Source organism: Phaenicophaeus curvirostris, chromosome 1 (assembly GCF_032191515.1).
Source record: "Phaenicophaeus curvirostris isolate KB17595 chromosome 1, BPBGC_Pcur_1.0, whole genome shotgun sequence".
NCBI classification, from domain to species: domain Eukaryota; kingdom Metazoa; phylum Chordata; class Aves; order Cuculiformes; family Cuculidae; genus Phaenicophaeus; species Phaenicophaeus curvirostris.
This window is the reverse complement of record NC_091392.1, coordinates 193,007,723-193,265,169: the sequence shown is the minus strand read 5'-3', so window position 1 is coordinate 193,265,169 and position 257,447 is coordinate 193,007,723. Positions and strand designations below refer to the sequence as shown.

Sequence of the window (257,447 nt, the reverse complement as noted above, 5' to 3'; positions counted from 1 at the left end):
TTTTAGAGTTTTAAGTGTCAGTGAAGCATATGGGAAAAGCAGCACCAAAGCAGGAGAGACCAGCGGAAACAGATGGATTTAAAAATAGTATAGACAGAGGAGACAGGCTGGATGAGATTCAGTAGCCAGCAGAGAGATGGAAGAATACAGATCAAATTAGCACGCTGCAGGATTAATTTAGACCCCGTTCCCATGCCGATGGCGAGACACCAGCCCTGGGCAGGGCTTTGCCCCACAGACTACCCCCGTGCCCCATGCCCTGCTGCCTCTGCCCTGAGGCTTCCCCACTGAGCAGTGTCCAAACACAGCTCCCACCCAGCTCCACAACGGCCCCTTCTGTGGAGCACCAGCTACACTCATCCAACATCCCTCCCTGCAGAGCTTGGGGCTGCCAGGATCCTAACTAATTCTTGTCCCCCAGGGAAGATCTCCCCGGCTGCCAGGAGCCTGGAGACCTGCTTCTGCCCTGAGCTAGGGGAGATCCACTCAGCCTGCACCGTGTCTCATGTTCTGGTCCCACTGCTCCCTCCACTGCCCAGCTCTGCACCCTGCCTCTGCCTGCTGGCTCAGGGCAGCTGTCTCCAGCACTTTTGGATCAGTCCTCCCCAATGCAAGGATGAGAGCAGACAAAAATCTGACCAGGCCCTACAGCAGACAGGGTTTGATCTTTCTGGCGCAGGGACTGGAGCTCAGAGGCTCATGCATGTGCACTGGTCCCTTCTTGGTCCTGGCATCCTTCTACAGAGAGGCTAATATTCCTCCCACCCATGTCTTTCTGCCTTGGCTCCTGACCAAGGGCTGCCTGCAGACTCATCTCTCTGACCCCATCGTGTCACCCTCTCTGGCTCAGTGAATCACCATAGACCTGGCACGAAGCATTCACAGGCCTGAAGAAAGTCTTACACAGGTTCTTTCTTCTCCTTTACGGGTGCTGTAGCCCAGTAAATACAGCATTGTCACTGCTAGGGTCATGCTGCAGGCTTTGCACTGGGTTTGTAGGACCTTGGGAATGGGGTTTGTCAGTCTTGCTTCATCCAAACTTGTCTTGAGCATCTTGAAGCCTAGTTTTTTCCTTGATTTAATTGCAACTGCATTTTTTTTCATAACCAAGCAACTGTTCCTAATTTATTTTACTTTTCCATGTCTTTGTCTGGTCTAAGTGAACTTCCATACAGACATTAGGAACAAGTAGTTTATCTGTACAGAGTGATGTATTTTATGCCTCTCCTGTACTGGTGCTGGGTGGAAGAACAGAGGTGCGATGTGACAACTGAGGTCCTGGTCAGAGGGATGCAGGATGAGAGAGTCTATGGGCTGGTGCAGGAGCTCCTGGTGTTCTGTCTGGATACAGCGAGGGCCAGTGGTACCACAGAGGATCCGTATTTCCAAGCCAAGTGCAGTAACAAGGCTGACTGGAACCAAGAGGGGGGAAAAAAGAAGCGAAGATGGATGCATGCACCTCATTTCACAGGGGACATTTTCTTTTCCTTACTTCTTGATGGGGCCATCTTCTCTCCCATCCTCTATCCTCACACCCTCTCCTTGGCTTTCTTCTTTCTAGCTGATTCCTGAAGCTTTAGTTGGCTCATCACTCATTGCATCAGCTCTGCAAATGCTTGCAGGCTCCTGGTGATGGAAGAGAGCTTCCAGCATCCCTGGGGCAGCCAGCCCAGTGGTAAATTATTCTTGGTAGCAAGAACTGCTTCTGTTATATATATATATAGTTGTCAGCAGATGTTTCTGCTAATGTTGGAGAGGAGCCTGTCAGGAGGAGGAACAGGTGACCTGGCTTTGGAATCACCATTCCCATTTAAGAATGTGGGATTGCCGGGCTCTCTTCAGGTTAATCTCCCAGCTGTGCTTACTCATAATAACCCCAGCACTCCTCCATGACCCCCTGATGTGCTGATTTGTTGTTGCAGGGTGTTACACAGGTAAGGAAACACTGGGGACAACGCATGCTGTTGGCATTCCCAGGAGGAGGCAGCCAGACCTGTGACCCTCCAGCATGAGGGATGCTAAAGCAAGCTGGCACTCACCCAGCCTCTGCCTGCTCTAGAAGGGTGAAGCTATCAGGTGCAATTGCAGCCCTGGGAGGCTGATGCTGCTCTGATGCTACAAGACTGAGGAGGCAGCATAACGTGGAGGGCTGCAGTACTTCACACCTGCAAGCACTAGTGCCAAGTTAGTGGGAACCCAAAAGGATATTTTCTTCCAGCAGTGTTGTCTTCTGCTGCAGATCATGCCCTGTGATATACTGGGGACTCTCGTGGAGCCCACCTCAAGCTGTGAGTGGGGGGTAATCATCCTGGCTGCAAAACCTCTCACTATAGTATCAGTGAGCTTTGGGGGTAATGGGATGGATTTCTCTGAATTAAGATTGCTTCTGCCCAGCATTTAGCAGAGGCGTGGTATGGATGTCAGTGATGCTCTGGGCTCTGCATTCCTCTTCTCTCCTGGTTCATCCTGGAAGTCAGACAGACTCTGGAAAGTATTATTTAAAATGCAATTTGTTAGAGTTGACAATAGAAAGATGGAGAGGATAGTATAGATAATCTCATGCCCCTGCAGATACTGAAAACCCTAAATTGTGCAGCATCGAATGGGTGACTGACCAGCATGCAACACACTGGGAGACCTCGTATGTTTTCTCAGGTTTCATTTTAAAAGCTTTGGTCAATGCTGCTGTTCTGCTAGAGGGCAGGGAGAGGGAGTCCTCCTCCTTCTCTCTGAAGCAACTGCAGGTTTCTCTTCTCTTGAAGAGGGTTTCCCAGACTACCTAAATCCCAACTGCATGAGAACACTCTGAACCATTTGTCTCCTTTCTATACAGGAAAAGAGGCAGAGAGCAGCAGGATTTGCAGAAGAACCTTGCAGGAAGAGTGTGAGGCAAGACTTGGACTACTCTTGAGCAACTTTCTCATATAGAATCATATAATCATAGAGTCATAGAGTGGTTTGGATTGGAAGGGTCCTTAAAGATCATCTAGTTCCAACAGTCTGCTTTTGGCAGGAATACTTTTCACTAAATCAGGTTGCTCAAAGCCCCATCCGATCTGACATTGAAGGGGAACCATAATTTATTTCCTCCATCCTCGACCATTATCAAAACCATAGAGGAATTGTGCCAGGTTCGTAGTGACTCACTCAGCTGAAGAGGGTGATGCAGTGGGGTCACAAAATCACAGAATCATACAATACCAAGTTAGAAGGGTCACCTCAAGGATCATCTGGTCCAAACAGATATCAGAGAGCCAGAGATGCTCAGGGGTCTGCAGGCAGCCCTTGTTCAGGAGCTGAGGCAGAGAGGTGGAAGCAATATCAGCCACTCTGCAGAAGGATGCTAGGATCAAGAAATAGCTGATATAAGTAGAGCTGAAGAGCTTTACTCCTGTTCCTGCACCAAGAAAGTCAAACCTTGTTTACTGCCTGGCCCTGGCCAGCTCTTTGGTCTGCTCTCCTCCTTGCACTGGGGAGAACTGATTTGGAAGGGCAGCGCTCTCACAGCAAGTGGAAGGAGTGACATCTCTCCCCTGACAATGGAGGCTCTAATGTCTTTATCTCCCAAGTTGTTGTACACTGTGCTCTGCAGGCAATGCAGCCACAGGACCAGCTGTGGGGCATACAGAGCTTGTGCGGTGGAGACGAACTACTCGATTTATCCTGCTTGATGCTAAAGTCTCAATCCCACCGAGGCGTGGGCTGTGGAACGGGAAGGCTGGAGACAGCTGCCCTCTGCAGGGTGCAGAGCTGGGCAGTGGAGGGAGCAGCGAGACCAGAACATGAGACATGGCACAGGATGAATGGGTTTCCCCAGCTCAGGGCAGAAGCAGGTCTCCAGGCTCCTGGCAGCCGGGGAGAACTTCCCTGGAGGACAAGACTTAGTTAAGATCCTGGCAGCCCCAAGCTCTGCAGGGAGGGATGTTGGATGAGTGTAGCTGGTGCTCCACAGAAGGGGCCGTTGTGGAGCTGGGTGGGAGCTGTGTTTGGACACTGCTCAGTGGGGAAGCCTCAGGGCAGAGGCAGCAGGGCATGGGGCACGGGGGTAGTCTGTGGGGCAAAGCCCTGCCCAGGGCTGGTATCTCGCCATCGGCATGGGAACGGGGTCTAAATTAATCCTGCAGCGCGCTAATTTGATCTGTATTCTTCCATCTCTCTGCTGGCTACTGAATCTCATCCAGCCTGTCTCCTCTGTCTACACTGTTTTTAAGTATACTATGTTAAATTCCCTCACTCCTCCCACATTGTGGTCCTTTTCTATAAGCTTTCATAGAATCATAGAATCACTAGGTTGGAAAGGACCCACTGGATCATCGAGTCCAACCATTCCCATCAATCACTAAAACATGTCCCTGAGCACCTCATCCACCCGTCTTTCAAACACCTCCAGGGAAGGTGACTTTACTGGAGGGAGAACCGCCGTCTAGAGGTGGAACAGCCCCTTGGAGAGCTGTAGAGCCAATTCTGCAGTCACCGAAACCCTTTAACACCTGGTGCTGGAGCCAACACGGATCTCAGAGCATTTCTGAGTGATGCAAAGAAAAGGCCACATCCCACCACATCCCACAGGTGGCTCAAGGTATGTGCAGTTTAAGCCCTGGTGTCAGGAGGATGGTGTTGTTAGTATCTGCTGTGCACTGTTTTTTCTGAATTGTCGATTCTTTTGGGGGGAAAAAGCAAGGTACAAACATCTTCTGGGTATACCATTGTGCTTCAAAAGTAGTGGCTGCGTTGAGAAGGGGGATGTGCTGCCCTCTCTCAGTCTGTGTAAGTCACTACACCACGAGGTGCCAGCTCTGCTTCAGGGCCACGTCCCCGTGTGCTTGAGGGACGTGTGCCAGGATGCACAGCCCAACCCAAGCAGCAAGCAATCCCTTTAGCAGGGGATGGGAAGGGCTGGCTTTCTACAAGGCACTAACAACCGGGAAAAAATGGGGCTGGAGCCATCAAAGAGGGCTTGCAGTTACATTCTTATGGTCACCCGCCCAGGTCTGATCCAAAACTGCAGCCTCGCATCAAACGCCAACCAGAAAGCGGGAGGTTGGCTTGTAGGGAAGTGTTTTATTTTATTTAATTAGTTCAATATGAACTGGATAGAAACCAAGCATTTTCTCAATTGCCAGTGAGCCCTGAGCCATGCAGTGCATGATTGGAGCTGACAGCCTCAGCGGTGTTGGTGCAAATGCCAACAAAACCTACTGATCGACCTGAAAAATCCCTGCAAATCTGACATGAAACATTTCATGCTCGGGGAATGGACATTTTAAACAAAACATTGGTAGTGGTTCCTCCTCAGATCCCCTTCACTCCTGACTTTGCAATTGCTAGCAGTTAAGAAAATCCCTGCTGAGTAACTCGTATTTGCTCTAACAGCCCCTTGCATTGGAATAATCAACTGAAGCAATAAGTTTTACTCTATATATATCCAGGACAGAGCAATTAGAGCCTATTATGATTATTACAGCCTGTCTGTGGTGATTTACCAGGCATCTGAGTGCCTATGCACACATCTCCAGGTGCTTCATGCTCGCCTTTCTTGAGGGCACAATCATCCCCCAGGGATCTGCTGAATGAAGGGGCAATTAGAGGCATATGTTATTCACTGACACAGTTCATCAAGAGGATGTCTTCCCAAGGAGCAACAGCTCAGAGATCAGCCTTCAAGAGAGGATCTGCTTTATCACGGCATGGCAGCTTGCCCAGGGAAAGCCAATGCTGCACCCTGCCTCTGAGACAGCTGTGATTTATTCCAGAGCCAGATTTCTGCTTCTGTGCAATGAGCAGTGAGATGTGGGGTTGGAGAGATGAGCCAAGCTGCATCAAGGAGGCAGGGAGAGTGGTTTCACACTTCCAGCATCCCTCCTGTAAGCCCTTAAACGTTTTATCCCCAACCCAACCTGGAAGGTAGGTTCCAGCCCCACTGGGGTTTTGCCTTCCTGAAGGAGCTCCAGTGCTTTTCTCTTGGTAACCAGTCCTCGTTGCACAGACCTTCCCTTGTCCTCTGCACAGAAGACTAACCAGATGCACATAGGGATGTTTGTCAGCTCCATTTCATGTCTAGATACGTGCTTGCTACTCACCCTGCAAACCTCTCTGCAACCGCAGCCCATTTTGCCTCAGAGTCTTGTTCCACCTCTAAACCTTATGGCCTTTTGCCTGCAAACACTTTATTTCCATCCTCTTGGCTCTCATCTCTGTCCTATAAATGGAAAGGCTTAAACAGACACTGCTGCACATTTAGGGCTGTGTGACCACGAGATTTACTGAAGCAAACCCAGTCAGCTGATCTATCCCTCTACACTCATTAAAGGAATCATTTTCCACTGACTTTCAATCTGCATCTGCACAGGATGGAAGGGAAAGGGGGTGAGCTAGTGTGTTTTGCATAACTAGTGAATGAAAAGCACACCAACCAATATCCCAGGAGATGGGGGCATGTCCCTGACATACCTGTATCACTACCTGCTATACACTTTGTCAGGGAGTGCAGTGGAAGGACGAGGCATAAGGGTTTAAACTGAGAGAGGATAGATTTAGATTAGATATTAGGAAGAAATACTTTACTGTGAGTGTGGTGAGGCACTGGCACAGGTTGCCCAGAGAAATTGTGGATGCTCCGTCTTTGGAATTGTAGAAGGCCAGGATGGATGGGGCTTTGGGCTACGTGGTCTGGTAAAGGTATCCCTGCCCATGGCATGGATGATCCTAACCGGCTGGCTTCACATACAAGGTGCTGAATCTAAAGCTCTTTCATAAAATCACAGCTTACAACAAACAGAAATCTGAGGTGGGCATATAGCAGATGCATTCTTGGATTCAGTTCACAGCTGCTTGAACTCAGAGCAATTTCAGCCCTCTTTTCATTGCTCCAAGTGGATGCTTTTGTTTGGGTTGAGTCTACACTGAGTTGGTCCACTATGATCTGCAACCTTAAACTCTGTAACTTCTGCAAAGAGTATTTCTCAGGGGATGGGGAAATACTAAGGCCCTACCGAAGTTCACTTGAAATGCCGTGTACAGTTCCTGCGGTTTCGGTTAAGAAATATCAAGTCAACCTGGAGTGACTGCTGTTGAGCAGTGATTGCAGGTTTGGAGAGTGGACATTGATCTATGACTTGCTGGACACCAGGAAAAGATGGTGTTTACGTGAAGAAAACCACCAGCATTGTCTTTGGATGCACATCCCGCAAACAGTTCACCTGCAGTCTTATGCCTCGGGGAACGTTTGGCTGTTTTGCTGTATGCAGCCCACTGCAGATATCAAAATGGGAGGGACCAACAAGAGACTTATAAAAAATGATGGGAGAGACTAGCAATCAGGAAAATGCAGTTTCTGGGGAGAGATTGATTGAATTGGGATTTTTAGCCAGAAGAAACCAAGTGGAGACATAAAATGGCTTTCAAATACATTGAAAAACTGGTACAAAGAGGAAAGGAATAAACTTTTCCACGCCTAGGATGCACAGGAGCTGATATTACAGGCTTGAATCCCACCAGTCAAGGTTGGATATTAGGGAATAATTATAAGGATGAAGAGAGAGGAGGCTAGAGAGGGCTTGCAGTTCCTGTCACTGGATATTCTAAAACACATGGTAGATAAACATGTACCATAGCTGGGCCTGCCTGAGGCAAAGGATGTCTCGGTGGCTCTGAGGGCTCTGTGATTCCAAGCAAAAATTATTTGTTTAGTCTAGGAAAATAAAGGATGAGACATCACTGTCTATAAATATGTAGGGAGTCTGGAGAATAAAGGGGTAGTAAACACATTGTAGGGAAAAAAAAGTGACTTTGAGACATCTTTGGGACGATATGGACTATCCTGGGTGTTGACTGGGCAGGAGAAGGACTCCGAGCATCAGAAGGGCCTGTTCATGGTGCAGCAAGGGTCTTCTCTGCCTCCAAAGTGGGGAACTGAGAAAACTGGACTCGCTGAAGGTGGAGCTCAGCAGTCTCTGGGTGAGGTCACATGCCCAGGTACAAGTGAGGACTGCACTCAGGTTTCCAAATTACTGTTGAACCCTTCATAAAACTCAGTGAAAACATCTGATGAAACCATGGAAGATCCTGATTTTTGTATGGTTTCAACACAAGATTATGGTTTCAACATAGCTTAGGCTTGCCGTGCTGATGGGGGGTGTCTCCTTATAAACATATCTCTCAAGCATTAAGTCAAACACATTCCAACCAGAACAAGCCATGACTGGGGCTGCAAACATCTGGCCCAGCTCGGACAGGACCATCCTGCTGCGGGTTGCTGCTATGTCGCTGCACATTGATGATCTCTCTGGTACTTTGCTGCAAATGACATCTGAACTCTTCCTTTCCACCTTCATCTTTCCAAGATCTTCTTTCAGATTCTGCACCTTATGCTCCACTTGAGAAATCAAGGCTTTCCTCTGAGGCTACCCTGGACCTTAAGCACCTCCAGGGATGGGGCATCCACAACTTGCCTAGGGAAATTGTGGCTGCCCCATCCCTGGAGGTGTTTAAGGCCAGGTTGGATGGGCCCCTGGGTAACCTGATCTAGTGGGATGTCCCTGCCCATAGCAGAGGGTTGGAACTAGATGATCTTTAAGGTCCCTTCCAACCCAAACTATTCTATGATGCTATAATTCTATGACCTGCATCAGCACTATAAATCATGCAGGGCTGGATTTATTGCTGTAGTGTGGCAAATTGAATTAAGGTCTTGTATCAGATTAGCAGTTCCTGCAGCATCAGTATTTGTAGCTCCTACTGACCTGGGCTGCAAGATGAGAGTGTGGAGACAGGAAGAAATAGGTTCTGGTCTTAGGGATTTACTGCTTGTTTCAAAGGAGAAGTGGAGGCAGAAAGCTGAGTGACTGCAGCTTACTCAGATGAGCCATGGCATACCTGGCAGTCGTCGTCCCTGGATGTCTCCTTTTTAGCACATGGCTGGGCCTGTTTTCTGTGCACATGCAGGTAATCTGAGCTTGCAAATAGATCTGAGGCTACCTGGGAGGGCTGAGGTCCATGCCTTGCCCAGCCCTGGTGACCACGAAAACCCTGGCTGTACCTACAGACCGTCACTGGGACAATTTGCACGAGATGACTTTCTCTTGATGTCCACTCCTCTGGCCCTCATGATGGGACAGCTCTCCCCAGTGTTCCAAAATTTCACCTCTCCTCCTCTCCAAAACATGCATTTGGCAGCTGGGAGGGATCAGGGACCTCATGGGCCTCTCAGTCACATTCCTGCACAGCTGCTGACAGCTGGGGTCAGAGAAGATCTCTGCTTCTTGGCTGTTCTTGACGGTTGCCTTCACCCCTATGACTCCTCCTTGTTGCTTTCCAGGGGATGGCTGAAAATCTCCATGTGGAGAGAGGGGCTGGAGCGCTCCCACAGAGGGGGCTGAGCGAGATGGAAATTCCTGCTGGGTATGAGTCACACCCTGCATGCATGACTATGACTGGAAAAAGCAACCACTGGCAACTGCTTCCCATCCTGCTGTGGTGCTGGGGGAAAAGAAGGGTTGGCTGGTTCCTTTGGGATCACCTATTCTTTTTTTCACTTGCTTTGTTTTAAAAGGGATGCACAGCCGAGTTGAGCATTCACTGGAAAGCTGCAACCCCTTCTCCCATGCATGAGCCTTTGCTCCAGCATCACACCAAAGTGCCCGGTGGTGTTTATGCCGCAGGATCAGAAGAAGGAAAGGTTTTCTGTGAAGGAGCTGGGCTGGTGAAAGATGGCTTCCCCAAGCAGGAACGTTCCTGCTGTGCTCAGTGCATTTAAAAGTTGCCACTCATTAGGAACCTCAGCCACTCTGGTCCCTGGTTTAGGGGTAGGACTGATGCATGGGAGCAAGCTGTTGGTGGGCTGTGCTGAGGAAGCTGCAGTGTACACACTCTCAGCCTCCAGACATTCCTAGCCTAAACACAGAAGTGAGGGGAAGACACCAGCATGGTTGGGTTTTGGTGTCTTTTTTCCTGCCAATTGTTTTCTTCAGAAAATGCTGGTTGGCTGAAATTGCCCTTGCATGCATGTCTGTGAGCCTGTATGGTGCTTAGCAGGTTCTAAGACATTTCTGTTAGGAACAGGCTTTATATTTTTTCCACTCTAAGATAAACTAGGCTGCAGTTTCACCAGGTTGGGGAGGAGCAGCAGAACTGGGAATCAAATCCCAAAGGACTGTCCAGTTCCTGTCTAGTAAGGCAAAAAGCACAGGGTGATTTTCTATTCTACCCACGTCCTTACTTGTTTGTTTTTTTCTCCAAGAAAAACTGCACAAGTGTCAAAATCTCAGGTTTGGGAGGGGAATCTCGCACTTCACAGGTTGCAAAACCCCACTTTTCTTCCCAGTTTCCTGAGAGACACTACCCCATTTTGTAGACACAGCAGCCAAGCTCTTTGCTCACAGCTACTGATAATCAGGACTGGGCACAGGCACAAGGGTTTATCTGTGCTGCTGGGTCTCGGAGCATCCTCAGGGTGTGGATGCAGCAATCTATGCTGTGTGGTACTGGTGCCGTAACAGAGCAATGTCTGGATCCAGACCAAACCCCTCTGCCTCCTTACCCCCGCAGTGACCACCTCTCCAACCCTCTGGGTTTTGCCCTATCAGCTCTTCTTCCATTTCATTGACTTTTGAGGCATTTTCCCTCAAGATCAAGCAAAATTCACCATCCAGTTCCCTGTGTTTGTACTGTTATCGCTGACTGTGGGAAGCAATCGTACCACTGCATTTATTTCTGCTTCCCGCTCTGGTTAGCATTAAATTTTCTGAAAGATCCTCCTGCACAAGAGTCTCTTTCTGAGCACCGAACCATTGCATGTGCTTTGTAGGGAAACCCCCCTGCTTGTGCCTCTCCAGCAAAGCCAAAATGCTCCTGCCTAAAAAACTATTTGCCGATCAGGCAATACTGGAGATGTTTTAAGCAGAGAGGGAGCAGCATTAAACCAGCTTTTAGCTGTTTTTTTGGTTCTGTGATGGAGCTGCAGAGCATAATCCATGCTTAACTTTGCTAGGGTGCAGGATTCATGAACCAGGAGAATAATAAACTGCCCCTTGGTCTCAATGCCTCGCTGATGGCTGGAATTTGAGGAAATCCTATGAGTTTCTAATCTTAGGCTGCTTTCCTGGGTAGTTTATTCCTTTAAATAGAAAGGCTTAAATAGGATTGACTCCTACAATCCTTCTGCTCTAGAGTAGCCTCTAATCTTTAGTGGCCAGCAATGGGCACAGGTGCTGCATCACACAACCTTTCCGATTCTGCTATGAAGGGAGAACAAGGCTTAAGGAGGGCTCACTTTCTGCTTCTTTGTCCCATCCAACCCAATTTTGGAATCAATTTCAGACACACTTAATGGGCAGTAGCAGTGTCCAAGCTTTGTGAAACTGGGCAGGCAGAGAGAAGTTACAAATCACCCATGCGGTAAAGGCTTGAGTATGAGCACAACACTTTATGAGACACTAGAGAATCCAAATGGCAGAAAGCCTCAGTGGCCACAGCCTGTCCTGGGTTTGACTCAGTTGTACCTTGTGCCCAGAGCATCCCTCACTCTAAAAATATTCCAAGGACATCTAAAACACAATGAGCTACTAAACCCAGACTGGAAGAAGAATGCTCCATAGATTCTGTTGAAAGAGGAGTTATACATGGGTAAATCTGGAGGCTTCACCTCCAGATGAGACACTTTAGAGTTCCTAATTAGGTCATTAATTAAGAAAAGCATAAGTAACAAAGTAATATAACCAGGCATGAAAGCCAAAGGTAGAAAGGTTGCTAAGTGTTGAGAAATCATCCTGCTGAAGAAATCCCACTGGGCCAGCTCATGCTGGCAACGCAGGTTTGATGCTGAGCCAGGTAATGTGGTGCTGCCACTCGGAGACCTGTCCCAGCTCCAGGCCTGCCCCCCCAGAACGGCAGGAAAGGACCCTGCTCTCTGCTGCTGCTGCATGTGTCCAGGTCTTTCCCAGGTTTCTCCTGGGCTTTTTGAAGCCCATATGAAATGTTGAGGCTCTGGAGCGAGTCCAGAGAAGAGCAACAAAGCTGGTGAAGGGGCTGGAGAACAGGCCTTATGAGGAATGGCTGAGAGAGCTGGGGTTGTTTAGCCTGGAGAAGAGGAGGCTGAGGGGAGACCTCATTGCTCTCTACAACTACCTGAAAGGAGGTTGTGGAGAGGAGGGTGCTGGCCTCTTCTCCCAAGTGACAGGGGACAGGACAAGAGGGAATGGCCTCAAGCTCCGCCAGAGGAGGTTTAGGCTGGATATTAGGAAAAAAATTTTCACAGAAAGGGTCATTGGTCACTGGAACAGGCTGCCCAGGGAGGTGGTTGATTCACCTTCCCTAGAGGTGTTTAAGGGACGGGTGGACAAGGCGCTGAGGGGCATGATTTAGTATTTGATAGGAATGGTTGGACTCAATGATCCGATGGGTCTTTTCCAACCTGGTAGTTCTATGAAATGGGGAAGGAGGGAGAGAGTGGCAAGAGCGGGTCATGGAGGAGAAGGGCAATGGACTCACTGCTGGAGCTGCTCCACGGCCCCAGGCCAAGCAGAGCCAACAGGCCAGTCCACTGCCCAGGACTAATGGAGCAGAAAAGCCAAATGTGATGTAAATGAACAAGAAACAGCCCTGGCCATGGTGAAACTTGAGACTCGGTGCGTGTCTCTCAGGTGTGGCTGGGCTGGTCGCACCAGGCAAAAAGAGGTCCTTGAGGATGGAATCACTTCTGGGGTGAAGTGCTGCATGGATAAGCAGTGGCCAGCCATGCTGCATTGCTGTCTTTCACTAATATCTTTTGCCTGTCCATGTGAGAATTGTGGCAGGCACCTGGATCGCAACTGCATGTAGATGCGGAATCTTTTCGGTGAAATACCTGGGATGCTTTCTAAAGCTTATTTGATTGATCTGGAAGGGAACATCTTGTACATCTGCTCTGACTCACACATGAAATAGGTCAGAGAGCATTGTCTCCCAGAACTTGCAGTGGCATAGGGGAATATCTTTTTTTAGGATGACTAATTATATACCTGGATGACCGTTTACATTGCAGATCTCCAGGAGGGCAGTCCATCTCATCCCTGGCAAGTGAATCCAGGTTTCTCCATGATTTTCCAGTAGGATTTGCAGTGGGTGGGTCACAAATTCGAGAGCTTGGCAGCCTTTTCAGTGGTGCTGTTTGCTGCAGAAAGCACTTTAATTTTATCCTCGTATAGAATAATAAATCTCTTGATGCCTGTGCTGAAATCTGTGATTTGTGTAGCCAAACTCCCTAACTTTTCAAGGTCTGTGCCACCATTGTTCCCATACTCCAAAGCAAGACACCAACCTTGACTTTAACCCTTCCTTACCTCTGTAAATCTTCTTTCCTAAGCCTATCGCTGGCCCTTCTTCTCAACCAGAAGAGCATGTTCTGGACTGCAGGTCCCGCTGCAGGTCAGCTGATGGTTGGTAACCCGTTCCCATGCTGGGCAGCAACCCACAGAGCAGATCACCTTATCTGTGTACAATCCAGTCTAGAAGAGGAGTCCTTGCACTGCCCCAGCATCTCCACCCTACTGATATGTCTGCAATGCCCTCTGACGTGTCCTCAAGGCACAGGGGAGGGTGTATGGAGCCTTTTTCTCCTCCCTCCACCTTGTCCTTGAGCACGTGTGAAGTCTGAGACTTCTGGGAGATAGTGATGAGTAAGTGTTTGCATGTGCTGAGTCACTTCAGGGAGGTGCCAGAGAGGAGAGGGAGGATGCCCAGCCTCATCGTGGGAGTGTATATGTCCCAGCAAGAAGATCTGTCCGAAAACAGATTCCTATTAATGAAACATACTGAGCTGTTGAAGAAAGTTCACCACCTTGCAGGGCTGCTTCTAGCAGGACCACAATGGAAGTGTCACCCCATAAGGAAAGGTTATTTCCTGGCCCTGCTGCCATCTGAATCCTTTCAGACAGCTCACAACTCTCCATCTGGGAGGTGTTCTGCACCCCTAACCCATGGCTGCCCTCACAGCCCTGTCCTGGGCCAAAGGGTGCCTCTTGGTAGTTCCATCGCATCAAGTCTGGGGAACAAGGCCATGCAACATGCTCTACTGGCAGGGAAGCTGTGGAGGAATGACTGGTGAGTCCACAAAGCAGGGCTCTTGGATGTCTTTTGAATATAACTAATTCCCAGTTCCCCTCCTGATGCAGTTTATGTTTTTCATTTTCAGGTAAAGATGCTCCTGAGCACGTGACTGCTTCAGGTGTGGATTAATACAGAAATTCATCCCTGATGCTCAAAGGAGGTTTAACATTTAAAGGTGAGAATTGCTGGGCACCTTGGCTGACACCCTTGCTGACACCCTCCCAGACACCCAGATATCACCAGTCCCTCAATGAATAGCACAGAGTGCACCAGAAGATGCTTTGATTATACCTCCTCAAATCACCCTCTCTCTTGCCAAGCACTTGCTGCTAGTAGGGATGCTCCTCACAGCCAGCCTTGAAGGAGTCCTGGTTATTTTTACCAGGAACTCAGTTTCCTCTCTCCTTTCTTTCAGCTATAAAATGGGGAAAACCCAAGCCCCTAGGATGACAGGTTCAGGAAGGACAGTGAAGGGGACCTTTCCCTCCACAGGTACGGGTGGGAGCTCATCTGCAGTATAGCAGAGACAGATCTCCCTCCAGAAAATCTTCTTCCCTTCATCCTATCTGGAAGTTAACGTATTTGCTTTCTCATGGTTTTCTTTCTCTTCACCTGCTCCTCTTCTTGAAAAGCAGGCCACAGGCAGAACACAGATGCAGGACAGGGGTACACACACTGAAGAGATTTAAGTAGGTTTTTTTGCTCTTGTCAAAGTCCAATACTTCCAGGTTTCTTATTCTGTTTGAGTTCAAAAATAGAATGAGAAAGTTCTGGCTTTAGATTTTCACCTCCATTTCCAGCTTGAATGGGATAAATCTGCAGGTCAAGAAGAGCTGGAAGAACTGCTCCAGGAGTTTTTGGTCTCAGAGTCTCTGCTAGGATCTGCCTTTAACATGAAATGACTTTTCAGTGCTTGCTCAGAGCAGAGGCCAAGCAGAGAGTGAAGCCAGAAAAACAAGGGGTCATGGTGGAGTTTCTTGTTTTCTTCACTTAACTCTGAAATAAAAATATATCTCAAGCTTGTTTTGGGTTTAACAAGAAAAAATTTGTCTTGATGGGAACCATCTGTGGCTGGGAGATGCCAGCTGCTCTCTGCTTTCCACCCATCATGCAGACAGTGTTATTTGGGGAGTGTTCCTCTCCCAAATATTATTTCTCTCAACCCTATGCTGGTTGGAGGAATCCCAACTATTTTAGGAGGCTTTTCTCCCTGGATGGGCCCAGCATTAAAAAGCAGCAGTTCATTACATCCATCTAATATAATATTTGCTTTCCTCATTACAACACCACAACCCGGCACAGCTTGCTGGTGGCTGCTGGTCTTGCTAGTGTAAATACTGGAAGCATCTTTGTTATAACCTTTCCACCCCAGACATTACCTCATGTTCAAGGCAAATATCTTGTGGCCTCTCCAACCTGTCCTGCAACCAGGAGTGTAAATCAGCCTGAGAAGCAGAGATGACCTTGCTCCACATCTGCTGTGCTGCTGAAAATGAGTGGATTCACAGCAGTTCCTCAGTGGTGTAAAGGTCTTCAGTGATTGCTGGAGTGGCTGCTAACCCCACACGGGCCTTGGGGTGTCTGCCAGCGAATTGCAACCACTTCTTGCTTAGAGAATTGGCAATGGGAGGATAAAACATTGTGTTTACAGCACCAGACCAGGAAAAGCCTCCTAGACCAGGAAAAGGAGGGGAACTCGGGATGAAACCAGCAGAAGACAGGTCAGGTCTTTCCCTGGGAGGAAAGGAGAGGCTGAATACGTTCCTCCATTCTCACCATACTACCAGCAGGTGAGGAGACTGACCAGCTGGTGTGCCTCCTCCTGGAATCAGCTCTTGGCAGGTCAAGCCGGAAGCTGGAAGTGAGACGAGACCAACAGGTTCTCCATGCTCCAAGACTGCAAGAGCTGCTTGGACAGCAGCTACATACCTGACTGGGGATCCACTTTCTGCTGAAGAGTAATGCACTGCACTGAGCTAGCTAGGCATGAAATGGACCAAAATGACAACTTTACAGACTTCTACAAACCTGGTTTGAAAGGAGGGTTTTTGCTTAGGCCTTAACTAGCCACGACATCTTCAGAGTGAGTCCAGACCTTGCTTGGTAGATGGTTTGGGCTCATTTGCATAAGCGATGGCAGGACACACAGGTCTTGCCTACAGTGTGCTCCTACTTGTTCTCTGAGGACAAGCTGCTGCTTTGAATGTGGGGACCTCTGAGCTATTTTAATCTACCAGGATCAAATGAGTTAGTTCACTTTTCCTTCATGGAGCCAGCATGAGCTGGCTGGAGAGAAGGGTGCTGATCCCACATCACTACCACCACTCCCTCCCTCTCTCTAAGGCTGGCATGAAGGGTCCCAGTGTTATGGTCTCTGGTAGATTTTGCAGTCCAGGGGATGACAGCAAAATGCCTTCCATCTTTGAGGTGGGCAAAATTCATCCGTAAGATGTAGATTTGTCTCTGTAGCCAGGGGTGCAGCCCATGCTCCCCCCTCAGGAATGCAGGATGCTCTGACACTGCTTTGCCCAGCCCTGCTCTGCTCTGACCACAGGCTGGGAATAGTCATTGCTGCTCTCCCTGGCCAGGCAGCCAGCCCTACCCATCCTACCTGTCTTGCACCTCTAGGGGTTTGTATGATAATTCCTGAAACACACTTGGGTTTCACCTGTCCTGGAACCGCAGCACCAAGGGACAAGGAGGCCTTGCAGCTAAGCGCTCAGCCTTGGCCCAACCAGTGCTCCCGGTTCAATGGGATCATTTTGCTCTGGTGACCATGAGTTGGCATCAGGAGCTCTGCCAGCACAGCTTGGGTTGCAGAAGTGAAATCCTTGCTGTGTCCAGGACCTTTGCCTTCTCCTGCTATTTCACACCTGGCTTTGATTTTATCTAGGAGAGCACAGATGCTACCTAAGGACTCCAGTCTTGAACGCAAAGTAGTGTGAGCATGTGAACTCATGTAGTAGTGAGCGCGGCACATTAGTGATGCAAACGGAGCAATGAGGCATCAGGAATTGCTGTGTGGTCTCAGCTCTTAATATGGTACTAGAAATCTGGGAAAAATCTTCATGGAGGATTTGGGGCCAGAGATCTTGAGCTGCTCCAGGAAAGGACAGGTAGTACACAGGCAATTATGCCCTTTGACTCAACTCTGGATATTTTTTGTCCTTATGGATGGCTATGCCCAGGGCCTTGCTTACTCTTACTCCTGGGTCACTGCTTGTCTGATTCCCACCACACAAATTCTGAGTCCTTCCTGGCTCTAACACACAAACCAGGAGTTCAACACTGCAGCTATCCTCAGACTAGTTCTGCACAATGAGAGGTGAACCCCTTGGTCCATCCTTGCATTTATCTCAACCATGCAAACCGATCAATTGACTTTATGGTTAACACTCTTTGCAGTAGATCGTAATGCTGCAACAGAAGAGGAGAGCGGTCCTGGTTTTCTAATGCTTTTTTGGGGGGTGATGTTGAACTTTTCAAATATACCCAATCTTCAGGCAATATCAGCTCTGACACTGACCACTCGACTCTCTTTATAATCTCAGGCCATCCAAATGGTGGCCAGCACAAGTGGTGTTCTGCAAAGAGGCCTCATCTGTCTTAAGATCTCAAATTAGAATCATAGAGTCATAGAATAATCAGGTTGGAAGAGACCCACCGGATCATCGAGTCCAACCATTCCTATCAAACACTAAACCATGCCCCTTAGCACCTCGTCCACCTGTGCCTTAAACACCTCCAGGGAAGGTGACTCAATCACCTCCCTGGGCAGCCTGTTCCAGTGCCCAAGGACCCTTTCTGTGAAGAATTTTTTCCTAATGTCCAGCCTAAATCTCCCCTGGTGGAGCTTGAGGCCATAAAGCCCTGATGGGCCAAATATGCCCCAAAATGCCAATCTTACTTTAGCAGATGAGTGTGTTTGTGCATAGTTGGTGCTGCTGGACAACTGAACTCAGATGCACCCCAGACATGCTGTATTTCACCCATCAAAAAGCAATTCACAGATTAAATGTATATAAACCCCATGTAGAACCACATTATATTGCAACAGGATGAAAATACATTACTTACTTATTAGAAAGGGAGGAAAATGGTTTCATATAGCGTTTTTCAGACAATGAAGTTTTGAACTCCAGGAGTTTAATTTCAGCATTATTTGTGCAAACACACTCCATCGCAGACAGACTTAGCCAAAGGCTGTAATTGGTCTTTCATCCCAGCCTGCAGATAAAGCCCCTGTTATGGGGTCACGGAACAGAGACCTTCAAACTCCATGTCTCCATCTGAGAAAACTCTAGGATGGAGATAATCGGCAAACTGATGTTCCCCTTTGCTTCACTGAATGAGAGGCTTTGTTCAGGGATACAGGTCAGGTCTGTGGCAGAACCACTTGCAAGAGATTTTATTTCAGCTACCTGCAAAGCAGCTATGAGAAGAATGTGGTAGGTTCCTCTTGGTCTAGGAGAAATGGAGACATATCACCCAAAGGTGTTTAATATTAACTGGATCAGTGCACACCTATGAAAGGTTTGATTGTCTGCCTATCTGTGTTTATATATAAACATCACCTCCAAAGTCATATTAATGTGGCTAAAGCCTTGCACAGGCTGGAGTTAGTGAAAGTCCTCGTGGAGGGAGCTGTATCAATGATCATTTTTGTCAATAAATACAGATTTCTGTGTTGGCACCCGGAATGTAAGCCACGAGCCCAGACCTTCCTGCGCTCAGTGATGTGCAGGCTCAGAACAAAGACATCATCGAAAAGCCTCTGATTAATGTTTCAGTTAAGAGAAAACAAGGAGTAGACAGGCAGGGAGCAGAAGGAAACAATGCAGCCCTGTTTGCATGGGGAAGCTGGTGAGTGGCTCTGGGAGGATGCTGGGGTTTGATTTCCAGGGAGCTCCTTCAGCAAAACCCACTGTGATTTTGATGCAAACAAGGTTTGGCCTTCATACTCATCCTCTCTGACTCTTTGGGCCAGATGGTATCACAGGCATCTTTGGTAAATCTCCTTCTCACAAGGGCAGGGCAAGCTTGCTTCACATGATGACAAATATATTTATTTCCTTGCTGTTTCAGCCACATTTGTTTATTAAGTGGACCACATCTAGGATCTAGAAAATGCTGTTAGACACAATCATTTTGACTCATTAGTTCAGAGATGACTCTACCTACACACCCTGAAGTTCTCACAATATATCTAAACACAGTCTGGCAGTGTGTGTATAGCTATTCCCATGTACAGCTAAGCGCACTTTTCAAAAAAGGAGTCGCAGTCTTGAAATTGTCTTATTTGCCACCAACTATGTATTCAGGACTCAATTTTCCTCCCTTAATCTACTTTCATTTAGAAAATCACCAGATAACGAGGCGGATGCCGGTTTAGTGGCTTTAAAAAAGGAAAGAAAAGGATACTTAATGGTGCCTAGATGTTCTCTTCCAGGGACAAATAGCTTCAAGATGATCTTAATTAATCTCTTTTCATATATGGTGTGGTGTACAACCATCTCGGAGTGGTCTGGCTGTGTCCTCCTCACCCTTGAGCACTGAGTGTGGAGTAGCAAGACCAAAGAATGGTCCCACCTGTACACTCATAATCTGTGTGATGCTTGTTTGTGTGGAGGAAAGGAGATGGAAACTACCCCTTAATGCCAAGAGTATGCAGAGATGGGTCATAGGAACACCATGTGTTGCATCCCAGCAATGAGTGCTGCTGGCTGGGTCAGTGTGCTCAGTCACTTTAGTTTTCTGTCCATTAGAAAAGATATCTCCCTTCTTCAAACATCTTAATGTGGACACCAGATGTATTCTTCCTGATAACAACGTTTGGCTATAGTCAACAGGCATGTGTTTTGTGAGCAAGGCCAGCTGCAGACCATATGCAGATGGGGAGTGAGACGTCTGGTCTAACTGGAAGGAAAGCCACTGATCCAAACTTGCATCCAGGTATAGATTTTACTACTGCACTAATTGAACACAGCCGTGAGTGTCTCCAGCGCTCATAGACCTTTAATAATGAAGGACGATGTTTGAGGCAATATGGGATTTTGTGCTAATACGTGCCTATTTTTTCCCCTGTAGCAGATTTGTATTTGTCCTAAGCTTCATACTGAGAGTAGGAGCTGAGGATTATAGATGGGTTCATTACTTCCAATTGTGCAATGTGTGAAAAAAATACCAGAAAAAGAAAGGTCAAAAGCTCGGGATACAGAACTGAGACTTGCCATCCACTCAGCTATGAGTACCCTTTGTTGCAGTGACTCTCTTTGTCAATTAAGGTGTCTGCATAAGATCATGCACCACTTCCCACCTCATCTCCATCCAGGAGGTTGTGGATAGACTGATCAAACCTCAGTTTCTCCAACCAAGTCCTATGGAGGGTTGTTGTGCCAGTCCAGGAACTGTTTGCATAGGAAATTGCTACAGAGGAATATCCTTTAGGGCTTCAGAGGGAAAGGAAGGCATAGAGCGCTCTTCATCCTGAGAAACCTTGATGGAGGCAAACATCCTTCACCATCATTGGACCACCATCACTATAAAGACTCCTCCTGGCTCCTCCAGATCTTCTGTCAGAAATGGTGTGGCCAGCAGATCCAGAGAGGTTATCTTGCCCCTGTACTCAGAACTGGCAAGATCGCACCTTAAGTACTGTGTTCAGTTCTGGGCCCCTCGCTACCTGAAAGGAGGTTGTAGAGAGGAGGGAGATGGCCTCTTCTTCCAAGTGACAGGGGACAGGACAAGAGGGAATGGCCTCAAGCTCCACCAAGGGAGGTTCAGGCTGGACATCAGAAAAAAATTTTTCATGGAAAGGGTCATTGGACACTGGCACAGTCTGCCCAGGGAGGTGATTGAGTCACCATCCCTGGAGGTCTTTAAAAGATGGGTGGACGAGGTGCTGAGGGGCATGTTTTAATGGTTGATAGGAATGGTTGGACTTGATGATCCTGGGGGTCTTTTCCAACCTAGTGATTCTGTGACCTTTTGACAACCAACCTCTCCCCATCCTCCATCCTTATGTTGCCTCTTTTCCCACCTGAAGACAATCCATGCTTCCTGCAACCCACTATTTGAACCTTGCCAGCTTTATCTTTGCTCTCCTTTTCTGAGTTTACAGAGTCACTTGCTGGGAAAGTTCCTACTTTGCTCCCAAGGAACTGATTTGGGGGATGATAGTGGAGAGGCCAGCTGCATGGGGAGATGGGGCTGCGATAGCTGATAGTGTGAGCAAATGCTGGTTAACCTTTGCCCAAGTGTAGTCCACTTACCTCTTCAAGGTCTTGACTGTACCTTTCAGACGTAAAAGAAGAGGAAATACCTTGTGTGATTGACCTGGTAATAAATTTTATGTCATATTCTGCATTTATTTATATATGTTTAAATATCATCCCAGCAGCCGAAGAACACCCACCTACATTGCAATAAAGACATAGAATGAAATGACTTCTGCTCCTGTTCATCACTTTCCCCAACAATTTATCCTAGAAGCTAAAAAAAGTTCTGGTTTGTCTTCTCAATTGACTTTGTTGTTGGCTTACAGCTGCCTGGTGTATGTGAAGATGTGCTCAGGGCTAATTTTGTACTGATGACACGCCACAAAGTATTTTATTCTGATGGTGGGGAAGGGATGCAGGGTGGTGACTGTAATTCTCTTTTCCAGACTGTGCCAGGACAAAATTAGTCCTATTTTTTTTTTCCATGACTGTTTATATCATCAATCCGGTCATACTTTCTCCCCCACACTGGAAGACATCAGTGCAGTGATTAGGGGGAGACTGAGGGTGGCTGGAACCTGACTTACCTGCAGTGATAACCCATTCCTGTGAGTTTCCTCCTATATGAATACGTTCATCTTATCTCCTGAAAGGGTTGTGGCACTGCTGGTTAACCTGTCACAGAGAAGACAAACACAGCTATTGTGCAAACAGGCAAAGTGTTTCCTAACTTAGCGGACAAATTATATCTTCATCTCTTGTTGCTGAGTAACGTGGAACATTCACGTATTCACCCTCAGTGATCTCTTCAGGGCTCCCAAGCCCACCACCACTTCTGCAGCAGAGATGGATACCCTGCATAGGCTTGTCAGATGAGAAAAAAAGAGTGAAGGAGGGGTTGAAAGCACAGAGGATGCAAAACCAAAATAGCTCTGCAAGTTCTTCCTATAAACGTTATTATGGTAAAATAATTGCACTTAAGGGGATGCTTGCAATCAACACCCTCCTTACACTTAGTAGAGGCACAAAGGCCTTGGAGAAAGAGTTAGGAAAAAGCACCTTCATGAAAATATTCACAGCACAAACACAGGAAAGCACAGATCTCTCTCCTGTTTGCCCTGCATTCCCCGGCTGTTTGCATGGGCAAAACAATAGTGTGTCCCTTACCACATTTCCTTTCCCTTGCTCAGGGCTGGTTGGATGTTGTGGACTGCAGGGCAGTGGTGACAAGGGATTTACCTACTGCCAGCTTTGCTACCACACATAGGCAGGCAGGCAGACGTATGTGTCTTGGCTTGCTTCCTGCCAGACACCTTCTAGATAAATTTGTCCTTGCTTTTTTTGTATTTAATTTTCTTCCTCTGCAAAACAGAGATAGCATTGCAAATCTTCAAGCCTCACTCAGTGCCCTCAATCCAGATGTGGCATTGGTTACATGGTCAATTAATCAGATGATCCTTGCTCTTCCCCAAAAAGCTAGCCATGGAGAAGCCTGCTGTGCTTTCACCATATCCTGTCTTGTTTCACAAACCTTCCTACTGCTATCTTCCCACTCCTGTCCACAGCAGCAAATGCAAAAAAAAGAACGCCCAAAGATGCTTTGACATCAGGGAGGAATAAAACATCAAACCCCATCTTCAACTGCATCATCAGAAGGGCTCAGGCAAATGTTTCTCCAACAAAGACTTCCTTCCCATGAGGCTGGAAGGAGGAAAAGTGGATTTTCCTCTGCCTACAGAGGAGATGAAAACACAGTTTTGCTTGGAGGAAGGTGATGATGTGGTTGAGGACTACACCCCCCCTCCCTCAGTTGCCACTCAGGCAGGAGACAGCAGCATCTCCTTTACTGTCCCCTTACCCCAAACACCATAGCTCTGTCTCCTCTAAGACTTTGCACACGATGCTGTCCTGCATTGCCAGATCTCCAGTCTCCTGTTTCCCTGGCAGAAAGTGAAAATTTCCTTTTTGGACCGATTTTTCTCTTCCGTAAGCATATAACAAAATGCTTTCAGGATGTGGTGTGAAATCTGCCTACGCCTGAAACTTGCTCCTGGTTTAAAGCATCAGTGCGGAGCTGGGTCCTACTGGATCAGCTTAAAAAAGTGATCACATGCTGTGAGTGTCACAGGAGTAAAAAGGGTTTTAATGAAGGTTTTATATGTGCATCATTTTGAAATGAATGTGGCTGAGGAGATACAGTGAGGAATGAGCACAACAGAAATCCTAGCCATGCTGACCAGAGATATTTAAAATAGCTTTGAGCCTTCAAGGCCTTAAACACGGAATGAGAAACTTTGAAATCTGAAAACAATTTTTCCAGTCCAAAATTGCACCTCTTTTCCTAGAAGCTGTCTCAAAATTCATATGAGATTTCCCTCCCTTGGCCACTCTGTGATTTTTTTTTTTTACTTTTGTGGCCTTCAGCAGCAGAAGTGCTGCCAGCATGGGGTGCAGAGACTGTCTTCCTGCTCTTCATTCCTCTCTTCACAGCTGTTTGGAGGTGTCTTGAAAAGGAAGCTTATCCCAGCCCTGCATCCCTAGTGGGAGCCTATGTCAGATTCAGCTGGCCAAGCTGAAGAAATATTCTGAAAATGTGCAAACTCCAATTCTCTTCAGAGGCATTTTACTCAGTAAATGGATGCTAAAAAGCAAATTACTGCCTGATGTTAGGAGCAGCTGCAGTGTTTCTGGAATCTTACAAGAATATTTTCTCCCTGTGCCAGAAGAAAATATTTTTCCCTGATCTCACAAATGGCTGCACTATTTCTGCTGAAATTAAAAGGAGACCATCCCTAGGCAGACACCCAAGTATGTAAAATTTCAACACCTGTATTTAAAGTCTGGCAAGCCACAAGGACCTACAGTTAAGACTTAGTAATGTGCCTCAAAATACCTGCATCTGTCCAGGAACCCTGTGTGTATCCACCCTCAAAGCCTGTGGGAAAACACATCCTAAAGCTCTACAATGGACCCAGCAACCAGGTGGCAAATAAAATGCTCCCACAGAATATATTTTCATTGGGATTTAAGATAATCACAGCTCTGAAGGACTTCTGATTTTGAAATGCCTGCCATCAGCAGTCCTGTACAGAAAAGTGTTTGATAAACAGCTACCAGGACTGCTGCCTGTGCTGCCTGTAATGATGCCTGTAACACAGCCCTTTGTCTTTGGAGCCGGGGATTGTCACTTTGGATTAGCCTTTATATTCTAATTTTTCACCTCCAGTCTTTTCCTGCAGGTGAGGTTTTCCACTTGTTATTTTGACAGTGCATCTCCTTTTTTTGCACCATTTAGACCATACAGCCCTTCAGGGCTGCCTCCAAGCATGGGCCAAAATGGTGGAAAATGGCCAATCTGCAGAAAGCAAGCAAACTGTTGCTCTCAGGGGAGTATTTTGCCACCTTGCATCAAGGAGGGCAAAAAAATTCACACTGAGGATACAGTTCAGTTTTGTCCACAGTGCTGGGCAGCCCTGGACATTCTTCTGGCCCTGGTTCACTTGCGCTGCTGCAGCGTGCAGAAAGCAAGTTCTGAGCGTGGTGTAGACACATCAAAATACTCGTTCTTTCCTCAAACTACTATGACTCGAGGACCCTGCCCCTAAGCTGCCCTCAGTGTGTAGATGAGCTCCATGGGATGTACATGCTTGGGAGATCAGGATCTAATGTAAGACCAAGTGCTGGTGATGAAAGTGATGAAAGAAAAATAAATGATAGGTGGGTTGGAAAGGGTGCATTTACAGAAGCAGGAAAAAGGGGGCTGCAAAGCTTAAGCCTTTTCACCCTCCTCCATCCACACAGGTGGGAACACCCTTCTGCTCAAAACATCCCTCCTAGCAGGCTTTAAGACTCGATTCCCTTAGATAAAAATACCTGAGAAACAGCAATGGGAATGATGTATTTTCGCTAGTGACCACTCTGCTCCCTGCTCCAAAGTATCGATTCACTGGCACCCAGCTCATGGCAGCCCAGGGACTACAGAGCCATGTATTTGCTCTAACTTGATGAGGTTTCCCAGGTTAGCTTTTTATATTAACTACAGCCTCTCTGTGTGTGTATGTGCATGTCACATCGCTCCCTGGGGTGGACGAGTTGCGGGCATCACGGTACAGAGGAAGAAGACGTGGGTGGATGAAGGCCAAGGACAAATGCTGCGCGATGAAGCTGAGCATTCATCGCCTTTTCAGGGCTCGGCGTTTCCAATCCCAATGGCATAAGGTGTCACCCACTCCATGGCTTTCCCAGCCCCTCGAGATGAGGTTTGGGGCACCACCGTGGGAGAAGCAACGCACCTAACATGAGCCAGCAATGTGCCCAGGTGGCCAAGAAGGCCAATGGCGTCTTGGCTTGTATCAGAAACGGTGTGACCAGCAGGTCCAGGGAGGTTATTCTCCCTCTGTACTCGGCACTGGTGAGACCGCTCCTCGAATCCTGTGTTCAGTTCTGGGCCCCTCACCACAAGAAGGATGTTGAGGCTCTGGAGCGAGTCCAGAGAAGAGCAACAAAGCTGGTGAGGGGGCTGGAGAACAAGTCTTACAAGGAGTGGCTGAGGAAATTGGTTTTTTTTTGCCTGGAGAAGAGGAGGCTGAGGGGAGACCTCATTGCTCTCTACAACTACCTGAAAGGAGGTTGTGGAGAGGAGGGTGCTGGCCTCTTCTCCCAGGTGACAGGGGACAGGACAAGAGGGAAAGGCCTCAAGCTCCACCAGGGGAGATTCAGGCTGGACATCAGGAAAAAATTGGAGCCACCATCCCTGGAGGTGTTTAAAAGGCGGGTAGACGAGGTGCTCAGGGACACGGTTTAGTGGCAGATAGGAACGGTTGGACTCGATGATCCAAGGGGTCTTTTCCAACCTGGTGATTCTACGATTTTCTGATTTCCCCTCGGCAGGGGACCCTCCAGCCTCCACCCCGGGTCTCCGCACCGAAGACGGATTTGCTCGCAGCCGAGACAAGCGATGCTACAAGGCTCCTGCTGCCTCCTCCTCCTCCCCCTCAGCAGCCGCCGTGCGGGGCGGAGCCGCCGGTCCCAGCCCCCGCCCCGCTCCGGGAGCGGAGCTGCGGGCACGGGGACGCGGCGGTGTCACCTCCCTCCGCCGCTCCTTCGCTGTCCCCATCTCACCTCCCTCTGCCAGGGGACGCTGCTGGGGCACGGGTCCCCCCCACCTCCGCCTCCCTCGGGGCTCGGCGACCTGGAGGATTTCCCGGCGGCAGCAGGTAAAGGGTTGGACCGGGTGGGCTGGGAGGTGGCGTCCTGCATCCTCCTCGCCCGGGATGCGGGTACCGGCTGCTCCGGGGGTGCTGAGCCGTGAGAGGGTGCTGGGTGTGTGACAGATCTGACAGCTTTGACCCCCCCAAAAGGTGCTGGGTGCTCCAAAAAAGTGTTTCATAGAATCATAGAATAGTTTGCGTTGGAAGGGACCTTAAAGATCATCTAGTTCCAACCCCCCTGCCATGGGCAGAGACATCCCACTTGATTTCTTCCTCCCAAAGGTGTTTCCTTGCCCGAAAGGTGTTTCTTTGCCCTCTGTGCCCCCCAGAACGGTGTATCTTCCCTCCCCCTTCCCCTGTGCCTTAGCTGGATGGGAGCATCCCAAGCAAAGTTGGGAGATGAGGGGGGACCACCATGTGTTGGGGGTCATGGGTGGGCACCCACCTGGGGAGAAGTCCTAGAGTACCCCCTTGCTTCTGCAGGACACCCCTTCCCACCCTCCCCATTTCCCAGGGTGTGGATCCGGTCACCCCTTTTCTCCTTTAGGCCCTACTTGTTTTACAGGTAATGCTTCATTTTTATACACTGCTCTCAAAATAATGACATCTGCAGTGTCCTGTGTCCCCAGGGCTTTACACCAGGCTTGTCTGGTGCCATAAAATCTTGAGACAGCAAAGTCCCAGGAGAAATTTATTGCTGTGTGCCCACCACGGGCTGGAGGAGCACCCTGTGCCAATCCAGCATCTGAGCTCTCCTCCGAGGATGTGATAAGGATGTTCTGGATGGCTCTTTGGGACATCCCCCCAGAGCAAACCCCTGTGTTAAGGAGCCCAGATTTCTTGCCAGCACTGAGAAGAGAGGGTGGAAGAGGGTAGGTGTACGGGGCATTACTTTGTCTTGATGCTTGTCAAAGAAATTGCTCGGAAAGAGGTGTAGTTTATGAAAAAGAGGAGAAAAGAAATATCCCACTGCTGTTTTATTGAAGCTCTCTCCCAAGTCCTGCATATTCACTGCCTAGAAAACTGGGTGTTGAGGAGTTGCAGTCGAAATGTGAGCTTTCCTCTGGAAAAGGTCTGTTGTAGCAATTCCTAATGTTGAAGCTGTGAAATTTCACCCTGGCAAGATGGAAATGGGGATTCTTCAGCCAGAAAAAAGCTGGCTTTGTCAAACTCACCATGATTCGGATTTTCAGGGGTGCGTCTGTACAGTCACTATTAGTACTTGTAATCGTGCTGGCTTAAGAGTTATTCTGGGGATGGAAAGGGATTATGGATAGATGATCAAAATGGTCATGACTATGCTGTATGTGAAATTAAAAAAAAAAATTAATAATGGTTCTCTTTGCTGATTCTTTGTCCCTGTAGGAAGGAAAGGGGGTGCTTGCTTACTTAGCCTGTACAAGTTTTTCTCCATTAGAAATTTATGCCACATAGAGAACGTTAAACCCACCATGCCGTTTGGATGCTATCTTCTCCTTGGGCTGCTCCCAGGAAACTTAAACTGTTGCTTATTAGCGTGTAAAAGTTAGACTGGTCCTTATACTTAAAGAGCTTTTTTGGGGTTCGGAGCACGCAGGGATGCAGGATAAATGCCTTCAACCTTCTTTCCTTCTTATAAATTGCTAGCTTGCATTTGGCAGGTGTGGCTGGGGAAAAGCTGAAGTAAATGGATTTCCTGCCTTGCATTTTGTTTGGCATGTCTGTGTTCACCAGTCATCAGATTGCTATGGAAAGTGTTCCATTAATACATTATGCAGCCTTTATCCACCTGAGCAGTGATGCATCCTGAACCATTAAAGCTTGCTGTTTTAACATATTTTCTTCAAATAAGACTTGAAGCATCTTCATGCTGATATCCCAGCAATATTTAACAGCAGAATATTTCTCTGTGATTTAGAAGGTACTTCTTCAGTGGCTAATATAAGCTCTGCTTTGAGGCAGAGTTAATTTTAGAGTGGGCGTCTCTGTCAAGCTGTACTTTTTCTATTAAATAAGAATGTTCTGCACGTTACGCTTTTTCCTGCGATGGATTCTGTACTTGAAGGCGAAGCATGACTGATTTTTGCCTTGTACATTGACAATAAGCAACACAAAGAAAATGAGTTCTGGTTGAATCAATTGACTTGGTGTACAGTTGTAGGTTGAGAAACTGCTGGCATAGAATTAATGATAAAATGTTTAGTTTTTGCAAGGCAACAAATTTCTTTTATGAACCAGGGAGATTATAATGAGATACTGAACCAGCTGCAAGGGTAAGGGACTATTTGTTGCACTGCTATCCATAAATTGCCATGCATATTTGACCTCAAGTAACTGCATTAAAGTTGCCATAGCATTTCACACTGCTCGATGTCAAAACCGGTATATTTAGGATTTTGTTATTTCATTTTTTAATACAGATAATTAAGTAACTCACAGTTGCAGCTGGTGTTACAGGTTGAGGTCAAGATGCTGATAAGCAGAAGGCTCATTCACTCTGTTGTTTGCTTAGAGGTAATTTGATGTTCACAGGTGGTGGAAGTTAGTTCTAGGTCCCCTTTTGACAGACATACCTGCAGGGTATATTGTCCTTAAACGTGCTTTATCAGTCTGCCTGAGATTGATGATAAAAGGATATAGTAGCATCTTTGAAACACTCGTGGCATTGTGGCTGTACAATAAACAGCTTGTGCGTGAAGGTGTGGTTATTGCTAACATTAAGGAAGTTGGGGTTGGACGTGGATGGGCATTTAGGGTTGCTCCTGAGAGCACCTTTCCTACAAACATGGGATGTAGAAACATGCTTTTCAGGGAGGTTGCGATGCAGGTTTGAAACTCCCTTTTCTGGAGAAAATGCATCCAAGAGGCTCTGTGCTCCTGCCCCAACGCCCCTTAATGAGATACTTTGCACCTTCTTGCTGCTGTTGAGATGACATGAGGGGTTCCACCTGGCAGCCACTTGGTTGTGGCCGTAAAGAGGCTTCGTTAGGCTGCAGCAGCTGATAATTATGCTTTAAGGAGACTGAATGGTAGGAGAAGAGGTGACTAGTAGTTCACCCTTGTGCGGGAAAAATAACAAGCGTTGTTGGTGTGAGGATGTGGTAGCTGCTTTGGGCTTTGCTGGCACTAGCTGCGGTTGTTGTGGGGTGAGTACTGTCTCTTGGCTTTTCCCACTGCAGTAGGGTGTTTGCCTCTTAGAATCACTGTACTGAGCTGGGCTTGAAGCTGAGCGGCTCGTTCTGCTCAGGAGAGGGCAGTGTCACACAAACGAGCTGCTGCTTTGACCACCTAAAATACCGTGGTGATGACAACCTTTGCTCATCCAGGGATGCAGGGGTGTTTTGCAGGGGTCCAGTATCCGCTCTGCATGTGGGACCAAGGCACGTCTTCTCCCCCACGCAAAATATTCCCCTTCTAGCTCTACTCTCTGCTGCCTTTCTGTGACAATGAATACACTGCTGGTGTTTAATAAACCTTTGTAGGAGTATTCTAAGCATGATGCTGGGAAAGGGGATTTAAAAGGTTGTTTATAGCAGTTGCTTTTGCCTGCCAGCCCTTCTATAAACAATGATTAGATACAGCTACTTTAATTCATGTCTTGAGTTAAAAATAAATAAATAAATAAAGCTGCATGCTGGTGTTTGTCCTCTTTAGCTAACCACTGTTCTCCCGGCTTCCTGCAAAATTACCCACAGATACTGGTGGGACAACTGCCTGAATACTTGGTTAAATAGCTTGTTATTACTCAATAAATTGAAAAAGGCTTATTTTTATATGTAATTAAATATTTGTATAAGGTTTCTGCCAAGGAGTGGTTTCAAGGTACAGTGTGTTCCCCTGAAGGGTATTCAAACAAGGATCTTCTTGGGTGGCAATTAAAAATTTTTCTGTGCTTATGCATATCTTGATGCATCGTGTATTTTCACATACTGAATCCATTACACGTTGTGATTGAGCTCTGTCTCTTTTGCCCGCTTGGTCTTTGGGCAGGATGAGCTTTATGAAAAAGGTTTTTTGTGAATACTTTTTTGGCTGATTTTTTTTTTTGTGGGGCTCCAGGTATTGCTGAAGTGGGCTGTTTGTCTTTTTTGTTTTGTTTTGTTGTTGTTTTTCACTGAATGAAGGTGGGATGAGGGCAGGAGGGAGGCAGAGAGCACGGTGTCTGGAGGTGATGAACAAATCTGGGCACCAGCTCCATTGCAGGCCTCCCACATCTGTGCCGACTCCTCCTGGCAGCTAATCTCCTCCTTGGACATAGTTCATACTGGTTTTAATGTAATTTCTTAGTCATGACAAACTTGAACCCTCCTTCTGTCTAACCACCATGTCCTCTGTGTTTACCAGCTGCTTAGGAGCTGGGCTTTCTGTAAGACTTTGCCTGGTGCTTGAGGGGGGCTGCTGGAGGACTAAGAGGTGATGGACTGTAAATTTATGCTATTCTTGTCTGGGTATGCTCAAAAGGATCTGTTTCACTTTCAAATTTGCTGTGTGGCACTGTGCTAAAGCAGCTTTTATCTTGCATTTTTCCCCTTAAAGCAAGCTTGCCTTAAATTTTTAATTTAAATATTTTTTTTTGGAATCCTGCCATATCTTTTAAAACTTTTACAACTCTGCTGTGACTTATGCAATCCCTTTAGAATTGTCTGGTCCTTGTGTTTTGCTTCCCTTCTTCCTCCTCTCACTCCCTCCTTGGTGAGCTGAAATGAAACTACTCCCTCCCTCAGCCTGAGGTTTAATTCACAGTGCAGAAATATTCTGGTTGTCTGCCTCTTCCAGCCACACTGAGTTTCAGGCTTACAGGTTGCTCAGGGAAAGCATCTTGCATCTGACTTAAATAGCACAAGGTGAAGACCAGATGTTCCTTTAATAGGTGTTTTGAGTGTAGCGTTTAAAAAAGTGTAATGGACTGGCTGTACCCTTCAACATCCAAGTGTTCTGAGCTACACTAATAGATTGTATCTTGGGCCACTTACCTCATATTGATGAATCTCTTGAATTGACATTCGCCTAATCATAAATCAAATTGCCTGAGTCTAAAATCAAGTCAATGGTCTGTTTGCCTGCTGCAGAATTGCAGCAAAACAAATAAATAATATTGAAGTTTCAGACTTGGAGATGGCTACAGTGCTGTGGCTAGTGGTTGGGGACGGGTACCTGGAGGCGTGTGATACGATTGTTGGGAAGCAGACCTTATCCTGGACCAGCTCACTTAAGATCTTAGAGAGGATTTGAAGCTCCTGTCTAGGCTTTCTGTCCTGCTGAATTTCCTAGAGCTTTGCCACCAGGGCAGAAATTTGGTATTTAGGGGCAGTCTTCGGCCTTCCAGGGTGTCTCTTGCGTGTGACTGTAGAACTGAAGCCTGTGTGCTAACTGCACAGCTCTTTTCTCTGAGCTTTTTTTCCGAGCCAAACCTCAGAGAATGGTGGTAAAGCTGGTATATATTCAGTCATGCCTTAAGTCCTCTGCCGTGCACTGTGTGTTTCCATCATGTGCCAAGGAGCAAGGTGGGGCTGGGGGCTTCCCAGGTCATGTAACTAGAGGTGCTGCTGATGCCCAAACTCTGGCTCTGTGGTGGCTAAAGAGGATTTAGACTTGTTTACTGGTGAGGTCACTGATATTTGCGTGGATTTTTGTGTGTGTGTGTGTTTGGTTTTGGGGTTTGGTGTTGTTTTTTTTTCTGCTAAGAGGTAACAAATGCTTTCCTTGGGATTAAAGTATTTCCTGCATGCCTCAGCTATTGATGTAGGAAGGAGTCATCCAACCTTTTGACCTTCCTTTGGAGAAGGTAAAAGTGTATGTTCAAAACCAGTGTTGGTCTCCTACTCAACTACTTTCTTGCATGAAGAAGCCCCACAAAGAAGTTTCTTGAGGCTGTCAAGTAGGTGATGTTTTGTAGGCAGTTGCCTGATACAGCAGTGATTATATTTGTAGGTATTGTGGGAATTTTGGTGTCAATCTACCTACTAATTATTCATGCATCTTGTCAATGAGACCTTAAACTGTCAGTCAAACCAGTTGTAGTTTGAAATACAGCAAATGGGCTGTATTTGTCCTGATCTGGGTGTCCAGCCAGATATCCATCTGTGTGATTTGCTCTATTTCTTTCACTGTTTTTCCATCTGTGGCCATGAGCTGGCTGTTTGAGCTTAGAGATCTGCACAGTAATAATGGCTGAGTAGTTCTTGTAATGTGTGGATGGTTTTGGGCTTGTTAGGAGCCCTGGAATTCATCAAGCCAAGAGGTAGTGAGAGACCTATGGCTTGTCAAAATGTTTATTTTTAGATGCATTCTTGTTCACGTGCAAATTATGTTTATCATAAAGGATTGCTGTGCACGTATGACACTGAACTTGTAAGCCCTGCTTTTCAACTTCTACATAGATGTCAAAATGCCTGCCAAAAAAAATATATATTCCTGCCTCATTTTTCTCTATTCTCACAAGCTGCGTCCTGTGAGCTGCTGAACCACTTGCAACTGCTTGCTATGTTGCATTTGACGCTCTGTAAATACATAGTGGTGGGTTGCTCTTATTTTAGGACTGGTTTTTCACCCTGCTTGGGCTTTGGCATTAGCTTCAAAAGTTGCTGGTGTCTGACAGCTGGCAACCTTCTCACAATTGTGCTTAGCTTCTGCTCCTGCCTGAAACCTGAAGGCAGAATCTGTGTGAAAAATGAAGCAGCTAAACTCATATTTAGCTCTGAGTTAATCACTGAAATGCAGAGTGCTTGCAGTCCTCATTAAAAGCCTAATTTAAAGTACAAGGTTGACAGCTTGGCTGGAGATACTTTCCCTTATCGTAAGTGTTTCCTAATCCGTCTCCTTTGCGTAAGAGTGGTTTTTTTTTTCCTTTGCATCTCCAGGCACTTGCTCTTGGAGAGCTATATGTTAAAGGAATGCGGTGTACTTGTGGGTAAGACAGCTGTATATGTTAAAATGTTAATGTGATGGGAGTAAGCGTGCTCTGGTATCTCTTATGCTGTCAGGCAAGCTTTTGTGCCTCACAAGGTCACGCTGCTGCCGAAATGCATGTTCCAGAAACACAAACTGTGCAGGTTCTCGTTATACTGTTTGGCTTTGTAAAGAAAGATAAAGCTGCTTGTGGGATCATAGCAATAGAGCTGCCGTCCCTGAAAACATGGGCGGGATTGTTGTGCCCGAAGGCTGGCATCGGAGGAAGCATCTTTCCTTGTGTTTGTACCCAGGCAAGTATCAGCCCAGCAATGTGCTGTGGTTTTGGCTTTGGCCCTAAGCTCTTACGGGGGTATGAGGAGCTAAAAACTTTCTCTGTGGTTTGCTAGCCCTCTGGAGCTGGAAGGGAGACTGGATGCAAGGAAGTCATTGCCTCTGGTACAAATCATTCCCAAGAGACACCTCTGAGGAGTCTGAGCATCTCTCCTGCTGTTTCAGGAGCTGTGATGGAGGCAAGGACCTGTTCAGGACCGTAGATATTGTCAATGGGGCCAACACATAACTTGGGAGCCTCCGACAAAAAAGGATAGTCCACCCTTGCAGTTGGTGACTAGGATTTAGTGTTTATGAAGCTTTTTTTTTTCTGTATAAATTAAGGCAAAAGTCCTTAACTAAAGCAATCTGGAAGCTGTGAGCATTTTCTGAAGTGAGATGGACTTATCTGGTAACACAGCTCCATTGACTCGTGTAGCGTGGAAAATTGCTTCCCCTGTTGTAGGGTGAGGGTGGTGGGGAGAAGGTGGGTAGTGCCAGCGAGGTGAAGGTAACCAGTGGAGGAAACCTGGGTGCAATGCTGTCCTTGTTGTACCACAGAGCCCTGTGAAGCCATCATGCCTTCTGATTCCTGCAGCATTTAGGGACATGCTTGGTACTTGCTTGCAGGATGGCAGAGGTCAATATCTTTTGCTGGGCAGTGAAGAATACCACAAAGAAGCTGTTGAATGGTCTTGTTTTAAGGCATGAAAAACATGGCAGGAGTTCAGCGGCCACCTGTCATGGTTCAGTGGGTATTGGTGACTGACTCTACGTGGACTAATGAAGTGGTCAGGAGATACCAGCAAAGGGTAGAGCACCTCACCAACAACTGGGGGAAGTGGGAGCTCTTTACTGTATGTTTTGTCTTTCCAGGAGAGATTAAAATACATGGCCTCTAGCTAGGAGCTGTTAGAGCTCTTGGGGCAATACGCCTACCCAGATCAAATCTGAACATACCTATTTGTCTCCCCAAAAAGAAAAGCACGGGTTGCAAGCTGTTAATCTTGAACACAAGGTCATTTTGTCCTATTTTGGAGTTTCCAGTCTTCAAAACCTGCTCTGTTGTGCTGCTCCAGCACTGGGTCTGTAATGTAATTCCAGCTCCACCAAAAGCTGCTGCAGATTGGAAATGCTCTTTGTTAGGGGTCACCTCCATGGAGGTGTTGCAAGCAGCTTGCCTGCTGCAGTCCATCTGGCAGGCTGGGGAGGCTGTGGTGCATGCTGATCTCAAACCATGCTTGGCTGAATACTGACAGCCTGGGAAGCCTTAATCATGCGGGTGGCCTGCGCCCGTGTCACCTGGAGTGGGGTCATAAATACCTCATCTGGTTAGTGTGAGGATCCCTTGTGGCTTTTATCTTACTGATGTAGTAAATGTCACTGTTTACAGTGGGAATATGATAAGTTGGCAGGAATGAAGCCTGTGAGTCTATTGTGAAGTTGTAACCTGATGTTCAGACTTTCTTAGAGATGTCTGCAGTGAACAGTTATGGATCCACTTCTAAGAGCAGAAGCAGCTTAATATTTCTATAAGTTTTGACTTATAATGTTGAAACCCTTCTATCATAAGAGTCATTAAATTCAAGCTTCTGGGGTAGTAGTCTAGTTGTATTGAGTGCATGAGACCATCATTTATAGCCTCTTGGCTTATTTCCCCCAGCTCAGGGAAATTATTGGCTTTTCCCTTATTTCCCTGAACTTTGCAGCTAAGCTGGAGGTCTGGAATCCACTCTGCTTCTCTCCTTGAGCAGTTTGTGGGCTGAATGTTGGGCTGTCCTTTCTAGGAGCTGTGGAGCCTTTGAGGGATATGTGGGGTGAGGAGCAGGGAGCCCTTGAGGTCATGAGCTTGGGTAAATGGAGTCAAAAGACAATGTGTCCACTTGTATTTCTGCACCTTCCTTTCCTGGGCATTACATGCTTCTCTCTATCTCTGTTGATATTTGCAATAGTGATAAGAAAGGTTCTATTACAAGTGTGTTCTGCAGCAGATAAAACTTACTGTGCGCAAGAGCTGTTCCAGCTGAGTGCTTATCAGTGCTGTTAAAACTTTAACGATCGGTAAGGCTTGGCAGATGTGAGTGTTTCAGACCCTTTAGCAGCATCCAACAAGGAATTGTACTGGAAGTGCTGCTGCTCCGTAAGTCCCTCTGAAAGCAATTTTTTTTTTTTTTTTTATGAAGCGGATAGTTTGGGGAATGAAGCTCATAATCTGGTCCAGCATGCATCTTAAATGGAGCTGGCTGGTTCCTGTGCTGTATGTTTGTGCATGTAACGAGCTGGCTGATGCTGAATGAAGGTAGTAGCTGGTCTCAATGTGGACTGAATTAAACTCATGGATGCACCTTCTTGCATCTCACCAAGCAGCTCTTTGCTTGGAGAAAAAACCCGTTGTGTTTTTGTGCAGCTGTTGAACACTAATGCAGAGAGGGCAGTTTTCCCAAGTTGGCTTGATGCCTTTTCAGGGCACTGACCTCTGCAAAGGTAGGGGAAACATGGGTTGAAGCTGGTAAAGTGTACAGTGGTGTAGACCTGGGCCAGGAATCACCTGGCTTCACCTTAATTTGGAAGTGCAGAATTCTGAGGAGCTCCCCTGTGTTACCTGAACACAGCAAGATGAATGGAGAGGCTGCTGCAGTCTGACTGTGGGTGTGCCTTGTCCTCCTCAAATGTGGACAGCTGAGTCCATGCTTACCCATACTTATCCATCCTCTTGGGATCTGCAGCTTGGAGCCTTGTTTAGTAGGTAGGTACCCACAGCTTCTCTCCACAAATGTGAATAGGGTTTATTTTCTTCTGCTTAACTCCTTTAAGAGGGAGACACGGTGATGCCTGCTTTTCAAGAAAGTGGTGTGATTAGATCAACTGCTTAGAAATTTCCTTTTCCAGGCTCTGCAAAAAGTCATTGCCCTAGAGGGATGGAGTCTGAAGGTTGAAACTGAACAGCCAAAATCAAGTCAAGGACCTGAACAGGGAATTTGTTTCTTTGACTACTCCTACTAGGAAGTGGAGCCAGGATGGGAAATTACTTTGCTTGTTTGTTTTCCTATTGTTTTTCAGGGCTACTGAAATGTACTGCTACAAATGTACAGAAAGTCATGGGAAAGGAGAGTCAAACCTGAGGTTCACCAGCTGTTTGCCATGGCAGGCAGGTCCCTCTAGGTTGCTGCCCACTTGCATGGAGTGTCCCTTTTGTTGTGAACACAGGACAAATCAGTCCTGTGTGTTAGGCTGTCCTGCTCTTGAAGGCTTTATTTTTCTCCCAGTTTCGGCATAGATTTATTTCCTTTTCTGTTGTACTGATGTGCTGGGCAGAGTTCTCCAAAATGGCATGAATAAGGCTGGTTTGAACCAACTGGTGGCATGTCAGGAGATGGAGAAGGAAGGGAGCTGGGGTTTGGCAAGAGTGATGCTTGTTATTCTGTGAAAGCAGAAATATGCCTGCCCTCTGCAAAGCTGTGCTCCAGAGTTTTGGCTGGCTGAGCCAGGGTTAGTTAGAGGAACATAAGCCCTGGCTGTGCTGCAGGTAGTCTGAACTGCTGAAAGGGAAGGCTTTTGGCAAAAGTGGGAGCAAACACTCGTTGCTGTTACATGCTGCTGCACACAAGGTCAGTGCGACCGGCTGGTTCCCAAACTGAGCTGCCACGTTCACTTTTTCAGCAAACATTTGCCACTGCTCAGCTGTGTAACCAGCTAATGGGATTAAACTCGACATCTAATGTTTTGAGCTCTGCTTTGTGATAGCAACCTAATCCAAAAAAGCCAGAGTTAAAATAAGTGGAAATGTGAGTTCCTGGGGCTATCCAATTCTAGTACCTCAGGTAGCAAAGCCATCTGATTTCTACCAGAATTGATACACTAATCGTTATATTTGAATTGACTCAAAATGTTGTAAAGCTCGGGAGAAAGAACATCTGTTGGTACTTACTGTAGCTCAAATACCTTATGCTTAGGGCAGTGTCCCCTGTGAAATTTCTCTTGCTTAAATGCCACAGTCAGAAAACACAAACCAGAATTTTGTGTCGAGGGAAGGTGATTGCAGTGATTTCAAATCCTCTTTGCCTGGAGAACTAACCGGATCCCTGACCCACTTCATATGTTTTAGAAGTTTTCTGCTTCTAAGTTGGAAGTGAAATGCAGCTGTGGTGGAACCTGGAGTTAGATCTAAGAGAAAGATAAAGCTAAGTGAGTGGTGGTAGGAGGAGGCAGCAAGCATGTCTTAAATTGTTCTGTGTATACTATCTCACTTCTAGCCTTTTGGTCTCTGGAATCAAATCTGGACCTCAGTCCAATTTATTTGCTCACGTGGCTTTTTTTCCCAAACCCCTTATTAGGGTCCGTAAGGTAACTAGAGTCTCCTGGAGTCCCAGGAAGAGCATCTGGTGGAGAGGGAAGTTCTTGTCTGAATGTTGCTGTTTCATGGGAGCACCCTGATGCTTGATCACAAAGCTGGACTTGACGTCCTTCTTGTACATGTCTCAGCTCAGCCAATGTCTTCTGTTGGCTGCTTTTGCCCATGTGCCCTAAAACTTATTGTTGTGTTCCAGTATTGCCTGTAGCTAATAAAATGTTCTGCTCCCAATTTGGCCATTTTTGATGATAGATCTCATATGTTTGATTCCAAAAGACTGAATTCTTTGGGAAGAAAAGGTACGAGATAAATATTACTGACGACACTTGTGGCTGCCAGTTCTACTAAGCCAGCTCTTGGACAAAGGTGTGAGTAAAACCCTGTTATGTTTCATGCACCATCAGGTTTAATGTTTGCTGGATGTCAGAGCTGTTGAGAAAAAGCATTCGGCTGGGGCAGTGTAGTTGGTATTAAAAAAAGTATAGCTGCAAGCAGCTGAGCTTTAAAATAAATTGTGCTGGGGCTCTCTGAGTGAATATATAGGAACTGCTGAGCTGTCTGGATTCCCACCAGGGCTCATAACTAGGTGGGAGATTTGGAGATTTGGGCATTTGGGAAGGCAGAAGCTACCTGCCTGTGGCAAAAGTCTCGTGTCCCAGTAGTAATAAGTCTTCTCCTTGCTACAGAATCATAGAATAGTTAGGGTTGGAAGGGACCTTAAAGATCATCTACTTCCAACCCCATCTCACCTTGGCAACTTGTTCCAGTGTCCCTCTCCAGCTTTGTTGTAGGCACCTTTCAGGTACTGTAGAAAAGCAGGTAGATATGTAGACTTTTCCTTCCTTGGAGTATATTCTCATGAATCCAAATTCTTTGGGTGCTGATCTTTGGCTAACTGTGCTTTTGACAAAACTGCTTTGCAGACAAGTCTGATGGTGTCAAAAATGAATGGTTTCATGCGAGGAATCGGGTGTTTGCTTTCCAGTACACTTAAAACCAGGTCTGGACATACCTGTGATGGGAAAAATGCCAGGAAGACAAGATGTGAGCTGCCTCTTTCTCAGAGTTTTCCCTTTTGAGAAGTAAAAATATGTCCTCAGTTGAAGACTGGTGTTAGTAGCTTGTATAAACTGTTTGCAGGATCTGTGTTATGACAGGAGTATTTGTTCAGCACTCTCCTACAGTCACCCAGTGAAGTGATGCAAACAAACTGTCAAGCGATTGTATGTCAAGGCGAGAGAAGTTTGTTCTTGGGAAGCACCTCTTCTTAGGGCAGCTGCTCAACCTCTTCCTGCTGTGACACTGTTAGTCTGAGCTACCAAACTCGACTTTTCAGGTGCCTGCTCCAACAAGTGGAAATACAGCTTCAGTGACATGTTCTGTGTTAATTTTTAGCGGGTTGACTGGAGAGAGGGTGACATCCCTTCCAACAGAGCAGAGCTCCAGCTCACTGTTGACAGCACTTCAGATGGACCATGGGTGCCTTTTTGGGTGAAGATAAATGCCCACCTCAATCATGCAGCATCCTGTTTTCTCTCTGGCAGGGAATGAGATGCCTAAACCAATTCTATCTGAGTATCTCTACCACTGAGCTTGTGATGAAGCTGGGTTTCAAAGTCTTGTCCTGCAATCACTGCTCCCAAAAGCTTTGTGTATGCTGCAGCTATGCTTTTCTCTTGCAGTGAACAAAAAACATCCACCAGGAGCTGCCATAAGGAATTTGAAGGTTGAGCAACCTGGCAGAAGCTGCTGGGTGGCCTCTGTTGGGGGGAGGTTTGTCTCTGGCGATGGCCTTGAATGGATAGTGTGCGCAACAGCTGCATGAAGGTGGTGAGACGTGCTTGAAGGGTGGGATTTTTGGAAGATGTTGCAGGCTGAGATGTGAGAGAGGGTCTGGAAAATGCTATGTATGAGACTTTGCATGGTTTCTACTTTTTAGTGTATAGTTTTTGCTCTGTTACAATAATAATCTCAGTGTAATGCTACTGTTTTCACCTGAGCAGCAAACAGGTCCTCTGGAGAGCCGTGGGCACTAGAAATGGAGTATGTGAGGTGGGATGGGGTAAGAAAAGGGATTCTGCAATGGTTTTCCTCCTTTTCCTTTTCTTTCTACCGAGTTTCCTCCAGTGCAATAGCCAAATGATGAAAACACAATTTGTGACCCCCCACCCCTTCAGTAGTGAATGGTAATTAGATCCCGTAAATGGTAACTAGATCCCGTAAATACTTTGTCTTTGAACACAACCTACCAAAAATAGCTGGGAGCTTGGGGTGGGGGGGGTGGGGGGGGGAGGGATGGGGAGTGGCACTTGGCAAAGGACTCTGCTCACTTTATCCTGAGCATGCCAGCAGGCTGAGTTCACAGAGCATCCTTGGAGCCAGCGGGGTGTGAAGGTGGTAATGGGAAATCTTTCTACTGCTGTGGCAGTGACACAGAGACAGTTTCCTCACCTTGTAGGATGGTCTTCAGTAGAGTGTTTTGCAGCTAGAAACCATTACCTGAGCATTGCTGCTTTGCATCCACATGGCTGAGTATGTTTTATTACCCGAAGATTGTACTGAGACCATAACGCAGGTCTCAAATCTAGGCAGCTCCCTGCAAAAGCAGATTGTAATGATTTAGGTGTGTATCCTGGTAACCATGGATCAGCTGGGTGGAAGCAAAATCCCATTCTTATGGGTCTGATTACAGAACTGTGAGCTATCTTTAGCTGCTTTTTGCCAAGAGGCGTTCGCACATGGCACAGTAGTGTCTGACAGCTGAACCTGTCTATGCTGCACTCCCACCAGCCTGGTTTAGAGAGATTCCGTGGGTTGCTCTGTAAATAATTTGGGAGAGGGGCAGTAGGGAATGTGTTGGCTCCTTGCTTTCAATATGGAAATGGCACTTCCCATGTGGGGGTGGTAATAAATGGGAATGTCACTGGAGCTGATGAGTATGGGAGGTCTGCTTAGCCCTGGAGGCTCAGCTTTCACCTGGTGTTCTTAGACTGATCTTAAGGTTGATGTTAAGCTTTAAAGCTAAGCTTTCATGGTGCTTATTCACATGAAAGAACTTCTCCACTGGAGGTGGGAACAGCATGGGGGTTGCTTCAGATGGTATGATTTAGTTTCTCCAAATTTTGTTGGCAAAAGGATGGTTTTCAGACTAAACATGGGTATTTTTAGGACAGCTCATGAACTGTTAGGGGATAAACCACAGAATAAGGTGAAAACTGATGTAATTGGGAGAATTTGAAGCTGCTCTGTACGCCTACCCTAACCAAAGTGAGGGGGCTGAAGAACAACAAGTCTTACGAGGAGCAGCTGAGAGAGCTGGGGTTGTTTAGCCTGGAGGAGGCTGAGGGGAGACCTTATTGATCTCTACAACTACCTGAAAGGAGGTTGTGGAGAGCAGGGAGCTGGCTTCTCTCCCAAGTGACAGGGGACAGGACTTCCCGCTGGATCAGGCTGCCCAAATCCCCATCCAGCCTGGCCTTGAACATCTACAGGGATGGGGTATCCACAGCTTCCCTGGGCAACCTGTGCCAGTGCCTCGCCACTCCCATTGTGAAGAAATTCCTCCTTATGTCTAGTCTAAATCTGCCCCTCCCCAGTTTATACCCGTTGCCCCTTATCCTATCACTACAAGCCTTTATAAACAGTTCCTCCCCAGCTTTCACGTAGGCTCCTTTAAGGTATTGAAAGGTTGCTATAACATCGCCTCGGATCCTTCTCTTCTCCTTGCTGAACAACCCGAGCTCTTTCATCCTGTCCTCTTATGGGAGGAGCTCCATAGGAACATACGATGTTGATGATGAGCTGAGAAGTAACTTCCAGTCGTCTTTGTGCAACGTGCCTGTGGAGCTCTGTGGCCTTTACATGCGGAGAGAGAGCAACAACAAGCTGCTCCCTGGAAAGGTTTGTTCTTGGATCCAAGAGCAATGCCCCTGGACTCCTAGGTCAAATTGGGACCAACCTGGAGGTAGCAACAAGTTGATATGTGGCATGGTTCAAGGTGTGCAGTCTGTGGATCTGAAACCACTTCTGACATGGCATGAGTTTTGTTCAAACCTTGTTCTTTCTCGTTTTCCACCAGTCCTGCAACCCTTGGAGAAGGGAATCTTTGCTCTACTGGAAGGGAGACTCTGGTCTGTGAAGTCTTCACTTCTCTCAGAAAATGCTTGCGCTTTTCAAAAAGCAGAAGTGCAGTGGTGGTTTTGCTTTTGGCAAGCTCACACTCTTGATCTCTGTGGATGCTGAGAAATGGCTGGACTCTTTGTAAAACCCTTTTCAGTGCAAGCCAATGGCTGTGTGGGTGCAGATGCACAGTTGCTACATGATGCTGCTTCATGCCATATTTTACTGAACGAGGGATAGACCTCCTGCCCACGTTTCCCTTCTGGCAAGTGCTCAGTTAGCCCATCACACACACACTGCACGGAGGAAAGAATATCTTTCTATGTAAGAGGGAACCAAACCTTGCAGAGACGTTTATCTGTCTAGGACTGTACCTTGGGGATAATGCTGTACAGCTCACAGACCAAAGCCAGTTTGTGGGAGGGTGGCTCCCTAAATCGCATGGTTGCTTAAAATGTGGTTAGAAATTTAAATGTTTACTCTGGCTTCAAAGAACTAAGTGTGCAACAAAACTTCCCATGCAGTGACTGCCTGGAGAAGCAGGGCTGAGGAAGATGCAGGTAAGTGTGCTGATCTCCCTGGCCCTGTTCCTGCCCTCTGGCTGTAATGGTGACAGTATCAAATAGCATCCAAACTGTCACTAAGTGCAATGACTCTGCAGTAAGTCATTGGCCTCCTGGTGCTAGTTTTGGCAATGGGGTAACTTGGCTTAGACTGCTTCTATTTATACTGCACAAATGGATTTGTCGCCCAATAGCTTGATCGCTTATAGTTATATCATTGAAAAAAATCACACTTTTTATTTCCTGCCTGCACACCTGTTTTTGTGCTGCTTGGCTGTTTCTATTCCTCCAGTTCACTAATACTTCCATGCAGCTTCTCTACTTTGAAGACTACAGATGATGCTCAGGTCTTTCTGCTCCCATTTCTCGTTCAGCATAGAGGTGAGCGCTGATGTGGTGTTTGCTTTCCCATCTGGGATGCTGGCTGTGCTCTGTAGCAGATCTGAGATGGCTTTAATTTATTTAATAGTAGATAAAAATAATTAAATCAAGGAATGAACCAAATTTCATGTCGGTGGAATACTTGTCTAACTCTGACATAACTTATGAAACTTCAATGTAGTAAAAAATGGATCCAGAAAGAGCCATTTTTCTTGAGGTGATATGTTCTTCTATACTCCAGACTGTAAGACTCCCACTTACTGACGCTATGTGTAGCGTTGGACTTGCTGCATTAGTCTGGGCCCTTAAATAGCACAAAGATATTGCCTTGCACCTAGCTGAGAATAAACCCTGAGCAAATCTGGGTGCTAATTTTGGCATCACACACCTCTCTGCTCTCTGTGCTGGGAGGCAGGGAAGTAAAGCCGCAGGTACTTACCAGAGTGACCTTAGAGGAATCTTTATCTTGGTGGAAACAGATGGAGTTTGACTTTGTGTCAATTATGAGCCTAGAATAACTCTATTTTACTGCAGAGGAAGTGGAAAAGGTACAATGCTGCCACAGCCTGGATGCTGACAAGCAGGAATTGAGATCTGAGGAGAGCCATGCCTGGCACGTACACTGATTATTTCCACACTTGAGAAGCTTGGCCACCATAAAGGAACTGCACTTGTTACATTTTGTATAGGCCTCCACTTGTGAAGGTGCTAAGCAGGATATTATATTATATTCTTGAACAGCAACCCAGTGACAGATCCCATAGCTGAAGTCATCTGTTGCACAAGGGATATCACAGCTAGTGCATGAATGAGGATCTAAGTGATAAGAGCCTTGAGAGGTCTTCTCTTCCCTTTACTTGCTTATTGTTCACGCACAACATTTGGCCAGATGCATATTTGGGAATGAGCATGGAAGTTAGATTTCCTGTAGTTTATTTGCCTTTTGGTTTTCCTGCTGAATTTTAGGTGTTCTTGGATTCAGGTGTTCTAGACAAAGAGGTTCAGGGATGCTTGGTCAGTTACTGCTGGCTCTGCAAGAACTGTGTAATGCTCAGTCTCATGGTGAAAAAATTCCTCCTTACATCAAGCCTAAATCTCCCTCTCTCCAGTTTATACCCATTCCCCCTCGTCCTATCACCTATAACTTCAAAATGATCATTTCAAAGGAAGCTTCTGTGCAAGTCTTTCATCCTCTAGAGTGAGATGCAGGACCCCATGAGTGTTGGGAATGTCCTGATTGGTTTGGGTTTCTATAGCTTCTGGGCACCATAAGCTGCTGCTTAAATTGTTGAAGAGCCATTTTATCTGTTCCACAGTCCTCTGTGGGAAGGCTGGATATGATCCCAGCACCCTTCCCCCAGTGTGTAGGGTAGAGCTGCTCACCAGCTTTGTGCTAGTTGCTTGCTGCGTTCTCCAATTAAATTCCAAAGACTAGCTGAAATAATAGCTATGCAGTGACCTTCTGTCCCCTAAAAAAGAAAACAAAATTGTAAAGCTATCCTTGGAAGGAACCATGCTTGGGAGGGAAGGACACGGTGAGTTGCAGCCATCCTCTTGGTTAGGAAAATATTTGTGAAGGTGTTGAAGTGAATTCTTGCTGTGGTCTGTGGTCTGCAGCCTTTGCTGTGACTTAGACACCAGAAAAACTGCAACTTCAAAACTTGTCTGCTTCAAGCCTGTTGCCAAACCCTTTTATTTTATTTATCAGCTGGTCTTGCTTAGCTGCGGGTGGGATTAAAATTGACTTTGGATAGGGCTGCTTCCTAAGCTGATGTATCCGTGCTTTGTGCTCCTGTGGTCTATGCTCTCCCTTGCGTGGGGAGCAAATATCTGAAGAGCCTGTTGGAGCTGTGGGCCAGGGAGTCTTGTAGAGGAGATCTGTTCTAGTAGCCGTGTTGCAATATAGTGTATTTGGAGCATTGCACGTGGATGTTCTGGTGTATCTCTATTTGTAATTGTGAGGCTGAGCACCACTCGGCTCCTGGTGGTCTGTGGGTGACTTATTGGCTGGATCCAAACTGTTGGAGAGGGTGGTATAAAGGCAAGACTTGAATATTGCTAGGTCATATGGCTAACTCTTAAATGCTCCTTAATATGTTGCAATTGACTTATTTAACCTGTCTCTTGCCTCAGCAAGTCTGGACCTCTTCTAAGTGGTAATGAGAGTTTAACCCCAGTAGTACTTGCTACTGTTTTGCTTTTGAGGAAGGAAATGTGATCCTAATCTTCAGACCAAATGGCATCTGTATTTCCATTGAAAAAAGTAAATTTGTAATGCACTTATTGAAGCCTAGGAAGATGTTTCAGACAATGGGCAGAAAATATCTGCCTCTTAAGAAACTTCATCTCCCAGAGTTATTGCAAGACTACCTATTACGCTTAATAAGGTTGTGGGTTTGGGGTTTTTTATCCTTTGAGCTTTCGGAAGAGAAAATCCGTTGGAAAGCAGGTATCAAAATTGAATTGCATGCATCTTCCCTTAACGATTGGGTTGAAATTGTTCCTTAGAGACCAGTCTCTGGCAAATGAAAAGCTACAGGTCAAAGAAGTGGAGACGGTTTCAGAAATTTGACTTTGCTTTTTAAACTTTGGTTGTCAGCCTCTCTAACCTGAGACCTAGAGAGTGTGCATGTGTGTGTGTGCATGGGAAGCTTGTTGCTATAGCACGATTCTGAAACTCTGCTAGAATTCACCATTGTCAAAATTCTTCACTAACTGGGAGCAGTGGATTGTGGAGAACAACTTCCCTGGCAGCTCTATTGTTCTTGTGTTTAGCATGTGTGTGTGTGGTGCAGGAAGAACTTGTAAATAAAACTGCCTGTTTGTAACTCGGGGTGGAGGAGGGAGGTCTCATGGCTGTGAATCCCACAGCTTAAAAGACCAATGTAATGTCAAGCCAAATATGAGCTGACAAAGTCTGGGTGTTTTTTTTTTTGTTTGTTTTGTTTGTGGGTTTTTTGTGTTTTTTTTTTTTTTTACAAAAAGTGAGTGATTTTGTTGCAGCTTTGTCTGTAGAGGATCAAACCCAGGGATGCCAGAACACCTTTCTTCTCTTGCCCAGGTCCTCGTGTCCTTAGGTAAGTGAAATGCTATAGGCAGCTGGATGTGTGTGTGTATCCCTCGTTTAAGAAACAATGAAAGTGAAATTAAGCAAAGGGCACGTGCAAGCAATCATCTTGGTCCTCAGCCCTGACTGGTTGTCATTTGCTCTTCCAAGATATGGGGTGAAATGGGGGTTTATCTAGAACATAGGAGGTGGTAACTTGGCTGATAGCTGCCTGGAGGAACAAGATGCCCGAAAGGGAATATAATTGTTCTCTAGCAGGCTTTTGCACTTCCAATTTTGGGCTGAAATCTAGGAGAAATGGGGAAAACAATAGGAAGGATTTAACAGGTTTTTGGAAGTAAGGTGATCTAGGTTTAGTAGCAGGACATCTTTCCATTGACAGTGATGTGCTGAGGCGTGGGACCTCAACACTCTGTGTTTTGAGAGCTCTGCTGACAAGCCTTGTGCATGACTGACAAATTAATCACCTATGGAGAGATGGAAATCAAGATAGGTGACATCTCACCTGCTGGTCTTCCCAGCACTGTACTTCAGACACATCCTTCTCCTGGATGCTGCCAAGGCAGCCTAGATAAGTCCACTCTGGTCCCTACCAGTGCTCTCCCCTCTGCTTGGGGGAGAGCTTATTTCCAGTGAATCTATAGGAACTTGTGAGAAGATATCACTAAGGAAGGAATGGTGTCTGACCTGATATTGGTGCTACAGTGTTGAAAAACAAATATATGTAGGGAAAAGCTTAAAGATAATGGGGCTCAAGAATGATAAGCAGACATGTCTAGTTTCCTTTGGGAAGAGGTACAAAGATGTGGTCTTTTTGGTACTAAAAAAGCAGATGGAAAAGATGTTTTGAGGCTCTTGCAGCATTTGAGACCAATTAAAGTCCAAGTGCGCAAGTACTTTGCCTCTGCCACCCATCAAGGTGATTTCCTTAACAGTCACTTAATGGTTGCCCTGATCTGTGTATTGAGGAACCAGAAATGGTCCTACCTACTCCTGGATGCTGGGGTGGGACAGGGCAGAGGGCTGAGATCTGTCAGTGGGTTGTTAACTGCTGTTAGCAGAGTAGCTTTGCTGGGATTAGCACTAAATGCTGTGCACAGGAGGGTGGCTTGAGGCTTCAGATGTTTTGAACTGTGCGTGTTTGGAGGAGAAAGTATGGTAAAGTCTTTGCTGAGACAGTGTCAGTAAAAAAAAAAAAAAGCACAGCCCTAAACATTACAGTTATTGCGTGATTGTTATGTGCTAATAGGATTTAATTTCTGCAAAGCTTTTGATGAGAGGGAAAAAGTGCCTCAAATGACCACAGGTATTTTGGGAAAGTCTTAACTGGAATAAAATTCAGCTGTGATCATGTTACAGCAGGGAGGTTTGGACTTAACTGAGCTGGAGTAAAACTCATTGCTAAATAGTATGTGCACAGTTGTGTTTCTCCTGCCTGTGCAGATGCCCTTGGGGAAAGAAGGAAATCCTCTTAATGAAAGGAGCAAAGGCAAGCAAAGTGTTGGGTCTGCAGGCTTTTCAAAAAAGCTTCTAAAAATCTTGCACATATCCTGCTACCCTGGGTTGGATTTGAATTTGTGACCCAGTGATGAGCTGCTGCATTTTGCTTCTATTTCCTCGTGCCATTGGGGATGTTGGGACCTATCAAGCAGTCAGTGAAAGGACAACCCCGTTGTCATTGTGGCCAGTTTCCCTGGGGGAGAAGAAATAAGGAGACAGGTTTAGCAAATTTGAGAGGAAAGGCAGCATGGAAGGTTTCCTTCCGGGGGAAAGGCGCTGGGAATGCAGCTTGAGAAAAATCAAAGCAGCTTATCTTCCTTTCTGCTTTGGAGTGATGTCATGGTAGTGCTGAGGATTCCCAAAGTCTATAGGATTACCTTTTTACTTTTCTTGCTAACGGTGGTGGGGGAGGCAGGAGGTGAGGGGGTTTGGTTTATATGCTTTATTGTTAAATCTCTTGGACAATGCTGCTTCCTTTTCCTTGGAGCAATTGTTCCCTGTGTAGCTGACATTCTTTTTTCTCTTTCCTCTCCGTCGTGGGAAGCGTTCTCCTGATGATGTATGGGCTGAGCTTTAGTCTCCGGTTTACTTTCCTTTGTCCTCCTCAGGTCCTTCTTCTTGAGTAATTTCTGCCAGAATCCTTGTCACTGAGGTCCACAAAACCAGCTGGTTTAGTGCTGGTGGAGAGAATTAACTATCAGAGCAGCTTCTGCCTGCCAGGGACGTGGGACTGCAAAGTCTAACAGGCTTCATAGTGCTACTAGATTTCTTCCCTTAAGTTGATGTAGCCTCCTTCTTGGGAGGGCTACTTTCTTCCTTAAGGAAAAGCTGGTCTTTTTGTGATAAACTTAACCCCAAAGTTTTCCAAATACATCATTTTTGGGGGCAAGACTTGATTATTATTTTTTTATTGATTTGTTTTAAAATTATTATTAATTTTTTTGTCTACGTTGCCCAAGAATCCCTTGCTTCCTCCGTTCAGGCCTCACATCTTCTTTTCCTGGACCAGACTCGGAAGAGAATCCGAACTAGACAGTGGATCTAAACAGCTGTCAGCCATATGGCTGAATGGAGACAAACACCCACCTCTTTATTTGGGTCAGGGGAAGAAGAAAATAGTGGTCCATGTTAGACCAACTAGTATTTTGAAGATAACTTGATGAAATGCTAAAGCCACGTGAATCTCTGCTTCCAAAGTATATCAGTACCATCCATTACACCAAAAATTAGTAGACTTGCCTTGAATGCTCCTGTTAAGGACATGGGTGTGTTGGAGCAAGTCCAGAGGTGGCCCACAAAAATGAACACCTCTCCCATGAGGAAAGGCTGAAAGAGTTGGTGTTCTTCAGCCTGGAGAAGAGAAGGCTCTGGGGAGACAGTCCTTCAGTATATAGAGGAGGCTTATAAGAAAGATGGAGACAGATTTTTTAGTAGGGCCTGTCGTGATAGAACAAGAGATAATGGTTTTAGACTAAAGGAGGTTAGATTCAGGCTGGATATAAAGAAGATTTTTTACGATGAGGATGGCAAGGCACTGGCACAGGTTGCCCAGAGGTGTTAGATGCCCCATCCCTGGAAACCTGGGCAGGTTGGATAGAGCTGTGTTGAAGGTGGCCCTGCTTATTGCAGTGTGGGAGTTGAACTGGATGGTCTTTGAAGATCTCTTCCAACCCAAACCTTGTTGTAAGGCTGGATTTGTTCTCTAAGAGCATTTCTGAGGAAAAGCTGTCATAAATCAGGCCTCGCCAGAGCTGCGTGAAAAAGAAGCTCATGTATTCACTAAGCTTTTGCTGTGGGTACATGGACTGACTTGGACCTCAGCAAATCTTGGTATGCCATATGCAGAAATAATAAGCCCTTGGATATTACAGGCTTAAGGACATAAGTAACCACTTGATTATGCAGTTATTTTGCTATGACCTACTTCTTTTTCAGAATATCCCCTAAACTCCATGACACAGCAGATAAGAACTTCCAGGTCCTTTCAGCATTTATCAGAAGACCTTCCTGCAGGGACCTTTTGGTGACTTACGCCAGGGAGGAAGAGGAAAGATGGCTGGTGTGAATTTTTCATGATAGGCTTTGGTGTGCTTAGCTTATAGAAAGGCAGCAGCAAACTGGTGGAGCTTGCCCTCTCCTGGTCTGTGGAAATCACATGGTTGAATTAAGCAACAGCAGTTCTTGATAATATGTTTTAAAGGATTATATCATGCATTAACAGAATGGGGCATGCAGCCAGAACACACTTGTCCTGTTGATAAGTACAACGCCCACTGTAAACAGTTATTAACAGTCTGAGTCTGTGTGAGACACTTAAATGGAAAGCTGTAGCTTGGACAAACCCGCGGTGGATATTTAAAACCTTGTTCCCTCAGGCAGTGATAAACTACCTGCATGCATAGGTTACATAATTAATTTTATGGAGAGAAGTGAACCTAAATCCTTTCAGCTGTAAATTGTATATGATAGAATGATATAGTTGGGTTTTAAGACTCTCCTGGTGTCCTGGGTCTGTCCTGGAGCATTGGGATGCTATTGATCTGTCGTTTTTTTGTGTAGATTTTGGAGCTGGATACCTTGACCTTGTGCAGTTGATGGCTTTCTTCATGTTCTTACTCTTCCGTTTGCAAAGCTGTAATAAAATGCTGCAGCTACAGGACTCTTTCTAGAAAGCTGGTGCATAAAAACTTTTTCTAGCAAATGAGAGCTTGGGGTTGGAATTTAGGAAGAAGAAATTGAAAAGTGAAAGCACACCTGTACTTCCCTGCTGATAACTACTAGTGTGAAGGAGGAGAAGGTGTTGTCTCCCTGGAATGTGAAGCTGATGAGCGTCTCAAAACTTTCCACTTAGCAGAGCTGGAGATGAAATTATCTGGTGAGGTGGGTGATGATTCCACTCCCCAGAGCCGGGAAGGTGTATGCAGGTAATTTAGTCCATCTCTACTGAAGAAACTCATCTTCATGGGAGTGGTTACTGCTGTTGTTGTGGACAGGTGCTTCTCTTGGAAACCTCAGATTTCTTTGACTTGAACTGTGTTCTAATATTTCTAAAGGAATTTTTTTGGGGGGTTAACTTAAAATGATTCTCTTTAACTGCTGTCCTCCACACATAACAACGAGGCAACCAGAAGTGCCAAGGCATTGGACGGTCCAGGTAAGGTAGAACAAGACCTAAACATGACTAGCTCAATTTCTTTAGAGGAGCACATTGAAAGGTTACAGAAGTGTGAATTACAAGTGACAGGGCCTTGCCTTATTGTGTGACTTTCTCTCAGTGGAGGACAAGACACCAGAGAAGTCCAGCCTGCAGAGATGTGTTGACTCTTGTATGAACTGCAGTAGCTTCCTATCTCTGGACATGTTTCTTTCTTACACCCCAAGTTGTAGCCAAGCTCAATACCAAGCACCCCGGATTTTGGAAATGATGAGGAGATGGTGCTTGCAGGAGACGTTGATGGATGAATGCTACACGGGCCAGGATGTGGGGAGGTGAAAAAACCTCTAAGACTTTCCGGGTCCACAGGAATGGAAATTGCCTCTTGGCAGATGTTTTGCCCACAAAAATATTGGGCAAAATCTGTATTGTAGTAGTACTACAGAGCAAATTTAACACTTGCTATAGCCCAGATGGCTCTGCTGTTCCTTTGTTTGGGGGGAAAAGCTTGTCTAACTGGCTGTGGGTACCATGAGGTGCTAGATGACTGCCTTCCTACGTGTGCAGGGGTGAAGGCTGTTTAGTGTCTTAAAGAATTGTAATCAATGCAAATTCTCCCTTTGGCTTCTCCTGTGAGCTGTTAGTTAGGCATCCATGGTTGTTTCTATTTACTTTATCAGAAAAAGAAATAATCCTTTTTGTGCCCTTGTCAAAGCATGTGGAGATTAGGAATTGCAAGCAATCCTCTGAAATGATTATTGACTGAGAATTACTTTGAAAAGATGCTGTTTGCTGACTTGACAGATTGAGACCCTGAAGCAACGCAGTCTAAGCTGTACCTAAGCATCTGTCCTTGCCATATCACAGTCACTGCGAGGCTTTACCTGCATCTGCAGTGGTTGAAAGCCAGATGTATTTTTAGGCAATGTTTAAATAGAAGTTGCCCAAACTGTTTAATACTGTCTCATGGGGACAAGATTGATTGTGCAAAGGAATTTTCTCTTGTACTGAGGGCTCATTTGGGCATTGTGGGAAGCACGGAGTGATGCTGACACAACAGGAACTGGGACTGTGGTGGCTGCAGCACCTGAAATGCTACCCAGGATGTTGCTTAGTAAAATGGTTAGGTTGTTCTCTCTGATTCCTTATAACTGCTTAAAGTTTAAAATAATTAAATAACAGCCCCTCTCTTTGCGAGCTTTTTATTTAGGAGATATGTAGGAAATGGTGAGTCTGTTTAGCAGGGGTCCAAAACCAGAAATGCTTACCTGGTGCTGGCCAGGCTGGAGGATCTAGTGCTCAAAACACCTCTTGGTTGACTTATTCTGAGAGGTGGGTTCAGGTGTTCCCTTCCCTCCTCTTGGGAAGTGATAATGTGTTCTCTAGTGCATCCATTGTTGAAGGAGGAGGGCAGAAATTTAGGGACAGTCCTGTAGGACCAGTTTGAATAGTCTTCTAAGCACTGCACATATAGCTCTCCTTTTGTGCAAGGAATAGCATTGTTGGCTCATCCAGAAACGTCAAATAAGTCTCCAAGACAAGCTCCTGGGTAATCTGCAGCAGCCCTTAGATTGCTGGAGCCTGCTTTGAATCAGAAATGCTCCACAGATACAGCTGTAGTAATGTTGTTTTTCTGAAGTGCTGATCCGCTTCCTTCCTTTCCAGTTCCTCAAAAGAAAACAAGGCAGTTGATTTAGGTGCCAGAATATGCTGCTGAGTCTGCATAAGTTGTCTGCTTTTGTCTTGTGTCTTTTTTTCTTAGTTAAATTGCCCTAAAGTTTGGGCCCTAGGAAAGGTACTTCTGGAAGGTCTTCAATACAAAGCTGATCTAGAGGCACAGAAAAGAGCAGAGGAACAGAGTTGATTCTTCAAGATATGCTGTCAGACACTGCTGACAATGCTGTTAGACATTTCCAGCTTCTGCTTGTTTCTTGGACAGCTCTTGCATTAACTGTGTAAAACTTGTATCCTAGTTTAAATACAACTGGGTTTTTTTACGATAGGTCTTGGTGGAATTTGCTTTTAAAAGTATACTCTGAAAGTCTATAAACTTGGTCCCTAGTGACTTATCATAGAACTGTTTAGGTTGGAAAAGACCCTTAAGATTGTTGAGATCTATGCTGAGATCTATGTTTTTCAAGGAGTTTTGCAGGTGAGCTGTACGATGGCCATCACTTCTGATGTTGGACCTGCCACCCTTGGTGGAACTGCACTGCAAAGAACCCAGGAGGCTCTTTGCCTCCTGGAGGTGAGTTTTGGGCTGCTGTACACTGTCAGGTCTCTGCAGTCTGATCCCCAGACAGACCACGTGCAAAGGCACCAGCCTTAGCTTTGTGCTGCAGAAAGCCATGGATGACCTTTGTGTCATGTTCCTTGGGACAGGGACTGTGAATAGCATGGATGAGGCAGGTCGGTGCTGCTGCTGTGATGGTGGCTTCAGCTCCTGTTCAGCCTGACCTTGGTATTCTGAATCACCACATTTAATCCCTGTACTTATTCAAAACTGGTGTCAACAGAGAGTGTCTGAGCAGAGATTAGCAGCGGATGAATGCGGCTGCCCGCAAAAGCGTGAAGAGAAAACTCAAGTTTTTCTACAGCTAAAAATTACCCCACATTCTTGGTGTAGTTTTTTTTTAGCTTTGTGTTCTGAAGCAGTTAATGGAGGGCTGCTTTGAGGTCTGTAGTGCAAAGGGATTCCTAATGCAAGGGCTCATTCATCCTGAAGTAAAACAATCCCAGTTCTCTGCTGGCCTTCTGCAGCGTGCTGGCATGAACTGGGTGCCTTTGAGGTGACAGCTGTGGGGTGGCCCGGATGCCTGTGTTGTGCTGGCTGATCCACACTAATGCAGTGTTTCTAGAGTTGAGCCTGTTTTGCTAATAATAGGCAGCTTTGTGGTGGAATAAGCACCCGAGTGACCTTATCTGTGCCCATCGTGTTTGGCCTGAAGGTAGCTTACTAGCTTGTGTTTCGTACTCTGCTGTGTGTGACAAATAAGGAGGGCAAATACACTTATTTTTCTTTTGTTATACTATCAGAGGAGCCTTTGGAAGGGAATGGCTGGTTGAAATCCTGCAGGTGCGTGTGATGTGACTGGAAGCACCTCTGAAATGTTATGGTGGTGGCACAAGTTCTGTACCCCTGGGACTTTGCTACCCATTTGAGATGGGAGACAGTAAGGCATGTGCCTTGCTCCAGCCCAGTTCCCTGCATCTCCTGGGACCTCCTGGAAGAAATGATTCTGTGGCTGGGGCTGTGTTGGCCGAAATGGAGGATAACCGAACCCCTTGTCTTTTAGGTTGCTCTGCATCAGGGGCTGCACTGTTGGTTGCATGGGCCCTTTTCATTTTAAGCAGGAATGGGCTGCCGGTCCTGCATGTTTTTCTCGATTGATCCCTGTGAAATGAGCAGGAATCCCTGTGTTGCACAGGCAGATGGATGGAGGGGCAGAAATTTGTGTTCTTGTGCAGTATAAGAGTGTTCAGCCTCCTTGCATGTGTGACCACACACTAAAATCTGGTACTAGAAAATGCTATGCGTATGCAGTTCTTTGCTCTCTGTGTGGAAGGGCTGATGCTTAGCATCCAAAGTGAATACCTGAAGCTAGTAGCTGGTGTTGAATTCTCATTAACACCAGCTACCTACGCATAAGGTCATCTCCTTTTTTAAGTGCTTAGAGTTTAAAAAACAGTCTAGAAATCCTGACTCTTCTTCATGTACTCTTTCTATGCCTGTGCCTTCTGGATATGAGTTTAGCATGAAACGGTGCTTTTCAGATATTTCAAAGGCTGCCTACAGAAATACTGGGAGGGCAAACTTTCTGGGAGATAGGAGTGTTTGCTTCTGCCTTTCCTTTGGTGGAAAGGCTTAGAGTATGTATGTAAAGCTATGTGTTTGTTTTATTAACTAGTAGAGTCAGGCATCTCCTGGGCTGGTGGGATCTACTCTTCCCCTCTCCCAGGTGTTTGCATAAAAAACTGTTTGGGAACAGTACAGCAAGGGAAAATGCTAGTGAATATTCATCAGGAATAACTGCTTTATTCCTTGGTGCACTCGCCTTTCTGTTATCTTGTTATGCCTCTTTTTATTCCTGGAGCAGCAGAAGGTCATGGTGACATGTATTAGCGTGCCTGTGTTGTCTGTCTTGGTCACACAGTGGCAATCCTTGTGCACTGTTAACTGAGGAGTTCTGCATTATTAAATACTGCTATGACAGCAGTGGTGCCTTTGTGGCACAGGAAATTTTGGACGTGTTTTAAGGATGGTCTTATGTTGCCTCTCATAAGAACAAACTACCAGCTTCTGTGGATGCTGTGTACTGACGTTTGTTCAGAGATGCCTGTGAAGGCATTGGTCTGCATTCTTCAAGGTGGTTTTTAGGTGGTTGGGCTGACATGACGCTTTAATTCTGGTCTTATTTATGGTAGAAGCTCTGTGATCTTTTAGCACTGGAGAGCTGTTTTTCACCCTGTGAATGGGAAAAGTAGGGGTCGAAACAGCACAAAGTAAAGGTGGCATCATACTTGATGTCATCTGCTGCCCCAGATTGAGGATGGTGGGAAGGGACTGCAATGGTTTGACAAGAGGCAGCACATGTGCGACCATGCTGCATGACTGACTGACTCCCCAGAGCACTGACTGAGCTGTGAATGCCTGACATTAAGTTATGGGTCAGGCGAGGGCACTGTTTACATCCTGTAATTAACATCTGTGCAGTTAATCACTGGGGCTGGCAGACCTGGAGACGCTGAATCAGAGTCATGCTCTCCATTGTGGTTGGTTCCCTGTCCCAGAGATGACAGGAGGCTAATAACAAGGATGTGTCAACTTGGACTATTTGTGCCAACTTATCCTCCTCCTCCTTCCAGCATATGTTTGCAGCATATAAATCAACATCCTTATAAATCAGTGCTTTGGCTTTAATTTCTTCCTCCTTTTTGGCATCTTGGAAAACAAGATTTGTGCAACTGTACAGTTTTTCTTTTTAATACATGAACCTGTGGGATAGAGTAATGAAAATTTCAGCAAAGGCAAAGCCTTGAACATAGTAGTTCTGTGCAAGCTGGTGCATCTCAGTCTGGCTGAGACCTTTGTAGCTTGCACAACCCATTTCTTTGACTCTTGGATACTTGAGTACCTTAAATACTGTTCAGTTCAACTGAAAATCTAATATTTGGCAGATAATCTGGTTGTTGGGATTTTCTGAAATCCTCAGTCCACAGTCCATAGCAGCCTGAGAATTTCTGCCTTCAGTTATGGAGAAAAGCTTAAGGACACAAACAGAGCAGTGTGACCCAAGCTACAGGCAGTGCTTTATTCAGCAGGCAACACAGCTTGTATGTTGGATTTTGTGCACAAAAATTACTGTGCCCTTTCTAGAGGAACAATTGCCATGTTCCTCAAAGGATGAAGAATGGCAAGCAGGACCAGGATGAACTTGGGTTTGTCTGCCTTCCTGTCGTTCTGAGCAGACACCCTGTCATGTTTCCTGCAGTAGTTATTACTCTTACAAGAAAAGCCCTCTAAATTATTTGGTATGTTTCTACTACTCTGTAGACAATAAAAGTAAACTGATTGTCCATCTCTGGTGGGCTCTGCAAACCCATGGGAAAGGACATTCCCCATCATAAAAAGCACAAATCCTATGAGTGACCTGAAGAAGACTGGGAATGGGTGCATGGGTGGGTCTGGGAGCTGATGTGAAGCTATGCTGAGGGCTGATAAATGTAAAAAGTGGCGCAGGAAGAAAACCTGCCTGGTTTTCATGCTACCAAGCATGTGTTTCACAATTGCAATGTAGTGTCAGAGGCAAGAATTGGGTTCCTTGACTGGTTCCAATTCATATGAAATCATGTACGTATCTACTTCTGTCAATGGATCTCCCACTATCTTCTTGGAAGTGGAGGTGGGGTACATAATTATTTTAAATGTCTGCTTTGTGACTAGCCACACCAAGACTCAGGCCATCTGCTTCTTTTGTCAAGCTATAGTGCTCTCCTATCCCCCATGTAGTGTCTGCCATGTCTAAAACTATTACATAATACTTTTTCCCCTTTCATTCTTCTTTATACAGAAGTTGGGTATCTTAACTTCCTCCAAACCAAAGAATATCAATGTAGAGTTGAATGTCTATATTGCCCAGCACCTGGTGGGATCAGATCTGTGCTGAACATCCCTGAAACAGATGTACGTGTCAGTGTGATGCTTGAATACGCCTGGCCAAGTGAATTATCCAGGTGGTGTTTGTATGCTCTGATCACTAGGGAAAAGGCCAGAGAGAAATGAGGGATCATCTGGCAGGTGGTGCTTTAGGTGTCTTCATAGGTGGCACTGAGCAGGCTACCATATCCTCTATCTGATGAAAGATTACTAGGATGAACCTGGAAGAACCCCAAATATGATGCATCTGATTCTTGTGTATTGAAACATCAAAATTATAACTGAGATGCCTCCAGAGCCTGGGGTACTAGCATCTATTAATGAGGGATGAGAACTGTAATGGATTGTGGTGACTCACCTGCTGTCGTTTAGGATTAAACCAATCTTTCCTTAATCAATGACGATAAACAGACTCTTCAAATTGGAGCTATCTGATTCCTCGTAAATTGGTATTTTCCTCTGTTTTCTTGGAACACAATCCCTGAATAGTCTTTAAATCTGAACTACATCTTTCTGCTCAATGCTCCTGTGATGCTGACAATCCTTCTCTACTTTACATCCCTTCACCCCCAAATATTTATGTGCATGTAAATAGAGGAGCAACAAATTTGACTTCCCAACACAGTGCTCAGTGAGCATTTCAAACATAAACTCATCTTGGCTGTCAGTTCTCTTAGCTGCACAAGTGTCTTTCCATGTAATAAATTACCAACATTTATGGGTCTTTAGACATACAGGTTTCTCAAGGGAAAGGAAGGAGACTGGCTGAACAAAGCCTTCACTATAATCAGAGTTTGCAGTAGGCTTTGGGCAGAAATTGAGATTGCTGGCCAGTACAGCAAGGATTTTATGGCCCGCTTTATAACTGCATTTATGTGAGCCAGGAGGTTTGGGAGATGCTGAATAATAACTCAGACTGTATCCCTGGAAGGTTAATGTGTATATCATATAATAGTATTTGCATGTCAATAACTGATAAGAAACCAGTGTGTTTCGGGAAATGCATCACTGGACACCGTTTTAGACTCTTGTTTCTCCTGCTGGAATGTGGGGCTGCATGTATCCTGTTACTTGAAATTCGGCAGGTAACTTCTGCTTACAGTGGTGGGTACCATGTGCCTTTATGCTAGCGCTAGAAATGTGCTGAGGCTTGAAGCAGTTTGAAAGCTGCTAGGCTCAGTGTTTCTCTGCTTGTCCCAATTTATTTTCAGCTGGCTGCAATAAGCCAGGAACATCCAGTAACCTCCACCCAAGCATTGCTCCAGCAACACCAGCACCAGATGTGAGCTCCTTGGCAAAAGCCAGCTAGATTCCGTGCCCTGGGTGAACATGTGACTATATAAAATGAGCTGGATCTTTGATGCAAGATTGCTAGGTTTTGCTTCTTGGTTGCATTTGTTCTATGTTACCTTGTGCTGACACAGCTTGGTGCTTTAATGAACATATTTTGCAGTAACACATCTCAGGCTCATCTAATTTAAGCTGATGGTTAACCAATCATCTCACATCTGTGTGAGGTCAGATGAATTTTTTTCCTTTTGAAAAGCTTTTTCCTATAGAAAGGTATGTTGAATAGATTGAGAGGAAGACTTCTCGTGCCTCCTAAAGATTGTTCTCAGTTCTTGCAAGTGTACTGAAAACTTGAACCTTCTGAGATGGAAAGTACTGTAGGGAGGATCTTGTATAAATGCCACTGGTTCCATTTCACTGTTGTTTGCGACTGGGCTGACTGGTCTCAGTCCTGCTGCGGTGAGAATTGGCTGAAGGCCAGTGACTTTCCTGCAGACTGGTTGTTAGCTTTTTGGTACTCCAACATGATCTGGTTTGAGAGCCTCAGTTTGCATAATAAGAGTGAGAAACATTCTCCAGTGGAGGAGTTACTGAGTCAAACTCTTCCTGTTCTGGCTCCCTATTCCTCTTCTCTGGTATTTTCCTTGCACCTTTGGCTTGTTTCACCTGGAAAGTGGATGGCTTTCATGTGGATCTTGATCAAAGAATACACTGCTGTCCACAGCTGTCCAGTTGGCATTGTAGTCAAGCCAGTGTGTTCGTTATTTCAGCAGCTTTGTCCCTGTTCCCGTTAGCATCTTGGAGGCTGATTTTGAGAGAGACTTTACGAAGGCACCCAACCTCCCACTGCTTGGAAGACACTGCTAAGACACTGCTCTTCCCCATCTGAACTGTAGCAGAACTAAGGCAGATGCTGTTGGAGGGGTCCAGTGGTAAATACTGCTGGCATGAGAGCTGAATCCAAGCACTTCAGAAAGCCCTGCCCATCCTGACTTTATCCATTGCTGGACCAGATGGCTGTGGTCTTGTTGCTGGGGCGGAAGGATGATTGCCTCTGCCTTGCGAGCAGCCAACACTGAGCAGCCTGTGTCTGGGAGAGGCATCACTGCAGAAATTTTGGCAGAGCTCCTGCTCATCTTTTGTACTTGTAGAGCTGCAGTAGCAGCTGCCTTGTGCCCTCTCCCTGCCAGGAGGGAGAAGTAGGTCAGAATTTGCATTCTTTCCTCAGCTTCTCTGCATAACCTGCACACTTATCTTTCAGGTCCTCTTTTTAAATGAGCCGTTCCTGTACATGTGTTCCTCAGGCTCCCCTGAATCAGAGGGTGAAGTCTTAAATTCAAATGTATAATTGGGCTTTAATGTCTGTCTTGCCTCCAAAGGCACTTCAGTGAGACTCCTCAGACTCTGAAGGGCTGATCCTAGCATGTAAAAATCTGAAATAAATGCCTGGGGCAGAGTCTTCATTTTCGGTTGTTCTATCATCTGGATCAGGATTTAAATTTTCTCCTGTAGCTCTTTTTGCATGATAAGAGCAAGTAATTGGGATGAAATCATCCATGCTGAAAGCGTGATGGTGAGATTTCTTTTCAGCTCTTATCTCTATTTTGTTGCCTGGTTTGCAATGTCCTGATGGGTTAAGAAAGGAGAGATTGAGTGCAGGAACCTCTTGGCAACCAGAGAAGTATTGGAGTGTTGCTGAAGTGCTGCAGGGCAGTCAAAGGATCATTTTGTCACAGTTTTGTACACTTCAAGAAAGAGCTTTGTTCTGACAGCGTTTTGAAATAACAGGCTTGCCAGAAAAGGTCTGGTGTGATGGGGCATCTAGTGGGGGGGCTGGGAGAGCAGGGTTAGCATGGGGGAGCCTCTTTGTGTTCCTTCATGGTGCGAAGGGCCACCATCCATTGGTATGTCCTTTTTTTTTTTTTCCACACACCCCACCACCCCGCAGAAACCTGTGTCTCTGTGTTACTCATCAAAGCATGATGGCAATTTGTTTCGTAGCTTAGGGAGTGTGTGTGGGGTCATGGAGTGACTCTTTTTAGGATTTCTAGTTCTCCTTGCTGTTTCTTTTCCCCACTTGACACCAAGGTTTAATATCCTGTGTGATTCAGTATCTATCAGATTTTTCAGTAATCTGGCAAAAAGGGGAACGTATCATCCTGAAACTGTGTGATTCTTCATAGTCGGGGGTGAGGAGGTGTTCAACCTATGATGGAAAGAAAAATCTGCTGCTTTATTCTGATCTGCCTTCATCCGTAGGTGACTTTGTTGTAGATTTTTGTGGTTATGAGCTCTAGACGCCTATTTGTCTTTTTTGTTGGTATGAAATATAAAGCAAATTGTAGTATGAAGACAGGTCTACAGGTGAAAGACACAGAAGTTATATTAACGTGACATGATCATTGTTTTAATGGATTTTTCACTGCATTTTTTTAAGTGGGGATAATATTTCACTGGGTCTTTTACATTTTACTTTTATTCTAACATGTTTAGCTAAAAATGGATTGCTTTCTTTTTCCAAGGAAGTTTCAGTGTGGCTTACCTGGTATTTCTGCTTTATGCAAGTGAAACTGCAACCTGAATCTGTCTAAGGCTTGTGCAAATAACAGGTGATGTCATGTTTGTTCCCATTTGTGCCTTCCTTGCTAATGTTTAGCTGACAAAAACTGTCAGCAGCTTTGAGACGTTTCTGCACAGGAATGACCTTTTGGGAGTTGAACTTTTTTCCCCATCCTGCCCTGCTGTTTGATCTCCCTCCTTGGGGTGTTTGCATGTTCATGCATTGATAATAGAAGGGATGCTTAAAAATAAATATAAGGTAGTCGAAGTCTTTTTAATGGGCTGGAAGAATTTAATTTGAGGGCAGGCTTGGTAATTGCAATGATTGCAGTGAAAGCATCTTTGGTTTCTTTTTGTTCCTTCTCATACCTACCATCCAGCCTGCTGTTCACATTAATCTGCACTGGTGTCCTATTGTTCTCTTCATGTATTAGTTTTTTAATTGTGCTGTTCTGTTATAAAAGCAGTGTCTATATGCCAGGAAATGCTTTTTAGAGTTGTGTAGCACGTGGGTGTATAAAAGATCATCTGGGGAGGAGAAGCATTGCAAAAAGGGGCTATTATCTTTCAGCTTGAAATGCCCTTGGAGATGAAACATCCTTCAAGTGTGTGTGTTGGAACGTTGCTAATCCTCCCCACCCAAGGCACTCAACTGTAACAATTTATATGAACTTTTAAGGTAACCTGTTTTTTTGACTGCAATTCGCCTCCTCTGTCATATATTTCCATTTCCAGCAAACAAAGGGAGAAAATAACGTGCTGATTTTGCAGCCATGGGATGTGGCTCTAGTCTCTGGATGATGCTGCGGTCAAACAAGAATGCTGCAAAGGTCTTGTTTCCCTGCCTCTATAAGGAACTTTTCTGTCCGTGTTGTGTTGCATCTGACCTTCCCTTCACATCCAGGTTTGGTTCAGATAAACCAGTATTATTCTGAACTCTTAAACTTCTCACTTCTCTCTGTTCAGCTGCTGATACCCAAGCGACATTTGTACATTGAACAAGTGTCTTGGTGAATAGCCTGTTCTACGTGTGCTCAATAGTACACTGATTGCTGCAAATAATAGTTCAATGGCTGTGGAGTCTATGCACGGATCTGCCATCCTTTACCTGGATTTAGAATTTCTTCTGTATTGCATGGATAATGACAGGCAAAATGTTTGAGCTGTTGTGCAGGTGAAGTATTAGCCACCTTCTGTTTCCAGTTTTGCTGCAAGTTTCCAAATTGTGTTAGTTAAACCATCTCGTGAGGAGAATTTCAACGCCCAACAAGATTAAAATATATAAAGAGTTTCTTCTGCCTCTAGGATCTGACTTTAGCAGGAAATCAATGATGAGCTTTGGCTTCCTTGTGCAACCATGTCTGGTAAGTAGGGGGATGACAAATGGGTATCAGTTTAGTTCCTACTAGGCAATAACTGCAGCTGGAAATCCTTTCAGCTAATAAGCTGCACTGTAATTTAAAGTGAAAATTCAGAGCTGTCATAATGCAAAGATGGAGGTGATCTTGAATGCAGCTTACAGCAGCCAAGCTAAAAAAACCCAAGTCATTAGTGAGAAGGTATTCTGGAGACGATTTGCTTTGTAAAGGAGGAGAAAAGCTACTGACAGCTCCTGTCTTCGGAAGCCCGGTGTTTCAGCCTCCATAGCAGAGGATGTTTGTTACAAAGCATGAATGTGCAGTTAAAAAACAGTAGGCAAATCTCAAACTTCTTGCTAAGAATATTGACTGTATTCTGAAAAGCTCTCATTTTCTTGTGCTTCTGGTGACCCTTGCAGTGGAGATGTGGCAGGAGGGTTACCTGTCACAGCTTTGACAAAGGTTATTGCAATAGAGCTGTTGAGGGGAAAGAGATGAGATTTTTTTCTCTTGAAAGTAAATGCAAGCATGTTTGTTTAAATCATGTTGAGGCTGAGATTGTCTGGTGGGTGTTGACACTGGAGCTGATTTTGTACCTGCTTTTATTGTCTTTGGTGGTCAGCTGTAGCTAGTTGCTTAGATTTTATGGTGAGACAAACCAGATGATCCAGTAGGCTCTGCAGCCTACGTGAGAGGCTTGAAATGTATGTGTACCACTTATTAAAGTCTACTGGAAAAAAACCCAGGATTATTCTGATGTCTAAAAGGGTCATCTTGTCACGTTTAGTTGGTTTCTAGTGTGTAGGGAGAGGTTGGGGCTACCAAGCAATTAAAATACGTGTTTCTTCTGAAACCTACCACAGAATGCAGGAGACCCAGTAAATGGATGGAGGAAAGAAGTGACTTGCTGGTATAATAACTGTAATAATATCCCTTTTGGTTAGGCTGTAGAAGAAGTTGGCAAACCATTTTGTGTCCCCCCTGCTATGTTTTAGGTGGTCCTGAGCATGTCAGACCCTTTTCCTTCTAGGACTTTGTTTCAGTCACTTCTGCTTGATGGCTTGAGTGAGAGAAAATCCTGTATGCTAAATTCAAGCTCTTTCTGCAAGAGCAAAGAGAGTAGCAAGTTTGGGATTGCTCTTAAATATACTCTGGATGTAATGAAAGAATCAGTGATTTGTTGTCTTGCTTGTTCTCTGATCTGCTCTGTGTTCTGTTCCTTCCTTCAGTGATACCTGTAGATTCTGGTAGGGAGTTGGAGCTGGTGCTCTGAGGATGCCACTGCTTGTTTTGATCATCCTAAAGTAATGTTTATAGTAGAAGAAAGCTTTGAAGATTAGGAATATTTGCCCTGGCAAGATGCATATGCTTGCAGCCACTTAGCTCCATTCTTCTCTCCTTATCTTGACAGCAAAGAATTAAGATGCCGCCATCTGCATGTAAACCCCTCAGTGTTTTCTGTGAGAGCCTCACTGTGCTGCTATGGGATGGATGTATCTTGATGTAATTTGCTTTCTAGAAGAAGTCTCTTGGGACAGACAAAACAAGCTGCAAGGAGCTCAGTTGTGATGATAACATAAATGAAGCCTTTGCTTCCATCTTAAGTGAGCTTGGAAGATCCCATTACTTTGCATCTTGCCTAGTTCCTAAAGTCTCTGAGCAAGGGACCAGTAACTGGGAAAGCTGATGTGAAAGCTAGTGGCATAGGGTTGAGGTTTGCCATCTGAGGATCATCTCAACTCTTTATCTTGCTACAGAGGATACTGTTTCACCATATGAAAGAGAGTCTGAAATATGGTATGTGCCATATTTCCTTAACATGTGGTGTAACCTTAGTGGCACAATCAACTGGGTCTGTTCCTCTCTGAAGCAGCCTTGTATTTTGGAAACTTTTCCATAGATAAATGTACAGGCAGTGGTTCGTGGTGGGGAGAGATTAAAACAGTGTTGTGAGCGTTAAACATGTCCTATGGTATCCAGCTATGTTTTGACCTCTGCTGCAGTAGTGGGATAGTTGGGCTGGTTAGCCTTCCTCCAGCGCCTGAAAAGTCCCTGTATGGGGACTTTATAATAGGGCCTTAAGCAGCCTATTTTGTCTTGGCTGGATATAATGGCATCTTGGCTTGTATCAGAAACGGCGTGACCAGCAGATCCAGGGAGGTTATTCTCCCTCTGTACTCGGCACTGATGAGACCGCTCCTCGAATCCTGTGTTCAGTTCTGGGCCTCTCACCACAAGAAGGATGTTGAGGCTCTGGAGCGAGTCCAGAGAAGAGCAACGAAGCTGGTGAGGTGGCTGGAGAACAGGCCTTATGAGGAGCGGCTGAGAGAGCTGGGGTTGTTTAGCCTGGAGAAGAGGAGGCTGAGGGGAGGCCTCATTGCTCTCTACAACTACCTGAAAGGAGGTTGTGGAGAGGAGGGTGCTGGCCTCTTCTCCCAAGTGATGGGGGACAGGACAAGAGGAATTGGCCTCAAGCTCCGCCAGGGGAGGTTTAGGCTGGACATTAGGAAAAAATTCTTCACAGGAAGGGTCGTTGGGCACTGGAACGGTCTGCCCAGGGAGGTGGTTGATTCACCTTCCCTGGAGGTGTTTAAGGGACGGGTGGACGAGGTGCTGAGGGGCATGGTTTAGTGTTTGATAGGAATGGTTGGACTCGATGATCCGGTGGGTCTCTTCCAACCTGGTTATTTTATGATTCTATAAGACCGGGTTTACCCTTGGTGTGGTCTGCAGACAGCAGTGTAGTGTTGAGTTGGATGCAATCTAGGTATGTGCTGGCTGTGAACCATGTACAGCTTTGCAGCCATGACCAAACTGCCAGCAGCATTATCCCCTGCCATGTGGTTGAACTGTTTTGGGCAAGACTGTTACGAGTCTTAAGAATTTGTGAAGAAATTTCCCTTGAACCCTATTAGGAGGGATCCTGTGCTTCTAATTGAGCTCTTGGTTACCAAAGAATTGCTGGCTTTACCCTTCTCTACAATTTCTAAAACACGTTAATAAGCTGTGATTGTTTCTTTGTGTGTGGTGGCCAACTACCAAAGTTGGGCTTGTCAAATTTGCAGATCCGTTATAGCAAATAACCTGGGGTTTCACGTTCAAGTTGAAAAGCAGCTTTGATATGACTTTAGTTAAGAAGAAAACCCAAGGGCTTTCGGGAGCCTGTGTTTAAAATCTCTACTTTGAAATCAAGGAGAGATTTAAGAGAATCATGTTTGTATCCTCATAAAAACTGTCATCTGTAGCAGAGAGGACTTTTGAGCTTGGGTATGCTGGACAAGATGCATATGCTGAATTCAAACCTGTGGGCTGTACAAGTGCTAGATGTCAAAAATGCTTCTCCAGCTTGGGTAACCAAGCCTTATTAAGCTGTGAAAAGAAACACAAACAGCCTACTGAAAGATGGAGCTAGACAAGACACAGAGCTGCCTCCATGTTTTCACTCTAGGAAATGCTGTGAAGCCAAACAGATTGAGGACTGAAGTGTAGGTGGTGTGTGAAGAAGGTGCTTGTGTAATGTCACAGGAATAAAAATGGGCATGTGGCACTCTTGCTCCTGCCCCTGTTGCTGGAAGCAGGTGGTATCAGCTGTTTGCAAAGAAGGAGAGGTTTTAACAGGCTTCAGTGAGTTAATATTTAATGGAACAAAAAAGGAGAAAACATGACGTTTTTGAGGGCTTGACAGAAGATTGAACTGCAAACTCCACTTGAACATGCCTAGGATCCAAGTTGATTTTGCAAGATATTAGTAATACTGGATCAGTGTGTTTTCTAGCCCAGTCAAAATGTTCTGACTTTTTTTTAAATACCATTGAAGAAAATCCAAGCGAAGGGATGAGGACTTTCTTAACTATTAAGTCTCACAGGCTACTCAATAGCTTACAGTTGCTGTACTGCTAAGGAGAGAAACGGGTGTTCTTGGAAATTAGCATGATCCAAAGTCCCAGTGTGCTGGAATATGTAAAGTTGCTTAGAAAGGTAAAAGTTAACAGTCAGGATTAAAGAGGGAGAAGATAGTGATTTATGGCAGTTTGGTTAATATTGTTAGCTTGAGGGGTTTATTCTGGGAAAGATATTTCCATCCTGACCAGCCACACTCTTTCAGAGTTTATATGTTGGTTGTAAACCTTAGGCTGTTTTAAAACTTGGTAAAGCACTTAGTAAGCAATAGTTTGTTCTGCTTGCTTACTGGGTTTTCTTATGATACTTCAAGATGACATCATTCAGCACATAGACATGCTGTTCTTGCACAATGTGGTTGATACCAGTGTGTCAGTGGCAGCTCTGGGCAGGAGGCAGCCTGGGACTGGTTCTGCTGGTACAACGGACAACAGAATCTGGCTGTGTTTTCTGCAGAACAGGACCATGTGAACAGGAACATGTTTTGCCTTGATTGAGATAAAGAATTGAAGGCTCAGAAGCATGTATCCAGATCTATAGGGCACCAGTGTTCCCAATTCATGCTCTAAAGCAGTTAAATGCTTTTGGCTCAGCTGCTTATCTTCTGTGTGAATGCTTTTATTTTAAGTGAACTCAGATTTGAGAATGTGAATTCTGGCTACCTTGCAAGGATGGATTTAGGGTGCTACGAGATAGATGCTCCTCTGAGCTCTAGTGGGTTTTTAAGCTTGGCTCTGACCAAGCAGCCTGCAGAAGAGAAAATGTTCCTCTGTAATTTGCTGTCAAACAATTTCAAGAGAATTTATTGGAATGCTAAGTCTGGATTTGAGGGCAGAGTTTTATATTCCTTGAAGAGAGTGATTTCTATACATAAAATCATAGAATAAATAGTTCATTTTGGGAGGTAGTTCAGGAGGTCATCTAGTCCAACCACCTGCTCAGGTCAGCTAGGAAGTTATCTGAAGAGGGAGTTGATCAAATAACCATGACAGCATATCTTGTGGGTTGTCAGAGCCTGATACGATGTTGAAGGTTGCATAGGCTGACTCCAAAAGCACTGCTAGGTCATCAGGAGCCACCACAACTCCACCCTGTATCACTCAGAACAATGTAAGCTAAGGAGCCAACCACCCCCAAAAAAAACCCATAACCCAAGAAGTTCCCCTTTGAATTGACTAGAAAAGCAGGTGTCTTCTAGCAGTTGCTTAGATATTTATATTTTTGGCCCCCTTTGAAATACAGGTATTGAAATAATTGGCTCAAATGGGAGAGGGCAGAATGAATGTGCGAAGTTTGATTTATGTCTCCTGCTTGACACCCATGGGCTTAGAGAAGCCAAGGAAGGCAACTAGTTTAGCTCAGTTGGCTTTAGTGGGTGCAGAGACTAGAATGACTTTTTAATGAATTGAGGCATGATGGTGCTTCATCCACCATTCGGACTTCTTGATCAGAAGACGCGTGTATTTGTTTCTCCCCAGATTTGTTGGCTTAAGAGCTTCTGAAATTGGATTTACATGATAGCTGTGGTTTGGCCACATTGGAAAACAGAAGATACTAATTTGGGTGTCATTTCTTAGTCATTCCATTCAATGCCTTTTTTAGGAAAAACAATCACTGTCTGGTTAGGAAAGTGCTCTGTAGCCTAATATCCAAAATACTTTTATTTGGGGGAGCTAAGCAGTTGGTTTACAGTTCTGAAATGAGTAGTTTCAGTAAGGCTGGTGCTGATAGACATCTGGAAGACGTGCTAATACCGCTAGAATTGAGGTCAGAGAAGAAAGTGCTTCCTTCCTATTGTAGCCCAGAAAAGGGCTCTTGCATAACTGTTCTTAACCCAGCTTAAGACATAGCAGAGATAGAAAAATAGTCAAGCATATTGCTGATAAGCCCGCAATCAAAAAATAGCATTGCTGTACTTGGAGGGAAGGACCTGTTGGAGGTAATGGTTTGCTGGTGATTGACAGAGAAATTCAAGAACTGTCAGATCAATGATGAGCCAGATTGGCTGCCACATGTCAGCTGGACTGCAGTCTTAATGTGAAGATACTTGTGTAAGTTTAAATTTTGTCCCGTAGCTGGGAAAGCAGTCTTCTAGTTCTGGCAAGTGGTGTGGAAGCTCCTGTATCTCCCATGCCTTACCTAGATAATGATGCTCACATCTCTCAGATGCAGGGGAAACTGGAGATCTGAAACTCCTGCAGTGGTGAAGCAGACTTGAGCATTCATATCTTATTTCCTGGTTTCAGTAAAAAGTTTAAGACATGCAGATACAGCTCAGTTGCCAAATTTTTGGGGAAAAAAACTCATGAAGCTCACTTCTCCCACCCAACTTCTTTGTATCTCTTCTTCCTTATGGATGACAGATCAACCTGCTAATTTGTTATGCCAGTGCAGATCCCTTCTGCCTTGTCCTTTCAATGAGCCCTTGAGGATTAGCAGGTTCCTGGTCATTTTTATAGATTGTGTTCAGTAGGACCTGTAAACACCTTATAAGGACTGGGGAAGTGATTGACCTCAGAGGAGGTTCTTACCCTGGAATACTTTGAGGGGAAGATTTGTTGGACAGTGCTTGAGGGTTTTTCCTGAATTTGGTACAAATAGTGGTCTCCAAAAATAATTGTTCTTGTTGAATTATTTTTCTCCTGTCCCCCAGGTAGCTGCTTACCCTGTTAATGCAGGGTATTTTATATTATTGCCTTGTGTAAATCTGAATAAATTAATTCTCACTGAATGTAGTCCTTGTGTTTTCCTGCTGCAAATCTTCCAATTAGCGCCCTGAAGCATGAGTGTTTAGTTGAGATATTTCCTCCTCCTCTTCCTCACTGCATAAATAGGAACTCCTTTCCCTGTTGCTCTGTATTTGCATCATCAGGCACAGCCTCCTTGGTGTCTACTCCTCTATCTAACTTATAAATTCCATCTTCCTTTCCTTCTCCAGTCTGACCAGATATCCAACTGAGAAATGCTTTCTGCTGCCTTCTACAGTCCTCCATTATGGCAGAGAAATAAAATATCCCCCTTCTCTTTTCTGCTCCTGTGTGTACTTTTCAAATATCCTCTAGTCTGGAACCTACCTTTTTTGTTCTTTTTTCTTTTGTTTGTTTAGGAAAATGTCTTCCAGTTCTGTAGCTTTCACTTTCTTTCTTGGCCAGCTCTCTTCCTTAGGAATTAAGAGTCTTCTGATTTATCATGTCTAAGTACTGGTGGCTTTGAACTCGGATGTTCTCAACTAGGGAACAGCAATGTTTATGTTGGTTTGCCCTTGAGTTTTAGTAGTATGTAATAACTATTTCAGCATATAGAAAGGTATTGCTGACGGTCTTTTTTTGTTTCATTAGGGTTTTGGTGTTGTGGGTTTTTTTTTGGTCGTCCCCCCCAGTATTTGCTTGTAGTGCTTATAAAGCTGAATCCTTTAACTCAGTTCACACTTGCAAGGATGCTGGTTTGGGTACTTAGTGCTTGCTCTTAATTTGATGACTATGCTAGTAATTTTTCAGAATAGAATCATAGAATAGTTTGGGTTAGAAGGGACCTTAAAGATCATCTAGTTCCAACCCTGCTGCCATGGGCAGGGACACCTCCCACTAGATCAGGCCCCATCCAGCCTGGCCTTGAACACCTCCAGGGATGGGGCAGCCACAACTTCTCTGGGAAACCTGTGCTGGTGTCTCACCACTCTCACAGTGAATAAATTCCTCCTTACCTTTAGTCTAAATCTGCCCTTCTCCATTTTATATCCATTCCCCCTCGTCCCATCATTACATGCCTTTGTAAACAGTCCCTCCCCAGACTTCATGTAGCCCCCTTCAGGTACTGGAAGTTTGCTATGAGATCTCCTTGGAGCCTTCTCTTCTTCAGGCGGAACAACCTCAAATATTTGAGAGAGTGGCCAAAACTGACTTGACCATCCATCTATCCAGTTATTTAATGTGAAGTGCACTCAGTGTTTTACCATTTAATCAAAAAATACTGATGGAAAAGCAAACAAAGTCTGGTTTCTTTGGGACTTATTTAAAATCTTGACTCTTCCCACTTCCATCCTTTCATGTCTCCAGCTCTGTGTGCTGACTAGTCTTTGACAGCAAGCTGGACTAGAACTGCTTTTCTCTTGAAGGGGAGGTTCATTTGATCCTTTCCCACTCAGCAGGAACTCCTTTTAGACAGCTTGCCAGTGTGTAACTGCTTGTGGATTGGAGAAGACTGATGCTCCAGGGCGTTGTTGCTTGGGGAGGGGAGAGCAGTGGAGAATGGGAACAGGCACTTATGTAGTCACACTGTTTTCTTAGGAAAACTAGCTGAAAATAAAGGTATTTTTAGCTCTTGGCTAGTGCAAGGAAATCTGCATGTTTTCTGCAGACAGTAGCTTCCCTCAACATTCTTATCGAGGCAGGCTCTTAATCAGAATTGACTGAAGGTGAAAAGCCAAAGTGGCTTACTGGAAGTGAAATATACTGAATTGCAAGCCATTGAGTCCTGTAAATGCTGTGTTTGTGTGCAGCTGGCTAATTTGCCTGAAAACTTCTTAATAAACAGACCCTGTTGGGTGTGTGCATGAGAGAGAGAACAAAAAATGCTTTTCTGTTGGACTTAGTTGCTCCAGAAAGTCCTTCTCTGCTCACCTGGAATGGGGTTGCTTTTGGGGGCTGAATTCCAGATGTATGAGGTGCCTGACCTACCTGAGTAGGTGCTTCTGTCTTCAGAGCAATTGTAGCCTGGAAGACTAGCATGTGTTTCCTTGATCCTTGTGAAAGAATGGCTCATCAAAAGATGTGCAGGAAGCCTTTTTAAAAAATTTTTCCCGTCTGGTTCTCAGAGGTCTGCCTTGAGGGTGCCCTTGTCTTTGTGGTGACATCTGTCTTTCTAGGTAGGAAAAATCATCATGTTGAATGAACAGATGTTCCCTGTGGTCAGCCTTATTAGCACTGACTGAATGTTTGCAAAACTGATCTTTAATCTGTGATGCTGAGCACTCTGCCCTGGTAAAAATCTGTTGGGTATTTTAATTTTTTTTTTTCAGTACCGCAATGTCACATAGCTACTTAAGAAAAATGAACATTCAACCTCTCCTTTTTCTGAGGCCTTTTCCTAGAAAGCTTAGTGTTTTACGGGGAAGGGAAGAGAAATACTGGTGATCTCGCATCTTGGTCTCTGGGCTCCTGTGGGACTTGCTGCTTAGCTTCTCCAGATGTTTGGATAAGCTGCCCTGGGCTGGAAGTGATTCCCCCTGAACTATGTAGTTACATGTTAGTGGAACCCTTGAGGTCTTTCCTCAGTACCATGTTCTCTGTAGCGTGAGGCTGAGGATCATAAGGACCTAAACGAGCAGTAGTGCTTTGAGGCAAGCAAGGTGGAGAGCTTTATGCCAACATCCCCAGACCCTGTAACTCGTAACCTGGCCATAGTTTGTTCTGGGTGTCTTTTGCTTGACTGACATCAGTAATTTGATGGTTGTGATTGCAGAAAGGGAAAGATGTGCAAGTTGCTGTAAGGGTAGGCAGCAATGCTCAGCACTTCACAAGTTACAGGGTGCCCCTGTTTTTTATGATTTACTGACTACTCAAATACCTTCTATTCAGCTTTGCACAGAGTTTTACTGGGGTGGGATGGTGGGAAGATGGCTGCCTTGCTGTGAGGGTGCTGCAGATGACGTTATTTCGTGCTCACAATGATTAACTTGGATCTGACAGTTTGGTCATCGGTGTTGATAATGTGATGAGTGGTAATGGCATTTGTAACTGGAACAGTGTCGCTGCGGCTGAGAAGGGTGCCGGAATGGAGCGGGTTAATGCTTATTGTATTAAAAGTCCTCAGAAATGATTGAAAGCACATTGACTAATAGGTCATGGATTTGCATCATTAAATGAGTTTGTGAATCCCTCGTGACTGGTCCTTTCCATAAGGAAAACAAGATAGTAGCTGATGTAACTGGCAGATGGAATTTTGTTATTTGTTTTTCTTAGAACAGGACTCTTCCCCACATGGGTTGGAAATGACTGTGAATATCCTCTGTCAACTCTGGCAGTTACCATGTGGATGATGGGGTTGGTTTCTTTCCTGATTTCACCCTCTCTCTCTTTCCCTTGTTGTGTCATTTCTAATGTTAGAGTCAGAATGACCTTAACCAGCATTCTGAGATGCTCTTTGGAAAGCAAGGAGCGTTTGAGAATGTTGCAACCACTTGCCAAGTCAATTGAGAAAATTCCCTTCTGAAAGATTTATGCTGCTGCAGAGGAAAATCACTTCATCCTTATTCATGTCTTCCTAAAGATCAGCTCCCAGGTTTTGAAAGAACACACACATCAGCAGTTAAGACAACATTTACCTGGCATTGAGTGACTGCGTGATGGGGTGGTTGTAACCTGTCTCTCGCTACCCGCTTATTTCCTTAGATGTAATTTTCACTGTGCAGTGTCTAGGTTGAGCTTGTAAGCCCTCTGTGAGAGAAACTGTCCTGTCTGTCAAGGAGAACTTGGGAGCATTGAACAGACTGATTTATACAGAACTAGAAAAAAAAAATAATGACTGGAAAGAGGCTTGAGGAATGTGAGTAAATCTATGCTTTATTGAGCATTTTCGTAAATGAAGAGGGGTATGGATGTTACCTCTTGCTCTGTCAGAAATTGAAATATGTGTTCTGCCATAGGGATGGAAGAGAACAGGGTGTGTGAATATCTCATTTTTTATCTTGGTTTTGTTTCCATTTTTCTCAAGTGAGCAGAAAGCTGTAGTGGAGGTGATGAAATAGAAACACTTAATTGTGGGAGTCTGCCCTGGCAATTTGTCATAAAGGGATTATCTCATCACAGACTAGAATAGCAGTGGGGGCAACATGTTAAATTCAGAGTAGTTTTATGAGAAAGGCTTCCAGAATGTGCTGTAGCTGCTTGCGTGAAAAATCTGCGTGTGTCACTCTGGAAGTTGAGACTCCTCTGGGGGCTAGGGGGCTAGCACTTGATGGTTTGTTTAACTTTGGACTCCTTGGTCCCCTCCCACCCAGGAGGGCCTCAGGAGGGCTCTATTCTATCTCACCTTACTCAAAGCAGGGTCAACAACTGAGCTCAGACCAGGTTGCTCAGAGCTGTTGCTTACTGCTCAGAGCAGTAAGATCTTGAAAATCTCTAAGAATGGACTTTGTGCAACATTTCAGAGATATTTCCAGAACTGAGAGCCTTACTGAGTCAGAAGTGGTAGGTCTGAGAGACGTGGTGCATATCCTCCATGAATCTTTCATGCTGCTTTCTGAGTTTGTTACATCTGGTATTTCTAGGCATGAGGCAGCAGCTCCCATTGTTTCCTCATATTGCATGTATTTATGTTCTTTTTACTTACATAATTTGATATGTCTCACCCCATGCTTATAAAGATCCGTCAAAAATCCTTCTGTATTCATCTCCTAATCCAGGCTGACCTTTCTTGATGAACTCAGTGAGTTTCATCAGTTGTCCTTTGGGTTTTTAAAGAGTTCTGTCCAAAAGTGAATCCCTATAAGGCCTTTCCAGTGTCAGATGATCTATCTTGGTTGCTCAAAATTAGTCCAGTCACAATGAGAAAGAAACAAAGTGCTAGAGCCGGAAGCTCTCCAAAGCCAGGGAGAAGGAGTTAACTTGAGTCTTTTGCATCATCAAATCCTCCTTTGACCATCTTGTTTGATTACCTTGGCCACAGCATATCCAGTATGTTTGTAGTGTGAAGGAGTTTGCCGTGTGATTAGAGTCTTATCAAATTAACTTATTCACTCGTGGTGCAGGAAGCCAAAACTGTATCCGGCTTGTAGAATAAGGGATCTACAGAGAAGCAGCTAATCACTATGGAGCAGTGAATGTTTGCTTTGGAAATGGAAATAGAAATGGTATCTTGTAGCAGATCTTATCTGTGGGTCTTGTTGCCGATTGTGATTGGTGAGAGTATTTTGGTGCTGTGCCACATGTATTGGCTGTGTGCAGAATGAGAGGAAAGGAGCAGCAAGTATGTGAAAGCAACTTTGCTGCTCTGCTAATTTAGCTGCTTCTCTGCTGCTTAAGAACATTTTTTGAAGAATGTTTCTTGCAGCCACATGGAAGGAATCAATCATAGGAAATTAAGAGTTCATAATTCATTTAACTAGGATTTTCCACCTCTCATTAAGCCAGAGCCATTCATGCTTAATTCTCTGGATAGCAGTTTCATTGCAGATGTGCAGAGTATTGATTGTAAAATGAATCTTTCTGGGTTTTTTTTCCCCTTACTGTTTCAATTGAAGTGCATGCAGTGGGTGTGGAGGCATTTTACTCATTCTCAGATGAGTGCTATTGGCATGGTTCATGCAGTTCTCTTTTCCCGTTGGTGTGAACCAAATTTTCAGCAGTGCAGCAGGGCGTGTCTTAGGAAAAGCAGATAAGCCCTCTACAGCAATGTGTTGGACAGGCTTCTGCTTTAGCTGCTAACACCTTCCAGAGAAGATTAAAACTGCCACTTGGCTGGTCAGCTAATGCAATTCACATGTGATTATGGCAAACTGTTCAGGGATGTGTGTAGGAAAGGGTAATCGGGGAGGGGGGAAGAGAAGCTTGTCTGTGAAGGAAACTGTTTGTCAGAGTGTGCATGTTCAAAACCAGTTCTATTTCCACAAAATTCCTCAGTAAAAATCAGTTGCAAATGGATAGGGCTTGATACAAACCTTTTTGTTTTGAAGCTTGGTGAAGATGGCAGAAGTCTTGGAGTCAGTGGAGGGGAAAAATATTATGCAATGTTTTTAACTTCTTACATCTCTTAATTCCTTGTTTGTGCTTGAGCCTCTTCAGAATTCTCTTTGACATCTAGCAATGCCTTCCTAGGTCGTCTTCTCTCTTCTCTCACCTTGACTGTCTCTGTGCTCAGGTTGAACATGGTGTATCCTACTAAAGGCACAGCTTTCCTCACACTCCAACTTCTCCCAGATGTGTTTGGCGCTTCCCTGCATGTCTCTGGTTTTGTGGCTCAGATACCTTCTCTTCCATGTTGTTTGCCAAGATCAACAGCCACTCTGGGTGTGTCTGGGTCCTTATCATAGAATCACTAAGTTGGAAGAGACCTTTGAGATAATCAAGCCCAACCATACCTGTCCACTACGAAATTGTATCCCTCAGCACTTCATTCTACCCGTCTCTTAAACACCTTCAGGGATGGTGGCTCAACCCCCTCTCTGTTCCAGTGCCTGATAACCCTTTTGGTGAATAAGTTTTTGCTAATGTCCAAGCTGAACCTTCCCTGATGCAATTTGAGGCCATTTCCTCTCCTATTACTTGAGAGAAGACAACAACGCTCGCCTTACTACACCCACCTTTCAGATAGTTGTAGGCAGTAATAAGGTCTCACCTCATCCTCCTTTTCTCTAATCTAAGCAACCCCAGTTCCCTTAGCCGCTCCTTGTAAGAGTAGTTCTCGCCTTATGTTGTCTCACCCCAGCTTAACTGTTGAGCCGTTATCCTGTTCTGTGGTTTTTTTAACTGTTGGACTTCTGTGTTTTTATGCTGGTCTGAATGTTTCCGGCGTGCTGTCCCAAGGCAACTCAACCAGACGTGATGCCAAGGCATTGCTCACTACTGCTCCAGAGGGATGTGCCGTGATGACTTTTAGTATGATCTGCATGTCGTCCTCCCTGATAGAGCTGGTGGTCTGAGAACACACATATATTTGAGTTGCTCTGCCTGTATACGTCTGGGGAAGTCTGCATGCATTTAGGACTGTGCCTAGTAAAAAATTCTCTGCACTCAGCCTGTTTCTGTGGTTGGCGGTGGCTGTAACCAAGAGGTTTCCTCCCTGCGGTCTCTCCATTTACTGGCAGTAGCATAAATGAGTAGCTCTTATACATGGAAACTCCCAACTGCCTCCTGGATGCTATCCTCCCTTTTTCCAAATGCTGTCCCAGCTGGAATACTACTTGAATGCAGGAAAACTTTAGCAAAGTGACAGGCATCTCTTCTAATCGATCTAGCTATGGGTTTCAGAACCCTCATTTCAAGCAGTGCTAGGTTGTCCATATCGCTCTTAAGATTTAACCCATCGGCACCTCCTGGTGCCTGACTGAACTTTTCAGTTTGTCAAGCCTGTATTTCTACAGGACAAAAAAAGCATGCTGGGACCTTGTTTTATTTGGTTGTCCTTGATACACTGAGCAGCTCCTTCAGGGCAATACTGGTGAGGCCTCCTTGGAAAGTCTAGTTGGCTTGTTCTTGGACAGCAAAACTAAATTTTGAAGTCTGATAGAATCCCTTGGTTTCCTGGCGGTTTCTAGCTTGGAAGTTAGCACATGCTTGCTGAGTGCTGGCTCAGTAGGGTTGGAAGTATACTTTCATGCTGCAAAGATTGTGCAGTGGTTGTGTTGCTGCAGCTTTTCATGTAAAACTATTTGCATTTCTAATTGTGGTCAGTGACCCTGCTGCAACACAGACTCTTAGCTTTTCTCAACTAGAAAGCACTGTGTGAAGGAAATGTGGTCATAGGGCGAATTAACTCATTGGCATAGGAATTCAGGATGTTGCTGTTTCTGCCTTTGTTGGTGTTTTTACTACTCTTTTGGTTATGTGGGTTTGGTTTTTGGGGGGTGAGGAGAGGTGAACTGACTTTTGGCTTTGCTTACAACTGAATTAATCATTATTCCATTGCTGTAGCATAAATATTTCTGTGCTTGCTGAGTGCTAGCCTATCTTACCTGACGTTTGCTGGCCTTTTCTGTCAAGCACAGGAGATGTTCCCAACTTGGACCTCCCTTATGACATAGACTCAGAGAGATGGAATCAGACACATCCACCAGCTGCCCTAAGGGGTGGGATCAACTCTGTCTGTGTCACCTAATGCATTTTAATAGCTTGTTTGGGTACTTTCAACTCCTCCCAACAATCTGTCTCTGCAGTGACTAACGGTTGACTTTATTTTTTATGGAAGATGGGTTTTTTACATCTCTTGGGCTCCTTAAAACTTGTTTTTGCTACTTCTACAAGCCGAGAACCTCATTAGGCTTGAAGTAATTCATGAGTTGTTGCCCATTTCTCCACTAGTCCCCAAAAGAACAAACTCTCTTCGTACCTGGGTTGCCTGGAAGTCTTTGGCAGAGGGGACCAAAAGTATTTCTTCTTGATGAAAAGTCCTTCTATCCAACCTGTGTCTTGCTGCTTCTAGGAACTTCAGAACCTGATTGTGGTTTCACCTGACTCTGTTTGATTTGTTTGTTTGTTTGTTTGTTTTTTATTATTTTTTAAGAATAGTGGAGCTGTGGGAGGTAGGGCTTATGGGACTTGTTAAAAATAAGGAGTAACATAGAGGAAATGAGACAAACAATGCAAAAGGGAAGCTGTGCGTTTTGAGGTTTCTCTTGGTGAGCCACAGAGGTTTATTGCACAAGAACTACCCCGACAGAAGGAAAAGCATTGGGCAGAGTTTGTGTTTTGGTCACTCGGATGTAACCATGAAGGAGAGGCTCGAGAAGATAGTCTCTGCTGCATTAGCCTGCTCTAAGAGCTGCTGTGCTTTAGAAAATCAATCCTTAAACTCCAGAGCAAACTACATGTACTCTATTTGGACATTTCCAACTAGGGAAGTCTTGGAGATGTTAGACATACCTTATTTATCACCTGCTATTTCATTGTCTGAAGTGACTTTGGTCTGCATTATTTCCTGTTTCTCTGACTCTGGAGCTATGCCTAGGCAAGACAACATCCCAGGTAAGTATGTGGAGTGTCCTCATTGTTTTTCTGTCTTCATTCAACTTCCTGTTGGCGTTCTAATTTCTGAGCATGAAGCAGAACTCATTTGAACCAGTTGCACTGGTTTCCAGTGAACAGTCACTTAGAAAACAGGTGGACACAGCTCATGGGATTTCTTGCATGTATTTGTCAACCCTTTGCTATCAGCTAGCTTTCCATTTCTGAATATTTCTCTAAGAAGAATGTGAACTGACCATGAACTGGATTGTTTGTGCCTTGTCCTAGTGGGCTTTGCCAAGAGAAAAAAAAATTAGTTGCTCTTTGTCCTGGACACCATAGCTGGCACCTGGGGTTACTGCAGAACCTTATTCCTGCTGTCTTTTGAGGATGCACAGGTGCAAACTGTTCTTTAGAAATATAAATAGGGAATTCTCTTACTGACAGTGATCACCACATGCTGTGATGCCATCTACATGAGGGCGTATTTGTAGGGCAGGATTCTGCTATGACGTGCCAGCACGGGCACAAGCTGAAGTCAGGCAATGTGTGACCACCACCACAGACAAAAAAGCAGCCCAGCCCTAGTAATACTAGAAAGATCTGTGGAGCTGACATTGGTTGCTTCCCAGCTTGGGGGAAGGGGAGAACCTGCCTGGCTCTTCTCAACAGCTTAGACTGTAGCAGATATTGTTTTTTCAGAGCTGTGCTGAGGCCTCAACTTGCAAGATTTTTTTACAAAGCCTTGTGCAGAAAGCAGAGATTGCATTTAGTTGTTGCTCTGCAAGAAGGTTTGTACAGGTTTTTCTGGTGTCCTGTTCTGCTTCTTCAACCCTTTTAAATAAATGCTAGGCACCCAATATGCCCTTTGTTTGTTGAAAACGTTAAGAAGCTAGATTGCAGAGGGTGTTAGCATGTACTGTACTTATTTATTTAGTGAGATTAAAGTCTAAGTTTTTCTTTTGTAATCCCTTTGAAGTGTTTATCTTTTGAAGTCTGAATTCTCATTAACTGGAAGTGTACTGCCCCCAAACTACATACTGCCCTAGTTTCAAAGCATTAATATTTTAAAAAAAAATTAAGAATAATAAACAACAGGTCAGACCCATAGGGGTTACACATCAGCCAGATCCTGACTATTTAGGTCATCACTTGCCACTTTATGAATCAACGTGGCTTTGCAGGCTATTGCCCTGGATTAGGATGCAGTCATAGGACTTTGGAATCAGCAGGCATCAGGGAGGCAGTAATGCTCCCCTTCAGAGGTATGAGACTTCTCTGATAGATCAAGGCAAAGCTTGTAGACCTGTCTTTAAAGTGGTTTGGGTTTTTTTTAAGGTCTTATTTTCAGTCACTGGGAGCAGCAGCATTCCACTTTTAGGGCAAGTAAGTTTTGCCAATGTGTTTTCCTGCCTCAGTTCTCATCCAAAAGATTCCACTTAGATGCACAAATGCACGTGGCAAGGAACACTTTGCTTCAGATTCTTTTTCTGTTGTTGTATGCCAGAGAAAAATTTTACGTGGTAACTGGCATTTTAGTATATCTGCTGCTTTTATTTGTGCAGGGACTCTTCAGTGTTATCTATAGAAAACTGATTGTTTGTAGCCTGGGAAAAGTGAGTGGGAGACCTCTAAGTCAACCTGGTTTCTAGGTCAGGACATAAACAATATGTTGAGCAAAACTAACCCTACTAGGTCATCAGGAGGTCTTCAGCAATCCAGGGGATCATCACAGCCCTCACTTGAGCACCTTCCACCACTGAAAAGCAGCTGAGGCTGTTTATGGCTTTGGGGTGTTCTCTTGCTGTTCCTGCCTTGAAATTAAATCTTTTATCTTGCAAGTTGAGATGTCCTGGGTCTGGGCCAACAAAATGTGGAAAGTATTGTGCACCGTGTGTGTGCATATAGATTTCCTCCTGTGGGAATGGGTGTAGAAAACATCCCTCTGTAAGAGCTGTTCTGTTATTAAACAGATGGGGATATTGTCCCTTATTCTACTTCTATCTTTCAAGTTGGGGAAAGTGAAATTGCATTACTTTGTTCAGTGTATTAAAGAAAAGATTGCTATGAAAACCATGAAGAGTCTGTGAAAGTCACAAGAATTTATATCAGTTCCTTGTAATGCATGAAATCATTTCAGTCCTAACTAGCCAACAGAAGGGAGTTATTTTTTTTTGCCTGTAGAACTGAAAGGCTTGTTCTGCAAGAGTTTAACTAATAATGTTTAGAAAGTATTTAAGGAAATTCAGGATTTTCCAGTATAATTAGGAAAACAACTGACAAGATGGCTTACAAGAATATCAATAGGAATAATTGGTTATCAGTGATGTTCCCAACTAATTGGTACAGGTAATTATTTGCTTAGTGAAGTTTTAAGCGTAACCAGCTTGATAGCAGTCTTAAGTGATGGAGCTAAAAAAAGAATACATCTCGAACAGCCCTGGAGTCTTTCCTGCATTTATTTTCATTGCAAATGGGGCAAGTTTCCTTGGGTCTGATTTTTGGGGGATTTCACCTTGTGTGCTTGAGGTCTGCTTGGTTTTTGAGACTGCTGTGATGTCTTCTGGCCTCTCCAAATATGGGTGGAGTACATGGAGGTATGGCTGTGACTGTGACAGCATTTCTCTGCTGTCCCACTCACTCTCCAAACACATTGTTTAGTATTTGATAGGAATGGTTGGACTCAGTGATCCGGTGGGTCTTTTCCAAGCTGATGATTATATGATTTGCCTCTCTTAAACCATGGGAGCCTCCTCCTGAAAATTCTATGCTTTCCATTTGCTGAGTCTTTCCAGCTACATCTTGATGGATGGAGATTTTGTAGAAGACCATGGGTTTCCTTCTCTCCCCAAGTGCTTGGGGTTGCATACTACAGCATCTCCTTAGACTTCAGGATTCATAAGCGAGCACTGAACATTCTCTGCTATGTATCAGTTCTTTCTTGGATATGCTGCTCCAATTTAGGGGCCCTTCGCAGGCTCAAGCAAGAGGTCGTGTGCTTATTGTACTGAGCCAAATTAGAGGCCCTGGAAGTTTTCAAGGCCAGGTTGGGTGGGGCCTTGGGCAGCCTGATTTAGTGGGAGGTGTCCCTGCCCATGGCAGAGGTGTTGGAATTAGATGATCTTTAAGGTTCCTTCCAAATCTAACCACTCCATGATTTGGAAGAAGGCTGGAGGTAGCAGCTCAAAGTAAAACAGGCAGGACCCCATAGCTCTCATCTCTTCCCCCAAGCTTCCCTACAACCACCCTGACCAAACCACATGGGTATTCAGAATAGTGCTGTCAGAGGTGTCACTGGATGTGTGGTAAGCTGCTTGTCTCTGGGCTATTAAAAGCTTTGTCCCAGGATGCCAAATGACATCAGTGTGGCCTGTGTGAAACCAGGTTGATTAAAAAAATCCCAAAAACTTGAGAGGCAGTTAGAAGGGAAGGCTTGGACTGTACCAAGCCTTTTGAAAGGGGTAGATGCTAATAAAACTGCTATTCCATGGCTTAATTTACACTACTTATTGCACTCAGGGCTCCTGCTGTTGCTCTTTCCTTTGCTAAAATGATAGCATTGAGATAGTTTAACAATTGGTCCTGATTATTCTGTTCCCTCACCACATCAGGTTTCTGAGTATTTCTCTAAAGCTACAGGGATGGAGGAGTTAACTTGTACAGACAAAAAAAATCCAAATTTTTAGGCCAGATCTCCCCAGATAGCTTCCCTTTTAAATTTGCAGCTTGAATTCTCTCTTTTCCCTTTTTTCCTCTCCAAAGCTGCTTGGAAAGGAATAGTGTGTCACAGGCTGTAACGGATACCTACAGTCCAGTGTCTCAGGAATGCAATGTGTGCTAATTAGGCATCCTGGAGCCTGCAGAAAATGCCCCCAGTCTATTGGCAAATGGACTTTACCCTGCTCCCCTGTTTTGGGCAAGCTAGTTGGCAAACACATTTCTTCTGCTCCAAGAAGTTAGTAGTCAGTGGCAGATGATGCATCTTTAAAGTCAGGGTTGATGGCTTGTGTGGGTTTGTTTTCTATTTCATCCTTCCTCCCCTCCCCCTTATGGTGCGTGTTGCTGAATTTGAATAATTAATGTGTGTTGTCTGGCTTCCTGTTTTCATTTCTGTATGTAATGCTAACCAGCAGAGGTTTGAATCATTCATAGCCTCCTTTCTCCACCTCAAAGCTGTAGATGTCATGGGAACAGTGATTGTAAGGTATGGACTTTCTCCTTCTCTCCATTAAATCCTTTTCTGGAAGTGGGAGAAGCAAGTATTGGGTTCATGATCTTGGCCAAGCAAAGATCTCCAGACAGATGGCATCAATGTGGTTTCTCTGAAGCAGCATCTTGCTTGCTGTAGTTCAGTCTCTTCCTGCATCTCCTGTTACTACTCAGGTGTCGGTGGGGAAGATGGGTGCTGTTTTGTGTTTTCCTTTGTGTTGTGGGGCTTCTGTTGCATCTCTTCATGGTGTCCATGGAGAAAGAGGCAATTCAACTACATTTAAGAATGACTTTTTTTTTTTTTTAACTCCTGTTGGATTTCTTCTCTTCATGCTTCTCCTGACTGTGTTTATGGAGAGCAGCTTCTATAGCATCTACCCATGCTATGGTTCAGCGAGAGGACCAGGGTGGGAGCCTTATCAGCTATGTCTTCTGTTGTTCATCTCTTCCAAGAAAAATCTATTTTTATCCTCTTGGTTGTTTATAGGGGGTTCTGCTGCTCTTTAAAACCTTCCAGCAGTGCCTTCTGGTAATGATGGTGGGAAACAGGTGTGGTTTTGGGCAGCCCCTTTGCACTGAAGACACTTGTGTCTTTTACTCTGTCAGGAGAATGGGAAATGCTTGATTAAATGCTGCTATAGGAGACTGGTGGATGCTCTTTGGAGCTGGACAGTAAACTCAGAGTTTTTGCATCTACTATGACTTGGAGTTCCTGGTAGGAGTTTTCTTCAGGGAGAAGGGTCGATTAATGGTCCATCTTAGTCTCTTAAGTGCACTTGTACCTTACCAGAGCAATGCTGTTTGGAAAGGTTTTGGTGCCTCTGCTATCTGGTTTCATAATAAAACTCATACTTTTAACTGGTGGCTTTGAATATGCAGTCATGAGTGATGTTTGTATCTTGAACAGGTTGAATTGGGGATCCTGGTGACTGCCCTGAGATGGGAGCTCATCTACCTGCTATCTTGTGAGGCTTGTCCAAGCCCACCCTATTCCTTTCCCAAGCTTAGCATTTGCTTTCTATAGGTTGTGCTTTGAAGTTTCATCTAGGGATTTAATGTTAATTGCTTGAGCTTCAACTTCAACAGAATGATGGATCTGTAACACGAGTTATGTTATTTCTGAAGGGCAGTTTCTGTTCCCAGGCTCCTTATGCTTCGAATGCATTGGATTTCTGTTTGAAAAATCAGGGTTTGCCAGCTTTGACACTGTATGCCAGTGGCTGGTTTACAGCACCACAGCTTCAGGTGTCAGGGCTGGAGAACAGCTAGGGGCTCCCCAGAAGAGTGGAGTGATGAAATGCTTAGGTGTACCATTTGTCTTTGAGTTCACAGTGCAATTCTTGTAAGATACAGAAAATCAAATATGTGGTCAAAGCCTTTAAAGATAGAGATGGTCTGTCTGCCCTCTTGCCTTGCATGACTGAAGCAGGAAGAGGTGGAAATCAGGAGAGATGCAGTCCATTGGAGAGTAATTCATGAAGGATTTATTGTAATGACTTTAGCTTGCTAGGTTTTCAGGATGGTAATATGGGGCTTGGCAGTGCAGTTGTTAATAGGCAGTGCGTAATTTTTATGTCCTGCCTGTGTCCTGCAACATCTTGTACGTCACTTGCTGCTTAGGATCTTCAGGGCAGAGATTATGGCTTTGTCCAAGACCCTTAAATAGCATCTAACTTCACATGTCCTCCACATTTGCGTCCTATTCTAACTGACAGTTGTTTCTGCCTGCAGTCCGCTGCCGGCACATGAGGGAGGCAGACTGGGAAACTTGTTTTGTAGGGGCAATCTTGAAGCACATAAAAGCTGAAGATAGGAGGCAGCTTGTGCAGTGACTTATGCTGAGCTTTATAAATAGCGTAAGAAAGGATGAAATGCAGACAGGGAGGTGACCTTAAGCACGAGGCCATGGAGGTGGTATAGCAGTGCTTAGGGGCAGATGAGCTGGGAGAGCAGGGGGTGACATGATCAGCAAATAGCTCTCATTTCAGACTGGATGTGTTTGTGCCTCTGTCCTACACGTCGTCCCTGAGGGGACGAACAAACCACGTGGGGTTCCGTGCCAGCTCTGAAATGATGTGCAAGCCTTGCACATCTCGTGTCCTCTGCTGGGGTCGATGCCTCGAGCAGTGCTCAGAGCATCATAGGGAGGTTTGCTGAATGGACAAAGCTACATTTTGTGTGTATGTAAGAGGAAGACAAAGGACCTATGAGTTGGTGGTTCTGGAGACAGCATAGCGACAGTCTGGTGGGCTTTGAAGCTACAACAACAAGCTAACAAGATCTGTCTGTCTCCAGGATGCTGAATTCTGATTAGGGAAAGTCAGGACAGGGCTGTCGTAAGCTGTCAGCATAGGGCACAGAGTGTAAATGGACACAAAGAAGGACAGAATCTGGAAGGGTTGAGCTGTCTGTTCTCGACCTTTCTGGGCTCTGCCACAGCATTTGCAATGCTTGCAGAATCCTCTTGCACATCAGCTATAATAAAAAATACAGTCAACCCAATTCCTGGAGGTTTCCTTTCATGGGATGTGGTAATGAAAAAGGTTCTCAGGTGGCTAGCTTACCTCCTTAAGCCCTGTTATGCATTGCTGATGCCAGTGAGTATGTTGCTTCTCATAGCTGTCATAGCTTTTTGCAAGACCTGAGCACTGGGGATTCCGCGTGTACAAAATGAGATGTTTCCCCTTGAGAGGGTGAGATTTCCTTACTGCCCACGTACTGTGCAGGCTTTGGAAAGGTAGTCAAGCACTTTGCAAGCTCAACTGTTCTTAAGCATCACTTATAGTTCACCGACTATCCATTCAACAGCAATGTATGGGGCTGTGGGTGTATTCTTGTGCACCAGCAACCTGCGGAAAACCCCTGGTAGGAATTAAGTACAACTGAGAGCAGTGTGACGCCACCAGACTAGCAGATATTTGCTTTGAGGTTCCCATCCCTGAACACTGACTCTATAAATTAGTAAGAGGAAGCAGCTGAACTTGGTCTGTTCTTGATATGACTCTCACCAGAGACAAAAGTGAATATATAAATACATATATTAAAGCCCTGTGACGCACAAACTATGCAATTGATGGAGTGGAGTGCTCTCCCTTGAAACAGCAATGTTCCCACGCATAGCAAATAGAGCAGTTGCATCAGTCAGTCTGGTCCTTTGGGAGTGAATGCAGTTTTGTCAAGAGGGGATCTTTCTTCTGGGTGAGGGCTGTAACTAGCTCTGCATCCCCCTGAATGCCTGTTGGAGGCACATGTAAAGTGAGAGGGTAATATCTGCTTCTTCCAATGTGCAAAGAAGTGTTAGCTTCTCATCTGAGACTGTTCTGCAGGCTCCATAGGATGCTCAAGATAAAATTGATTCAGACACCTCACAAAGTTGAAACAAACTAAATCAGTTTAAGATTGTGCTTGGGGAGGGTATGCTTTTTACATTTCAGTCATTCATAAAAATCTAATCACCTGGGCTCCAAATAACGTCTACCGTTCTTGTCCTCGTGTGGCTTTTCTTACTGATAACTCCTATGAATAAATTTGGTTTTAGTGGTATGGGAGAAACTGCACAAGGAAATAAGACTTGTAAACTAATTAAACTTCTAAGTCTTGTTGAGTAACAAACGGGAGATGTTGGCAGGGCTGGGAATAGATCTGATTATCATTCCTACATTCTTAATAGCCAGAGGACATGGTTAATTATTAAACTGTTAAAGTACTGAAATATTGCTTGACGTTTTTAATTTCCTTTTTTCCCCCCCTCTTCTTTTCTTCTCTTGCTGAAGGGCGCTCCCAGGACCTGATGGATTTCTGATACCTCGTTCCTGAGGGGCTGGAAGGAGCATGGTTAAACACCAACCACTGCAGTACTACGAGCCACAGCTATGTTTGTCCTGTCTGACAGGGATCTACGGCTGCCGCTGGAAACGGTACCAGCGGTCACATGATGACACCACCAAGGTGCGTAGTTGACCATGTTGCCTTTTCCCGGTGACTTTGGATTACAGATGCATATGGGCGTTGGTTGAAAGTGCTGAATATTTTACTTTAATTTTTTTCTTGGCTTGGATAGGCAGTGGGAACCACTGGCCCCATGGCTTGGAGGTCTGCGAGAAGTCCTCACCATGTGGTTGACATAGCACTTGGATGTGGTTAGCTGGTTACAGTGCTCAATGAGATTGAGTGGTATGGATTTGGCCAAATCTGTCTATATTTTACTCTGGAGGAGGCTTCTGTTTTGCTCCTTGCTCTAGCTGGTGTGCTTATGTTTCTTTTGCTGAATATACAGGAACTGTTTCTGTGTAGGCTCTAGCTTCTGTGCATGTGAAGTTCATAGGTAGGGAAAGGCAGCAGGAAGTGAGAACTAGCCGAGGATAAACAAGGGAGCTGTTAGAGGTGACTTTTTCCTCCCCTGGATAAATGCATTTTTATAGAGTTCTGGCAGAGGGAAGCCGCTCGTGTTTTCCCTGTTGTGAAGATGGGATCTTGTGAGAGCTGATGTGTTTATGGGAAGAAAAGTAGGAAAACTGCTGTCAAAGCTGCCCTATTGTGTCTTCTGGGTAATGGTTACTGTGTATTACCGTTCTTCTGAGCTCTCGTGTTGCCTGGATTATTTTTTTTTTTCTTTCCTTAGTGTGCTTACTACTTGAAAGAAAACCCCACAAAACGTAAATCTCATTTCTCCTGGCAATGATGCCAGGAGATTCTTTTGCTGCTTTTGGAGGAGTTAGTTTTGCTCTGGTGCCAGTTAGCTGCTCTTCTGTTTTGTTTTTAAGTCTATAAGCACGGATCTTCCTGGCTGTGGAGTACTTTTCCTCTGGAAAAGAGGTTGTTAAGGAGAAAACACTTCTAGGTGGCAGATCATGTGCCAAAAATGCTCCCGGTTCTGAATTGCATTGATTGTTAGTGGTGCAGCTTGGCTGGAGCTCCCATGTGAATTGAAAAGTCATGGTTTGCGTTTCTGCAACATAAAACAGATTTCTTTTTGTAAAGTAGAAATGTTTGTGCTGTTTTTCCTCTTCTTTCAGTCTGGCCAGCTTAGTCTGAGTAACCGCTTCTGAAGCAGAAGTTTCCTTTGAGCAAATACCCAGACATATCCATAGCAGAGGGTGTTAGGTGGGTGGGTTTTCAAGACTTTGTCAGGAAAACAGTGGGATATAATATCTTGGCGTATGTGAATGTACTAACAGAAATACTGAAAATACCTAATTCCTTATGCCTTTTGAACCAGAATACTATGCATTTTAGCTAAAACTCCATAGGAGAATTGTTACTGACTTAAGTTTTTCAGTGAAATCTGGTTCTGTTTGCACTCGTTTATTTTACCAAAAAAATATCAGTGGCAGCCTTCCACTTCTTGGAATTCCAGTTGTTTTTGTAGTGCTGGAAAGGAATTTGTTGTGCTTAAAGCACCTGTACAGGGCTTAAATATGTCCAGTTTCTGAGTTGGTCTTACTGAGGTCTTCATGACGGCTCAACTTCCACTTTGTTCAATAGAGAAATGGAGACAACTTTGCTCTTGCAGGGGCAAAAGAAGAAAATCTAAAATTATCTGCAGGCTATGTGAAACCATGGCATGAAGAATCTGTTCCCATCTTGTTATCAAAGTGCTTTGCTGGTGTTAGTGCTGGAATGGGAGATTGTAACACAATGGCAGCAATTGTCCTTTCTTGGGCAGGTCTGTTTGAACATGCTTGAATACTCCAGAGAATGGGTGGAAACTCTAGGATATGTATAAGAGATTGTACAGGAGAGTATTTCATAGTATCACTGAGATTCAGGACTTCTTGTACAGAAAACTCCAATCTCTGCACTTGAGTGAAGTTCTGAAGCAGGGGTAGCCTTACCCCAAAATACAGGGTGCTCCCAGAATTGGGGTTTAGTGATCTCTGGTCTGGACAAGTGGACTTTTAGGGTGGGTGGGAAAAACTTGCCAAGATCCCAAGATATTGGATGGGGATAGGAAGTTTTATGTATACTAGTTGTCTCCATTTGATGATCCTTCTCTCTAAATAGAGAGGTGTGGACCACTTGGGGGATAAGGAATTGGTTGGATGGTCACATTCAGAAAGTAGTGGTCAGTGGCTCTATGTCCAGATGGAGATCCGTGACAAGTGGTGTCCCTCAGGGGACCATACTGGGACCAGGGCTGCTTAATATTTTGGTTGATAGTATAGACAATGAGATAGAGTGCACCTTCTGTTTATACTTCTTAATTATCAGCAAGCAAGGCATGTATTCAAAGAGCAACTTTTCTTAGGCAGATAGCCACGTTGTAGCCTATGCTATCTACTTTCTTTTGAAAAGATCAAACTTTCTAGAATAAAAAGCCTTCACCTAAATTTGGGTTATAACCCAACCTGGTGAAGAGTGTCCTTGGAATCTTTTGCTAATGACTGGAGATGTTTGTTTTCTGAATTGTGTGGCAGCTCAAAGGCCAGAGTTTTAATGATTATTCTACTTTCCCCCCAAATGTATGCAGATTCAGGCTTTCGACTGCACATTAAAAATTTGCATGAAAATGAGGGTTTTAATTGTAAGCTTGAATTCTAAGTGTTTTTTGGGGAGACTGCTTACTAGAATTGTAATTCTCTTGCTTTCCTCTGACCTTTTGAGAATGGAGGAGGAGGGGCTCAAGGCACCCAACCTGCACACTTGGTCTCCTTTTAAAATTTTGAACAGCTGCAAAATTCCCTTTTCTATTGTGTGCCTTCAGCTTTAATGGCAAGATTCCCTTTCATGGTTTTTAAATTTTTAATGTATTTTAATGAAAGGCATATAAAAGAAAAGAGATGATCTTGCTGAGATTTGGACCATTATAATCTCTAGCTGATGTGAGGAAGCAATTTCTGATCTAACTGCAGCTTGTTCATCAGTGTTCAACAAGGACGTTCTTTTGAAGTCAGTGCATTATCTAAACAGGATTCTTATCACCCTGAACATGGAAACTGTGGGTGAATAAGCTTTGACTTGTAGTTGCCAAATGTGCTTTTTAAGGTCTGAAGTTCAGATGGGAGCTTCCAAAGTAGCTCCCAGATACAATGATCTTGTAGATGGATTGCCAGCAATTAAACAGAGTGCAGCATTGCAGTGTATAAACACAATGCTTTGTGCACAGCTTGTGTGCTTCACCTGAAATGAACTGCTGCTGGATATTACAACACTGGAATAGCTCTTGCTTCTGGGGCAGAGTCTAGAGCTGGCTGCAATATCTTTTAAAATCCATCCAGAGGATGTTGCAGGATCAGTATTTATGTGGGAGATGTTGATGGGTTGCACAGTATAAATGTGAAGTTAAATCCGTTGGCTGCTTTTGTTCAGGTTTTTTCATTGCTTCCAAAATCATGTTATCTGTACACAGCAAATATCACACCTGGGAAATCATCCTAGATGGGAGTGGGAAAGAGATATTCTGCAAAAGAAAATTGCAATGATAAGGTTGTTTTTTTGTTTTGCTTTTTTTTTTTAATCTATCCAACAAACGTAAGAAGTCACATTTACTGTCTGGCTGATAGTTTGTGGGTTGGTTTAGGATTTTTTCCAGTTGCTGTGCATTGAAAAATCTTGGGATCTTTATTTCTATTGTTTAGTTTCCTGTCAAATAGGATAAAATACTATAGTCATTTACAAAGGGCTTTAACTTCTCCACTTAGTGGGAGGATCAGCTAATATTGCACTTCCCAGCCATGAACCCTTCTGAGATACAAGTTGCGGCAGACAAAACGTAAATGGGAACTCTTCTTGTTTCCTCCATTTCCTCTGGAAGATTCCCATGTTTACAAAACTGTCTTTTCCTCCAGAAAATTGCCAAGAATAGGTAGGGATAGGTGCCTGGTTTGATTACATACAGTATGAAAGGCCATCATCACCTGGGAAGAAACCCAAGATTGACAACTTTGGATCCCAGATGACCGAAATTGCAAGATCCCTATGATTTCTGCTCTTCGATGTCACCTACAGCATTTAAATGCAGGTCTGTTCATGAGCTTTCTCTGAATTGAGTGCTTCATGGTATGTGTACAACCACTTTTCTTCCTCCTGTTTCTCCTCTAAACACTGCTGAGTAGTTGAGTGAAAGGAGTAGTGTTAGCGATGGCATCCTGTGCACACAGAAATCCCACTGCTTTTTGACTGGTCTAATCCCACAAGTGTTAACTTGAGCATCAAATAGACCATGTCCTAGTTAAGAACCTGGAAAGATGGTGGAACTGGAGCTAATGAGATGGACATTATAAATCAGGAGTGGATATTGTCGAATGCTTTGGGGGTGGTCACAATGATGGTCAATGAAACATGGTTTTGCAGAGTTGGTTTTGTGGTATAAAAATAATGGAATTTTTGTCTTCAAAAACACAACTTGTTCAGAATCCAGTTTAAAAAAAAAATCCCCCTTATCTTTCAGTGTGGCTTTCTAGGGCTCATATATATATAAACATAGCCTGTTAAAAGTCCCTGTGCCTCCCAGAAATCTCATTTTTAAAGCTCGCTGTTGCACATTCAAGGCATTGCCCTCTTCCTTTCTCAGATATCCCCATCAGTTGCTGATGGAACCTGGTCCAAGAGCTGGAAACGCTGACTGCTTGTACCCAGCAGCTTCTGGTATTGGGAGAGCTACTCCTGTAGCCCTTGCTTCTGGCACAGCTCTTGGGTGGCATTTCCGCACTGCTGTATTTAGTCTCTATTTATATGTGCCAGCAAATACCCTTGCTTTTTTTGTTGTCTTTTCTCTGAACATGTGTCCTTGCAGGTCTCCTTTTCCCCAGCTGGTACGTATCTCCTCTGGTGCTATCAGTAACTGCTGTGATCTTTCTCTTTTTGCTTTCATCCTCTTCTAACATTAATATCAGTAAATATAGCAGATATGTTCCTTTGTTGCTTTTGGTTTGTAGACTTGCTGCTCCCATCAGTGAAGGGCTGTTAAGCCTGACAGCGATGTAGTGTCGGCTCTTCTGAACCCAGCAGCAGATGCTGCATGGTTTGTGGAGTTCAGGTGTTATGCGCTGATGGATCACAGTTTGAGGGTCTTTGGTACCTGATTAATAAGAGGGTGGCACTGGCTAGATATTACAGACTACTTGGAAGCACCTTAGCCCAAGAATGTTGCTTCATGCAGCATCCCTCTTGACAAACAGGCTTTTATACCTTTGCTAGGGAAAATATTGAGAAACGTTAGGAACACCTTCCCGGGGCTGCTCTGATTTAGTGTAATTAAAAACTTAATAGACCTTGGCAGAGTGCCTCAACCTCCCTGACCCGAGGCCTCTGCAGCAGATGGGCATGTTGAAGTGGGAGGGAATTGAGAATTTCCCAAGCCAACCAGTTCTTGTTCAGCAGTCTCTAGGTACCTCCTTTCCCTCTCCAGTATAATATTCCACTGTTAATAAATGGAATTGATAATAGGCAAAATACCAAAGCCTGCAATCAACATAATCTCCTATGTTTAGTTTGTGAAGTGGCATAAATCTGTCTGCCAGCTTGTTTATTTACTTCTGTAACTGGGTAAACTGATACACGGAAGTCAAGCTGTCGAGATGACTTAGTGGTGGCTACCATTGATGGATTTTGAATCCCAGGGATCCTACTATGGATGCTTCTGCCCAGTACCCATGAATACCCTTAGGATCTTCCTGATGGGGCTGTTGCCCTTTGGTTTGGAGCTGAGGAACTAGCAACAAAATCTCCAGTGACATTGGCTGATGCCACCAGGAATCACAGCTAATTTGGTGGGTCTCAGTTATGTTCTCTGCAGCTTTAGATTGGCTGCTGGTGAATTCAGGCTCTGGGTAATTTTACAGGTGGCCCCTGAGCAGGGCTGACCTTTCTCTAGGTGACTGATTAGCTCATATAGCAGTGGCTTACAGAAGTTCTAATACTTTGTTGTTACTACTTTATTCAGAAACTATGAAGTGATCCATGCAGGAGCTCCCTGTGATAAATGGCCAGGCCAAGTGCCCTCAAATACACAAAGGTGCCTTGTGACTTTTCCAGCATTATGGGCCTCTAGGGTTTTATTCAGTTTGTGGCATTTCCTTGTTATAGCTGCCAGATGTGCTCCCTCCAACTGTTTTTGCTTTATGTATTGTACTAATTATTTGGCTGAAAAATTACATTGCTGGTGCCCATCATCCCTTCTTTTTCCTGTTTGCTTTTGTACCTTTTCAGGAGGATAACAGATGCTGATTTTCCTGTCCTTCTCAAAGCTGTTCTGTGTCTTGCCTTAAAGTGCAATTGAGGAAGGTGAGCTCAGCTTCACTGAATGACAGTAGGTTGTTTACCTCAAGAAACCCACTTCAGATGTACCCGAAAGTCCTGAAGTGGCTAGTGGTGCTCCAAAATGACAGAATAGCAAACCAAGAGAATATTGTAAGGATGGACCTCTACCACCCCCGTTTTTTATGCTGTGTTGCAGTGGAAACCAACCTTGAATTAACAGCTAAAAACAGGGTTCAATAATTGATATGTCTGTAGTCGATGTTAATGAGTAGATTTGAGGACTGACGGCCAAGTGCTCTCTGTGCAGGAAAAGGAGACTGTTTAGGAGGGTATAGGGGAAGAAAGTCAGGAACAACACCTTAAAGTTAGGGAAGTATATAGGGATAAAAGGGATTTTCAAACCCTTTAAAGATCCTCAGACGAGCCAGGACAAAACTGGACTTGTCCTATTTCTGATATTCAAGAAATCCATTTCTCTTTTTCTTACTCCAGCAGCAACCAGAGGAGATGGCTCTTGTGGTTTGGTGATTCTGTTTTGCTTTTTTTTTTTTTTAGCTTTATCTTTGGTTTCCAGACAAGTCCAGAAGTCTAGGCTTCCTCTGCTCCCCAGGGAATCAATTACAAGTTATCAGGGAGTTTAGCCAAACCTTTCCTAGAAAGTATTTGGAAAGCAATGACTTCAAACTTGCCATGCTCAGCCTAGGGAAAGAAATGCTAAGAGAAGATATGGTTAGTGTCTTGGAGCTCTTGAAGATAAGCACTGCTGGGGGAGGAAACTTTAAAGGCTCAGATAGCTGGGTGTGAGGGCACTGATTTCTGACCTGCTATTGGACTGAGCTTCTTTAGAGAGAGATGGTGCCATAGTTTGAGGGCTTCTAGGGGCAGCTGATGGAAGAGATGGGAGGAAGCTGCAGCCCATTGTGTTGTGCCCTGTGCTGGGAAAGCTAATCTGAGACTTGGAAGTAGTCTGTTGCCATAACAGCAACCAAAAACTACCTCGGGTGCTCTGCTTTAGGTTGAGAGATGTCCGCCCCGATCATTTTTCTGGTGACTTCTCTCTCCGATTTCTTCCTTGGGCATTTATGACTATGCCAGTGTTTCCATGACAGTCATCCGGATCTTGGTACTTAGGGAAGAAAAGGTTTGATGTATCTATTGCCTCCTGATGCTGTGTCCAATCCAGGACACTACAGTGCAAGACTTACTAGACAAATGTGTTAGCTTCGGAGCTTTTTTTTAAATTTTGAGCATGAAGGTGCTCTCTTAGTCCACTGACCCATTACAGGCATGTTTAAGGCAGAAGATTCTTTAGCTGATGCATCCCTCTACCCCTGCCCGACAAGTGGTTGCACAGAGCAGTTAAAGCAATCCAGCAAGGAGTGCAGCTACTCCCATTTTTTTCTCACAGCACTGTAATTGGTACATTATAAATGCTATGTGTTATGGCGTGCATTGGCTGTAGCTGAGCTATCAAAACACACTCTGGTATGGGCACATTGGGGTCACAGCGAAAAGATGGGGCCTGCTGGGGTATTTTTTAGAGCACTGGAGAGATACAGAAATGCTCAGAGCCAGATACATCTCCCTGTACTTTCTACAAGCAGCATCATTTAAACATCAGCAGTGCTCACTTAGAAAAAAATAGAGACGCTGTAATGGGCATTAGAAACTGAATTGCCCTCTATGATTAAAACAAATACTTCATTCTAGTGCCCTGGGCGGCATGTGGTAGGAGAGGTGAAGGCAGTGGGTTTGTCATGGCCTATGGGGGGCAGCTGAACACGCTTGCTAGCAGCACTGGAGTGGTTGCATTGCCACTTTTCTTTTGGACATGATCTTCTAAATCTTCTGTTTAAATAAATGACAGATGTCTGAACTGTGTGGATATTGGAGGAGGATTGGGTCAGGAATGTCTAATACCTGTAATGTCTCTCCTTGCCTTTAAAGTATCTGTTGCTGCTCACGTAGCTTCCAGCCGGTATAAATGCGGTATCAAACTCCTCCTAATGAACTGGGTGTTCACTGTTAAAATTTATTCCCTTAAAGTAAAACATGAATGATTCAAGATGGTCCAACTGGTTAAAAAAAAATAAAAAATCATGTGGCCTTGAACCAAGGCTTCTGATGGCTTTTTTTGGGTCCTTTTGTGACAAGACAAATGTGGAGCTGTTATCCATTGACATAATAGATTGCTGTGCCATGGCTGTGATATGCGTAGTAATATTCTCTTTATAGTGAAATACTTTTATAATTCTCACTTGCAAGAGCTGTTAAATGACCTGAACAGAGGATCTAAGACACGTTGGCATGATATATCTCTGTGACTATAGACTTTGGAGCGGGGATTTTGCTGGGTCTTCAGTGCTAATCCGCAAGCGCCAAAGGTCACTGGTCACAGAAATTGCTTGCTTTGCTGAAAATCACTATTAAAGGATGGGTGAGTTCAGCCTTTATCATGTGGTTTCAGTTTGTTAATGTTCGTGACTGTAGGCCTGAGGACATGGGAGTTTTTGATAAAGAAGCCTTCTGATTTGAAGTTGAGCATTAAGGCATTGGGTGGTACATGTTGGATGTGACCAGTAATTCAGACATGAATGACTGTAATGCCTCCAATTATGTTGGACTGAGGGGCTAAATGCAGGAAAATCCAATTGTTGGATTAAATATTGATTTTTTTTCCCACATTTTCCCCAATGCTTGAAATTGAAAGCAAAACTACCCTGTTTTTAGGGCTTTACACATCACTTAAGCATCCTTTAATTTCACTTTTGAGCCCTTCATTTTACAGGGAGGTTGTGAGATGACACAGAGTGGGGGATTGTGCAGGGAAGTTCATAACTGCATGTGGACATCTCGCTCTGTCCAGCCTTCCATTCCTGCTGCAGGTTTTGCTGAGCTCCCTCAGGTTTGTCGTCATTGAGGTTGCGCTGCCTTGGAGGAGTTGTGATGTCTGCATTGGCAGTCTTGCTCCCTCATGAAATCTGTTTCTCTTGGCCCTAGGAGATCCCTGGTAGTCAGGCAAAATGCAGATCTCTCCTTGTGTCTGGGGTTGCAGTGGGTTCTCCTGGGAGCACAGATGCCATTCAAGCGTTGCCTAGCTCAGTGATGTCTGAATGCTGAAAAGCAGTGGTAGGAGCTTCCTTCCACAGTGGGGAAGATGAAAAGGTAGTATTTATATCAGTTTTTCCCAGGGCCGTGTTCCAAAGAGGATCTTCAAAAATGTGACTGCAGCCAGCCTTTAAGGCTGAACTAAATTTACACAGGGCATTATGCTGTCATATTATAATGTGTTTTTTCTCTCCTCTATCTCATTCTCTTCATTGCATATTCCCTAAAGCAAGTCTGTAGTCAGCTGAGCCAGGCAGGAATTAAGTTTGCTGTGCATGGTGCCGTCAGAGCAGACTTTGCAAGGAGTGTGTCCTGGGGAAGAGTTTTATGGTTGACTGGAAGGGAGCAGGGAGGTGGGCTAGCCTCAGAAACTGGGCTTAACCTGCCAGTAGCTTGGTTATCATCTAGACCTGCATCCTCAGAGAGCTTCTAGAGGGGCTAGGATGAGCCAGCCAGAGGGCAAGGCTGATGCTGAAGCTATTGCCTGCTTGGACAGGTGGGCCTGTAGAGGACCATTGCTGGTTACCTCTAGATCTTGCCATGGAGGTACAACCCCAGAAAGCCAGTGTATTCATGCCTACTTGACTAAAAGGCCAGGCTGCTGAGCAGCATTGTAAATTAATCTATTCAATAAATACAGTTCCAGCCTTAATGGGTTTGAGTTGTGTTTTTCCTTCAGAGCCATTCTTCAATATAAATAATCAGCCACTGACTGCAGATACTGTGGCCTCCCAAAATTCCTACTTGCTCTATGTGAAAGATGCTTCCTTGCTTCAGTAATACTTGTTTGAAGGATGGGAAATCCCAAGTCCTTGAAACCTCAGGGAAGCCACAGTGTTTGATAAATTGCTGCCTGTTGCAACCTCACACTGTCAGGGTGAGGATGTTTGATGAACGCTAAATCTGTGGTTAGTCCTGATGTAGGCAAAATGCCTGTGGGAGGGAGTCTGCAAAACCAATTGACTGTTGTGCTCGAGTTAGGATTATAGGCTCAGACTGGGTGATTAACAAGCCCTATGATTTATAATGCTTTATAGGTGTCAAAGGTTTTTACTGCAGACCATCTGCAAAATGTGTTTTAGGCTATAAACAGCACTGAAATGGAGCTGCATCTGGAGAAAGGGGGAGGGGAGGCAAGTGGGGGACACGGAAAAAGAAAGGGGAAAGGGAGACTTTTGGGACATAGTCCGTTGGAACTAACCTTGTACTTTGCCAACAAGAACTGGAAGCTCTGTCGGTTGGGTTTTGCCAGGGTTTTTCCCTGAGCACTTGGGTATGGCAGTGTCTTCCCCATTTAAAGATGGTGTGTAATCACTCTTGCAAAATCTTTACCAGTCTGAAAGATGCTGGTTGAGAGATGAGACTTGGATGCCTAATGAACTCATGGTTTAACATATCAGTGCATATGGGAGCAGAGCCTTTCCAGGCTGTCACAGTGAGTCTCTTGTGCTGATTTTACCTGGGATAGAGTTGATTTTCTGCATAGCAGCTGATATGGTGCTACATTTCAGGTTTGTGACCAAAACAGAGTTGATAACGTAGAGATGTTTCTCTCTTGCTGAAGAGTGCTTACACAGCATCATGGTAGAATATTTAATGAGTTCCTTCTAAAAGGTGGGGAAAATAAGCCTGGTTTTCTGCTTGCTTTCCAAAACAAATATGTTTTCTCTTTTGGCTGCGTGGTTGCTCTAGTGCTGGAGCTAGATTTTTAGATTGACCTGGGTAACTCGTTTCTCTAAAGAGGCAATGGGACTGCCAGTGCAGACTTCATTGTCGGTAGCTGCGCCAAGAAAGGTTAATTCAATGTGCTGCTGTTTACTTGGACATTTAGTCCTATCCCATGTCTAAAACTATAAGTTTTTGAAGATAGAAATGAAATTATATTAGAATAATGGAAGCTTAACTTCTTGGTCTCTTTTGGCATCTGAAGCCCTCTATTTAATTTTGACAAAGATGGTGGAAAAATTAATGTCCTTTTCCAGAGAAGACTTTATTTTTTTCTCACCCAGAGGGAAAAGACTGTGACCTTGGTGCCCGTCAGTGGGACTCAAGTGATTTACTTTTGGGTTTGAAACTGCCAGACTCTTGGTCCATCAAGTCTGCTCTCCCAGCACCTTTCTCTGGCTTCCAGTTGTCCTGGAAGAGATTCAAGGACAGTTGTGCTGTGACAGAGCATAAAACATTGGAGAACAACTTTGCAGCATGTTCTTGCTGGGTGCCCGGGTGCCCAGGAGGGTATGTTGACCAAGAGAAGGCTATTCCCTCCCCTCAAAGGTAAGTAGTCTTCCCACCTCTCATAAAAGTAGACTTCATGGAAGTTGATTAAGAATGCCTGTGGGTCCAAAATGACTACAACATTTAGCCAGATGAGAAGGCAACCTGGCAGCAGGATGAGTAAATGAATGAAATGGAGGAAATAAAAAGGTGTAGGATTAGTTTGTGGTGATGTTCCTGTGCCAAGCTTGTACAGAGGGACAGAGGTGGAAGTCGTGCAAGCAACAGTATAAGAGTAGTTGGGGTCTTCTGCCTTCCCCAGCGTGTGTCCTGTCACCTGGGACACAGCCTTGTTTTCATTCTTATTATTGCTTGGCTCCATTCCAGCTCACAGCCAGCTGTTCTCACCAAAACTGTGAATGGCTGAAAATAATTGTGGAAGATCTTAATGGAAATTAAGAGGCTGCAGTCCCTTAGGGCCCTGCTTGGGGACTGCTGATGAGCTCTGCTTTGCAGTCTCCTGCTGGCCTTCTTGCTTTGTTTTCAGCAGTGGATTAGGTATTTATAAGAACAGTTTAAACTTGGCACCACTTTAGCATTAATTTTAAGTGGCTGTGACTAGCAGCCTTCAGTGAAGAGATAAAAGAAAGCAGAGATCTCTCTATGCTGAAGAGGTTGAAGTTCCTGCGAAGCCATGGGTGGAGCACAGATGGTCCAAGACAGTGGCATGTTGCAGCTTTAGCCCTTCTCTAAGATATAAATTGATTTCCTGGGGAGATGTGTGAATGTGTTTGAGTGCTCCATGAGGTGGTACTTTGCCAGCAGGAGAAAAGATGTGGTGATGGTAAGCCCAGTTCTTGCTGAATGTGATGGGTGGAAGATGCTGCTATGCAGATGGTGGGGCACAAACTGGGAAGAAAGAGTAGGCTTAGGATGGGAAGGCTTCAGAATAGTGATGGGCTGCCAAATGTTGGGGAGGAGATCTTGCTTTGGGAGGGTGAAGAGCAACAACTGGAACTTGAGCTTGAAGAGATGCTTGCATGTTCTGCATCATTTGGGAAAAACCTGTCTAGGTATCTGCTGTGCTAAAGAGCTATTTGGAAGTTCTGTACAACTTGGTACAGGGATGCTCAAGTGAGGGATTGAAATATTTGCTGTAGGTTTCATTTGGGCACAGAGCTGAGCCTGCTCAGTGTTTCTTTAATTCTTCTGACCGAGAACACGTGTTGTCCTTCAACCTCATCCCTTTGTTATTGGATTAATGTAGAATTGAGAGTAAAAGACTTGGGAAGAGTAAATTTTCAGTGAAAAACAGTTAAATAGGCAGTTGCTTTTAACAGCTGCTGTCATTCTGTGTGTTTATAAAAGGGGACAAATGTTCATGTAGTGGGAAACAGAAGGCCTACCCCCTTCTCTTCCATTCTTTTTATGGAAGTCTTGTCTCTGCTTCTGGTAACTGATCTGGAGATCACCAGGAAAGCAAGATAGGCTGGGGAGCGAGATGATCTTGTGTGCTCTTTTCCATTGCTGATGTAATTTTCAGTGCATGTGTATCATCTACTTTAATATTCCTTGGGTGACACATCCTACTGCTTTGGTGAAAGCCACAGAGTATTTGTGTCATGCTGTGGCTCCTCCTGCCCCACTGCACGCCACCATACTGCTTTGTACTCCTCTGTAGAAAACTCTGTGAAAAAGTCCTCTGGCTAAAAACAGTAGAGAAAAAAGAAGTCCTTCTTCAGGAGTGTAAAGTTGTCATTAACAGAGCCGTGCAATAGGCCTTGCTCATTGATCTTCACAGAAGCAGCAGGTTTTGGAGCTACTAAGTTCCGACAGATGCTGAAAATGAGCATCTGGGAAGAGGGCAATGTGTTCTTACCCGCATGGGAAAGCCTGTAGCTGAGAATTCTCTTCTTTCAGGCTTGCCACTTGGCCTATGAGCATAAACCAGCTGGCCAGTGACCATAAACTCCGCTAGCATGAGGTAGACACACAGTCATCAAGCCCAAATGCTATACCCGAATAGTCATTGGCTTTTCGTCCTCTTGTCTACATCTTTGTTCAGGTGCTGTCAGGCTTATTCATTTCACAGAAGTTGGAGGGAGTTGGAGCTGAAGCTGTTTGCTGAATTTATGCAGGATCTCTCTGGGGCCAACTTGCAGTTATAGCTAATAATAGGCGATTATGTGCTTTGTGTTTCTGATTCCCAAGGTTAGAACAAACAGAAGCAGCCTGGCTGGTAGGAGGTTGCAGGGTGCTTTCAGACATGCTAGTCTTCTTTCTTGAAGAGCACGAGCAACGTCCAATAGTTTAGTAGGCGTGGTGGTGTTGGGCTGATGGTTGGATTTGGTGATCTTAAAGGTATTTTCCAACCTTAATGAAATGATTCTAAGAAGTGATCAATCTTGGTTGTCTCTAGCTTAGACCACAAATTGCATCCTGGATTTAAGAAATCTCCTGAAGAAAAACCTTGTGGTTTCCTGGAAGACCTCCATAACTCTTACTTTTTGGAAGGTTACACTGAAAAATCCTGATTTGCTGCTTGCTTTTAAGCTGATTTTTATTTTATTGTTAAGCTAAATTTCTTGGAAGTTGAGTGTGCATGCTTTCCTCAAAATGTATTTGTGGGATGTAGCTCTACATGAGGCACATCTTGCCATGTCTAATCGCATCATGCTTACAGACATGTGAACCTATTAAGGATTAAATTGTAGGTTCTGGTGCTATGTTCTGAGTGCTCTTCAATGGTTTCAATGCAATTTTGCAAAACAGCATTGTCTTACACTGTGTTTGACTTGTTGTTTTGGAGAGTGGGTTGCACTATTTCAAATTATGTCTTCTGTGGCCTTAAGAAATACTGGAGGGATTATTTAAAGTCTGCAGCTACCATCTTCGTTTACACTGATGGACAGAATTTTGTTTGAACACGCACAGTTCTTTGCAAAAGTGGATTACTCAGATCTATTTCTCCCTGTTTTACTGCTGGCAATGTTTAGGATTTCCAGTCTCAAAAAAACATTGGATGACTTTTTGGGATGTGTCCCTAGGAACCATGTTTAGCTGTAGCATGATATTCAAGTAAGTGGGTGACATTCAATGGCCTTTCTTGTACAGAAGTCAAGCTAGATGATTTAATGGCCCCTTTGGTTTTTAAATTGTATGTGTTTAATTTCATGATGTAAAAGGCTTCTAAATTGAGGGCAGAGGTTAGCTTGCCAAATGCATCGCAGCTGTTCATCCTAATTTGGAAGGAGAGGCTGCTGGAAGTCCTGGAACAGAAAGGCTTAGAAGCTGAAATGCTTTTGCATAATAATATCTTTCTACCTTTCAATACAGATGTTCACATTCATGCCTCCTATTCTGGGAGTCTGGCCAAGTTTCTGAATAGAGGAATTGCACACAGTTCCTGGTCCTGTCCTTCACCCCAGCATGATCCCAGAACAGGTATAGCCTGAGACTTAATTTCCTTGCTGGAGTTTCCAATCCGTTTATTAATAAATCAAACAATGTGCTGTTTCAGACTTGATGGTTATTTTTTGCAGTAAAAGGGGTAGTTAGAGTGTATTTCCCTAGTGGGCAATTGTTCTTCGTAGTTTGCAAGCTAGTCTCATTAAGTGAAAAAAGCCACCACGATCTGAAACCCTGCAGCTTTCTTGCGGTGTGGGTTATTGCAGCAATTCTTGTTCAGGAGATTGAATCTGATGGTCATAGCTGTTTTCCTTCCCTTTTACCAGGAAGGGGGTGTAACTGTTCAGCAGGTTTCTTTGTATTGCGTGCTTATTGCAGGCATTTCTGGGAAGCAAATCTCTGCATCAGAAGGCTATTTTGCATGTAGCTTACTGTTCAAGCAAAGAGTTTTGGCATCTAGAAAGGTGTTGTGGTTGATCACTTTTTTGATTGTGGCTGTATCGTTTAGGACCAGAGCAGACACCTTCTCTTCTGCCAGGCTGTGTATTCTTGCCTAGGCTTTCAGAGCTGCGGTCTGCGATCCAGTGAAACATGGAGATGACTGCAAATTTTCCTTACTCCGGGTTCAGTGATGGTTGCTGTAGGATCTTTCAAAACCTCCAGAATGCATCATCTGAGTTGCTTTTCTGGTCTTTCTTGCACTGTGCTGTGCACACAAGTGCAGAGAAGCCTCATCAGAGATGGACACTGCTGCAGTGGTAGCTGGTTGTTTCTTGTGAAGTCAATGAAGCTTAAAAGCATCACCAAAGATTGTGAGACGTAATAAATAGGATAGATTTTTGCTGCCAACTCCTCCTATGCTCTCCACATATGTCAACAAACAGCTGGGCCAAACAGCGCACACATAATTTTCTGAACTTTTGCTTATAATGCCTGCTCTGGTCTCAGCAGTAATGTGGTCAGAGCCATCCTCACCAGACTTCTTTCAGTGCTTTCCCTTTCTTTCAGTGCTGACTGAGTGGTGGAGCTAATGAAAAAGCCTTCCAAAACGTGCATGGAGGTGGCCAGATACTGACCTGCAGTGAAGGCCAGACTCTTCCTCTTTAAGCAAAGAGTAGGGAGCGCAGATGGGTCATGATGAGGTTTCAGGGGTTGTTCTTTCAAGCTGTTCTTGATGTATGTTGAGCAAACACCCAGAGTGGCTGCCAGACCAGCACTGCCTCCTGGCCCAAAGGCCTGTGCACCTGAGGGGGTGTGTGTGCATGTGTGAAATGTTGATACTAGATGTTACTAATGTCAGAGATTGGCTGTAGTTGCTGTAGTCTCTTTCCTGCTGGACTCTGCTAGCAAACTCTGCTGCCACAATGCTGTGCAATACTGTTGGCTGCCTGTTCCCTGAGATGCCATCTGCAAATCAATTCTCAGCCCAATAAATGCGTTAGTGGAGTAAGGAGGGGAAAAATTGCTGTGCAAATGGGACTAGACTGACTAATGAAGTTAAATCTCTGGCCTATAGTAAGGTCTTATGCATAATCCTGCAAACAAGATTTGATCTGGCAACAACATAGCAGTAGCCTTGGCTTGCCAATTTGATGGAAAAGCCTGAGAGTCCACAGTTGTTCAAGTTACACCTTGTTTGGGTGTTTGGGTGTCCTGTGGTGCATGCAGATATCTGATGCTTTCAAAAGTGTTGCTGGGGTGTGGGTAAAATGCAGCTGTGCACCATGACTGCATGCACGTTCGGTCTCTGGCAGGTAGCTCCACAACGTTGTGTGGTTAGTGGAGAAGAACTTGAAGGTATGCGGAGATGTGGGTTTCCTGGCATCAGTCACAAAGGCATTTTAATAATCTGCCAGTTTGTTGTTTTAGAGATGACTTGGCTGCCTGTGGGATCTTGGTGGGGATCCAGACTGCCTCAACACTGAGATGTTCAACTTGGGTGCCAGAAATGCTTGTTGGGGTTTTTTTATGAATTGGGAACCTCTGTGCTAATGTGTTGGCTTATTAACAGCATTACATTTTCAAGCTTTGCTAATTAGTGATTGTTCTTCAGTGTTGACTGTGAAGTTGATCTACACTTTTTGACTATCTTTACTGTCTTGTTCCTCTTGAAAAGGGACCTTGCATTTAGGGATGTTTGATTGCAGATTCAACATTTTTCTCCAGGCTCTTTCCAGGAGAACTACTGCTGAGCTCATAAGTGTGATTTCAAGGGTGTTAGTAGGAACTGGAGATGTGCAAAGAGGCTGCACTTGGCTGCGGTTGGAGTTTTTAATTACCTTTTTTTTTTTTATTTCTAGTATTTGTAGCTCATCTCAACCTTGAGAGTTATTGTTTTCCTTTGTGCTATCTCTGCAATGAACTTTTAAAGGAGAAGAACTGATGAAGTGGCCTGGACCCATCGTTTGCCACATTTCTCTTGATGTATTGTTCTGAGCCTTTATTTGGCAGCATCCTTACTTACAGATGATGCCAGTCAGCACTTGAGAATCAATTGACTTCAGTGCAGCCAAAAGAAGCCCTTTTCCAGGGACAGTTATGGGGAAAAATAAAACAACTAAGGCCTTGTTTTTGAAGTCTTTGAAATCTCCTAACCTTGGAGCATTCTAACTCTTAAAAATTGAGTTAACTTCCTTGTGTGCTTTCCTGAGGCCTTGTGGGTCAGTTACAAAGTTGAAGTTTACTTCTGAGTGACAAAAAGCAGGACCAGTTATCATCAAATAAAAAGCAGCTCTTACTTGTCTACCTCATGCATTGGATGTGGGCCCAGACTGTGATGTGATAGAGAGCTCTTGACTCCAGGTTGACTTGACTAGCAGAAGCCCGGTGCTTTTAACATCACTTTGTTCAAAAGTCTCAATTCTGGGCTGAAATTACCAGTGATTAAAAACTCAATCATCTCAATATGATCAAATCAGTTGGCTACCTAGTAGAGAGAGAGGAGAGAAACCGAGCTTCTTATCCCTTCCAGGAGAAACCAGCCCTTCTCTTGATCGTGATGCTTGAGGTGATGCTTTTTTAGGTATCGATGTTGTGCAAGACTCTAGGGACATCAGCCCTGTTGCCAGCCTGAGAATTGCAAGTTAACAGTGGAGGAAGAGCTTTTGTTGGCTTTTCTGTTCTCCCAGATTGCTGGTTTCACCACAAGGCTGCACTTTCATTCTTGCTAGTTGCTGTCTCTTCATGTTTTACATTTTTTTGATGCAGTTATGCTGGCCTTCCTGGGAAAACAAATCACCTCATGGTTCCTCTAATTCAAAACACGCTACTATGCCTTTAGGATTTGCTTAACAAGCCTAGCTTGTAACCACCTAAACCGCCACAGATCTTGAGCAAACCACACTGCTGTGAGCTGCACTGTATTATCTTGGTGTTTTCCTTCCCCAGTAAGGTCAGGAGCCTGAAGTTGAATCAGGTGGAGTTGTGTAGCTTTTAGCAGAGTGACATCTGGAAAGCGGATCTCATTTCATCACTTTTCTTCTTGAGGTTGGTGTGAATTAGTGTGTGCATGTGTTTGTGAGAGTTACTAGCAATGTGCCTGAGTCTGACCAAGCTATTTTACTGCAATTGTCTGCAGCCATCAGGGGTTCCTGCTTCTTCAGCAAGAAGTGAATGATAAACAGCACAACACAAAGTGAAATCTGCCTCAATGCTGCTATATTATGCAGTACAGATAACAACCACTGGAGCATAAGTGTGGCACTGCTGTGGATATAAGGCCTTGTATAAGCTGTTGTGTGATGAGCAAGCTGTAGCGCTTCAAGTATTCCAATGATGACTGGTTTCCTAGTGCTGGTTTTGTTTGGTTTTTGGGTTTTTTTTCCCCTAACATGTAGCCCTTGTGATGTAAAAAGAAAAATAAATAAAATAAGTCCATCAAGCAAATCTTCTTCCTTCTCTCCAGATGGATGCTGGCTTTGGATACTCAGCCGCTGCTGAAACTTTTGGCTTCATTTGGTTTCCCTCTGGCAGTGCACTGAACCCATTTAAATCTCTTACAGGGAAAATAAGTAAATCCCTTCCATATGTCAAGTATTAGAAAAATACATGATTTCTTTGACTTGCATGAAGTGTCCCGTTGTTTGGTAGATAGAAACAAGTGCACCCTTGTTTCTGGGAATCCAAGCTCTAACCTTATGCTGGTCAGTCTGACATATTGCTCTCCACTGTTTCAGATAGTCTCTGTTCACGTCAGCTGGGCATGTGGAGGATATAGAGGACCCCTTACTTAATCAGTCTTACTGATTTTTCCCTGAAAAGAGAGAGACTTCAGTTTTCCCTGCTCTAAATCTTTCTTACTGCATTCCTTCAGGTCACTGGGTTGCCCCAAAGATAGAGGAGAAAGCATTTTGCATATTAGCTTGTTCAATGGCTTTTGTTAACAGATATCTTTTTACTCTGGATCTCATCACGTGGGATAAATAAGTCTGTGTATTGATGGAGCAATGTCTTGTGGAGGAAAGTGCAAGCACGTAGGACTTGCCATCTGGGTTAGACAAAAGGTTGTCTTTCCTGGCATTCTGTCTCTGCAGGGGTCCAGCAACGGGTGTTTGAGAGGAGCAATGAGTGCTTGTTTGTGCTCTGTGCTCCTTTCTTCTCTCTTCTAGCTTCTGACAAGAAATGGTTGATAGCAAAACATAGCATTGCTCTGTGAAGCTGCCTGTGCTCATCCAGAGTGGCTTTGTCCCAACAGCTTGCTCCATAAATGCTATAAAATAGAAAATATCTCATGGTTCAAAATGTGATCCTTGAATTGCTTTGAGGAATTTCTGAGAAACTGAGAACCTGCTGTATCTGAATTGGGGTCTTTGTTGGAGGATGCATTTCTGCTCACAGACTCGCTGTGGATTGGGATGTTGCTTTTCAGCCTCGTACCTTTGTCTGGAGAAATGCCTCCATAGTGGCAAGCAGTAGAAGCAGAGGTCAGGCAGGCAAGGGAGAGCCCAATCCTCCTATAACAGGGACAGCAGCAGATGCTCAATGCCTCTTCTGCTGGTGAACAGGCTGTACCTGCTTTCAGGGTAACTGGAAGGGTGTGCAAGTGAAGTATCTGTCATTACCCACTGCTCCCTGTCGGTACACAAAGAACTAGGGATGCCAGCCAGTGATGAACACATGGAGTGAGACATGAACATTGGGTATCTTCTCTTCCTAGTGCAGTGGATGGTCAGCTGGATCAAGAGGAAGGTGACAGTGAGAAAGTCAGGGCATTGGGTGGGAAAGGGGGGGATATGAGTGGCATGTGAAAGTGCACACAATCTCAGCAAGAGCTTTTGGAGGCACTAGAAGAGGCGATGCTGGCTGTGCACCTGTGTATTGGATTCTTCATTCTGGTAGAGGAGGTCTACATGCTGGAGAACCCATGATCTCCCTATAGATGATTGTCTAGCATCACTGGAAACGGGTCAGTGAATCTGGTGTTAGAAGGCCCCTACTTCACAGGCAGGTGATAGTGGAGAGGTGTTGTGGAGCAAGGTGGTAGATCAAGCTTTTGGCCTATCACAGAATAGGCTAGGGGAAACTGTTCTTCTACCATAAAGATTATCATTGTTTTTCCCTCTGCCAGCTCCATTTCAAACAAGAGGGTTGTAAAGGGACTGCAACTTCCCTGGCACCCTTGTTTTATGAGGATTATGAGCAGCCCAAGGGACAACCTTCAATATAAATTCTGATTAAAGTACACCCAGAGACCCATTGATCTAAAAAAAATAAACCAACCAAAAAAGATACACCAAAACCTCCCCCAAACACACCCACCCCCCAGAATACAACAACAGAGGGACCAAAGTCTGGGTGCGAGTGATGAGAAGGCTAATGTGTCCTTAGCAAGACAGTATTCCATTTGACAGCTACTTGAACTAATAAGTTGTAAAAGGATGAAGGAGCTAGAAGGAGCTACAGGCTGTCCCCATACAGCTGACTATCGGCCATGCGCTATGTAGTCTTAAACATGACTTCTGCCACTGAGGCGTGGGCAGTTGGCCAAGGGAACAGAGATTGTGCTGGTGTGTCTGACAGTGGGATGAGTACTGGTGTGATGTTTCACTCCTTTCTTTCCTATGTGGCTCTTGCCCCAGCTTGCCCTTATTGCTCCTTTATAGTAGTTTTAGCTATAATGAAAGGACAGAATTTCCAATTCTTTTTCTTGTGCTGACTGAATGTCTTTTATATGTGCTTGCTGTGCACTGAGGCTTGTAAAATCTCAAGACAGCCTGGGGAAGAGGAAGGGGTGAACAAGGCAAGGAAATAATACAGTGGTGAGGAGGGATGTGACTGACCCAATAGCTGGCTGCACTGTATTTTCATTATGTGGTGGCATCAACTTGTCTAGAATGTGTGGAAAAACCCTTCCAATTTAATAGATATTACTTGACAGTATCTTACAACTGGAAAAAAATTTCATTTTCTTGTGGATTGCTTTGGGTGGACACACAGACTTAGAGTAATAAAAAGGAATTAGGGTAATTTTTGAGTACGTTCCCTCTGATGGCTGGAGAATTGGACAAGTGGCTGGAGATGGTCCCAGGGACGTCTCTCCGTATATTGTATTTCCACATACCTCTTTATCTAGGATATTGCTCTGTGGCTCTGAGCCTTTCTTTGTACTGTAGGAGTTGGGCAGATCTTACCTACGTGGGAGCAGAAACAAATTCAGGATCATCACTTCTTGACTATTTTTGCTGGATTTCTGCTGTTGCTGTTTAAAGATTTTTCTTTTTCTTTTTTTTTTTTTTCCTTCCTCAAGGTAGTTTTTAGCTTTGCTCAGGGTTGCCGTGCTAAAATATCATCTTCATAATGCTTCTAGGGAGCACCTGTTTTATTCGGTCTGAACTTGTGAATAAAGTGCTTCTCCTTTCAAATTCTTGTTCATGTATGGCTCAGTCTCATCTTTGCATCTTTGTTGCTCAGAAGCACCAACCAGGCACCTGCAATGCAGGTGACCTCCGATAGATCAGTTGTTCACATCTGACCTAGACCCAAACTGAGCTGTTCATGACTGATCTGACTTGAATGATTCTGCTCACGTTCATGAATGATTCTCGTAAATGTTCTAAGAGACATGGACTGGCTATAGAGGATAAGGTTGTGGGTTCTGAAATGTGCGAATTTACTTGAAATAAAATGAAAATGTTTATTTCATTATGAACTTGCCCAGTTGATTGAGATTTTGAGTCTGGACTAGTTCTCCCTTTCATCTGTGCTCTGCAGTAGTAAACTCATGTCTGATGATACCGAAAGGACATAATGTTCTGATATTCTGGGACTATGTAGAGCTTTTAGCCACGTTGTACAAGTGTCAGGGAAGGCTGCGGTTGCATTCATTGTGACTTCTTAGGAATGTCATGGCAGGTCTGGAGTGAAACAATTGTCTTGAAGGAAAGTGTCCTGATATTTTTTGCTACAGTGCAGAGCATGGCCAATGCAGCGGCACCAGGAGGTTCTAAATATTTATAGGTTTTGATGGAAATGCTGGTTAATAATAGTCACAGCTTGGGTCTTCTGGAGAATTTGGTCACTGAATAGTTCCCAAGAGGCTGATAGCATCAACATGTTTAGAAGGAGAGAGATGGGCAGTGTCTGCCAGCCTGGATCGTCTTTGTAATGCTTGGCATGAAAAACAACATAGGGCACCATTTATCCACTGTCAAATGTGTGACGTGGGGAGTTTGGCTCCTCTGAGAGTGACCAGCCCATTTCTCCTTGCAGTAAAAATTCCCCAAAAAGTAACAGACTTAGTTCTTACTCTTCTTTTAGTCTCTCTTGCTGCTTCTGGAATACAGCTCTAAGCCTTAGCAATATCCCTTTAAAACTTCTAGCCAACCTGGGAAATTATTTTTCCCCTTCTCCATCTTCCCTGGATGGCTGGAACAGGGTTTTGAGCAACTCCCTGATCTGTAATTCAGTGGATGTTGTCACTGGGTTTAATTTCATCAGCAATAGCATCAGTTCCTCGCTGAGAACCTGTCACTATTTCCATAATAAACTGCAATATTTATGGACAACAGATAAACCTGTGAAAGATTTTCTTTGTATAGGTACAAGCTTTCTAGCAGAGATCTGGGAGGAATTCTACATATACAATTGTTTAAGTCATAGCCGGAGGAAAATGTTACCCATTTCATATGTGGTTGGTTTTTATTATTTCAATAAAAGTAAAAAAAAATCTCTTTCTCTGCTTTCAGAGTTGGACTGCTTATGACTGTGGAATATGGAAATATGTTTGAAAGAATTTTTTTCGGGTTTTTTTTTTTTTTCTGAAGTTACCATTAGTTAGTTTTCACCGGCAGTTGTTGAAAACTTGAATTTCCAGTACTTCAGTTTTTATTATTGGTCTTGTGATGGGGCCAGCCTGCCCTCTGCAAATATGCAGAAAATAGCCTGGCATCTCCTATAAATGGCAACTGAGAAAATAAAGATAGTCCTTCTGCACACCCTGGACTGAGGTGACAGCAAATGCCCTTGAAGCAACCTCTGCCTTTATGTCAGCATTCTGTTGGGAGGATCCTCGAGGGCTGATATCTGGAAAATTAGTTTCTTTGGGATTGATGACAAACTCTGCTCAGAGTTGGCTTTTAAGTAGTTACTCAGTGCAGAGACAGTGACCCTCTAGCTACACTTACATGTTTTAATTGTTTAGGGAGAATAGTCCAGAGGAGGGTCACAAAGATGATCAGAGGGCTGGAGCACCTCTGCTATGAGGACAGGCTGAGAGATTTAGGGTGGTTCAGCCTGCAGAAGAGAAGGCTCTGGGGAGACCTTAGAGCGACCTTCCAGTAACTGTAGGGGGAGTACAAGAAAAAGGGAGGGACTTCTTACAAAGGCTGATAGGAGGAGGGGGAATGGCTACAAACTGGACAGAGGAAGATTTAGATTAGACATAAGGCAGAAATTTGTCATAATGAGGTTGATGATGCACTGGAACAGTTTGCCCAGGGAAGCTGTAGATACCCCATCCCTGTAGGTGTTCAAGGCCAGGTTGGATGCAGCCTGATCTAGTGGGATGTCCCTGCTCATGGCAGGTGGGTTGGAACTAGGTGGGGTTTTAAGGTCCCTTCCAACCCAAACCATTTTATGATTCTATTGCTGAATCTTCATCCTTCTCCATAAATTACTAATTCTTGAGGGCACAGGGCGCTGCTTGTTTTATGCAGGAGTTTTTCTAGCTGAGATGTGGAATATTGACAGTGGAGCTCTGCATTATGCTAATAAACTGTGATTCAGGGCATTTCATTGTGCAAGATGACTGGAATTCATTGAAGGATAAAAATTCTGCTTGGTTCTAAGGTTGGGGTGGTTTTTTTTGTAACCTTATCTAAGCAGCTGGGACTACGTTTGTGTTTCTTGCCTTAATGTTCTGTCTTTCCTCTGGGGTTTTTTTGGGGTTTTTTTTGTTTGGTTGGGTTTTTTTGTTTTGTTTTTTTTTGTTGTTGGGTTTTGGTTTGTTTTTTTTTTTACTGTAATAAAAGCCCTGAATGACAGATATGGTGTGGGCTCATGAATTAAACTTAGGTCCAGGGTCTGGCCCTTGTATTACTAGCCTTTGATTTTGAAGGTGTCAATTTGATCTTTCTTCTTCTTCTACTGATGGGAAACACTGGCCAGATTATGAGTGAAGCAATGTTTAACACTAGCAGAGCTCTGAAAATGCAGATATGAAATTGCTGAAGTGGTGCTGAACTGGTTAATGTGTGCATGTACCGCTGCTTGGGGATCAGATGTTGCAGTGGCCAAGATGTGCTTTTGTAGATATTGAGGCTGTGTGAATTGAAGTTGCAACTGCATGATGAAGTTGGAAAGAAAGTTAGGAATGCATGTAACATGTCTGACCTTTAATATGTATTGATTTCGCTGCATTTCTAGCGTTTTAGGTAGATCGCTGGGTATTTGCATGCAAGAGTTTATTAGGATACTTTGTCTCTTCCCCTAGCCTGTGGCCAAATAACTGCTACAAACTTTTTCTTCCTAAGATCTTGTAATGGAAGTGATTAAAACCTTCCTGGCAAATATAAACTGAGTAGAGGGTATGGAATAGCAGGAACAGGGTTGTTATTTTTTGATCCCTGAATAAGACAGCAATGCAATGGTGCTGCAAGGGCTCTTTGAAGGCTGATGGAGAGTGGACTGGCTACAGGAGGCTGCTGACATACACAGGCACTTGTGTGACCCGTGGAATACAGCATCCTAAAGGGCTGTGGTGTACGCTGGAGCAGTTCTCCAGGCCTGATTCCCTCACACTGAGACCAAATGCCCCCGGGGGAGATGCTGGGGTTGAACCTCTGTTTCTGTGAACAGATTCAGGGATCTCCGGATAAGCTTCTCTGTTGAGCAGCCAAATTACATTACTTAACATTATTCCTTTCTCTTTTTCCTAGAAGCTTTTGCAAAATTCAAGAAAGCACTTTTTTTTCTGCACTAGGAAACAAAAGGTTCCTGTGCTGATCTTGTTACTTAAAAGCAGATCTGTGTGAGAGCATCTCAGCAGTTACAGCTGGGGAAGACTGGTGAAGAAGTGATCATCTCTCTCCCTTTTCTCTCCCTCCTTCATGTTGGCTTTTTTTTTTTTCCCCCCCTAGTCTGGCTTTGCCAGGTAAGGAGTTGGATTGGAAACTCTGGTTGGGAGGAAGGTCTCTGGTGCATGGGCCCCACCAGCTTCATGGCATGGTTTGAGGTTCTGAGAGGCAAGTGCTCCCTGGAGGCAAAGGCATCTTGTGACTCTTGCAAAACTGCACCAGCCTTGGAGAACGGGATGCTCTAATTACATTTCTTGTCTCTTTGGCAAAAAGCAAGCACTCTGGTCTAAATTAGAGTCCCTGATTGTGACAGCCTGTCCTCATTAACATTTCAATTGCAGATCTGTGGCAGTTGGCTGCCTGCTAGAGCAGGGTCTGGGAGGCTAACTCTGGCTGAGGCTCCCTGCAGTTGTCTTGGTTCAAATTGTCCTTTCATCAAGTGTTTTTAAGTGTTTCTATATCCAGTTGGCATGTTTCTTTTTCAGCTTTGCTCTTGGTGTTGCATCCTTTTTGTGATTCAGCAATTCCAGTGTGAAACGAGTTGGGAGAATTTTATTTATTCTTTTTAATCTTGGACCACTGCTAAAGGGATCTGTGTGTTGGATCGTGGCACGAGGGAACACTTGTCTGTGCTGATGCTGGACGTGTTTTCAGTCTCTGACTGCACTGACGTGTGTGAGTGTTTTAAGGTATTAAGTCAGCTGACAACTGGAGCTAAACAATTATATTTTGCAACAGGGTTAGCAGGGTTCTGCATCTTGCATCCCCACCCCCTGTGGTTGATTCATAAGATAATTCACTCCCTGTGCTCCTGAATTGTTTTCGTTATAATTTATCACTTGTTCTGTAGCCTGTTGTTACATGTGGTTGGAAATGCTGCTGTCAGCATCAGCATGGATGATGCGAGTCGGGCACACCAGCTTCCCTGGGGAAATGGATTTGCCTCTGAGGCTGCCGGCAGTGATGGATGGGATCACATCGAGCTGGGTGTGGCCTAGAAATGCTCCTGCCACTTCCTTCAAAATGGTGCTGGATAAGCATAAAACCTGGTGGATGGTGGCAATCTGTCATTGCAGGTATCAGGGTGGGGTGGTTTGCAGCATCCCACAATGGCTGCTGGAGCAAATCGCTGGTTGCTTTTCTGTGACCTTTTAGGAATTGATTCTCTGCTGTGCACTAGATGCTCTTGGACCCTTTTTTTCCCTCAGAGGTACCTGACTTGCACCCTTCTGCTTTTTGAGGTCTTTGTTTTAAAGCACTACAAACCATGTTTGGGGATGAAGACCTGTTTCCTCTCCTCCTTTCACTTCCTCTGGCTTGTTTGCAAATGAGAATAGTCATCTAAGCCTTAAGATGCTGCTCTTAATGGTGTTGCTCTATCTTTGCTTTGTAAATGACTCCGATCAGCAACCTTGGATATCACACTGGAGGAGGAATTTTGTAAACATCTGCTGGTGTTTTCACATTAACTAGTTTGAGTGGTTAGTGCTAAAACTGCTTTATGATAGGCCAGCACTCAACTTCTTATTAGTCCAGTGCCTCTGTGGCTTGAAAACAAATTAAATTTGAGACTTTCAACGCTTGCAGCCAATGTTTAAAGCTAGTAGAGAGTTAAAGAGGCTGAAATGATTGCTTAAGCCCCCATTATAGTCATTACTGCTGATTGAAGTGTTTTTCAGAGGTGCCTTGTGATGCTGAATGAAAGTGCTTAATAAAGCAAACAAAAAAGCAATGATATGCTGTAATGGTTTTTGAACTTCTGGACTTGCCTTCTTCAGAAGTCTGCAGTGAAGTTCGGGGCTGCAGTGGAGTTAAGAGAGTGAAAGATGCTGTGATGGCTGTGGGTGAGGGGACAATCCCTTTGAAACCTGAGGATTTGAGGTCAGAAAAAGCAACTGGGGTGGAAGAAAGGCTCCAGCTTCTCCATTTCTGCAGTGCATCCAGAACCCCAGGCTTGTTGAACGTCTAAGGTTGCACTGAATGAACTTCTTTTTTGGTTTTTTTCTTTCTTCCTTGACAATAAAATTACACATGTTTCTTTGTTTTTTATTTTAGCACATAGTTCTTCCCCTCCCTCCTTCCTGTTGTGTTTTTTTTTCTCTTTCTGTGATCTCTTTTTGAGAGCTGCAGTGTGAAGTAACATCAGACTGTTCAAACTCTTTTTAAGTAGGATGTGTCATTTGCGTGAGAGCTTACTGAGGACAATGAGTTCTTGTACTCTTGTTCCTGATGATGCTGATTTTAAGACAACACTAGACTGAGAAAGAGATTGTTTTTCCCCTGCTTTGAGATCTGTAAAGAAAAGAGCTAGATGACATTCACAGCACTTCTTAGAAACAGGCAGAGAGTGTTCCTTCTGATAGGCAGTGCTATTCATCTTTTTCTACTTTTTATGAAGTGTGTGAGCAACTTTTTCAGGACCAGCTTGCTCAGATGCTGCTGTATAGGAGGCATTAAAATTGGGTGGAAGCTCCTGGAGGGAAAAATAAAAAGAATTGCAGGCTATTTCTTCTGTGTGTGTTTGTCCTCCTTGGAGCAAGTTAAAAACTACCTGAGCTCTGCAGGTCCAGTTTTACCTATCTACTGATCTTCAGTGCTCCATGTATTCCTTTTCTCCACGCTGAAGGGAGATGCTGATAACTGCATAAAAACCTTTCTCAGAAATCAAGAAAAGATAAGATTTAGCAAATATAGCTTGAGGGCTACAAGTGAATTTAAGTGATTAATATGGTGTTAGACTTCTGTAGATATTAGACATCCATAGTTCTTGTACAAATGAAGCTGCAGGGCATAGAGGCTGGTGTTTTCCTGGTGAGGGCTGCTCTAGTGCAGTGAATAGAGGGGCTGGCTTTGGCCATCTGCATGTTTGGCAAGGAACTGAGGTCAAAGGTGGTGTGCCAAATTTGGACTGTTCTGTGGCCTTCCAGTAATGAGTCCAGCTGTTGTATTATGGAGTGAATATTGCCACATCACTTTCAGGCTTGTCTATGCAGCTGCTCTTTGTGTCCAAATTTAATTATAGCAATGATAACTAAAGATGCCCACTGCCCTTCTTGTAATGCTGCCCTCAAAGGAAGTTTCCCTCTTTCCTCCTGCTAAATGTGTGACTGTCATTTGAAATTCTCTTGATTCCCACACAGGGTGACCTGTGAGAGTGAAACTGTCCATCGCTGAGGGGTCAGGGCCATGCGGTATCCCATGTCACCTGTGATCTGATCTGGCACATGTGCATGGCTGCGCTTGCCAAAAGGGGCCTTGGAGATTTCAAAGAAGATGGAGAAGTGAGGTCTGTGTGCTGGAACGCTTGTACAGAGAATAGAAAGCTTGTAAAAGCAAGGCTGACCACCCAGTAGAGCAAAATGTCAAGTTAGTATTACAAACGTGAATTGAACTTTTTAAAATTGCCTACTCTCCATGCTGGAACGGATGAGACTACAGAGAGTGGTGACAAAACAATACACTTAAAGTTTTGAAAAGGAGACTTATTTTGGCATCAGGAGAAGACTCTAGAGCAGAAAGGAAAAATTTGCTCTATGCCTAGATGGGGAGCCTAAGGTCTGGCTCAGCATGAGAAAATGGGAGCGTTGCACACTGTCCCCCCTCCCCCTTTCCTGGAGCAAGCTGGCAACCTTTCATTCTTCTTTATTAAGGAAGAAGGTTAGATTTTTTGGAGAGCTTTGTAGCCCCAGAGAATGCTGTCTTTAGGGGTGGATGGTGTTGTAAAACCAGCTCTGAAAATGTACTGCTTTGTTTATTTAATGTAAAGCTGCTGCTTTTTACTGTGATGATAATTATGCAAACACATGTGCAAGAGGAAGACTGAATTTTGTTATTTGCCTGTCAAATACAGCAGTGTTCACTTCAGACATCAGACACTGGGCTGGGTGGGCAATTCCAGAGTCTTTGTCCTGTTCTGCCCTAGGATAACGTAGTCTTGGCATGCAGCTATGCAAAATGCATCTCCTGGACTGGTATACAATAACATCTGGGTAAAAGCTGTGCTCTTTTCCATCCTTTATGTGGACAGGGATTGAGTGTTGTCGCAGCCTATGACAGCTGGGTTCAAAACCCGAGGCTTAAATAAGCTGTATTCTGTGCTGTTTTCTACATCCTGGCCCTGTCTATCCCATGTCTTCTGCCAAATAGGCTTATGCTCAGTAATGTGTTGTCTGACATATGTTTTGGTAGCTCGAAGCTTTGGCTTTTCTGGAAACGGGCCAATAAACGTCATGAAAAAGACTGCTGTTAGCTGCACTGTGCTGGCAGGTGGGGTCTGGTGCTTAACTCCTGCTCATGTCTTTGGAGGGGGCATACCTGCCTTTTTTTGTAGCATCTTGGTAATGTTCCTCAATTAATGCTTTACATCTATACATCCAGCCTGCCCCTATTTTATTTCTAAGGGAATGGGTGTAGAGCCTGCTCATTTTTCTTCCCTCCTTACTCCTTCTTACTTTACCAAACTTCTACTTTTCTGTAGTCTCTTTGCTCTGGGTAGAAGCATGAATGAGATTTTGGTCTGTAAGGGCTTTAGGACCTCTCTTCTACAGTATTTAGAATCATAGAATGGTTAGGGTTGGAAGGGATCTAGTTCCACCCCCCTGCCATGGTCAGGGACTTCCCACTAGATCAAATTACCCAAGGAACCATCCAGCCTGGCCTTGAACACCTCCAGGGATGGGGCAGCCACAACTTACCGTGTCTCACCGCTCTCATGGTGAAGAAAGTCTTCCTAATGTTTAGTCTAAATCTGTCCTTCTCCAGTTTATACCCGTTTCTCCTCGTCCACAAGCTTTTATGAGTCGTCCTTCCCCAGCTTTCTTGAAGGCTCGTTTCAAGTACTGGAAGGTCTCTATAAGATCTCCTTGGCGCCTTCTCTTCTTGAGGCTTAACAAGTCCAAGTCTCTCAGCCTGTCCTCATAGGGAAGGTGCTCCAGCCCTCGTGCCGTCTTTGTAGCCCTCCTCTGGACCCATTCCAAGAGTTCCATATCCTTCTTATGTTGAGGATTCCAGAACTGGACACAGGACTCCAGGTGAGGTCTCGCAAGAGAGGAATAGAGGGGCAGAATCACCTCCCTCGACCTGCTGGCCACGCTACATTCTATCCCTTTCCTGAGATAGAGAGCAAGACCTCCACCCCTCACGCCCGGTCTGTCCCTTCTGAACATCTTGTTGCCGTCGATAGCCACGCTTATCTGATGGATGGCCATGGCTTCTAGAAGTGTGGCTTTCACACCCTTTGGTGTTAGTTCTGAGGATTCCTGCTTTTGCCATGGCCCCAAGGTTGATATATCCAGTGTCACCCTTTTCACAGGAGTTGCTCTGCCAGGCCTGTGAGAAACCCTTGAAGTAAAAATATTCAAGATAATAGGCTCCCAATCAACAATTTTTACTCTTACGGATTTATGAAGGCATAAATCTTTAAATCTTAAAGAATAACAAATTGAATTTGCTTTTTCCTGTTTTACTGTTTTGTTCTGCAAAGGCACCTCTGTGTTCTGCCTAGTTGGGTGTTTTAACATAACAGGAGTTATCAGAGAGCACTCTCTAGCACTGTGAATGGTGGCCTGTCTACTATATGTGGAGAAAAGCAGGGAGCAAAGGGTCCTCATGCTTTCTTGAACTATCTGACTTCACTATATAGGCGCTTCTCCCTCTTCCTGATGTTGTAAGACTGCTAGGCTGTCTCAGCTGAGCAGCACTATGAAGCAGCTTATTGCTCTGTACAAACCTTCATTGGATATCACTGATGCATGCTTGAAAGGTTATAGGGGCAAGTATTTGATCATGCATGACCTGTCTACTTTATTAACCTTTCAAAAGACAAGACAGCAATAAGGTTTTTTTTGGATGAATTGTGCAGTGATGAATGACACAACCTTTCAAAGTCCAACTCTAAGATCATTTGGCTGAAGAGAAGTAATGTGTAGGAGGAACCTTGGAAGTTTATCCTCCAGGGTTGTGTGAATGTAGGCTTGGTTGGCCATGCTAACATCCTTTGCCGTAAGACCTAAGGTTTACTCTGGATACTAGATGAGAGACTGTGAATAAGTTTCTCGCCTTAGTATGGCACAAGTTTACATTGTTTTCAAGGAGTGATGCTAATATTAGATCCTCATACTACAAGGACAGTATGGTATTCCCAGCAGTCTTAAATTACATCCTAATTAAGGAAACCCACAGCTCCTGTTGGTTTCAGGAGGATGTTAAGAGGACTTTAGAATGCCTGCTTGCTTCTGATAAGTAGATTGCTGTTTATATGGATTTGGACGATGCTTTCACTTCCATATGTGAAACCAGCTCCCACTGTGCTTTAGGGGAAAAACTTCTCTTGGAAGAGATATTGAGTGAAAATCACATTAATACATAGCTTTAAGGGCTGGGATTTTTCTTTATTTAGTTGTCTAGGGAGAAGGACATGTCTGTGAGCCTAACATTATTAAAAATGTCTTGCAGTTTCTTGACTAGATATAAGTAAATGGGTTCCCAGTGTCAGGGGAAAAAGTCTGAAGTCCTGGTCTCAGTGTTAGGGACAAACGTAAGAGGCAAGTAGACTAAATTTACTGAGATTTTTATTCTGCATTGGGTAAATCATGGTTGCAAACTGCTGCTTTTTCGATGTGACTTATCAATGTGGTAGCAGTTGTGGTCATCATCCAGAGAGTTGTGTGTCAGAATGGACTGGGCAAATGACATGCTGTGGACTGGGGCTAGGTGTCTGGAGGACAAGATGATAACTAGAGGTGTGCCAGATTTGTGGGGCTTTTTTTATTTATAACCAGAAGTGGCAGTACGCCTGCCTCCAGTTGGTGCCGTGTATTCAATGGAAACAATTGGGCACAGCCCACCTTGGTGCCAGGCCCGTCTGGGGTCTAAATATGCGGAAAGGTGCAAAGACGTCTTCAAAAACAGAGGTGACCCTGAATAAAAGGCATGCCCTTGACTTGTCGTCAGGCCCCCACTGCTGCAGCTGCTAGGTGCATTGGCACGAGACCCGCCGGGTGCAGCCTGCTGGAGCACCTGGATTAAGGTGCACTTAAAATAATCAGACGACCTTCTCAGTCAAGGCTGAAAATAGTTGCAAAGTATAATTTAATAATTTCACATCCGATGCAAATCAAAATCATTTCTATTTTGAAGCAGGGATTGTGGTAGTCTAACAAATGCATGAAGGCAGCTGTGGTAAATGTACTTCTAACCGCAAATCATCATGGTGCATTTAAGCCTCAAATAGTGCTACTTTATACTATGATGGGTCAAAATTGTGTGTGTTTGGTGAAGTCCAGAAATTACTTGCAAGCCTCGAGTTCAGATACAGCTGTTCAAAATGCAGCGCCTGGTATGTTCTAATTGAAAGTGATTTCTTGAGCAGCATCCTGCATTATGTCCACCTTCCTACAAGATCCTGTTTAGAGTGGAAAAAGGCAGCTAAATATAAAAAAAAAATTTTGTTTTTGACAGTTGATGTTGGGAAATGATGGACCTTTAGACAAGAATTCGTCGTGACAAAGTAGCTATCTATTCTTCTTGCCTCTTGAATATATTGTGTAGTAGGTATTGTTCTGGCAGCTCTGGAAAAGTAAGTAAGTGCATCTCAAATTCATAGAAAAGAAGTTAAAGTGCCAATGATACTTTACTGTAGAGCTCTAGGAAGTATCTACTTTGAAAAAGGGCTTGGGAATTCAGAGTTTTGTTTTCCAATCCTACCTCTGAGTTTGTTTTGCGTAGTGTTGAAAGGATGAGCCAATGCCCATCTTCCTGGAGAGCATTGTACATAGAGAAAAGTCCAACCCGTCCCAAAATTGAGAGCTTACACTCTCTTACCTGGGTAGTCAGAGCCAAAATACGAACAGTAAGGAGTTGCTAAGTGGAGGAAAAAAAAAAATAATATGTGGACCTGCTTCAGGGGAAAGATCATTGAAAAAACATACTGGCAAACTTTTGTACTGTTGGCTTGCTTATGGGGTTGTGATGAAATGCTTCTTGCATGTTTTCTGAATTGGTAAAAGAAGAGGCTTTGAGCTTAGTAATTCATCTAGCAACATCGTGAGCTTTGTTTAAATGCTTTTGTCTATGATCATAGCTCTGGCTTGAAATAGGATTATAGTTTGTTTTTCTTGGCTTCCTGAAATTTTGCATAAGGAGGACTTTAGCTCTATTATTAATTCATATCTACTGTGTAAGGACACTAGCACTGATGAGGAAGGCTTGTGAAATAATTATTGTGCTTGTGTGTTTGACTACTACTGCTTTATTTTTTTTATAGTTTTCTACAGTAGATTTGCTATCATATAATTTGGTGGGAGGAGGGTTATATACATGTGAATCTAATTATTTTAAATGGTAAGGAAGGAGTCCTTCATAGCTGTGTGCTCTGTCATTCTTGTCTGCAAAATTGCAGCTATTTATCCACCTCGAGGTCCTGTTGCAGTCAAATTCCAGATGTCGGAGTTTGCTGGTTTTACAAATGATTTTCATTTTCTCAGAGGTCTAGAGAGGGTGTCAGGATTGATTTGCTGTCTGTAAATAGAGACTTTACTTTTGCAGACTCTGAGCATGAAAGACAACTTCAGGGCCACTGTGTGTCTTTTAGTAGGCTTTGCAAATATTGAAAACCAAATTATCCAGATCATTCTTTTCTTGAAAATGTTACTTTTCCTCTAGAAACATTGTGAGGAACATGCAATAGGTTATGTTATCTTGATACAACTGCTTGTGCCTATAAAATGTACCTACTGTTGTCATCTTGTAGCCAATCAAGTGCAGGCATCCTGTGATGGGCTTAATACAAGAAGCAAGTATTTTTAATTGTTTCCAGGGTTCATGAAGAATCATAGAATCACCAGCTTGGAAAAGACCCACTGGATCATCAAGTCTAACCATTCCTATCAAACACTAAACCGTGCCCCTCAGCACCTCGTCCGCCCATCCCTTAAACACCTCCAGGGAAGGTGACTCAACCACCTCCCTGGGCAGCCTATTCCAGTGCCCAATGACCCTTTCCTTGAAAATTTTTTTCCTAATGTTCAGCCTAAACCTCCCCTGGCAGAGCTTGAGGCCATTCCCTCTTGTCCTGTCCCCTGTCACTTGGGAGAAGAGGCTAGCTCCCTGCTCTCCACAAGTTCCTTTTAGGTATTGTGACTTTTGAAAGCAAAAGAGATGTTGGAGCTGTGAATTCCTGAAAAATTCAGGATCTTACCTTTTTTCCCCTTCCTTGTTTCTGAACTGCAAGTAGGAGCAAAAATAAAATATGGGTGCAGCAGAGATCTGCTTTGCTGTTGCATGTTGTTGTTGGGTGTTATGATTCCTCTGGAAGAACTTTCCTGGCATTGGATTTTAGGAAAGAAAGGCCACGTTTCTGTGAATTGGTTGGGCTATTTTATCTATGCTCCCTTTATCTCATCTAGTTCTTTTTTTATTTGGTCCTAAAGCTGGTCTTGCTCTGCTAACTGCAATTGTTAAAGAAAAAGCAATTTTTTCTGGCCAGGAATGAATCCTTGTAGTACATGGCCCTTCCCATTTGTGGGTGATGAGGAGAAACCAAGTGCAAAGAGAGCAGGTTGCATTTGGGGAGATTTGCTGGACATTCTTGCTGTGGGCACCACCCTTTTTTTGGCTGTTGAGCAGTGTATTATTCTTTGTGGCTGAAGGCAGGAGTGATCTCCTTTCATACACCCATAAAACAGAGAAAGAAATGATAAGATCTTCTGCAGAAAGTGGGGAGAGTTCACATGTCTAGGACTTGCACATGGTCCAAGCAAAACATCATCAATGTATTACTCCAGGCCAGGCTGCCCTGCTGGAGGAGATCACAGTTCAGTATTTTGCTGGCATGCTCCTCTTCTCTTACTTCACTCAGTGTACAGGGATGTTCAGTGCAGTTGTTTTCAAGATGCTTTTATTACTTATTGGCTGTGATTTGAACAATAATACAATCTATTGATACCTTTGGCCTTTTTGTGACTTGCCCTCTGGAGCACCTGATGATGGCTTATCTTTTGAAAAGGCTGAATTGTTTTCTTTGAATATGTTACTCTTCAATGGTAGGATTTTTTTCATATATCAAGCTGGGATAGAGCCAGGAACCCAGGGGATGAGAACTTAGATAAATTGATTTCTTGGAGGGGCTTGTAAAATTACCAGGCTGATGGAAGGTGGAGAGCTGGCTGGGTTCTGCACTAGGCAAGCAGTAAATCTTCTGGTGTCTGCCATGTGTTCAAATGCTGCCATTTGTTCTCAGAAGTCAAATAAAACTCTCTGCCCCACAGGACAACTTTTAGGGAGAATTTCCAAATTCAGGGGAGTCTCTTTTGCTGTTACATTGTGGTTTTAATTAATAATGGGTGCTTTCAGGGCTACCAAGCATGTTTACTTGTGTGTTTGCCAAGTTCTGATCAGTGAGTAAGGATCATAACAGAAAAAACCTCCAAACACTTATCCTCAGGCCTGTGGTTTTCACATCTGTCTGTGCCTGGCAGTGGTGGCTGGACGGACCTCAGCTGAGGAGCAATGCTGGTGCAACTTTTCCCAAGTTTGGAAGCTGCAGAGGCTTGCAGTGTGCTCTGACTGGTCAAATAGTCCCAATATTTGAGTGATGGGAACCGCAGTCAGGATTGTGGGAAGCTGTAGACACCACATTGAGTTTACAAGGAATGTGGAGGGGGAAATGAAAACACTGCATCCTGCATGAATGCATGAGTCTTGGCAAGTGCTGATCCAATGGTGGAGAAGAAAAGGGTGGAAACTGTAGTAGATTTGCCCCTCCTTGCTTGCCTTTCTCTTCCACGTAACTTTTTTTTGACTCACTAGATGTCTTTGAGGTACTCAAGTTAAACAAAATGTCTATGCAACTTCCAACACCTGTTTGTGTTGGTCCAGCCCATTAAGACAGGTTTGCTCCTTCAAAGAGCCCAATAAAAGCAGGATTTGCTAAGGCAGAATCTTTTTTTTTCTAATTCAACCTAGATCACTTCAGGTTATATTGTAGCAAGGGAAGCTGGTGTGTTTCAGTGAAATTTAGCTGCCCTCCTGAATGACTGTTCAGAGAAATTTCTCCCCTTTCTCTCCAGTTTTCTCCATCAACTAGCCAAATAGGTTGGTGGAGATAAATGCCTTGTATCTCAAGCGCAGCAGTAATTGCTTCCTTATTTATTGTTATTCAGAGTGAGTGTTTTGCCTCCAGCTTCTGTGTATCCCTCTGCATACATGAGTAAATGTTCTGGTTTGGGGGTATTTTCTTAGTTAGTAAAGAAAGATTATTTGGTTAAAAAGATGCTGTTGGAGAGAGATTCTCATGGTACAGATTTTTTTATCAGAAATTTAAAGTGAATCGTAAATTTAGTAGAGAATAAAAGAGAGGAGATGACCTGTTATAGCATTATGATAATTATGCTTCCTAAGCAGATTTTTAATTTGTACCCTGCTAGAGTTGTTGACTTTAATTTGTAATCCAATAAACCTATAGATTGTTGCTCCAGGCGGGCAGGCATGTTATAGCAGACCAAACCTTATAATTTAGAAGTGGTTTAGTAAGCTCAATAGCATCTACAGTGCAATTGCTTTTATGGTCTAGTTTATCCCATTTGGCACAAGTTTTGTTTCTAGTGTGCTGCTGTGTTCTGAATTTATTGCTGCAACCCAAGAATAGCTTATCTAATTTATCTTGATGGGGGGAAATGAGCCTGTCCACCTGGTGATATGACTTGCTTTTCAACACCTTTGTGCTGGAGAGAAGTGAATCTCTTTGAGAGGAGGCTCTTAGGAATAGATCTGAGATGGCAGTGGTGAAACGAATGCTTCAGAGTGGGCTTACCTCTGCCCTGATTAACAGCTTTTGTAGATTGTTTTGCTTTGTAACCAGTGAGGGTTGTTTGAGATGTATATATAATAGTGTCTATGGAAAGGGTGAAGCTGAAATATTTGGAAGAAAGTTGGGGCTATTATACTAAGACCTTCCTAATCAATCTAAAGGACACTCTATCTCAGTTGGAAGATTTCATGTTTGACTGTGCGCCTTGACCTCCCTGCATGTGACAGTGGAGTAATGGGAGGCTCAGCTCTTGACTCTGCCAGTGCAAACAATGGGCTAAAGAAGAAATCATCTTAGTTTTTACTACATCAAGCCCTGTGACAAAGCAGAGGAGAAATGATTTCTTAGAATCATAACATCATCAGGTTGGAAAAGACCTCTTGGATCATTAAGTCCAGCCATTCCTATCTGCTACTAAACCATGTCCCTGAGAACCTTGTCTTCCCATCTTTTAAACACTTCTAGGGATGGTGACTCCACCACCTCCTTGGGCAGCTTGTTCCAGTGCCTGATGACTCTTTCTGTCTTTCTGATATCCAGTCTGAACCTCCCCTGGCTGAGCTCGAGGCCATTCCCCTTTGTCCTGTCACTTGGGAGAAGAGGCCAGCACCCTCCTCTCTACTACCTCCTTTCAGGTAGTTGTAGAGAGCAATGAGGTCTCCCCTCAGCCTCTTCTTCTCAAGGCTAAACAACCCCAGTTCCCTCAGCTGATCCTTGTAAGACGTGTTCTCCAGCCCCTTCACCAGCTTCGTTGCTCTTCTCTGGACTCGCTCCAAAGCCTCAACATCCTTCTTGTGGTGAGGGTCCCAGAACTGAACACAGTCCATGAGGTGCGGTCTCACCAGTGCTGAGTACAGAGGGAGAATAACCTCCCTGGACCTGCTGGTTACGCCATTTCTGATACAAGCCAAGATGCCATTGGCCTTCTTGGTCACCTGGGCACACTGCTGGCTTATGTTCAGTCAGCTGCCAACCAACACCCCCAGGTCCCTCTCCTCTGGGCAGCTTTCTAGCCACTCTTCCCCTAGTCTGTAGCATTTCAGTGTTGACTTGTATATTCCATTTAGTACCTAACCATATGTATAAAAAAGTACTTTTTGTGTACCACAGAATTTAGTTTCAATAAAATTGAGTATTTGTTTGGGTTTTTTTGTTTTATTTTTAAAATACCAGTGGAAAGCTAGGAGTTTAACCTTTTCCTCCAAGCTGTTATGTGATTCTGACACATTTATTTTATATTCTTTCTTGCATGACCCCAGGCAACTACTGCATCTATCTTGTGGTTTTCTACATGCACGTGCTGTGTGAAATGGCAGTCACTGGGGAACACTGCATGCTAATAACTCAGTTTTGCAGACAGCGTTAGGCATACCAAGAAAAGATTTGACCACAAGGATAAATCCGCAGGTTCCTCTGAAGTCCAAATTGTTCACTGGAGACCTTCTAATATAGGCAACGTACAAGGAGAGAGCTCCAGTTTGTTTAATGGGCACAAGAGCTGGAGCATCATTACCAGTGAGAAGAAAGCACTGGGACACTGTCTTCCCAGCAGCGCAAAAGACTGCTGAATAAATACTTTCAATGAAAAGTGAATTTGCACTGTGCAGAACTGAGGGCAAAATCGGTCTGGGCTGTTTCTCTTCTTAAAACTGAATTAACCCAAGCTTTGGCTGAGCGGTGAGTGAATTTGGCTCATGCAACCTATGCCTTTGGGTATTTCTAAGTGGAAAAAGACTTTTCCATTCTCCTGTTACATTTTTTAGGCATAGATGTGTCAAACCAGAGGGAAGTGTTGTACTTCGAGATGTACCCAAGAACATGATGTGAATAAGGATAAGGGATCTGCAAGCTTGATCTGCTCTTGTTTGGTCCAGCATCTGTTACATTGGATACTTGGCTAAACTGGATATTTAAGCATATGTCTCTGGCAACAGTTCTCTTGCTGGAAATGACCACATTTGTGTGCAGTTCTCCCTGTGGCTTCCTAATTTGAGGTTGAGGGCAAGGGGTCGCATTCCACCTTTTTCCTGTCCCTCACCTCCTGCAAACTCAATAGTAAATTAGGTTGGGCTGTAGTCACAGCCTGCTTCCAGGCTGCCTCCATATGATCTATTAAGTTTTTTTTTTGGTCTGGTTAAGCACGATCATTATGTTAGGTTTTTGTGGGGGTCCTCAGCTGGACAAATCTGTTCTGATGCTGTTTCCTTAATGGATTAACAATCAGCAGAAAAGCTTTGCTTATTAAACATTCATGCCCTTTTACTGGTAGAAAAAATGTTTCTAATGCCAGGCAGGAATTGCCTTCATCTTTTTATCATCTCAGTCCTTTGTGTTATTCCCATGGCTACTGGCCACAGCCAGCAAGTGCTTTGGGAAATGCCCTCTGTGATATGAGACAGATAATGGAAAATTTATCCTTCAAGCATGGGTTCATGATGCTAGCAGTTGTTGAACTTTCAGCATCTAATGGAGATCATTTGGAGCTAGAATGTTGAGGGAGATGATGGAAGAGCCTTTGCTTGAATAATTCAGGCAGGGTCTGAATGAAGACTGGTGGGGAATAATCCTGTGTTACTGGAAATAACAGTCCACATGCATGCGACATCTGTGCCTGCTGACCAAATGAGGCTTGAGGGGGCTGCCTTGTTTCAGTGACCAAAGCTCACCGTTCAATCTGTCTTTGTCTTCTCTTTGTCAGGAGTTTCCTAATAAAACATAACCAGTTTTGTATTAAGTGTGACTAGAAAACTCAAAAGATCTCATCCCTTAAGGAATTTGGAGCTACTGTTTGTACTTAGCTTTAGAGCTAGTGCTTTTCTTTTTATTTGCCTCTTCTAATACCTGCAGCATGTTTAGCACTGGAGTGAGTCCAAGGTGAGTCTCCTCTTGAGCCAGTAGACTTAAACAGCAGATGCACCTCCTAGCTCTGAGCTTTCTTGCCTGGTTTTGGACAAGAAGGAACAGAGAGTCCTTTACGCATATCTGCAAAATACCTGTGATATTCTCTTAGCGGATCTGAAGCGTTAATAACCTGACTGCTGAAGAGTGATTTTTATCACAGCTATAAAAAAATCGGAAATATGACTTTGCACACGCTATATTTAGAAGTTTCATCAGTCCCACTGAAAGGGGAGCCAAGGTGCTATAGATAATTCAGATATTTCCTGTGACAAAGAAACTTGGATTTGTTTGGATGAGTATCCTGTAGGCAGACAGCTGACAGCTTTGTGTTTGGCTGTAGGTTTGTAAATCAGGCTTTACTTTTCCATTGCTTTGTGCTTTCTGTAAGCAACTTCAATTGTATTGTCAGTATGAACAATAAGCAGGCCATAAGCAGGTCTCTTATACCTAACATGACTTGATATAATTAGTCATAATTATGAGCCATGAGTGCTGTGGCTATTATTTGAAATATTAGACATCCTTTCCTCTCTAGCTGTTTCTCCTATTGCATGCTCTGAGATGCACTGAAGGGCTTAGGGCCCTAGAAAACCCACCTAACAAGTAAAGCCGGGACTATGGCCTGTTGTAGACCATTCATCCCTCAAAGCATTTACCTCAACAATACAATCTTCTACTTGAGGATTTTGATGTCAAAGCCCAAAGAGATGTCGGATGCCTTTTCAATCGCTGTGTGGATAACTTCCTTGCTGTGGGTTTTGTTGCACATGCAATTATATTCTTGCAAGAAGAGGAGGAGAAGTGGTTTGGAAAGCTTTTTTTTTTGTTGTTGTTGTTTGGTTTTTACAATCCATTTACCTCCCCTTGTTATTCCTTCAAGTCTAAGATATTTATCATGATCTGAACACAGTAGGAAGGGGAAGATTTTTTTCTGATAACTGTGTGGTCAGTCCTTAGAGCATCCTGACTGTCTGCAGAGGCTGCCTTCCATTGTGTATCAACAAATAGATTGAAGAGCTGCTTTTAAACTTCTGAAGTGAAAAAAATGCCTGTAGCCACCTGTGTGCCCAAGACTGCTGCTGAGCCTATCTACAAGGCTCTTTGACAAGAGGAAAGTACTTTGAGGGGTGTCCACATATTGAGATGTTAATGCCTGTATGAGTTTCACCTCCCTGCTTCTCTCCTGCTGCTTCCACGTAAGTTTTTATTTAGGACAAGATACCAAATGAGGGCTTCTTTTGACTGTTTTAGTCCCTACCTGGGAAGGGTTGCTCGATGCAAAGGCTTGAGCTCATCTATGGAAACTGTGGATATTGAGTCCTACGAGTCCTACTGTCTCTTGTCCTGGTATTCTAGCTTCTATGCTTGCATGTTGAGGGTGTTATTGGCCTGTCTGCCAGGTTGCTTTGCACCGTAAGGAGCTTCACACAGACCATAACTTAGTGCAGGTTAGATGGGGTGGAAAGGGAGCAGTACCCTCCAGTGGATGTGGCAGCCTGTGACCATTATACGAGGCTGTGCTGGGACAGGTGGGCTGATACCCTCACCATTCAGATCATGGCCAGTAAGAAATGAGAATAAATTAATTCCATATGAGAAGATTGAATACCAGGATACGAGCTGCAGGACTGGGATGTTGGTGTGATCTCCTTTTCTGTTCCCTCTCTCTGTTGTCTGCATAGATTTGTGGGTTGGGTTCTCCTGCTTGCAGCTCTGATTCACAACAAAGGGCTAAATCATTGGGAAGGTGCCCTTGCCTGCCTGTCAGGAACATCCATGAATTGCAAGTGGCTTTAATGGGTTGCAACACAGTTCCTAGTTGATGAAAACCAGCATGAAGTGGAGATTTTCTTTTCCCATCCTGATCCATGCAGGGAGAAGGCAGCCGCGTATCCACAAAACAGTGGTGCACACAGAACCTTGCAGCTGTCTGCCTCTGCAATCCCACCCTTTCTCCCCTAGCTGCAAAAATCAACATTTACACCCAAGGAGGCCAGTTCTGCTCTTACTGTGCCATTTGTCATGCTCTGGTGCTCAAGACATTTTTTTGGCTCCTCCTAGAAGGAGCTTATTTTTAATGCAAATAAAAATGACTTTGTGAACACTGATTTTTTATTTTATTTTTTTTTAATTTATGGACAGTTGAGGAAGTAAGTAGTGAAAAAAAAATGTATATATGTCCCCTGGATGTGTTAAATCTGCGGTAGTGTGTGGGACTGTTCAGACTCTGCTGTTACTTATCATGCAGAATGGGATTGTGACTTGACCCATGTTAGGGAAAGTCATTCCTTTGCTCCCTGAGAAAGTTGGTGAAGGATCATTGAATGCAGGCTTTATACCTTGCTATGATGCAGGCTGTGCCTAATTTTAGGCTGAAGCAAATGACTGCCTTAGTCTCTTCCACAGCAGGAAAGAAGTTGTGTGTGGTTTCGATAAGAGTATCTTTGGGGATGCTATTGTTGACACTGTGGGCTGTGCCTGTTTCATGATCTATTCTGGTGGTTGGAAATATTTTTTATTAGCATGTATAGTACATGTGAAGCCAAAAGCCATGTTGTTTGTTGTCTATAAAATCCCAAGCTGCGAAACAGTGATGCTTTGGAATTTTTATCCCTCCATGCTTTCCCTAACTATTTTTCCATGAATGTTATCTGCCTGGTCCATCCATCTCTTAGCCAGAAGAGTGGCTTTATCTCCCAACTCATGAAATATCTGTGTTGGGTTGAGGAAGGAGATTGTGTGAAAGCAGGTCCCTCATGCAAGATGGTCAGTGTCATCGTGGTGGGTTGACCCTGGCTGGATGCCAGGTGCAACCAAAGCTGCTCTATGACTCCCCCTTTTTAACTGGAAAAGGGAGAGAATCTGTAATGAAAGGCTTGTGGGTTGAGAAAAGGACAAGGAGGGATCATTCACTAATAATTATAATGGGCAAAACAGACTTGACTTGAGAAAATAAATTAGTTCATAATTAATAATGAGAAATAAAACCAAAATCTTGAAATACCTTCTCTCCACACCTCCCTTCTTCCTGTGTTTAACCCCCCAGGTGGTGTAGGGGAAACAGTGAATTGGGGTCGGTTCATCACACTGTTTCTGCTGTTCCTTCCTCCTCGGTGGGAGGACTCCTCATACTCTTGCCCTGCTCCAGCATGGGGTCCCTCCACTGGAGGAAGTCCTTCTGTTCATAATTCTCCAACATGAGTCCTTTCCTCAGGCAACAGTTCTTCGTGAACTGTTACAGCGTGGGTCCGTTCCATGAAGTGCTGTCCTCCTGTCCTTTAGGAACAGACTGTTACCACATGGGTTCCCCACAAAGTCGCAAGTCCTGCCAATGAACCTGCTGCAGGTGTGGGCTCCTCTCTCCACGAGTCCCGCTAGGAGCCTGCTTCATCTTGGGCTTCTCACAGGGTCACAGCCTCCTTTTTGGGCACCCATCTGCTACCGGTGTGGAGTCCTCCGCAGACTGCAGGTGGATATCTGCTGCACTGTTAACATCCATGGTCTTCGGGGGAAAGCCTGAAGGAGGCTGAGAGAGCTGGGGTTGTTTAGCCTGGAGAAGAGGAGGCTGAGGGGAGACCTCATTGCTCTCTATAACTACCTGAAGGGAGGTTGTAGAGAGGAGGGAGCTGGCCTCTTCTCCTAAGTGACAGGGGACAGGACAAGAGGGAATGGCCTCAAGCTCCGCCAGGGGAGGTTTAGTCTGGACATTAGGAAAAAAAAATTCACAGAAAGGGTCATTGGGCACTGGAACAGGCTACCCAGGGAGGTGGTTGATTCACCTTCCCTGGAGGTGTTTAAGGCACGGGTGGACGAGGTGCTGAGGGGCATGGTTTAGTGTTTGATAGGAATGGTTGGACTCGATGATCCGGTGGGTCTTTTCCAACCTGGTTATTCTGTGATTCTGTGAAAGCCTGGCTCACCATGGTCTGTGCCACAGGTTGCAGGGGAATCTGCTCCAGCATCTGGAGCACCTCTTCTCCCTCTTCTTTCTTCTATCCTCGCCTCTATCATAGTACTCACTTGTCTCTTCTGGCTGCAGTTGCCCAACTTTTTTTCCCTTCCCTTTTTAAATTATTTATCCCAGAGGTGCTACCACTGTCATGAATGGGCTCTGCCCTTGCCAGTGGCAGGTCCATCTTGGAGCTGGCTGATATTTGCTCTATCAGATGTAGGGGAAGCTTCTAGCAACTTCTCACAGAAGTCACTCCTGTAGTTCTGCAGATACCAAAACCTTGCTATGAAAACCCAAGCCAGTCTTGTAGGGGAGCTGCAAGTGTAGCATTTTTGCCTGGCATATTTTATAATCAATGAGCAGTGAACCAGGAGAAGCCTTGAAATTTGACAATCTGGATTATTTTCAGTGTGTGCTTTTCTGAACTTTCAGGAAAAGTCCTCTTCAGGTTAGCTTCTTAAAGGAGAGTGGAAAGTCAGGCTGGCTGTGGTGCCACTTCGAAAAAAAACTTTCAAATACGGTGAGATAGGGAAACAGCAGTATGGCAGACTTGCTATTTCTGGATCACCTTCCACTGGAGGAACTGAAGTGCTATAATCAATGTGTAGCTAGTGATGAGAGAGGTAATTATTTCATTTTTAACAGAGTAAGCATATAAGAGACATTAAAATGTCTTTGAAATTGCGAACTATTTTATGGCAAGGAAATGAACTGAGCTTTCCTTCTGAAAACCATTCTCCCAGCATGCTATGGGTAGTCTCCATGGGTATCCGCTGGGCATCTCAGCAGAAATGTTTGCTCTGATTCTGGAAAGGTGAATTGGGAACGTCTCTCCCTTGGTGGCCCAGTACTTATCTCACTTGTGATGTCTCCTGCTCATTGTGTGTCTTTATGCTTTTGCTGCAAATAATCATATGGTAATAAATCAAGTGAAGATTCATTTGGGCAGTGCCATTATTTTGGGATTTGAACAGTTTATGTGCTGGCTTGCCATTGGGAAGCACCAGGAGACAAAGCAATCACAATGACTCTTTCAACACTTGCATAGAGCAATTGGGGTCTGTAAAACAGGATGGAAATTATTTACTTCTCTTGTACTTAAATTGGCTGCATGTGTTTTAGCCATAGTAATGGATACTGAAAGGAAATAGCTGGAGGGTAATCTTGTGACTTCCCTCTAGACAAGCATGGCAGAGTTGTTACACAATTCGACTTTGCTGTGCCAGAATTATAAACGTCACAGAAAATGCCCCCTTGCAACAGCAATGTTGTGTGATTTGTCAGAGCTGCTGGAAAGTGGAAGGAGGACTGTGTGTAAGTTAGATCTTCAGCTTCTTTCTTGCAACTTTTATTAGCCAATTTTTTTTTTTAATTGTCATTGTCATTTTTGTCTTCCTGACAGTGATTTCTGAATAAAACAGACATTTAGATATCTACTGTTCTGTAGGTTACCTTGCTACTGTCCTCAGCTGGAGTCCAGCTGACCCATCGGGCAGGATAGCTGGATAGTCTGCCTTTGCAAATGTGTTTTTTCAGCTGTCAATGCCTGTCGCTTGTGACACTGATGGAGAGGGAAGAACATGCCTGTGTGGATTTCCAGGCAGGAAAAAGTTCTAGTAAGCCTTTTGGTACCACTTTTGTTGATGCTCGTAGTTTAGCTTTCTCCTTTTACATCTGCTGGTGGGGGCACGGCCCTCTCTGCAGGTGGATCAAAATAACCACCGCAGGACAAGCTTGACTTTGGGGATGGCACCTTTCACATGCATAACCTGTCGCTTTGTTTGAAGATACAACATGTTAGTATCTGCTCTTCATATAAAGCAGGGAGCCATGCAAGATTTTCCTGACCCAAACTGAGTCTCATCTGGAGTGTAATTCAGGAATCCTTTCAGATTGCCGCTGGGTGAGCTTCCTGGTCATTCATTTTGTGGATGTCTGGTCCTGCTTTCTGTGCATCTCTCCTTTGACTTCTTCTGTCAAGTTGAAGACTGTTTGTCTTTCCTTTTGAGGGAAGGTGGAAGACCTGATATTGATATCAAGAATGGTACCCATTGCCTCTTTTACTGTCAGGTCTTCGTCTTCCAGCACTGGTTAGTGATGCTATCATCCTTTCAACCAGCAAAATATCCTTGGGTTTTTTGTTTTCTTTTTTGTGCCAAGCATCATCATGACAAAGTAGTATGTTTACTGTTTGGTTTGCAGAGTTTTACTGCTACGAGTAAGATGCAGCAAGGGAAAGAAATTGTCCAAGTAATTGGCTTACTGCCTGTTTCTTCTCCTAGTCTAGTCCTTTGCTCTTGAATCCATTTGACAGCTATATCAGACTATTTGGGGTGTGACTATTTGCTCTGCACCAGAGAATTTTACAACAGAATTCCTGTAAACACTCCTGCAATACAGTAATTCTCTTTCAGTAGGGATAAATATTCAGTATTTATCGTATCTACCATTCTTTCTAAAGAAAGCCCTGCTTATTAAACTTGTAAACACCAAAGAGGAAAGAGCTGGAGGCACATCAGAGCCTGGGATTAGACTGAGCTGGACAGACTGCAAAAGCAGTCTGGGGCCAGGACAGAAATAGGATCAGCAAAGGCTAATGCAGAGCTTTTTCCTCTGGTGTGCGTGTCCTGTTGAGATGCAGGGTGGCTGGGCCACAGCTTTGCTGAAGGTGTCTATGGTTTTTAATGACTACAACCTTCTCTGGGCCTGATATAGGACCTCTCTAGCCAAATGGCCTATTTCTGACTAGGGCCAGAAGCAGAGAGCTAGGGAAAGATCTTCCAAAAGCCCTAGGATGTACATAAAATGATCCTACTTTTGGTAATTGGTTTTTCTGAGATTCCTTAAGTTAGAGGTGGTACTGAGGCCATTGCATTTCATGGCCTTCATGGACTCTCTTCTTAGTTAACTTACATAGTCTTTTTTTTTTATTAATCCTGCTTTTGTTAAATCTGTTTTTAATCTTGAACCCCATTACTCCAGGATGTTGGTGCTTTAATTAAAGTGAACCATAAGCTGAATGCAAGTCAACAATGTCACATGACTGCGAAAAGGACTGTCATGAGACTGGGATGTGTCAGCGGGAATAATGTCCTCAAAAGGCATCAAGGATGCAGTCTTCCTGCTGCTTGATATTGATGAGAGTGCAGCAGGGATGCTGTACCCAGCAAGGTGCTCCACTTCAGGCAAGGCTTGGTCTTCATCCAGGTGGTCTGTGCAAGAGCAATGGGCCATTTCTCAGTGGGGTTTTTTTTGGCTTGTTTTGTTTTATTTTGCTTAGTGGAGCAGGGTGTTGTGTTTTGGTTTGGGTTTTTCTGGATAGGAGAAGGGGAATAGTGCATCATTAGCATCAGTAATAAGCTTGTTAATACCTAAGTCCTTCCATTAGAATGGCCAGAAGTGCTGAGTATGCTGGTTATGTTGTTTGGGAAATATCCAGGAGATTAAAAACACCTCATCAGGAGCTGTGAAAGTAGAGTAAATCATACTATAGGGGGTAGATTGGGAACCCCTGTCATTCTGTCCTGTTTTGTCATGAATCAGAGGCTCCCTAAGGAATTTTTGTTTACCTCTGCATTGAATGAAAGAGGGAAGATGTAATTTTAGGAGGCGGATGTGGTCCAGGACGCTATTAGTGCTGCAGAAAGTCCCTTGAGACCACTAATAGGCAGAAAAAGCCGTGGCTCCGCTATGCACAGTCTCTGCAACAGCACAGGAATTCCCATTGCAGTGCCCGAGAAAGTTGCCAGCATTTTTTTTTTTTTGGTGATGAATACAGCTGCTGGGATACAGTTAAATGTTGTTCACCTCTGTTCAGTGAAGCTCGCCTATAGAGAAGCTGGTCCTCTGCAATGGCAGATGAGGGGGGGTAAGTGGAGCAGGCAAGTATGAGTTCTCTGTTGGTTTAGATGTGTTTATCCCTGTGCTAGCTACCTGGGCAGGTAAAACTGACTTGTTGCTCCTCAGCTTTGCAAGGCTGCAAGCCCTCAAGCCTGGAGGGAATTAGGAGTCCTGCCTGACTACCCTTTCTGGTTGTGTTTTTGCAGTCTGGGAGCCGAGGTGTTTTACAGTGTGTGATAATGTTATTTTTAGAGATTTGGTGCTCTTTTTCTTGCATCTGTTGATCTACAGTTCAATTACAGCAGCCTCAGCAGGAATGCATATTTCAATAATATGTTCTCTGCCACTTTCTTTGACCTGCTAAATTGAATTGTAAATGGAGCATGTCACAGCTCAGAAATCTCATTCATAGCCTTCTCTAACAAGGTGTGCAGAAAGCTATTAGCCTAGTGTTTGCAGTAATCAAATAAGATATGTCTGAGATGTGGAATGACTTACTTTAGGAAGCATCTGGTTAGCTATCAAAGCTTAAGCAGCCAGAATGGTAGGAAGGTTTTTTCCTCCTTTCTTCACACCTATTGTCTGTTAGACCAAATTTCTTCCTTTTTATTCCCATTTAGTTGTTGACAGATGTCTCTTATACAAGACCACAGTGTGTTACCTATGAGTAGTGAATCAGCTGAAATCTTTGCAGTGTTTTTGAAGTGACCAGACTGGCTTAAATTGATTGTGTTGACAGATGTGTCCTTCCAGTCAGTCCGACTCCTTCCTGGAGAGTGCTGTAACAAATGGAACAAGTTCCATACCTTATGAGATTTGAAGTACTAAGCAAAGATGGGAAAAAGAAAGTTGAAGGTGAAGACTAAAAAGCAAGAGCTGAAGAACGTGTGCGCTAGTGGTGTTTTGCACGAGATGTCCACAGTCTTGGTTACTAGCTGGAAAGAAAATGAAGCCTTTGGATATATTACGAAGTACTGTGATAGCTGATTGATGCACTGCGGAGTCCTGCAGGCTGCTGCCTGCTTTCTCATGGGTTCATGAGTCTTAAATCCAAGAGGTATGAAAGCCTAATCCCTCTGCAGCCTCTTTAAAGTCAGGCAATTGAAACCTAGGCACCCTGAATTTTGTCCTTGATGTATGTAAGGTCTTGTAGGTCAACATCTGCTAGTCAAGTATATTGATTTGCTCACTTTAATGCTTCAGATCCTTGGAGTGCAAGGCACTTTCCCCTTGTTATATCTCTCTGCAATACGAGATTTAGCTATTGGATATACTTACTGCTATCTAAAGTTGTAGAGAAGATGGCTCTTGGCAAGAGGCAATGGATACAAACTGCATCAAGGGAAATTCCAGTTAGACAGTAGGAAAGTTTCTCCCCATGAGGGTGGAGCAGAACTCAGAGGGAGGGTTGGAATTTCCATGCTTGGAGACATTCAGACTTTGTTGGGACATTGCCCTGAGTGACCTGACCTGAGCTGGCCTTGCTTTGAGTGGGAGTGTAGAGCAGAGCCTACCAGGGGCTCCTTGCTGCATCAGTTATTTAATCTTTAAATGTTTGTTGGTGTTTGCATTTAATCTTTGGCACTGTGATCAAAGCTGGTGAGCTCAAAATTGACTGGGATGGAAAACTCTTCACATTTATAGTACACAAGTCACTGTTTTAAGGACCATGCATTCAAATACTTCAGTGAGTTACAAAATTTCATTAATAATGAGTTATTAATGAAATTTTGTAACTCACTATAGAAAATGAAGTATTGTGCACATTGTCAAGATGCTCCAGCTGATATTTGATCTTGTTTATCCTCAATTCCTGATTCTAATGGGTGCATCTGGGAGATGCAGTCATCTTTCATCTTCAGAGATGACTGAATAACTTGCTTGAAGAAGATTTTCTTTTGTTTGTTCAAATTAGATCCAATTGGGTAATCCGGAAATGAATCATGCTGTCAATTTTTTTTTTGTATTCACTGGATAAACGTTAGCTTGTGTATTTTCCACAAAAAGCTAATACTGGTAAAAGCTTGCAGGAAATTGGCTTTTTGAAAATGTCAGAAGACAGTGTAGTGAAGACTCATTACTAAACTCTTCATTGTGTCTGGGAGTGAATTTAAATGACCTGAAAATACACTTGAGTAATGGTGATGCTCCAACTTAAGTCCAGCTCTTGCATTTGCTTTTGAGGTAGAAAGCAGGTATTCAGGACTGTGTGGCCTTAATCCTTCACAAAAGTCCATTTATTTGCTAAAGATGGGTGCCTGGGCTGGTGGATATTTGGGGACACAAGGATGGTGTGCATTGCAGGAATGCAAAATATCTTTTCTGGCTTGCTGCCTTTTCAAGTTTGAAGGCCTAGTTATATTGGGTGTCTCTGTGAATGCTGACTGAATGTAAAGCCCTCAACACAGAGACTTACGGTGTCTTGTGGGATAAATATGGTAAATATCTTGTGTCAGGGAGATGAGATGAAATTCATCCAGCGGTTGCTTAGCTGCTCTGGTTAACATAGCCTAGCTTCTCTGAAATCTCTGCATTTGAGCTGGTAGGTGCCTTCTTTTGGACTGAAGGCTTGAATTTAAAACGAGTGATGGGAGAAGTGTTAAGATGTAGAGTGATGGGGCTAAGAACAGAGGAGAGATTCAGGGAGACATCACCATAGCCCAGGGGAAAGCAGTGGGCATCTGGACATCTGATTCTGATTAATGTGTAGCTATGGAGAGGTACTAGTGTAACTTGTTTGAAGTTACTGCTTGCTCTAGTGGTTTTGATGTACTTCTAACAAAATAAAGTAACTTCTGTTTATTCCTATGTGACATCCTTAGAATTGTAAGCAGATCTGACGGGGGTGTATTAAATGAATGAAGCAGTCTAAAGTAGCTGTTATCTAGACATGCTAGTGCTGGCAGGGCAGAACTGATGTGTAAGATGGTTTTCTTTAACTATGGATGTGACCTATGATAGGGAGAAGACTGAAGTCAACAAGGCATGGACCCAAGGTTGAGTTGGGTGCAAATAAAAAGCGAATGAGTTTGGTAGCTAGGGTTACAATAGCAGGCTGGTATTCCAAAGGCTGAGGTCTGTTCCTGTCACTTGCCCTTATCCCCAGCATGTCACACCACCCCTTCAGACTTCTGTGTTCTCCTCCTTGACTTTTCTGTATTACCCGGTTTGCAGCCGTAGTTGCTCCAGTAGCACAGCTCGATGGGTGGAACTGGAGAAAAATGCCCACGTTTGATTTTTTTTTTTGTGTGTGTGTATATATGTAGTCAGATCCACATGCTGTTGTTCTCCATCTGCTTGTGCATGTTCTGACTGATGTGCTGCCAGGTTTTGGGAGAGCTCAGTTTCTCTCCTGTTTCCTCTGACCAGACATCCCAGCCTCAAGCTGAGATGTCCTTCAGCAAACAATTGCTTTCAAACTTTGTATTTCCTATAAAAGACTTCTGTTTTCCCCAACTGGATTTTTGTTCTGACAAAAAAAAAAAAAAAGAGAGAGAGAGATGTCAAAAAGCTTCTTCCTGTTCTAGTTGATTTTTATTTACTTATTTAATTATTTTTAATGAATGAACAGGGGATTTACTGTGTTCAGGAGACAGAGAATGGGTAGGGTCTGCCACTAAGGCTGAAAGCCATGAATTCCCAGAGACTTGAACAAGAGCCTTCTTCATGTTGGATGACTGGCGATTCCAGAAATCGGTCTGTCCCTCTGGTTGCTCCTTAATTTCTAGCTGAGGAGTGCAAGCTATGCTGAGAGAGATTCTCTAGCAGGCACATCTGCCAACTCGCCTGGCGTGCCATGGTTCTGTCTTGAATGATGGTATTTGCAAAGATTGTGGAGGGAGCAGTTGAGTTTGTTTAACACCCCTTATATACAAAGTTGCTGTGAAAATCCTCTGGTCATGCACACTGAAGGTGGAACACGTCTCTATTAATGTTGATGGAAAGAGACCCATGGGTTAGATGTGGTGGGGGGTGGGATAGTCACACTATCTAGTTGTAGGTGTTGAAAGGAAGAAGATGGTTTTAGAGGCTCTTTTTATAGCCAACAAAGAGGGCCAGCTTCCTTCAGAGCACATGTAGGGTGTTTATTTGAAACGTTTGCAGACCTGTTGTTGACTATACATAGAGATCATTATAGCTTCACATAGGTGTAAATAATATTTCTTGTCTAGGGTAGCTATAGTAAATACACTTGAATCGTGCAATATTTTGGGTTGGAAGGGACTTCTAAAAGTTGTCTAGTCTAAGCCCCTTGCAATGGGTAGGGACATCTTTAACTAGATCAGATTGCTCAGTGCCCATGCAACTTGACCTTGAATGTTTCTGGGGATGGGGCATCTATCACCTCCCTGGGCAACCTGTGCCAGTGTTTCACCACCCTCCTTGTAAAAAAATTATTCCTTATCTAGTCTGAATTTCCCCTCTTTTATTTTAAAACCATCACCCCTTGTCCTATCACATGAGGCCCTGCTAGAAAGTCCTGTCCTTATCTTTCTTCTAGGTCTCCTTTAGGTACTGAAAGGCCACACAATAAGATCTTCCCAACCTCAACTCTCTCAGTTTTGATTCATAGCAGAGGTGTTCCAGCCCTCTGATCATTTTTGGGGTCCTCCTCTGAAAGTCCATCTCTTTTCTGTGCTGAGGGTTCTGGAGTTAGCTGCAGTACTCCAGGTAGGGTCTCCCTAGAGTGGAGTAGAGGGGCAGAATCACCTCCCTTGACCTACTGATGTCTGCTTCTTTTGATGCAGACCAGGATACACTTGGTGTTCCAGGCTGCGAGTGCACATTGCTCACTTGTCAGTTTTTCACCCACTAGTACCCCCAAGTCCTCCTCAGCAGTGTTGCTTTCAATCCCTCCATTCCCCAGTCTATTTTGAGACTGAGGGTTGCCCTGACCCAGGCACGTGATCTTACACTTGACCTTGTTGAACCTGTTCACACAGGCTGACTTCTCAAGCTTGCCCAGGTCCTTCTAGATGGTATCCCTTCCCTCAAGCGTGGCAGCTGCATCACGCCTGAGGGTTGGGATGCTATCCAGATGGACCTGGACAAGCTTGAGAAGAGGGCAGTTGGGTTTTTTTGTGTGGAGTGACTTCCTTCCACATTTTTTCAGTAGCTGATTATATTTATTAAAAATAGACTTAACATCTCTGATCACAGAAAGCCCTGACCAGAACACAGAACCTATCAGCAGATGAAATGAAAAAAGTAGTTTTAACTAACTTGTTATGTTGAATTACTCTGCGCAAAGTTTATTATAACTCAGTTTTAGTGTAGAGAAGTGAGTCAGGTGGTTTTGTGGCTCTGGTGTGCACTGATGTTTTGCAAATATGGGACCATAGAACACTCAGTTTTTTGATTTTGAAAGCCAACTGCTTTAAGAGGAAAATTGAAAAACTCTGTATTTAAATGGAGGAAAGAGATCTCTGAACAGTTTTGACATTAGCCTCAGTTCTGCTTGATGTAGCAATGATACAAGGGGGGAGTCTGCTCTGCCAATAACATTTAATGACAAGTGATTTCCTGGTGCAGTGTGAAATATAAATTAAGAGCCAAGAGGAATGCAGAATTGAAAGGAAACTCATTTGATCCATTTTCCTGAAAAAAACAAATATAGCAATAAAAGATTTTTGGTTCAAAACCAGAGTACAGGGAAATGAGTCGGGTTTTTTTTTTTTTGGTGGGATCTTCTGATCCTTTTTGCTGCTGTTCAGCCTCCACGCCATCATGCTGTGTTTCTGGTCAGTAGGAAAAGTCTTTCCTGTCTTTGTCCCTCAACTGAACTCCGGGTCTTTACATAGTGGTCTACGGTGAAGGTTTTTTTGTTTTGTGGGGTGTTTTTGTTTGTTTGTTTGTTTTTCCCTTGCTATGTGGTTTAGTGGTTTTGGCTTCTCTTTGAAAATGTTAGTGATATTTCTTGGTGTGAGGCCCTCCAGGCTTAGGGAGCTTTAAGTCTGAAAGGGACTTGTTTTGAGTTGTTTTTTTTTTTGTCGTTTTGCTGTTTGGGCCCCTCTTTCAACTGTCTCCTAACTGAATGTTGTTAAAAGACAAAGACACTTGTACAGCTGATTCACTTGAATAGTGAATGTGTGTTTATTCTTGCCTTCTCTTTAAGCTTCCTTATGCTCTCTGTGGTGAGTTTTCACGGGGCACTGTGAAAAAGAAAATTACAAGACACTACTTGCTGCACTTGTTGGACTTAAACTTCTTCCACGAAACAGTAGGTTGTTTCCTCTGACTGGTCTCAGTGGTGGCTTAGTGAAAAGTTGTTAACATTTTCTGGCTTTTAGTCTTTGAAAGAAAATATCTTTTACTCAGGAAAATAAATCTGCTGCTTTATGTGTCTTCTTGCTTTCAAGCAACCACAACCCTCACTCATATATTTAAGACCCTTTAGGTTAAAACTTGCTCGCTGTGGTTTCAGCTGCTGTGGGAGAGCTTTGGGGACCTGCTGCCACACAAAGTTTGACGTGAGCATTGGTGTAATCATAGTTGGATGTGAACAAAAAGGAAGACTGTAAAAAATACCTGTTTCCATCTGAGCTGCTGTGATTAGCTGTATTGTTATAACTTGGGGCAAGCTCACAGCAGTGGCATTTGACTTCCTTCACCAGGAAGCTTCTAGGGATGTAAAAGTTGGAAGGTACCCAACTTCACCCACATTGATTGATTGCTGGACAGTTGTTAGCTATGAGCTAGCCCATGTAGGAATGGAGTCCTTAATCCATCCATTGTTGGCATTTCCTCTTACATATTCACAATTCAAAGCAGGCTTCTCTTTTTCTAGTTCATTTTTAAACTCTATATTGCTTCTGGATGCCAGTGAGGATGCTGAAAGCGGTAGGTTTGCTTAAAGGGGCTTCTGCAGTTTTATCCAAAGACCAGGAGTTGTAGTCACATGTCAAGGATGTCCCTACTGCTGGGATGAGCTGGCAGAGGTCTCCAGCAAGCACTGCCTTTCAGGACTAGCATCAACTGGGGTAACTCTAGCAACTTCAGTGAAGTGAAACATTTATGCTATGCTTCATCCACAGCCTGCCAGCAGATCAGCTGGCTCTGTCCTTGGCTTTTCTTGGCTTTAATGGAGCAGACCTTGAGCCACCAGCATACTGCCCCTTCTGCAAATGCAGCCTCCTCCTCCAGCTGAGCTCAAAGAAACAGTGAGGGGGGCAGCTTAGCTCATTACACAGGATTTCAGTGACCTTTGGGAATACACTTGGTAGTAAATAAGCAATTTAATTTGATCTCGCATGTTGTACCTCTCTGGTTTGCCTGCTTGGCCCAGACAGGGACATACTTTCTCATAGACCCAGTCTAATCATAGAATGATTTAAATCTCAGGAAGAGTGGCATGTGTAAACACAGTGATAATTACTTTGATCAGTGGTGTCTCACCCCAGGCAATCTTGATTCTAAGATCTTAAATATTCCTTCAGAGTCCAAATCATGATCTATTTAGATCCTGATCACAGAATCACTAGGTTGGAAACAACCCACAGGATCATCGAGTCCAACCATTCCTATCAATCACTAAGCCATGCCCCTTAGCACCTGTGCTGATCTGCTTTTTGGGAAGATAACTGACAATTTGGTGATCTAAAGGCTTGATGAGGGTTCTTCAAGTAAATTCTCAAATGGACATGATTCTGGCTTCTTCAGAATTGTACAGCATTGAGTTGTGTTCACCCCATAATTCAGCAGGGAATAGCTGAATTTGCTTTCCACTGATAGAGAGCATACCTTCTCTAAGGAAACTTTTTTAAAAACATGGCTTTGTTGGTTGACAAATTTCTTTGGTTTACAAATGGTATCACACTAAGAGATGTCTTCCAGTATATGTGCGATCAGCTAGAATGTGGAAATCGGTGAGAAGTCTCATCGCTTCTAATATAGCAAGTTTGACTAAATTGAAATAATCCTTCTAGGAGGAGTGGGTCAGAGTGTGTATGTAGATGAACTTCATAATATCTCCTACAGATCTTACAGGAAATAAAATAATCTTCCTGAGGCTCTCAGCTTTCCTGCGCCACCAGTGCCAGGTGGGAAACAGTGCTGTGACCTTTGTCTGTGTTAGGGAGTTGCACCAAAAGAGACTGGTGCAGACTTCAGTTCACCAAAACTAATCCTCAAACTGGAAAAATATCTTCTGTGCTCTGATATGAATTTCAGGGCTATTTCTAGCATGTAAGATTAAAACCTGCAGCACAAGAGCAGATAAAAGGCGCAAGCCAGCTTCACAGTTGGCTTTTTCTGTAGCAATTTAATTTAGTTTGTTGATAGGTTGTTTTTTGTCGTCATCCCTTGCTTTGAAGTTGGTTAGACTCCTACCTGACAGTGTGGGGACTGGGGACGCACAAAAGTGGTGAAAAAAATAAATGAAATGCTGATTTACTTGTTTTACTTATTTTTAGGATTTGGTGATTTTAAAATATTAAATTGCTGACAAACTGCAACTTGGCAACGTGTCTCAGTCTTTATTTGTTCTCTCTTGGGGCTCTTTTGATTATGGCTGTAGACACTCTTCGAGTCAGAAATCTCATTCTGATTGCTAGAATTGGCTCCGCAATAGACCTGAGATCAGAAGTGCAGTGGTACGTGTAAGATACCCATTTTGGAAACTGTGACCGCAGTGCCAGATCATCAGCCTGTGCATGACCCTTTTAAATATTCTCACTTCAAAGTCACTTCTCTTATTTTAATTTATACTCTTTCCGTCCTTCTTTGGGTTGTGGCCATCTCAGTGGGTGTGCTCTGCAATTACTTCATCCATGTACCAGTTAGGTTTATTTTAATTTTTTTTTGAGGTCAACTGAGCACATGGTACATGTCCTTTCTGGTTGTTTAACTGGAGGAAAAAGATGACTTTTCATTTATTGCTTCCCTTTAAAATTAAATGTCAGTATAATGAAGTTAACATTGGTTTGTGCCATACAAAACATCATGGCTATATCTGCATTAGTTAGTAGTGTGGCCCACGAGAAGAGGTTTGTGGAAAGAGGTAGTTGGTGCCAAGGTCCTTATATTCACAGTCCAATCATTCTGGAGGTGGTGGTGTTCTCACTTAGGACTAGCTGTAATCTAGTCCTGTGGACTGAATGCCTACTGGGTGGTTGAGGTGCATTCATTCCTGAAGCATATCTTCTGATTTAGTTTTGCCTAAAGCCTTTTAGTTATGTGAACCAAGGCACAGAAAGCAGGATAAAATTGTGAGAAACTTTAGAAATGCATCCTGATACTCCTGAAGGTGCTAATATGAATGTGCTTGCTTGGGTTTGTTTGCAGGACAATATTGAGTGCTGTGTGAGCTGAGCATGCTTAAACTGTGCAGCTGGTGAGTAATTAGTATGGCCATCTTATTCATGTGGGAAGAGGGAGAAACTGAAAGGGAAGGATGGCACAGGAAAGGTTATTGAGAAGAGCTGTCAAAAATGTCTATGCTGACATTCTATAAAATTTTTGTAGGGCAGAAAATGCTGACATTTTTTGAAGCCCCTTCAAACTTTCTAGTGATTCTGAGTTTCTGTAGGTGTTGTGGTACCACTTCCTCCACCTACTTATGGCTGTGATTGACTGAGCTAGATGACATGATTTTAAGTCTTTATTTTTGGCAATAGAGGCTTGAAGCTGTTGCATGTTGCAGATTTCAACTTGCTTTAAAGCATGTGGGAGCTTGCAGAGTAGGGGCTTGTAAAGCTCTCCTGATGAGGGGCTGTTGGAGGAAGGTTGTACAGGATCCAGGATAAACCCAATATATTGTACATGTAGGTCAGATTCACATAGGTTCAGATTCTAGTTCAGTTTGTGCTGAATAGCATCAGTGGTACTGGGAAGATATTTTTTGTTCTTCTGAAAGCCTGTCTAGAACCTACATGCTTGAACTCATTGACGTGTGTCAGCCCTTGAAGAATTTGACTGGGTTTTCACAAAATCAGCCAGGCAAGTATATCTGGGAAGTGCACCATCAAGGACGGACCAAAAATAGTTTTTTGACACAGCTATGCTACTTGCATATAAATGAGAGTGGGAATATAAGAAAAAAAACAACCTCAACATATTCTGAAATGTTTTCCTTCACCTGTTTATCAAAACAGTGTAATTTAGTGCATGGATATTGGCCAAGCTTATCCCATAATGATCTTTAAAAAGCTGAAAGATATTTTTTTATAGCAATGTTGATCCTCAGTGCTTGAGATACTTTTACTTTGAACCTGACTTGCCTTGTAAAAACCCATCCAGTCAACCAATCCAGCAGTGTCGCTGATAGGTACAAGGAGAGTAGACCCAAATGTAGAGGAAAATAACAGCAGACAATAGGAAACGTGAAGATTGAAAGCTTGGAGATCTGCAGATTGGAAGGCATCCAGGAGAAAATAGTTATAGTCAGCCAAAAGAGTTAGCAATCACTTCTTGCTGGGGTCTTTTAGTGTGGTGGAGCGAAGGTGTGAGTGGGTTTTGAAATAGCTGTTTGTGTGATCCGAACGTTCTATGGGTGGATTTTAATCTGAAACTTCTTGGCTGGAAGGCATTGGCTTGGCTATGTGGTGGTGATGAGGTGGTCCATCATGGAGAGATGTGGGAGCCTTGCTCCTGCTTTTGAGACTGGGCAAAGCTGATGTGGGCTATGGAGCTAATGTGGATGCTATGGCTGGCATTCTGCTACCAAAGATGGGGTGTTTGGGGGAAAACTTCCTATCCAGCCTCAGTGCTTTCCCTTCAGGAGCTCACCTGTGCAGAACTGTGCATGAGGTGGAGAGATTGTAGTCTCTAAGGTCATGGCAGAGCAGTTTGGCTGTGTGGTTTTGAATGTACACAGTAGGCGTGCTGTAGAGGTCCCTTCTACCACCTTCTGGTTCCTTTTGCTCCATTTTTCTGGAACACAAAGTCCTGCATGGGAATTAACCATATGGTGCTACTGAGTCTCGATTGAAGCTGGTTAACAAACTTGAGCTGAGTTGAAGAAAAGTTTTAACCATAACCCCTGGCTAAGAATTGGGAATTTCTAGCAAAACTCATAATATTTGGCAGAGCAAAAATCACAATAATTCTAGCCCTTTTCATTGCTTTCATTTTCTTTTGGAACTTTTATGAGATGGAGCGTACAAGGAGAGCTGTATCACCAGAGTGGTATCCAGGGTGATGCATGATGAAACATAGTCAATACACAGTTAAGTAAATAGCTTACCCCTTAAGCTGGAAAAGGAAGTCAGAGAATAGTAATGTTTCTTATATCACTAAAACTGTGTTTATGTTGGTTACGTTGTTTTGCGTGATTGAAAAACCATGAGACAGTTTACTCTCATGGAAATTTTCAAGAGATTAATGGTGTGCTCAGGGTCTAGAGGGAAACTATAGCAGTAGAGTTGCTTATACACTTTTCCAATTGTCATCCTTTCTTGCTCGTTCTGGGAAGAGAGCATTTATTTGAATATTTTCCATCACAAAGTTATTTCAGTGTTTTGTTCCAGGCAGACTGGATGGTAGTTCAAACGGAAACATATGTGGACTATTTAATGCCTGCAGAGTAAAACCAGCAGGAAGTGTGTGGAAATGGTGCTGGTTAGGGACAATTTTCTTGTACCACTGTTCTCTTAATGGATGTCCTTGTGGTTTAGGATTTTACCCATGTGTTGGAGTGGGACACTGAATGGATGTTTTAGGGATAATTTTTTTTGGGGGGGTGGAGACATTCATCAAAATTGAACGTTGGTGCAAATCTCTCTCATCTGATGCTGGTGTGGTCTCTCCTCCTGCTGTAAAATACTTGACATATGTGGTGGTGGTAATAAATGTTGCGGAAGTGTGGTTTGGCTCTGCAGGATGGGAGTGCCCTGGAGGAAGGAGTAAGGGTTCATATTTCTGTGTAGCAGAAGCTTTCCTAACCTGTGATGTAGTTTTTGTCATGTGATAACTACTTGGTTATTTAAGCGGAACCAATAGGAGAGTTGAGATGACAGCTTGCGACTTCCATATGTGAATTATGTTAAACTATTTCCTCAAAAAAACCCCACACCAAACGAAAAAACTTCCAACCAAACAAAAACTCACCATCTCTGCATCTAAAGTCCTGGAAGACTGGGGAAGTCCCACTGGACTGGAGGCTGGCTGATGTTGTGCCCATCTACAAGAAGGGCCGCAGGGAGGACCCAGGAAACTACAGGCCTGTCAGTCTGACCTCAGTGCCAGGGAAAGTCATGGAGCAGGTGATCTTGAGTGCTGTCATGAAGCACATGCAAGAGAACCGGGTGATCAGGCCCAGTCAACATGGGTTCACAAAAGGCAGGTCTTGCCAGACTAACCTGATCGCCTTCTAGGACAAAGTGACTCGGCTGCTGGATGAGGGAAAGGCTGTGGATGTGGTCTTCCTGGAATTCACTAAAGCCTTTGACACAGTTTCTCACAGCGTTCTGCTTGAGAAACTGTCAGCCTCTGGCCTGGACAGGCACACACTCTCCTGGGTGGAAAACTGGTTGGATGGCCGGGCCCAGAGAGTGGTGGGAAATGGTGTGAAATCCAGCTGGAGGCCAGTGACAAGTGGGGTTCCCCAGGGCTCAGTGCTGGGTCCAGCCCTGTTCAGTGTCTTCATCAATGATCTGGATGAAGGCATCGAGTGCACCCTTAGCAAGTTTGCGGACGACACTAAGCTGGGTGGAAGTGTGGATCTGCTGGAGGGTCGGGAGGCTCTGCAAAGGGATCTGAACAGGCTGGACTGCTGGGCTGAGTCCAATGGCATGAGGTTTAACAAGGCCAAATGCCGGGTCCTGCACTTGGGGCACAACAACCCTATGCAGAGCTACAGACTAGGAGAAGTCTGTCTAGAAAGCTGCCTGGAGGAGAGGGACCTGGGGGTGTTGGTTGACAACCGACTGAATATGAGCCAGCAGTGTGCCCAGGTGGCCAAGAAGGCCAATGGCATCTTGGCTTGTATCAGAAACGGCGTGACCAGCAGGTCCAGGGAGGTTATCCTCCCTCTGTACTCGGCACTGGTGAGACCGCACCTCATGGACTGTGTTCAGTTCTGGGCCCCTCACCGCAAGAAGGATGTTGAGGCTCTGGAGCGAGTCCAGAGAAGAGCAACGAAGCTGGTGAAAGGGCTGGAGAACAGGCCTTATGAGGAGCGGCTGAGAGAGCTGGGGTTGTTTAGCCTGGAGAAGAGGAGGCTGAGGGGAGACCTCATTGCTCTCTATAACTACCTGAAGGGAGGTTGTAGAGAGGAGGGAGCTGGCCTCTTCTCCCAAGTGACAGGGGACAGGACAAGAGGGAATGGCCTCAAGCTCTGCCAGGGGAGGTTTAGGCTGGACATTAGGAAAAAACATTTCATGGAAAGGGTAATTGGGCACTGGAGCAGGCTGCCCAGGGAGGTGGTTGATTCACCTTCCCTGGAGGTGTTTAAGGCATGGGTGGACGAGGTGCTGAGGGATATGGTTTAGTGTTTGATAGGGATGGTTGGACTCGATGATCTGGTGGGTCTCTTCCAACCTGGTTATTCTGTGATTCTGTGATTCTGTAAAACTGCTCCCTTGTTCCACATGCCCTGAAAGCTGAAGAAATGCTGTCCAAGCCCTACATAAGATGCAATGACTCCTCTGCCTGGAGCTGGGGATGGACCTACCACCAACCCAGGGGAGAAAGGTCAAAAGCTCTGCCCTTGGAATTGTCTAGTTACTCCATCCAACCTCAATAGCCTCTAAATGAGATGTGATACAGAATGGAGCACTGGTCCTGAAATGGGATAGTGTTAATGCTGGCTTCTCTTTCCATCCACAGTGGGAGCGCCTGTGGTTCCTTATCCTCACCTCATCCTTTTTCCTGACCCTGGTCTGGTTTTACTTCTGGTGGGAAGTTCATAACGACTACAATGAAATCAACTGGTGAGTAGAGTTTCCCCACTGCTGAGGGACAAATTCTTAACAGAGTTGGCTGCTATCATAAACCTTTAAGAGCTGTTTGACACTGGGCTGGATGCATTTGGGTCCTTCAGATGGACTTGCTTTCTTTTTACTGTCTTTGAAGTGGTGGAAGGAGAGACTGAAGGAGAGCTTCTTTTGCCTTTCTCCACTGATAGATGTAATGTGTCCTTGTGTCTCCATTGTGTGGCTGTTAACGGAGCTTGGGGTAGATGCGCTCTCCCTGCTGAACAGCATGCAAAAACAAAGGTAGAGCTGAAATCATGTAGAAACTTTTTGATTATTTTGTTGTTGTTGCTGTTTGTTTCTATGGTTGGCTGTTTTTGGAAGTGGCTGAACAATCTGGCTGAAACTTTCCACAAAATACCAACAACAAAAATTCAGCCTGAAGCAGATGCGGGTGTGGAAAATTTCACAAAGTTGGAAGGAGCTGAAAACAAGCTTTCCACTGGGATGTGCTGGGGAGTTTGAGGTTCTGCCAGCTTCCCCCCAGTGCTGGAAATTATTCTCCCTTTTACTATCTCAGCAGCATCTGAAAACATTTTGACAGTACCTTGGATCCTCTTCTAACTAAACCACTTTGACATCATTTTCTTGTCAAAGACAATATGTAAACTGTATTTTAAAAAAACAGTGGGTAGTTGATCCCTTATTTAAGTGGCCTGCTTTAGATATTGAAGTTATATGAGGGAGAGTGTTTACTAACTTAATGACATGAGCTGTCTTCTCCCAGGAGTGTGTTTTTTCTCTGTTTAGAGCAACACTGAGAACAGAAAGCATCACCATTGCTTTTGATTATTTAGAATAGTGCTATGAAGAAAATGCCCCCTTTAAAAAAAAATAAGGTAGTCTTCCTTTCAGTTTGTTTATGCCTTCAGTACAGGTCATGAACACTCCTAGTCCCACTGCAAAGCCAAATCTGTTTTAGCTCAAGATTGAGAAAGGGCTACAAAATCATGCAGAGACAAAGTAATGCCCTGGGAACACTGAATAGGCATTGCAGTTACAGTGCTGCATGGTTTTGAGTTCCCAAATATTCATGCAGGAATGGGAGGAGATTTTCGGGTCTGCTCTGCATGCTAGAGGTATTTGGACTTTGAAATGCCTGCACGTGTAACTTGGAGACCAAACCCCTTCCCCTGTCATGCAACCTGGTGTGCACAGGGTGCTAGAAACACTTCTGGATTGGCAACACTGGGAAAGCAAGTCCTCTTGTGCACAACTGTTACAGAAGAGGCTCTCTGGATGCAAAATAGCAGGTCTACACCTATTCAAGCATTGCCATTCAGTGCTGATAGTAGATCAGTGCTTTGTAAATGCTGTAATCGCAGTTAGATCCCTGCTCCATGCGCTGGCTCAAGAGATTGAGAAAAACAGCAGGATTTCTGAAAAACAGCCTGAAATACTGCAGAAAGGCTGGGAGGGAGGATGATAACATGGGGCGAGGTTTTAATTACAGCCTGTTGGTTCCACACAGGGAGGAAACAATTTGCACTGGGTCTGTTCAGGCTGAGTCTAGCCCTCTTCCCTCCCAGTGCAGATGTGTGGGCACTGTTAAAACACAGTAAACGTTCTACAGCAAGACAGGGTGTAAAGGAGATGAAAGCCTCACTTTGGACCTGACAGAGCTGTGAGTATGTTTCTGGAAAGATACAGCAGGGTCCTGATTCTTGGAAACCCTATCTTTGCTGTTCCTCAGTGGCTATCACTTCTGGGCTGTATCTGCGGACAACACTTCTTTAATACTTGTTTCATTTGCAAGCCATGACCTCTGTCAGACTAGAGGAAGGACTCTTTGGGGCAAACACTGTCTCTGTACAAGACCTAGCGCTCTGAGCCACCAAAGGGCTCCTTGGAGGACCTGGAATTAAGAATTGCTGTTACATTGATGCGCTGAGCTACTGAGCGTGTTCCTGCCTTCCAAAGCTCATCCTTGTGAACTCCGGTGACTACACTGAACTTCTGTCTGTCCTACTACAGCAGGTGAAGACAGACTGAAGGTATCTGTCCAACCAGCCCTTCAAAGCAGGACTATTGCCAGAAGTGGTCCAAGTTGAATGAACTCTTGAAACCCTAAGGATGAAGGCTTGCCCCCTCTGTGGGACTTGTTCAAGCACTACACCACCATCTGAGGAGATTTTCCACCTCAAACTGCTAAAGGCCATTTCCCATTATGACAGTGTCTGTCACTCTTGAAGGGTATGATTTCATCATCTTTGTAACCGTCTGTCAGATAGTGTAGGCAGTAATTAGTCACCTCATAGCCTCTTCTTTGGGGCACAAAACAAACCCAACTTCCCCTGGCTTTCCTAGTAGGCTGTGTTCCCCAGATAACTCACTGTCTTGGTTTGGTAGTTCTGCATTTGATCCCTTACACATCCTCCTTGAACTGGGAGGCCCAAACTGGAGCAGTGTGGTGTCAGTGCCACCTCTCCTGCGCTGAACAGAAGGGAGAGCCGCTTCCAGTGTTCTGCTGGCAACACTTCTCTTAATGCTCCCCAGGATGTTGTTTAACTTATTTGCAGTAGAGATGCTCTATTGGCTCATTAAACCTTGTGTCCTCCATAACCTCAGGTCCTTCTCAGCAGGGTTACTATCATTCTAATGTAAAGACTCATTATTATAGTCGAAACTACAATGCACTGCAATCCCTCACTTCTGTATTCTTTTGCTGCAAGGGTACTTGGAACCTGAATTCACTAGGATGTTCTTTTTCCTTAACCCAGATGTGCTGAGCATTGCTGAATGCTGCTGAGGAGCTGGCAGAAGTGACTTAAGAGGTAGCTGAAGCGTAGAGATGACCATAGCAAACCCTGTGGTTCAGGCAGCATGTTTGGGGTTCAACAGTGGATACATCTATGTTTATAACCAAACTGATCTAATTAAATTGTGACAGTGATAGGTTTTACCTATGTAAAAATGAGTATTTGGCCTTTAAACTTGTAAAGACTTAAGGGACTCTTCTGGGATTGAAATGCACTTTAGAAAGACAAGGCAAAATTATAGCCCAGCATGTATTGCTGCAGGCTTTTAGCTTTTTTCTGCAAGGCTGAATATTCAATGAGGTCCTTGTTAATGAAAGGGTATGTGCCTTTTAAATTTAAGTAAATATATTTTTTTAATCTATTGCTTTAGGCGTTTCCCTTTCTGGTGTCTACACTTAATTGGATTATACTTCAGATCTCCAGTGTGCAAGCTATGTACTGCAACAGAAAGCTCTGCATTGGTTAATGAAGGATGTGGAAGGTGCTGTAACTGTGAACCTTGGCTGTGTTCCCTCTGGAGCGGGACTATAAACGCAAGGCTGTTTTTTTAACAATTTTTTTCCTCCTTGGTTCTGGTGAAAGCTCATCTGGTTCATAACTACCATGGAAATAGCATTTTAAAGCAGTCATTTACACATCAAATGAAGACTTGACTCTGTCGGAGGACCACTTCAAGGGACGTCATCTTGAATGTTCTGAAGCTGAGTTAAGGAAGCTTTTGGTGGTGGCATAAGCAAAGACTTCAGACGAGCCCTCTCTTCTTGATTACCCTTTATTTTATTTTATTTTTTTTTTACTAAAATTATATCTGAATTACTCCAGTTACCTTTTGTTGTGGCTCTTTGAATCCCTAAGCAGAACCTGTATGTAGGTCATGTTTGCCGAGTCCAACAATTTACTCTCTAGATCCAGCATGGAAGATTTATGCCTGGACACAATGGGCGAAGCAGTTGCCAGGCCAGAGACTGTGGTTCATAAATGATGCTGGTTTTGAATGATGGGGAGGAAGTTGAGTCTTTGACCTGCTTGCATGCAGCATTTGTCTGTTGTAACAAAAAAAAGACAACAAAAAAGTAGATCCTAACATTGGCCATTTTGAACTGATGAGTAGAGATGAGGAAAGCCAGTAGGATCATTTGACCTGAGCCCCTTGTCAGATGTTGGAGGAGCCCCATGTCTACTGTGTTGTGCTATCCTTTAATACAGTGAGGTCTGTCTCAGTTCAGTCTTCTGGAGTCTTGGCTCAAGTGTGTCCTGAACCTGGCTGCTTCCCTTTATCAGGAGTCAGTCTTGAAACTGGTACATCAAGGTTTGGCTTGATGTGGTCCTTGTGTTCAGGGTTCAACAGGAGGTCACAGCAGCCAAGTGCTGCTCCAGTGCTTGTATTTCTGCTAGGTATGTGTGAGCAATACTGCTGCGTCATCCACCTTGTAACTGTCTTGTCCTTTCTGTACCAGAGGATTTGCATGAAGATAGTTAACCGCAATCCAAGTCGAACTAGTGATGCTTTTTTCTAGAAGTCCACCAAGGAAAAAAGAATTTTAAGCCAGGCTAGGTTTGAACTCTTAAAACCAGCAAGAAGAGTTCTGGGATTTGTCTCCCAACCTCCTGATGTGGTGGGGCCTGTGTACGGTAGCCTTCTGCATTTCTGGCCAGAGAAAGTAAATGACCGAGTCTATCTTGTGTCTTGCTGTGACTTTGCTGTCATGTGCTTTAATGATGCTCTAATCCAACTCCAGGAGCGCTTTACTGGATGGTGTATTGTTATTTAAATGTAATTTAAATAAACGACACTTGAAACCCACAGGTAAGCACAAGGGGCACTGTCTCTTAATGTGCTGCTGCTGCTGTGAATAATGGTTTGCTTTGCCTGGTGCCCTTGTTTGTAAAGCTTTCAGAGTGCATTGGCTTTATGAAAGTGTTGTGGAGAGATAATCATAGAATAATCATAGAATAACCAGGTTGGAAAAGACCCACTGGATCATCGAGTCCAACCATTCCTATCAAACACTAAACCGTGCCCCTTAGCACCTCGTCCACCCGTGCCTTAAACACCTCCAGGGAAGGTGAATCAACCACCTCCCTGGGCAGCCTGTTCCAGTGCCCAATGACCCTTTCTGTGAAGAATTTTTTCCTAATGTCCAGCCTAAATCTCCCCTGGCGGAGCTTGAGGCCATTCCCTGTTGTCCTGTCCCCTGTCACTTGGGAGAAGAGGCCAGCTCCCTCCTCTCTACAACGTCCTTTCAGGTAGTTGTAGAGAGCAATGAGGTCTCCCCTCAGCCTTCTCTTCTCCAGGCTAAACACCCCCAGCTCTCTCAGCTGCTCCTCGTAAGACTTGTTCTCCAGCCCCCTCACCAGCTTTGTTGCTCTTCTCTGGACTCGCATATGCCCTCTGAATATATGACTGGAAAACCTGATAAGTGAGAGTGTGGAGAATTCCTAGTTAAATAGACAAGAGGGAGGAAAAATCAGCTTCAGTAAGAGAATGAGGCCTCTCTCTTTGCCTGTTGGACAGAAAGGTAGTGAGTCAAGAACACTACAATTCCAACAGCTGAACCCATGAGTAAACATGGGTTTCTCTGGTTTTAGGGCAGTGCTGTGACCACTAGGCTATAGGAAAAAAAATGTGGCTTTTATGCTTTTGTACTGCTAAGCATAGACAAGATGGCAGCTGTTCTCCACGTGTGCATGGAAACTGTGGGAAATTCACTGGGATGCGATGGCCTAGAGGAGCCAAAGAAGAAGGTTGACTGGAGGTACATGCTTTATACATGCACCTGTAGGATGTCATCTGTATCTCGGTACTGCTCTAACCTTGCTCCAGTCCCTGCTCTCATCCTCCAGTGCATCAGGACATTGCTGCTGCCTCTTGACAAGGTTAGATCACAGAGCCATTGCATGGTCCAGCTCTTACTTAGAGCTTTGAGGTAAACAGAAGGACCAAAAGGGAGCCCACTAAACGAAAAAACCTTGCAGGCATCCTTTAGGCAGACCAGCTCTTCAGTCAGTTGAAAATGAGAAGGTCTAAAGGATGCGATTCCTCTAGCCAGCCTCATTTAGGAGGTCCTGAGCCCAGTTTCGGACAGTCTTCGTTCTTGTTGGATTGGACCTTCTCTGCAGCTATTTGGGAATAAGAGACATTGTGTCCAGTGGGTGGGTACAGGAGAGCCAATGTCTTCCATCACCTTGTCCCTTTGCGAAGAATTTATGCCTAGAGTACATAGCACAACTATGCACAGAAACATTAATATTCCTCCCCTGTCCTTGATACTATTTCTGTCTTGTATTTATTGGTCTATGTGGGACAGCTCTGGATCTATTGTTTAGCGAAAAAACACCATATGTGGGAATATTTTTCCCTTGTTGTTGTATGGAATACTTTTGAGAGGACTCAAAAGGACTCAAATCCTGCTCCAGTATGATTTGTTTTTTTCCAAAGTAACATTGTTGCTGTGTTTGACATAATTGTCTGATTCCTCTTTGCAGAATTAATTTCCCATGAGGGATCAAAGCACAAACACTGGGTTTTGTTTGTATGACTTGTGCTTTTTGCTGCCTATCTCTTATCTGTACAGTGGAAACGGAAGGATCCATTTTCTAAAGTTTTATCTAATCCTTGTGAAGTTGCTATGCTGTTGAATCTCTTCTTAGTCTGTCCTTCACACTTGTCTTTCAGGTTTTTATATAACCGAATGGGATATTGGAGTGACTGGTCCATTCCAATACTTGTAACAACTGCTGCTGGCTTTACATATATTACAGTGCTGTTGGTGAGTAGAATTAAATGACGTTTCCTAGAGGTTTGTGGGTTTGCTTTAAAAAGGACGTGAGCTTCTTAATCTACCTATGACTTGGCCAGTTTTCCTTTCAGAGGTGATTTCTCTCTCCGTCTCTCTCTTAGCCTTAAGTTGCCTAAAATAAATGGGAAGTGAAAAATTTCAGGTGAAAAATTTCAGAGACCCTGATACCGGTGGTGCAGCTGGCCTGAGGGAAGAATACAGCAGTTTTGGGTTTTTTATTCCCCTTTAACTTGGACTCAACTCCACATTGGTGTATCTGCCAATCACAAGTACAAGTTGGTTTCCCTCATCTCAGCATGCTGGGACCTTCAAGGTGGTGTCCATTGAGTTAGCGTGCTGGTAACTGGCCCCATGTAGTCAGTGCTTCCTGAGGTCCTGGTTGCTGTGCACCCACAAACCAGACTCTACGTCCCTGCCTCTTAAAGATCAAAGTCTTTCACTCCATGTCTTTGGATTTGGAGAGGATCTATTTGTACAGATAGCTGGACCCATCCCCACTCTAGCCCTGCTTTCTGCCCTGGCCTGTTATGTTATCTTTTTGGATGGTGACATGTTTGAGCATGTGCAGACGCTTGATGGTTGTGATGTGCCATTGTCTGACTCTTGATTTCTTCCTCCCAGATACTAGCACTATGTCACATAGCTGTGGGACAGCAAATGAACCTGCACTGGCTTCACAAGGTAAATTGCTCTTCTCAGCTGGAAAAGGAGCAGGATCTCAATAAAACAAGAGTCTAAGGAGCGGGTGGTGTATGGGGTACACTGGTAGAAAAGCCTTGGTTGGCGATGTAAGCATTAAACTGGGAGTGTGCAATGTGCAGGTTGTGGTTTGCTGGAACCCTTGGAGGTCCTGGTTTGTATGTATAGTACTTTGAAAATAATTTGCTGTGAAATGTAAGAGAAAATACAGCTCTGGTATTTGGAGCACAGAGGCGGGGAGGGAAGGGTATGTAGCAAGCTGTGGGAAGAGGCAATGCCAAAGAAATGAGCTTGGCAGGATTTAATTGTAACTGGCAATCTTCTGATAGGTCATTAAGGGACTGGTCCTGAGTCTGCCAGTACACAGCACCTCCGGAAATTGGTGGTTGTGCACGTGACAAGGTCTTGCAGGATCAGAACCTGAACAGATGTACCATCCCCAGGAAAGGGAGAGCACAGACCTCCCCACATTTTTATTTTTTTTTTGTTTCCCCCATAAAAACTATAGAAATTGTTTCCTTGGGAAGATGGGATGTAGTGCAAAGTGGGGATGGGGGCTGTCTCACTGCTACTGGAAAATAAATTGTTGATTCTTCAGTCTCACATATGTTTCTTCACTTGGGGAAATGGTATTTTTCAGAGACACTCCAGGTGGCTAGTGGGTTTGGATGAGTAAGTCCAGAAGAAGAACGTGTTGGTGGAGATCAGTTAGTTCTTGCCTACAGAAACCCACCCTTCCTTCCCTTCTTCCAAAAAAGTCTACCTTTCACCACAACTCAGATGTGTTGCTCTGTCTCCCTCTTCCCTTCCCCCTACCTCCCTCAGCTTTTTAAGGACATTTAAATAAGAGACTGGATTAAGCTAATCTTCTTCTCTGCAACTGTGCTGAATTACCTTCAAATATAGATTAAAGCACATGTGAAAGGCTGGTATGTGCAAATAGCACAATTCCTTCCAATTTTCTCCTGTGAAAAGAGCTGAGGATTGTAAGCCAAGTTGGGTATGTGGGAGTGGGAGGTGGTAAGAAGCAATAAAGCAGAGCTGATTGGAGGAAGAAATGATGAAACAGAGATACACTTGTGTCCTGACACCTCTGTGCTGCACAGGGTGGTGACATCAAGGGATATTAGGGCTGTACTGAAGAGATATAGTTGACAGGGTCTTCTGTTGCTGCTGAATTTGGAGTTCAGCTTTGGAGAATATAAAATGAATGAAAAGTAGGTTCTATCCAGGTTGTGAGCTGTTGTTACACTGGCACTGTCCAGAGGTCTGCGCACAGAATGGGGGAAGAGAATAACTTCTGTATGCGAGGCCCCAGATCAAAGTGCAATTGTCTACATGCATTGCTTTCTGCTTTATTAATTCAGATTCCTTTATGAAGAAATAATCTTGAAATAGTGTGGCTTGCTATTATAGGTAGCTAGAAGGCATCTTTAAATAGGCAAGTAAATCCCATCCTTCCTTGGATGGGCAGAAATGAGTTGGTTAACATTAGCGGGTGATTTGAATGCAGCGTCTTGGCTCAGAGATCCTCTTCAGCTTGGGGCAGCTGGATCTCTTGGCCCATTCTGCTGCCCCATATTTCTTGTTCGTGCTCGCTAAAAGCTGGAGGCTCAGAGTAAGCCACTGTTGTGTCCTGTGGAGACCTGTGGTACTGTTGGTGAGTCTGTCTTTGGGTATCTGGGAAAGGAACAACAGGTGGGAACTGACATCTTAACTAGAATCAGGAATCACATCTTCATGTACAACAGGGATTTCTATACATGCTGGAAATGTGGAATTTTTTATTTGCTTCTAAGGTATTAGGTAAATCTGAAATTAATCTACGGACGTCTTATGCATCCTAAATGATTAGTTCATCATTAGGTATCAGCTGACTTTTTCTGCCCAAGTCTCCCACAGATTTCTGATCTAGACAGTACATGGGATTGAGACACAGAGCAGCAGCAGCATTTTAATCCAGCAGGCGTGCAGTACAGCGGAGACTGAGAGGTGGAGGGTGGAGAACTGTTTGGGGTTTTTTTTTGTCAGACAACCAAAAGATTTTAGGTCTCTACAGCTGGAGTTGTTTCAAAGTTTTTGATGGTTTGAACTTTTCTCACCTTCAAAATGGAGGGGCCATTTTCATTTTGACTGCTCTGTTCAAATTTCTGAGTGCTTTAATGTGGAGTGAGAGGAAGGCTGAGGGAAGTGGCTGATGGACTACGTCTCGTTCTACCATCCCAGTTCAGCCTCTGTCGTCTAGAGCCTCTTAACAAGCTACTCTAACTGCTCAGTCAATATTGATTGGATGCTGACCACACATGTGTTGCCATTCAGACTAATGTGAAGTTGCACTCATACACAGAGTTATGCTGAACTAGCTCAGAGATGATTGCTTAGTGATGGAGATGCATGGCCTTGCTTACACATGTTCACTTTTCACTGAGGAGTACTATGTTCATTGCCTCTTGGGTAAGTTCAAGTTTTATCCCTGAACAGAAGTGCTGGAGAGTCAGATTGAGTGAAGTCCACCAACCTGCCGTATCACTGGTGCATCACAGGCTGTTGCAAAATGGCCGGGAGAATCTGGGATCATCTCCTGAAGTTGCCTGGGAGAAGCCAATCTGTATTGGAGCTGTTTATGATCTAGTTTGTTGGCAGGGCATATCACCTGATCTTTCCATACCTTTGGCCACTGTGTGAAGAAAGTGAGAGATCAACCATGAGATGTGCCCTCCTGTTACCATTTAGCCCAGTGTTGTATTTCCAGTAGGGGAAACGGGGAGGTTGTGCTAGGACAGCACGTGAGCCCAACTTGTTTCTTTGTTGGGTCCTAAGGCGAGTTGTTTTAGGCCATTTATTACATGCAAGAGTTTCCTGTCTCTATTTCCCAATTTGTAAAACTGCTATGATAGAGATAAAGGCTCCAGTATGTAAATACTCTTATATTTGCTGCAGATTGGCCTGATGACGACCTTGATAACAACCGTGGTGACCATGTCATCAATAGCACAGCTTTGGGACGACGAATGGGAGATGGTATTTATTTCACTGCAAGTAAGTTGTCTGCAAAGATGCTTCTCTTGAGTGGGGAAAGGGGTTAGCGCACCTACATGTTATGGACTTTGTGTCTTTCTGCTATATACAATCCTCCCTATGGGAGGAGTACTCTGTGTTTGTTTTCAGAATGCACGTGAATTTATGCATATCTAAAAAAGAATGCAACATCTGTGCTCAAATCCTGTTTTAAGAAAGACTTGTAGTATGCTGCAGAGCTATGTAAGTGTTAGAGGAAAACAGTTCCAAATTGTTGATTTTTTTACAGACTTCTCTCTATTCTGTTTTTGTCTCCCTTCCTCAAAAAGGGGTAAAAAAAAATATTTTACACGTGAAAGATGTGACATGTTTTAACGGTGATCACTGGGAGATCACTGTACATTGCAAATAAGGAAGGAAAAAATAACATTCATACAAGTGACTAACATTTCTCAGAAGTGCTTCCCTTTTCTCGATTTGGTGTTTTTTGGGGGGTTTGTTTTTTTTTTTTAAAGATGTAGGCAAGCAATTGGAGAATGAAAGCATGGCTCAGGTCTATCTCAGACTTTCTCTCTTGGTGATACACTGTGGTGGTACATAGTCCAGTGTGTTCATAGAATCATAGAATAGTTTGCATTAGGAGGGACCTTTAAAGGTCGTCTAGTCCAACCCCACGGGAGGAGCAGGGACATCTTCAACTAGATCAGGTTGCTTGGAGCTCCATCCAACCTGCCCCTAAATGTTTCCAGGAACACAGCATCTAGCGCCTCTCTAGGCAACTTGTGCCAGTGTTTCACCGCCCTCGTTGTAAAAAACTTCTTCCTTAGATCTAGTCTGCATCTCTCCTCCTTTAGTTTAAAACCACTATCCCTTGTCCTATCACTACAGGTTCTACTGAAAAGTCTGTCCCAATCTTTGTTATAGGCCGCTTTTAAGTACTGAAAGGCCACAATAATGTCTCCCCGAAGTGTTCTTTTCTCCAGGATGAATAACCCTAACTCTCTCAGCCTTTCACTACAGGAGAGGTGCTCCATCCCTCTAATTTTTGTGGCTTCCTCTGGACCTGTTTCAACAGGCCCAAAGCTGACCGTAGTACTCCAGGCTGGGGTCTCACCATGGAGGAGTAGAGGGGCAGAATCACCTCTCTTGACCTTCTGGCTGTGCTTCTTTTGATGCAGACCAGGATATGGTTGGCTTTCTGGATTGTGTGCACACGTTGCTGACTAATGTCCAGTTTTTGGCCCACCAGTTCACTCAAGTCCCACTCAGCAGGGCTGCTCTCAATTGCTTGCTCCCCCAACCTGTACTGATACTGGGTGTTGCCCTGACTCCGGTGAAGGACCTTGCATTTGGCCTTGTTGAACCTTGTGAGGTTCACACAGGCTCACTTTTCAAGCTTGATCCTCAGGCACGGTAACCATACCACTTGGCTTGGTGTCATCTGCAAACTTGCTGAGCGTGTAGTCGATCCCACTTTCTTTCTTGATGAAGTTATTAAACAGTAGTGATCCAATACTGACCCCTGAGGGCCAGCACTCGTCACTGATCTCCATCCAGACATAGAGCTGTTGACCCACATTGGGTGTCCCTGCCCTACAAGAAATTTAAAACTTGGTGACCCTAAGAGCCTTACTTGAATTTGCTTGGCATCTTAGGAGGCCTTTTGCAAATATCTGTGTTATTGAGTGAGCTGTTCCCCAAGGGGAGATTTTTAGAGCTTTCCTGAGTGCCAAAGGCAACAGTAGGGTTTGGAAGAAGGGTTGGCCAAAGCAGATGCAGGAATCTTATGTAGGAATGGTGTGAAGTACAGCCAAAAATGAAGTAGTTTTATGCACTATGGAGCCTGCAAGATCAATGAATTTGCAAGGTCTTGGGGTGTTTGTCATAATTTTTTCTCTGTTTTCTTGTGTCCTGCAGGCCACAGCCCCTTTCTTGCACATAGGAGCACTTGCAGCGGTCACAGCCCTGTCATGGTTGATAGCGGGGCAGTTTGCACGAATGGAAAAAGCCAGTGAGTACCACTTCTGTCCTTGTCAGGGGCTGGTGGGTGGCTCTTGAGGTGCTGGATCCTCTCGTTGGGAATCAGCAGTGATTGCCGGCAGTGCTAATTCCTTCCTAGGGCTCAGCAGCCTCCAGCTCAGATGTGTTAGGAAGGTGGATGCTCTTCCTAGAGAAACCTGGCTGAAACTGGAATGGATGAATCTAGTCTGGGGATGCACCCAAATATATCATGGCTCTTGCTTTGTGGTTGGAGGCACACCAGGGTTTGAGATGAAGGGGCTATTTTAAATGATTCAATGAATAAAAGCATCCAGATTTCCATGAATCTGCTTTAGAAAATATAAACACACCCTCTGCATCTAACTTGCAATATTCTTCTCAATCTCAAAAGCACCTCTCCCTTCTCTTGACTCCTTGGTGAAGCCTCACCTGTATTTCTAGCTTCTGAAAGCCTTAATGGACTACTTGTTGTGGTACAGTAATGTCCAGAGGGCTCAGTAGACTTTTGGTCACATCATGGTTAGGTGCTTCCTAAATGGATGTTGAGACATGGTCAGAGGTCTAAGGGAGCAGAATGGAGGAAGACATACTGAACCCACCTCTCCTTGTTGATGATCTTGTCCACTGAAATAAGCTCGTCTGTGGATCTCCCCTGTCCAATCATGTTCTTGAAGCTCTCCCACACCTGAGCTGTTCCTCCAGGTTTTCTTGTGAAATAATTTGATCCTTCTGTGGTCTCAGAAGTGTTTTTCATCAGGGTGGCCATGGCTGTTCTCAGACATTTGTGCCAGCTCCAGAAAAAAAATTGTTTTAATTGGTATTTAACCTGCAGCAAAATAAAAGCCCTGGAAGGATTTGGCAGCACTTGCAAAAGACTTCCAAGAAGCAGGAGTTAAGAATGAAGAAATGGTGTCTGAAGATGGAAAGATTTTGTTATCCTGAGAGACCTTTCAAAGAAAGAATTGCTCAGCCTTGATTAATGAATATGCCATAGAAGCTGTGTACCTGGTTCTTCTTAAATATGTCCTAGCATGTAATTAGGCTGCCAGTTGAGGGAGGATTTCTGGTTATGCTTAGAGCAGAGAATTCCTTAGACTTTCTCTTGCAGCTGAGTTCCCTGGCTTGTTTTGCTTGTTTGTTTGTTTTTAATAAGCTAGGAAGCTGTGTTCCTTTCCTACTCCTGGATTGCTGTGGGTTTTTTGTTTGTCTTTGTTGTTGTTTTTGTTTGGGTTTTTTTCAAGGGAAAACATTCATCTCTAATGTGCCACTGGATCTTAAATGTATTTCAGGGTCATTTTACTTGTGAAACGTATCTTATGTGAAGTAGTTTACAGACTTTTTTGGTATGGGTATGTTTGACATGGTGATGCTAAAAATGGAAGGGAAGAACTGAAATCTTTGTGAGAACCTATGGTTTCTTGTTATGGAAAAATAAGGTTTTACTCACTAATAATAATCTTTTGGAAATAACTAGTGCAGCTGCAGTCATTGGTGCAACAATCTGTTCTTGACACTTTTTGAGACACATAATCTTCAGCAACTGACTTTTTTACTGAGCAAATTTACGCTTCTGTTGTTGTTGTTGCTACTTTTTCTGAACCTGTAGAACAGAAGTTTCTTAAATCGCTACAGTTTTTTAAAAGATAGTAGCTTGTTTCCATGTTTGCTTCTGGGGTCAGATAGAAAACATTAGACTCAAAGCAGACCTGGAAGCCTTGAGGAGCAAATGATAGCATAAGAAACATGCTCTTCCAGGACCCCAGACTAGGCAGAAGCAGTCACTAAGCGCAGGAGGACTAGAGAAGGAAGGCTTGCATCTAAATGTTGTTGGTGGTGGTGTCATGTTGTAGAAAGTGAGAGTTTTATTTGTCCTGCTTGCTTGGCTTGGGTGGTCACAACATGGTCTGTGACCCGTGCAGGGGGATACTCTTGTTTTAGGTGCCCACGAATGATGAAAATATTTGGAAGCCCATGCATTTCACATGGTGCTTGCTGAGAGTCTGAATCTGAGCTGTTTAATCACTAAACTGCGGTACCAGGAAAGAGGGGACCAGATTCTTTGCACAGCCTGAGACTTTGCTGGTAATTAGTCTGATTTTCACAGCTTGGTTGGTGTGTGATGTTCCTGGAGTGAGCAAGAATTGGGTCAGGATAGTGTCCTGTGTCCATGTGGAGGTTTCAGTTCTGGAAATGCATAATTCCAGGGCACCATACCTTTATGGCACAGGACACGGCATGAACTGGTGTAGCAAGATGCCGTTCAGTTCCTTGAATGCTCTGTGGGTGATTGGCATCTTTTCCAGAGAGGAGGAAAAATTAGCTGGCAAAGTTACTAGTATTACTTTGACATGTAGGAACACCTTTGAATGAGACTGTTAGATGCTGGAAGAAAAAAAAAAAAACAAACCAGGATATTTGTGCGTGAAACCAGATCAGTTGTGGTCAGGACCGGAGCTGAGCTATTTTGTTCTTCCACTAAAAAAAAAAAAAAAAGCCTTCTCCATCTTGCATCCATTGCAAGTATTTTTTTCAAAGGATTCTTTTGGAGGTTATCCTTTGAGATCCAAAGCCTTAATGAGTTTGTAAAATAAATAATAATTTAAAAGTCTTACACTTTAATATCTGTGGTTTCAAGTGACTCCAAATAGCTTAGGAGTTCAAAGGTGCTTGTTGTTCTTTATGAGGAATATGTGTCTGCTGGGAACAAGGGGTGTTTCTGTTGCGCTGTCAGCACCTCTGAAAGATTCCCAGACACTTTGGACTTTATGAGAAGTAATTTGTAATCGGAGGGGAGTGGCCGAGGCATGGCGTGGGAGGCAGGACTGCTCATCTGGCCCTGAGCTGCAGCAAAACCTCTTTGCTGCATTTACTGGTCCTGTAATATTGCTGCTTGCAGAGACACCGGGGAGTGCAGCGCCCTCACAACACATGGATTTTTTTAAACATGTCTGATTTAATCAGTAAAACATTATTGCTAATTAATTCATTTCTGGCTGGCACAAATCCTAATGCAGAGGCAGTTCGGGTGGTACTGAAATGGATGGTGTTGGTGAACCACCAAAGTAAACACAAGTGATGTAAAAGCAAGTAATATTAAATGCACCAAAATGGTGCTGTAACTTGTTTGCAGGTATGTTTAACTGCTGATCTATTTTGGCTGTCAGGCAGGGCAAAATTTGGTGCTGTCCCATCCGAAGAGCTAAAAATGAGTAGTGGTTTGGGTTACAAAGATGAGACTTTTTAAGCAATTAGCTTTACTTTTTGTTCACCCAGTACAAAATAAAGTGAGACACACACTCCCATCCTCCCTCCTCCTTCCCCCACGCCCTGCCTGGGACTTGGTTAGATCAAAGAGATTTTTTAAAATGGAGTGTCTTACCTGAATGCAGAGCTCTGCTGTTGTACTATGGGCAGTGGGTGTATGTAGACCAGTCTGTCCTCTGGAGGAAGATGATAGGTTCTTGACTTCACTCCTTTAGTGCGAAGGTCAGGACCAACATTTTCACTGGCTCTTTCTCTTTCTTTCCGACTCAGCTTCTCAGATGCTGATGTTCACTGCATACCTTGCAGTTGTAGTTGCACTTTACCTCGTCCCCCTCACCATCTCATCCCCTTGCATAATGGAGAAGAAAGCTCTGGGACCAAAGCCAGCCATTATAGGTCACCGTGGAGCACCGATGGTGAGTAGTCTCACAGTGTTAGTGCTGTGTTGTCTGACTCTTCTGTGTATGTAAAGGAGGGTACAGGATCTGACGGTCTCTAGGCTGCTTTCCAGGGAATATATGTGACAGATAGAACTTCAAGGCACCCCTGCTGGCTAGAATCGTTGTGGTGGTAAATCAGTGCATGAGCCCAGAGTCAATTCATGCCCCGAATGGCATCTAGATGCCTTACAAACAAAAGGGCAATCCTTGCCTTGCTGTGGGTGGTTTGTGCCATTGTGTTTTTCTGGCAGCTAGTTCTGCTGTTTTTTGCTGAGCTTGAGGCTCAGTCTTTTTGCCCTTGGTAGAACCTCACCAGTAGTGGTTAAATTCAGCTCACAGCAAGATGCTTCGAGTATGTGACAATCTGGAAAAACAAACAAACAAACAAGCTGTGCTGACCCTATGTGACTGCACAGTACTCTTGCTTTGCACATCATCATGAGACTGGGTGAAGTGATGAAACATTCCTGTCATCTGCCTCTGGGTAGACCTTGAAATCATAATCGTATAGTACTTTCTACTCCAAAGTTTCTGGACGTGCCCAGGCTAAAGATGGAGCATGTTGGCTTGGGCACAGCCCTGGGTTTCGATAGCCCTGTCCTGTGGTGTTTGGGCACACTCGTCTGGGTCTCCTGTCTGGGTACTTCTGCACCTATATCTGTTGCATAGTTGTACCTCCATCTCTCTGCTGATTGATTGACATCAAACAAGATAGCATGCTACAGTGTGGGCACTGGCCTTGTGAATTTTTTTAAGGCAGCCAACTAACTTTTTTGCTGACATTCAAGGCAGAACAAAATATAGGCTGTCAGAACCTATTTGGCAGGCTGGAGCGTGCTTGAGCTCCTCCCCAAACCCAAGAGTGCACACTAGGGGTTTGCTAGGTGAGATAAACACCTGTCATGACACAGTAGGATTTTATTTTGGTTTTCTGTTTTTAATGACTTTTTTCTTTAAGCAATTCCTAGAAATGCCATCTTTATTTATGTCACTCTTTTTGCTTTATTGTCTCTGTGAGTGGTGGAATGAAGTTCTGGGCACGATAAATGCTTTTTCCTGTCCTACTGAGTTTGTACCAACCATGAATGCTAGAAGCAGCCAAGTGAGGACCTGTTCTGCATGCTTTCTGCATGGCAGGAAATCACAAAACCTGTTAGGACACTTCCTTTTTTTTTTCTGGGGTTTCCAGACCTGTGTGCCCCCCATAGCCTTCCAAAGTGACTAAAGAGTAAACGGAATCCTTCTGTCCTCCAGACTGAACTAATTTACATTAACCTTATCTGGAGCAAAGCTCCAGCAGATACTTGGCCCTTTGCTTTGCTTCATGTTCTTCCTTGGAGCTAGCAACTGCTCCTTGTAGTATGGAATAAACCTATCTGAGGAGATGCTTTCATGTTAGGGTCTAGAGGCTTGTGAAGGTTGATCAGGAACAGTAGTGGTAGGCAGTCGATGTGTGTGGAGCTGTGGCCCGGGTGTTGTTCAGCAGGGTGCATCCCTAAGTTTGACAGGAATGGTTGGACTTGATGATCTGGTGGGTCTCTTCCAACCTGGTTATTCTATGATTTATGATTCACCATTCCCTGATACACAGAGCTGGTTGTCTGCTAACAACAGATGGTTTTTCTCTGAATCCTGCAAGAAGGAAGATCAAAACTAGCAAGCCTTATTCCGACCTCCAAGCAATAGTCTGCGTGTCCTGTAATGTGTGGCAGTAGGCTTATCCAACAGCTTTGCCTTTTCTATATGCATAGTATGTCCTCTGACTGTGCCCTTGAACGTCAAAGCTGATATAAGAAAAATGAGGACCAAGAAGGACGTGGTCAGAACCTTGTTCTGTATTTCCATCCATGCTCAGCTTTTCACTATGTCAAATGTCACCTTGAGTTTGAAGAGCTCTGCTTACAGTGCCAGTCCTCAGGTTGTACTAAGTCATATCTGCTTGCAAACTAATAATCTGATGATTTTAAAGCCTTGCTAGAAGGCATTTCTGCTAATAGGGTCTTGTTTCACAGGGATGCTTGCTATGCTTTTGCTGTTGAACCTAACTGTACGTAGGTTCAGTTTGGAGAAATTATCAAGTGGAGCTGGGGAGGAGGAAATAGCCCAGGGAAAAGTCTGGAGGGCACACATGTCCTTTCTTGGGCAATGTTGAGATCAAAAGTCTATAGAGTCTGTGAGTTTGAGACCTTAGGTAAAACTGGATCTCATGGGAGTGGAGATGATAAAAAGCAGTGCAATATTTGCCTTCAAATATCCCAAAGCAAGACAGATGTGATTTTGGAGCTGTGCAGACAAACATGCTCTCTGATAGTCAGCTAACTGGTTGCTCTGTCATTCTGGCAGGACTGGGTCTGTAATATTGTATTTGCATGTCCAATGCTCTTAGGCTGGAAAGATATAAATACAACTGACAAAAGCCAGCAAAAGATATCTACAGGATGGCTGAAGACACTTGTGCTGTGATAAAAGATTTGTTGGGGACATGGGGTATATTATATGGGGTAAAAGGTGGTGAAGTGGAGAGTTTCCTGGGGAAGCTGTAGATGTGTGCACTTCCTGAGGGATACAGTTCTTGGCATGCTTATCCATCAGTGCATGCATCCTGCTCCTCATACAGGGACAATGGTCTTCCATTGCGCCCCAGAGCCTACTGTCCTCTACGCATGCGCGTACTCTCTTCTCTTGTGCCTTCAGGATTTTTAAGAGAAGTCTTCATAGCATCCGTGTGAGCGCAACTCGACTGCTGTCCTTGTTCTGTGGAGGAAAAAAGTGAGGAACAGAGGCCATATGGCTCATAGAATTTCTCTCGAAACAGCGGAAGAGGGAAAAAAATCTTTGCCTTTTAAGTAGCAAGAAAAAAATCAGAAACCATCGTGGTACCTGTGCCTAGAAGAATTGTGGCTTTTTGCAGCAAGGGAGAGCTACTGCTTCCAAACGGGCTGACCATTTGTCTGTAGTGGTAGTGCTTCTGCAATCAGTGTGCCTTTGGCATCATCCTGTTCCCTTATGAGCTTTAATTCACTCCTGGAAAAGCTGTTCTGCATGACTCCTTCTACCTTCCCTAGCCTAAGTGTCATACAGTCATGCCCACTTTTCACTATGCTAAATATCCATTCCCATCAGGGTGCTATCTGAAAACCCTTCTTTTATCAGGTGTTTAGTTAGTCAATCACTTTATTTTCAAAGACTCCAGATCTGTTTCTGCACTTCTGGACATCTGTATCAGAGTTGTGGCAGCAACGTGCTGGGAGTTTAGGACTCCAACCCTCACATTGTCTTCTGGTTTGGAAGATGGGTCGTGGGTACAAGAATCGTCTGAAACTCTAAAACTTGAGTTGGGGTTCTTTGTGAATTTTACATGTTAATATGTTGAATTTTTCAGATGACTTTCAGACACAGCAGGTGTCTGTTGTCTTTGGTCTTCCATCTTTTATATTCTTCTTGCAGAAATCTAGTTCCACTTCGTCCTCAGTGATAATAGACTTGACTGTCTTCTCCCTGTGATGATAAATATGCCACTTATTCTGAGGTTAAGTAAAAGGTGAAACCTGGGACCATATCTGAGATGGAAATGAGGGACTTCAGCCAGTAGGGCACCAACTTCTACTGCCATTCGCACATTTAAAGTCTTCTCCCAAATGTCTTTGCTCACATGGGGCTTTTCAGGTTGAGGCAGGGTGTCTTTGCTTTTGGAATCTAAAGAAGGTTCTGTCCATAATGTTGAATCCTACTTGCTTTTAGGTTGTTACTCCTAAATATATATTTCTTGTAAAGATAATAAGGCTCATCATGATGATCTTTGGTCTCAAATTGTAGATAAATCACCCAAAGGATTAATAAATATCAAGGACTTACCTGAGCTGAGACAGGCTGTATCTGTCTCCTTGGAAACCTTCATGAATGCTGGAAACTCATCTCCTATTATTTGGACCAAAAAGGTACTGGTTGGTCTAAACAATCAGGCTAAACCTGTGGAAACCATCCAAGCATGTCAGAGGCAAGAACAGCTCTTGGTTTAAGAGCTGGAGGCTACAAATAGGATTAAAAAAAAAAAGTGCTTTTAGCAAACCAGCCATACAGTTGGTTTTCGGCATGTCTTAGCAGCACTGAGAGACTGTGCCAGAACAGCTTTCCATGTGCCACATGTGGCACTCATGCCATTGAGCTCCTTTCTGCATGGCAGACGATGTCCATCTCTTTGCTGACTGCAGACACGATGCAGGGAGGAGCATTTTTGGTCAGGATTGACTCATTGGCTTTGAGCAACTTTGGAATGGAAAAGTACCAATTGCTGAGACAAACTACTGTGATGGGCAGCTGATGTTTAATTGTGCTTAGCATTGGCCTGTTGGGTTACTGCAAGGGCGTGTTTTGCCTCAAATGGGAGCTTCCCATACTGTTGCCAGGAAGCTTCTAGCAAATATGACCTTGCATACATAAAATTCTTTTATTTAGAATGATACCTGAAGGTGAAACCTCTAGTGTATGTAGGTAATCTTGCAGAGATGCTGTTTTGTCATCTTGTGGTGCCAGCTATCATTGGAAACAGTAATGAAGACTTCTGGTTGGGATTGTGGCTTATTGGAGAGCTTTCATCTAGTGATTTCTTTATATTGGTTTAGGTTTTTTTCTTTTCTAGGTGGTTTTGACGGCCTTATTTCATCTTATCTTGGCAGCCAAAACTTGGCCACCACCTACTTGGGATGGCTTTGTTTCTGAAAGGCCCTGAAGTTCTTTGGTTTGCACTGCTTGTGCTGCTTAAATGAAGAAACATTTGGTTTAATGTACGTCTTACACACACACACACCTGCTAAAAATACTGTCAGTTAACCTGTCTGCTGGTCCAATCAATCATAACAAATGATCACAATTGGCATTTTCTGTCAGATCTGGAGAAAAGCTGAAGGTTAGCTAGTCTTTCATTAAATCAAGCTTTGGCTTTTGTGTGTGCAGTACAATAATGAGGTCTCATCTCCTTTATCTAGTTATTAAATTTCTAATGACTTTTTGCTTGTGAATTTGTGTGGTTTTCTTATTTTGTTTTACAGTTTTTTCCATTCCTTTCAGTCTTGTTGAGCTGCTTCCAGAAGTGCCGAATATGGATGCTCTCTAAGACACCTAGAATTCCTAGGGATTAAAGATACATTTTATGTTTTAAACAGTACTGTTATTGCCTCGCAGTGACCTGGCATGATGCTACCCTAATGCTGAAATCCAAAACATTGGCAGATCCTCCACTAAGCCACATACAGGGAACTTCTGAAGAGCATATTTTTACACAAAGAAAAGCACCATTTTTCAGGTATCGCCCTAATCATTGTCTGGTGTTTTTAGTTATTGGTTCTTGAGGAGTTTGATACTGGAAAGGAGAGATAAGGAAGTGGGGGAAAAAAGAAGATCCTCATGTTTCTGAAAGAGTGAGAAAATATCTTTAAAGCTTGTTGATGAAGCAAAGATCAAATCCTTCAGCACAGCTCAGCACTCGATGCCAGAGATGTGCAGTGGCTGTGGTTAGTTTGTAACAAATCTGATTATTCCCTGCAAGCTGCTTGGTTAGCCTCCCCAACATGCAAATGATGTAGTGATTTTTTTTGAAGACCTGGCAAGGTGGTTAATTAGGGGAAAAGTACAGTGTAGTGATGTCCAACTGTAGCAAGGCTACCAGCATGCTTTTATAATCTTAGTTAAGCTCCAAGGCTCTTGACTCCCTTTGAAAGCATTTGCAATTGTCTTCTAAGTTCATTCATCAGTAATTTTATAGAAATTACTTGCTGCGTCCCTGTAGCAGGAACAAATGAATGGTAGCTTGATTTTTGCAAGGGATAATCCTATCAAACCAAGCGTGAACAGAAGAAACTGCTTCTAGAAACCCTGTGCAGAGTCTGTCTTCCAGTGGATGTTGTCATAGTTTATATAGAACAGGGGTTCTGGAGTGAAATCATTGCTTTGTGCCCCAGGACTTCCTTTCACTTCAGCAATGGTTTCTTAAGAAATCGGTTGTGTCTAGTTGCATTGGATCACTGCAAATCTGGATTTGGGTTTTCAGTGTAAATCGCCCGAATGTATTGTATTGAGGAGGAAACCCATCAAAGAAACTGGAAGAAGGAAAAAGAAATACAAAGAAGCTTGTGTGTTTATTTACTGCAGTTTTACTGTAAAACCTTTAAAAAAACCCAGTACTAAGTTCAGCAAGTAATTTCTGTACTAGAAACTGTCCCAGTTGGATGCCCTAAACATGCTGAATTTGGAGTTTCAGCTCTTTCTTCCTTGGAGTAAGACATACACATACTGGGATGATAGAAATATCTATTACTCAGTCTCACTTTTCACAGAGAAAACTCACATTGTTGGGGTACAGGGAGATCCTGCATCCAGAGTGGTGCCAGGGGAACCTCCAGGAAAAGGCAGCATCTGATTTTAGAAAATAGGGTTAAATTTGCTTTCCCAGCTTACTGGGATATGTCATCAGTAAGCAGAAAGCTGTCCTCCCTTGTTTCTAAGACTCTCAGCTGATCCTATCCTTGAGGGGCCTGGACAAGCCACTTACACTGAAATACACTGAAAAGAGGCAAGAAACATTTTTAATCTTGTCAAACAGCAGCATCTGTGTCTTTTCTGGGTTAGGATTCTACTGTGCCAGAGTTTGATGTACAAGTAAGATATGAGAAGACCTTGATCACACTGGTCTACCTCTGCAAAGGTGGGATATTGTTATGGGCACACTTGTTTGCCTTCACTAGCCCTGATTCACACACTATGAGCTCCTCATTTTGCAGGTGGGTAGCAGTCATGTCACCCCTCCTCTTGTTGAAGGGTTTTACATTGATTGCTTAGTGGAGGTAGGCCAACCTGCCCTTTGTAGTCTCCATTAGCCTGAAACACAACTTACAACTCAACACACTTTGTTTTTCTGTTCCTTGTATGTCTGCACCCTTGGTGAGACTGCTTATAAGGATGTGGGTTCAGTCACTGCTTGACGCGATGTCAGATCTTCAGCTGGGACTTGCATTGCATCCACTCAGCAGCCCTCACTGACTTAGTCTGGTCTTGCATTGCCCTTCGCTTTCGCTAGCTCAGCTGTCTTTAGTTTGAGGGCTACACACTTCAGTTTATTTCCTTGTGATTGCTGCAGGGTTTGAAAGCAAGTATTGAACATTAGGCTGTACAGAGAGGATTGTCTGGCAGTGTTATCCTGAGGAAACCTGAGATACTTGGGTGGTGGTTAAACCCAAGGTACTGAAAGAAACCAAAGGAGGTGGAGCAGGTCTGCCTGGATGGGATCCTTATGTGGCTGCTGCTCCCTGCTGACGGCTCTGGGCATCGTGTATATATTGCAAAAGCTTTTTCAGCCCGACCTTGCATGACCCAGTGCTGGTCTGTGCAAGAGGGTGTGTGTGAGCATCGCCTCTGCCTTCTCCTAGACAAGTCAGGCTTTGATTGGGAGCTTTTTTAAGGAACATAACAGGCCTCTGTTGAACAAACAGAAAAATGAACTAGTATTGATGTGTGGCTTGAGCCAGAGGAATTCAGCAGAGAGGTACCAGAGCTCTGTGAAAGTTGCGTTGCTGACATTTATTCTCATTATTTTACCCTAAAGCTCTGCTGACCTGAGCATGTAAGGTGATCAGCTAATAAGAAAACAAATTATTCTCAGAGATATCTTTAAACTCTTAAGCAGTTTTTTGTTTTTTTATTGTGCATGTTGCTTGCATGGCGCATTTAGGCTTTTGTTGTTAATTACTCCTCTTTCTAACCCCTGAGTAATTCTTGAAAATAAAGGGCTGTGAATGCTCATTCTGTCTTGATGGAAACTTACTGCTGATCCTGATGGTGGCAGAGGTGAGTGAGAAAAACAGGACGTTACAGGTGCGCTAAACCTGAAAACAAATTTGGGGAAAAAAAAATATTTAAAAAATAACTTTATTCTGACGTGCTCATGTTTCAGTGCAAATAAACCTGCCAGATTTTTCTCTCCATAGTTGTCTTTTTTTTTTTTTTTCCTGGTCTGCCTTTTGTTTGTTTATGGGTGCTTTGGAGCTAGCTATACTGTACTGTTTTTTTAGAAAAGCAAAGTACTTGTCTTCACGCTGTATTTTTAAGCAAACCCGAATTCTGTTACCATCTGCTCCACTCAACAGGCAGGAAATAGAAATAAAATTTGAATCCTTATCTGTGTTAGCTGTAAGGATAAATTTTCCAGGATTAAGGCTATTTTAAAAAATTGTTGTTAATACTAGCTGTAATATTTGTTATTAGAGAAATGAGGTGATTTTTAGATGGAGTGATATGTGGCTTAATGAATGAATACATGTGGAAATAAAAAGTGTGCTACAGAACCTGTGGTCCAGTGTTCTCCATGGTATGGATAATACCCTGGCTTATGGAGTTTCCTCTTTCTATAATGGCATTGTAATCACTGCATAGAAAAGTAGAATGAAGAACCCTTACGGTGTTTTAGCTAGCTCTAGATATAACCTATGGAAAGAGAATTCACATCACATTAACAGTCACTTTCTGGGGATCTCCAGCAAGACACTGTTTGTGGGAGCACGTTAGTAAGCAAACTTCTGATATGCTAATTTTGCACCAGACTTTGAGTTAGTCAAGTTTCCAATATTGCTGGTCACAATAACTCTGCATTAAACTCTTTGCTGTGTGAAAGACCATCAGTGGAGTCAAGTGTATTGGTCATCTTCAGACTTCAGTAAGATGCAATTCTGCCTGGGGGATGCTGGTACTTCAGTGTAACTCGCCAGTATATAATCTGCAAAAGATTGTTTTGGATCCTATTTCTAAACCTTCTTTCTAGCATCGTCACTGACTCTAGCATCTTCCTTCACTCATCTTCACTTTGTAAACATTTCCAGTTACTACTAATCTCTCATTGCTCTTTTTCTTCCCCCATAGTTGGCACCAGAAAACACTCTGATGTCCTTCCAGAAGGCAATGGAGCAGAAGATATACGGAGTCCAAGCTGACGTTGTACTGAGGTAAGTGAGTGTGCCGGCTGGTCTGAGACTTTCTCTGTGGATGGCCCAACCATGCTAGTGGGTTTTTGCTACCTGGAATGTATGTGGTTATTACCACTTTTTCCCTCTGAAAAGGGCTCTCGTGGCGAACATATCTGATAACTCCTGGTTTTCTCCATTTGTAATGCACAGATGCCACTAATTGTTTCACTGAGATGATGATTAAAGGTGAAGTTGTCCAGGTGGTGGAACCTGGATACCTTTGTCTTGAAACTAATCTTCATTTGCAGGAAGACTGTAGTTTATACCAGAGCTTGCTTTATTGCTGTGAAACACAGTACCTTTTTTCTAGCCTGGCTTGAAGTCAGTTGGTCTTGGGAAAAGCCAGAACTGCTTCAGTATGGCTTTTGCTGGGATGCCCCAGGTGCAGAGAGCACTGAAATCCCAAACTGACTTAATTGCACAGCAGAAGGGTTTTTGTGAGCTTTGCAAAAGCGTCACAAGAATTTAGCAGCCCAGGAATAAGCCCTTTCTCCTCCTCCGCTCCCTCGCATGTCACTGCTGCTGTGGGAAGGAGAAACCCAGTGTTACTTCTAACTGTGAAAAAGTCATTCCTGGCAGACAAATGTCAAGCTGAATTGATGACAGAGGAGAACTTTATTTCAAGAACCGTGCTTTGTTCCATGAGTTTAAATCTTTAATGTTCTTGTTCCTTTTCTGAATGGTATTTTTGCATGTATTATGTAGATGTGCAAGAGGACAGAAGTGGCAAGAAGGGAACAGTAATGTCTTATCTTGGTGATCCTTCACTTTGTCTCAGTTCTGGGTATAAATACAAGAAAGACTTAACGTTGATGTTTTCCTGTTCCCTGAATGCTTTGGAGATTGGTGTTGGCGGAAAGATATTTTTGTCTGGTAGAAGATGGGCTTCTGAAGTTTAATTGTTAGGGTGTTTTTTTATTTGGTATAATTGCTTGAGAGCAAATGATATGAAAACGAAAGGAATTTCTTCCTCCCTGGAGCATGAAAGGTCATTGTGGAACGATGAAGGATTAATTGCAATGTTGGCAATACAATTCTTTTTTCAAGAATCAGTTCATTAACTGTTGTGAGGGGTCAAAAACTTGACTGTCTCATGAATGAGCAGTTGGCTCATGCAGTGGCTGAATTGGTTGCTTCCGTTAGTACTGGCCAAAGGGAAAGGTGTGTTTTGGGGGAAGGTGAGCTTTCCATGTTGCCATCCATCAGTCATCGCAGAGGAGAACTACAAGCATCCCATAGCTTAAACAGTGCCCTTGACAGCCCAGTTATCTGAGGCTCTCTTTAGAAGCCCCAGACCTCTTTGTAAATAGAGGACTTCAGTGACCTTCAGACCAAAAAGTGAGCTATCAATACCACTGGAAGGAATTCTGGGAAGGGCTTGTGGTGCAATACCCATTCCTGTCCTTATCCCTTTGAAAAAAACCTCTTTGTCTGTGTGCTAATGGGTCCACTGCACCAGGGATGCCCCCAGCAAGTCCCTCCTGGGATGTCTCCATGTTCCTCTAAGCAGGTATCAGCCATGGGTGGGCTGCTTGGACATATAACCTATCATATCCTGATTTCAACCATTACACACCCTAAACCGGGTGGCCCTGGTTAAAAAGCCAGCTATGCTTCATGTAGCAGGAGCGTGCAATCACTGCATGTTCCTTTCTCATTTTCAAACTCCTTCCACATCTCTTTTTCTGAAGTTCTGCTTTCTGTCATTATTTTTTCAAAGCTGTGCCTGCTAGTACGTTGCGGTTAGCCTTGAATAGTGCTGAGTGACTCCATAAGAGGAAGGATTAGACAGGAGGAAGTGAATGTTAAGTACCCCATAGGAATTCTGCACTGTGGTTAAGGCTTAGCAGTATCTGATGATTCACTGCTATGAGATGTGAAGACTTGAGCTCCTATCTCCCTTAAACACTCCACACTCTTAATTCTGCAGTTGCCTAGCATCTTTTCCTTTTTTTTTTTTTTTAAAAACTGCATTTATTAAAATCCATTCTGATTGCAGCAACATGATGTGCTGCTGAGCATGGTATTGCTGTGTTAGCATGTTTCTTAGAGTTGTGCGGGGAAGTAGGTGGCACAGTGCATGCTAGAAACAACAAATGAAGATGCTGGTGACGTTTGTGATAAGGGACTTCTGCAGGAAATGGTAAAGCTGAGGTAGCATTTGCTCCACCACCTGAAATTGTTTCTTGTTTTCTCTCTGACTCTGAGGGTGAATGCTCTGGATTGTTTCCCTATTCAAATGGCGTTTGGATTTTAAGCCCGTTTCCTTTCCAGACTTTGTGAGTCTCCTGTTATTACGATTAGGTCCTTAATTTGTAAAACATCATTGTAATCAGGCTGACTATTTATCTTGGTTTTTCAGTTCATCTTGGTTTCTGAGTGTGGACAGCTATCTGCCTGCCCTTGATGGGAACCATCACTGCCTTGTGTGGTCTTGCCACTTATGCAGTCACAGAAATTTGATCTGCAAGAAAGTTAAAAGAGCTTTTTATGTTTCCCAGGACTATTATTCTGTAATATCAAGATGGCTTAAAGACCACAGGTCATGATTTTGGCTGTTTAGTTTCATCAGAGGCATGTTTTCTTTAAGATGCATGAACTCAACTCATGTGAACATGACTGTTTCTGCAAAGCAATTTTCCATTCAAAAAGGCATTTTCAGAGCAATTTTGATAGCTTGGAGTCCATGAACATTAAGCTCCTATGTAATCTGAAAGCTTTTGAAAATCTTATCATCTACTATGAACCATTTAGAATCATTGAATCATAGAATCACCAGGTTGGAAAAGATCTCTTGGATCACTGAGTCCAACCGTTCCTATCAACCACTAAACCATGCCCCTCAGCACCTCATATACCTGTCTTTTAAACACCTTTTAACAACGTTGATTTTAAATCAATGGACTCCTATGCTGCCAGTCACACAAGTGTGCATTTGCAGCAGAAGACTGAGTTGGAAATATAGTAGAAGGAAGGCTCCAAGTATCTGCTAAGAGGCTTTTGGAGTAAAATGCTGCCAGTGACATGCACACAATTCCTGCCAGCTGTAGTGGACAAGAGATCATAGAATCATTGAATCATAGAATAACCAGGTTGGAAGAGACCCACCGGATCATCAGGTCCAACCATTCCTATCAAACACTAAACCATGCCCCTTAGCATCTCGCCCACCTGTGCCTTAAACACCTCCAGGGAAGGGGACTCAACCACCTCCCTGGGCAGCCTGTTCCAGTGTCCAATGACCCTTTCTGTGAAGAATTTTTTCCTAATGTCCAGCCTAAATCTCCCCTGGCAGAGCTTGAGGCCATTCCTTCTTGTCCTGTCCCCCGTCACTTGGGAGAAGAGGCCAGCACCCTCCTCTCTACAACCTCCTTTCAGGTAGTTGTAGAGAGCAATGAGGTCTCCCCTCAGCCTTCTCTTCTCCAGGCTAAACAACCCCAGCTCTCTCAGCCGCTCCTTGTAAGACCTGTTCTCCAGCCCCTTCACTAGCTTTGTTGCTCTTCTCTGGACTCGCTCCAGAGCCTCAACATCCTTCTTGTCATGAGGGGCCCAGAACTGAACACAGGATTTGAGGTGCGGTCTCACCAGTGCCGAGTACATGGGCAGAATAACCTCCCTGGACCTGCTGGTCACGCCGTTTCTGATACAAGCCAAGATGCCATTGGCCTTCTTGGCCACCTGGGCACACTGCTGGCTCATGTTCAGTCAGCTGTTGACCAACACCCCCAGGTCCCTCTCCTCTGGGCAGCTTTCTAGCCACTCTTCCCCTAGTCTGTAGCACTGCGTAGGGTTGTTGTGCACCAAGTGTAGCACCCGACATTTGGCCTTGTTAAACCTCATCCCATTGGTCTCAGCCCAGCAGTCCAGCCCGTTCAGATCCCTTTGCAGAGCCTCCCTACCCTCTGGCAGATCAACACTACCTCCCAGCTTAGTATTGTCTGCAAACTTACTAAGGGTACACTCAATGCCTTCATCCAGGTCATTGATAAAGACATTGAACAAGACTGGACCCAGCACTGAGCCCTGGGGGACACTTCTTGTGACTGACCTCCATTTGATAATAGTTTGTGTGTATCTGTATGTAGAGGATCTGGAAAACCTCTGACATTATCGGGAGCTGCAGACTTTGCAGAAAGCTTTTGTTTAGAGTGAGCATTCAAGGTGGGTGCTCTTGTCCAAGCTTCCAGAGTCTGGCACTCTAGATGTTTTTGAGAGGGTATTGGAAAGGAAGGATGAGGGGCGATGGGTAAGGTTATGTCAGCATTTGAATGACTGCAAACCTCTAGCAGATATCCAAGATCTTTTTTTTTTCTCTGGATGCATCTCATTTCAACTGGTCTTGAGGATGCTAGGAGATGTGTTAAACAGGTCAAGACCTTCTCGATGATATTGATGTGAAGCCATGAGAGAGGCTGGAGTGGGAACAGGTATTTTTCTAGTACTGCCTATGTTGTGATTGTGCATGTGCACCTCCACCTGTAATAGGACCTCTGACTATCTTTGCAGCTATGATGGAGTGCCCTTTCTGATGCATGACAAAACACTCAGGAGAACAACAAACGTGGAAGAATTGTTTCCAGAGCGGGCCTACGAACACTCCTCCATGTTCAACTGGACTGACTTGGAAAAGCTCAATGCTGGAGAGTGGTTCCTACAGGTGCGTACAGCCATGGAGAAGATATCCAGAAGCCATGGCTGTGGGACGAAAACTCATGCCTAAACTTTTAGAGGTGGAAAGGTGTAAATCCATCTTCTTGGTGGAGTAGTCTGAAGTGCAGCTAGACCAAGAATTTATGAATCACACCTGTCCTCTACTAAACTTAGATTTGGTCTAAAAGACGCATTGTTGTTCTGTGCCTCTTCCATGACTTGGAAGAAGGAATCATGATGCCTGATTGACACCATGAAGAACTTCAGGACCCCCAGGAAGGTGAACGTTTATAAGGAGAATGGAAAAGTATACGTGTTATATACCTTTTTCTTTAATTTTTTCTGGAGACAATTGCCTTTACAAAGAAAAAGCAAGAAATTCATCCTTCAAAGTCTGGCCTCTTTGGCCGGTGGTCATAATTTCTTGGAGATCTGTAGCTGTGGTCTGGAAGGAGGGCTGCACCACTCTGTCATGCACTTGCAAGCTTCAACATTGCTTGCTGAGGCATCACTGCAGTGTTGCAAGTTCACATACTGCTTTCATATGCCTGCTTGGAGTTCCCTGGGTGCTCATTCAGTGGAAGCCTGCAACCACTGTAACTTCACTGCCATTCTGATCTGAGCTGGTCTGGAGGTGCAGTGGGAATGTCTGTGTATTACAGGTACATGTGCTGTAGCACAGACTTAGTTGGCCTGCAGATGTAGTTGTGGAAATGCACTGGAAATGCAGGGGAAACTAGTGCTAACCAGATGAGAAGGGCCAAGACAGCATCTGTAAGGCTGCTTTTTGGGAGGTACTTTGAAGCAGTCATTCCTGAATGCCCTTAGGTCAGGAAACCATCTCTTCCAACAGCCAATAGCTCCTGTCTGATCGCACCTAGTTATACAATATCTGGTCCTTTTTATTTTTTGATTCTGAAGAATCCTTGGTGATCATGTATGTAGTGTGAGAAAGAAAATTTTTAGCTCTTCGCATCGGGAAATTGCATTACAGCTCTATAGCTCTGCTCCTCTATTGGAAATGGGGTCACCTGCCCAGCACACCATGCTTTCAGTAAGGATTTGTGGCCTCCACTTGAGTACGGAAGCTGAGGCACAGACAAACATTTAAGCTAGCTGCAAGATGGTCATTGAGCATAGCTATCTGCACCTGCCACTATTGCCAAGGTTGGATGTAAAAGGGTCTTTGTTAGTATTGAAGGAGCCTGGGCTTTTGTGGCACTAATGCTGGTACGTACTTTGCTTTCAGAACGACCCTTTCTGGACGGCGGGGTCTCTTTCAAAGTCTGACTACTTGGAAGCTGCCAACCAGTCAGTCTGCAGGCTGGCAGATATGCTAGAGGTGATCAAGGACAACACATCGCTCATCCTGAACTTCCAGGACCTGCCACCAGCTCATCCCTACTACAACGCTTACATCAACATTACTCTGGAAACCATCCTGGCATCAGGAATTCAACAACAAGCTGTAAGTTCTGTGGGGTTGGTGATATTTCCAAAATTGCAGTCTTTATGGGTCTCATTTGACCAATTGGACACTTGATTTAAAATGCCACTATGTGCCAAGAAATCATGCTGGAAAGGGCACCTAGACCTGGGGACTCTGAATGTCCTTTGGAAAACTTCTCTTCTTGACCTATCTTGGGAAGGAAAACTGGTCATGTCACTTGTCCTGCACTCTCCCTTGAATATGGACTGGTTAAAAATAATGTAGTAAGGCTGGCAAGTGGAATGACTACCTCACTTGCAGCTCAGATACTTCATCTGTAGCAATTAGGTGCATCTGCATGCATAGACAAGTTCAGCACTGACTTGTGCAGTGATGGGCCCAGCAGGGAATGGAGCTATTTTTAACCATACGCCTTTCTAAGGATTGACACTGCCACCCAGTTTCCAGTTAATGATGTGGCTGCAATGACAGTGTTATCCACAAGCCTCTGCCAGCTTGACTAGATCCAAGGGGGGATTGTGCTGTCCTCTCCATGGATATTGGGTATTTGCCTCTATACAAGCACACAAAGCTTGGGCAACAAGGAGGTGCTGGATCAACTGTGCTACTAGAAAGCTATGATCTGGTTGCTGTCACTGAAACTTGGTGGGACAAATCCCATGACTGGAGTGTGGCTATCAATGGCTACAGGCTGTTCAGAAGGGACAGACCAGGAAGGTGGGGTGGAGGCATTGCCCTCTATATCAGGAAATGTATAGGGTGTGAAGAGCTGTCTATGAAGAGTAGCCATGAACAGGTGGAAAGCTTCTGGGTCAGAATAAAAGACAGAGGCTGCAAAAGGAACCTTGTGTTTGGTGTATACTACAGGCCACCTGATCAAGGAGAACCTGCTGATAAAGCCTTCTTCCTTCAGCTACAGGAGGCTTCACGCTCTCAAGCTCTTTTCTTAGTGGTGGTCTTCAACCACCCTGACATATGCTGGAAAAGTAGCTCAACAAGCTGTAGGGTTAGGGTTAGGACAGGCTGAGAGAGTTGGGCTTGTGCAGCCTGGAGAAGAGAAGGTTCTGAGGAGATCTTATAGCAACTTTCTAGTACGTTAAGGGGGCTACAAGAAAGCTGGGGTGGGACTGTTCACAAAGGCATGGAGTGATAGGACTAGGGGCAATGGCTATAAATTGGAGAGGGGTAGATTTAGACTAGACATAAGGAAGAAATTCATCACAATGAGGGTGATGAGGCACTGAAACAGGTTGTCCAGGGAAGCTGTGGATACCCCATCCCTGGAAGCATTCAAGGCCAGGTTGGATGGGGCCTTGGGCAGTCTGATCTAGTGGGGGAGGTGTGCCTGCCCATGGCAGCGGCTTGGAATTAAATGATCTTTAAGGCCCCTTCTAACTCAAACCATTCTATGAATTTGGAATGGAGAGCAAGAGAAAAATAGTCAAAACATAAATGGGGGAGGGTGAAGTAGTATTTCTTACCCAGGTTTTATGGCTCCCTATTGAAAATGCATATGGCTGCATCTGTGCTGCTCTGATGCTTTGGTACGTGAGCGCCACTAAGTTACTAAACATGGGTTAAAGCAATGCAATGCCCAGCACTGCTGCTGAGATTGTCTGGTTAGGGGCAGCCTCAGAATGGCATGAGACATAAAACAGTCCAGCTTGGTTCCTGCATCGGCTTTACATCTGGCAGCTGAGCACGTTAACAATGATTAATTTGAAATGCTTTCATAGTGTGGAACTTGGGAAAATTGTTGCCCTAGATTAGAGTAGATGCAGCCCTGATAAAAGAGGGTGAATAAAACTAATCTCAGCCATGGGATCATGAGAGGCTTCTCCTGTGCATCCTGTTTGCACTGTCCATTTTAGTCTCATGTCCTTAGTTCTGTTGGTACCCTGAACACAGCAGGGAGGAGAGGTTTTCAGGGATACACCATTTCTTTTCTCATGAGCTCTTGGCCTTAATCTCTTTATATCTTAACCCTTTTCGCTTCTGAGTTTTTGTGCCTTACAGCACTCTGGGCTTGTGGACAATCCTGAAATGTATTTGAATACATGTATTTGGGAGACTCCAGGTATCTCCCCTACACAATTTCTATGACAAATGAAGCTGTCTCTCAGGTGATTTTGCTTCTGACTTGGTGTAAAATGGCTGTGTGAAAGCTACCTTGTGTTACCAGCTGTGTGCATAGCCTTCCTCTGTCTCACTCCCTCTGCAGGTGATGTGGCTGCCAGACATTGAGAGACAGCTGGTCAGACAGATTGCACCAGGTTTCCAGCAGACTTCTGGCCTCAAGCTGGATGTAGAGCACATGAGGGAGAAGGGCATCGTGAAGCTCAACCTGCGTTATACAAAGGTCACAAACGAGGATGTCAGGTACACCCTTATTTTGGACGCCGTGTGATACCCATGTGCTCCACGGCAGGTGTCCACAGCTCTGTCCATCCTTGCTAACCTCATGCCCTGTGTGTATCCCTGGCCCATCAGCAGCTCTTCTGATCATCCCAGGCTGTCCTCCCTGCATAGAGGTATCATTTTGGATGGACTCACTCTCGAAAGCTTTAGCTATGCAAGCTTATCTCTACCCATCACCCAGAATCCAGGCTGTTCCCAGAAGCATAGAGCTGATTCTATTAACTCTTCTTCTAATTCAGTATATGATGAACCCTTTGAAATAAAAATATACAAATTGTTTGATACTTATACGTTCAGCTCTGAAAGAAGTGAAGGCTTTTCATGCCAAATATCTTCAAGGGCTGTTTCATTCTCATTAGCAGCTGCCCTTTGCTTCTCTTTGTCTGCTCCAGAGTTGCTACCACAGAATTTTTATTAGTCCAAAGTCTGGATATGCTTTCAGAAATGTCTCTTTGCAGAGAATTCACACATTTCATTACTGCGTTTGTCAGCTGTTTAGACTGGTCAGGTCTCCTCTTTAATGAGATTGGCGCAGTGTGGGGTTCCTTTCCTCTTGTTTGAGCCTGTATTTGAACTGTGCAATGTTAGCTCCCAGTTTTGCTTCCATCTCAGAAAGGGCATATTGTCTGTGGAAGGGTTTTTCTATTTATTTTTTTTGTTAGTTTTGAGTTGAAATTTTTTTGGAGTTTTGAGTTGAAAATCAAGTTTGCAGAAGAAATGTATCTTCTGATTATTTGTCTTGCTATACGTTTGGGCTGGGAGTAGAGGAGAGCTGAACCCACAGCTGTTTGAGAGCGTGATCCTATGTAGCATACTCAAGTGATGTCTTTCCGTGGCTGCCAACAATCAATCTAGTTGCTTGCCCTTAAAACCAAGTCTGTGCTTTACCTGCAGGATAATTTCTGCCTGGCTTTTTCCCCCCTAAACTGTTTGCACTATCTCATGGAGAGGACCATATGCTAACTTTCTCATCTATCCCAGTTATTCAGCTCAAATCAGACCTGCAACCTGTTTCTTGAACCCTGAAGGCCTTGTGGTGCCCAGTCAAATGTTGTTGCCGTCCTGTGGCAAGAGACAGAGCAGGTTCAACCACTCCTATTATAACACAGTTTCTTCGGTCTCCACAAAAATCAGCATCTGGATGTAACATTGGTGTGACCACCTCTGCTTTTGAAGGAACCCTTAGCCTTTCGAGCAGCTTGATTATGTTGTGGGCTCTGAGATGTCCACATCTTGTACAGTGGCCTTTCACTTCAAAGTACTTTGCTGTTATTGAATTGAAAGGATTAAGCTCTGTGCTGCTCATGCAAGAGAGATTAGTGTTGTTTCTGCTTCGTAGACAAGGAAACAGAACAATTTATGCTAATTGTGTGGGTACACGGACTCCACTATTAGTGCTTGGTTTGCTATTGACAGTTCCTGTACCCCAGCTTGCAGTTTTAGCTTCCTGGAAAATGACCTCAGGAGACTGGAAGCTGCAACTCTGCCCATCACCTACACAAGGCAATAAGGGCATAAGAGGGCATAAGAGTTGTAGGAATTGATGTTGGAAATGCAGTCTGTCAGTTTTTAATTAAGTAAATTGCCTAGGAAGTGTTACAGGCATCTGAGCCAGATGGTAATTTTAAATTAACATGATGAGGTGGTTGTAGGAGAAACATGATGTGCCCATCATTCTTGAGGAGGTATCTGAGATGGGCTGTGGTCTGGGTCAGATAGCATCCAAGAGGTGAAGAAAGCTTTCAAGCTCAAACCGTTTGATTGCCACGTCCTTGGGCTTCTTATGAAGTGACTGTGCTCGCTTAAAAAAAACCCAACACTATTTCATGCAATTCAAACACATTAAATATAGCCATAATTATAGCAGTGACTTATGGCAAGAGCTATCCTTTTGAGCTGGAGTGACATCTCCTGGGGAACTAACATCTCACGGTGTCTGTCTCCTGGCAGGGACTATGCCATGGCGAACCTGAGCGTGAATCTCTACACTGTGAATGAGCCCTGGCTGTACTCCATCCTGTGGTGCACTGGTGTCCAGTCGGTCACCTCCGACAGCTCCCACATCCTTCGCAAGGTGCCTTTTCCCATCTGGCTAATGGTAAGTGCAATTCCTGGGAAGGTGCTGTGAGCCTCTGGAAGGAGGGGATGCAGTAGAGGGGCATAATGGTGGCTGTTAACCACTGCAGCTGTGTGACTAGTGGGTTTCTCCAGGAAGGTCTGGTTCGGTTCAATGTGCTATTTGGTTCGAGGGTTTTCCCCCTCTGTATGCCTGAGCTCTGAGATGGTAATGGATCAATGCTCCTCTTGCACAATACCATCCTGCAGGTAGCCTCATCTCTTCCCATACAGGGTTTGGGAGCCTTGGACATTGTGTTGTGTGCCCCTTTTAACCCATATGATTTTTCTCCAACGGAAAAACACCTTTCAAGACCTACTGAGCAGCTCTTGAGTTGCAGGAGGAGTAGGCATGCAGGTGAACCTGCAAACCTGGCTTCTGTGTCTCAGCCAGGCTGTAAAAACAGTTTTTTGCCTGGTTTTAATACCAAATGAGGGTATTTGATATTAAATGAGGACATCTGGCTACCCGACTGATGGACAAGGAACAGCCAGAGATCAAAAGTAGCCTCCTTACCCATTATGTAACCAGTGAACTCTCTTAAAGAGGGAGTTGGATCTCTGAACCAAATGGAAATATTCATTTTGGACTGGAGGGAAAGCAGTGAAATAGTTGTATCAAAGCATTCCCAAAAGATCACTGAGGCAATGTAAGTGCATGTGATGGAGGGGCTGTTTTCTGATGACAGATCCTGTTGGGGATAGGATGGGAGGCGGCTGTTCTAACTGCTCTCTGGAAGATCTGCTTGGGAGAGGGGAGAATAAGAATAGCTCAGGGAGAATTTAATTTTAATAAGTTATCTGCATGTTTAGCTGGAGGTAGCACGTCAGGACTGCTGCCTATATGGATGAACATCTATGCGTTATGTCCTCAGCTTAACCTACTGCTTGTATCTATACAAATTCAGACTGGTGCGCACCAAAGCTGGAGAATTGCGAATGGTTTTTATAAAGACTGAATATTTCATCAGAAGAGATTACCATTGTCAGAATTGTGCTGCTGTAAACATCGGTCCAGCCCTGTTCAATGTCTTTATCAATGACCTGGATGAAGGCATTGAGTGCACCCTTAGCAAATTTGCGGACGACACTAAGCTGGGTGGAAGTGTTGATCTGCTGGAGGGTAGGGAGGCTCTGCAAAGGGATCTGAACAGGCTGGACCGCTGGGCTGAGACCAATGGGATGAGGTTTAACAAGGCCAAATGCCGGGTGCTGCACTTGGGGCACAACAACCCTATGCAGTGCTACAGACTAGGAGAAGTCTGTCTAGAAAGCTGCCTGGAGGAGAGGGACCTGGGGGTGTTGGTCAACAGCTGACTGAACATGAGCCAGCAGTGTGCCCAGGTGGCCAAGAAGGCCAATGGCATCTTGGCTTGTATCAGAAACAGCGTGACCAGCAGGTCCAGGGAGGTTATCCTCCCTCTGTACTCGGCACTGGTGAGACCGCTCCTTGAATCCTGTGTTCAGTTCTGGGCCCCTCATGACAAGAAGGATGTTGAGGCTCTGGAGAGAGTCCAGAGAAGAGCAACAAAGCTGGTGAAGGAGCTGGAGAACAGGTCTTATGAGGAGCGGCTGAGAGAGCTGGGGTTGTTTAGCCTGGAGAAGAGAAGGCTGAGGGGAGACCTCATTGCTCTCTACAACTACCTGAAAGGAGGTTGTAGAGAGGAGGGTGCTGGCCTCTTCTCCCAAGTGATGGGGAACAGGACAAGAAGGAATGGCCTCAAGCTCCGCCAGGGGAGATTTAGGCTGGACATTAGGAAAAAATTCTTCACAGAAAGGGTCATTGGACACTGGAGCAGGCTGCCCAGGGAGGTGGTTGATTCACCTTCCCTGGAGGTGTTTAAGGCACAGGTGGGCGAGGTGCTAAGGGGCATGGTTTAGTGTTTGATAGGAATGGTTGGACCTGATGATCCGGTGGGTCTCTTCCAACCTGTTTATTCTATGATTCAATGATTCTATGATCTCTTGTCCGCTACAGCTGGCAGGAATTGTGTGCATGTCACTGGCAGCATTTTACTCCAAAAGCCTCTTAGCAGATACTTGGAGCCTTCCTTCTGCTATATTTCCAACTCAGTCTTCTGCTGCAAATGCACACTTGTGTGACTGGCAGCATAGGAGTCCATTGATTTCCTGCATATTGAAGTGCCTGGGTGATGTAATCTAACCAGCTTTGCTATCTGAACCCCCTCTACCACATGAAGGATGGCTTGGGAGCCAGGCTTTGGCTGCCTAGTGCCCTTGGGAGCTTTGCTGGGCTTTATTACCAGCTGAATCTGTTACGCTGTATTCACACAGGAGCCATTTGCAACTGGAAAAGTACATGTAACTTATGATTCAATTAAATAAAAGAGGTACAGGGGATGAGGAAGAGAAAGTGACAGCCTCTTTCCTCTCTGTTTTTGATGAAAAGCTGTTGGTAAGAACAGAGGCCATCAAACACATCATGGAGGAGAGCTTTAAAAAGCTTGAACTGGGGTTCAACCCCTAACCCGATGTCCTTAAAGCAGGAGCCTAGCCTGGGACTCCTCTCCACGTTTTTGGGAGCCTCCCTCAGAGCCAGGGTTTGAGTTACTCTCTGCCAAGTTACACTGAATTGATGAAGGTTTGATGGGCTACAAACATTCGGATTTCAGGAATAGGACATATTTTGGGTAAAAAACACCCTAAGTAATACCAATAAACAGCCCTGTCAAAAAAGAGGAACTGTAAGTAAAATATAGCAAATTCCTGAGCAGGTCTTGGTGAGGATGGAGCAGTGCAACAGGTTGTCTCATTACAGTAGATGTTTGCTGAGGCAGCACCTGCTCAATGGGAGTCCTAAGAACAATCTATGTGGGGTGCATGTCTTTGAAAATATCCAATTTTCCTCTTTTGATCACCTTGAAATTCCATTTTTGTTGCTTAAAAAGCCTGGATTTTGTACCAGAAACTTGTAGTTCTTTCTGCAGAACTTTTAAAAAAACAACCTTTAATACATTTAATCAGGTGCTAGAGTTAGCCCTGAAAGCTGTGTCCATGTCTACCTATTGCTTGGGGTATATCATAGGAAATGCAACTTTTGCCCCACCAGAAAGCTTGCTGGTTTGAGTCTTGTGGAATGTGGTATTGTGGAATACCAATGCTTGCATAAATGGAAAATGTGTATGATTTTGTTCTTAATTAAAAGACTCTTGACGTTTCATTCAGAATATTTAGTTATGCTGGCACTCTCCTGCCAAGAAAATGGGAAATATCAATTTTGTGTCTGTTGGTCTTAATGCATGCGTCAAGCGTAACATGAAATGTCACCCATCTGTAATGAAGCTGGAAAATACAAGGATTTCATCTTCATCAGAAGCATTGGTTAATTAAAGCATTGCCCTGCTAGTTCTGTGGTACACTTTCACAAGATAAATTGAGACATACAAAAAGTCACTAAACAGAAAAACAAGTTCTCTATGTCTTATGTAATGTGTATCTATTTCTGTGTTTTCTCACAGATTTGAGTCTCCAAACAGCATCTTACCCTCACCTTGAGGTACAGCTGAGATAGGAAACTTTCAGCCAAGAAAGCACTGAGGAAAATGTCAGCACGTGAAAGGAGGGAGAGTTCAAAATTGTTCCCTGTTTGCAGTTTTTCCCTGATAATGTCATTTTGGGTGACAGGCTAGCATTAGAAATGCCATAAATGTTGTGATTTATATATGACCTCTGCAGCTCTGTGCTAGAGTTACCACTAGGGCAAAAAGAAAAGCAATGTGTGGTGTCTCAGCAATTTTACAAACCAGAAGGCTTAAGGTCTGCTTCTGTTTTTTTGTTTTCCAGCCTCCAGACGAGTACCACCTAATCTGGATCACATCTGATCTCATTTCATTTATCATAATTGTAGGCGTTTTTGTATTCCAGAAGTAAGTAGCGCTGTTACAGTTTGACTCTCCTGTATTTGTGGTGTGTGTTTTTATTCAGAACGTGGGGTGGAGATGGGAGAGAGGAGCATCATGTTCCTCAGATACTTGAATTGCAAAAGCAGGGAAACTGTTCGTTAAAAACCCCTACAAAGACTCTAAATAATAATTGCACTCCTGAGATACAACATTGAATTGGATGGAGTTGCTGTTTGTTAAGAGCAAGAGATCGCAAAATAGTAGCAACAGACAACTTGCTCTGCTCATAAATGTGTGTGGGAGAGAAACTGTAAATGCTTTAGGGAAATGGACCTTGAGAAAGAGATTAAAATGCTTTAAAAGAAGAGAGGAGATGTTTTGGGATTCCACCATTATAGTCATCAAAAAGAAGATTTATAGTTCTCTTAAATCTGTTTTTTCCCATTTGGATGAAGAAATGTTATGATTTAGAAAATCAGATCAGTTGCTTAGTTTGATATATAGAGAAAGTCTCTTGATTTTCCAAAGAAAAAGGGGAGCAAGGAATCAATGAGGGTGCAGCAGAAGCCCCTCTGTTAGCCAGGGTTCCTGAAAACAAATACGGAGCGTAAAACCTCTAGGAGCAGACCAAGTTAAGACACTGATAAGTAAAGAGAAGGTAAATCGACTTCCTAATAGCAGAGCTGGCCAAGCTACCCTCCTCTTGGGCATTTTTGCCTTGTTATAGTAAGCTACTGCCCATGCCAGCACCCACTGTGGATTTGGCCTCAGGCCACGTGTTTGATCTCTTTTTAACTATCTCTAAATTCCTGACTTGCACAGTCCCATGCTACTAGACCTGTGCCCGATGGGTCCCCAGTTCCAGCATGAGATAATGGAGTAAGCAGCAGACTCAAAACTCTCCTCAGATTAGATTTCTCAACAGTTAATGAAACCACTGACCAAGATGAGATTCAATTTTTTCTAAGTCTTGTTATCTGAATTGTGACCAATTAAACTTTTCCTCTAGAAGGTCATTGTGGCTGCATTGTCTGGAATTTTCCTCCACTCCCTCAAATTCATCTGTTGCTTTAATAAGAGATGTCCCTACTCTTTAGACCGTGTGTTTCTCTGTCAGATACAGAAATACACTCAGGATTCTGGAGATAGAGGTTGACCCCTCTGAAGAGGAGCATTTGAAGGCCAAGTTGATGAGATATTTAGTGTCTTTTGCATCATCTCCCAAAGTCAGGTTTAGAAGGCTTTCCTGAATCAGACCTAGGAGATCAAAGCTGAAGAAATTAAACTGATTCAACCTGCTCAATGGGAGTTATAGGTTCCAGAGCACAGTGAAATGGTGCTTGCTTTCAGAGAGCAAGCTACATGGACTTTGCAATAGCTGGACTCTTCCTCTCTGAACAGATTTAATTTCTTCCAGTTTGGAAGAGCTTTAATGGAGTAGGGCAAGAGAAAGCAAGGTAAGAAAGGAAAGCATTATTGCAGAATTTCTCTTCCACTTACTCTGCAAACTGCCACCACCTTTCCCCAGTGTACATCAGCCTGGATCATTGATCTCCTTATCTGGCCTCTGGTCCTGAGGTAGCAAGGCAGTTGCTCAGAGAGGTCTGGCCATGTGAGGTTCATCATAGCAGGGCCAAATCGTTCTCTCTGTTGGGACAACTTAACCCCAAGTCAGTAGAAGGAGAAACTCTAGTGCCAGAAGTTGGACTTTTTGCAGGAAAAGGCTTGCTCTTCCAAGAGCCTTATGCAGGAGGGACCCGTTTCCCTGCCATTCCAGTTTCTCCACCACATCAAAGAATTAGTAGCAGTATTGTGAGTATTTCAAAACCAATTTGCAGCAGAATTGCCTGACTACAACCTGGTGATGTGATTAAGCTCTGGGAAATGGGGCTTAGCATTTGGCCTCCGGTGTTATGGTTATTTTTTTGGTTTTTTTTTCTTCAAGTCTTTTTTGGGGCAAAACAGAGCTGCTTCCTTCATACAAGGATGAGGGGGTGGGTGGGAACAGAGCCACCGCTTTGATGCGCTCGTCCTGTCTCCTACGCATGGCTTGTCTCTCTTCTGTAGCCACGGGTAGGGATTGCTCCTGCTGTTCTGCTTTTCAGCCCTGGTGACAGGATCATGGCAGCCTCTCCAGAGGGGAAATACCAACTGTGATGACTTCTAACCTATCTTTTTGCCTCTTTGCCTTGTTTATTTTCTTACTGCTCTGACTGTTGTGCATGTTCCTCCTCTTTCTCTCCGCTGCATTCTGGCATCTCACAGCTATCACATGATCAGGTAATTCTGGTGCTTTCCTCCTCTTTCTCTTTTTTTATTCAACCTTCCTTTCTCTCTTTCTCTATCCCTCTCTGCTATGGCTTAACTGCAGATGGACAGAGCAGGTTGCAGCTTTTCACAATGCTTTCAAACATCTGCCTTCACAGGGGCACCATAAGGGTCTGAACGCTGCATGGTCCATATCCATGAGCACCATGGGAGCTTGATGCTGAAGCCAAGCCGGTGGATGTTTTGAAGGCAATCTCACCTTCTGTTACCATGATCTAAGTTGCTGCCTTTTAAAACAGCCCCGTTCTGAGGCCCTGCAGCACGTTGTAACTGGGAAATTTTGAGTAGATGTAATGCTTTCTCCATGGAAATAATCCCATGCGAAATATCCTTTCCCTCCTGTATATGCAAGAGATTTTTGCAACCAACCTCTTTTGAACTGGCTGGTTCTAAAGAAAATAATAGAACCTGTTCAATTATATTAAGAGCTTCTCTGGCCCTTGGAATGAATTAATAAGGCTAACAGCTAAAAAGGTTTGGGTCATCAATTGCTGCACTTGGGGTTTGAGATCTTTCTGGAGTCTCTGCCCAGTTACACCACTGTGAAACTGGAAATGCAGTGTGAAAATAAATATCATTGCACCCAGGAATGAGCTTGGGATGCTGGTTTTGAAGTGCCATCAATTGGAAACACAGATTTCTCCTTCTTTTGGCTATTTTTTTTGCCACTCTCATCCCCTTGGAGGGAAGTGCTGTCACATTTCTGCAGTAAAGCCTTCACTGTGCCCATATTCGGACTAAACTCTTCACGTGTTACCTTCTCCATTCCTCCTGCTGTGTGCCATGGGGTTGTACTCTGAGGACTTGGCTACCTGTGCTTATGTGCCCCTCTCCTTCTGCCCACACACTGCCTCAGGGGTCAGGATTGGCTGCCTGCAGGTATTGCCCGCTGCACACAGTACCTTGGACTTGCAGCATTACATTCTCATGGCATCTCCTTAAACCAGGACCTGGCTATGGGGCTAGGCTGAATCCTTCTGTGGATGGAGGGAGGTTGGATGTTTTCCCCTTCTCTCTTCCCTTTGCTTCCTGGCTTGTGGATGAGAAGATAGGCATGGAGGAGCTGGGCAGGCTTTAGGCAAGAGAGGTCACAGGATGGGGGACTCTGTGGTTGTGATTGGCTTGGCTCTTTGCTTGCTCCACCTTATCACCTCAGTACCAATCAACCCTGTTTTCTTCCTGACCTGCCCCTCTCCCATCCCCTTTCCCTGCCATTTAGCATCCCCTCTCCAAAACAAGGGGGGTCTGGTCATGGCCCTAACACGGTGTATGCTGTCTCTGTGTTGTTGTCCTAGTATTTTTTAGTCTGTTCCCACCCCGTGTCCGTCTGGTCCGCTTTGATGCCAACCTCCCAGAACAAGACCTACCTGCTGTCTGTCTGGCCTTTTTGCACGCTGCTGTCCTAAACGTGGCTGATCACAACAGAGTCCAAGGGGGTAGGAGAGGTGCTATTTTCTATTAAACAAGACCCAAAGGCTACTGAGCACAGCAGAGAGTAATTTGTATGGTGTTGGAGTTGCATTGTGATTGAATGTACTGGTGGCTCTTCTAAGCATATATTTCAAAGGACCCTTGAAAAATGGGGTCACTTTCTCCTACCTTGTTCAATCAGAGCAATGCACCCCTGTGAAGAGGAGTCATTGTCCCCTTGTGCATGTTTAACCCCCTCGGTCTGACCACAGCCACCATGCAAGATGGGGAGCAGAGAGCAGTGGTCATTCTTCTTGGCAGAAGGAGAAAAGTCCTTGGTACCTGCCACCCCTTTGAGGCTGGGTTGCTGCTGACTCAAAACAGCCTGTGGCCTCTATGGGGCATCTAGAACCTGTGGGCAAGAGGTCACTGTGCGTTTTGGCCTGGCAGCCCTACCCAATGCTGAAAATCCTTATGTTGTGGGCAAAGAAAAGATTTGTTGTCGTAGCAATATGTTTTAGTCTCAATTATAGTTTAAGGGAGAGTCTTACCCTGTGAGATCCTATGCACGTGAACCACATTGACCTCCTGCATGGGAGACCTAAGGGCAAAAATGGTTGTCTTCCAAATCAGAGGTATTCAGTTTCAATGATGAGGAGGATGATAGAAGAAAAGTATTCTTCTAATTTTAAAACTTGTTTGTACTTTAATATATTTGCCTCCTTGTGCTTCCTTTGTGTTGCTTCTGTCCATGGTTCTGTGAGCTGTGTTGTGTTGCCATCCCACTCCTTCTTTTCTCTGTAGCAGAACATCTGCCTTCATCCATACCCCGGTCAAAGCCTGAGAGTACGGTGTCACCCACTGGGATTTGGGAGAGGGATGGAAACCCCATAAAATGGACATCAACTAGATTTTCCTGGAAAATTTGCAGATCCTCTATTGTGAATGTTGCTTTGTCAGGCAGACGCTGTGGATCCAGGCTGGAGATGTGTGGGGCTCCTCAAATCCTCTGCTCCTGGTAGAGCTGGGTAGGGGGGTAGAAATTTAAGAGAAGGTGGTTGCCACCTTTAAAAAAACCAAGTACCTTCATTTCTGTGGATGAGCCACTAGATGGTGTCAGAACATCAGAAACCCCATAAGCCACTCTAAATCCCTGCTGTTTCAGCCTCTCTGGCTCTGGCAAGGAGAGTGGGATTTACTTGAAAGCCTTTTTTTATCGTCAAGAAATCAATGGGACGTGCAATATGAAAGCCTGGCCTAAATGGCATCCCTTTGCAGTGGGTTCTTGGGTTAGACCACAAAGCCTTGTTATTCCCTCTTGCAGCAGCAGCTCACCTTTCACTTCTAATGCCAGCAGCTCTGCAGCTGAGGGTTTGCCCTCAGTTGGTGCAGAAGTAATGTTCTTCACATGCATTCAGTAATGAGAATATAAGTTTGGCTAATTTTAAGTTGAGCCAAGTTCCCATCAGCCTCATGCTGTTCATGTGATGGAAAAATTTGGTGAACACTGAGTTGTGTTAAAGCTTAAAAAATGGAGGGTTTGTGTAGAAACCTTTAAGTAAAGACCTTGCATTTTGGGAGGGAAGTGCACTGGGAGAAAACACATGTAAGGGCACTGTATCTGGCAGTTACCTGCATTGGGATGGCTTGTAATCTCCTGCAAAGCAGCTCTTGTTGGTGTCCGTGCAGTGTCTCAGGTTTGAGACCTTAAATTGTCTTTGAGGTCTCTTCTACCACAAGCGTGAGCAAGCCACTGTGAGGAAAATGTTATGGTTCCTTTATTTCACCTAGTATCTTTTTCTATTCCCTCTTTCCAATCCTGAAAGTCAAAATAGTCCTGCCTCCTTTGGGCAGCTGGATAGCCGATGTGACAGAGAGGGTTTGGGTGGCATCTGCAGTCCTTGGTGAAATTAGTAGAATTAAGATGTTCAAGGTGATTAAAGATGACCTTTTTGTATGTCTGTACCCCTCTGAGATAACATGCTCATCTCTGAACACCCTCCTGCCATGCAGGGCTGCATAGGTACAAGGAAGCAAAAGTGTGAGGGTCTCTGGGACTTGTTGGTCTTCACATTGTTGGTGGCCACTTGAATTGAGGATGCTCTTGTGGTCGGGGAGACCATCCCCTGATATGCCCTCATTGTCTTGCAGGTGGCGGTTAGGAAGCATCAGGTCCTATAACCCGGAGCAGATCATGCTCAGTGCTGCTGTTCGCCGGTCCAGCCGGGATGTCAAGATCATGAAGGAAAAGCTGATCTTCTCAGGTATGGATGGGGCTGGTTGGTCAGAGTCCTTGGCTTCATCCCTCAGCTGTCACCCTTTTCTCTGCTGATAGAGTAGGTGGTCTTTATATGGGTGTTATCTCCTGCTGGTGGGACAGGCTGTGCTGCACTGAACCACTTTGTGGGTTGTGGTCATGGCCCACCTATCCCAAACTGGTGCATGTCTGAGCACTGATTTGCTCATTAATCCTGCATTTAACTTCACAAGTTATGCCATGCAGCTGTGCTATACTGCCCTACATCTTCTGCCTCTCAGTTGTTATCAGTGGGTCAAAAGCTATAAAACCCATTAAAACAACAGCACACAAACAGTGGTGATGAGTTTGGGGTAGACCTGGAATTCAGAGGAGCTAAAGATTGAGAGATTCCTGATGTCCTTGTGCTATTCCCAGCATTTATTTGTGCTGGTCGGAACATGCTGTCAATGTGTCCATCTCACCCTACCTCTAAAAAAGAGCTCAGAAATGCTTACGAAGTGGGAAATGTTTAGTTTTAAAAGATTAAAGTTGGTGCATGAAGCTGGAAAACTCCTATTCAAGGAATGTGAATATAATCTTTCCCTGAACTTTGTAATGAGTTTTCTTTGTACTTAGGGACTAGACACCTCCGGCAAGGATCAGGGTTTATTGTGCTGGGCATGTGCATAGCCAAACAACTCTTGTCGCAAAGAGTTTATTGTGTGAAATGCAGGCCCGATACTGCCTTCCAGTGAAAATTGGGTCTAAGTCCAAGGACAGCCCAGAAGGAAAGCACTTGGTCGCAGCAGAATTAAGCCTCCCCAACATGTCCTAGACATAAAATATGCTTAGAGGTAGGGGATACGTATTAAAGTTTTATGCCTCTGAAACAAATGCTCTTGCTTAGAGTGAGTGTTTACAATTAAGACTGTGACAATTCCATGTTTTTCCCAGTGAAACCAATGGCTATAGGAGTCTACCCTTTTCCAGAATGGCCATTTGGGTAGAGGTTAAGTTCAAGTATTTTGCACCCTTTTCTCTTGGGGGATGAATTCAGCCTGTGGCATCATGTGTATGTAGGTCCAGATTTGCCTCTGAGGGTTCCCAAGGTCTGAAATTTGGAGGCAGATCCTGTTCAAAACTGGTTTTAGATGGGTGCAGTGTTCCTAAAGCCAGGGTGGATCCAATGTGGTGGTATTGCATGGCTGCTCAGTGCCTCAGGTTCCCCATTCACAGGGGGCTCCTGGGATCTGCACCCTTGTGACAACGTCCACCTTCTTTCTCTGTCCTTCCCAGAGATCAACAATGGTGTGGAGACCACAGACGAGTTGTCTCTCTGCTCCGAGAATGGCTTTGCCAACGAGATGGTCACCCCAACGGATCATCGGGACACCAAACTGCGGATGAACTGAGGCTCCAGTCCAACTCTGGCACGTGGCTGCCCTTGTGTTTGCTCCAGCAGCGAGAGCCGTGCTCTCCTGCTTGCTGCGGGATGGGAACCTTTGAGGAACTGCTGGCTGGGCAGAGACCCCTTCCCATACCCCATCACTGGCTACTCCACCTCCCTGGTTGTGAGGTTGGGGGGCTTATTTTTGTAAATATGTAGAAAATCTGATTTTTTTTTGTCTGGTTGTTTGTTGTTTTTTTTTCCTGAGTGTAATTTTTCCAGGGCATGAGTGGAAATACTGTGTTCATTAAATCCTTGTCCTTATGACTGAAGTTATTTGAATCTTGATGTGACAACCTGGGTCCCCTTCTGGAGTTCTGGGAAAACCACATTGGACATGTCTCCCCTCTCTTCCCCTTGCCCTCCTCCCCTCCTTCCTTGGTGCAGCGACTGTGTAGCTGAACTCTGTACATTGTGATGTTCTTGTGAAGTGTTTTATTATGGGTTTTGGTGGGGTTTTTTTGTTTTGGGGGTTTTTTTTATATTTCCTTCCCCTTTCCCCCCTTCCTGGGCAATGAAGTTTTAGCTCTAATGTGACAGGAGGCTGTTTGGAGGAGAGAAGCTTTCCTATGAGAGAAGGTAGCACTGCTCTCCCCTGCTGAAGTTCAGAGCCAGGGAAGGGGTTGCACTGGCTCAGTCACTTGGGCACCTTCTCCCTGTCCTGTCCTGTCGTCCTTCCCCAAAGCCTGGATGCTTGCAGGGGAATGGCCACCTTGAAATGTCTTCCTGCAGTCTTGAAGGCAAATCCTGAACACTGGCTGTGGATTGGCCTCTGCTGGCACCAATATTTTTATTATTGATTTTTTCCCTCCCCTTTTTTATTTCTTTCTAGTTTCTCCCTGAACTGGGCTCTTTCAGGAGCCCAGATGGCTTGCAAAAAGCAGTGCTGTAGGTACCATCACCGCTCAGATCTGGCTAAAGTGCCTGCCACTTCGAGTGGCATTTGCAGTTTCTCCTTTGCTTCGTTGTCCTTGCACCCGTGTAGGAAGAGAAGGTGGTGGTACAGTGGGAGCTTCCCCTTTCTCTGGGCCAAGGAGATGCCCATGGGTGAAGGAATTGTGATTAGCTGGGAAGGTGAAGCAGCCCCAGAATGTAATTTATTCCTGCAAGGAGAGCTTTCCTCCTTGCTTTAAAAGCAGGATCTTTAAGGCTGCATGTTCCTGTCCTCCAAAGGAGTGACAACCTTGCAGCAGATGCTGATGGGCTTATGAAGGCAAGAGCTCTCATCAGCATGTTTCTAATGTAAAAGGCTTTAAACCAAAATCCTAGACTAGAGGTTAAAAGGAAAAAAGCAAACCCAGAAACAAAGTAGATGACTGTTACATTTATCCCCTCCTTGAAATGGCTCACAGTCAGCCCAAGAGTAGTTTCAGCTCTCTGCTCTTGAACTTCAAGGCCTCATGGAGAAGAGCCTGGTTTTGGGTCACTTTGCTGTTCACATGGAGCCAGTTCCCAAGGCAGCTGAAGCCAGATGGAAGGTTGCCGGAGCTGTGAATGGGTCTTGGCTCAGTCCCTGCGGCCTTCTGATGTTAGATTGCTCCCTTCCTTGCTGGACCTTGGTTGACACAACGTGCAATGCGAAAAATCCCATTGAGCGCAAGCTTCCTTTGAAGCTTAGTGTGTGCTGGCTTGAAAGCAATGATGAGACCATCAAAGTTGTTTCCTGGGATGAATGAGAGCTAAGGCTGAGTCTTTGGGCACTGGCCAGGCTGGGTCGTGGAGCCCATGAATGACTGGGAGAAGGCACCTGGCAGAGGGTAGAGTGGTTTAGGGGGTGCTGATGTGCATCACATTTGAAACCCAAAGCAGGCTTGGAAGGGCCAGAAATAAGCCATGATAAAAACTTCCTTAAGTAATTTGTTCTTCTCTTGGCAACACTGAACTGCTCTAACTTTTTTAAGCTGTACTCCAGTAATATTTTGAAACCTGAAATCTTGGACTTAGTGTATAAGAACTGGGGGTAAAAGTGGCTGACTTAGCAATGTGGAAGAGAATTACCCCTATTGATAATGAAAATGCTAATTGTGATGCTTTAATAAGCACCCAAGCAGTGCAAATCAAGACTTTCATTCCTTTGCATCTACCCTGGGTTTGTATGAATGTAAGTGGAATACGACCCTGGTCTGTGCTCTCTTCCCTTCCCCAAATACTGTCTTTATATATGGTACTCCCTCAAGTCTGTGAAACAGTGTGATATTTTTTCTGCGGAATTGCAAGGTTTCAGTGGGTTTGAAAGCTTTTGAGAACAAAGTCGCTTCTCTCTTTAATGTGGTGCTGTATAGAAACATTCCCAGTGGACTGTCATTGCCAAGCGAGAGATGTTTAAATCTCAGCATCTGTTGATAATCACCTGCATGTTCTGTTTTTATCCTTGGAGATTACTTTATTGAAAGGTCAAGTGCTTAAAAGCTTGGAGTGTTGATAGAAGTCCAACAAAAAGTTGTTTTCACAATTCACTTTTTTCTTTTTTTTTTTAATGATGAGACCCAAACTTTATGCGTAATGCACTGATGGTTATCATTATCATCCTGAATATTTACTTCCTTTTCTTTTTTTAAAGGATGATACTTTTTTGATGAAATAGACCTAGACCGAAATAAACTCTGCAGTGCTCTGTGAAATAAATTGTTGGTATTCCCCTGCCAGTCTGTGACGTCGTGTGTTCTGGGATTGCTTGCATAATAAGGATGCTTTGATTTTCTCCCTGTGTTTCTGCTTTTTTGTGCTTCATGAGGAAGTTAAAGGTCTGACCAGAGGGAGATGTGGAGAGCTGTCCTTCTTGAGGTCGGTATAGTTGTGTTGCATCTCCTCTTGATGACTCCAAGCTGAGTGGTGTGGTTGACGTGCTTGAGGGACCGGGACAGGCTTTAGTAGTGAGTAGGCCCATGTGAACCTCATGAGGTTCAACAAGGCCAAGTGCAAGGTTCTGCACCTGGGTTGGGGCAGCCCCTGTCAATATGGACTGGGGGAGGAAGGGAGGGACTTGGGGTTACCGGATGGAAAGTGGACATGAGCTGGCAGTGTGCGCTCACAGCCCAGAAGGCCAAACATATCCTGAGCTGCATCAAAAGAAGCAGGACCATCAGACTGAGAGGTGATTCTACACCTCTACTCCACTCTGGTGAGACCCCACCTGTGTCCAGCTCTGGAGCCTTGAGCACAGGATAAATATGGGCCTGTTGGAGTAGGTCCAGAGGAAGCTACAAAAATGGTCGGAAGGCTAGAGCACCTATCTTATGAAGAAAGGCTGAGAGCTGGGGTTGTTCAGCCTGGAGAAGAGAAGCTCCGGGGAGACCTTATTGTGGCCTTTCAGTATTTAGAAAGGGGTTATAAGGAAGATGGGGACAGACTTTTCAATAGACCTATGGCAATAGGATGAGGGGTAATGGTTTTAATATAAAAGAGAGTGGATTCAAACTAGATATAAGGAAGAAGTGTGTTATGATGAGGGTGGTGAAACGCTGGCCCATGTTGCCCAGAGAGGTGGTAGATGCCCCATCCCTGGAAATATTCAAGGTCAGGTTGGACTGGGCTCTTGAGCAACCTACTGTAGTTGAAGATGCTCCTCCTCATGGCACAGGAGTTGGAGTAGATGACTTTTAAAGGTCTCTTCCAATCCAAACTGTTCTATTATTCTACATTTCTCTCCCATCTGGGTTTTACAAGATAGTAGCTGAAAAGCAGTCATATGGAGAGAAGGTAACTGTGTAGAGCCGAATCTTGAATATTAACAGTGGAATATTTTTTTCAGTGTTTGTGGCCACATGGGGACAATGATGCACCCATACAATTAATCAGGCAACATTTTTAAACCAAACAAATGGGAAGGCGTTTATTTTTAACACACATTATGCAAGTCGTTGCCCCAGAGTGTTGTGAAGACCAAAAGCCATAAGCAAGTTTGAAGAAGACTAAGTGGCTCATATGTCCATTAGCACTTACTAAAGACATGAGTCTGGATTGGAGATCCAGCTTGGGAAGTCCCTGAACAGTTCTTTGCTAAATGTGTATACTAAGTGAAAGCCTTTCTTGGTTCTTGCTCTATTTTTTCATTATTTACCTTAGGATCTGCTTCCAGTTGCAGACAGAATGCTTTGGGTGAGAAGGGGATCTCATCTGGGTCAGTGTGGGATTGTTCTTGGTTAACAGCTGTTTTCTCCAGCCTCTGTGTGGGTTCATTTAACATATAGTTTGAAGGGATTAAAGTAAATATAGTGCTTTCTTACTGGTTGGTGATGGGTAATCTGTACCGTGACATGAATTTGACTGATTCTGAGAATACCATTTGAGTGTTAAATGTAAAATTGCTGTAGGGGAATGGGTAGAGCTTCTAATATCGATAACACTGAATAATCCCTAACAGTGTGCTGTCATTGCTGTACCCTAGGGGAAGATATTGAAAGCTTGAAAGGAGAGAAATGAGAGTCATGTAGGCTGTCTGTTATTCAAATAAAAGAGCTAAACATTGGTTGCTGGCTCTAAGCCTGAATGGCTTGGGACAGGCAACGTTTCACTATTTAACTCTTTTTCTTCCTCTCTAAAACTGCCCTTTTTTAGAGCTTAGTGGTACAGCTGGGATAGTTCTCATTGTATCTGGGAACCCATCCAGCCCTTTCAATTCATTAGTAGATTCATAATTCTAGGGTCTGAGAGGTGATGCTGATGTGACCATGCCCTAGGCCTTCACAGTTATTTGCCGTACGAATGACCGTATATCTCTGCTAAAGCCTTAGTATGATGCAGTGGCTAGATCTTTCAAAGTTCGAACTCGTGGTGAAAGATCTAGCCATGATGTGAGCAGCACCAGCAGCATGAAGGCTGGTTCCTCTTCTCCTGGACTCTTGGGACAAGCAAACTCTTCTTGGCTGAAGCTCCTGACCGCGTTTCAAGCTTGATGTGAGTATTGATCGTATGTAAAATAAGAAATCAAGTTGGTTTTATTGCCTTTTAAACCTTTTAGTTTTTTCTTTCTCTTCCTTCTGGGTCCTATTTCTGTTCTAGTTACTTCTTTGCCCTTACTCATGTACTTGACTTTCCTGCTTCAGTCACCTCTCCTGCAGGTTGATGACTGCCCTTCATTTCTGATAACTGGCTGAGGGTGAAAAGAGGGTGTCCTGACTCTCTCCACGGCAAAGTGGAGCCATGGATGGTGATTCCAGGAAGGCTTAGACAGCTGTCCTGGATAGGATGCATTTCCTTATTTTGGGCACGTGGTGGGGAGGTACAGACAAGACAGATCAAGTCCTAGCGAGCGTCTCCCTCAAGATGTCTCATCATGGCCTCCTTTATCCAATTTATCCAAAACTCTCTTCTACCTTTACTCATCCTTTCCATTCTTTTTCTCTTGTTTGCTTTTCAGCCCAGCTGCATCTCTTCTCCTTCCTACTTCTTTCTCCTCCTGACATGCAAACTCTGCTGCTCCTTCGGGAAGCCTTGGTCCTACATTCACACAGAGCTTTCCCCAACAGATGCCTGGAGTTCCTGGTCCTATATAACTTATATTTTGCTTTTGCATCTTTTTAATTCTTGAGGCTCTGTGCCTAATGGCTTCTGTGGGCCATGCGCCAGATGGTATGTATTTTTAATGTGAAAAAGGCATTTTACAGAGGGACTCAAGATCCTTTATTTTGGTGTCTGTATCTATTCTGGGAGAAGACCCATGACACTGGGAGCAAAATCAAGGGTTGGATACCTACCTCTGCATAAGGAGCTCCTACCCAGTGACCTAGGCCAGTGACAAGTGGGGTTCCCCAGGGCTCGGTGCTGGGTCCAGCCCTGTTCAATGTCTTCATCAATGATCTGGATGAAGGCATCGAGTGCACCCTTAGCAAGTTTGCGGACGACACTAAGCTGGGTGGAAGTGTCGATCTGCTGGAGGGTAGGGAGGCTCTGCAAAGGGATCTGAACAGGCTGGACCGCTGGGCAGAGTCCAACGGCATGAGGTTTAACAAGGCCAAATGCCGGGTCCTGCACTTGGGGCACAACAACCCTGTGCAGTGCTACAGACTAGGAGAAGTCTGTCTAGAAAGCTGCCTGGAGGAGAGGGACCTGGGGGTGTTGGTTGACAGCGACTGAACATGAGCCAGCAGTGTGCCCAGGTGGCCAAGAAGGCCAATGGCATCTTGGCTTGTATCAGAAACGGCGTGACCAGCAGGTCCAGGGAGGTTATCCTCCCTCTGTACTCAGCACTGGTGAGACCACTCCTTGAATCCTGTGTTCAGTTCTGGGCCCCTCACCATAAGAAGGATGTTGAGGCTCTGGAGCGAGTCCAGAGAAGAGCAACGAAGCTGGTGAAAGGGCTGGAGAACAGGCCTTATGAGGAGCGGCTGAGAGAGCTGGGGTTGTTTAGCCTGGAGAAGAGGAGGCTGAGGGGAGACCTCATTGCTCTCTACAACTACCTGAAAGGACGTTGTAGAGAGGAGGGTGCTGGCCTCTTCTCCCAAGTGACAGGGGACAGGACAAGAGGGAATGGCCTCAAGCTCCGCCAGGGGAGGTTTAGGCTGGACGTTAGGAAAAAATTCTTTACAGAAAGGGTCATTGGGCACTGGAACAGGCTGCCCAGGGAGGTGGTTGAGTCACCTTCCCTGGAGGTGTTTAAGGCACGGGTGGATGAGGTGCTGAGGGATATGGTTTAGTGTTTGATGGGAACGGTCGGACTCGATGATCCGGTGGGTCTCTTCCAACCTGGTTATTCTGTGATTCTGTGATACCCCTTCCTCTAGTGCTGCCCAGCAGACACCCCTTTTAAACATCTTCATCCCATCTATGGGATATTTAATGTCCTCAATATCAGGCAAAAAGGCCACACACATGGGTTGTGGCAGGGCCTTTGCTTAATGACAGCTGATTTGGGGCACAGGGGCATCACACAGAGATCCAAGGCCAAGTGCAGTGCAGTCTGGCTATAGAAATCTGCTCAATAGGCAGCTTGGCATGAACACAGGGACAGCTGCACCCTGCAAAACCTTCTCATTGTGGTCACTTTGTGTGTTTACAACCCTTAATATATGTCCCCTCTCCCCATGCCCTGGGGGCTGCACGCACTGCTTGAAGCTGGGTTTGAAGAGGTTGGTAACCCCATGCTTTGTGGCTGCAAGGAGATGACAGCTTTGCAACCTTGCTGAAGAGTTTCCAGCACTTTGAAGGCCTTTGTGCTGTGCACCACAGGGCAGCATCAATGCTGTGCTGCCTTTTGTGCTAATAATAGACTCTTTTTTTTCTCTAGCACTATCTCTGTGCAGATGTGGTTGCACCCGTGGTCAATGCAGCCTGGCAATGCCAACTCCATCAGGGAGGAGGGTCCTAAGAGCAAACTTCCCAACCCACAGTCGCAGTCTGGGAAACTAAAGTCCCTTCCAAGTTGCTGGTGATTCATATGCAAATGTTGGGAGCAAGCAGGATGCCAGCTTCTGCCTGCCCTGCATCCCAGCAGTGGGAGAGGAGCAGAAAAGGACCCAGCCAGCAAATGCAGCAGTGGTGCCCTGCAGAAAAGCAGTTTCACTGGGATGCCAACATGCACTGTTCAAAGCGATGCCAGGCAAGGGAGGGGAAGGCTGGCTGTGTCACGTTAGGGAGTTTGAGAATCTTCAGCTCAAGGATTACTTCATGGAGCTTCTTTCCCCAGGCTGCTTTGATCCTTGCTATGTGCATTTTAAAATTCAGCCAACAACTGGGATCGAGTTAGAGGGGAGGATGCAGAAAGCCACATGGGGCAAACCACCTCTTCTGTCCTCATCATCCTCAAGGACCTAATTACCTAATTATCACACGTTAATGAGGGGGACTGCAGCTACTCCCTGACCCAGTCTATTCCTGCTCCGGGCGTCATTTTGCTCACAGAGGCGTATTTTATTTATTGGCTTTAGTGTGGTTTCCAGTGATGCGGAGTTTCTATCAAATGAATCATTCCACCTGGACCTCAGTTTGCTCTCCAGATGGCTCGGCCCCCTTAAGCTGCCTTGATGTGATATATTTTCCCTGAGCTGTGATGGGTTTTCCCTGGGTCCTGGCTCCTCCCTGGCTGGCTGTTACTGACAGCTGCATGGCTAATGCCCTGTAGCTCTCTGGCATGTCATTCAGGAGAAACAAAAGCAGATTTCTTCCCCCACCTATCTGGCAGTGAGGATAAAGGGCCTGATTTTGTGCTTCCCCAAGCGTTACTGCAGAAGGTCTGAGCGTACTGTGTCCATACAGAACCCCAACGTGGATGGGAGCTCTCCGAGAGGGCAATCGAATCTTCTGTAGGTCCCACTTGGAGAACACAACCTGTAGGCCAGGTAATGTTGGACTTCTTGCACTAGCAGCTGGGGGGGCTTGCAAAAAAAAAGCAGTATTTGATGCTGAGTGGATGGTGAATGTGACCCAGAGAGGAGTGTGAATGGGTGAGGACAACGGGGCAAACCCACTCTTTCTTTAAAGTTGGCATCGTTTGTCTCATGGGTAGACAGGAGGGATGTGAGCTGGGGAAGGGCATTGGGATTAACTCAGGATGGAGCGGTTTGTCTCTGTAAGCAGGTCAGCCTGAGCTATTTCTTTCCAACAATGAGCTGTGTGGAGTTGTGTGTGACTGACCCTGATGGTTTGGAAATGTGAGTGGATCACTGAGAAAAATGGGGATATAGATGTGTTTTTCTTTCTTGTCTGAAGCCGTGTGTGTCAACGAAATGCAGAAGTCTGCAGTGCTCTTTGCAAAGATGTCTCTGGAGAGCTGCCTTTGTTGTAACTTCTCTAAATCACTTTTAACAAACACAGCCCTGAGCGCTTGTCAGTGGCATTTGTAGAGTTCAGAGCCTTCACCTACTCCCACTGGATTTCTTAAGATATTTGTTCAGGGCTTGTCATGCTGCCTTGCTGCTCTTCAGGTCTCTGCAATGCCCCTTGGCACAGACAGAGGTGTTTTCCCCACTGCTGGGATTCTGGAGGCATGAAGGATACAGTGACGCTTTCTTGGGGTGGTGGAGTGAGAATCCTCAGAACTAGATTTGGTTGTCCTATACAACTACCCTGGTGCAGATGCAGCCAGGTGGTGTCCTCTGGAGCACGGGAGAATCTGAGCACCTTTGGGGTCTGTGGTCAGATGGGATGGCTGTCCAGGAGAATGCAGATGTAGGAAAAGATGAAGGACTAGAGCTAAGACAGCGATTTTTGACTCATGAGAAATTCAAGGTAATCCTCCTCAAGGGATGTGCTGCCTGCCTTCCTGCAGGGGAGTGGGTGAACGCCACAAAGCCACTGATATCTGGTAACTTGTTACCCAGTGGGGACTTGTGCTTCTGACAAGGCTTGTGGTAAGATGCTCCAGAGACTGACTGAGGGGACATTTAAAAGCAGAGTCTGAGTCCCCATTTTCTTCCCCCCTGGCATCTGCGTCTATGCAGCAGTGATGGGTCAGGCCTGGCTTTTGGGGAGAAGTGGAGGAAATGGAGCAATGCCAACCTTTTACTGGGTCTAGGATGGTCAAGGTAGTAGTTGAGGGTTTGGAGTCTTTGATTCACTCACCACTGTCAGAGACAGTAAATTCTTGTCACCATGTCAATGCTACAGTTGTCCTCTGCTTTTCAGATTCCCCTCTCTGCAGGCAAAAGCCCTTCTTCCCAGGGGTTAGTCTTTACAGGTGATCTGGCTGCCTCTCCTTGACCTGAGCAGGGATCATCCTTTTGGATGTGCGCTATTTGCAGCCTGCACGTTGAGTATGTGACTTTCCCTGTCCTGTGGGGATAAGTCCTGGTACTCGAGATGTTGGTGTGAACTGTTAGAGCTCGCATGAGAGAAGCCTGCTGTGCTTCATTGTGATCACTTTATGATATCCTTTGAAAAGACTTAAAACCACCTAGAGAACAAATCTAGCAGAAAAATATGCCAGATGTAGACATCTTCCCTACTTTTGGGCAGGCCATGTCATAGCTACCTTTGGCAAATCTCATTCTCATATCCTTATCTCTGGATTTTTGCCTGGACTAAGATATCTCCAGAAGCACAGTTGATAGAAAAAGTCAACATATTACATTGATCCCAGCTGGGCCATGCTGTGGAGCAGTTGCATTTGAGAGGAAGGGGGAACGAGTTAATAAGAGCTGCAAGATGTCAGAAAGAAAGGAAAGGGTGTTGAGGTATTAGTACAGCACAAGCTGGGCCTTAGAAACATCTCCTAAAAGCAGAAGTTTTTCTACTGAGATGGGGTTGGATTGGAAATATCATAGTGCCCATCACGCTGCTGTGGTTTGGAGGAAATGTTGGTTACTGAGGAGGAGCCGTGTGTGAGGATGAAGGGACAGAGTCCGATTGGCTGGAATCTGTAGTTCCTCACGGCATCGAAGAAGAGGGAGGAACCGTGATGGTGTTGGACATCGCAGTCAGATATGTTAATAGTGTATTGTTCTCTTGTCTTCTTCACTGCTTCCCAACCAGGATGCATAGAATGATGAAAGAGGAATCCAGTTTCAGGACAAGCAGCCTGGAGAATGTGACAAGGGACCCAAGCAAAGAAAACCTGCACATGAAGCTCTGTAGTGGGTCCTGCCATGCTGAGCAAATCCTCCAGACTCTGAACTCCTATCGGCAGAGTGGCATCTTTACAGATGTGGTGCTATTAATTGACGGAAAAGAATTCCCCTGTCATCGTGCCACTTTGTCAGCCAACAGCAAGTATTTTCGGGCCATGTTTGGTGGTAATCTCAAGGAAAGCCACCAGGATATCATTAATATTCAAAAAATATCCGCTTCCACTATGTCTCTTCTTCTTGATTATATGTATGGGGGGAACATCATTATTCAAGAGGACAACGTTGAAGGAATCTTGGAACTGTCTGACTTGCTGCAGATCTCCAAGCTCAGAGATGCATGTATCACCTTCCTTGAAGGCCAGCTTCACCCATGCAATTGTTTGGGCATCATGAAGTTTGCTGATTCATTCTCCATTACATCCCTGACAGAAAAGAGCAAGAGGTTCATGCTGGAGTGTTTTGTGGAGGTGTCGTGTCATGAAGAGTTCCTGGAAATGGGTGCAAAGGAGCTGGTTGAATATCTGTCTGATGAGCAGCTGGATGTCCCCAAGGAGGAAGTGGTCTTTGAAGCTGTCATGCGCTGGGTACGGCATGACATACCTGCTAGGAAGGGAACCTTGAAGGACCTCCTTGAGCATGTACGTCTGCCTCTGCTTGACCCCACCTACTTCCTGGAGAAGGTGGAAACAGATGGCCTCATCCAGGACTCGAAGGAGTGCATTCCTCTACTGCATGAAGCCCGCAAGTACTACATCCTCGGGAACGAAGTCAGCTCTTTGCGATCAAGGCCCAGAAGGTAAAACACAGCATCTTCTTCCCTAGATCTCCATGGCCTAAGTTGATGGATCTTGATGTCTGAGGGGAGTTCTTTGGCTGTTTCTGGTTCTTTCTTCTTTTTATTTTCCCCCCTCCTATTGGTTCTCTTTGGGCCTCCCTGTTTCCAAAAAAAAAAGATGTTGGACATATTAGCCTGGCTTAAAGGATTCCTGTGAAATTTATACTAACGCATGTGATACTTTTTTTTCCTGTTGGTAAGAAGTGCTCTGGGTGTGCAATCGTGCTTGCCACATGTGTGTAGACTATGGTCAGGAAGAGGTGTTTTTAAGACTTTCTTTCTGCCTGGTTTTACCACCAGGTTGAGAACTGTTTTTCATTCCCAGCTCTGCCTCTAGTCTGCTCTCATTTCACCTCTATTGGTCTCTTTCTCACCTTTTCCAAGCTTTCTGTTAGCAGGAAGTCTTGGACCCATCTCAGTCCTGGCCATCGGTGTGGTGCCTAACTCAAAGGCATTACTGCAGGGTCAGAAATTAATGTCCAGGAAAAGAAAAAAATAAAAGCTGTTAATGTTCCAGGTGGCGACCTAGGTATCCCCGGATTTTTTTTCTACTTTTTTTGAATTTTCTATTGGTTTGTTGATAAACAGCAAAAAGAGATATGCTGGCCCGGGCAGCTACTAGCGTAAGGTGGAGGAAGCAAAGAAAAAGCGATTTCTAGGCTCGGGTGTGTGCAGAAATCTGCACCTTTTTGTGACTGTGAAGTTTGGATTTTACCTGCCACGTTTTAAGTCTGTTTCTTCAGGGCCCCACAGGTCCAAGGGTGTACTTGGTAAGAGTGTTGACAGACACCTCTGCTCTGGGGTGGGTTGTTTTATCAAACTGAGTGGTTTGCAAGATGCCCTGACCTTTTCCAGAGGACACTCGTGACCACAGGGCTGCATGGCCAGGTTTTTGTGCTCTCCTGACCTTTGGCCCAAGGTGCACGGGTTTCCTTGCTGCCCAGGGCAACATCCTGGGCAGAAAGACGGAGGTTGCTCTAGTGAGTCTCAGAAGTCCCAGCCGGACACTTAGGGTGTGTTTTTGTCAGGTAGCAGAAATGGTTTGACACATCTTCTGTGCTGATACCACAATGGTCCATTATATACAGAACTGCTTGATAAACAGGTTCTGTTGTGAGCTCCTCAAGGATGCAGACAACTAAAATTCTCTGGGGGTAAATCGCACCCTAAAGCATCCACATTTTACCTCCCTCATTTTACAGCTTTGGTCTTAAGTGAATTGTCTCAGCCTGCACAAACCATGGCAGAGCTGGGGATTGGATGAAGTCTTTCAAACCCTCTTTCATTCTCCTCCTTCCTCTCCCCTCCCCTCCTGCACAGCCTTTCCTCTTTTGCCACCTACTACTTGGCAGGATTTTCCTTCTCCTGCTGTCTGTCTCGTCTGCTCACTGCTATTAGGACTGGAGAGAGAGTTTTCTTGGAAACACTTCTTTCTCCAGACAGAGAGCTTGCTGCAGGAGGGCTGCCAGGAATGGCTTTCCATGCTCGTGGCTGTGCCTTAAGGATTAGGTTTAATTGTGCTGTAAGGGGGAGGGTGAGTGGCAGCAAGCAATCTCATGAGTGGCTTTTAAAGGTCATTCCTATTTTCTTTCCCTATGCAGTTTAGACCTCTTCCCACTCAGCCTGGGAGGTACCTTTGATACGAATGTGCAGACAAGAGGGAAGATGCAAGGGTGAAATTATTTGCACAGAAAATCAGTAGATGAAGTGGGAATGGATCCTGCTTTATCCACTGGACTGTGCTGTCAATGTCCTAGATGTAGGATGGGAGGGGTACTGGAAAGGAACAGCCTGGCCCAGGGACTTACCCAATGACTTTCATGATCTAGGTTCATGGAGCTGGCAGAAGTCATCATCATCATTGGGGGCTGTGATAAGAAAGGCCTTCTGAAGCTGCCCTTTACAGACCTCTACCACCCAAAAAGCAGGCAGTGGACAGCCCTCTCCAGCATGCCTGGCTACACCAAGTCGGAGTTTGCTACCTGCACACTGAAGAACGATGTGTACATATCAGGTGAGATACCCTGGACCAGATAGTCCCTTTCTGTTTGCCAGGAACAGCATGACTTCTGCTTGGACAGTCACTCCTTAAGTCTGTTCACTAGGACTCATTCACATGCACCCCAGCTTTGGAGTAAACTTCACTTCTTGGTGAAGTTTATTCTTAGGTAATTTGGATTTTGCTGGCCCAAGGAACAATGTCACCTTTGAAGAGGAGGATGGTAGTATTAAAAAAAACTGTCTCTCTTTTTGGGCATCTGTCAGAAGTGTTCAGCTATGGAATTGAGCTGGTTTGGGAGCATGTTGTTTGTTGACAGTTTCCTAAAACATCAGTCTCCCTCCTGTCCTTCTCTTAACATATAATGCCTATCAGATGAGTCCTACATAAGAGATAGAGCATTATTACAAGTGCCTCGAAGTCCAGATGATATCTACCCTAGGAAGCTGAGTTTACATGGTTATAGCCCAATGAATATGTTCTGACCTAAGTTGTTCCATTGCATGGAGGAACTATGCAATATTGTGGTGTAGTGAGGTGATGGAGCTGTCTTTGGGATTGAATCCTCCACCCTCTGTTTTTTTCAGGAGGACATATCAGCAGCAGTGATGTTTGGATGCTGAGCTCCCAGCTGAATGTCTGGATCAAGGTTGCTTGTCTGCAGAAAGGCCGATGGAGGCACAAAATGGCAACACTTCAGGGCAAGGTAAGCAATGCCCCGAATTTTGGAAGAAGCCGCGTGGAGCACTGTCCCCCATTTCTGCTGCCCAGTACAATGCATGTTTTCCTCTTCTTGGTCATTTAGAGATGGTTTTTATGGGAGAACAACTAGGATATAACCAGGACATCATTGTTTCAGTTGGGTGTATTGTCACCTGAAGTAGTTTTGGTTACAAGGGACTTTTTAAAGGCCGTCTAGTCCAACCCCAGGGTTTTACTGTGACTTAATGTCTGTCTTTTTGGCCAAGTCCTACCCTCCCCTCCTGTACACTGTGACAGCATGGCCCATTAGGTGGATTCAGGAGTTTCTAATTGGCTTGCTTTGCTTCTTGTTTGACAGATCTATGCTGTGGGAGGCTTTGATGGGTTTTACCGCCTCTCTAGTGTGGAGTGCTATGACACCTTCTCCAACAGCTGGTCGACCTTGGCTCCACTGCCTCAAGCTGTGAGCTCTGCAGCCGTGGTATCCTGCCTGAACAAGCTCTATGTGATGGGTGGTGCTGTGGATGACACTGCTAACACCGACAAGGTATTGCTAGGACATCAAGAATGGACAGAAACCTAAAAAGGAAGGTTTGCCAAAGGAACTTGGAGGAAAATGGGGTTGTCCTTAAGCTACAAGGACCCCTTTATTTTTGAAGGCTAATGGAGGCTCCCTTATAATGAGATGATAAAGCCATACATTTAAATGGAAGCAAGTGAGACTTAGGTACTAGAGAGGAAAGAAGAAGATATCAAGGGTTTACAGTATATTAGACATACTTCCAGTAGAGCCTATGCTGCTCTGAAGCCTGCTCAGCCCTAAGGCACCGCAGGAACAATCCTCTGACATTGTGGGCATTCACTTCAGATAGGCAGCAACAGTAGTGACTGCCTGGAGGAGACCTCTGCCAGCCAGACATAATGCTTATGGACCAGAGCTGCAAGAAAAGCAGTCAGTGCTTCTCAACTACTCTGAACACTTAATTGTCTGCTGAGTCAAGGATAGCCATAGCCACCCTGGGGGCTTGTGGCTCATCTGAGAGACTTGAATGCATGAGGGAATGCTAGAACCCCTCATTCCTTTGCTCATTTCACTGGTCTGTGGATGTTCAAGCTCCCTTTAGCGTTTCTCTCCCATACACTTTTATTTCTAGTGAATAGCAGCTTCGTTCAAATAGGGAGGTCTGGTAAATCCATGTTCTCGTAACTATGTTTTTCCTCCCAGGTCCAGTGTTATGATCCAGAGGACAACAAGTGGACACTCTTGTCTCCCACCCCTTTTTACCAGAGATGCATCAGTGCCGTCTGCCTGGACGATATCATTTACGTTGTAGGCGGACTACTCAGTAAAATCTTCAGCTACAATCCAAGACAAGATAGCTGGCAAGAAGTTGCCACCCTCCCTGGGCCTCTGGTAAGGACAAGGTTTAGGAAAGAAGCCCTGAGCTTTCCCTCTCTCTTTAGAATAGCGGCCATCTGTGCTTGGCTGAGATTGAAAGTGAGGAAAATGCATTGTGAGCTTGGATCTGAGCATATGAACACGAGCACTGCAGAGCAACTCAAACATCTTGGCTTGTATCAGAAACGGTGTGGCCAGCAGGTCCAGGGAGGTTATTCTCCCTCTGTACTTGGCACTGGTGAGACCACAACTCAAATACTGTGTTCAGTTCTGGGCCGCTTGCTACAAGAAGGATGTTGAGGCTCTGGAGCGAGTCCAGAGAAGAGTGATAAAGCCGGTGAGGGGGCTGGAGAACAAGTCTTATGAGGAGAGGCTGGGAGAGCTGGGGTTGTTTAGCCTGGAGAAGAGGAAGCTGAGGAGAGATCTCATTGCTCTCTGCAACTACCTGAAAGGAGGTTGTAGAGAGGAGGGTGCTGGCCTCTTCTCCCAAGTGACAGGGGACAGGACAAGAGGGAATGGCCTCAAGCTCTGCCAGGGGAGGTTTAGGCTTGACATTAGGAAAAAACATTTCATGGAAAGGGTAATTGAGCACTGGAGCAGGCTGCCCAGGGAGGTGGTTGAGTCACCTTCCCTGGAGGTGTTTAAGGCACGGGTGGGTGAGGTGCTGAGGAACATGGTTTAGTGATTCATAGGAATGGTTGGACTCGATGATCCGATGGGTCTTTTCCAACCTGGTGATTCTGTGATCTGTAGGGTGAAACCATATTGGTGTGGAGGCCTTGTTCTCCACACAAGGTGTTTCAGAGTAAGGGTTATACTGGCTCTAGTCCAGTCTCCAGACTGAACACAAACTGATGGTGGTTATGTATCTTGGTTTAGTGTCAACACGGTTTCACACTTCGAAGCCATGCTGCAATATGAGCCATGGCACAGCGAAGAGGGTTGATGGGACACAGCTTGCCATGATCTGAATTCAAATATCCATGTCCATGCACCCTTATAAGTGGCTTTCACGGGAGAGTGCTGTGAGTATTAGGCTACTTGTGTTTTTAGAAAATGGAAGTTTTAGCATCAAGATAGAGGACCTTGCTGAACTGAACTTATAACCCTCTTGCAAAACATGATTTCATAAGCTGTTTATCACTAAGAAATGGCTGAACAGACAGCTCGGAGAAAGAAATTGATAAGATAATATAAAGAAATATTACCTCCTGGTACCCTTCTGGTACAGTAAAAGATATGCTTAGGTATGTAAGTACTTATAAACAACAGGCTGGGCCAAAGAAACCTAAAATGGAAAAGTTAGCCTAGTAACAGCTTTGGGACAGGTTGTAAATTTGAGGAGAGGATGGTCTTGCCTTGAAAAAAATGGTATGAAAAAGCTGTGTGTTTTTTGACAAAGATGAGCGCTGCTCTTGCCAGAAGGGAATGGTCCCACAAGTGCAGTCACAAATAAATAAATAAATAGTGCTGCTTCACAAGATGCGTGCCTCAGTTTACCTGTTTGAATCATGAGTGTTTCTTACAGTGGCTGGCTGGCTGGGCTCATGGTGTGTTTGTGAATCTGCACTGTGTCTGGGGAACTGCCAGAAACAGCGACAGTCCCATCACTGTTTTGAAGCATTTCAAGTGCCTACACTCTTATTTGAACAGTAACTTTGCAGCACCCCAAGAGGCAGATATCACTTATCCTACTTACTTTCCCTCTGTCCTACTGGGCAGGCAAGAGTTGAGCCCATTGCAATGACTCAACTCCCTGCTCAGCCCCATTGCCTAAAGCTGAATGCTTGCTTCTCAGTTCTTGGGCTTTCCTTCTGCTTTCCAGGAGAGTTGTGGCCTGACAGTGTGTGAAGGGAAGATTTATATCCTGGGTGGCCGAGATGAGAATGGAGAAGGCACGGACAAAGCTTTCACTTTTGACCCAGTAACGAGGATCGTGGAGCAGCAGCCGCCAATGCAGCGCTGTACCAGTTATCACGGCTGTGTGACCATCCTGCAGCGCATGAACAGATGACCATGGGACTCCACCTGCATCCACCACCCTCCTAGAGCCTCCTTTTTACCCAGCGTGTGGACAGACACCTCACCTTTTTGTGGGGAAGGCCAATGTGAGCCACTGAAGATGATGTGCTTCAGCCAGCCTGTGATCAGACACTGCTTTGTTTTTCCTGGCCCAATGATGCCAATGGCTTTGCTGAACTAGGTGAGAGGATGAAAGGAACCTGCATTACAGACCTTGTCACAATAAGATTCCTGTGTCCTTGCTGCCCTTGAAACTGCCATATTTGACCTTTACTTAGATTTTCGTGGCTGTAGACTACAGTTTTCCATTATGATGGCAACTGAGGTTCACTGTCCTGCAAGGGCATGTATTTGCTGCTTTCTGATGTCCAAGACTGTTGCAGTGACAATTATAGTTACAGGATACAATTATTTCGCTAAAACTATCAGATATTTGTGCATTTAGCTCCATAGAACCCTGTGTCCAACCATGGTCATGACCTAAATGGGCACTAATGTCCATGAACAGCTAGTCCCATTACAGTGGAGAGCTGAGAGTGAGGCTTCAAAGCTGGTATTACAAGAAACTTTCTCCACTAGATCCCCAAAAGCCTGGTTAAATAGTTTAAGTTCTGACTGTTCTGCACATGCTGTATGAGGGTCTGCTCCCCTAAGACAGAGAGTGCTGTCTCTTTTCATATATGTTTTGTGGTTGTACTGCTGTCTCACTGAGCTTTGTCATTGAGACGACAAGTAAGTTATGCAACCAAGAGTTCTTTCTCTGCAGAACAGAGGTAGAGGAATATTAATGTGTAGGGATTAAACATAAAGACCTGAGGCATGGTAGAGACACAGTCACGTCTGGCTCTTTTTGGCTCTGGAACATGCTTGCAAGTATTTAAATAAAATCAGTATTTAACAGGTTTGATACAAAGTCCCTGGGAGCATGAATGTGCATTTAGAGGGCAAGCATTCGATTACACAGACAATGTTGCCCCACATCTGCTCTCAGGTCTAGAAATGATCCTGAGCACATTCAATTCAGTAGAAGAGCCATAGCTTTCAGCGTCAGTGTCTTTAGTCCATGACTGGAACTGGTAATTTCTGATGGGTCCATGTAAATGTTCATGTTGTTCAGTTAGGGACTTAGTTGCTGCCGAAAGTAGAGTAGGGTCTCTTAAAAACTCCCATTACTTGTACGTTGCAGGGTGCACCCCTCTACAGCAGATGCTGACTGGCTGCTATTTCCTCTGCACCTTCCTTTCCCCGCCTCAGTGACGACTTCTTCCTGAACTAGAGGAGAAGACTATGTCCAGTGGCCCAGATACTCCCCTTTTCAGGGCCTTTTAATAATCTTAAACCTCTTGTTGTTGCCTGCTTCCTCCATAAACATATTTTTTTATCTGGTCCTCTTTCAGTACTTCTGTTTTTGTGACCTCTGAGAGGTTCACTTCTTCGTGATGATATCAGATTTACCTGTAAAACATGGCAAAAAGAAATACCTTGTGAAGAATGAAAATTGGCTGTAACCAACTAATCTACTCTTCTAAACAGGAAATATATGCTCTTCCATTGCCCAAGAGACGTGATGAGGTGTTTCACTGAGTGAAACATACTACGTGCTCCTCATAGTCACGTCTGGAAAGTCTCGGGGCTATGATGGCCATTTTATATGGACATTCTCAGCCTTAAATTCTCCTTAAGGCCTGTGCATGTGGGTGTGCCCTTTTATCAGATCATGAGCAGCACAATGTGTCCTTTAAGCAATATAACGGAGGTTCAATGCTGGTATTGTTATTCCCAGAAAGAGAGAAAAGGAAATTCATGCTGGTAAAAAGCAATTTTATTGGCAATCAAATTGCATCCACAGCTGGGTCTTTAATGGGAATGGTTATTTCTGGAGAAAATAGCATGTCTCCTTCAGTTAGTTAAATTGGCACAAAAGAAATTATGAGCAGGTCAACCCATGCTGTGATAGCCTTCAAGACCAGAGACACCTTTATACTCCTATTGCCTGATTTACTGAGAACTGCAAATCACAGTCCATCTCTCAAACCCAGTTTTGCCTCTTCTTCTGCTCCTCTATGCCTTAAGCAATTATTTGCTTTGGTATGGACAGCCCTTCAAAATGTGAGGCTTTGGACTTTGTACCTCTGCCTTGTGTCATGATTCATACAGCCAGGGAGGTTCTCAGTTCTCCACAGACTGTCCCATTAGCATATCCTACTTCTTGGTCCGCACTTGGGTGAACATTTGCTGGTATTTCAAGAGAATGAGCACACCCAGAGCTCACAAGGGCATAAAGTCTGCTCACCTGAGGATGGTGACCTTATAAAAGGGATGGACCTCATCCCAAATTACTGCCTTGCCAAAGGTACATAGGACAGGGCTGTGAACACAGACATGACTTGTTTGGCTGTTAGTAGATCTTTGTGCTTGTGTTCTTCAAAATAGCATCATTATATATATATTTGGACATCACAATACCCTTGATAGGAAAAAAGAAGAGTTCTCCACTTAAAATTTCTCTTTCTTGATTTTCTTAAAGCCTCCTGGGAAGTAAGCACACAAAAGGGTAGAAGATATTCTCATCAGCTTTCCCATGTGCTTTTGATGTGTGGTGTGTTGCAATAGGTGTTAACATGGTGGTGGAATTTGTGGTATAGATAATAAAATGTTTGTTTGTTCTTGGTCCTGATATTCATTGTGCCACTGGAATGTGTTTGTATTTTGTAAGGGATGTGAACTGCGGGCATATGAGGGAGGGTTAGGGAAGGAATTTAACTTAGTGTTATTTAGAAACAAATATTCACCTTGATTCCCAAGTGCTTTGGCTGCAGGAACTTCATTTGCGCAGACTGCTTCCTAGTATCAAAAGAAAATATACTGAGGGAGCATCATAAAAGCCTTGGGAACACCATCCTTGAGGGGCCGCAGCTTTTGTCTGGGATACCTGGGTTCTCTAAGCAAACAGGAAATTCAACATATTGCTTTTTGTCTGCAAAGAATAAGATCTTTAACTATTTTAAGGGGTCATAGTTAAGTCAGTGCAAAGAAGGCACTTCTACCATTCAAATTCAGATGAAGAATGGGGAAACTTTGACTTATATTTTGGCATGATCAAAAGAGTATTTCCAGAGAAAATTAAGAATTATTTGTTTTGGCAGCTTCTTGCTCTTCCTTGGTGTGGCAGAAGAATACAAAGCATGAAACTTCTGCCACTACAATTTGCTACAGTTTCTGAAAATAATTTTCTCATGTATAGCACCTCTTTTCTGTGTTTATAGTAATATGCAGACTTGCTTTGGGAGCTCTGTATAGCAAAAGATGTAGACAAAAGTAGTGATCATCTGCAAAGCATGTGCGGTAGTTTCATTTTTATGTATTTAAGCTTTTAAAAACAAAATAAATGACTTCTTTTTGCACTCCAAAACAGCAACTGTCAATCACTTCCAAGGAATGCTTAAGCCATCCCTTCCTCCTCCCATCCTTTCGGTTTTCTGCTGCTTATTTCAGCGTCTGTGCTATTTTCGGTATGTTTGTGTTTTGGATGAGAGCCAGAGGAAAGAGAAAGCTTTTTGTTAACAGATCACATGGATGGTGTAGACAACAAGATCTTCAGGGACTGGTAACATGACACACAAACCAGAAGAATTATAGATAACTAGAGCTACAATACTGTGGAGTGGTGTCCAGAGAGGGATTTGGTGACTGCAGTGGAGAAACAGCTGAAATATAGTTTCTGATGTGACACTGTTAGCCTAGACATGATTCTGGGATGTGTGAGCAGAGAGATGACACAAAAGGCTGCACAGGGTCACTGCTGTCATTGCAGTAGAGAAGGGACTGTGGGAACAGATCCACTTGGAGCATAGGAAAATCCTGATGAGCAGAGTAGAGCCATCAACATTTTTCAGGAGTGGGATAAGGATTATGAATTGAAACATTTGGTACCACATGTTGGTGTCCCGAGCATCAATAAGTTCACAGACACTGAAGGGTCCATTGGCTCCCCAGAAAACAAAACTCATTTGTGGGATGATCAAGTCATGTAAATGCAAATGAGGGTTTATATACCTGAGCTGGGGTTCATAAGCTTCAGCCTTCACCCATTAGAATGTTCAGTGTACTTCTCAGAGATAGGAACAGGAGCCTCCTCCAAAGTCACTAGAGGAAAAGGACCCCTCTAAAGAGTGAGTCATAGAATCAATCACAGAATGGTTTGGTTTGGAAGACACCTTTAAAGGTAATCTAGTCCAATCCCCCTGCCATAAGAAGGGCCATCTTCAACTAAATCAGGTTGCTCAGAGCCCCTGGCCTTAGATGTGTCTCTCGGAGCAAGATGAGTAGCCCACTGGAGTTGTCATTCTCGGTGGACTTGAGGGACATTGATGACTATTTTGAAGTAGCGACTGAATTTACAGGTGAAAAAGGCTTTTTTAAGGAGGAAAGTGCTGTCCTACACTATAAGTAATTTATGAAAGACTAGGTGCATTTTTAAAAGAGATGGTTTAGTTGTACACAAATTATTACTTTCTCAGGAACTGTGGTAAATGAAGGAAATGTAATACTTGTCCTGAAGACAGTTTGAGCTTGCTGCTGCATGGAGTGAAACCATCTGTCTCCAGCTCTCGTGTGCTGTGGCATCATCAAGGGGCCACTACTCTGTGCTTTGGCAGGTAGTGAGAGCCTTCAGTGCTTCACAGTGGGCACCTCTGGGAACATTTCTCACCACTCAATGCTCTTTGCAAAAGATAACTGCATTCAGACAAAGCTTTGGCATGGAATGCTTATTCAAGGCTTACTCATGGGTAGTGACAACAGCTCCCTCCTGTTTTGCCATGGACTGGGATTGGGCTAAGGCTGCCACTTACTTCCAAAAACCAAGACAGAAACCAACTTTAATGCTGCCATTGACTTACAGTCTACCTGTTACACTATCACTTATCACAGAAACCATTTCAACCTCTCACTCTTTATGCTGCCCTTTTACCTCTCTCAAACCTGAACTTTCCTTCTCTTGTTTTGTCTTATAACCTACAGGCTTAGGTAGAGATAAATCACTTGCCCCATCACAACCCCCTGGCCTGGGTGGTTTTGCCTTGTTCCTTTTTGTCCGACCACTTCAGGCTTGATGCGTGTGTTGTCTCTAGCTAATCCAGCTTATTTGCTTATATGGTAATTGTTGTTTTCATGCAGAGTGCTGAAAAAATACCTCCCCAGCGTGAATGTGGCAAGACATCACTACGTTCCAGCCCCTAGAGATGCTGAAGCCGTCTGCATTTAACTGTCCATCTGGCAGGAGATGATAGCATCGTGGGGCAGGAGAACTATGCACAGGGATACAAATCCCATCTGAAAGGATGGGCTAGTGCTGATTAACTCAGATTAGCAGCCACAATAGACAGCTGGGAACTGGTGGGCAAAGATAATAGCAGTTTCAGTGGCTGTCTCTCTAGCTTTAAATATTTAAATATTAAATAAGAAGAAATGGGAGGTGGAATAGTGTCAGATTTATTGCAAGGTCGATAAGATGAGATTTATTTCCTATTAAATGCAAATACTGGTAGGACTAACAGGGCTATTCAGACCCAGTACCTGACTTAAAATTTACACTTCATGTGGAATCAGATGTTTACTAATTTGTAGTGACAAGGATTGATTCTTACTTTTAAGACTCATACATTCAGCACAGCCATTCATGGGTGCAAGCACCAGGTTGTGTGTTTAGACATAACAGGGGCTGTGCAGATGCTGGGCTTCAAGTGTTGGCTCCCAACTACTTCATCTCCTATGTGGTGTGGTGGCTCACCCAAGAGAGCTTGTGCCTGAATGCAAGGAGAAGATTCCCAAGTCCTGGGAGCCTGTACAGAGTAGAAGCTTGTATTTTATGGTCTACATACTGTTTTTTACCATGTGGCCATAAAATATCAAAGGATAGACTGGGAGCTATTGCAAAGTAGACATGAAAAATGTATTTCTAAGTATGTAAACAGCAGACAAAACTGAGTGACCTAGAAGTCCTAAACGTTTCAAGTTGAGTTAAATACTTGTCTACTTGAAAGGTGAAGAGTTACACTGAGACCTTAGATCCTCTGAAAACTTCAATGGTCTCTAGGTATTCTCTCCCCTGATTTTCAAGTGTCTTGGATTCACAAGAATTTAAAATGTTGATTTAACAATCTCAGCAGTCTAGAAAGTGATCAAATTCTTAAGACTACATGTGAAAAATTAAACATAAAACAAGAGAGAGCTTCCCCTGAATGCAGGATGAGGGACTTTGTGCTCTGTTACAGAGCAATTGACGGATGCATGAAGCACAGATATTACTGGAAGGCCACCCAAAAATGAATCCACGTGAGTTGCAGCAGAGATGATAGAAGATAGCATGAAGAAGACACCTTGCTCAAGCAGACACCGGGCCTGGAGTAAGCATTGCCCTACCACACCTTTGCAGAAATATCGAGATATTAAGTACCTAAAGTCCATTTTTCATCAAACAGTCACGATGACACCAGACTGAGGCTCTAAAACTCACCTAGTCCCAGGAGAATTGGAAACCTGCACCCGTAATGTGAGCAAATTACCCGGAAACGCTGCTAGATGCAGGAGTAGTGCTTGGAGTGGGGTTATCCCCAAGGACTGCACCACACAGGTGGGCAGAGGTTACCAAGTGTAACATCTCTGAGGAAGGTGGTACTTGTCCAACAGAGGCCAGCCAAGGGTACCTTGCTGCTGTGCATGGGAAAGTTGGCTGGGCCCCCGTCCAGCCTGGACTTCACAAAACTCTTGTCATTGACAGTCTGCACAGGATCTCCCTTTTTGGTTCCCATTAATCTCTGTGGAAAGGAGATTCAGAGGCTTGCCTGGGCTATGGCCAGCAGCCTTTATGCTCACTGCTTTGGTGACAGAGCTGTTTTTTAATGAACTCATGAGACACCAAAAGGGAACAGAAAGACTCAGTGCAACAAGCCCACCAGCAGCAGAAAACAGCGGCTGGTCTGCATGGAGGAGCTGCAGCCTCTTGAGGAGGCTATTCTACCCACAGAAGCTGCTTGGGCAGCTCCGTTCTTTGTGCAGGGCTGGGGTGCTCAAAGGAGTGGCAAGAGCTGGATGCAGAGGCTGAAGAGGAGAGGAAAATCCAGGATGTGGAGCAAACCAGAGATGATTCTTTCTGATAAAGTATAGTAAAGGTATATAAAAGCTAAACTGTGGTTGTTTCAATATAATAATTAAGTTTGCCTAGCTCACCAGCTCTCGCTGTTGGAATATGCTTTTTGCCTGTTAATAATCTTGTGGATTAGGGAAATACCCCAGTCAGATGGGGCATTGGAAGTACAAGGGATACATAAAACCCACCTCTGCAAAGCTGTTGAGCGCCCTGAAGCATTTCTCCAGCCTGATTAATAGACAAAAGCCATAAACTCTTGTCAAGATAAGAAGCAGAGATGGAGTTGAATCTCCCCACCCAACATAAACTAATTTATAGAGGTATTATTGTTAAAAGCCTTCCGTCAATAAAGAGATCTGGCTCACCTCCTCGTGGCATTTTCTCTCTTTGCTAAACATAAAAGGAGTGAATATCAGATAGGTTGATAATTTAGATGCATCAGTTTTCCTGTAAGAAAGAGGGGGACAAGACTTTTTAGCAAGTCCTGTTGTGACAGGACAAGGAGTAATGGTTTTGAACTGAGGGACGTTAGGTTTAGAGTGGGTATAAGGAAGAAATTTTTTACAATAAGGGTGGTGTAATGTTGGCAGTTGGCCAGGGAGTCGGTGGAAGCCACATCTGTGCAAACATTCAAGGTCAGGTTGGCTGGGGCTCTGAGCAACCTCATCTAGTGGAAGATGTCCCTGCTCCTGCAATACAGTAGGGCTAGATATCCTGTAAAGGTCCCTTCCAACTCAAAGCATTCTACGATTCTATGACTGCCTAAAGCTGGGGGATAGTCACTGGAGCCTGGTCACAGTCTGGTATAAGTATATAGCTGCCTTTTGTCCTGAACTCTGTTGCAGCATTTTAAAATCCCTTCTCCTGATGCACCTTTAGCCACCTATGAAGTAGCACTTCTTAAATCTGTCTTGTGTAGCCTTATCTTGGTAACTTATTCATCCATTAAAAGAGTACCTTTAGCATGAAGTGTAGCCAAAAGCAACAGCAAAATTCCTGAGGTTTTCTTGTGGCCCTCCTCTGGACCCACTCCAACAGATCCATGTCCTTCTTATCTTGCGGGTTCCAGAGCTGGTTGCGGTACTCCAGGTGGGGTCTCAATGGAGTGGCGCAGAGAGGCAGAATCACCTCCCTCGAGCTGCTGTCCACGCTGCTTTTGATGCAGCCTGGGATACAATTGGCCTTCCGGGCAGTGTGAGTGCACATTGCCAGCTCATGTCCAGCTTCTCATCCACCAACACCCCAAGTCCTTCTCCTCAGGGCTGCTCTCAAACTCTTCATTCCCCAGCGTGTATTAATATGGAGGGTTGCCCTCATCTAGATGTTGCCCTGATGTAGGTGCAGGACCTTACACTTGAGAAGCCTGGATTGAACCTGGTAAAATAAAACATAAAAATAAGCACAACAAAGCCTATTTTCACAGGATCAAGAGTTTGGGGTTTTTTTCTCCCTTCACCCCAAGCATTGCACTCCCAGAGCCCTAGTCTCAAGAAGAATTTTCGAAAAATAGGGGAGATTTATGCTTTTGAGAGACACCATGCTCTCTCCTTCTCTTTTCCTCTGATTAAGGCATTCCAGGAATTATCATAGGAGGTGTTAGTAATGGTATCAAAGCTCTCCATAGCAACGAACTCCACCCTTCCACTTTTTAACTCTTAAGGCCTGATATAGAACATAGGAGAGTTAATAAAAAAGCCTTTTACTGACTACAGCAGCCTGAAAGGCCAAGCCCTGTTTTAGCCCCTGATATGAAAGGTAAGCACAAGCTGTCATCAAAATCCTGCATCTAAAACTACAGAATGGCTCTAAATCGACTTTTACTTTCATAATAGCATGGAGGAAAAAAGAATCAGTCTATATGCACGTGAATACATGCATCTTCAGGCCATACAAAAGTAGATTAGGACGGTATGGTGAACCCTTGAGGTTGCCTTCAACCCTCTGCACCAGGCTTGTGAATAATTTAGTGTGCTAAAATAGGCAGCCACCCCTCCACATCTGTAATGCCTTTAACTTTTTAATGTCCCTCTTCTAGAGGAGTTTGCTCAGCTTCCATGCAACAACAGCACTATGATACCAACGAAGTAGGAAATATTTTTCTCTATTTTTCTCCCACTGAACCTGATGGGGTATGGGTTCCTAGTGCCCCAGGGGGTGTTTGCTCAGCACTGCCCAGCAAGTCAGTGGCAGAACATGGATTTCAAAGTACGTGACCCATAGTCTGTGCCAGGACTTTTTTTGGTCTCAATTCTTACTGCTCCTGCAGACTGCCATTTGCATGCAAACATGAGCTTGTCTGGTTTAAAATCCTCCCAGTGTCTGCAATGCCTTGGGCAAGGAGAATCAAAGCAGGCTTTGCATGACTCCGATGCAAAACCACAAGCTGTCCAACGGAGATGGGAAAGACACCATTAGACAAGCAAAGGCATTTTAGCCTTATAAAGAGAAATATGACAGATGCCAGAAGTGGTTTAAAGTCAGTAAATAAGGAATGCTTGGTCATTCTAATAATGCACAGTCCAGAGGTCATTCAATTAAACTACCAGATGGGAAGCTATAAACATGCTGAAGTAGCATTTCCCTTCATGTTGCTAATCTGTGAAGTCATTGCCACAAGACATTGTAGATGTCAAAAATTTACATTGGCTATGGAAAGCAAGTGGACAAAGTTCATGTAAGAATGATCCCATAGGGTGTGTTAACACAAAGACACCATTTCTAGCCTAAGAAAACCATGAGCTACAAACTGCCATGAAAATATACAGCGGAAGTTCTGGTGAGACAATCTGGAGCATTGTATTCAGCTTTGAGGCCCCAAGGTGAAAAAGACATCGACCTATTTGAGTAGGTCCAGAGGAGAGCCACGAGGATGGTCAGAAGGCTGGAGTACAAGACTGAGAACAGACCAAGAGAGTGAGGGCCATTCAGCCTGGAGAAGAGAAGGGTCTGGGGCTAGAACTGGATGATCTTTGAAGTCCCTTCCTATCCAAAACATTCTATGATTCTGTATCTACTTTCACCTTCTATTGGTCTTGAAACACTAGTTTGAAAGAAGTTTAACCTCAGACAAAATATCTGTTCTTGGGTTCTAAAAGACTGAGTTTACCGAGGGCCTGTGAAACACCTGCTCCAAACCAGAATCTCCTGTTGGGCTGAGCCAAATTTGCCTCTAGGAGATGATTTGGCCTTAAACAGCTTTTCTGAAAGAGGTGGAAGAGTACAGGGGCTACATGGAGATATCAAACCAGCCATCTCTACTGTGCCCCTTAGAAAGATTAAGTGAGGGGAGTGGTCTCGATTATGGACTTTTTATTTGAAGGCAGGGGAAGCGACACAGATTTATTCAGGTCAGGGGAATACTGAGCAGCTGATCACATGCTAAATATTTATGTCCAGCTGGGGCATTCCTTGGAATGATATTTTTCACCCATCTGTAATGAAGTAGCAGACACTCTCCAGAGCTCATTAATGTAGTGGTAACTATGTCTATAAATCCAGACATGGGGACTTGCCTGGATAGAGGACAGGGCTCTGGATACAGATAAGATTTTTGACAGTGTGTTACAAGTTTTTCCAACTCTGAACCACTGAGTCTTTGTCCCTTGCTCTCTGACAGTGCTTCCCTGGCTGTGGTTGTGGCGACCTAGAGAAGAACCGATGGTGCCTTGGTCAGAACCCAGGCACTCAGACACAGATGGGAACGCAATCAGCACACAGCATATTAGATGAAACACCTTTCTATAGGATTTTCTTACAAACTCACTCTTTTTCTGGTTGCTAGGTGGTTTTAATCTCCAATCATTCCCTCCTGATGGGGTGCAATAGGTCCTGGCTTGTATTTGGCTTAGGTGTTAGTATATGGGTTGCTTAAACCATAAACTATGTTTTATAATCAGTTATAATAACAGCCATAGCACCAGGGATGACCTGCTCTTTCAAGAGGCCTCAGCCCATCTGCTAAGACACTGGCAGAGGCAAGAGCATGCTTTTGTCTTGGCAAAGGTATATTTGGAAGAGAACTGGTAAAAGGATTTTCCCAGAGAGGTTGTGGAAGCTCCATCCTTTGAGATTTTCACAGAAAAACCCCAGAGTTGATCTTGCTGTGAGCAGTAGCTTACACTAGAGACCTCCTGAGGTCACTTCTAGCCTGCATTGACTGTGATTCTACAGCTGCTCGAATTTGTCAGGTGTGGCTCCTAAACAATGGAGAGAGCATCTCTCCTGCCCCAGGTTGGGTAAGACTCCCAGTGGAGACCATCCAGTCATTGAGGACCAAGGGGTGACCTGCAGGCATAACTTAGGGCTGAAATGCCCCCCAAAACATGTGGATCCTTATGCTGGTACTCCCATTTTTCAGCCTTTGTCTAGTTTTATTAGTCATGGTATCTCAACTTGTTTCACCTAGATGCAGATGCATTTTTCCTGTTTTGAAAGGACTTTCTTCTATAAGAGGTTTAACCCTCCCCCCACCTCTGCCCATGCATGTTATGCATCCTCTATAATTGCATAGATATTACAGAGAAATGTTGCTTCCACAAAGGCCAGCAGGTCAAAATAGAAATGCAGGAATCTCAGCATGAAATTTATTTGTCCTCCAGCTGACACATATGGAAAGTGTCAGAATGGGAGACTGATGGGCTGAGCATTGCCCAGCCATGTACAGTCACAGGTGACAGCCAACCCAGCCTGGGGACAACTCATTGTGTGCAGAACAGTCCCCCAAACCACTGAGAAACAAATGCACATGCAAGTAAACAAGAGCATTTCCTATGCATACAGATGAGAAGTAGTAAGAAATATTTACTCCCTCCACTGTCAATCTTTAACCAATTTATTCCAGGAAAAATGGAGTGAGTGAGGAAAATGAAGTGAGTAATAAGATGGGAATGGAGCTACCCTGCTGGGAATTCATCTGAACAGACAGATCTGCCACTGTATAAATATTTGATTGTGTTTCTGATCAAAGGCAAGTAGAGTAATTTAGTAACCTGTGTTCAAGCCGGAAAAGAGAAAAGCCTTTCTTTTAATATAATATAAATCTTGCTTCTCTCAAGCCTGCACCCACTAAAGAACAGCAATTAAAGGAGGAAAAAAACCCTAATTACGATGTAGAAGTGTTCAGGGAAGAGAAAAAAATTTCCAGAAAATTGTGATTTTTCATGGATCATCTGAGGACCAAGAACAGTTTATTTTCCTGGGTGATTCTGTTCATGCCCAGCCTGATCTGTCATCAGGGCTGGATGTTAGCTCAGTTTCAACCTCTGCTGTGCAAAGAGATGTTTATTTGATTGTCCCCTAAGCCCGTCTTATGACTGACTTTCCCTTGTTCTCTTCTCATAAGGAAAAAAATCCTTATACACAAATCCTCCTGGGAAAAACCCAGGAAGTCTGTGTATCCACCCAGCAAAGAGTATGGATTTTTTTTTCTCAACTGTCTAAGCAATAATTATCAGTTGGATAAGTCATAGAATAATCATAGGATCCTAGAATTGTTTGGGTTGGAAGGAACCTTAAAGACTATGTAGCCCCTCGTCTCTGCCACCTTCCACCAGACCTGGTTGCTCAAAGTCCTATCCACCCTGGCCTTGAACACTTCCATGGAGGGGATGTCCATGCTTCTTTGGGCAACCTGCGCCAGTTCCTCATCACCCTCATAGTGAAGAATTTCTTTGTAAGAATTTCTAATGTAAATTCTTTGAAGAATTTCTAATGTAAATCTACCCTTTCAGTTTAAATCCATTAGCCCTTGGTCCTGTCATTACATGCCCTTGTAAAAAGTCCTTCTCCAACTTTTTTGCAGACCCTTTTTTAGTACTGGAAGTCTGCTATAAGATCTTCCCAGCCTGTGGAGAGATTGGGAGTTGCCTTGACTCCATGTGTAGGACCTTCCACTCCACACTATTGAACTTCACAAGCTTCTCTGGTTGCAAATATTCTGCATTAGGGGGTGGTGTAAATTACATATTTACAATATATCAATAGTAAATGAGGAATAAGGATCAGGAAGGTCTTCTGAAAGACACAGTGAAGCGAAGCCAGCAAGCCTGAATATGGGGTATTCGTAAGCTACATTTTCCCTCTCCACAATTACTGCTTGAGATCCATTGCCTTGTTCCGTTCTCTGCTCATTGGACCAAGAACCCTGTTCCCAGCCTCATTTCCTAGGCAGAAGCGCCATCTGCTGCACGATCAACACTTCTCCACTCAAAACCTCCAAGAATTTTTCAAAACCAATCCGTTTTCAAAAAACTGGGAAAAGAGGTGCTATCCGTCGCCTGGATGAAAAGAGGACTCAGTACCACACAAGGTTCCTGTCCAAACCTGGTGCCTTGGTAGGAAGCACCTCTGCAAAATAGCTTTTGCTTCTGTGGAATGTTGTGTTCCTCTCCATCTCAGGGTGTCCCCTTAGGCCAAGGATGCTCATATCTGCTTTCCAGTGCACGTAGAGCTGCCAGTCCAACTGATATGGTGAAAGGACAATTTGTCATGGTCCTTGCCTGTCCAAAATGTTGGGATCAGAGGAGGCAATGGTTGAAATGAGCACTGGAAAATGGAAAGTGGTTCACGTTAAGCTACTACCGTGGAGCTAGGGAGGTCCTGGACAAGATTTGCATGATTATAGGTTAATTCAGGCTCACCAACTCATCTTAGCACCAACAAAGCCTGATGCAACCCTGTCTGACACACACTGATTCAGTCTATTCTAAGCTTCTTGGGGTTCAGGTCCTGCAGCTTGAACCTGGGCAAGCAAATAGTATCTGACCCACCTTGCAGAGAGAAGCGTGATTACTGCTTGCTTTAGGATGCACAAGACAGAAGGTTTGCCCAAGTGACTGCTGCTAAACTTTCACTGTTGTCAAAAATTCTTTTTTTTTCTAAGTAAAAACCTATGTCATCGGAAATTGCCTGCCTGGCTGGAGTGGGAATACATGAATGGCTTCCTGCAGACGCAGGTGAAATCTGACTGTGCAGCTCAAAGTTTGGTCCCATCTTTGACTTGGAAGAGGTCAGGGTCTTCTCTGTGAGAGAAGAAAAGAAAAAAAAAAAAAAAGCAGGAGAAAAATTCTAATTCAGCCCAAGAGTACCACTGCTCAGGCCACACTGCAGCTCTGAAAGGAAACCGGGGACCAAAGCAATGCATGATAAACTTTTGTCTAATTCTTCTAATTCATTAATAACACCAACATCACCTTTTCGTAGCATTGTATTCTGCCACACAAATATTTCCTGCTGTCTTCCTGCTTTCTCCAAGATACATAAGTCCACAGGACAAGGGAGATGCAGGATGAAGCTGGATGCTATGAACACCCCATGTAAAGCCTTAAATCCTTACGGGTTTAACCACTGCTTTGGTTCCCCTGAGCCTCACTCCAGCTTCCCTCATCTGGGAAACCACCTTTGAATGTTGAGAGTCCCATATATGTAGAATATTCCCTAGTCTCACATATTATGGTTGCTCTTGCTGGAAATATTCTCCCTGTTGAAGTTTTTTTAGTGGATCATGCTCCCTGCCCTCCTCCCTGTCTTTTTTTCCCCTCCTAAATCATGTGCAATCAGTTATTTGTTCTTTCCTTGCTTATAAGCTTTCTAGGGCAGGAACCCATGCTTTGTGCCATCTGTGACAGGGGTGTTATATGCCCACCTATCACAGCTGGACAGTATCCGGATCCTTGTCCATGCCTAAGTCTTTTCAATGCTCTGCTGATACATAGAATAGTCGCTGCAAAACTTCCATGGACGTTTCTGAAGCTGGGAGGGACACACAAACTGCAGTTAAATCTGCATTCACTTTTTAGGATTTCTTTTGACATGCTGGTCAATCTGGTCTCTCTGAGGGACAGTGCAAAACTGAAGACCCACCCCAAAGTTTCAAGGCAGGGTGGCCAAGACATCTCGGCCTTCTTGCAGTCTTACTCTTCACCAGTGGGTGTCATCTCAAAACCATTAGTCTTGGACTTAGTATCTCTCTTCAGGCTGTATTTCAGCCCACCCTTGCCGTGTTTTCCAGGAGGATTTTTTTCAACCTGGAAAGGGTGTTGTCCTCTTGTCCCTGCTGCTATGACCTTCCATAAAATTGCAAATGCAGGCAGAGCTACTGCAGTCTAGATTTGCACACCATGGATCATGGAGACGAGTCCACAAACCAGCTTTCTCCCATCTTCTCTTTGCAGTCCCCACTTTAATCCCCAGTCCTCTGGCTCTGGGTCATGCTGGACCTGGACATTGATAGCAGAGGGAAGGAGCTGGAACTGTGCAGCTTTGCAAACACCAACCAATGGATTTTGGGTACACAGAGAAGAGAAGAGGCAATTCTTTAGGTCAAAATGCTTAAATGCAGCAAGGAGCCAGGTAAGACGTGAAGAGAAGGCTCCGGGAGGGAGAACTTACCGCAGCCTTTCAATACTTAAAGTGGGCCTACAAAAAACATGGGGATGGATCCTGCAGAGGGGCTAAGGTGATGGACACTAGTTTAACCCAGATTACTAGACACTGGAAAAGGGTCTGCATGTGAATATTTCCCTTTGTGGGTGCCCTGAGCTGCCTAGGTTTAGCTCTGGGTTCTGTACAGCATTTTATGACCTTGAGCAGAAAACTTTGCAGCAGTCCTATGTCCCTGCTTTGCAGCAGACGTGGCTGCAATGACAGCATGGATGGGCTATAGAAAAAAAGGAGGCTGAGCTGGGTTTTTTTTATGGAACAAACATCAATCATAGAATCCTAGAATCATAAAATTATTTGGATTGGAAGGGACCTTAAGGATCACCTAGTTCCAAGACCCCTCTCATGGGTGACACCTTCCACTAGGAACATGGGACCAGATTCCTTCCCAAAAAAACAGTTCAAGCTCACTTCTGGTCACAGCTGTCTAAAGGTAAGTGAGGAAACAGGGTGGCTTATAGAGTCCTAGGAGAAGTGCTGAGGCTCAGCATCCAGCTGAGCCATCCTACAAGCCATCCACCTCACTTTTTGGCCAAACCCCTCGACCTCGCTATAAATGTGCCTCCACTTGCAAAACTGAGACTGCCGCAACAGCTTTTAGGCAACTTGCAAAGGAAAGACCATCTACTGCTTGGCAGAGGACCTCAGGTTTAATTGAGAGAGAGGTTTTATGATGATAAATCCCCCCTAAGGGCTGAGGTCACATTGTAAGGAGGCATTTCAGGACACTGCATCTGCATCTCTGTTTGTTTTCACTGGCATCCCACTGACTCTGAAAGCAAGAGCCCCTGATAACATCCCACTGTTGCTTGCCATGGAAACGCCTGAGCCAGTACCAGCAGCAGGCAGGTTCAGCAGTGTGTGATGCTGTGATGCTCTTGCACAGACCTGAATGAACAAACTTGAAAATAAAACAAAGCCTTGCTGGGCAGGTGGGAATGTACATCTGTTGGGCTGTTATCTCTGATAAGGACCAGATGGCTGGAAATCTCCTAATACATATGCAGTTCCTTCCTTTCTCCTTTTCCTGGAAAAAAAAGGGGATGAGATCAGGATACAATACAATTCTATTGCTCCTAACCACCCACTACTCACAAGGCCAGCCCTGGCAGGACCATGATCACTCTTGAAAGCTGTTTCAGTTCTTTCCTGTTCCTAAAGCAATCAAGCATCATATCTGTGATTAGAGCCTTGTTTCGAACAGTTTTCAGTTTTTTTACCTTCTGGCTTTCAAGGGGAGTTCAGAAGTGCCCATGGAGCTCTGACCCACAGCAGACTGTGAATCCTAAAGCACCATCCCTTGAACAGAGAAGATGCTCTGAGCACATTTCCTAGAAAGAGTGCTAAGAAATAGGAAGATGAATGTGTGGACAACCTCTGTCTCTCCATGTATTACTAGCAAAGCACAAGACCAGCCCGAGGGTGTCTAGGAGCCTTAGAACAATGAATTTCCTTGACTTGCTATTTTCCTCTCCATTCCTTCACTTATTCCACAACTTTAAATGGTATCCCCATCCTTCTGCAGTTTGTAATGATAATTTATAGGGATGTTTGTGCTGTGGAAAGGCTTTGTCCTTGTGTCCCAGTGCCCATCTACACTCACAAGAGGACACTTTTTGCCTGGTCTTCTCTTCCAGGCATGGCAATAACAAAGTATACTCTGAGAAAGCACTAAACCATGTGACTGTGTTGGCTGAAGAACAGGTCCTTGTTCTTGTACAGGAGAAAATACAATAGGGATCCCTTCTGGCTGGAGGAGATATAGCTGTTACCATGATTTTTCCCTTGTGTGTTGGCCCAGGCTCCAGCTCAGAAGACCATGTTTGAGAAGTTGTGGGTCAACTTTGGCAGATCTCTGGCTCACAAAGACCCAAAGCTGCAAATCTTGGGTACTGATCAACCTCCTCATCCATACAAAAGCTCAGCAGCCACCAAATCCACAGGTACTGCAAGTCCCTCCTCCAGTAACTAAGATGCCCTGCAGGATTTCATGCAGCTGGCAAGGAAAGAAAGCACGTATTGGTTCCTTGTAGCCAAAAGGTGATTCCTCCAGTGGCTTTTTGCCACAAGGATGCTGGAGGGGGGACATACTGTGCTGTCTCAGACCACTCTTCTTGGCATTGGGTCTGCCTGGGTATCTCCAGTCCCTAGATCTGCCAGCCTCACTAGAGATGCAGACCAGGATTTCAGTGTCCTCAACAACCTCTCCAAGCCATCAGGAAAAGAGGGAGTTGGTTCATCCACATATTATTTCACCATGATGCGGTAAAAGCACCTGCATTAGGCCTTTCCATCATTCATCCCTCAATTACACCTCAACTGATGGACTCCTTTCTTCTCTCTCCTTTCAGAAGCACGTCATTAATGGGCAAGAGGCCGATTGCACTTTGCATTAATTCAGTCAGCTGAGCCAGAGAATAAAATGATTGTTTTCCTGAGCCTAGATTTACTCCCCCGAGAGACCCCCTCCCCCTTCTTCCCCTCCCCTTGCCATCTGCTCGTGACAAAATGCACTCGGCTCTCCTCTTATACGCCAACACCCATCCATCTCCATCAGCATAGCTAGCCATGCTGAGCACACTGCATAATAAGATCTCTGCGCTCTAATAAACGGTGTGCATGCTGTTTTCCTAGTTATGGAAAAAGGTGGTTGCAAAAAATTGAGATAAAGAGCTGGAGGGTAAGGAGTGGGAAGATACCTTCACCTCAAATACCAATTTGTACCTATCAGGGTTGGTACAGAGTAAGTTGGAAATCAGAGGAAAATTATTTAGGATTTCTTTTTTTCACCTCCCTGAGTTTTGATGTTTTGGAAGAGGCTGTGCTTACACCAAAAAAAAAAAAAAGATGATTCCTGGTGCAAATATAGGACCCAAATAAGCGTTTGCACCTGCAGAGGTTGAAGTAGTGGGATAATGTGGGATTGCAGCATGAGCTGCATTGTTGGATGAGCAATAAGAGATGGCTGAGTGCATACCAGGATTTTGCATGCAGGGCACACAGTGGTTGCATATCTACTTCCCTGCTTTCAAGGGTTTTCTTTGGACCTGAAGAAGAAACTATCTACAAACCTGGTGCTAGACTTTCTTTCGGGTCTCAATTACTCCAAAAAGAAGTAATGTACACACCATTATTTTTTTTCCTCTTTTTTTTTTCTTTTTCTTTCTTTTTTTTTTCTTTTTTTTTCTTTTTTTTTTCTTTTGAGATCTGTGAAGAGAATTCAGTTTCTTAAGCAACAGAACCCTTTAACTTTTTCTGAATTAGATGGGATTTTTTTCCTTGCAGAAAATAGTTGCTGTCTTCTAAATAGTGATAGTTAATTGTGTGCCCACTACTGAGGTGTTGCAGCACAACTTGCCCTCAAGCTAAAGCCATAATTTCATGGATAATTTATGCCACAGTCCCCATCTGACTAGCAAAGGCTGGCAATGGTGATACAGGATATCCAACTTTAGGACTTTGGGTACTACATCAAAATCAGGCCTGCTCCTGTTGTGCAAAAAGCTTCTTTTTTCTTGTTCCACTTTGGAAGACCACCTGTTGCTGGTGGGTTAATGTGGTTCAGGCAGAGTCTGGGCTGGGTCAAGGAGGGTACAGTCCCACCTGTCACTATACTGTCCTGCACACCTAAGACAAGCATCGCATGGAGGCTGTGCAGTGGCTTTATCTCACACATAGCTAGCTCAGATGCCCCCTGCAACAGTTCTCCTCACAACCTCAGCTGGCTTTTCTTTATTTGTTCCTTTCATCCATCTCTTCTTAGGGCATTGCCTCTTCTACTGTGCAGATTATCACCTACTTCATGGTGTATATGATTTTTATCCCTTTGATTATATGTTGTTCTCTCTATTTCCTCCAAGCTCCCTAGCTTCTTCTGTGTATATATTTTTGTGGTATGTTAAATAAAGGATGAGGAAGAAGATTATAGTAAGGGGTGGTAGTTAGGAGGTGAGCTATATGTGAAAGACTGTACACATCTAAGTTATGGCAGAGAACATCAACATGGTCTAGGGAAACTGGAGACATGTTTTGGGAATGGGCAGGATGAGACAGGGAGATTAAGAGGCTCCTTCCCTGTGGCTAGCAAACCAGAGGGACATGAAAGAAGAGAGAAGAGCTCGAAGGGAAAGCTGAGTTAAGTGGCTCCCAGTGCTGAGGCAGCAGGGAGGACATCCCCATCCTTCATGGATTATTAGCTGCTTTGCTCCACCAAGGGGCTGCAGAGCTGTAGGCTTTCCAGTTCAGCTCCCAGACCTTTCTTGTGGTAGTGCCTGCAGAAATCAAGAGCACTAGGCAGAAACCAAGCCACCACTCTCCTATTTTTTTCTACAAATGATGGAAAAACAGAGCCACCCTTTTGCTAGGTTGTCTAAGGATACCTGGGAGAACACATCCCATCTTCCTTGCATAATATGCATGTGGGTGGCTTGGGACCATCTCTACATGGAGACCAACAGGCATTTTCAGCCACTAAATCCCTGAATTACATTTTCTTTTAGCATACTTGGGGCTGGCACAAGCTATGAACTCAGCTGCTAAAATGAGTTTAGAGAGTAATTAGGGAACAGGCTGTAGTCTCCAACACTGATTTAACCCACAAGTTCATAAATGTTTAAGTCACATTGCAGGTACAAATTGCTCTCAGCTTTAATGAGATGAGGCAGATAAATAGCTGGGCCAGTGCATTGGTCTCAAATACATCCAGGTATCCTAAAGCATTTGTGGGGGGAATCCCACTGAGGAAGAGGTGTTTACGAGCAGCTGTTTGGTATGAGGGGTGTGCTAAGGAATGACAGATGGATTGACAGATGGGAAAACAGACTGTTGACAGCATCGTTTTTGTCTATTATACTTTTTGTTGCTAGTGTATTCATTCTGCAGAATTAAAGGCCCTCTCCTTGCATATGGGTGCATTCTTTGCTAGCAAACTGGAATTAAATGTGAGGGAGGCTCTGGTTCTCATGCCAATAGATGGTCTTGCTGTAGCAGAGTTGCAGATGCTCCTAAGAGCAATCCGGAGAGTGATTTGTTGGGGATGTTGAGCTTGGAGGGAAGAGGAGCTGATGAGGGGGTACTAAGTGCACAAACTAAGTGCTGCTGTCTGTCTGTCATCTGATTCAACCACCTCCTTCTGGGATAGTGAACTCTTCATCCAGCTGTCTGGTTTTGCAGTGCTGTTATGGTGCCCGAAATAGTTTGGTGAGGGCAGGGATTGAGGTGTGATGACAGTAGTGTGTGGCTGGAGTTGAAGTTCATCTGGGCTCACTGCCTTTAGAAGCAAATAGGAAAATAACCCACCCACCAAAGTGCTTGATTGTTCCCATGTGCTTGGCATGTTCCAAGCCCGGCTTCTATGAACTCTGCTTTTTTCCCCAACCCTGACATGCATTAAAAATGGTTCTGTCAAAATTATACCTTGCTGAGGGATGTCTTTGCAGTATAAAGCAAAGGGAAAACAGAAATTCATGATCCTAGGAAGGCAAACAATCATACTTGCAAGGCTGGGGAGGGAGTTCAACGTAGAAGATAAGGATGGGAGGGTGTAAGGTGTTTTTTTAAGCAAAACTACACTACATAAAAGTGAAATGCTCTCACCTAGAAATAATATCCTCTGGAAGAGAGCTTATGAATGCTGAGGTCCAAGTGATTTCTTAAATCCTCTGAGTCCTATGTGCAGAAGAAGAGAAAAAGCAATAAGTGTAGGGTGTATAAGGGTGCAAATCACCAGTTATTTGAAGCTCAGAGAAAGATATGTCCATGCAAGCTCACAGAGCTGCTGAGGAAGAGTTTATGAAATTAGAGTTAATATTCTTTCCCTTTTGTGTTCTTGGTTATGGGAACAGACGGTGCAGATGAATTACTGATTGGAAGCTGATGATACTCTAGGGATGAAGGATGTTAACTCTCTTACATTTAATTTGGGTAAATAGAGGGCAGTCACAGCTGGTATCAGACTGTGTGTGGGGTTCAAATGCATGTGCCTATACCAGCAGGCAGTGCTTCTGCAGGGCTGATTTGCAGATGAATAATTATTATTTTAATTAACTGAATGGGAAATTGCAGGAAAGAAGTGGCTCTTTAAGAAAAGATAAAAAGATACTATTGCAAAGTCAAGAAATGGAATCATTCTTAGTTAAAATAAACCATAAAATGGGAAAAAAAGTGGATGGATAAGAGCTGACATAAATTGTAACTAAAATACTGCAGAAAATTGGTGCAGGAAGCTAAAGGTTTTCGTATGAAAATCAGGAAGTGAAAAGGTCAGGGAAAAGATGAATAAAGTATTTCATTTATGAAGAAAAAACCCCAGCTTCTAGTAGAGACTGAGATTCCTTGTACTATTACACTAATGGTCACCTGCAGGACAGCCACAAAAATCAGCCCCTGCACTGGCAGAACAGTGTTGGTGCCTGCTCAGCTCTTTAAAGCATCACTCCCAAGTCATGGCAAGATGGCCAAAAGAGCTAAAATCTCACATAAAAACCCAGTATAAAATTACATCACGATTACAGATATTATCTTTAAGACTAAACCTAGTGCTGCACCCAACCAGTGTGACTTGGATTTAACCACAAGCCCCTTCCACTTTTTCTGGAGGGTTAATAGAAAGAAATGGAGCCAAGGAGAGGGAAATGACTCACACTCAAGCTCTTGTCTTAGTCCTTTGCAGAGGGACAAAAGTAGCCATCGTACACCAGAAACAACTATGTGTACATCCACCCTGGGGAGGTGAACAGGGATGCACACGCTGATGAATTATGGAGGGCACACGCCTGTCCCCTTGTACACATAGATTTGTGCGCACAAATACGTGTGCTTTTCTTCCAACCTAGCAGACCCTGCGGAGGGTATCTGGCCACACTTTGGGGCAGCCAGTTTTAAAGCACCCAGCTGAGCCTTGCTGTGGCTATTTGTTTCAACATCAGCTCAACAGTGCTCAGATAATCACAAGGCAAGTTCAGAGAGGGCTATGCTAGGTATCTCACCCAAGACATACCCTATGGCTAGCTTTACTTTTTGTACACTGGAGATGAATAGCATTACAGATACTTAGGGATCATACAACAAGGCTTGAATATAAGCCACTGACCCCTGAGCCAAATCGAGTCTTTTACCAGCTGAAACATCCTGACTGCCCAGCTTCAATAGATGCAGTTTAAATTGCTAAAGCCACCAAGGTAAATTGTCTGATGAGGGATGGCAGGATTAGGCTGGGGCTTTCTATTTGCCTCCCTAAACTCCTGGCTTGGATGGAGCTGGTACGCTGTAGTGGGAATGAATTGTGACTTGATTTTGCAGCCAGTCATAGGTTTAGGGATGAGAAAACATCTGTCCATTCCCCATCTGACACTCATCTCTCTCCAGCCTCTGACAGATGCTCTGATTTATAAAATAACTCACTGCTGCTGACAAGACTCAATCTCATCCAGAAGAGCCGTGACAAAGAAGGACAATTAGGCAGTTATGCCAGCACAAATGACCAAATACTAGAGCAGCTGTGACAATCTGAACAGATTTGTATTAAGGAATGGAAATAGAAAGGCCATATGGTCCACAACATAAACAGGATTCGTTATATGAATTTCCACTCTGAATCATCAGGGACACTCGTGGCTGTGTCTGTAAAGAGAAAAATCTTGTAAATACAGGTTCTTTTGGGAAGTACTCAGACAGCATAATCCAGTTTCACCCTGATTTTCTAACTGTTGATTATTAGCAGGGCATGTGTTAGCGTTCCTTTTTCAGTTGCTCCATAGTCTGCTGTGTGCAGGATGCACAAGCTGGTCACAATCAGCTTCCACTAGCTTGGGGTTGCCCAGAGGGCCAAGTTCGATTTTGGGTATCCTTGCTCTGCTGCTGAGGGCAAATCCTGCAGTGATTTGCCTTGTAATAAATATGCTTCCTCCAGAAAGATTATTAATTTTTTAAATTTTTAATTTATTAAATTTATTAATTTATTAATTTTTTAAAATTTTCATTGTCTACTGGGTGGAGGCTCCCCCTCTGCCCTCTGTTGAAGTATCAGGTGAAGCAATTCACAGACTGAATTTTACTCATCTTCAAAGGGGAGTGCAAATCCTGGTTACAAAAGCAATGACCATTTCAGTCATTAAAGCTGCAAGTAATCGGCTTGCAAAAGGACTCGTGAAGATGTCAGCTGTGTTTAATAGCATTTGGACATGATTTATGGCTCTGTTCTGAGACATCAGCAAAGAAATTAACCCCAGAAATAAGCAGAAGTGGCTCAGGTGGTAAAGCACAGACCCTGCTGCACCAATCCTTTGTTGACCTGTGGTTCATGGGCCACTAATGAGCTATAAAGCCATGAGAAGTTGTTTCACAAAGCAGAAACCAAGTCCACTGTGCGCTAATACAGCCCAAATGCTGAAGGTCCAGACTTCGTCAAGGGCTGGTCTTGACTACCATCAATACCTGGAGGCTGATGTGGAATTCTGCCAATTACCTTTATGACTGATTTTCTAATTAATTTTTTATAGTCAGCACTGTAAAACTCTTCTTTTCTAGAGAGATAAACTTATTTCTGGCAAGGAATAACCTTCCGCTTATTTTCTCCTCCCTCCACAGGCATGCACACTCCTTCATGGACTGCCAAACAGCAGATACAAAGGGCAGTGTATTTTGCAAACAGCTTGGGCATTTGTTAGGTTGAAAAGTGTCTGGAAAATCTCTAACACCCTGTTTGAACATGATCTTTCAAATGAAGCACCTTCTTCCACCTAGCATGAGTGTCACAGGCAGGAGTTGAGAGAGGAGTCAAGAGGGGAGGAGATGGAGTCAATGCCATGGAACGTGTAAGAGATTTCATTGTCATGTCCAGAGCTGTGCAGGAAAGTGGGACGTGTCCTTCAAAGATGGTGTCTTCAGATAGTTTAGCAGCCAGATTTTCCCATTGAGCAAAATGTCTGAAGCAAGTCTTGTGAGTTTGACCCAAACATATCCAGTTTCATATCAATCAAAGCAGCTTTTCCATGGACAGACCAGGGATTTTACTTGCAATATTTTAGCACCAACATTTTAGCTGCACATTGAAATCCTGGAGCGCAAGGAAGAGAAGAAAGCAACCAAAGAGACCATGGTTCAAGATGTAAGGCAGTAAGACTGCATCTTTCTCCCTGCCTCTTCCTCAGAAAGAGGTGAAACACTAAGGCCAAAACTCTCACAGTAAATACAAACACAACTGAAAGTCCTGGAAACCTCAGCTAAGAATTTAAAGGCAATAAATAAATAGTGTCTTTGGAGGGGAGCAACAGACAGTTCCTGTGGCACTGAATGAAGGTGGGTAAATGAAAACACTGTGGGGTCAGAGAGAACCAGATTTTACACGTGTCAGTGTCTGAACATCCTAGTGATTTTAATCCAAGCTTCTCTTTAAGCAAAGACAAATCTCATGACTGCAGAGAGCCTTGCTAACGGAAATATGCAATAACCGTAACTTGAACTTGGCTTTTTCACAGGCTCAAAGTAATTTCCCCATTAATATCAGGAAAATATATGTCCTTTCCCGAGGTAGCACAAATACCGTATAAATCAAGGTTTTAATTGAGTTGAAGACATTTGCTAGCATTTCAGATTTGATTTTTCTGCTGAGCTGGAGTCAGGTTGAAAACAGTGATGCAGGGAAACAAAAGAAAACCTGAACACAAAACCACGCAGATATTAGGCCACAAGTATTCATTAGTGAATCATAACAATAAAAAGGAAATGAGTCACAATCCTAAGAAGCAGCCTGCCCAGAATACAGTTTAATCAGAATCTTCAAGGATCAGATCTCTGACTTAAGGGTCCATTTTTCCCAGGAAGTGTCCATAGTAAGAAATGGATCAAATACAACTAACTCTGTGTAACTTCTCCTCCTCCATCCCCTCCCCAGAACATGAAGATATTTAATGAAATGAAGCTGCCCACTCCACTCACTCACTGGGCATGGTGTGCCCCTCAGGATGGTTCACCCTTGCACGCACCCACCCACCCACAGCAGACCCCTAAATATAAGGTACACTGGGCATCTCTGTGGAGCTGCTGGCACTACTACAGCTGGAATTTGCCCTCAGCACTTTCCCTCCCCACCCTGCTTGCATCCCAGGGGAGGGCGTATTGATTTGGAAAGACACTGGCCAGAGACTGAGCAGTTCAGTCCAGAAAGGTTAAGGCTGATGTTTTCTGAGTGGCAGCTCATGCTGGGTGACACAAGAGAGTGTTAGATCCACTGATGGGGGGCGGGGGGAGAAAGGGGGGGAGGGGGGGGGAGAGAGAGAGAGAGAGAGAGAGGGAGGGAGAGAGAGAGAGAGAGAGACAGACTGAGAAAATGGGAATGGATGACTCCTAGAGTCTGTTTTTCTTCCCTTCTGCTGCATCTTCCTGGCCAAATCACTGTTGCTGCATTTCAATTTAAAAGATGTTTGTTTGTGGTTTGTTTGGTTTGGTGTTGGTTTTGTTTTGTTTTAAATCACTGGGAAGGGGCTAAATTGGCTTGCTTTGTTTTGTTTAAAACAGAAGATATTAGAGTTATTTTATATTTACCTGTCTCTTTGCAATCATTATCTGCTTTCCAGAACATGGCTGTGTTGCTACTAAGTGCCAGGATCATCATTTTACCAATAGGAAAACTGAGGCATAGACAGTGACTTGGACATTCCGCAGGGCACAGGAGAAGGTTTATTGCTAGGATCTTAAATCCCCATGACTGGTCCCTGTGCTGCGGTCCCAAGCCGGTTGAAGGGAAATTGGACTGCACAGATGCAGTTTTACTGACTGCCTTTGTACACTGCTCTGAAAATGGCTTTTATGGAGACTAATTAGTGTGGAAAAACAATTACAGAAATCAGGAAGAGAAGTAATGATCCGTGTGGCAAACCAGCATGCACAGTGAACCTCCAGGCTGACCGGTCAAGCAGAAACAAGGTACATTTTGGACTGTTCCAGTAACAGACTAGGCAAAAGACATCAAGCAAAATTTATGGATACAGAAATCAGGAGGCTTTTCAGGAAAAGTAATCATGGAATCATCAAATCGCCAGGTTGGAAAAGACCTCTTGGATCATTGAGTCCAATCATTCCTATCTGCCACTAAACCATGTCCCTGAGCACCTAGTCTACCTGCCTTTTAAACACCTCCAGGGATGGTGACTCAACCCCTGCCCTGGGCAGCCTCTGCCAGTGCCCAATGACTCTGTGAAAATTTTTTTCCTGATGTCCAGTTTGAACCTCCCCTGGTGGAGCTTGAGGCCAATCATAGAATCATAGAATCATAGAATCATAGAATCATAGAATCATAGAATGGTTTGGGTTGGAAGGAACCTTAAAGATCATCTAGTTCAACCCCCCTGCTATGGGCAGGGACAACCCACTGGATCAGGCTGCCCAAGGCCCCATCCAACCTGGCCTTGAACACCTCCAGGGATGAGGAATCCACAGCCTCCCTTGGCAACATGTCCCAGTGTCTCACCACTCTCACTATGAAGAATTTCTTCCTCATGTCTAGTCTCAATCTGCCCCTCTCCAGTTTATACCCATTCCCCCTTGTCCTATCACTACAAGCCTTTATGAATAATCCCTCTCCAGCTTTCCTGTAGCCCCTTTTAGGTTCTGGAAGGCTGCTATAAGATCTCCTCAGAGCCTTCTCTTCTCCATGCTGAACAAGCCCAATTCTCTCAGCCTGTCCTCATAGGGAAGGTGCTTCAGCCCTTGGATCATCCTTCTAGCCCTCCTCTGGACGCGTTCCAAGGGTTCCATATCCTTCTTATGTTGAGGATTCCAGAACTGGACACAGTACTGCAGATGAGGTCGCACAAGAGAGGAATAGAGGTGCAGAATCAAACACCTCACTCTGCTGGCCATGCTTCTTTCGGTGCAGCCCAGGATACGGTTGGTCTTCTGGGCTGTGAGTGCACATTGCCAGCTCATGTCAAGCTTCTCATCGACCAGCACCCCCAAGTCCTTCTCTGTAGGGCTGCTCTCATCACATCATACCCCGTTGTGCCAGGTGTAGGACCTTGCACTTGGCTTTGTTGAACCTCATGAAGTTCTCACAAGCCCACTTCTCCAGCCTGTCCAGGTCACTCTGGATGACATCCTATCCTTCTGATGTGGCATTCCCCCTTGTCCTATCACCTGTTACTTGGCAGAAGAGGCCAGCACCCTCGTTTCTACAATTCCTTTTCAGGTAGTTGTAGAGAGCAATAAGATCTCCCCTCAGCCTCCTCTTCTCAAAGCTAAACAACCCCAGCTCTCTCAGCCGCTCCTCGTAAGACTTGTTTTCCAGCCCCTTCACCAGCTTCATTGCTCTTCTCTGGACACTCTCCAGAGCCTCAACATCCTTCTTGTAGTGAGGCAACCAATGGAGAAATAAATTTTCACAAACTGGAAACTGGAGCCAGATGGGCTCAAGCAAGGGTGGCCGGTTTTGCGTTGCAGAAGTCAGTGGGAAAAGTGAACAACCAGATGACCAGACATTATTCAAAAATTAACTGCTACCAAGCCCTTTCACATCTCTGTGAGGTATTTTTTTAGGGACATGAGGTAGGGCTGGTGATTCTTTAGAATTATTAGATACAGGCAAACCCTGCTTGAATGGGTATGTTGAGGCATAGGAAGTTCTGGTGACCTCCTCATGGCTGTAGAGAAACTCTCTGCAAAGGGCTCACTAATGCTCTGATCTCTGCCATAGCAACAATATCAATTTTCTGCCAACAGTCTGCAAGAGAAATCTCATTTGGGAATTAGTTAACTTACTGTTTCTTGTATCTGTGTATTCCTACAGCCCATACCCGTGTTTCAGCCCGCAGCAGGGCTGCTCTTGGGATTGAACTTAACTGAGGTCCTCATTGCTGTGGAAATGTGGGATAAACCGTGCAGCAAGGGAACATACCCCGAAGCACAGGCTGGTGGGCAGTCTGTCTTAGGAGGCACCCAGATATTCTTCAAAATCTAGCAAGCAGCAAGATACTCTAACCCTATCTCAAAGTGTCACAGATATGAGATGTCCTGGGAACCACAGGAAGGTGCTGGCTTGATAGCTGTGTTACGTAGGATTTCTAGGTCATCTCCTGCGCCAGAAAGGTTGAGAAGAATTTCATCCTTTATTTTTACAGTCACGACAGCCTCCCACATCAGTACACAAATGCAATCCAGCACAACAGGAATACTGTCAATGGCACCCAGCCACAGCAAAGATATGTTGGTGTAGCACATTATGCAATGAAGTAGGGACAAGACTATTGTTCTACCTCAGAATGAGACATAACGAGGATTTGCCTCACTATTTTGCAGTCAGGGTGCCTTTTTGTGATAGTGACTCTGTGCTCACCCCTGCTGAAGAGCTGGCCTCCGTCATTGTGAGCTCCAGGTGCTTCCCGTCTGTCTTACTGCCCATGGCATGGACAAAATCATCTGCACTGTGCTCTGGAAGAGCTGAGTTAATGTGTCTGCTAGCCGACTGCTCCAGATAAGCTCATCCTTTCTCTCACTCATCCAAAAAAGACTGCACAGTTATTGCATATATGAGATGATACTTTTGGGGAAGGAAGAGTTATTGTGTTGGAAATCTCCTATACAGGGGACTAATCCTGCTAAACAAGCCCTGTTCAGAGAGCTCAGTGAGAACATGAGAGGGATGGATGGATGGATGGATGGATGGATGGATGGATGGATGGATGGATGGATGGATGATCGTTTGTAATAAACCCAGAGCAAACCCCGTCACACTCTTCTGCAGCTCCTTGGAGTCCTTAAGTCTCTTCCCTTCCACCTTACCTAAACCTTCCATCTCCTCTACAGTACTGAGCTCTGAAAGACAAAAGTAGCTCTGCTGTAATCAAACCAGTGTAGTCCAGTGAACTGGAAGGAGAAAGGCATTAGGGGTGGCAGATGGCAACAGTGGGGCATGCCCGCATGAAGTGTCTCCTTTAGGGAGTTCAGCTATTCTCCAGGGTGACCTGAGTGGCTGGGAGGGATGAGTGGGTAGAGGGGCTTTTGGGATATAGACATCCTTCAGCTATTGCCTGCACACGTCTACTCCACCCCCTCCCCCAACAGCCCCCACCTTTCAACAATAGGTATGAACAATCAATTGCAAGCATCCCTGTGCACAAAATTCTGTGGTTTGAGCACAAAGGAGGTTTGCAAACACATCTGCAACAAAGACTCATGCAAATTAAGCCAGAGAGATGAATGCACTCATTTGGGAAGTCAAGCTCAAGATTTTTCCTAAAGGGATGAGTGATAGATGTCTGTACTAGAGGTTAATAAATCTTGTAAATTAATAGACTGGATGACTTAACAGCTCCTTTTTCATTTTGTAAGTACTGTGATTTTAGGCAATACTTAATGGCTTTGAATAATAAACAACAGCTCTCCAAATGGACAGACTTCTTAAGCAAAATGGAAATTAAACCAATTGAAACTCTTCATTGAGGGAAAAACAGAGGAGAAAGAGAAGATCAGCTTAGCCTATACTTTTCCTTCCTGTGAATGGCTACTTTTTACTAGACAGGGGGCATACTCAAAACGCGGGGTGCAAATTTCTGCTGGACTCGGTAACCTGAACCAGGAATTGATCTCACCCATCAGTGGGGGTCTGAGAGACTTCAAGGCTGTGCGGACAGAACATATGCTGCTGGACTTCGTAAAAACGCTTTGGCTTTGAAGATGATTTTAGGGGCCTTTCTCAGAACTCTGTTCTGGGAAGAAAAGCTAAGAATTTAGATGGTGGTGTGGTTTCCTTTCCTGAATGGTGTGAGCTGCTGTGAATATAAAGCCTGTCCTAGCTATTGCCACAGGAGTTTTAGTGCTATTTTCACCCCATCCAGTCCTGCCTCATCTCTCACACAACATGGAGTTCACTCTGTTGCACTTTAAGATGTCTTTTCTCAGCTTAACATCACCATGGACCAGACACAACTCATCTTTGTATCAGCAACCCAACTTGTGCCTGCAGCTCAAGGACACAATGGAAAAGATGACAAAGCAGGCTCTAAGTGGACTAAGCTGCCCACCAGAAACACCTTTGGAGCACACGTCCACCAGCCACAGTCCAGCCCTGCAGCCCCTTGCCTGTCATGGGAATAGCCTTGGGCTGCCTCTTGGTTCCAGATGGGAAGTAGTGAGGAGGGAAAGAGTTAACAGCCAAGTACTTTCTGCAGTAAATTACCTGCCTGCTGTGACTTAGCAAAACCTTTATCTTCATTACTGCTGCCAGAAAAGCCTGTGTTTTTCTGGCTCCAGCAGGAATAGCCAAAAGGCTGAGTGGCTCATTCTGCTCCACAGACTTGCCTCTTATGCTTTCTCCATGCTTTAATTTTGATCAATAATTGCACAGTGTCTCTCTGCCTCATTCCTGTCTCTTCACTGAGGCATCATTTGGAAGCCTTGTTTCCTACAGAGCGGCTGGATGGGAGAGACCAAAATCCATGAAAAGATCATGGGACAAGTGATCTCTGAACATCTTTAGCCTAGTACCTGCTTAAAGCACGATTCACCTCAAACCTAGGCCAAGGTGGACATTTCTTTGTCTAGGTATGTATCTTGGTGGTAATGCCAAGAGACAACAGATACCAATTGAAATACTCAAAATTCTGTTTAAAAATAAGAAAAAAGCTTTCCAGAGCATCAAACACTGGAATAGTTTGCTCAGAGGATCTTTGGAGTCTCTGTCCTCCGAGATATTTGGAACCAAACTGGACAATGACCTGTTCAGTCTTTTGCAGCTGCCCCAACTTTGAGCAGGGGATTGGTTTAAACTAGGTCATCTCCAGAGGTCCCTGCCCATCTCAGTGATTTTGTGGTTTTGTTATTTTCTGAAAACTGACCTCTTCACAATCCAGTGCTAAAAATATTGGTTAGATGTGCTAGATGAGGAACAGTTTTTCTGGTTTTCAGACATCTCAGACTGATGCCTGCAACAGGCTACACTTCATAATCTCTGTGGAGAAATATAGGCTACTCCAAGGGTAAGTTTGAATCTCCCACAGCTGTTGTTTGATATGGTGCAGTTTCCAGAAGCAATATTGACTTAAAGTCATCCCTTCTTCCTCCCCTAGCTGAGAAGATGACTATGGAGGGCGTCTGTTTGTTTAAACTCACAGGGACAGGACTGTGAAGTGGCAGAGTTGAGAGATAGGGACAATACTGCCACCAAAGACTTTGTGTTGTGGGATCAAGACTTAAAGTAAATTCAACCTTAGTTTCTCATGTGGGAACGTGCATCTCTTTAGGTGAGGGTGTAGGATACATACCTGGGAGTTGGACTTTATAATCCTCATAGATCCATTTCAACCTGAGATATTCTATGATTCTATGATCCATGGCGGGGAAAACAGAGTAAACAGGGTTGTTTGTCAGCGATTTGGTGGGGGCTGGTGCTGCTGGCTAATTGCTGCAGCTGCATGCAATATTTTTTGTTAAGATTTTAAATGAAATCTTGTCACAGACTCCATGCAGCCTGATGCTGTTATTCTCATGAATAACTCAGGATAATTATCAGCCTTAAACATTCACTAATCCTCATAACAACATCTCACAACAGAGAGAAAAAAGACATTATCTCTGCTGTGTGTCTATCACTGTTGAAGCAAAAAGATAAAATAACATGTCCAAGACAAGGCATAAAATGAATGATGGAGTGAGGAATGGAGTTATGGGATTTCTGGTGTCCAGATCATACTTTGTAATGTATTCATGGCATTACAGTTTCTTCAGAATTAGAAAAAACGTACATTAACATGGGAGAAACAGAACTGCAAGAATTAATATTATTCCAGAAAGGAAATGGGAAATGCAGAGAAGCCAGAGAAAGGGTCTTTATTCTGCATTTCTGCTTTGACTTGGAGCTGGAAGTGCCAAAAATTTCACAGGTGGGCTCAGGCTGTGCCAGCATCTCCAGAAATCTGCTGCTGTCTCAGGCACTGGGATCAGGGAAGGTTTTGGAAAAGAATGCAAATTATTATCAAATGAGACAACTGACATTTTAGCCAAAAATGTCAAACCCACAGTTTTCTGTTCCTTAATGGAGACAAATCTATTTTAGAGGGGCTAAATGAAAGCAGATCGATAGCAAGGTGCTGAATAGAAGAACAAAGACTCCATTGCCATCTATAGAGAAATACAGTACTCTTTTAAAATCCCCAGTTCCTGGAGTCCTCTGAGATGCCCAGTTCCCATTTCTAATCATCTTGTCCTGCATAATTTTTTTTCAAGACAATCTTAAGAATTACATGGAAAGGCCCTGAATACTCATATCAGCAACCCACACTATGAGCAAAAACCCACAAAGCACTAGTTTTTAAATACAGTCTCCTAATTCATGGGACCAAAGGTGTGAAGTTTTAATTTCTGACAAGCTGTTGGGGAGGCACTGGGGAGGAAGGTAGCAAACCTGGGGCAGGGAGGAGGAAAGAAGGGAGATCTGCTCCAGTATGAGGACATGGAGATGTTTTATCTGACCTAGCCAATCTGGGCAGCAGTGGGGATGCACAGGCTGTCAGGACATGAAGGCCAGGAAGCTGTCCCTGACCCTCTGGTCCTGATGAGAATGTGGTCAGTGTCACTCCCTGGCAGTGATTCTGGTGTCACCTCACTCCTTTCCCCCAGCCTAAGACCACCAGCAGAAAGCTTGGATTTGTGCATCACAGAATGGTTTAGGTCGGAAGGGACCTTTGAAGATCATCTAGTCCAATCCTCTGCTATGGGCAAGGACATCTTCTACTAAATCAGATTCCTCAAACCCTCTCACCTTGAACACTTCCATGAAGGGAGCATCCACAGCTTCTCTGGGCAACTTCTTACAGTGTCTCACCACCCTCATTGTAAAGAATGTCCAAACTAAACCTACCCTCTAGGAGTTAAAAGCTGCACCCCTTGTCCTGTCATTGTATGCCTTGATAAGAAGTCTATCCCCATCCCTACATGCATAGTGGCAAAGAAGGAGAGAAAATGAATGAGAAGCTGAAGGTTGCAAGGAAAACTACATGATGACTGGGGAGCAGATATCAAAGAAGTGCTGCAATGAGAATGGAGGAATCCTAGCAATGGGTTGGACCTGTTGCTATGCAGGGACACTCGAAGTCTTAGTTACATGTTGGATGCTGTATTTCCTCTGCATGACAATCACCAAATATTTCTATGTCATCAGCAAAAGGAGATGTTAATCAATGATACAAGCAATAAAAGGGTTTCAGTCAGCAAATACCAGCTGGATGACCTGGTTGGCTTGAAATCTGTGATTGCCTGTGAGGATTTTGAACAGAAATCCACAGAGGCTGCTACAAGGCTTGATGCTCTTTGACATTTTCCTCAACGATCAAGCAATAAATATAAAATTACCACTGACAAAACTCACAGACAACACAAAGACAGCCCAAAAAATATGATAAGTCACAGAGAGCAGTCTGGATCGCTTGGGGCTGTACAAACAAAATGTGTGCTAATAAAACCAAAGGCTAAGCCAGAATCTGGGAAAATGCAGAAGGTTGTGGCCTGAGATCCAGAGATGATATCATGGGAAGAAGGGCTCTGAATAGGTTTCTGGGTCACCAAGAGCAGGCAACCAGTGTAACCTTCTAGGGGAAAAGGGAAGGGCTAGTGCCATCCTTCAGAAGAGGATTTTGCCACCAAGATAAGCTCCTAGAAATTCTGTGGGGCTATTTATTGTCATACATAACAAAACAATATATTTTTAATTGTTAAGGAAGAAGAGCTCAGTGAGGTAAGTAAAAGAAAGGTGAGCCAAGGAATTAAAATGGTGTTAATTCATCTTTGATGAAGGAACTAAGTCCTGTTTTTTCTGCTCTGTGTTTAATGATTTTTCTGGGACACAACTACCATGCAATCCCATCAGCTGGTTGGTGGCATCCACTTGCATAGAAGTATGGACCACACAGAACCCAGCTGGGCATAAGGACTTGCATGACTGGAGATTTTCTGGACAATCAAGGCAACATGAAATGCTCCAAGACTGATTGGAGGGAGGATCACCTCTTGGCAGAAAATTGTATTTATATCTAGGGACTGTCATCTGGAGCAATGAAGGCCACTGCCTCAATGACCCATTAGAGACAGTGGAAGTCACTGAGTTGCGTATTAGATAAAACTTGTAATCTCCCCAGTGTCCTGGTGCTAATGGGGCCGTCTTTAGAGGGATCAGAGAGGCAGCAAGACCACTGGGAGGATAACAGGGACAGCACAGACCAGCAGAAGGTCTGGAGTCTCTTTCAGAGAAGAAACTTGCTGATCCACACTCCTCCAATGCCAAGGTTCAAAGCAATGTAAAGGTGCTGGCTTACATCAGGATTTGACCCACAAACTTTCCTGCCTTGTCATCTGAAAACTAGAAGGATTTTTGGTTGGGCTACATAATTGGTTGTGCCAATTAAAATACTGCATGTGAACATGTGATTAACCCAACCTGGGGCACTGCAAGAATCTAGACCAACAGCCTCAACTCAATTTGGTGCAGCAGTTGTGATCCTGAGAAAACACCCTCTCAGTCCCTTGTTCCTCTTCTAATAAAAGATAACGCCAACCTTGCCGAAAACTTTACCTCACAGGTATCTCTAGATCACCAGGACTACAGCAGCTCTCCCACCACTGTGAATTCATAATATGGTGAGGGTCTTAAGTTACATCTTTTGATCCATTGGACCACAGTGGGGAAATTTCCAGTTCATCCTGAGATGTGTGGCTACAGATTCATGGGAAGGATGTTTTAGGTCTTGATGGTTTCTATGGTTCATCTCCATGCTGGTTAACTCTGTGCCAAAGGCCTCTAGTGAGGGCATCATGATAGTTCACGTGACTCTTGATATTTTGCACTATAGGCAAAGTAAAGGCAGGTCACTTCTGTTTTCTTCTCATCCAGATCCCAAACAATAATATATTCTCAGTTATTTCAGCTTTCTCCTTTCCCTGAAACTTGCACCGAAGCTTATCTTGCACCGAAATACCATCTGGGGGTAGTACCTTCCAGTCCATCTCTGTTCCATTACCTCAACACGGAAAAGCCATTTCCGGACGGTAATTTTATTATACATCATTGATGGGGGGATAAATTATTAAAGCATATTCATAAAAAATGAAAGACATTTTACACAGAGAAGGAGTCCTGACAGTAACCTAGATATGTCACAAATCCTGTTCGCCACCAAACTGGAAAACCTGCCCCTCGACAGAGCAAAGAGGGGTAATCTATGAAAGATGCATGAGGGTAGGAGGAGGTATGAAGTGACTGGAATGACAGAGTGGGAGATAAACACATCAAAGTAAAGGAAACAAAAGAGAAAAGACAATGGAGGAAAGGGGGTGTGAATAGAGGTTAAATAATTCAGGTCAGGATTTTTAACAGCCTTGAAGAAACAAGGGAGCATAAATCATTGAGGAGTCACTGGGGGGAGGGAGGGAGGAAGGGGAGAGACCCAAACCCAACATGCTGTTTGCAACATTTAAAAGAGCTATTGGATTTTATGTGCCACTTGGACAGACTTTGAGTGGTGTAAATCAGCAAGGAGTGGATCCAGTTGCAGGTATTTACACCCTTCTGAGGAAGTGGCCCATAAATCAGAAGGGCAAGTCCAACAGATGCATTTCCAGCAGTTTAAGCCACTTTACACCATGGATGCTGTTGGCTTCCTAATTTGCCTCCAGCTGTTGGCCTCCAATTGAAGCCGCCCTCGGTCCTGCCTTGGTGCTTGATGGATCTGTCTGGGATTCTTTTCCATCCATTGAACTCCCTCAGCCACTGCCTCATTACATGGAAACAGCCCATCAGAAAAGGAGTTTTGCAGCATTAATCCCTGTTTGTACTGCCAGTGTTGCTGTTGGGCAAAGAACCTCCTGTGAACTTCATGTCTCCTCAGCCCTGGGCAATGCTTTTCCCTGAAATTCAGTGCAAGTCCTCAAAATTGTGAAGCCTGAGACCTACAAAAGCTGAAATAAAGCCTGAAACACTCTCCTGAACACTTTCTTCTTTTCCAGTACTACTGCTCCTCCTTCTCCATCCATCACATATAATTTCCGATTTGCAAATATTCTTTTTTCTTTCCTTGCTCTAATTTCTGGTCTCCTGTGTTGCTCCTATTTTATCCTTGTCTTTGCTTGCTTGGGGGATTCCTTCCTTTCCCTCAGCCTTATACATGTGCACTGCTGCTGATAAAAAGCACAGCCAAGGCTGTAAGGATGTACCAAGTACATTACAGATAAAAGCATTTATGCAAAATTCACCTGCATTGAATTAGGCTCGCTGGTGGGAGGATAATTCCTATTAATCACATCTATTACAATAATACCTCAGGATAAGCACAAAATGGGCAGAGCACAGAATGAGGGAAACCCCCAGTCACAAATACTTTTCAATCTAAAAAGAGATGTATGGTAGGAAATTATGTACTGGGTGGGCAATACAACAGTTAGTAACTTGATTATTTCTAAGAATGGGAGGAACCTGAGTAGGGCATATTATAGAGGGGGGGAAAAGCTAAATGGAGTGACAAGTGGAAGGAAGCAAGAGTGTGAAGATAGCAGCTAACACCAGGAGGGAGAATGGAAAATATTAGCAATGTAGTACAGAATCTGCTAGCATATAGAAATTGTTGTGTTTTTTTTAATAAACTGTAAATATTCCAGCTTGTGGCAAAAAGAAAGTTTTGAAGTGAGAAGGGGGAGATGCTGAGCTAAATTAGAATACAGCATTTCTATATGAAATTAATCATAGAATCATAGAATTCATGAGATGGAAGGGACCCACAAGGACTATCGAGTCCAACTCCTGTCCCTGCACAGGACAACCCCAACATTCACATCACGTGTCTTGGGGCATTGTCCAAATTCTTCTTGAATATTTTCAGGCTTGGTGCCATTACTGCTTCCCCAGGGAGCCTGTTCCAGTGTTCCATCACCCTTTGAGTGAAGAAGCTTTTTCCTAATATCCCACCTAAACCTCCCCTGGCACATCTTCTTGCCATTCCTTCAAGTCCTAACATTGGTTGCCAGAGGGAATAGTGCCTTCTCCCACTCTCCCCCTTGTAAGGAAGCGGTAAACCGCAATGAAGTCTTCCTTCAGTCTCCACCAGGATGAAGATATCAAGTGACTTTAACCACTCCTTGCATGGCTTCTCCTCTAAACCCTTCATGAACTTTCTGGCCTCCCTCTGGACACTCTCCAGCAGCTTTATATCCTTTCTACGTTGTGGTGCTCAAAACAGCACACAGTTTCAAATGAAATTTGAACCTTTGATTTTTGGTTGGTCTGAAATATTGTACCCAGTCTGGTGGAAAAAATACGTGGTTATTTATGAGTTACACAAGCGTTTTCTAAAGTGGTGATCTTCTGCTTTGATTTTGGTCAGCGTTTAGATCAACCTTGCCATTTCAAAACCTACTTCTGTAATTTCGCCTTCCTACTTCGGAGACATTTCTCCACAGTTTCCACTGGTGAAATGGAAGCTGGTGGCCACTTGTTTCTGCTCTCACCTTACACAGAGGCTCTTAAGGGAGATGAAAAGGCAGGAAAAATTTTTTTTTGTTTTGGTGAATGTTAGGGCTGACTTTTCTGCCCCTCCAAACTCAGATACTGATGGGAGAACAAGCCTTCTCTCTCATGTCTTCCACTATGGATGCTTGGGTTACTACAAATAATTGCTTATAGATAAGATCCTTGGCTGAATTGATGTATGGCCTTTTTTTTCCTCCAAGGCATCTGATTCAGAGACAAGTAATGTGCCCTGAGACATCAAAGAGCAATAGCCAGACTCCCACGTCCTGCTTCCTTGGGACACCAGCACCTCCAGGGATCTGGAGAAAAGCCTCCTGCAGGCCACTGACGTCTGGCACTGGAACTTTGAAATGGGGTCCTTTCTAATAATTCTGCAGTCGTGGTAATGATACACAAAGAAAAGTTAATTATTTAATTGTGTGTAACTGGGACCCTTCAGCTACTGAGTGAGCCATAATTATTCACAGGCATGTAATCTATTTCCTTTTGTATTGAATATTTCATTAGCTGCTATTTACATCTTCTTAGAGGTGCTTTGCAATGGTTCAGTGATTGGATTTATTCTAATTTCTTCTTGGCTTGTACAAATGCTGTCACTACAAATATTCCTTTGTATTTTATCCCTTTAACAAGGAAGTTCCTTCCACCTTCCTGCTGGCAAAGATAATTCACCACAATGTGAATATCAGGAGCTTAAGGCAGTTTTAGGTTCCTGCTTTGCCTTCAAGGTCCTTTGGGAGAGTCCCTATTTTTTTGTCCCATGTCTGTAGAGCTCTTGGCATCCTTGGGATTTGGGACATCACAGGGTGTCTTAGCAGTGGTACAATATGAAAAACAAATAGCAGTAGTAACCAAGGGTCTCTGCAAGTGAAGGAGGCTGGATCTCCTGAAACATTCACTCATGCTGAATGTTTAAAGTTGATCCATCCATTGCTGGAATCACTCTTCATTTACTCCTGCACAGAACAGGGATCTATATAGGACATCTCCTTATACAAGAGGAGGAGTAGTATTGTGGGCTTACAGTTTCATTTGAAATACTCGAGTGACTTCTCCAAGCCCAAGGCAGTTTCCATCCAATCTAGCAAACCAGACCCTCTGGTTTTCGAGAACTTTGGGGTTCCATAGAAGATGCTCAGCTGCCTTGTAGAATTAATTAGGGAGGGAAAAGCAGCTTTCTACTTAGTTAGCTCTTGCAGAAAGTAAATCCCAGCTGTAAATGTAATAACACTTCAATCTAAACCTAGATGTATTAATTGGAGTGTGCTGGAACTGCAGTCTGGGTTCTTCATGCATTTGTCCATCTGTAGGGGACCGGTTGTAGGCCTGGGTTTCATCACCCATTGTGTGCTGCATGTGTCATACGGACATAGGGAGCCTCACCCAGAAAAGATGAGGCATGCAGGCCAACCAGACCTGCTGATCCCACAAACCAGTAATATTTCTTCTACAACATTTCCAGTTTGCACTTTAAAATCTTGCAATAAAACATTTTTTGAAAAATGGTGAGAAGAAATACTAATTTGCCAGTGAGTTTTGGTGTCTTATCCAGCATTTGACCTAAATGGTAAATTGAACAATTTGTATGCTAACAGACTCAGAAGAAGGTTTGAAATGTTCTGGACTACACCACCGTACTAAAAGCATCTGCCAGATGTTGCACAAGGTGTGCTTCACCTGGTGACATCCAAATGTGGGTTCCTGACAGTGGTTAAGAATCTGTAGTGTATTAAATATCCCAAGGATTTTTGAAGAGAGTTGCTGATCCTATCAACTGGGCTTCTAGGATAATCTCTGAAATTCAATACGATACTTTCATGAGTTATGAATGCAGATCTGATCTCTCTGTAAACTAGAGAGACCACTGAAAGCAATGCCATTCCACAGCTATGAATAAAGGGAGAATTGGACAAGTTGTTTTTCTTTCTCTGACTTTACTGAATATAAATCAAGGCACAGACATGCTAACTGCATTAGACAGATCGTGGTGACAGTAACTTCTCAGTGCCTGAGACAAGAGAAATTGTCATTCATCTCTGATCATCAGCTTTATTGTATGCCAGTCAGACAATACACATTTCATGCAGACTATATGTTTGCTCCAACCAGGGCTCAGAAGAATGTGCTCAGCTTCATGTGTGTTGGTCCTCCACTAAGGTACTTGGTTCTTGGTCTGTAGCACCAGTGATTTCTTCAGGGGTCCTGGAAGGAGAGAAAGAGCATAATCGCAAAGCTGTCAGAGCAATAGGTTGCAGCATGACAAAAAAACGTTACCTCTGAGATGGAATTTGCCCCATGACAAGTGGCTCTGCAGAGCACTCCCCATGCAGCCCGCACATGTTTGGTATGTCCTCAGACTGGTTGGTGAGCCTGGTCCTGGTCCAAAACTCATGGACATCCACAAAATTGGGAGGGCTGGATTTTTTGACTATCTGACCAGCCCCTGGTTCAACTGGGACCAGGATCAGGCCCACTCATCAGCTATGAAATATACTTGCCAATTGATTATAACCTGCATTGAACAAGCACCTCACTGTAAAGTTGTCTCACAAAGAAGCAGTTTGTTTCCCTCAAGGCGGATGGTGAAAGCCCTAAAACGCAGGGAAGCCAAGCTCTTGCACTGCTCAGGAAGCACTTGGTGCCTGTTAAAACAACCAATAGGAATGAAAGCCCAGCTAACACATGCTAAACCCCATGTGAGAGCACTCCTCCTCCTCAGTGCCCCAGGAGACACTAGGAAGTGATGGTGGCACCAAGGCACTGGAAGCCTGTTAGGATCAGCTCTGGGGCTAGCTCTGTACCTGGGGGTAGTGTTGGATGGGTGCATGAGGGAATAAAGAATGGAAATTAGGCTTGATGGTGCCAGGAGAACCTCTGGAGAGATGCTGGAGGGAAGGTTGTGTCTTGTTTGAGTGCTGATGTAGACACAGGGAAGGAAATGAGGGAATTGACCTTTATTAAGAGAGAGAAAGAGGGGCTCCAGGGATGAGGAGAGATGTGTGATGGATGAGGAGGGATCCATGAGGCTGCAGAATGCAGATGGAGAGGCAAAAGAAATCTGCTCAGCTTCAAAATGGGCAGTTTTGCGTATCAGGTGCATTAAGGGACTTTGGAGATTCCCCTTCGTCCCCCAGTCTAATGTTGGCTTTGTGTAGGGAATGATTCCATCCTACAGGTTAAAGAAGGCAAGGAGAGGCTGACACCAGGGCCAGGAGAATAGGTGCTAGTTATCATCTCCTTGGCCCACGAAACTAGCTCTAACCAGACATGTGAGTCTAACCATCCCTGTATGAAAGGCTCAGGGGGCAGGATTGTGTGGAAAGTCCTGGCAGGACAGATCTGGCTCAAATACTCACCCTCATCCTGCCCTTCGTGCTTACAGTGAAGAGACATTAGCTGCCAGAAGCTCTTGGCAAAGGTTGGTGTGGCCTGTGTCCTCTGTGTAGGAAAACTGCTCAGTGCTTCCAACCTACCAGTTCCTATGGGAATGAGATGAGCCCAGCACTATAAATAAAGGGATTAGGGGAAAATACAAGGCAGCTCCTCTTTGGAAAGCTGCCCCACTGTCAGGTCAGACCAGGTCCGTACTGCTGATGCATAGAGATTTGCTAGGACAGGACCTGTTGCCTGGTCCCTTGAGAGGTCTGGAGGTGCCTGCGTGTCCTGCAGGAGAACATGCCCAAGGGCACTTGCACATGCAGGCTGGGCAGGATGAAGGATGCTAGCAGCTGCTCCAGATCGCAAGCCACCATCTCAGAGCACATCTGGTGAGGGATAATGCAGTAACTATTGGCCTGAGCTCAGATCTTCCTGTGCTAGTGTGCACGTGATGCTCGAGACTGTTAAGTGGGTGAACACCAGAGTAATCTCACTTCTTCCCTGGACTTGGCATTCAGCCCTGCTCTTGCCATTGCCCCGCATTTCATAATGGAGTTTAAAATCCAAAATCATCTCTCCCTGCAGCAACATCAAATTGTTTGAAATAACCCTTTATCAACATTTCCTTAAGCCCTCCCAGAGCCACCGAGGGAATTCACCCTTCTTAGCTGCCCTGGTGTTGTACCTCTCTGTTGGGACAGCCATGAAAACTGGTGCATGCAGTGCATGTTTGTATGGTGGAAATTTCTTCATTTTAATACACTGACTCTTTTCTTATGAGTGTGTGCATTCTTCAACCATGCCTTGCAGGGTGGACAAGAGCCAGCCTCCTGGAGGAGAAAGAGGCTGTGTGCCATCCCCACCCCCTGGCTTCTTCTTTGTTTGCATGGAATACAGATAATTGTATGATAGTCCTTCCCAGTAAAGCTCATTCTGAACCTATTTAAAACTGAAGGAAGTGTGAGGAGGAAGTAATTAGATTATTTTCACCAGGAACTGGTATCCAGGGACAACACAGCGCTGCACAGCCTCTCACCAGGAAGAGAACAGCCCTGGCTGCTCTCTGCAGGTCTGTACAGTGACGTCTGTCCCTTCCTACCAGCCTTGGAAAGAATGAGCTAGGAGAGTGCAAACTGGAGGGTTGAAAGAAAAGCCTGATCCTGAAAAGTAAGGAGACCTCTCAGAGAAACATTAGCATTTACAAATTATCTTTGTCTTAGTCAAGTGCAGAAAGAGTTTGGAGATCTTTGCCTTCACAAGGGCTGCTGGTGTCAAACCATTGCCTGGTAAAACCCATGTACGTAGAAGTTAATTATGTGACGTGACTATATGACAAATGGAGAAAAGATGGATTGGAGGTGACAGATAATAACTTGTGTTACAGCTGAAAGATGCAGAAAGAATATGATATCCATCAGGAGTTCATTTCCCAGAGGCAACACCTGGTGTCTGGAAACAACAAAAAGATGACCACCACAAGTAAACATAGCTCGGTTTCCTCTTTGTTGGTCCTGGTGCAACAGCAGGGAGCTCGGCTTTTGTGGCTTGGGTCTAAACTTGCCTCTGATGATGATGAGCTCCAGCAATGTTATTGCATTCTTCACAGATGTGGTGGATCTGTTCATGTCTCACCCCTGTTCATCTATGGATTCGGTTCTTGGTGTTTTGGTGGCCTTGTATCAAAACACAGCCGATGACATTTATTCTTCTCTGTGAAATAATCTTCATTCAAAGCTGTTTAACATTTTGGGAGCTCTTATGAGTCCATATAGGTAGAACAAACTCCAGGCAAGTGGAAAATTAAAAGTTGCTTTGAAAGGCAATTAGAAGCAGCAGGAATCCTCTCCTCATGGCTCAGCAACAGCAAAGTAGCCGCAGGCACACATAGTTGTAAAGTTTGGCACTGAAGGGCCATTCTTTAAAAAGAACCATTTGAAATCTTTCCTTTCTTTCCCAGAGAATTGAGATGAGGAGTTGGCTCTTCTCTGTGGAGGAACTGATTTTTTTTTGCTAGGGCTCTCACCCAGGAGGAAAGTGTCAGATTCTTGTTCCTCAGAAGGTACAGGCTCATCCATTCCTGGGCAGATGCAATTAACAATTAGGTTATAGGATATGGAGAATCATTTCTCTCCCTGCTGAATGCTTTATGGCCCTTTGTATATCAAAGTTTATATGAGAGCTTGCTGTCTGTGATTACAGTGACAAATAAACAAGTCTTCTTTGTCCTGGAAAGTGGCCTTAACATTGTACTCAATATCCAGTCCCTGCTACACCCCTTGGGAAAGGCAACAGCATCAAATACTGGGGCTAAAGCTGTAAGTTACAACAGAGGAATTAAGAATTTCAGCCTAGGTCTGTCCCTAAGCAAGCAGAGGGGTTGCTATCACATGAGTAGGCTGGGTGAGCTCTGGAAATATGCACCATTTGGGGCCAGCAAGGGCTGAAGGAGAAGTATCTGCTTGTGAAACCTGATCCACTGTAGATGCAAGATGAACAGCAAGGAGCTCAGCACTTCAGAGTTTAAACAAATGTCCACTTGAGAAGCAGCAGATATACAAGCACTTACCAAGCTCTATTAGCAGAAATGTTTATGTTAGAAGACATCAATGTACCTCCAAGGTCAGCTAGGAACCTCAAGAGGCATGAAGAAATCTTATCCTAAATACTACTTAGTCCCTAAAACTGTGCAGTTGATATTTTTGGCTGTTGTTTTAGGTTGTTCTAGAGATTTTCCCCTCTTGGGGCCTAGAATTTGCAGGAGGAGGAGGCAGCAGCATCAAGAAAGTGCATCCTCTTCCCACTGTGTCTTTCCAGTACCTACACTGAAATCCCTACAACCTAGAGGTGTGAAGCACAACCCAGCAGCAGGTCGTGCTTGCCCTAGATGAAATCTCCAAGCTCCTCACTGAGGAGGGCTGGAGCTCCCCACACATTTTATAGAATCATAGAATAGCTAGGGCTGGAAGGGACCCTAAAGATCATCTAGTTCCAACCCCCCTGCCATGGGACATCCCACTAGGTCAGGTTACCCAAGGTGCCATCCAACCTGGCCTTGAACACCTCCAGGGATGGAGCAGCCACAACTCCCCTTGGCAACCTGTTCCAGTGTCTGACCACTCTCATGGTGAAGAAATTCTTCCTAATGTCTAGGACCCAGCAGGGATGAGGAGAGCAGTTATCAGTGAAGATTGAGGCAAAGAAGTTGTTAATTACCTCAGCCTTCTCCTCGTCTGTTGATACAAGGTCACCATTCCCAACCATCAGCACGGTATGTTCTCTTTGAACTTCCTCATTTGGTTGACGTACCTGTAGAAGCTCTTACTGACTTCATCACTACACAACTGGGCAGCATCCCTATGTACGTCCCAGGTTACCTGTCCCTGCTTGCACTGCCTGTGCACTCCCCTCTTCTTCTTTAGTTTAACCAGCAGGTCTCCACTCAGCCACGCTGGTCTCTTCCCTTCCTTGGCTGATTTTCTATATAGAGGGGCTGAGTGCTCTTGCGCTTCACAGAAAGCATCCTTGAATATTTTCCAGCTCTGTTCTGCTCCTTTGTCTCGGAGGACCATGTCCTAGGGGATCCTACCGAGTAACTCCTTGAAGAGCTGGAACTCTGCTTTTCTGAAATTTAGTGTCCTGACTATACTCCTCACCTGTCCCATATCCCTCTGGACTTTGAACTCCACCAGTGCGTGATCACTGCAGCCCAGGCTGCCTCCAATCCTAATATCACTGATGAGTTTGCCTGTGTTGGTGACCATAAGGTCCAGTATTGTATCTCCTC

The 257,447-nt window shown here is 44.4% G+C and overlaps 2 protein-coding genes across 5 annotated transcripts; both read left to right on the top strand.

Annotated features, from left to right (window-relative positions):
• The first annotated feature begins 26,331 nt into the window (after positions 1–26,331).
• Positions 26,332–195,000, top strand: GDPD5 (glycerophosphodiester phosphodiesterase domain containing 5). 4 transcript variants are annotated; one of them, XM_069883342.1, is made up of 17 exons: positions 26,332–26,515; positions 85,748–85,922; positions 147,679–147,782; positions 154,260–154,353; positions 155,005–155,064; positions 158,023–158,121; positions 160,018–160,111; positions 163,636–163,781; positions 172,713–172,795; positions 177,323–177,473; positions 178,716–178,934; positions 181,138–181,295; positions 183,285–183,432; positions 187,254–187,336; positions 189,578–189,592; positions 193,202–193,314; positions 194,586–195,000. In XM_069883342.1, the coding sequence occupies exons 2-17, from the start codon at positions 85,806–85,808 to the stop codon at positions 194,699–194,701; spliced, it is 1,800 nt and encodes a 599-aa protein (XP_069739443.1). In that variant the 5' UTR covers positions 26,332–26,515; positions 85,748–85,805; the 3' UTR covers positions 194,702–195,000. The 4 variants fall into 4 exon arrangements, with proteins under 4 accessions (XP_069739443.1, XP_069739446.1, XP_069739444.1 ...); XM_069883343.1 differs by lacking the exon at positions 26,332–26,515 and adding an exon at positions 35,723–35,849; XM_069883344.1 differs by lacking the exon at positions 26,332–26,515 and adding an exon at positions 81,881–81,969.
• Positions 195,001–202,300: 7,300 nt separating this feature from the next.
• Positions 202,301–212,693, top strand: KLHL35 (kelch like family member 35). Its single transcript, XM_069850027.1, has 7 exons — positions 202,301–203,012; positions 205,144–206,034; positions 207,903–208,087; positions 208,660–208,778; positions 209,133–209,321; positions 210,000–210,188; positions 211,999–212,693. Exons 2-7 carry the CDS (start codon positions 205,145–205,147, stop codon positions 212,185–212,187), a joined length of 1,761 nt encoding a protein of 586 aa, XP_069706128.1. The 5' UTR covers positions 202,301–203,012; position 205,144; the 3' UTR covers positions 212,188–212,693.
• Positions 212,694–257,447: the final 44,754 nt, after the last annotated feature.

Bases quoted from the DNA above. Each gene is read 5' to 3' on its own strand.
- GDPD5 (XM_069883342.1), top strand. From the start codon at position 85,806: ATGGTTAAACACCAACCACTGCAGTACTACGAGCCACAGCTATGTTTG. The intron at 147,783-154,259 runs GTGAGTAGAGTT...CTTGTCTTTCAG, and splicing joins GACTACAATGAAATCAACTG to GTTTTTATATAACCGAATGG. The intron at 160,112-163,635 runs GTGAGTACCACT...TTTCCGACTCAG, and splicing joins TGCACGAATGGAAAAAGCCA to CTTCTCAGATGCTGATGTTC.
- KLHL35 (XM_069850027.1), top strand. From the start codon at position 205,145: ATGCATAGAATGATGAAAGAGGAATCCAGTTTCAGGACAAGCAGCCTG. The intron at 208,088-208,659 runs GTGAGATACCCT...TGTTTTTTTCAG, and splicing joins GAACGATGTGTACATATCAG to GAGGACATATCAGCAGCAGT. The intron at 210,189-211,998 runs GTAAGGACAAGG...TCTGCTTTCCAG, and splicing joins CCACCCTCCCTGGGCCTCTG to GAGAGTTGTGGCCTGACAGT.